Consider the following 254093-nt stretch of genomic DNA (forward strand, 5'->3'; position numbering starts at 1 on the left):
AGGGTTCCTGCTCAAACTGCTCTCTGTTGGCTGCAGGGTCTGTAATGGTAGGAATCCGTATCGGTTACCTTTGTGTGACTATAGGCAAGCTGCTTCACAGAAATAACTTGAGAGAAGCAAGGCTGGTTTTACAGTTTCAGAGGGCTTGGGTTCATCATGGCAGGGCATGCATGGGGGCAGCAACATGTGGTATGTGCTGTTTATCATGGCTGACCATAATGCAGAGGGCAAGGCTGGAACCAAAGACAGATGGTAACCTTCAATGATCCACCCCTAGCGGCAGCCTTCTGCCATGAAGCCTCACCCCTTCATGATTCTACAGCCTTCCAATATGGTGCCACCTCCTTGGGAACAAGTACCTGAGCACATGAACCCATGAAGGATATTTCCCACCCAGACTACAATCGCTAAGCCTGGACCTATAAACTAGGTTTCTGTGAGAGCAGCCCTAACTACAAAATGCTATCTTAGGACCCTTGAACAAAGAAACCCATGTTGTCCAAGTCTGTTGTTGTAGATACCCCAACATTGTCTTTGGGTCGGCCAGCAGTCCATATTTTCATATGTTCCTAAGTATACAGTAAAGTATCGCTCATCTTTACATCACAGCATTGATTGTATAGCACTGTCCCCATATGCGTGATCAGATCAAAGCCCTGGTGTGATGAGATGCTTGGACCGGCTATCCTTTGTCACTGCCGCCCACCTAATCCAGTCAATCAAGCCTAATGCCTTCGATATGCGTGGCCGGTGATGCAGTCCTGTTTAATCTGGACACTTTCCACTGATGCAGTGCTAAAAGTCAGAAACGGATCCAAATGCATCTCAAATGTAATAGAAACCTTTCTTCAACATTTAAGCCTTAAAAACTTCAGGGAAGAAACACAAAGATATCCCATATGGAATTCTGCAGTGTTTTTTTTTATTTCCTCTTGTGCGACACACACACACACACACCAAGAAACTATCATTCTCAGTAGAAATTTTCCAAGTCTGGCCCTAGCTTTAAGTATGATTTACTTTTCAAATGTTGGAACAGAGCCTCTTCTGCCAATTTCAAGTGGAAATATTTTCTCTCTTCACCTTTAAAAGCCCTTAGGGATTGCTATACACGTGTGCATGTGTAATCTAAAATGTAGTCACCTTTAAGTATGTTTTTCAGGGAGTATTATTAATGGCCCATTTTAGCATGAGTCATATTAGTGAGGAGGGAGCAAATATGAGTCATATTAGCCAGGTCAGAGTATCTGAGCTTCGCTCTGCAGCAGCTCTGCCAGCGTGCAAGCTTCCAGCACAGAAACGCTGAAGATGAAAGAGCACAATTCAGTAGAGGGAATGTTTGATGCTGGCCTCGTGATCCCAGAACTCTCTACCTGTCTGGAAGGTGTGGCTCTATGCCAGCCTTTTTAAAGGCAGTCTGTATGTGAGTTCACAACCCTTCTCAAAACATACCACTTTGTGCTAATCCAAGGACATTACAAAAATGTCCAGGATTCCAAGAGCACAAAATAGTGGAAACTTTTAGTTGCATAGAGAGCTAGTCTGGAGGATTTAGATCAGTGGCCTTGCCAGGGTTCCACCTTCACAGTCCTCTGGGTTGGTTTTTTTTTAAGGGAGAGCTGTTCTATAGCATTGCTGTCAACATGGATGGGTAGCAGGCTGGCCAAAAATAAATGTGCTCTTGGCCTCCAAACCACATTCCCACCAATAACTGTAAATCAATCAGTAGTTACCATCAACCATTTTCCCAAATCCGCAATCCTGGAAAACATGGAAATCTTAATTTCCAAGAATAGTTAGTTTTAAAAAGTCCATTCAAACCTTCATTTGGTAAGCATTTCCTACATTCCTGCTTAGCACGGGGAAAAAGGTGAATAGCCCATGGTCATGTGGTAACCTGTAACCTACGAGGGACCAGATGTGCATGCAGCAGGTTATGGTATCTTAAGATCTGTCTCCGGTCCTGTCAGAAAATGAGATTCATGCCTGCTGAAGGACACTGGGAAGACTTTCTACAGATGGTGTGCATAAATGAATCTGTACTTGCTAGAGGATGAGATGTTTGTTCTGTTTATATTATACTAAAATAATGGTCCTTTATCTGTAATTTTTAAAGTTGAGGGGAAATCATTTAAGAAGTTATTAGAAATATTTGTAATTTAGTGATACTGTTTATCACGCATGAGGCCCTGGATTCAGTCAGGAGGGAGACAAGGGGAGGGGAGGAGTGAGAACAACTCTAAGCTTAAGAACACACATAACCCCAGTGCCTACCAGTAGGACTCATATAAGATAACCAGTAATGCACAGATTGGGAATCGCAGAGCATGTGTGTGGGAAACACACAAATACAGGCATCGGGGGAGTGCAAAGATGAGTTTGCATACAAAAATACTATACAAAAGTATTCTTGTAGTCCTCATCTAATTTTTACTATAGTCAAGTAAGGCGAGGACAAGGACAAACAAGGCCAAGATGTTAAGTAAATTCAACAGCGCCATAAAGCTGCTGCAGCCCCCTTTCCATCCTCCCTGTCCCCGACTCTCCCTAAAGTGGGGGTATGCGCACTCAGAGTGAGTTACGGTGGCCTCCCGCTCCTAGACAGAACAGTCCTTTCCAGATCACCACCTCCGGGTATTGCTCTTTACTGAACTTCCCTAACGAGCTACCTCAGCTTTCATGAATTCTGCATCCGAGGCTGGCACCTCGTCGGGAAGAAGCAGACTTGCCCTATCTGCAAAGAGAAGGTAGATCTGAAGAAGATGATCAGTAGCCAGTATCGTTCTAGACGTGCACAAAACAGTAGCTTAAGCATATCCAGGGACGCACGACACAGCCTGAACTGCCATCATCTTCATAAGGCTGTGGCAGAAAACTTTTGTTGCCTAACAGCCTATTTCCACACGGCTTCTCCTTTAGTTTTCTGTGCCTGTGTTCCAATTCTGGCTAGGAGATTAAATACCCAAGATCATTGCGCCCGATATGGCTCAGACTTTCCCTGTTAAGAGATTTAGTGAAAATGTGTTGGGGCAATTTTAAAAAATTGGCACAGTATGAAAAAGAATAGTGGAAATGATGAATAGATTGGTTGGTGGGCAAATAATTAGGTTGAGTGGGTTTGTGGGTAAATCATAGATAAAATTGAAACGTTAAAAGCTAAAACTGGGGGCTGGTGAGATGGCTCAATGGGTAAGAGCACCCGACTGCTCTTCCAAAGGTCTGAAGTTCAAATCCCAGCAACCACATGGTGGCTCACAACCATCCGTAATGAGATCTGATGCCCTCTTCTGGTGTGTCTGAAGACAGCTACAGTGTACTTACATTAAATAAATAAATAAATAAATATTTAAAAAAAAAAAAAAAAAAAAAAAAGCTAAAACTGTGAGTTAGTGTGGGCGCAGAACAAATTTTATCTTTACCCAAAATGACTTCACTTCTTTTCCTACATCTTAGGTTTTTAAATTTCTTCCTATGCTTCCTCACTTTTTAGGCTAAATCCTGGCAATAATAATATTGAAAAGAAACAAAGACCCAGAGACTCAGGAAGCTGATAGCAACAATTAGGACTTTCGAGAAGAAAGAAAAGCTTGTGTTTCAGGGTTTTGCCTGGGTGTGTACCCGGTGCCGTCAAAGGCCAGAAAGGGGGTACTGGGTGTTTTGTAATTGGAGTTACGAGTAGTTGTACTCACCATGTGGATGCTGGAATCCTCGGGGAAGAGCAGCCAGTGCTCTTAACCACAGAGTCATCTCTGCCGTCCCAGAAACTAAGACTTGAGTAGGCACCAGGATGCCTGGGAGAATAAATGCAAGTCCCATTAAGACCACAAGAAGGTAACAGCCCTCAATCAGAATTAACTAGAATTAATTAATTTAATTAATTAAAATGCACAGTCCCCTACATCTCTGCCCCAAGGCTGTAATACATCTGCTCTAAGGATTAAAGGGACTCGAGCGTGTCACCTCTTAAACAGAAGGACCCTGCGAAGGTGGCATCAGCCTTGTCTTCTCATGAAGGCTGTCCTGTCCTTGATCAGTCAGAGACTCCACAGTGCTGAGGAGGCAAGACCCTCACTCTTCCTCACTCTTCCTCCTCAGCAACCCATAGCATAGGCTATATGGTGACTCTCGACAGTGCGCCATCTCTAACTACTACAGACCTGGACTCGTTCAGCTGGGACACAAGAAGAGCCCCATCGGTGTGTCTTTGGGTCTTAGGGCCAGGCTGTGGTTGAGGCCACCTGTGCAACTACCTGCCCCACCCACAGGCTTAGCCCAGCCTGAAGTCACAAGTCCACTGTGTGCAAGGTATCTCCTCTTACTGAGGTTCATGTAAGGCAAGCCTGCGTGAGAAAGCCGGCCTTCATTTGTAATGTTGCTATCAGTGATACTGCAGATCAGTTAAGCTCTCTTGGTACAATTTATTAGTGATTCCAAAGAAAACAAAAGATATGTGAACTAATATATAGAACGAACTAATGCTACTCTTGTACTGTCCCCAATCTTCTCTGCTGTGTCCACTGCTGGGAATGTGGAGTTCAGGTTTTGCGCCTGTGTTGCTTGGTTTTCTACAGGCAGACTTCTCTTTTTCCTTTTTGCAGTATCTCCCGTACCCTTATATCACTGTTTGGCCTTCATCTCAACTTTCTTTCAGAAATTGAATGTAATGTAAATAACAGTAACCAGAATGATGCAGATACTGTGGATGCTTATTTATATATTTGCTTATTTTTGTTTCTTTTTCAAGAAGCAGCCTCTCAAAGCATTACCCAGACTGGCTGCTTTGAGAGCATGCTCACGCATGTCTCCTGCCTCAGTCTCTCTTGCGGCTGGGACCACACACGTCGGGGGGCCTAGCATGCTAAGCTCTTTTAGTAGAGCATATTGAATTTACAGGAGTAGTTGCTCCTTTGAGACACTGTTAATCATATTTATAAGTGATATTAATGGGTGTGTCTTCTGCTTTGCTCTATAGAGAACAACCCCTTAACTAAGCCTCAGCTGGGAGTGCACACACATGCTGTATGCAAAGATCTTGGATTGGCTCCGTTACTTGGTGGCCTGGCAGCCTGTGGCGATTAGACAAGTTCAAGGCATTAACTATTTTCTGAAGCCGGAATAACATCGCAGACTTCCCCACTGCATTGCATGCTGGGGATATTTTCAAATCCTTGCTGCTGCTTTCAATATTGGCATTCTGTTTGGACGGTGGAGATGATCCAAAGAGGTCAGGAAACAAAGTCTGATGTCACACTTAACATGATTTATCTCTGTGGAAAGAACTAAAAGCTGAGCAGTGGAATAAGCACACATGCTTTTTCATCTCTCCTATAACATCCTCTCACCCATGCAGGAAGCACACTTGCTGCATCTCTTCCCTCCATGGGCGTTATGCCCACTGTTTCAGAGACTTGTAGTGTGTGTCACATACACAGTGGTGACTATCAGTTCAACATCATCTGAAAGTCTGTAGCAGGCTGGTGAGATGGCTCAGGGGGTAAGAGCACCCGACTGCTCTTCCAAAGGTCCGAAGTTCAAATCCCAGCAACCACATGGTGACTCACAACCACCTGTAACAGATATCTGATGCCCTCTTCTGGTGTGTCTGAAGACAGCTACAGTGTACTTACATATAATAAATAAATAAATCTTTAAAAAAAAAAAGAAAAAAAGAAAGTCTGTAGTGATGTTAAGTACTCAGCAGCTTAAGGAGTCTGTCTTTTCTATCCTTCATATTTTCTAGCATGCAACAGCGCCGATATTGTGAAGCCTCTCTATACACACATTTCTACCTTCAAAGCTCTACCAGCAGGGCAGTGGCTTTTTTGAGACCCCAAGTACTGCCAAATTCGTGCCACCTGAGGGCCAAACTAAAGGAGAAATAATCACTTCTCGGTTCACACACAGATGGGCAGCAGCACAATTCCATCTTGGTACCTAATGGTGCCTCCTTTGGAGAATGCACCAGTATCTAAAATCAAATGCTTCTGTTTGTCTTCCACTCCACAAAGCCAAGTTTCATCTGTTGCATCTCCTACAGCAGAACTTAAAGCAGTGCCCAGCAAGAGGAACCATTCAGAAATATTTGTTGCAGAAGTAAGTTCATGTGGCAAAAAGAACTTAGCCAACAGAATACATAAGACCAGTTGGAATGAACTGGTCCAAGAATGACATGCTGGACTCTGGTAGTACTTTGAATGAGAATGCTTTCCATAGGCTCAATGTTTAAGTGCTTGGTTCACTATTGATGCCATTGATTGGGAGGCCTAGAAAGTGTGGCAGTGTTAGAGGAAGTCAGTCACTGGAACCAGCTTTAAGAGTTTAAAGACTTGAATTATTCCGAGTTTATTCTCTCTACTTCACGCTTGTAGTTCAAGATATGAGCTCTCAGCTTGTTGCTTTAGTAGCCATTCCTGCCTGCTGCCATTCTGCCCCGTCATAATGGTGATAAACTCTTATTCTTTGGAGCCACAAGTCCAAATAAACCCTTCCTTCTCAAAGATGCCTTGGTCATAGTGTTTTATCCCAGCAATAAAAAAATAACCGATACTACTGTCTGCATTTCTATTGCCATTCTGGTATTTCAAAAGCCTAGTGGAATGGCCAGTAATCTCTGAGTATAGCAAGCAAGGACTTGTTGCACCTATAGTTCCAATTTCTTCCACATTATTCCCACAAACTAGTTTCAAAGGCTTACAAATGGTAAAAATATCATTGCAAAGAACCCACTTCTTGGTACCATTTCCTTTATCAGTTTCAGAGTTTTTTTATACTGAGGTACTTGCTCTATTTAGAGTTGATTTTTGTACAGAATGGAAGATAAAGTGTAGCTATATTCTTCTGTGTATAGACACACAGTTCTCCTAGCATCTTTTGCTGAAGATTCAGCCTTTTGTCCTGTCTGTATTATAACTGGGATCTCTACTTTATCCCACTGGCACACATGTCTATTTTGGTGCTGCCACTATGCTAATTTTGTTATTATGGCTCTCCAGTATAGTTTGAAATCAGCTATGGTGACACTTCTAGCAGCGTTCCTTTCGCTTAGGATGACTTTCATCATCTGGGTTTTTTTTTTTCTTCCAAATGAATTGTGAAGACTTTTTTCCTAATTTTATGAAGAACAATATATGAGCTTTCATTGGTGTCACATTGGCTCTGTGGTCTGCTTTTGATAGAACGGCCACTTTCATAATGAAATGCTTTGCATCTATGAGCAGAGCAGATCTTAGTGTCTTCTTCAGCCAGGCAAACGATGTCACCATTGACAGCCCCCTGGGGGTGGGCGTTAAATTTCACTGACAACTGAAATACCTCTACAATGAAAATGGTTAACACACTGAAGAAAGAAAGTGAGTGTGTCTGCTACTGGTTATAGGGGGTTATTAGGGTGTGTGTGTGTGTGTGTGTGTGTGTGTGTGCGCGCGCGCGCGCGCGCGTGTGTATAATTTTGCATCCGGCCACTTCACTGAAAGTAGTTTTCATTTCTATGAATAATGAAGATTAAAGGTCATTTTTAACTTACCAAACTATGAAGCCATTTCTATTGTGGTTTAAATTATTTAAAATTGATAATGGGTCAAGTCAACACTTCTCTGGCTAAATATATAGTTACATATAGAGAAATGAGTCTTTGTTTGGGCTTTCTGGGTTATTTGGTGGAGATGCCCGTGTGAAGTGGGAAAGTAGGAAGTACATTTATTGCTGTGATGGATTTCTGTGGTTTCTCCTCAAGGGTAACAATAATCTGAATATGTTCACTTATTTCACAGGCTGGCCTATGTTTTCTGCCCAGTACTCTCCTGGGAGCTTATGAAAGAAAGAAACATTGAATAATTTCCCACACTAAAGCTCATTACACACTAATGTAAAACAGTAACATCAGTAGCAACTATCTATAACTATCTAACTCCACAGTACCCCTAGGTCCCATTTGGATAAGTCTGATAGCCTTGCCTCCATAACCCTTCTGGCCACAATGGCAGCCAGGAAGTATGGTTTTCTTCTACCTCAGCTCAAACCCTGTGCATAATCCAGCATGCACAGAGCTTGCTGCCCATTTTAAGGATGGGAAAAAGTTTTGGGTTAGGCCAAGTGACTTGCTCAAAATCACACATCTGTTAAGCTAAGTATCTCTGACGCCAAAACCCAATTAACCACATAAACCCAGCTCTGGCCGAGAATTTGAAAGGGGTCAAAGGAGGTTCATTTCCTTGTACATGTGGTTCCCAGCACCAGAAGAAAGTTGCCGAGAATCAGTGAAGAACCCTTAGTAAATTCCATTAAAATGTGATACATGATCAAATCTTACTTATAAACGTTAAAGGCAGTGGAATCTACCACATATGGAGTTATTTTGAATCATAAGAAACCTCTGGGCATATAATTATTTTAAAAATCTTTTTTTCACATTTTCTTTTTCAGACAGAAAAAGAAAAGCTTCACAGCTGGGCGTGGTGGCGCACGCCTTTAATCCCAGCACTCGGGAGGCAGAGGCAGGTGGATTTCTGAGTTCGAGGCCAGCCTGGTCTACAAAGTGAGTTCCAAGACAGTCAAGGCTACACAGAGAAACCCTGTCTCAAAAAAAAAAACAAAAAAAAAAACAAAAAAAACAAAACAAAAAAAGAAAAGCTTCGTAGAACTAGTTATAAGACTTTGCACAGGAGAAAAAGCAACAGAATGCCTAAGGGGGTCAGAAACCATAGCAACCAGACACTGGAAATTAATAGCTGAAATCCAGTGGAAATCTGCACCAGGACATGGGAGACTTCTTTCAGATCCTTACAAATTAATAGGTAATTTATACTTAGAGAAAACTATCAAGGACTCAGAAAGACAAACCTAGTTCACACAAAAATGCAGCCTGTGTCATTTATATTGGAAGATCTGGTGGGATGGTGGGACACAACCCCCTGTCTAGGAAGAGCAACAGATTTGCCTGGATGCCCCAAATACTGTGACTCCTTGCCCTTGGGATCAGCTACACAGAGGGATGGCAGGTGAGTAGATTAGCAAATGCTTTCTCTAGCCACCCTATGTCGCACTGACTGGATACAGGCACTAAACCGTCAGTCTAAATGTGCTGTCTCCAGATGTTCTAAGTGAACAGGTTATTCAGATATCAATACAGGAGAGAGATAAAGAAAAACAGAGAAACCGGTCTCCTGATGTCACATATTTATATAACAGTATTCAAGACAAAACCCATAGTTAATATCCTCAATAATACAATTCTATGTTACTTATAAACTTTGTTACAGTTTGTGTCACAAAGACCTTAGTTAAGGAAGTCAGGAACTGGGTGGAGAACCTAGGACTTTATTGCAGTTCTCAGATTTACCCAAAACACTTCCTGCTGGCCTTCATCCAAGGGCCACTCCAGGTAGGTCTTGGTGTTCATTATCTTGCGCAGTTTGCAGAAGCGCTGGGGAATGGCTTTCCTCTCAATGGGCTCCAGCAAAACAAGGATGGCCGCGTCGTTGTTCTCGTCAAAGAGCCTGAAGTGGGAGAAGTCCAGTTCGTACTTGCACCACTCGCTCCGTACGAAGTTCTCAGAAAGCACGAACACAGTTTTGTGGCTCTTTTCGATGGAATCGATGATGTTGTCAATGATCCATTTGCCCGGAACGAAGTCCCGCTTGTGGAGACACAGCTTAAAGGGCGGGTCAGAGTTCTCCAGCTGCTGGACCATGAGGTTCTCCACCCAATGGGAATCCTGCTCACTGTAGGAAACAAAGGCATCATAGCAAACGTCCCTGCAGGGAGCTTTCTTGGGCTTCCTCTTGGCCTGGAGCCACGCCCACATCATTCTCAGGTACCACAGTCCGTGGAAATGGTGGCACAGGGCACCTACGAGCAAGATCAACAGGAGAAGGGCACAGCAGACTCCAGACACCAGTGCAGCCTGGTGACATTCCAAGACGGAGGGCCGGGCATCCTGAAGCCTGTGGCCGTGCAGGCGAGGCGGAGAGTCACACAGGTAGCTGTCTGGCCAGTCAACCAGGATTTGAGCCAGAGCTGGCGTCTCCATAGTAAAGGATAGGAGTTCGCAGGAGCAAACAAAGTGGTTGTCGCCTGCTTCCAGAGTCTCCAGTTTGGGAAAAGAACCAAGTTGGTCTTTAGAGAAAGTACTTACTGCATTCTCTCTGATTTTCATGACCAGCAACACAGGGAACAACGAAGCATCTGGGAGTGTTTTCAGCTTATTTCTGGAAATATAGAGCTCTTGCAGCCGAGGCAAGAACAAAGAAAATGAGTCAAGATTGTTGTTACTAACATCCAACACCTCCAGCGTCTGAGGAATGCACGTTTTTACCACCCGGATCCCTGTACTGGACAAATTCAGGAAGCGCATCTTTTCTGGCCACTGACAGCTGTCGGGCATCGGATGAAAAGTGTTCCTGCTGATGTCAAGAGAGGTCAGGTTTTTCAGAGTCAGCAAAATCTCTCCTGTTTTTTGCATTGATCTCAAATGATTCTGGCTCAAAACTAAGGTTTGTAGAGAAGGCCAGGCTCCCTTACAGGCTGAGTTCTTCAAATATTCTTCAACCATCAGATTTTCGCTGAGGTCTAAGAATTCTAATGATTTTAAATGCTGGGAGAACGAGCAGGGAACCAGGAAGACCTTGCTGTTCTCTACTGTGATTCGCTTCACCTTCTCCAGGAGGGAATAGACAGTACTCAGGTCATAAAACAAATAGAACTGGGGGATATGCAACCTCCGGATAGTGACTGTTTCTACTTTACCCAGCTCGCTCACTACGTCTGACTCCGAGGGGTTGAAATCGCCGAGCCCATTGAGGGTACAGTCGTCGAACTCTACCTCCGACAGTTCCAAGATGTAACGCAACAGCTTCAGGAGCTCGTTAAAGCTTTCATCAGTGAGAACCGAGCCTCGGAATGCCAGCTTCTTCATCGGTGAGCTGACTTCATCTACGGGCAGTGGTGAAAACTGGAACCTGGCCAAGTTAGTATCTCTTAGTTCTAAATATCTCACAGAACTCAGAATATCTGCAAAAATCTCCAGCAGGAAAGCAGACTCGCTTAAGTGAAGAGTCAGGTGATGGATGTCGCGGATCGACTTTAGACTTTGGGACTGATAATTCCGGAGACTTAATGCCTTAATTTCAAGTTCATTGAGAGAAGTCAGCCCAGCAAAATCTATTCTCCTTATCTCACTGAAAGTCTCTACATTTCCTATCCTGAGGGTTTGTAAATTTGTGAGATTGGGAAAAAGCGATGTTACCCCCAGTGTCTGGTAAGGATTTCCCATTAAGTTTAAGTATTTCAAAGAGGAAAGGGGCCCGAACCAGGAGGAAGATAAACTAGATAGGTGATTATCAGACAAATCCAAATGTTCAAGACTGCCCAGAGAATAAAAGGCGTCTCCCTCTATTGTATTGATTCTGCTGGACTTCAACATCAGAACCTGGAGGTTCGCACACGCTCGGAGGTCACCATGGCCAATGTAGGTGATCTTGTTGAAAGACAGGTCAAGGCTTTTCATGGCTGCTGTGAGTCCGGAGGGAATAGAGGTGAAAGACCTGGAGCGGCCATCACACACCCCAGAAGCATCACATGACAGAGACTCCTGAGCAGAACAGCGTTTGCTGAAGAGGACTGTTATGGCCACCAAGATCCAGAAGAGCCAAAGAGCTCGTAGCATCCTCTGAGATTTGACCTTAAAACAAATGACGCTCATGTGAGTGAGTGTATCTGAGGACATATCATTATTATCACGCTTATTCACATTCTCTCTGTCTCTCTGTCTTTCTGTCTCTCTCCCTCATGCAAGGAATAAGTTACAGGCAAACACAATACATGAATGAAAATTAAAAATTAATTTTGTTATATACAGTAGCAATAGCAGATGAAGAAACGTAAAAACAATCATCTGAGAGGCAAAAACAACAACAACAACACAGGACTCAATAAATGTGGGTTGAACATAAACAGATGAATGAGAATGAACAAGTCAGTAGTTAAAGAAATGAACTAGATGTGGCCTATGGCTCTCTAGTGGCGGGCTCCTATCTTTAACGCTCACCAAGGATGTCTCTTACTCAACTCATTGCTCCCTTGGTCCGTGATCTCTCACTGGGCACGGAAACAGCCTACTCACTCTGCCTTGCTCCTACTACTACCAGACAAAAGGAATGTCTAGAGCCCTAGGCAGAGAGGCGTCAATAGTCTGCCAAATTGAGGGAGACATTCAGGCCCCCAGAACCTTCTCATTCTGCTGAGTTAAGTTCTCGGAAAGCTGTGTCCAATCCCAGATTGGCTACTTAGATGAATGAAAAGGAAATAAGGTAGTTTGCCTCACTTCCCCAGTATGCTTTCCTGGGAGAATCCAAGGCTCGTCTCCCAGGGCACCTTCTGGGCCCTATACCCTGTAGCTGTTCCATGCAACCACACGTGCTGTGGTCATATTTGCTCAGTGAAATAACGCAACAATTTCCCAAAATATGTTTTATGCTTCTGTAATGGTTGGGGGATGGCATACGTGCGCTACTACCCAAATGTGGAAGTTAGAGGACAATTTGAGGAAGCCAGTTCTCTCTTTCCACCATGTGGTTCTGGGGATTGAGCTCGGGTCATCAGGCCTGGTGGCAAGTGCCACTGTATGGTATAGGTATGAGTGTGTGAGTGTTTTGCCTGAATGTGCACATGTGGACCAAATGAAGACATGAGAGCCCCTATAACCATGTGGGTGTTGGGAACTGAGCCCAGGTCCTCTGAGAGATCAGCAAGTACTCCTTACTGCAGATCCACCTCTCCACCTCCCTCCCACAGCTTCTCTTGATAGCTGGTTGTACATTTTCCCCTTTAGTGCCCCTAAGGAATCTATCTCAGACACAGCAGGCGATGGGCCTGGGATGCAGCTTGTCTGTAGCACTTTGCTAGTATGCCATTGTGTTTGACCCCCAGGACTGAATAAACAGGGCACAGTTGTGGACACCTAGACTCAGGCAGGCGGAGGCAGGAAGTCAGTAGTTCAAAGACATCCACAATCACACGATGAGTTGCGGTCTCAGCATAAGGCCTGAGACCATCTCAAAAAAGCTAAGCCAGCCTATGATTGTAGGTTGTAGATGTTAATTCTTTCCTGACGCTACTAACTTGATCATTTAAGTGAAGTACCTTCTATTCAATATAATTAATATGTGGAGGCTTCCAATCGTTGCATTATGAACGTTCTGAATTGTTTCCCTATGTTAAGTGTTCTCCCTTAAGCTTCACTTCTTTAAATGGGAGGGTGATTTTTCATTGGGCACTTATCCCGTTAAATGTTAACTTATAAATTTAGAACAAACAAACAAACAAAAACTTGGTAGCTTAGAAACTTCCAAAACATACTGTCAATGCCTGGCAGTTTTTGTATTCACTAATTAAAGGTTTAAGGTGCAAGTGTTCTTTGCTTAGAACAGAAAAACAAAACAAAACAAAACAAAAACAAAACAAACAAAAAAACAAAAAAACAACAAAAAACTTCGAGTGTAGTGAAATAAGATATTTTCCAGTACTCATAATATTTCCCTTTTGGGGAGGAAAAGGGTCTCTCCGTCTGAGTCCAGCCACCTTACCTACCATTTGCTCTTTGCTGAAGAACTTTCTGTCAGATCAAAAGCCTCCAGGCAATCTGAGCGTTTTACACCCGAAATAATATTTCTCCTTTTTGAAACTAGAAAAGCCTTTTCCTGACATCTAAGATGTAAACACAAGGTTCTCGTTTATAGGACTGAAGAAGTCATAAGATACTTATTAAAAGACTCCACTCACGCTTTGTCTGAGGTTTCGGTAAGTTGTTTTCTGACCGGTGATGCAATTCGGATGCTCCAGAGATGAACGAAAAGCAGAGAAGTGAAGCCCCTACACTCAGAAACAAGATCCTGGTCAGAAGGAAACAGTCCGCACCTCCTTGAACGACATCTTTTCCACTTCTAGGTCGCAGAGACTGCCGTCCAACCTTCACCATCAGAAACTATGATTGCGGACACATCTCCTGCCAGTGACCGCCTGCCCGGAGCCTGGGGACAAGAGAGGGGTGGACTGGATGTAAGTTGGGACAGCGTCACCGTTCACCCTAGCTTCCCAGGGTTCAGAGACACTACAGACACTCCCTTCTGTGACCCCAGGGCCAGAAAGGCTGTAAAGACGCAGATCACACAGCCGCGGGCTCTGGGACAGTGGCTGCAGCTCTCCGGTGGCCCCCTCTTCCCTGGGTGTCCCTCTTCCTGCAGGGATCACAGCAGGAAACAAACATCTGGCCCCAAAGCTGATCCGCCCGGCTGGGGGCGCAGGTGCTTCACTTTGGAAACCAGGTCCCCGCACAGCACAGCGGCCGCCCCGGTCGATTCGACCCTGTCCGGGGAGGGGTGCAGCAACCCGGCAGCAGGACCGATCCACCTACCTAGGAGTCCTCCAGCCGCCGCTCCCCGTGCCCACTAGCCATCTGGGCACCAGCCTAGGAAGACTGAAGACCTGGAAGTGAGGGAAGGGGATGTCCCCAGGTCAGGGCCCCGAACTTCCCGGTCGCCAGCACCGCCCCCGGTGCGGCAAGCGCCGCCCACAGGGGTCTGCAAGGGGAACGGAGCCTGGCATCAGAGCTGGCAGGAGCCACAGGGCAGGCAAAACAGAACTGAAAGTCCAGAGGCTCCGTGTGGGAATTCCCCAGGTGTCCTAAAGAGAAAGCTGCCTCCCAGCTCGCCTTTTGGCTGAGTTGAGCTGCTGCAAGGATTCTGGAAGGAAGAGGATATTCTGAAGAGACGCACTCTCTTTGGTTATTGGAATGCTCCAGCTAGGAAACGTTAAAAAATTACAGCCCTGTGCCAGTCACAGGGAGTTTTTATCAGTTCACCATGAGGAAAACACTGGAGGCCTGGACAATGATGGCTGAATGACTCGGGGGGATAGCACACCTTGACCAAAACTGCCTACTTATGGATTCTTTCTGTATTATCTAAATCTAAACCTGTGGTGACAGGATGCTGAACTTAGGATGGGGGCGTCGTACACCCTCATTATTTAGTTGTCTTCCTGATGTGGCTACACTGAATAGCTACTTTTCTGCTGTCTACTGATAATCATTTAAATACCCTATCGAGGCCCAAAAGGATAGGCTAGACAGCCAGGGCTGCCAAGACCCAGGTCCTAACTCTAACTACTCTAATCTCAGAATCTCACTTCTCCCTCAAACACATCTTTTGAACTCTTTTGCTATCTCTCCATCCTCAGAGGTTGCAACTTGGGCTCAGGAATATTTTCTCTTTCTCCTCCTTTTCAACACTTTGTCCCCCTGCCCTTATGTCTCTGGGATCCATTTCTGCTCAGCATCTGATAACAGAGTCTACCAGCCTCCATGCAGACCTGAATGGCAGCATTGTGCTTGGGATATGAATGGATAAGGATGGCACAGATATGTTTCTCTTTCCTTGGCCCCCAGAACAGCCCCCCTTCTAAGCATGGGGAAGATTCGGGGCCCCCACTTCTATCTATGGCTTTGAAGCTAAGTACTTCCCTTTCTCTATCCCATAGCTGCATCGCAGAGTGATTCTGAAAACAGCGTAGATTGGTTTGCTTCATGGTGGAGATGTGGCTCCATATTCCAGTTGTAAGGGGAAACCCCCTACTTTAAAACAAGTTAATCACCTGCCTCGGGTGCCTGTGATCCCATTTGACCTCGGCAAGGCGAGATTGGATGCAGAGCAAGCAACCTTACCCCCATTTTCACAAGAAAATGTCCTGTGAATCAGAAATAGCAGCTGAGATTTGAAGTCAGAATTTTTCCCTTAAACCCAGGGGGTCTCTTCCCCTCAGCTCCACATCCCTTGTCCTTATAGGTTGTCAACCTTCCTAACCCTGCAACCCTTCAGTACGGTTCCTCATGTTGTGATGACTCCCAACCATAAAATTATTTTTGTTGGTACTTTATAATTGTAATTTTCCTACTGTTAAGAATAGTAATGAAAATATATATGCAACCACCATGGGGTCTCAACCCACGGGTTGAGAACCACTGCCCTATAGAGAAGTTCTCTCTCTCTCTCTCTCTCTCTCTCTCTCTCTCTCTCTCTCTCTCTCTCTGAAAGCTACATTCCTTAAACCTGCTGAAACCAACCGAAAACAAGAGAGAAGCAAATTTCCTCCCATACACATGTCCCTGGCAGCCATGCAAGGCAAGGAGACTCAAAGAAGGGCCAGTGTGTTGGTGCGTCAAAAACCTCTTCACGAGCAAGAGTTTACAGTTCCAGGAGGTTTGCTTCCAGGGAAGAAAATGCAGCCATAGGCCTCTGAGCTCTAGCATGGGTTGGCATTTCCCTGTGAGCTTCATCTCTGAAAGAGCCAGAGGCAATGCTCTTCCTCTTTGGCTGATCCAGTGTTGTATAGATAAGAAGACTCAGACAAAGCCCCTGCTATCTTTGCTGTCACAAACACTGTGAGTTTGGATTCCAAAGTGACTTCCTGTGGACTATCATTTTCTGACCCCTTAGCCCTTCAAATATCAGTGAAACTAGATCAATAAGCACCAATTCAAGCTTGAGAGTGAACTTCTGTGCTCTGCAAAGTCTGGTTTTACAGGTTCCCATGTGACTGTGCAGCTTCAGCGGCTCGGGCTCTACAGCAGATGCCTGCCTTCCTTCCTCCGGATTTCTCAAACACTGAGCAAAAACTCCTTTGAGCTTCTTTTCCCTAACACTGGAAGCTGCTCTTCTCTACGCTGACTTCTCGAATTGGCCGTCCAGGGTTAACTGAGTTTATTGCTCTGTGATCCTAAAAGCAAAGCTGAGCAAAAGCCGTTGATTTCTGCCTGCTGTGGGGACTCACATGGAATCCCACGATTGGGGAGGCCAAGGAAGAAGGATTTCATGGAGTAATTAGGCCAGCCCGGGCTACATGAGATGCTGTCAAAAAAAAAAAAAATTACGTATCCACAAATTCCTCCGGGCAGCACATCTGTGCAGTGCAGGCAATTCTACAGTGATGCTCAACTTGATTACTAACTGCTCTGATAGGTGTCAGCCACCAACAAAACAGTCCTCAGGTATCTCTCTGGGGCCACCTCCAGAGAGGATTAATGTTTCCTTTCATTTCGTGGTTGGCATGAAAATTTTCACTTTGTAAATTGGGAAGGATTTCAAAACATCGGTGATTAACACTGACTATTTTATATGTTCACCCAAATGACAGTTCTACATGCGCTCCAGGCTTCTGGGCTCCTCTCTGGCATTCAGAAGCGTCTGTCTTTTAACTGAGACACAGATCCCATAGAATCCAGTCGGATCTCAGTTGTTGTTTTGCTTTTGTTCAAGTTCTGGTGTTGGGGACCAAACCAGGACCTCCTGAATGCTAGACACATGCTCTGCTGCAGTTAAGACCCCAACAGTAATATTTTTATTTTCCCCTTTTAGGGAACTTATATTCTGGGAATATAAAGTTTAGGAAAATAGAAAAATAAAGAGAAAGTGGGAAGGAATGAAAGGAGAAAGAGAAGGAGATGTAGAACTGGGGAGAGGGAGGAGAGAGGAGAGAAGGATGGAGGTAGGTAGGAAGGGAGAGGCAGAGGGGGAGAGGAGGGGAAGGAGAGACCTTGATTTTCTTGTACTAGAAGAGCCAATCCATAGATGATGAATGAGGTGGACTTCTTTAAGTTGGAACCAAACACAGAAAACTCCCAAAGACAAGGCAAATAGTTTTCATTCGTTGTATCCTTTTAGGGGGAAAAAAGAGGTGCTTACAGATGCACCCATTTGTGCGTGACTGGATGGAAATGCCCAGGGCATGGTGTTAGCTCTTCTGTGTGAAAATACCTCAGATGCAATGGCATCCACTCAGCACTCCTGAGTCATGCGCTCCCTCCCCCTTTCAGAGCTTAACTGGGCACTGATGAATGAAGTGTAGACACCAGAACCCACTGCTTCCAGACGCAGGAACTGCAAGGAGCGGAGCTGAACAGTGTCTCTTGACGTAACAGACTTAGTGACCCGGCAGCTGGCCCCTTTCAAGAGGACCCAGAAAAAGTGGACCAATTGATATCAGTACCTGTCATAACACCAAGCAGAAAAATATGAAAAGAAGGCAGAGTTTTACCATATTCTAAGTTCCTTGGAGTACCTAAGGATATACTGAAGTATCTCAAGGGTCAATAACTGCTAAGCCCAACCACATGGCACAGTAATACAAGGGTTGCCAACTTCTATGCAGACGGAAAAATGAGTCATTTGGAAACAAGACACATGACCACTGTCTTGCTTAGTTTAGTTCCTAATTATGAAATCTAACCAGAGTCCAGAGTGTGCCAGTCAGGGCCTCAGACAAGATCATCACCAACTTCTTGGCCAGTGTTATTGAGTAACCAAGAAGGAATTCCCCAAGTTATAGAGACACTACATTTGTGTCTCTCAAATCTAAGAAGTTGTATCCTCTGTGCAATTTATAGACAGCTGTATTTGGCCCAAAAATGTTTCTAGAAGATTTATAAGTAGCATTTCCACATTTTATGTCACAGGACCTATGGGCATGGATGGTGCTTGCTATGGGCATGGATGGTGCTTGCTATGGACATGGATGGTACTTGCTATGGGCATGGATGGTGCTTGCTATGGGCATGGATGGTGCTTGCTATGGGCATGGATGGTGCATGCTATGGGCATGGATGGTGCTTGCTATGGGCACGGATGATGCTTGCTATGGACATGGATGATGCTTGCTATGGACATGGATGATGCTTGCTATGGACATGGATGGTGCTTGCTATGGACATGGATGGTGCTTGCTATGGGCACGGATGGTGCTTGCTATGGGCATGGATGGTGCTTGCTATGGGCACGGATGATGCTTGCTATGCGCATGGATGGTGCTTGCTATGGGCACGGATGATGCTTGCTATGGGCATGGATGGTGCTAGGTATGGGCATGGATGGTGCTTGCTATGAACATGGATGGTGCTTGCTATGGACGTGGATGGTGCTTGCTATGGGCATGGATGGTGCTTGCTATGGACCTGGATGGTGCTTGCTATGGGCATGGATGGTGCTTGCTATGGGCATGGATGGTGCTTGCTATGGGCATGGATGGTGCTTGCTATGGGCATGGATGGTGCTTGCTATGGGCATGGATGGTGCTTGCTATGGGCATGGATGATGCTTGCTATGGGCATGGATGGTGCTTGCTATGGGCATGGATGATGCTTGCTATGGACATGGATGGTGCTTACTATGGGCATGGATGGTGCTTGCTATGGGCATAGATGGTGCTTGCTATGGGCATGGATATGCTTGCTATGGACATGGATGGTGCTTGCTATGGCCACGGATGGTGCTTGCTATGGGCATGGATGGTGCTTGCTATGGGCACGGATGATGCTTGCTATGGGCATGGATGGTGCTTGCTATGGGCACGGATGATGCTTGCTATGGGCATGGATGGTGCTAGGTATGGGCATGGATGGTGCTTGCTATGAACATGGATGGTGCTTGCTATGGACGTGGATGGTGCTTGCTATGGGCATGGATGGTGCTTGCTATGGACCTGGATGGTGCTTGCTATGGGCATGGATGGTGCTTGCTATGGGCATGGATGGTGCTTGCTATGGGCATGGATGGTGCTTGCTATGGGCATGGATGGTGCTTGCTATGGGCATGGATGGTGCTTGCTATGGGCATGGATGATGCTTGCTATGGGCATGGATGGTGCTTGCTATGGGCATGGATGATGCTTGCTATGGACATGGATGGTGCTTACTATGGGCATGGATGGTGCTTGCTATGGGCATAGATGGTGCTTGCTATGGGCATGGATATGCTTGCTATGGACATGGATGGTGCTTGCTATGGGCATGGATGGTGCTTGCTATGGACATGGATGGTGCTTGCTATGGGCATGGATGGTGCTTGCTATGGGCATGGATGGTGCTTGCTATGGACATGGATGGTGCTTGCTATGGGCATGGATGTTTGCTATGGGCATGGATGTGCTTGCTATGGGCATGGATGGTGCTTGCTATGGGCATGGATGCTTGCTAGGGCAGGGGTGGTGCTTGCTATGGGCATGGATGGTGCTTGCTATGGGCATGGATGGTGCTTGCTATGGGCATGGATGCTTGCTATGGGCATGGATGGTGCTTGCTATGTGCATGGATGGTGCTTGCTATGGGCATGGATGCTGCTTGCTATGGCATGGGATGGTGCTTGCTATGGGCATGGATGCTTGCTATGGGCGTGGATGGTGCTTGCTATGGGCATGGATGCTTGCTATGGGCATGGATGGTGCTTGCTATGGGCATGGATGGTGCTTGCTATGGGCATGGATGTGGTTGCTATAGGCATGGATGCTTGCTATGGGCACGGATGGTGCTTGCTATGGGCACGGATGATGCTTGCTATGGGCATGGATGCTTGCTATGGGCATGGATGCTTGCTATGGGCATGGATGGTGCTTGCTATGGGCATGGATGGTGCTTGCTATGGGCATGGATATGGTTGCTATGGGCATGGATGCTTGCTATGGGCACGGATGGTGCTTGCTATGGGCACGGATGATGCTTGCTATGGGCATGGATGCTTGCTATGGGCATGGATGCTTGCTATGGGCATGGATGGTGCTTGCTATGGGCATGGATGGTGCTTGCTATGGGCATGGATGCTTGCTATGGGCATGGATGCTTGCTACGGGCATGGATGTGCTTGCTATGGGCATGGATGCTTGCTATGGGCATGGATGGTGCTTGCTATGGGCATGGATGGTGCTTGCTATGGGCATGGATGTGCTTGCTATGGGCATGGATGCTTGCTATGGGCATGGATGGTGCTTGCTATGGGCATGGATGCTTGCTATGGGCATGGATGGTGCTTGCTATGGGCATGGATGTGCTTGCTATGGGCATGGATGTGCTTGCTATGGGCATGGATGGTGCTTGCTATGGGCATGGATGCTTGCTATGGGCATGGATGGTGCTTGCTATGGGCATGGATGATGCCTGCTATGGGCATGGATGGTGCTTGCTATGGGCATGGATGGTGCTTGTTATGGGCATGGATGATTCCTGCTATGGGCATGGATGGTGCTTGCTATGGGCATGGATGCTTGCTATGGGCATGGATGGTGCTTGCTATGGGCATGGATGATGCCTGCTATGGGCATGGATGGTGCTTGCTATGGGCATGGATGGTGCTTGCTATGGACATGGATGGTGCTTGCTATGGGCATGGATGGTGCTTGCTATGGGCACGGATGGTGCTTGCTATGGGCATGGATGGTGCTTGCTATGGGCATGGATGGTGCTTGCTATGGACATGGATGGTGCTTGCTATGGGCATGGATGGTGCTTGCTATGGGCACGGATGATGCTTGCTATGGGCATGGATGCTTGCTATGGGCATGGATGCTTGCTATGGGCATGGATGGTGCTTGCTATGGGCATGGATGGTGCTTGCTATGGGCATGGATGCTTGCTATGGGCATGGATGCTTGCTACGGGCATGGATGTGCTTGCTATGGGCATGGATGCTTGCTATGGGCATGGATGGTGCTTGCTATGGGCATGGATGGTGCTTGCTATGGGCATGGATGTGCTTGCTATGGGCATGGATGCTTGCTATGGGCATGGATGGTGCTTGCTATGGGCATGGATGCTTGCTATGGGCATGGATGGTGCTTGCTATGGGCATGGATGCTTGCTATGGGCATGGATGTGCTTGCTATGGGCATGGATGCTTGCTATGGGCATGGATGCTTGCTATGGGCATGGATGTGCTTGCTATGGGCATGGATGCTTGCTATGGGCATGGATGTGCTTGATATGGGCATGGATGCTTGCTATGGGCATGGATGTGCTTGATATGGGCATGGATGCTTGCTATGGGCATGGATGTGCTTGCTATGGGCATGGATGCTTGCTATGGGCATTGATGGTGCTTGCTATGGGCATGGATGCTTGCTATGGGCATGGATGCTTGCTTGTTTGTTTCTGTTCTGAATCAGAATCTCATGCACAGTAGACAAACACTACCACTGAGCTACATATTTATTCTAGATATTTTATTTTTAATGTATTTACTGTTTTATAATTTCATATACACATATGAAATATTCTTTGGGATTTTTAAAGTATCTGTCATATCTAAGGGAATTTTGACTAATTAGAGTAAAAGTCAGACTTATAACTCTAATTTAAAATGTATGCATATCTGTAGAGTCCACACCTATAGATACAACTAACTGCAAATCAAATATATATATATGTAAATATATATATATATATAATTTTTTTTTCTTACAGAGGATTCCAAAAAACAAAGCTCGAATTGTCATGTGCCAGCCACTGTGCCAAGTGTACATGAATAGACAGTGTGGGGCACACTCTGCAGTAGCCCTTCTGCTGTTTCAGAAATTCTGAGTCTCCTGCAGTGCCTCCTCTCACCCCTGTGGGACCAGAATGGCCCAGGATTAAAGAGGAAGTGTTGAGGAGAGACACAACCTCTGATACCTCACATGAGGTCTGCAGGAGCTGGCTCGCTCCCCTCTCCCAAACTGGTGCTATGAAGGCAGCTGCTCCACCATCAACCCTAGTAAGAATTTATTACCCTGACAGCTATTGGGCCTCACTCCTTGTTTGAGCTCATAAGGTTCCCACATACACCTACAGCCACTGAGTATGCAGAGGAAGTATCTTCCAATAGCCCTGCCCTGGCCAATGGCATAAGGCCACACAAACCATGCCCGGAGACCCTGGCCACCTCCCCAGGGACATAAATACCACTTTCTCCCCCTCACCCCAATAAAAAACAGTTTTCCAAAGCTGCGTCCAGGTGTGCTCTTTTTACACACACACACACACACACACACACACACACACACACACACACACTCAGTGCACACACCCTGCCCAGCTGAGCTTCCCTCCAGTGGACACAGGGCAACATGCCCTCAGCACATTTGTTTTTAGATCTCATACATGTGCAGTCAGACCTCCACATCCTTGGGTTCTATTTCCATTCATTCAACCTACCTTTCATTAAAAAAGAATTTTTAAAAACTGTGCCAACACTGAGCAGGGGGAGCAGACATGTTCCTTGTCTTTATTCCCTAAGGAGTATACACATCTTCACAGCGTGTTTACTTTGCATTCCGTGTTGTGAGTAATCTAGAGGTGATCAGAAGCATTCAGGAGAACACACAGAGTTTACATGTGTGTACCGGGCAGTTGTAGATTAAGAGTCCTGGGATTGGTCGCTTGTGGACTGTGAGAGACAATTACATTTCACTATACTTTGTGATTCCTTTCTGTTTTTAGGAGCATATGCTGAAATACTTATATTCTTTCTTAAAATACTTACAAGAAATTAAAATTCACTATTTATAATTTTATTAATTAAATCTAAGAACTCAGGAAAAAAAGGTTCATTCAAATAACTGAAATACGTTTAAAGAATGTGTCATATAGTACATATATGATTGAAGTTTAAAACGCTTAAAAGTTTAAGGTCTTCATTGTAAGACTAGATGTTTCAAGCACTCAGGAGGCTGAGGCAGGAGGATTTCAAGTTGTAGGTTGCAGAGAACCATAGCATTGGTCTGGCCTAGATACCTTGAGAGAGGCATCATAGGTTTTTCAGATTAGAGTCCATGGATTCTTGGCAAGATGCCTTCCAGTTCCCGAGAGATGGTCGTGCTCCCTCAGGTAGTGAAGCATGCAGACAACATTGTGTTTTTCTGTCTGTGCCCTCAGAAGTCAAGGATGCCTGGATGCTTGACAAGACAACTGGCCTTGTGTGACTGGCAGTTTGCAAACGTCTTTGCATCCTGGCAACTACAACTGTATGGGTCCTAGAAACTGCCATTGTATTCTGTTTCAGATAAAGGTATGAAACATCTGATGGCCTTCAATCAATTGGCACAGTCTCAGTGTTGCTGTGGACCTGCCTGATTTAATCCCAGTGGCCCTATCAGGTGACCTTGACCCAGTAAGTAATTGTGAGTGCTTACAGGAGGTCGACCTAGGCCACACAGAATGATCTGTCTCAAAACAAAACAAAACAGTAAGCAAACAAACAATAGCTCCTTCTGCTAAGTGTATAAGGAGGAATAAATGTCAGCCACCATCTCTTAAAATGTGGCTTTAATTTGGGGTATGCCTACAAAGGGAATTAAAACTGAAAAGCTTAAGGAAAAATGAGTTCCTAACAGTATCACTTTAGAAATTGCAACATTAGTAGGTAAATAAAGTCACAGTAAAGTCCTGAATTCTCTCTTCTGCAGAGAAAAATGTCCAAAGACTTTGGAAAAGTAGCAGAGACAAGCTTAAGTGTGGATCCTTAAACTGTTTCTGCCAAATCTTTCTTTCCTTTCTCATCACACTAATCAACTAACCAATGTTCTTTCTTCTCCCTGGGAGCGCCATACAGACCGGTCTGGACCAGTCAGAGCCAACTCCAATTGTCTAATCTGGTGTGTCCCTTGCTGTCCTGGGCAGCAGCCATGCATATGGTACCTGCCACCCAGCAGTTCCATACCACTTGGGTTACTAAGAGGGACTTTGTATTAAGTCAGCTTATATGGTGAGCTTAACTCTATCTTCTCTGTGGATTTCATGGTATTCTGCACAAAGCACTTCCCTAACCAGAAGTTCCCACTTCAATCAGGTATGAGAAAAAAACAGTTCCTCTGAGGCCTTGCCCCCTGTCACCTGCCCACACTGTCCTGTGTCTTCTGTCCCTCCTAGACTTGAGTACTGTCAGAGGTCCCCTTTTCCTGAGGTCTCCTAAGCCTGGGTAGTTTCTCCGCAGGAGTATTGACTTCTACAACGGTAGCTGGCTTCCTTTCGTGGGGAGGGGCAAGGCAAACAGGAATTCTTCACCCTGCAATACATCAGGAAGAAATTATAAAAAGACTGAATCCCAAGTTGGGTGGATGGTCTGGTTATTTTATAAGTAATAGATATATTGTCATTTTAGGAGATAATTAATAATTATGCTCTTGGACCAAGAGGAAATGAGATAGAAAACCTAGACTCAGGGATTTCTATCTTCTTTCTAAGTTAGCTCCTTTCTTTCTTAGGTAAAGAGAAGGGAGTTGAGAAGGAAAGGGAGATAGAGTAACATCGTAAAGTAGACAAATAGGGATAAGTTATTGAATTGACTCTTAAAAGCATTTTATAACCACAATCCTATATTGATAGAGATCTTTCTATTTTTGAGGCAGAATTGAGGTTATATTTGTTATATTGGTAAATAATTTTGTATATTGATACAGGTTTAAAGTTTTCATTGGTATAAACCATTGTATATTGATACAAAATTTGAGATTAATTCTGTCACAACACTATATATATGTATATATACAGAAATATGTTTCAACTATTAAATAGGTATAGTGCCTATACAAGTCATTTAATAATACAAAGTTTAACTCAGTCCTCTTAATAGCTGCTATTACAAACTGTTTTGGATAATTAAAATATGCCAGTCAATAATCAATCAATCAAACTCATAGTCATGTTAGATATTAGTCTGGATTATCACAAAAGTATATATCCTGGGTTGTACAGATAATAGGTAGCTAGAGACAGGCAATGTTTGCTTGTTCAAATATGCTATAAATAGATAGATGATCTTCAAAAGCCTCAGCGAGCCACAATTAAACTGAAGTTGTTTGGCATTTAAGATGCTCTAGGTTTGAAAAGCATTTTTAGCATGGTAGCACAAATTAAAATAAAACATTATTTAAATACAAAATTCTAAACCCACCAAGATAGGATAGATAGAAAACTTTATCTAAATTGTCAAATATAAATGGACTGGACATTATAAATGTGTATCATACCTTATAGTTTTCACAATTGTTATAATTGTATTCAACTTACCTCTGAGAGAAAAGGAACCTTATTAATTGGACAAATGGGGCAAATGTAGTGGGTTGGTCTGGTGCTGCTTGTATTGTGATGCTAAACACTGGCCCTTAAAACCTGTTTGTCCCCAGAGATGAGAGAATCCACACGTAGACCCAAGTGATGCTATGTGACCTTGCCCTCCAAGTTATTCCTGATTAGTGGATAAAGATGTCTACAGCCTATAACTGGGCAGAATTGAGATAAGCAGGGTTTGGGGGTTCCTGGGCTTCAGGTCTGAGGAGAACCACAAAGGGGAAGGGGAGGAAGATGGAGAGAGAAGGCGCCATGGGGTATGAATCTTAAAATCATCGCCATGAGGGCTGGCCAATTGGAGTTAAGAGCAGATGAAACCAGATGGAAGATTGTAGGTAATAATGCAGTTATCAATAGGAAAGTAGACTTTAATAGCATAGAGGGCAGATATCTGCCCAGCTTTAGTGCTGATAAAGGCTTAATATAAATTAAAGGTCACAGGTCTTTTATCTGGGAACTGAATAATCAAAGGCAGGGTAGAAGATAAAATATATTCCACAACTTGCATCCCTTCTGCTTCACCCTGTCAGCTGCCCTGGACATGATCCATGTTTACAGTGGTCCATCCTTCAAAATGACTCACTCGGCCCGCTTGCTTCTTGGTTAGTGCATAGTAGGACATCCGCTACCTGTCCCTGCAAATGCCAAAGAGCAGAGACAGCAATGGAGTCAGTCAACATTTTATCCAGAAGTCTGGAACTCATGAGGAAAACCTCTCTTCTCTCCAGCCAGCAGGTTAATAAGGAGCAAAGTAAGACAGTCAGTCATTGGAGGCCCAGACTAGGTCCTCTGTCTATGGCCAGACCCGTTCCTAAGACTTGTGATGTCTGTGCCTCTGTCATTATCACTCCTGTCCTCCTCTTTGTCATCTCCATGGGCATCTGGGATCAGGAGACTCTTGAATTTGTAATAGGATTGGTTTCCATGGTATCAGCCCCACATTATCCCAGGAACCTCCTGATCTAGAGAGCTGACTTGGGACAAGCATGCCATTAACAGTGTGTGCACACTAAGCTATTGACAACATACCTTGCAGGTTCTTTTCTACAATGTAGAGTACAAGATGCCCCCTACTGTGTGGAGTTCGATGTGCCCCATTCAGGTCTCCATCCCCTGTCCGTCCCCACTGCTAGGAGTAACTCTCCTGAGATCTATTTCATACAAAGGATGGCTTCCTGCACTGTGCGCCTAGCTGACTACCAGCACAGCCTCTTAGCAGTGTGGCATCCTCAGCACATGCGTGTACACAGTGGGGTATATACCACCTGCAGCAACAATAGTTGTGCAGAAAAGAAGTAAAGAAACATTACATTTATTTACCTTTGTGTGTATGGGGAGGTACATGTGTGCATGTGCATATGTACACATGTGCAAGCCACGACACACCCATGGAGCTCAAAGGACAACTTGTGAGAATCAGCTGCTCTTTCTGCCCTGTGGATCTCAGGGATTGAACTCAAGCCATCAGTCTTGGCGGCAAGCCCCTTTGCTGGTGGAGCCAACTTACCAGACCCAAGTTGAAGCAATTTTTAACACCCGTGAACAACAACACACTCTTTAGCGGGAGAAACACTTGGACACTTGAAGGTTAACATTCTCTTGCTTTTCCAGTCACAGGTATTAGGGGCCATTGGTTTATCAATACTCCCAAATCAAGCACACTTCTACGGGCCCTCAAGGGGCATGGAAACACTTGTGCAATGTGAGTGAAGTGAAGGTGTGCTTAGAATACACCCCGCCCCCACGTGGCAAAAATCAGAGATAGTCAAAAACATTTTTTTCAAGTACACTTGTATATTTTCTTCTCAGCTGAATGAAATAACATCTCCTTGGAGGAGCAGGAAGACACCCCATTAACAGATGCATGAATGTTATCTTAGGTGTAGCTTGCCTGCAAGATGGCTCTTTAAGTTGTAACCACAAAGTGGAATCTCTTCTGAGGCGACAAGTGTCTCCTCCGGCTGGCATCGGGATTTCAGCCTTGCCTTCCCCTACAGCACGTGATTCCTGGGGGTTTTTAATTTTTTGAGGTCTGTTGTTTCTGTCGTCGGGTTGTGGGGAGACTAGGCAGTTTGGTCACTGAAGGTGTGGATGGTCTGACCATTGCAGGAGGAAGGTGGACACAAGTGTACCTCTGTAGAGTTCTCCAACCGCAGCAAGTGTGATCACAGCCCCTGACTTTCAGACTTCACGTGAAGGAAATCTGCTCATGCCCAAAACAAATGCAATAAAGAGTCAGTGTCAGAAAAGAAGCCCTGAACAGACATGAGAAGTGATTCTCTGTACTTGAAGCAAAGCCTCTGTACTTGATCTGGGGTAGTGACTGTCTTTGTTGTTGGCTTAAAGACAGAGCTTCACCTAAAAACCCAGGCTGGCCTCAAGCTTGGTCTTGGCTGTTCCTCATGAAAGGAATGAAATATGTTCCAATTTATCTCATTTACTTCCATGTTGGTGGTCAGTTGACAGATTTAACCCTGGTTTTCCATCAAATTCAAGTATCAAGTGTGGCTCTTGGGCCACAACCAGCTGGTACTCTGTTTAGTTCTGCCTGTCCTGCTGTGGGTGATTTTCAAACATCACAAAAAAGAAAAACTACTGCATAGTTTCTGTAGAGGTGAGTTTAGCTATACCGCTTTGGCTCCAGGTGGGTTGCACTCCCAGCCACCAGCCAGAGCCTTATGGATTTGTGCGCGCACAAAAGGTTGGGCAGTTCTTATTCTACTAGCACACACTCCCCTCCGTTACTTCTGATTTAAAGTCTTTTATATTTCATCTCTACTATTCCACACCCAATTGGGGAAGTGGCCCTTGTAGCCACTTTCCCTGGTTCCCACATGTGTCACAGGTCTGGTCATTCTTCTCTGCCACTGCAATCTCTCTCTTCTACTCTCCCCCAGTTCCGTGTTGGTGCAAATCTCCAGGTCCTGCCTCAGTCTACCTGCCCAGCTATTGGCTGTACAGAAATTCTTTATTGCCAATCAAATCCAGCTGGGGGCAGAGACCCTCAGCATCTGTGAATGTGGCCTTTAGGAGCTGAATAGAACTGACAGCATAAGAGCCAATTGCTAACAAGTTTCTTTAGTTAGATGCCACATTTCTCTAAATGTCAACAAAGAAGAATCACAAAGGTTTCCAAAGAGAAAAAAAAAATCTAGCAATGAAGCACAGCGAGCATTTAAAAGAAGCTAGTTTGTAAAACAGGTACTTGGTTAGAGTGATTTTTTTCCCCAAAAGTTTGATAGTAAACTGTTTAGAAAAGTACCAAAAGTGTGGATGAAAAACGGCTTAGAATAGTCAAGGTTAGGATTTTGCAGAAAGTTTAGCTATCAGCAAAACAGATGGTTACCTTTGCTCAAAAATTATAATTACAGTAGAATTGCAGAAACAGGAACACAGTCTGGAAAAGATTAGCATTGCAAACAGTTCTAGTTTTGGGGGGTAAGCCCAGCTTGGCTAAATGTCCTAAGTTTTATATTCTTAGAGGTTTATATATGTGAGGAACATAAGTATATTAACATACAACAGATCCAGCAGTAAGCAGTTAGCATATACCAATAAGGAGTTAAGATTTAGATATGTATATCTATATCTTATGATTTGTGAGCTGTTAAAGGATGCCAGAATATGTGAGTCTCACTTCTCTGAAGAACCATGGCAGTCAATGCTTTCAGGGACAGGGAACCTTTTCTTCAGTGGTGTAGCTGCTGGAAAGTTTCATGTGCCTGTCAGTACCCTCTGACCTGTGCTATGGTAAGAAAGCCTACCTAAGTTCATTGGGGAACAGCAACGTCAAAGACATCAAAGACATGATACTGAGGGAGCCTAGCTGGGAAGAAGAAATCAGTGAAAGTAGAAAGGACAAGAGAAGGCACTGGAGTGACTATGACCAAAATATATTTCATACATTTTAAATGCCTCAATGAAACCCATTAGTATGTATAATTAATATATGTTCATCTAACATATGTAAAAACTCAGTTCCTTTTCCAAGAACTAGAGGCTAACAACATCAGCAGAAAACAAGCAAATATTTTAATGAAATGCAGAATCATTTAACATTAGACCGTTTTAAATTCTCCGAAAAGTAGATTGATATTTAAGAAAAATCGAATTGCTCTGCAAACAAAGCATAAAACCCTTACCCAGAATATTGTGGCTATTATCAACATAATCATATATGAACCTTATAGGATTTATTTTATAAGCCTCCTATGAATTTGTATTTATTTTTCCAATACATTACAAAAGTTATTTATAGATACCGTGTATCTATATGTGTCACTGAAGCAGTTGCTAGTCTCTTGTCCATGGCAGTCCCAGGGCCAGATTGAATTTTGTTCCAGATTGTTTCAGAGACAACGTGACATATAAAAAAACAAAAAGTAGCATTAATTCAGAGCACACTCTTAGAAGCTATGAGGTAGAAATTTACATCTCAGAGCTTCCTTTGGCGAAATCACGTCAAAAGACAAGGTTGTTGTGTAGACATAAGTTAATATCTTTCCTTATAATTTCCATCCTTGGCAAAACAACAATTTTGAGATCCATTTAATGGCCAGCTCCTTCCAGAAGTCAGTACTGTAGAGTAATCAAGCTGTATTATGATAGCACAACATATTCTTCTCTTTCATGGGGACATAACCAAAGTCAGACCAATTCTCCAGAACGCATTCCAGGAGGCTATCTCCGGGAACGGAAGCCGTGCCTCCCCGGAACGGAAGCCGTACCTCCCCGGGAACGGAAGCCGTGCCTCCCCGAGAACGGAAGCCGTGCCACCCTGAGTCAACCCTCTGAAACAAACCAGACAGAAAGGATCCTAGAGACTAAGCAGGCTTTATCCCAGGGAGGAGGTGGGGGAAGAACTCATGGAAAGCACTTTCAGGCCAGAGGCCAGATGAAGCTAAAGCCCCAAAAGTACACTGGGCTAAGTGAACCCATGAGAGAGTGTAAGACTCTGGGGAGCCTTAGCTTACTGGGGACCCCCTGAGTGAATCTCGTGGAGCCGGGATTGATGCAAAAAGCAAGAGGAATTTATTGTTCCGGTGCACTGGGGTCGTCCCAGACCTGAAGGAGAGGCATCGACCCCTAGCACCTGGTGGGTAAGTTTTTATATGGTTTCCAGGGGCAGAATAGAGCAACAGCAACTAGGCACAATATGACTGGCGGAAAGGTGCACCCTTTAATCTGATCGGTCTTTAGGGAATGAGGTGACAAGGACTTCCCTTGTCTGAAGGTGAGCAACAGTCAGTCCTGTGGAATGTGTCCCCACCCGCAGGTCGGTTCCCACCCTGTGGTCTGAGAATTGTTAATTAGCCTCTTCCTTCCAGAGGGGCTTCTTGGCCTTCTGAAAGTTCCTAAGCTGACCTTTTCAAGAGGGCCTGGAGGTGCAAAGGCGGGGGGGGGGGGTCCTTAGGTAAAATCCTGGGCACCACTGGGATTCCTCACTAACTCCACCACTGACTGGACAGTACCCCAGCCAGTATAGTGGAGTCACCAAATATATGACCCAATGTCGGAGCTCATGCTGCCTGCCTCTGCAAACACCATTGAGCAGAAACAGGAACGTTTGTATCCACTCAGAACTCAGTCTCAACGCTTTACTGGAGTAGTCAGCCATATTCATAAGAGTTGTGATCTCTGTGTCTCTCGTGTTCCTGGCCACCCCATGCACTTACCTATCTCTGGACAATCAGGCTCAGGCATTCCTCTTGAATACTGAGTCTATTTAGCGTCTGTATAGTCCTCCAGTAGGCACTGAGTTAGAACAAGCCAGCCATTTATAGTGTATTCTTGATAAGCTATTAATAATATGAAATGCAGACTTCTTTCTAAAATATGGATACAAGTGTGTTGTATATAATATGGACACAAATGGACACACGAAGGTGTATACTCTGGTATATACCTCCCTAGCCCCTGTCAACCGTTCCTTCTTCCTAGACCCACTTGCTAACTCCTTTCTTCTCCGGCAAGCCCTGTGTGTCAACCGAAGCTCATGAGTGGATGGGTCCATAGATAACTGGGTTTCTGATTCTCTCAGTATTAAGTGGGGAGTCATATCTGCTCCCCAGAACTTCTAATTAAACTATGTGAAGGATTCTGTCCCTCTCTTAAAAGGTGCAGCCATGGGATATTCTGAGCATAACTGCTCAACTGTCCCTGGAGTGCTAGGTAAATTGTCCAGTGAAATTCAGGCACTGCACAGCCCTTCCTATTGCCACATCAGCTTGTCACTTCCACTTCTGAACATTGCAGAGCCCTGGCTTTCTTTCTTATGCCCCTGTTGTTGCTATGTGACAAAATCAAAGAGCTAGACGGCCTCTGCTGCCCGCTCTCTTGGAGCTGCCCAAGCATGAATTATAATGTTAAGTCTTCAGGTAGCCCCAATTCTTCACGGTGGCATCTCATGCTTGCTCTACACCTCTTCAGCCACAGGCATGCTCTGCCTCCTGGTATCCTCTCTGGGAGCTTTTCATTTGCATAGTAGAAAAGTGTGTGTGTGTGTGTGTGTGTGTGTGTTCTGTAACAATTTTATAAGAGGATTATTAACCTCCTTTTAGCTACGGATGCTCAGAGAGTTTCAGAACTTGCCAAGTAACAGCTGGGTTGGTTCTTCCACCTGATTGCGAAGCCCGCACACTGTGCACTTCACTGGCTCTCCTGAGACCAACAGCTTGGTCTTCATCACTTACTCAGCCAGCGTAATGTAGCCACACACTCAGGTAGTACACGAGGCCAGAGTTTTTATAGTGTGTGGATGTCTTCCCATTCTGCCGTGAGTTTGCTTTACAGGAATGTTGCCCAACAGATTTTGCACAATTCATCTGCAATTGCCAAACAAGAATGTTTTAAGCCAAGTGGACCATGCCTGAAACAATATCATTTATTATTTTAGGTTCAAGATGGAAGTCGATGATAATTAAACAATGGCTTAAGTATGAAAGTATGAGATTCCACTCCGATGGGTTTCCTCCCAGCCTGATCGAATAGGAATATACATATATATGTATATATATATATATATATATATATATATATATATATATATATGTATATATACACATACACATATACATATATGTGTGTGTGTGTTCCCAACCAAAAGGCTGAGTATACAGAAGAAGCTCAGTAATGGTAATGGTAAGCTGCTATCATCATCATTCTTAGCCTGCAGGCTGTAACTCTTCACTGCAGATCTAAAACACATACCCTTTACTTTGGCTTTAATGGACTTACAGCTAATCACTGCTCTAAATCTTCTCCTGGACTGACTCTTGGCAGCCTTCAGGAGTGGCCCATGTGCCTCCAATCCAGATCTGTGTCAGCTGACTACTGGGTCCCAGAGCAATGCCTTCACCCCCAATAATCCAGCCTCCACAGCACTGTTGGGGCAATGTTTATGACCCATAGGGGTAAGCACTGTCAGCAGACTTGAGCTTACATCTTGATGGCTGTGTGACTAAATAGATCACAAGACTCAGTTTTCATATCTGGAAAATGGAAATCATTCCTGTCCACAATTCAGGGTCCTGTGAGCCCAGAAAGCCATGCGTCTAGGGAAACCAGTCTGGAGCAAGCGTGAGGTAAAGATGTGTTCAAACTCGGAAAATCTCATTCTGAGAATGGCATGAGCAGATGGCTTCCTCCCTGCTCTGGGCACACGTAGCCTTAAGACCCCCACCTCTGCTACCCTTGAGGCAGTCACATAGCTTGGTGGCCAGACTTCTTCTCTCCTTATAAGGTCATGTCCAGCAAGCACCTGGAATTCTTCTTTATGCAAATAAAGCAAGCCAGCATCTGTGCCCCAGCCAGTGATGTCTGCTCACCCTGAAACACTCCTACCCACTCCCCAAGGTTGGTTTACCCCCGTTCACCCCCAATGAAGAAAGCTATCTCACTGACAACCATCTCCAGAGAAGGCTATTTGGACCAAGGTCCTGTCTAACCAACCCACCCATCCAGCTAAACATCTTTCCTTCTAGTCCACCTAGATATCCTGAGGGAGAAAGCAGATCTGAGCTGGCAGGGCCCAGAACCAAACAAACTCTCAAGGTTAGCCAGTGTTCTCTAGAAAGGCTTTATGATTTAAATTAGTTTCTTCTCTAGTTTGTGGTTCATCTAGTCGGTCTAGTCAGATTGTTGAAAAGTCTGGATAAAAATGATGGGGAGGGGGTACTTGTCCTGGGGAGAAAAGGGAATATTTATCATACAATCCTTTGTTCTGTTCGCCCTTTTCCTTCTATTTCCAGAAGTCAACAGCCTCTTCTTGGAATAGATACTAGAATTTGCTAAGTGTGGCAATTATCAACAATACCACAAACCAACCCTGAGCACTTCCTGGGTACCAAAGGGCTGAAGCCCTGCCTGGGCTTCATTTGGTAAAGTAGCCCCCCAGGACACCATATCTCTGACATAAAAAATAATATTCCAAGCTGAAGGGGTCAGCAACCCTATAGGTGGAACAACAATATGAACTAACCAGTACCCTCAGAGCTCGTGTCTCTAGCTGCATATGTAGCAGAAGATGGCCTAGTCGGCCATCACTGGGAAGAGAGGCCCCTTGGTATTGCAAACTTTATATGCCACAGTACAGGGGAATGCCAGGGCCAAGAAGCGGGAGTGGGTGGGTAGGGGAGCAGGGTAGAAGGAGGGTATAGGAAACTTTCGGGATAGCACTTAAAATGTATATAAAGAAAATATCTAATTAAAAAAAAGAAAAGAAAAAAATAATATTCCAAAGTGATTTGGAGAAGCGTCTGGCTACTTAAAGGGTGCTGAGACATAGTCTCTGAGCTACCTTGCTGGCTGTGAAATCTGAATCAAGTTATCCTGGCTGTAAAATGTTTGTAAATGTTTGTAAGGAAGTGTGTGCACAGGGCACAAATGGTGCCTGGTGTTCATAAGTGCTAGATACAAGTTGGACTGTTAAGAACAGCCAAACAATACATTTATGTTATAGAAAATAAAGTGGAAAAATGAAGCTGCCTGCCCATATGCATGCAGAAACACAAGGCAGGAGAGTAATAATAATAATAAATAATAGGATGGCAGAAATTACACAGTTATGGGTTGAATGAGCTAAGAAATAGAATTGTAGGTCCACTGCAGAGGAATATCTGGACTCACTAAATTACAGTGCTCCAAAGCTATGTTGGCAAAAGATAACAACTACAGGGAAAAAAAACTGTGAATGCATAAAGATAGCTAGATTAACTAACTGTGACTCACCTTTCCTAAAAAGCATTTGTTTCTAAGAAAATAAAGAATACAAACTGATTGCAGGAAAATTATCAGGGAACAATCTCTCTCCCCTCTCCCCTCTCTTTCCTCTCCCCTCTCTCCCCTCTTTTCCCTCTCTTCCCTTTCCCCTTTCCTCTCCCTCCCTTCTTCTCCACCCTCCACAGTTAATTTTCCACTGCTCCTTCGCTGAGGGCATCTATGGTGCAGACCAAACAGTGGGCCAGGATTCTCCCATCATTCAACTCTTGAGAAAACAGACTCCACTAACAGCTATTACTTGAGGGAAGAACTAAGGAGCCTATGGTTGCTCACGGAATTGTATCCTTGAAAGTACTGACTTGGCTGTGTCTGTTAGCTCACACACGGAATCCCAAACTTGGGAGATGACGACAGGGAGATCTGAAGTTTGGAGCCCCCCTAGGCTGCGTGAAACCCTGTCCCAAAACAAAACAAAACAAAACAAACAACAAAAAGGAATGTGATTATAATCAGACTCTCAGTCATTTACATTTTATATGAATCAGTTCAAGCTGTTTTATTCCACCAAGTGCATGGCCAGTTTCTCTGAGGAAAACCCAATGATGTTTCTGTTAAGGGAAGGCTCCAGGCCAGGACTGCCCAGGTCAACAGCAAATGACAACTTTCCTCTCAGATATGAGGAGCCCAGCCCTCGCGTAGGGAGAAGCAGGGGATTTCCACAGTTTTCCAAGGACAAGGACCAACTGGAGTCAGCTGAGAACGAGCTGGCTCTCCCTCAGAAACTTCATAACAAGTCTAGAGGCATCCAGAGTTATTCTAGGACTGGCTCCACCCCAGCCCCTGGGCTCCAGTGAGTGACTGAGCTGAAATTCCACTGTTGCATAAGTCCCTTTAGACAAGTTTCAGTTTTAGGAAATGAAAGTGGCAAGCTGTGACATCTATATTTCCTCTGATTGAGCCCTCCCCATGCCTGGCCTCACACCAGGCCCCTCCCCTCAGGCTGGTTCAGAAAGGTTTTGCTGCAGAGGAGTGCTAGGACAACCACTGGGTACCAGAGAGGTGCTGAGTGAGTGCTTGTCACAAGCAAGAGTTTGTGTACCCTCTTAGGAGCCTGCCTTAGCCAGCCAGTGGGGGTGACCAGAGGGAAGACAGGGTTCTCTCTGCCCTTGAGAAGCTCACAAAATAGAGAGGGAGATGAACTGAGTAATTCATACCGAAGGAACCAGTCCCGTGTGTGTGTGTGTGTGTGTGTGTGTGTGTGTGTGTGTGTGTGTGTGTGTCAGAGAGAGAGACCAGTTCTTTCAGGGCTTCCCTTTAGGCAGTGTCTCTGGACTTTGCTGATTCTGGTAGAAGGCACATAGCTGTGGTTATATTTAAGTGTCTTAGATGTTCTTTGAAGATACACCCTAAACAGTCTCCTGAATGTGTGGGTAAGCAAACACTCTCCACTATATTCTATTATTCCCAATATTGCAGCTGCTGAAACCTAAGTCTTGGACAAGAAGCCCACTTAAAACAAGAACACATCTCAACTCCCCTTGTGGTTAGCTGTTTCCATAGCTGCACAATAATAGGCCTGATTTGTGACAGCTTTAGTGACCATTGTTTGGACTGCCTGCTTAGCAGTGTTCATCTAGCAAGTGGCTTTGGTAGAGACTGTCTCCTACCAGGACAGAAGTAGATCGCATTGAAGTAGAAACTTAAGTGTTTTGTTGGGGCAAACATGTGAACCAGTGTTTTCCTAAAGTGGATACAGGTGAAAGGATGTTTTTGTTAAAGTAGACACCTGAAGGAATGTTTGACTGAAATAGGCAGGGATGAAAGAATAAGGCAGTCTCAGGAACATTTCACTGAAGTAGACACACGTGAAAGGATATTCTGTTAAAGAAAGCACATGAAAGGACACGTAATAAAAGACTCTTTGTGTGTGTGTGTGTGTGTGTGTGTGTGTGTGTGTGTGTGTGTGTGAACAATACAGGTATTGGCTCACCTTACACTATGTAGTTGAGCTCCATTTGGCAGGACTCCATAGAGAGAAGCGAACTGTAGGGCTGTGAAAGGCAGCCTGGTTTCTGGTCGAGCAGAGGCTGGAAACCCTAGTGGTCCTGAAGGACGGCAGGCATTTTGCCACGCTCCCTCCTGACATGAGGCCGCAGCTCTCCATAGATTTGTGGCCATCAGTCACTTATGGGCAACGCCCCAAGCCCCTACACGGGGAGAGGACCTGACCTGTGGTCACATAGCCTCAAGACAGATCTCCATTTTAATGAGGTACCTAAAGGCCTGAAGGGCTTAGCCAATTGAGCTCTCCTTCCCAGACACTCCTCCCTACAAAAGGTATTTAACCTCAGGCCCGCCCTGAGAAGTGGGGTATGGTTTTATTTATCTAATTTCCACCATGACAATAAATGCCTTAAAACTATGAACTGCCTCTTTTCTTCGGGATCCGCTGTAGGGGAGCCATGGCCAAGGCCTTCACCTATAAAGCCATTGTTGTCTATTCTCCCAGAGAAGGCCTCTCAGTGCTCCCAGCCACGGCCACACCAAGCCAAGCCCCACTCCCCCAAACAAGCCAAGGACTCTCTTCCCCAAGAGATCCAGCTAGAGCTTTCCCCACTTTCCCCTTCGACCCCAGGCCCCACTCCCATTTTCAGCTCTTCTGTGGCTCTCAGCAGCGCCTGGGTGCCCAAGAGCCTGAGAATCAGATGGCCCCAACCTCTGTGCAGGCCGGGACCCCGAGCCAGCTCCTGCCGTCCTCGGGACCTCAGAGTGAGCTCCCCCACCTCCGGAGCAGTGTCCCTAGGCTTCCCATAGCCGGACACCCACCCCAGCATGGGGTAACTTCCAACGTCTCGCCTCCCCAAGTGACCGAGCCCTGTGGCAGAGTAGATGCAGGATATTCATAACCCTACAGCATACCAAAAAACTGCTGGTGGTATGTTGTGACTTCTTGTCACTTCCGAGGACTCAGGCTGATTGGCAGAATGATGACAGTTGAGACAAATGTACAGTGTTGAAACAAGACCTGTGGGGACATGTGACATTTGGAGAGAGTTATAAAAGGTCTCAAAGGACAGTGAAGGAGGCTGAGCTTGGCTTGTTTGTATAGCTAAACACACTTGTTAGTCTCATGTCTTTGTTGATCTTTGCTTTGTTGAGAGAGGCACAGTGGAGAACACTTTCTGTCATTCCTGTTGGCCCTGGTCCCTCCTGTTGACTCATACCAAGGCTGAGGCCTGGCTGCCTGTGTTAGGGAGTGCACCGCTGCTGATTCATCTTTGCTATCCCGACTTTACAGAACTGGACTGCTGGTGTGTCCATAAAATATATTTGAGTGGATCAAACTGCTGCTGACCTATGACTTGAACTGCCGATTTCCAGACAACACAGATAGGTGTTGCTCCAAAGAACCATTCTAAACAGGTCCACTTTCCCCCCTATCCTTTCTTCTCCACTATCCCTATTGGGTGGTGGGATAAAAGAGAGGTTAAAAGGTTTTAAAAACATGATTAAAAATAAACCTTAAAAAATATTAAAGTGGTACATGCCATTAATCCCAGCACTTGGGAGGCAGAGGCAGGCGGATTTCTGAGTTCGAGGCCAGCCTGGTCTACAGAGTGAGTTCCAGGACAGCCAGGGCTATACAGAGAAACCCTGTCTCGAAAACCAAAAAAAAAAAAAAAAATTATTTTTTTTCCATTTTTATTAGGTATTTAGCTCATTTACATTTCCAATGCTATACCAAAAGTCCCCCATACCCATCCACCCCCACTCCCCTACCCACCCACTCCCCCTTTTTGGCCCTGGTGTTCCCCTGTACTGGGGCATATATAGTTTGCGTGTCCAATGGGCCTCTCTTTCCAGTGATGGCCGACTAGGCCATCTTTTGATACATATGCAGCTAGAGTCAAAAGCTCCAGGGTACTGGTTAGTTCATAATGTTGATCTACCTATAGGGTTGAAGATCCCTTTAGCTCCTTGGGTACTTTCTGTAGCTCCTCCATTGGGAGCCCTGTGATCCATTCACTAGTTGACTGTGAGCATCCACTTCTGTGTTTGCTAGGCCCCGGCATAGTCTCACAAGAGACAGCTACATCTGGATCCTTTTGATAAAATCTTGCTAGTGTATGCAATGGTGTCAGCGTTTGGATGCTGATTATGGGGTGGATCCCTGGATATGGCAGTCTCTACTGGATATGGTCCATCCTTTCATCTCAGCTCCAAACTTTGTCTCTGTAACTCCTTCCAAGGGTGTTATGTTCCCACTTCTAAGGAGGGGCATAGTGTCCACACTTCAGTCTTCATTTTTCTTGAGTTTCATGTGTTTAGGAAATTGTATCTTATATCTTGGGTATCCTAGGTTTTGGGCTAATATCCACTTATCAGTGAGTACATATTGTGTGAGTTCCTTTGTGAATGTGTTACCTCACTCAGGATGATGCCCTCTAGGTCCATCCATTTGGCTAGGAATTTCATAAATTCATTCTTTTTAATAGCTGAGTAGTACTCCATTGTGTAGATGTACCACATTTTCTGTATCCATTCTTCTGTTGAGGGGCATTTAAAGTTACACTTCATTCTTTGATTGGCAGTGAGGGTGTACCCCTGCCACACCTACTCCAGTAAAGACTACTCGGCAGGCCCAAAAGCTTGGACGCAGTCCCAAGGTGAATATGTTTCATGGAAACTTAGCCGCCTGGAACCTTGGCATTCCCATAGCACAAATGCTCCAAATTTATCCCTGCAATAGTGTGAAGGGTCTTGCATGCTTTCTTGCAGTATTTAACTAGATAGGAGCTAGAAATCTCAGGGCAAGCTTAGCAAAGTATATTTAGAATTCTCATTACAGACATGAATGGCAGCCTACATTACATAATAGTAGAAAGAAGGTGGGTTGTGGTTTAAAGAGGAACTAGAAAGGGTTAGTAGAACAGAACTCCCCTGATGCATGTTTTTCACTAGGCCCTGAGGAATAGCATACTTAGGTATTTACTAAGGGACCCCTGGTGGTGGGTTATACAATAGACTAGCATTGCATCAGACCTTTCACCTGGCTCCTGTGAATAACTGACTTTAGATAGGGCTGGCTGATCTTATCTCAGTTGTAAACTTTGCCTGGTTCCTGCCAGTCTTTTTGTACACATTTCTATGTTTTGTGTCAGATAACTTCATTGTACCTTGGCTGATGTGTCACCTAATTTCTTTGTTTTCTTCTGTAATATATAAGTCTGATGCTCGCTTTGAGAAATTACATTCAGATCAATACTCCCTTGAGTTCGAGTTTGTCATTTTTTTGCCAACTTCCTGCCCACCTGTACCGGGACCCTGATTCTCCCGTGGATTGAGGCCAGTCCGTGGCATACCCCGACATACCTGTCACACAATGAAAATAGCAAGTAAACACTGCATTAATGCCTTAGCCTGCTGAACACCATAGCTCAGCCTGGTTTACCTTAACTATGCTCAGAACCCAACGCCCATGTTAAAGTGTTCCATGTCCCATGTAATCTACAGAAAAAAACTGGAATGTTTATGTGGAGGCATTTCCACACCATCTAAAGCTGAAGGCTCATTAAGTCATTCGACACGTACCAGCTGTAGAAGAGTCCTATGGGCACTGTGACTGCTCACTCTCAAGCCGTGCCTACCTCCTGATTCTTTTCTTCTGACCTAATCCTCTGTGTGTGAAGATGTCACATGGCATTCCCGAATTGCTCTGAGAGAATGAATTCAGTGGACCCATACAAAATGATGATCCCTTGGCTTCTGCTACTGTAGGGGGTGGGATGATACTTGCCCAGGGTCACCTTCCCACAACCTCGACGCTGACACGTGGACTGGCAATGAGTGTGGAAGCTAAGTCTCCAATATGCCACTGGTATAGCTGCTTACCACGATTGCAGTCTCCTAAAAAAGCCCAAGGTCATTATCATACAGTCCTGGAGGTCAGACATCCAGAATCTGCCTCACTGGCTAATTTGAGATACAGCAGGGCCGCCCTGCGGGCTGGATATTGTAGACCTGAACCTGTGTTGCCACCTTCCCGACCATCAGAAGCCACCAGCATTCCTCAGCTCCTGCTTCATCCTCTGTCTTCAAAGCCAGCAGCATAATGCTTTCAACGCTTGCCCTTTGGCCTCCTGCTCCTACCTGGGCCTACTCAGATACACCAGAATAACCCTTGTCTTAATGTCAGCTGACAAACATCCTTAATTTCATCTGTAGCCTTCAACCTCTTTGCCGTGGGCAACTGATTAAATCAATGTTCTTTAAAGGAACATAAGTAATAGGATGAATATATATTAAAAGCAGATTTATTACTGTAGTCTCCCCTCCCCCAGCCTGAAACCTGCTTGCTCAGGGGTGGAGCTTCCTGCTCATTCGTTCTGCCACGCCCACTGCTGGAACCTGCGGAGCCACACACGTGCACCTTTCTACTGGACCAGAGATTATTCAGTGGGAATCGGGTCCCCTTCCCCTTCCTTCATAACTAGTGTCGCAACAATAAAATTTGAGCCTTGATCAGAATAACTGTCTTGGCTACATTTCTTTCTCTCGCCACCTAGCCCCTCTTCTCTTCCAGGTTTCCAAAATGCCTTTCCAGGCTAGAACCCAGGTTGTGGTCTGCTGGCCGGACACAACATATTACATTGGCATATATAATGTGATCTTGTCTGACAATGGCTGTCCCACATTCAAGCATCCAGCCATATAGTACTCACCCAGTCCATCACCCTAGATGTCCCAGCAGTTCCTATCTGGTGCTGAAGGCCTAGAAAATTCCTGGAGCGTCTACACTGGAAGCTGGTTCTCAAATCAGTGAGGGCATGCAGCAACAGAGTAGATGATCTTACCATCAAGAGTGAAGGCAAACAGGCAGGAGCTCCCCCAAATTCATATGCTGAAACTTAATTTCCAAGAGGAGAGTAGTAAGAGAGTGGTCATTAGAGAGTGATTACGTCATGAGGGTGGAGGCCCATGGGGATGGGATCAGAGCCTCACAGGGGCTTGAGGGCATAGGTTCACTCTCTTCTGCTCTTCTGCAGTGTGAGGGTACAGATTTTTCCCTCTAGAGCAGCAGCTCTCAACCTGTGGGTCGTGATTCATTTGGCAAACCTATCTCTAAAAAATATTTACATTATGATTCATAACAGTAGCAGAATTACCATTATGAAGTAGTAACGAAAATAGCTTTATAGTTGGGGGGGGGGTCACTACAACATGAGGAACTGTATTAAAGAGTTGCCATGTTAGGAAGGTTGAGAACAACTTCTCTAGAGAATGAAACAACAGGCACCATGGTAGATGCAGAGAGCAGCCCTCCGGGGCCATCAGCCTGCAGGATCTCTATCCTGCACTTCCCTGCCTCCAGCAAGGTCACATACATTTCTCCTCATAAGTACCCATACTTTGCTGTTTTGTTATGGTGTCACCAAAGAACTAAGACTCTGTGCAACACAACTTGTATAGGTTCCAGGAACAGGGTGAGGATATCTACGGGAGACCACAATTATGCCTACCCCAAGAGTAGTACGAAGGGATCCAGAGTGTGAGAGTTGGCAGGAGGAAGACACACTGAAGTATAGCAGTTGCCATAAGATGGCTCTCATAGGTGCTTCTGTGTTCAGGAGAATCCTAAGCTTAAGATAATGGACATCTCTCTGACACTGCCTGTCTGTGAAATGGCTCTACTGCCAAATCTCCCCGCACCCCCCTGTTGCCATGGTTTCAACCAACACTGTCCTCCATAGCCTCATGAGTCAAAAGCTTAAGCTCAAATTGGAGTTACTGGATGTTGTGGTGGTTTGAATATTCTTGGACCAGGGAATGGCACTATTAGGAGTTGTGGCATTGTTGGATTAGGTGTGGCCTATTGGAGAAAGTATGTGTGTCACTGTGGAGGTGGGCTTAGAGACCCTCCTCCTAGCTGCTGGGAAGCCAGTCTTCTCCTAGCTGCCTTTAGAACAAGAAGTAGAATTCTCAGATCCTTCTGCGTCATGCCTGCCTGGATGCTGCCATGTTCCTGCCTGGATGATAATGGACTGAACCTCTGAACCTGTAAGCCAGTCCCAGCTAAATGTTGTTCTTTATAAAAGTTGCCTTGGTCGTGGTGTCTCTTTACAGCAATGAAATCCTGACTAAGATAGAAGTGGTCTTTACAGCAATGACTAAGATAGAAGTAGAAGAAAGTTTAAGCTGGGGCCTGGTAGGAGGCCTTGGCTCACTGGGGGTATGTATATGAAGAGATGGCAGGATCCCAGCACCCTCCTCTTCATTTTCCTTCGCACTCTGGCTTTTGCTACTGCCCTTCAACCCCAAGTATGGGCTTTCATTCCACTACTAGAGGCTTTAAAGCAACAAATCTATGCAATTATGAACCCAAGCCCCTTAGACCAGGAACCAGAATAAAGATTTTCCTTTTGTAATTTGTCTGCATTGTCTATCACAGTGAAGGAGAACTCACCAACAGTAATACACTAACAACTTTCCATTTGAGCCCATTGTTCCAAATTCCAAACCCTTGGGTGCCACTGACTCTGTATACTTTATATAGAAAAATATAAATGTATATAAAATATATATTCACTTATTGTTGCTGTTTAGTTTTATTTGTTGATTTTTTTTAAGACAAGGTTTCTTGCTCTAGACCTTAAGCTCACATCCTCTTGTCTGAGTCCCCAAGTACTTAGATCATAGGCATGCATCACTGTGTTGAGCTATAGTCTACATTTTAATTAAAAACTTCCAGACGGGGGGCTGGTGAGATGGCTCAGTGGTTAAGAGCACCGACTGCTCTTCCGAAGGTCCCGAGTTCAAATCCCAGCAACCACATGGTGGCTCATAACCATCCGTAACGAAATCTGATGCCCTCTTCTGGAGTGTCTGAAGACAGCTACAGTGAACTTACATATAATAAATAAATAAATAAATAAATCTTAAAAAAAAAAAAGAAAGAAAGAAAGAAAAGAACTTCCCTTTCTGTTTAAAAAAAAAAACAAAAAAAAAAAAAAACAAAAAAAAACTTCCAGACGTACTCTATAAGTTTGGTGAAAATGCTAAACTTGTTTATTTCTCATGATACAATTAAGCTTGAAGGAATTTTTGTTTACTTATTTTATAGATTCAGAAATACTCATTTTATGTTAAAATCTGTTATTTCTTTCTTTAAATTTATTCCATGGATCATATCTTATTTCTTATATGTAATGAAATTGAAGACTTGGCAATAATCATGGTAGATTTTTCCTATGTTTTACTTTTAAAAAATTTATGATTATGTATATGTGTGTGGTTGTTGGGGCCAGCCTGTGGTTCTCATGTCCGGGCTCGAGCCTGGAAGGCATCTTGGAACCTGGAAGAAAAGAGGAGATCTAGGTGGGTTGAGAAATAATGGAACCAAGACAACTAGTCTGCTCAAGGTTCAAATTTTTAATGGCGGACATGCTTTATAAAAGAGAGGGGAAAGCCCATTCCCGCCAAATCATCCTTGGAGCCCAGCTGCAGGTGACCACGTGTAGGCTCCGGAACAGCTAGGCAACAGGTAGCAGCTGCGGCAGTGGCAGAACAATAGAGTGATCCAGGGAGGCAGGCTCCACCCCAGGTGATCTCCTTAGTGGCAACAAAGTCAAGCCTGCCTCAGCCTGCTTCAGTCTTATGGAGGCTACATCTCCTCCCTGTTATTAATATAAAAAAGAAAGGCTGGACTGAGGCATAAATTTTATTTATGCTCTATAGTTCTGCCTGAATTCTTTGGGCCTAGTGAAGAAACCTGTCTCAGTGGGATTCCCTAACTTTTCTCATGGTAAACCCTTATTTGGTTAAGACTGTCCTTACTGTCCTAATAAACAGTCTGCAGACCTGCCCTGAGCTATTGGCTCTATCTTTTGTAATGCTAATTAGTTACTGAATAGGTAACTTCCTTACTGAATTCCTACTGAATTCCAAGTTGTCGGCTTCAAGGTCTTTCTAGGAAGTTGGCGAAGGCTAAACTATATCAGAATTCAATCTTAAAAGGCACTTATAATAAAATAATACTAAAAGAGAGCACATGGATCCATACACTAGACTAACACAGGGATAGGGTAAGAATATACGGGTTATGAGAACGCCAAAGCTCCAGGAGGTGAGTTTTCATGAAACTCTTTGCCTCGTGAGTGCTCTCAGGCCTTTTGGCCTGCCGGGTAAACTTTACTAGAGTGTGCGTGGCATCTCCCCTGTTCTTTTATTTTTCAGCCGAAGTTCCAGGATGTCCCGCCTTGTCATAGCTACAGATCTTAGGAGTGCTCTAAAGATGAGTGGAAACACAACAATTTTCTAATAAAATATGCCAATAATAATAGCAAGTAGGATAATATATTGAACCCAATCCAGGGAATTCAATGCACTTAGGTTATCTTTAAATCCCTAGCCAATTCATCAATGTTCCAAGTGTCCAAGTGACTATTGCTAATATCTGAAATTTCTGCCTTTCTAGCCTTAATATATGCTATGTCCTGCCCTATTGTTAAGATTATTTCTTCTAAGACATTAACCTTTGCCTCCAATTCTTACATGGCTCTATGGTGTATTATTAATAAACCATGGTCTCTTGGCATGTACCTCTGTCTAGATTAATATGATTTTGAGATCTGGGTGTCTTTCTAGACTGCCTGGCCCTCATAGCAAACCTTAATCCCAAATCAGACCAAAAGCCACAATATGTACAAGAATGCTACTTATTTGGAGGCGGGTATGCACGCCTGTTGCAGTCAGGGTGAAGGGCATTGACTGACCTGCTTGAAAAACAAAGTCCAGACAGTGAAAGGCACAGTACAAAAGCTTCCTTTGGGGAAGTCCAGGTACTCCATTCAATTGCAAATTAGCAATGATCAAGCTTAGACTTAGAGCTCCCAGGTGTGGGAGAGGTGACCTTGAGAATCACAGAAAGGCTACAATCTTTCTGGGAGAGGAGGCTGTGTTCTAATTTAACTTTGATAAGTAATTAAGAATATTTTGCTATCTTCCCTGGGATACTCTAATACTGGAATTATTACTAGACCAGTCCAAGATTGAGTTAGAATAACTGGTCACAATGAAAGAAAGAGAAGAATCACCATAACTCTTTTTATATGAGCAATCTTTCTAAGTCAGATTACAGACTCTGATGTTCTTTTTACCCTAAGGCAAAAAGCTTACCTTTTACCTTAAGGTAAAAAAAAAGCAAGGCAGCTTCACTTGTCCAAACTGGAAAAATGGCAAGCAAGGATGGGTTGAAAACATGTACCCAAATTAGCTTTCTTGTCACTAGAGTCAGGGCACTTACCTGTCAGCCTGTCACACAAATTAGCCATCATGCTTCTGCAGCATTCTGTGAAGAAAACCTGTTTTTCCCTTTCCTAATAAAGAAGCTCTTCAGGATCAAGCCATATGCCAATAAGTAGATCCTTTTAAGATACTCTAAGGCATTTATTAAATTCTTTGACATCCAAATTTCAAAATTCTGAAATAAAAGTATGATTTAAATAATGTGCATTCCCATGCACTAAATAATATGCACGGGCATATATTTCCCCCTTCTTTGTCTTTTAAGAATCTAGTTTTAAAGTTTCACAATACCTTGTCCTTAAGAATTAATAATTTGTTGACAAAACATCTCAAATATTTGACTGTTATAGTCAGTATTAATGTAACATGGGCAGTGACTAATTGCACTTTCAATTGTTTCTCTTAAAGAGCGGTTGTAACTAGAAAGCTTGAAAAGTTATTAATAGTCACATGTGCATAATTTATTCAGAAATAAGAGCATTCATTTGCAGCAATTGATTAAGTATAAATCTTCAAGAATTAACACTGTTATGTGGAAACAAGTAGTAACTGAGGACACTAATAGCAAAGAATTTGACATGCACAATTTCCAAGAATACTAAAATATTATCTTAAACCATAACTGTTTTGAATATATAAAGAATGAGATTATATATCTATCCTATATGGAGGACCTATTGACTTCCTGAGATATAAATCCAGCATGGCATTGCTTTAAGATGTCTAGGCAATCTAGAACAATTTATTAAATGTCCAAAAACAGCCTTCTAAAAAGGACAGCATTTTTTCTTATGAGTTGTATATGCATAAGCAATTGCAAATTTGAGAATTAATAGCATCTGAGGGACGAACAATCTTAAGCAATTATGAGCTCTAAGATAGAATATTGACTATTAATATACAAATTAAGGTTTGATTGTTCAGCATTTTAAAACACCATCCACAGCACACAACTTAATTATCTGTGCTGAAACAGGGGGAAGCTCAACAGAATAAGCGTGTGATCCAATTCACATCTACTTATTTCCCATACAGGGGTTGTTTTTAAACACAGAAATTGGGATGCATGGATGCATGCATGAATTTATAGAAGATATAAAAGTGTGCATAAAAACAATTTTTAACTTATCTTTGGGATATTGATTGTCAATTTTATTTAAAATGATGGTATGCAATAGATCAATTATTAATATTCTGTAATAACCAAATTAATTGCTGTTTGGAGCAGGGAACAGACACTTAGGTTTTTAAGACACAACTTTTGTTATAGTTATCCCAAACTATATGAATTTATCCTATAATTCTTTGTTAGCACCACAGTGGCTTAATAGGATGCTGAAACTGCGCTTTGAGGTGAATGCCACCTCGGCCTTGCCCTTGAGAGGCATTAGCTAATAAAATACTTTCCACTTAGGAAAAAATATGCACTGAAAGATTCAAACTCTTAGCTTATTGATTACAGCTCACTAGAAGCAAAACATCTCTATAAATATCAGAATGTAAAGGAAAAAACAAACTTTTAAATCTATAATAACTTTATATAAAGTAGGCAAGCCAGATTGTAATGCCTTTATAATTTCTACAGCCCGATTGACCTTTTATAAATTCTGAATTTAAGCATTATTTCAAACATCTGGATAGATCTGCAACAATGTTCTATTAGTTAAAGGGAATTTACCCTGAAGGCAGGGAGGGGGGAAGTTCTCAGAACTTCCCTAGTCACAGATTGTGAAACAAAGATTTCATGCCAGCTTCCTCGAGGCTGCTCTGAACTTGCATCAACTCTCACATAAGAAAAAATTTTCCAACCCAAGCATTTTGGCCCTCCTGTAATGAGGACAGAATTTTAGAACTACTAAGTTTCTTTGTAATATTAGATTGTAACTACAACCTTGGGAAAGCAAAACCCAATTTCAAAACAATTTATCACCTTAAGAATCAACATTAAAACTTCACTACTACATTGCGAGATTTGGCTGCCAATTTATACCTATGAATGCATGACAATGCAAGCTTTAAGGCTTCATTAAAGAGACATTGCTTTAAATCTTATCTTTAAATTTACTTTCTAGGATAAGAATCACATTAAATATTATCTCAGCTAGAAGTGTCTTAGGAGGCCCAGTTTTTTGGCCTGCTTATGAAAAGACTCCTGAGTTGCTAAAAGGCAGAGGTCCCAGGGAGGACACTGTGGTGGAATGCTGCTTAGGTATGGGGTGGTTTGAATGGCCTTGGCAGGTCCATAAGTTTGAATGCTTGTTCCCTAGTTAATGGAACTATCTGGGAAGGATTGGGAGGTATGGCATTGGTGGAGGAGGAGTGGCCTTGTTGAAGGAGGTGTGCCAGTGGAAGAGGGCTTTGAGATTTCAGAAGCCCACTCCCAGCCCCTGCTTCTCTCCCTCCCTTTCTCTCTTTCTTCTGCCTGCTGTCTCTGGATCAACTTAAGCTCTCAGCTTCTGCTCCAGTGCCATGCCTGTCTGCTACCCAGCTCCCAACCCTCAGAAACAATAAGCAAGGCTCCCAATTAAATGTTTTCTTGTATATGTCTTGGTCATACTGTCTCCTCACAGCAATAGAACAATGACTAAGACAAAGTTGGAGATATATTAGAAGAGTTCTTAACACTGCAGATGACAGAGAGACAGCAGCATGAGGAGATATCAGGCATGTGTAGTGGAGTGAAGGTCTTTGGAATGTTTTCACAGTAATTGGGTGGGAGAGAGAGAGTGAAAGTTTCCTTTTTAGGGCCATAGCTAGACAGTTGCCTGGAGCCATCAGTGAGCACTTAGTTAAAGAATGTTAGGCAAACATCTTTCCTGGTCTTTGTTAGGATCTAAGCAACGGACGCCATAAAGTCATACCATTGTACAGATCTCACATGGGACATTTATGGAGGGAGGTGGTGTTCAGAGGCTTTCTCTGGGTGAGGGTGGAGGGGAGAAGAAAGCAGGGAGAGGAGAGACTGGCCTTTTATAAGGGTTGTAATGCAAGCACAGGGTATGTAACCGTGGCAACAGTGGGAATGAGCTCATCTTAGCAGCTATTGATGATGTCTGCTGTCACTGTATGCCTGGGGGCAGGCAGTGGAGATACCTGATTCCTCCCCTTTGTATATTATAAAAGAGGGGACGTTGAAAGGGATGATTTCGAGGCAGGGATGAGGGTTGTGTGCTCTCTAGACTACTTCTTGCTGTCTAGGTGTGGTCATTTTCTAGAAACTTCAATGTTACCATCAGAGAACAAGAGTTTCAGGCTCTGTGGCTTGTGGTTGGTAGATCTGTAACAATAACTGATTAATTTCTGATTAGAGATTTTCTTTGAACTTGTGGTTGGAGAAATGCAGAGAAAAATTTGCCAAAGCAGGATATGATTAATAAATGAAGGAAAATGACAAAGAGGGGAGTCTGGAAGGGCAATCCCACTTCCACATGGGGTTCCAAATGCCTAGGGGACAGAGGCATTGGGTTGCTCCTAATGATATTTTGGAGGTCTGTTTGAAGTTGTTTGATTTTGTTTTGTACTATTCCCACTTGGTTGACATAGAAGCAGCATTCCTCTTGGAGGAAGGGGCAAAGGTCACCTTTTTAAGCTGTAAGAAAAATTTGGTCTCCATAAATTTTGGAGTACCACTGCAGGCAGGGAGTCAATCTGTCCTTGAAGAGTGAGTGTGGTTTGGGTCTCCTACTGGAGATCCTGGGTGAACCAGGAAGAAAACTAATGATACAAAGTCAAGGAAGTGGCCCTTCCCATTGTTCCAGGGACGACACCTGCAGCTATTCCTGTGACAACCAGGAGGGGCAAGATTTGAACTGCCCTTTTATAATGCCAGGCAGCTATTGCGTCCACAACTGGAATCAGTAGGGATTCTTTCTATGTATCATTCCCAACGTGGGGAAGAGAAATACTAGCATGCAAACTCCTTACCAGCTAGAGGGTAGACAATGGTAGACCTGAGTACCACAAAGAATGGAGGTCTGTGGACTGTAGGGCACTGGGGCTGAGATGAGGTATTAAGGATTATCGCTTTGTTGTTGTCTGGGGGATTTAATGCCCCTACAGAATGAGTCCAAATGCCTTAGAACAGATTGCCAAAGAAGGTAATAAGAAAAAGGGTTGGAGTCATGGCACCACCAGGCTCAGGGAAGCTGGTGAGTGGTGAGGTGGGATTATTTGATAGGGTCATAGGAGAGGCTGTAAGTGGTACATGTGAGCTACTTCTGGGTGGTCTATTCTCTCTGGATATTAATTGTGCTTACTGGGAGCCTGGGGTTGAAGAGACATAGCAGTTGCCAGAAGTGACCATTTCCCTCCTGGAATTTCATGAGTCCTGTATATACAAGTAGAGGGTCTTATCTCAGATAGAAGAGGGAATCAGGAGGAGATTTTAAGTATGGTGAATGGTATTGACAAGACCAGTATGGGAAGCCTCCATATCTGTCTGGCCATTTTTTACAATTACTTTCTGTCTGGTCAAAGAGTAAGCAGACAAAAAGGACAGTTATTCCTAGAAACTATAAAAATTTCCTCTTTAACAGAGGGGACTGTGAAAGGCTGGATAAATGTTTTCTATCCAAAGTAACAGCTTTGTGGATTGGAGTAATTGTTAGTCTCAAGTAGGTGACCTGAGGGATGGAAAATTGGATCTTAGATAGTGAGACTCTGTAGCCACAGCTGGACGAGAGCCTAAGTGTCAGTTTGGCTAATTTGTAGGGATGGACTGCAGATGATAATGCCATCTACATACTGTATGAGCTTGGATTGGGAAGAGATAAAGAAAAATGTATGACAGGGTAGAGGGAGACCACTGTAGAACTGATGAGCTGAAGATCTTGAAATAGGCAGTAGGTTATTGGGCTTCTTAAATGCAAGTGTAGGGGTGTTATAGGGCAAAGATGTGGGGGCAAAGTTGTTTTTCACAGGAAGTCAGACATAATATCCTTAAGTTCCTTGAGACTCTAGAGACAGAGCGTGTGTAGTTGGGGGTGGGGGTGGGGAGGGATGGTACTGAGCTCGGGTGATGTACCGGTAGAGTCTTGTAATCAGATGACAATAAAGGAATGATGTTTAGCAACTGGGGTTTTTGATTTGCCAGATAATGAGGGAGGGATCCATCTGGGATGCTGGAAAAGCTTTATGTGTTGAACCAGTAGGTTGGGTGGTTGGGTAAGAAAAGGAGAAGGGCTGCTGGCAAGCTTGAGCTCGAGAGAATGGTGGGGCGGGCGGGGGGGGGGGGCAAAGGAAATAGAGACTCCCACTTTGGCTAGAGGATCCCTTCCCAATAAGGGAATAGGACAGGTTGTCACCACCAGCTAGATGGTTCCCAGCTAAACAGAGAAAGTACGCACAGAAAGCTCTCAGTTTAGAACACCATCCATCCCCTGAGGCAGTAGGCAAAGGGTTGCTCCTCGATTGAGGTTGCTTTGGCTTTCTGCAGTCTTCTTATCACCTGGATTTCTCCAAAATGGCTGAATTGCTTGAGAGCTATTTCTTCAAAGCCATGAACAAAATCAGAGTCAGTTAATTGCTGCAGACTAACCCCTTCTGGGTCTCCTATCTGCGTGGAACGGGTTCTGATTGTAGGTGGGCAAAGGAGTCAGTGAGATGGAGGGGTAACAAACAGGCTTGACACAAGGGAGTGTGGATCTGAATGTAATTTGTCAAATCGAGCATCAAACTTTTTATACAGAAGAAAATAGGGAAGTTAGGTGACACACTGGCAAGGTACAATGAGGTTACAGGATTCTTACATAAAACAAAGACATGCAAACACGGAAGGACTGACGGGAACCAACTGGGAGAAAATTCAATGTTAACAGCTGGGATCAAAAAACAGCCCCACCTAAGGTCAGCTTAATCTTAGAAGCCAGGGGCAAGGGCTTTGTGCCCTTGCCATAGTTCCTATTCTAGTCTATTGAATAGTCCACCTCCCCCCCTAGGCCATTGTAAATTCTTGTGTATGGGTGTAACTCAGCTATCTATAGTTCTAAGAATCTATTCTGGCTCCTCCTTAGACCACAACCTTCCTTCTTCCTAGGTAATGGTAAATTCATGTGTAGGGCAGTGACTTAGCTATCCATGCCCAGGGTCAGCTCAAGGACTGACTGCCTAGAACTGGTGAAGAATCTAACTTAGCTATATGTCAAAAATTCAATCCTTAGAAGCACTTATAATAAAGCAATATTAAGGGAAAGCACACGGATCATTTACCAACTAAAGCAAGGACATTGGAGCATTCATTATACAGGATGCCACGGTTCTAGGAGACTAAGTTTCCATGAACTTTTCACCTCAGGACAGCGCCCAGGTTTTTTGGGGCCTGTCACTACTGGAGTGGATGTAGCAGCTAATAAGACAGAATCTCACATAGCATAGCCATGGGGTGACAACCTATCACCTTTATGATATTCTGTTGGCTAAAGGCCAATTATAGTCACTGCCACTATCAAGGGGAAGGAACTTTACAGGGATTCAAACCAGGAATCAGGAGTCATGGAGGCCACTGAAGCCACACTCAACACCCCATAATGATTCCAAGGAGCCAGTTGAACTGAGGGGAGATTCTGGGCTATAGTCCCACCTAACCAGAGTCATGTGATATGTCCTTACCACAGTTCTCCTGTATTTCCTGAGAGATGAAATTTCTGGTAAGAAGTATTAATGACTGTGATGATTTGTATATCCTTGGACCAGGGAGTGGCACCATTTGAAGGTGTGGCCTTGTTGGAATAGGTGTGACCTGGTTGGAATGGGTGTGTCACTGTGGGTGTGGGTATAAGATCCTCACCCTAGTTGCCTGGAAGTCAGTCTTCCACTAGCAGCCTTTGGATGACAGCCTGGATACTGCCATGTCCCCACCTTGATGATAATGGACCGAACCTCTGAACCTGTAAGCCAGCCCCAATTAAATGTTGTTTTTTTATAAGACTTGCCTTGGTCATGGTGTCTGTTCACAGCAGTAAAACCCTAACTAAGACAATGACCTCTACAAATAAACAAAAAGTGTGCATATTAGGTGGCAGTGTGAGGAGCGGGTGTGGCAGCAGTCCCAAGATGGCACCCGGGACTGCAGCCAAGTCTTATGACTTGCACCTGACTTCCTCATACACCTGAAAATAAGCCATTGTGAGAACTGCACAGGTGCACCATGATGCAAGATCGGACCATATGACAAGTGATGATTCTGGCCAATGGACTGCTGTTACGTGGACTGGGCTGATGGGGCGTGGTTGAGGGCTTATATAAGGGATTGCGATTGGGGGCAGAGGAAGGACTTTTCCTGGAGAGAGATTCCTAGAGTTTTTTTCCTGGAGAGAGATTCCTGCATGCATGTTGAAAGGTTACTGAATAAACTGCTTTGAGAAGAACGCTGTGTCGTTGCTCTTTTCTGCTGGTCAGAGACAGAAGCGACAAGTAAGTACCACGGAGAAATCAGTGGTGCCGGGGGAAAGGAGGGCCAGCATTTCATGTGTGTATGGGAGGAGTGTAGTCACAGAGCCTATTGGAAACCCATCCACGTTCCCAGTGGAGTTTTCCTCTAGGGTGTTTACTCAGTAATCTCTGCTTATGTCACTATGCCTCCTGCAATCTAGCTATTTGACTCATATGGCCCTCTGGGGTGGATGCAACAGGGCCGTTCTAATTTGCTTTCCATTGCTGCAATAAAATACTAACCAAAAGCAACTTGGGGAGAAAAGAGTTTATTACATCTTTCAATTCAGATCACAGCTCATCACTGAAGGAAGTCACGGCAGAAACAGAGATGATACTTCCTGGTTTGCTTCCCATGGATTGCTCAACTGCTTTTTGTTTGTTTGTTTGTTTGTTTGTTTTATATCATCCAGGACCTTCCCAGGCACCAACCACAGTAGACTGAGCCTTCCCACATCAATCATTAATCAAGAAAATGGCCTGCAGACTCACCTACAGACAATCTGATGGAGGAAGCTCAGTTAAGATTCTCTCCCCCTTCCCAGATGACTTTAGCATGTGTCAAATTAACAACAATAACAACAACAACACCCAACCAATCAACCAACCAAAAAACTAGAAACAAAACTACCAAAACAAACAAACCAAACAAACAAGAAAAACCTAAAACAAAACACCTGACCAGTGAGGGGCAATGATTACTCATATATGTGCTTCAACCTAGAAGTTACAGATGTGACTTCTGCTCAAATTCATTGTCTAAAGCAATAATATGCAAGAAAGTAGCATCTCTATATGGCCACAATCAGGAAAGTCCTCTAATAAAGTCATAGGTAGCAATCAGGATACAGAAAATGTCACACAGAAACCTAGGAAATGAGTGTGTCAGACAAGACAGAACTCACAAAGACTTGTGGGTCACAGCATCCTTAGTGTATAGAAGAGAGGGCAAGGAGGCAGGATGGCCAACAGTGGGAATTAGAGAGGAGGAAGAGAAAAGGGTGATGCCCTTGGGGGCTATGGCACTTCAGTGTGATTGGAAAGATACAACTTGGTATTGAGACAGAAGTGTGAGCTGGTTCCACATTCAGGAAGGGACATTCATTCATAGCTGCTCTTGTGCTCTTCTTCACTTTGGGTTTTTGAGGAATCGTCATGCTCTGCAGGCCAAGCTGTCCTGAAACTCACTGTGTAGACAAGCAATTCTCTGAGCTCTGTCTCTCAACCCTGGATTTCAGGTGTGAAACACTACTGTCTTCATAGATGTTCTCTGGACTATTCCAATAGCCCATCTTTGGCATTAAAGCTTCTTTACTCTGTGGTTGAAACGTTGTTGGGTGTATCAGTTACTATTTTCATTGTCAGGTCAAAAAATATTTGAAAGAAATAACTTAGAGGAGTGAAGTTGATTTTGGTTCATGATCCATCATGATGAAGGAAGCATGGTAGAATGGCTTGGTCCAGAGCTGGGCGTGGTGGCACATGCCTTTAATCCCAGCACTTGGGAAGCAGAGGCAGGCGGATTTCTGAGTTCGAGGCCAGCCTGGTCTACAAAGTGAGTTCCAGGACAGCCAAAGATACACAGAGAAACCCTGTCTTGAACCCCCCCCCCCCCAAAAAAAAAAACCAAAAAAACCCAAAAACAAAACATAATGGCTTGGTCCATGGAGGCAGAAGCTTGCAGTGGGAGAATCTCTCATAACCAACCAGGAAGCAGAGATGTCATGCCAGCAGCAGGGCTGAGCTATAACCCTCAGAGTTCCTTCCCAAGTGCCCTATCTCTTCCAGTAAGGTCCTATGTCTTGAAGGTTTCACAGTCTCCCAGAACAGCACACTAACTAGAGATCAAGGACTCAGATACATACTTCATGCTCAAACCATAACATTCACTTCTGCACCTCATAGGCTCATGAGCATCTCATAATGAAAGGCCCATTCATCCCACCCCTGCCTCATAGGCTCATGAGCATCTCAGGATGCAAAACTCATTCATTCCAACTTTAAAAGTCACCATAGTCTTAATAGTTTCAATGTTTCTAATACCCAAGATACACTGTTAACTATGAACAATATAAAAAATATATACAGTTGCCTCATTCCACTATATGATGGCACAGAGTAATGTGCCAGGAATAGAGAAATGGAAGTATATAGCAAGCAAAGATTGAACCAAAGTAAGACAGACACTCAGCAGGGAAAGCTCCATATTCATTATTCGAGATGACATCATCTGAGTTCTTGTGGAGCCTGTGCCTACGGCCTGCTATCCCCAGGACACATGGGCTTTTTTCTTTGACTAATTTCACTGGCGTCTACAGGTCTCCTAGAAGATGTCCCATGCTCCTGGCCTCTCTAACATCCCAAAGTCACCACAGCAGCATAGGCTTCAACTTTCATCCCTTCACACAGAAGATACTCAGGGTCCTTATCCAAGAAATCTGTACCTGTGGAAACATTGCCTAGCCTCACCAAATGTAACCCCTGTGACTCCATCTTTCTTGCCTTCTAAGTGCCTACAAATTCAGCTCTACGTGGTCAGGGACATTCTTCTGTCAACTTGAGATGTAGCCTGTAGACGTTTAATTGTCTTATTCTTTGTCCTAGGCTCAAAAAGCAGCCTAGATCTGCATGTGCTACTCTGGTATAGAGGGAAAGACTCATAGACTAAAGGTGTTGGTTATCCAGGGCCCACTGAATGGGGTTGGAAGTTGGCAGATTGTCCCTCAGCTCCTCATTTCAGCTAACACAAGAAACTAGGCTAAGGTTGATAGTGGGGTAAGGAACGTATTCTACCCCTAAAGAAGTACAGTTCTTCACAGGAGGGAGAGTGGACATGACTTCCACAGTCAGAGGCTTCTAAGGGAGTCAAGACACAGGGCTGACAGAGCTGAGTCTCCAGAGGAACAGAAATGAAGCCCAGAGCTCAGTCATGGCTTCCAACTAACAGAAGAGATGTCACTATAGTGGCCAACTTCTATTTTCAAGCATCCTAGGATATATAGTCAAAAGGACAAAGGGACAAAAGATAGAAGGACTTGTAGTGATAGAACCTAGTGGGGAAACCCCCACTCAATTCCCGATTCGGCGTGCACCCAAAAAATCACGAAGGACCATCTTGATGTAATTACATGAGGTCATTTAATTATGGAGCTCCGGACCGACATGCATCCCACACAGGAGATAATGGATGTCAGCCACGAGGCTCAAAAGCTAGGGGTTTTTATGGGGTAAGGGGCTTAGGGGTGTGGAATTCAGCCTAGCAACACACTATTGGCTTATTCAAACATCAGCAGAAAAATTACATGTATGTGCAGGGTGTCAGAGTTCTGTGAGTTGTTGACTCAGTTTAGATAGCCCTGCTATGTCTTCACATTCCCCTTTATCTTATGGTCAAGATGTTCCAGGAATGTTTTAACTACAGGGCATACCCAGGTTTTTTGGTTTTTGTTTTTTTTTTCTTTTTTCTCAGCCCCAGGCAGCCTCTAAGCTCACAAACAACCAGCAATTTCTGAGTACTTTATATGACTTACAGGTCTTGAAATTTCATCTTTCTTTCAGTAGCTCAGCTGATACTAGCTGATGTGGCCTTTGAACTCAATTATGTGTCAATACATACTATTCAGCCATGGACTGCTCTAATGTATCATTATCATTATTATTATTATCATTGTATGTGCATTGTGCATGTATGTATGGTATGAAGTATGTATGTGTATGTGAATATGCACACACATAAGTAGAAGTTAGGTAACCATTTTCAGATGTCCTCTCCTTCCATGGGGGGCTCTGGGGATCAAACACAGGCCATCAGATTTATGCTGTAAGCTCTGTCTCTCACTGAGCCATCTTGCCTGCTTTTACCTGCTAAGCCATCTTGCTGGATGGTGGATAACACAAAGCTATAAGTCAGGAAAGAATTCAAGGAGCTTGTGTCAACCCAGCCTGAAGCAGATGACCAAGTGTGTGAGGATGCTGAACCTGCAGCCCCGAGCCTGTGCTGACTGAGGATCCGAAAGACTTTCCCAGACTCTGCATTTCTCACAGGACCGATATGAGGAGAACAACAATTGCAGAAAGAGGAGCATCTGACCAGAAGTGTTTTAACAGGGTAGGGCTGGCCATAGTTTATTCTCCGGGCAACAGAAGACACAGCAAGTCCCTGACAGGCTCATGTAAGGCCACTAGCTAAGCTGGGTTTACATCATAGCAAAGAACTCATGGTCACATTGTCACTGCAGGACTGTCCCCATGTCCTCAGTACTGTCCTGGTATTAGCCTGAGAGTCTGATAGGCTGAGACATGTGTAGCTGGTTACAGGGCAGTGTTGCTTCATCCTTTCTAATAGATTCTACAGTCAGCTTTCCAGACACGGGTGTGGCCTAAATGTGGGTTGAGCATTAGCTAAACTGAGGTTTAAATCCTCATCTGTGGTGTCTCTGACGTGCTGTGTGATTTCAGGGAAGTTGCTCAAGATTTCAAAACCCAGTGTGCAGCACACATGCCTGACAGCACCTACCCCCTCACCAGGCCCCCTCTTCCTCACTCCCCTTTATGCCATCAAGGTCTCCCTATTTTCCTTGCTTTCTCGTTTTGCACTTCTGTTGCTTGCTGTCAAAGAGACTCTCTCAGGTAGGGCCTTCCTCACCGTTCTTCTCTGCTTACCCGTTACACGCCAGAAAAGTCTCCTCTCCATGCTTCCAGATGTTCTTTGTCTATAAATAAATAAATAGACTAGAATTATTATCTTAATTGTACAAACATATGGAGCACAGTACAGCAACTGGATGCATCTATATAGTGCGTAATGATCAAATCAGCGTAGTTTCTGTCTCTTTTAGCATTTTAAAAATCATCTGATTGCTGTTTAATAATTCTATGTTTTTATAGGGCACAGCATGGTGTGTCCATGCATAAATGCTGTGTGTACTGATCCAATCTGTACCATTTCCATCTCATCTCTGTGCTTGGAGTCTTTCAGCTCATCCCTTCCAATTACCGTACAAGAGTTAGTAGGTTATTGTGAAGTGTAGTTCCCCACCCTCACCCTAGTACTGTGCCAGAACACCTAGAGCTTAATACTCCTCTAGTACTATGCAATCCCATCCACATGAAGATGAGCAGCAAAGCAATATCATGTCCCTTCTAAGACTGGGTTGCTTTAAATATATATATTGCCCCAGTACAGGAGAATGCCAGGGTCAAGAAGTGGGAGTGGGTGGGTGGGTAGGGGAGCAGGGCAGGGGGAGGGTATAGAGGACTTTCAGGATAGCATTTGAAATGTAAATGAAGAAAGTATCTAATAAAAAATTGAAAAATATATGTGTGTGTTTATATATTATATATGTCATATATCATATATTATATAATATATATCTTACTTATTCACTTCACATCCTGATTGCAGTCCCCCTCCCACCCTTACAAACCCCTCCCCAACCACACACTCCCTGTCCCCCTTGGGTTATCTAGGAGTACCCTACCCTGGGACATCTAGTCCCAGCAGGACTTAGAACAACCTCTCCCACTGAGGTGACTGGGTCACTTCTAGGAAAGGCCATGTCTTCCCTCCTTTGTTTCTTCTCCTCACTCTCCTCCTCTCTCCCCCTTCCCTCTTCTGTTGCTTGTGCTGACATCAGTCAGCTGCCCCAATAAAGAAATACCTGTTGCATACACTGAAGGCAACCTGCAGCCAGTATCTAGCCAGAAGCCAAATACTGCTAACAGCAGCCATATAATGTAACTTGGAGGCAAATCTATCCCTGCCCCACCCCCCACACCTACTAAGTCTAGATGACCTTAGCCTGGGAGTTACTTTTCCCACTTCCATGATGAAGCCCAAAAGCCATGTGTGGTGGTTTGAATGAAAATGGCTCCCATAGACTCGTGGGGAATAGCATTATTGGAGGTGTGGTCTTCTTGGAGTACATATGTATAGCCCTGTTGGAAGAAGTGTGGTGAAGGGGAGGGGAGGATCATGGTGCCTCTTCACAGCAGTAACACTGAGAATGGAGTCAGGTGAAATGTCACCAGGCACAAACAAAGGTGTGTGTTTGCAGGTCTTTCTTCCTCTTCCTTTCCCTCTTCCCTCCCCCTTCCCTTTCCCCCCTTCTCCTTTCTCCTTCTCCTTTTCCTTCTCCTCTCCTCCTCCTTCTCCTTTTCCTCCTCTTCCTTCTCCTTCTCCTTCTCCTTTTCCTTCTCCTTCTCCTTCTCCTTCTCCTTCTCCTTCTCCTTCTCCTTCTCCTTCTATAAGTGAAAGACTTTCTTTGCCAATAGTTGGTCAGTGGGGCTGGGGAAACAGCTCAGTAGGTAACCTGCTTGCTGTGTAAGTGTGAGGATCTGAGTTCGGATCCAGGCAGGTGTGGCGACCTGCCTGTAATCTCAGTGCTTGGGAGGCTGGGATGAATGATCCCTACAATAAGCTGGCTAGCTAGACTAGCCAGATCAGTGAGCTCTGGGTTCAACTCGGACCATGTCTCAGGAAATAAGCTGGAAAGCAACTGTGACTGACGAAGAGACTTCCACAGACACATGCATGTGCACTTTCACACCTGCAGCCACACTCATGCAAATACATGTACCTTTCTTTATATGCACAAGCACACATTCCATACACAAGTACACATGCAAGTTAAGAAGTTAAAACAAATAATTGGTTGAAATCCAAGTTTCTTTTATTTTGTTAGTGTTTTACTCCAACAGGAGCACTGAATTGTTGAAATGTCCAAGGACTGGGGATATAGCTCAGAGGCAGAGCATTTGCCTAGCATGCACAAGGTCTTGGGTTCAATTTCCAGCACTGGAAAGAAAATGTTCAAATGTCTAGGTCATGAAGAAGTAACGTTGGATGTTGTGTGTGTGCGTGTGGGGGGCGGGGGATTGGTGCTGATGTTAAGGTCCTATTCCCCATTTGGTTCTTGATCTATCAATAAAGATGCCAGGGGCCAAACGCTGCAAGGAAGGAAAGAGGTGGGTGTCCTGGGTTCCCGCAGGAAGCTAAGAGACACAGGAGGAGAAAGGGATATTTCTCTATACTTCAGTGGGAGAAAAGGCCACCAGCCATGTGAGATCTAGGGTGCAGTGGTCATTGGCCACTTCCCTGACTGAGCCTGGGGTAGCAACTAAAGCTGAGGACAGATTTAAGGGTGTTGAATTGGGACTAAATGTAACTGAGCAACTGAAGTTGAGGGCAGATTTAGGGTGCTGAGCTAAGAGTATTGGGAGGAACACACTAGCCATGAGAGATTAGAAGCACTCAGCAATTGAGTCATTAAGGCAGTTTGAAAAATAAGCTAGTGTGTGTGTGTTTGTGTCTTTCATGCACAGATCTGAGGGAACCTGGTTGGCAGCATGATCTGCCCGGAGCTTAAAGCAGTAAGAACTACACACAACAGGATGTAGATTTGGAGTTTGCACAAGAATCATGGGCTGTGCATTTGTCAAAGCCATGTTATTCAGGTAACTTTTAGAATACTTGTCCATCCTTTAGATTAACTGTAATTAGACTGCATGCATTTTGTATGCTGGCAATACCCTGTTTAAAGACCTTGCTGTGTGCCTTTAATCCCAGGCAAGTCATTACTACATACCTAAGTTTATGGGACGTCATTGGGTAACATGTACCGAAGTTGCACTTTCCCTCCGCCTTTAAATCACGTGCTTTACAGCATGACGTAAACTTTATGAGGACTTTAAAATTTGTTTTTAAGATACTTTTCACCATTGTTAAATAAAATTCCCCCAAGATTTAATTAAAAGTTTTAGGGAATGGAGAGGGTAGTGGCTGTAAACATGCCCAGAACAGAGGTGCCTTCCTCATAAAGGAGGAGGGAAAACACAGAAAGACAAGTGCGAATCACTTGGAATCCTGCTCACGATGGCTCTCCGACCCCGTGTGCCGCGAGTAGCCCCTGTGTGCTGTGAGTAGCCCCTGTGTGCTGTGAGTAGCCCCTGTGTGCTGTGAGTATCCCCTGTGTGCTGTGAGTAGCCACTGTGTGCTGTGAGTAGCCCCTGTGTGCTGTGAGTAGCCCCTGTGTGCTGTGAGTAGCCCCCAGTTTACCTCCAGCGTTGCCTATGACCTTCTTCTACATCTACTGTGTTTTTGTTTTCTGAGACACAGCTTCACTACTTAAGACTACCCAGGCTGGTCTTGAATTTTATGCTTCTGTATCACCCTCTTGAGTGCTGGGGTTACAGAGGAAGGCCACCATGCCTGGCTTTCACAGTAAGTTTTACAGACTTCCTAGTATAGCCAGACCTCCTCACTTATCCTCAAGGGATATGTTTGAGGAGAAAACTCTGTGTGTGTAGGGGTGTGGTGTGGTGTGTGTGGGTATGTGTGTACATGTGCCTGTGTATGTGATGTGTGGGTGTGTGTGTGTGTACATGCCATGGCACACACGTGGAGGTAGGAGAATAACTGTAAAGGTTCAGTTTTCTCCTTCGACCTTATTGAGGCACTAGTGTTGCCTTTGATCTCTCTGTTGTTTCCCTGCTAGCTGGCCACAGTGAGCTTCTGCCTCATTCTCCCACATCCACCCCTCCATCTTGCTGTAAGTATCACAGATGGACAACACCAAATCCTACTTAACATTTTATTATGTTTAGTTTGGTGTGTGTGCTCACGTGAGCGCATGGACATGCATGCCACGGCACAGGCATGGAGGAGGTCAGAGGACAACCTGCAGGACTCAGCTCTTTCCTCTACCACCTGAGTCCCAGAAATTAAACTCAAGACATTGACATTGAGGTGGCTCTCTGTGGCTTCTGGTGATCAAACTTGGGCCATCAAGCCTGCCTGGCAAGCTCTTTTACCTACCAAGCCATCTTCCTAGCCTCTCTGAAGGGATGCTTTCTGACATCCCCGTAGATGCCTGAAATGTCAGATACCAAACCACACACACAGATTTTTCTGATATCCTTCCGCACCATGTCAGTGCCACCGGTATTCACTCCTTTCACAATTCAGACCCTGTGATCTCCTTTGCAACGGGTCCTCATGTGCTTTGTGACCACCACTGAACAGAATAAGCGTTATATGGCAGAAGAGATAAGTCCCACATTTGCAATGAGGGAGTAGCATAGCCTGGTCCAGCATGGCCAGAGCTGGGGACTTTCTTGGACATAGATGAATCAATGTTGCTTCTCAATCAGCTAAACTGTTCTGTCATGAGTAGAACAGTTTCCTAAAGGTTCCATCTTATGATTTAAAACAACCAGATTACCTACGGTCTTGTACCGCAGGGTTGCTGACCTTCAACCTCTCTTCTGCCCAGAAGCAAACACCAGCTAACCAGAACTGCCATGCTTCAGGCCTCATTTGCACAGCAAGAACCAAAAGGTGGACAGGCAGACCCCACATATGTCCAGCCACACCGCCACTGCCTGGAGGTAGCCAGTTCTTCCACTACCTTGATCCTGCTCCCTTGCAGAGTAGCTAACAAACTTGGCCTTTTCTATACTGTTCTGGCCTGGATAAATTCATTCACTGTCCACAATATGAACTCACCATCGACTGATGCTGAAGGAGTCAATCTGACAACCAAGATGGTGCTTGTTGATGAATGGTGGAGGTATAGATGACTGGGCAGCAGCATGGTCCATGTTCCCATCAGGATGGGGTGGAAGGTAGGGCCAGGGAAAAGCTCACTAAGCTACTCAGAACAGTGTGGTGCAGTTTTCTGGAATTTTCTACTTAATGTTTCCTGACCATAGTTGGCCATGGTTACAGAAAACACAGAAAGTCAGACTGTGACTAAAGGGAGACCAGTGTCCCCAGTATCTGGATGGCCATCATTTAAAATGTTCTTTGGAATGTTTATTTCTAACTCTTTAAATGTTATATTGACCACACTCTTATAGTATTTGTCATAGGCAGAATGATGACCCAAGGGGTAACATCTTATACCTGGATCCTATGAATAAAGTGGCTTTGTATAGCAAAGACAGGGTTAGACTAAGGACTTTGAGCTATTGATGATCCAGGGGAGACCCACTCCAGTCACAGGGTCCTAAAGCAGGGAGCCTTGCCTGCCTGTGGTCAGAGTAAAAGATGCAGCCACAGAAGCAGAGTTCAATAGATACTGCCCTGAAGCTCTGAAGAAAGGGTCTGAGGCAAGGGGTTATGGTGAGCTGGAAGCTGGAGGAGCTAGGCAAGGCAGCAGAACCCCCTGAGACTCCAGAGAGGGAAACAACCTGTCTGTTAGGTCCAAAGTTGCCCTCCCAAAATGGCAGAGCTGGTGACAATGCCATAGACTGGGTGTTGTAGTCAGTGTTCTGTTGTTGTGAAGAGACCCTGACCAAGGAAACTCTTATAAAAGACAGCATGTAACTGGAGCTTGCTTACAGTTTCAGAGGGTGAGTCCATGATCATCATGGCAGGGAGCATGGTGGCATGTGGACAGATGCTGGAGGAGTAGCTGAGCTCTACATAGTGATCAGTAGGCAGACAAAGAGTATGGTAGGCCTGGCATGGGCTTCTGAAACCTCAAAACCCACCCATAGTGACACACTTCTGCCACCAAGGCCACACCTCCTAGTCCTTCTAATCCTTTCAAATGGTGCCTTTCCCTGATGACTAAGCATTCAAATATATGATTCTATGGGGGCCTTTCTTATTCAAACCACTACATTGGATAAACAAAAGCCTAAATTCAGCATTCTGCAGGAATCTCCTAAGGCCAGTTTCTCTTTAGTAGGACCTCCCTTAATTCAATCCCAAAGACCAACTACTTCAGGCAAGGGCATCTGTTTTCCACAAACCTGAACACCCTTTATCAGCTCAAAGACCCCACCCTGCTGACTATCAAGTAAAATCCACTAGCTTTTCTGCCATTTTGCTTCTCTCTGCTCCCTCACCCTTGGCAATAGCTTTTGCAAAGTGGTCCAGTTTGGTACCCTAGCTTACACAGCTTAATGCTTTTAGGCCTCCGTGATCCAGGTTTGAATTTGGGCCTACAAAACTGCAAAAGAAAGCACCAAGTTTTGTGGGAATGTTTAACTGCATTATAAAACAAAACAAAACAAAACCCCAAAACTAACACATAATCTAAAATGTAATCCTTTTTTGAAATTAAAAAGATTAAAAGAAATGAATGACACGTTGAACTATTATGAACAAATTTCCCATTACATATTGTCCCCCAATACAGGCTTTTTTTTTTTAAGTGAAAATCGGGCTGCGGAGGTGGCTCAGTCAGGGAAGTGCTTACTGTGTAGGCATAAAGTTTCTAAATTAGATGCCCAACCTCAGCACCCACATAAAAATCCAGCTGCACTGGCTCGTGCCTGTGATCCCAGTGTCAAGGAGGAAGAGGCAGAACGGTCCCTGGTACTTGCTAGCCAGCCACCCTAGCCAAATCAGTGAGTTCTGGGTTCACTGAGAGACACTGTCTCAAAAAAAAAAAATAAATAAAAGTAGTTAGTGATTGAAGGCACACAACATTGACTTCCACCTGTGCTTGAATACGTGTGCACATACATCAACACACGCCTGTGCACCAATCCACACAAGTGCATTCCCCTGTTCCCCCCACACACACAAAGTAAAAAGCACACAATGCACTTCACACACAATCTCTCCCAAAGTCATAGAACCAATGAACATCAATACCCAACAATCAAATACTTGGAAGTATTTAAAGTGGGATTTACAAATTTACAAGTTCTTTCCCATGAAATAAACTGAAACACCAAAGGGGTATGAAAAACCTTTATATTCCTTAGTATTATGCAAAGGAACAGAGTTCACAGGATGGACAATCAAGCCAGTGTGTTGGCTGGTTTGTATGATACTGGCTGAGCAAGCCTACCATGGCTGCTTCTCTCTGGAGAGCCTAAGAGTCCGTAGTTGTGCAGTCCACAGGGCTGGACATCTCAATGTCTCAACCTAGAGCTGAAGGCCTAGAGGATGTCGGGAGAGCTGCTTGTCTTCAGTCAGTGTTGGAAGCCCAAAGAACATAGGTTCTGATACCAGCCAAGGAAAGCAGTTAGACCTGAGGCAAACAGGAAAAAAGCAAAGCTTGTCCCTGATTCCACCTTTCACCTGGCTGGCACCAGAAATTATCGCCTACATTGTGGGTAGTTCCTTCTAGTTCAAATAACATCATTAAGAAAAACCACTTACAGGTGTGTCTACCAGTTTATCTCTTAGTAGATTCTGGAGTCTGCCAAGTTGATAACCAAGATAACCCCTCACAACTTCCCTGAAGTCCTGCCAACACTTAGACACCATTGGGATACACTACTTAGTATTTTCTCCATCACATATTGGTTATGTTGTCTTATATTTAGGAAATCTAAAGAAAGAAAGGTAACTACATTTTAACAGGCCATATTTCCATGGTTTTACACACACACACACACACACACACACACACACACACACACACACTATAAGCTAGAAATAGCTAAAAAGATTAGTTCTTTTTCTTGTTTAAGAATATTTTTATATATGATTTCCTTGATTGGTTTTTGCTCAATTGCTTTTCATTTTTTTGAACAAAGAGTACCAAATGATTTCATTTGACAATATTGACAAAGCAAAAGGACAATGGAAAGGTTGGAGATGCTGTGTGGACTCTGTAGGACACAGGAAGTCTTCATAATGACATTATGAGAAGCTGTGGGTCTACTGGCTTTCTCTTGTGCTCCTAGGAATCCTCAGAGGACAGCATGCCCTTGACAGTCACACAGCACAGGTTCACACAATGAAAATGGGCCAAGATGATTGATGTCAGAAAGATAAGTGCAGACCTGGAATTTCTGCCCAAGCTCACCAGCAATTCATCCCACTTGAGGGAACCAAGGCTAAGTCGTCATTTTAATAGAAAAATCTAAGTGAAGCCTTGGCGTTTTTTTCTCCTAAGTTTTTGAGAAACATCAAGCAAATCCAATCCTTGTCTGAGAGTCTCTGCACATCGTTGTGAAGGACATTTGAGAACTCTGACGTCTGAGGAGTGGTGTACTTCTGTGTCTCTTGGCACAAACAGCTTACAGAAGGCAGTACCTTCATGGCTTTCCCTATCAAGAGTCCATGCACCAAGTCTCAGGTTCATTCTTTATGTTACAGAGACCCATTTTGTTATTGGTTGGATCTAAATAACAAGACTGCAGCTTCCAAACGAGCAAGGGGTTAGGTTGGTTGTCTCTTCAGCCAGAATCAAGGAGGCAAGTGCCTTAGCAGCGGTGTGCTTGCTTGGCAGCAAATGAAAATGAACACCTTTAGCTGGCTGTGCTCACACAGGTCTCTTGATTTCAGCTACTCGAGTGAACAGGCAGGAGGTTTGCAAATTCAAGGCCAGCCAGGGTAATTTAGTGAGACCCTATCTCAAAGTGAAAAATATGAAAGGACTCAGGGCAGGTGTGACTGAGTTCAGTTCCCACTGCCATAAACCCAAAACAAGTACCTAATGTGTGCGTGTGTGAAATAAATTACTGCTGTGTTTGTGTTTTAATTATAAAATGCTGCAAGTCTTTTTGAAAATTAGCTGTAGTTAAGAATGAGTAAATGCAAACGTTTTTGTGCACAAATCAATATTTTCCTGGAAGCTAGAAGTTAAGACATCCAATGTACAAGATGGACAGATCTGAAAGCCTACTGGGACCATGAAACCCCAACACAACGTAGGTTATTGCCATTGTCATTAGTTGCCTCGCAGAATTTGAAAGTAAGTCCTTGTTGCTGCAGACATGACACTCTGGGGATGTAGGACTTGGAGTCCCCACTCTAGAGCTGGTCTGGAAGCTCATTATTGAGGAATGGCTCTGGCAGGGACACAAGGTGCGTGCAGGCTGCTGAGGAGACGCTGGTAGCCCTATCCAGCTGTAGCCTGTGGATCACAACAATGACCGGATTGGCAACATAGTGCAACAGTGTGGCTTTATTTGTGGAGTTACCAACAGCTGTCTAATTGGACTTGAGGCTTAGTGAGCCGACAGAAAATGAAGCCTGATACTGTAGGGCTAGCCAGTTATGAGTGGCTGAAGTGACCCCAGAGGAGAATCTACTACAACCACTTGCCTAATGCTGGCTGATTCCTAACTGGATTCTAAATACTTATCTGTATAGTCTCAGATACAGGTGGCTTTCATGACTTACCAAAGCCGCTTCCCTTTGTAGCAGGGAATCCTTAGAGAAAAACCACTAGTCAAAATGCAGAGAACAGCTGATCACAGGGTATCTGACTCTGATACATCTTCAACGCAACCACCACACCTAAGGTTCAGGGAGCCTTGCAGAAGCAGCTGACTAACTGGAAGAGTCAGGAACACCAAGTGTACACTGAGGTTTGCTCTAGCTTTGACAAGGAAGCCTCAGCCATGACACCTTGGCAGTGTGGCTGCCTAGAGAGGACATGGACAACGCCAACACCTGTTGACATCCCAACAGATGGGAGAAATCTCACGGGGCACCACCAGTAGATGAAGGGCTAAAAGCAATTGACAACTCTTGAGGGAGGGAGAATGAGCCTTCCCCAGGGACGGGCATCCTGACGGATATTATCCAATACCAAGTGGTCAGCCCTAGAAACATATACCTGTGGGCAATACCGAACAGTCTGACCAGGTTGTATTCATGTTTGTTATATGCATACTTAACAACCATAGCTAAAGGAGACTCCATGAGTTGGGAAGGGTACACAGGAGGGACAAAATGGAGGAAGGGGAGGAAGAAAACGATGTGATTTAATTTATTTAATTAAAATAACTCACTAGAGAAGTTGGCCTCAGCCAAAGCTGGGATCTGGTATTTAACCTGCCCTGGTTCCCTTAAAGGATGACTGACTGCATCAAGTACGAGCAGCAGCTGAGGGTCTCGGGACATCTCAATAAATTCTGTTAAGGCTTATAGCTCTCTGTAGCACACCACACCATATCCCCATCTTACAGAGGAAGATGTGGGTACAGAGGTCACAGGTGAGCTGCAGTTAGGGCAGGTAGGAGGGCTGGAGACAGGCCAGGCCTCTTCCTCCCCCCCACCCCCCACCGGTGACCCTCGAGCTCCCCCTGCTGTTGCTGGGTCTACACCCACAGACCCTTCAAAGTGCACTGCGACTGCAGTCTGCAGTAACTAACTGTTCCATGCCTCTGTCCCTGTGGCTGTGGGGATTCCCTTCTCCTCAGTGGTCCCCCCACATGGACCCAGACTTCAGCACTATGCTACATTATCCCCTAGTTCCCATACACCACCCTCACTCAGGCCACAGCAGCCAACTTCTGTTGTTCAAACTTGGATGAACATTACCACTGCACTCGAGGGGAAAACCCACCCTTCTTTTGGCCCCTAAGGCATTCATGAAGGTGGCCTTCCATGTCCTTCTATTGTGACCCCCCAGACCAATAAGCCCAGCTACACCAGCGGCCTGCCTCAGGCTCTTGGTCTCTATTGTGTCCCTCCCATTGCGAACCTTTGCCCACAGACACTAGCTTTCTTGTACCGGTCAAAGTTTCTACCTCAAATGTATCTGAGATGCCCTGGTCACTTCTGAGGGCCTGCTGCGTGTTCCCTCACCCCAGCCCTCCTCACCAATCCCTAGAGACTGAGCATCTCAAGTAACCCCTTAATTTTTGGCCTGTCCTGCTTCAGGAGGCCACAGGACATCCAGATGGCATCTTACTCTTTGCCAGAATTGTCTGTCCTGTCCACAGTCTGAGACAGCTCCCAGCCCCGAGAAACTGCTTAGCAAATATTAAACAAATGATAACTAACTTCATGTTTCTTTAGTATTAAGGTTAAAGATGACATTTCAGTAAAGGTGAAAATTTTTATTTTGCGTGCATAATAGCAAAAAATAAAAAAATAAGTGTCTTCTCAATTTCCCAGGGGAAACGGAGATAATGCTGCCCACGCTGCAGCGTTGAACGAAGCAGTTCTGAAACGGCACTAGCATCTCATGTCTCATACTCTAGAAGCCAAGTCTGAACTTGATGCCGCAAAGGCTTTGGGGCTCTTCCTCTACCCCATGATGCTTTTACTGTAGTGGACAAAGCACAAAGGTCACCATGTAACTGTTTTAGTTCATGGGCACTGTTGGTTCACGGTGCTAAGGAACTGTTCCCCACCTGCAGAATTTGTCATCCCAAACAAGAGCTCTATGCCACTCAAGGCTAACTCCCTACTCTCCCTGTGCTCGTCCTAGGAAGCGACTGTTCTGCTGTCAATCACCCGTCTGTCCGCAGGACGTCACAGGCAGAGCCAGCCAGCATTTACCTGGCTATTCCTTTTAGCATACTGTTTTCAAAGCTTATCCTTCCGGCATGGATCAATTCCACGCCTCTTTAAGACAGGGTGGAATTCCATCTCTTGGATGTACCACTGTTTATAATCTGTCAATAAACGTGTGCTGTTTCTACTCTCTGGTTTTTAATGAATAGCAACAGGAACATGGCTGTTAAGGTATCTAAGACCTTGCCTTTTGTTCTATAGAAACAAAAATAAAAATGAATTAATATTATTCAATCCTGGAGGGTCTGTTTCACCCACACCAGGATTCTAACTTGATGTCTAGTGGGCTCCCCAGAACTATATGCCCAGAAGGCTCTGCCTTACCAAAGGGAGCCTGAGCTTATAGGACATCTGTCTCCCTTCAGGGCTCCCACAGTGAAAGGAAACCAAACAACTTCAGTGCCCCACTCAAAATCACCCCAACCTCAACCTCCAATGAAGACAAAGTGGGGATAAAAATAAACTTTTATTCAAAGTTGAAACTGTTCTCCAACTTTATTCTTAGCAACAGACATTGCCTTTTCAGAGCAGGCTTCTAACGCCAGTGACAAGCCGAGGGCCCTGTCACCAGCACCTGACTCCCTAAGTATTAGTGCTGAGGAAGGAAGTGCCCCCCTTCCCAGATGTCCAACCCTGACTGCCTAGCAGAGCGGCAAGGACCAACTGCTACCACAGGATAACAGTAAGCAGCCCCAGGACCAGAGAGCAAGCCCCTTTTCCTGGACAGCCCCCATCAGGAAGGGACTTCCTGCTAGGTGGACTTTTCTGGCTAGTCTTCACCAGACCATAAGGTCCTCTTCTAAAGCACTCACTGCCAGAGGCAGTGATGGACTAAGCCACACTCTGCAGCATCCCCACGGGTACTTGGGATGCGTGGACAGAAGTCACAGCCTCCCCTTCCTGTGGTGGAAGTTATGACCTGGGATGCCAAGTCTGTAAAACTCATTTGCAAAGGGATTAAAAAAACAAACACCCAGATTTTAAAAAGCAAAAATAAACAAACAAACAAACAAACAAAACATTTATTTTTATATAAAAGTGCCAAAATATCCACCAATGTTGTACTCTATCGCGACAACCAGTTTACGCTAGGAATCAAAACACAAGGCCCTTTATTCACATTGCTCAAAGCTCAGTCCCTCACATGTTCCCACAGTAGCTGGAGTCTCTGGACAGGGGGAAGTTTGCATTGCGATTTGCTGTGCTAGTCCATATGTCCAGGTTCATGTAGGCACGGAACGGGTTAAAGCCCAGGTAGTACTCCTTGCACATGACCTGGTTTTCCATGTGGGTTGCATGCTCTGTGGCAGGGCTGATGGGGCAGCAGGTTTCATACACTTCACTTTGTGGGGCCCAGATGGAACCAAAGAGTCCAGACATGGGAGACAAGCTTCGGGTGCTCGTGAGGTAGGACTGAAGCGGAAACAAAGGTGGACAAGAGAACCAAAGGTTAGAAACCAAGAAGGGGCTTTCCAGACAAAACACTGAGACTGAAGAGATAGCCTAGGGGACACAGCCATGATGTCATGTCTACCTGCCTACCTGAGAGCTGTTAAACCATCCCAAACATTGCTATGACATTTTCATCTGATCTGTTAAGTCTATTTGCAATCTAAAGGGTTCAGTCAAATGTCTCCCGTGAAGAAATGTGTGGTGTGGGCACAAGGGGAGACAGTGTTGTGTGGTGTGGGTCTGAGGAGAGACAATGTTGTGTAGTGTGGGTGTGAGGAGAGACAGTGTGGGCACTACAGACAGCTGCAGAGCCCCTCTTTCACCTCTAACCCCACTGAAGGCCGCGGAGGCCACTGAAGGCCGTGACACAGACTTCCTGCCTGTCTCCACATTACAGCCTTCAGAAGGCGGCCACTACTCTTGTATATGAATCCCATCAGTCTGCCTGACCTGCACTCTGTGCTGAAGCGAGCAGAGCACAGGAAGAGAGAGCAGTGCAGGGGAACAGGAAGGGCGACACTCACTGGAGAGTTGACGAGACTGGCATGGCCCCAGGCAGCGGGCATGCTGGCCGGAGTGTTCCAGGTAGAGGGGGTGCTGTGGCCAATGAAGTCCGTCTGAACTTTCGAGGAGCAGGGGAAGCCATTGGTATAATTCATGTTTTCTGTGAGGGATGGGAGAAAAACTGTTGGTGAGGTGCTGAATTCTCAGTGGAGGATAAAGGCGGCCCTAACCCTGAGTGCAATCTGCATGCTAAGACAGAGCGCCCGGCAGGGCTGCATGTCTGTGCTCACTCATTACATGGGGATACTTCTAACACAGAGGTTAGAGTATTTCTAAAGAAGTGGACAGTGCCAAACTTCTTCCCTCCCCTCAAACCCAACAACATTCAGGGCCAGGTGCGGATGGAACCCTCGGGGCTCAGGCATTCTTGGATACACCTCCCAGCTACGTGCTCTCGATTTTGTTAATTACCAGCCCTCCTCACCCTCATCAACCTGCATATAGATCACATGGCCCCATAAAGCACTTACAAGTACTAAAGCTTTAATCCTAGGGGGACAGCTGCTGTAGCTCCCTCTTGTGGTTAGCTGGCTATAACGCAGTGTCAGAATCAACACCGGACACGTGGCTGGGAAGGGCAGTGCCAGCCAAGAGAAATGCTGGCCCAGCTGTATCCTGCAGTTTCCAGATACTCGGGGAATTCCCCAGCTCTTAATACTTATTGTAACACACGTGTTTTGATGGAGCACCTGTATGTGCCCACTATTCCTGCCCCAAGCTTGGTTCCCTCCTTCAGGGTTCCCCAGACCCAGGGGTAAAGTCGGGACGCGCTGAAGAATGAGTCTATCCCATAGGAGAGTCTCCTGCTGAGAAGTTGTGGCCCTGTTCTCCAATAAAACAGCTGCCCTGTTCAGGCTATAGAGCCATAAGTGACTCAGTTCAACCTAATTTACAGGACGCAGTGGGATGAGGTTACACACAGAAGACCCCAGACACCAGAGCAAGGGCTGCCGGGAGGGTCCATTTGAAATTGCCTCTTCCCATGTGCACAAGTGGATCCAAGTAGCAGCCCCCTCAAGGATCATCCAGGCTGCACACTGTTAGGTGCACAGGCACCTTGCTTGACTTCTGAGAATGCAAGAGTGCATTGGCAATGACCGAGTGCCTTACCTTCTGGGAAGGCATTGTAATCGTTCAGTTCCAGAGGGCAGTACACACTGGGAAATTGGCCTTCGCAGGATGCACTCCAATCAATGAAACTGCTACAAAAAAACAAACAAAAATCAAGGACTAGCTTCAAGTACAGCACGCCAAGAAAGGAGTAAAGACAGAGGAATGGCTCTACTGCCCTGCATCCTCATCTGCAAGTCTCCAGGATAGGGACATAAGCAGTGTGTTCTGTCAAGTCAGAGCCAGAGGCTTAGCTTCTTGCCAAGGACATTGTACCTGCAGGACAGTTGGCTGGGTCAAGGGCACGCTGCCTTCCAAACCGCATCTGTTAGCTAGACACGGAATCTGGCGCAGCTGTATTAGCACCATGGGAAGACAAGGGGACCCTCAGTGCCCCAGTATACACCTGAAGAGCTCTGTCATGCTGCTCCTGCTAATCAAATGTCCAGCTGTCCCCAGATTACAAGCAGCATCCAGCTTGGAAAGGTCAGCACTGTAACCTGTCTGGTACTGCGGTCACTGCAGGCTGCGGTGCATTACAGGAATAAATAAGGTGGGGATACTGTTACAATGAGCCGTCAAGTGGGTCCTGTGACATCAGACACTGACATTTGCCAGGTCCCCTCACTGAGTAACAATAGTATGGCAGACTGAAGCAACCGCTATTGTGTAACAATTTGCTGATATCAGATTTCTGATCCGTTTCAGTTTGTAAGTGTGTTCAAGAATAAGCCACAGGAAAATAAAGATCTGCCCGGGAGAAGGTAATAGGAGCACTTCAGATTTGTTCCACGTATGAAATCATGCTTTCAACCTATAGGGGAACGCCAGGTGGGGCTACCAGCTGTACTGCTCTGACTTCATGTTCCTCACAGCGGCTGCTGTTGGACAGCACAGTGTAACTCCAGAAGGCAGAAAACACAAAGCTCCCAGGCATAGTCCGAGTATCTGGGATTGCCCTGAGCTCCAGCTCCGGCTCTAGTTGCCAAGCGGAGCTGTATAAGAGCAGTGGGGCCTACCTGTCAGGGATGGAGGTGGGCTCCTGAGACACCCCTGGGGCACCGTTCTCCACTGGGCAGTTGAAGCTGCTGGTCAGACACACTGGCTGGGAAGGCCACAGGCCTCCGGGTGGATACAGACCTGAGGGTTCAAGGAGGAAGGTTTAAGAGCAGAACACAGCATGGCAGAGTCCACACGGCAATTCTTTTTTTGTTTGTTTGGTTTTTTTTGTTTGTTTTTTCGAGACAGGGTTTCTCTGTATAGCCCTGGCTGGCCTTGAACTCAGAAATCTGCCTGTCTCTGCCTTCCAAGTGCTGGCATTAAAGGCGTGGCAATTCTAAGTCTGGTGGTTCAAGGCTCTCTGAGGGCCTTTCTGCTGAAGATGTGACTGCAGACAGGGAGTGAGTCAGATGCGTCTGGAAGCTCCAGCTAGGTGGGGAGCAGTCTGAGAAGGTCCAAAGTGGGTGGTACTGGGTCTCCACAGAGAAAAACCATGATTAAAGAGTGAGGGAGGGAGGGACTAGGGGCTGACTGGACTGGCACTGTGCTTGGGTGGGAAAACCCTGGCTGCTGAGCAGTGGGAGTGCTGGGCAGAAGTTCCTATGGCTACACCCATTTTACACATTCAGCCAGCAGACATACTGGGGCCTGCAGCAGGACAGCAGGCAGACACGCCGGCTGCTGGACAGAGACATGGGTTCCTCTCCTGCAACATCTACATCCATCTTGTTCAGGTGTCTTTCTGAGGCTGCTCAGGACACTCGACATTGGTGTAGCTGACAAAATGGCAACTATCCCTCTCAGGAAACCTATGTCTCATTCTGTCACACAGCTGCCAGTCTAGGAGGGCTGCACCTTCCCTGCCAGGCCGCCTTAGCACTGCATGTAACATGCCTAGCTTTCACAAGAGCCAAAGGAAGCACTACACTTCTGGTATGGGACCACCACTGCCTGCCATACCACACAGGGCGGAACCAATGTCTGCCTGTGGCTCCACCAGGAACACGCAGCAAGCTCAGGAGAACAATGCTTCCCACCCATCAAGTCTTGGGTTCCCTAAAACCAGGAGTCCATCCCGGTCTGTGTTATCCCTGCAGCAATGGAGGAAGAACTGACAGACGAAGCTCACGTCTCTTGATGTCCTGTGAGACTTGTCTAAGCCAGAGTCTCTTGTTTCCAGACAAGACATTAACTTCTGAGTAGGAAGAAAAATCTCAGGGGCTTCCCAGCCCTGACAGTCATGTCATCCCACTTATGTGTAACACATAATGGCATGCAGTAAAAAGGAGGAAGGCAGAAGGAGGTCACCTGTCAGGCCGTCAGAAAGGACTTCTGGGAGCAGGTAGTCAGGGAGGAGACGGGGAGCAAGCTGCCAGGCTCTACAGACTGAGACGGGGAGGGTGACCCGGGAAAGAAGGCCCCAGGATGACTGAGATCGGGGCCTAGGCCGTTAGAAAGAGGGACTGGAGGTGCGAGCACTGTGTACAGTAGCTGTTAGACTCCGAACAAAGGTGTTCAACCACAAGTTGGCTGTAAGATAGTTTACATTTCAGGAGAGAGGCCCAAGCTATAGACACAAATCTGAGAGATGTGGGAATTCAAGATGAGACTTGAAGTTTTAAATGTGGAGAAGACTGGCAGAGGGGCCAACCACAGAAAAGAGGGACGAGCAGGAATCAAGGCTCAGGCTCTGGAGAACCAGGGTTCCTCTGGGGTGATGAGGAAATGAATGCGCAACCACGACAGAAACTGGTCTATGGGGACCAAGGATGGGGTAACACTGCCATGTCAGGGGCTTGACTTCTGCTTCAGGGGAGCAGTGGTGAGAAGGTGGGGACACAGGCATTGAGGGCGAGGACAGAGGGAGCTGTCATCACCAACACAGACTCCCTAAGGAGGCCTCTGGGCCAGGAGCCATGGAACCCAAGAGCAGGCAGAGATGGACATCCTGAGGCAGGGTATGGCTACTGCTGGGGTCTGACAGATGAGGGGTCACCGAACACTCATGTCCTGACAGGAAGGACTTATTAGAGGACTTATTAGCAACTGACAGTGGAGAAGGGGCAGGAATGGGCGAGACTCCCAGGACAGGAGGAGGCAACAGGAGAGAAGCAGACGGCCTTCCATGGTAGGCCAGTGTGGGTGAGGAGAACTTCTGAAGGTCTGGAGTAAAAAGCAAGAGCAACTAGATTGAGGCAGAAGGCAAGTAGACCAGGACAGCGGATGCCGCTGTGGGTAGTTGAGAATAGCAGACCTGCTGGGGCTGGGCAGGACTAGCAACACCACCATGAGCTTTGCAAAGGCAGTTACCTATGGAGGTCAAGGAATTCACTCCCCAGGGGCCAGGCATTTTTGCAGGGCAGGGGCAAAAGTAGCAAGGTGAGGGAGAGCACAATGGGCAGGACAGTGTCCATGCACAGCAGACCAGGGGACAACTGACCTCATCAGGACTTGGCTAAGCAGTGCAAGAGGTGATTTAAAAAAAAAAAAAGTAGTTCTTAATGGGTAGCAGGTAACGACATCTGAAACACACATGTAAACCCAGCCTGGGACACCAGGTTTCACAGAAACTCTAGCAGACAGAAGAAAAGCAGAGTAGCCGCCACTGAGGTAAAGCCAGTTTTTGGTGTGGGGATGGAACCCAGAGCCTGGTGCTTACCAGGCAGGGGCTCCTCTGCTGAGCTCTGCTAGCCCTGGGTATCTGGAGTTTGTTGCTTCTTAATAGAGGAGAGGATTAACTAAATCTTATCCTCTAGTAACTCACAGAAATGAGTGAGCCAGCCAAACCTTCATCCAAACCTTGGCTTGGCAAAGTAGAAATGACTGAAATTTGCATTTTCTTTCATTGGAAACATTTGTGTTGTATGGATTAATGACTGGGTCCAGTTCACCAACAATTTATTTCCACTAATGATCTGACAAGTCCAGAACATTTGCAAGATGGCAACGAGGCAGCTTAATCTTTCCTCTTACTCTCCAGTGGTTGCAAGCTTTTGCCTTGCCGTGTGGCTCAAGCCGGCCTGGAGCCCTCCCCCCTCCGGGCAGCACTGTGTGTCAGAAGCTTCTGTGCACAGAAACAAGTGCGTGTGTCAAGCCTAAAGCTGCCACAAGGGAAAAACTCGGGCACGTCCTGCCACAACTCCTGACCCTGATTTGGAAGAACCCCAGAATAAGACAGGATGCCAGAAAAAAGACAGACGGAAAACGAAGAGAAAGAGTGTTAGGGTTGGGAATGGATGGTGGGAGGCAGGGCTCCTCACTGGAGGCCCCAGTGGGAGGCAGGGTTTCCTCTGGCTGTCTTTCCCACCTGCAGGAAGTGTAGGCAGCTAGCGCTCAGCTCTGCCACATCCTGGTGCAGGAGCCTGCCTGTCCAGCCAGGCTGCTGACGCCCAGTTAGTGGGTCCCACACGGAGGGGCAGGCGAGCAGAGCAAGCCCACTGTGCTGGCTTGCTCACACCTCAGCTCTGCTCTCTTGTTTCTGTTATCTCTGACTGGGTCAGTGAGCTCGGTGCAGAGGAGGCTCTGCTGAGAGCTCTGGAACATTTCTGGCTGGCTGTGTCATGGCTGCTGAGGGTGTTCACACTGATGCAGAATGCTTGGCTGTGGATGTCTATCCACAGAGCAGGAGGTTGGGAGGCGCCCCCGGCCTGAGGTGCCTTCTCCAGTGCCCAGCACAGAGCCTGGCTGATGCCTGCCATGAGCCTTACCTTTCTCTTCTCCAGCACCTGCAGGTGTGGCAGGAAGACCAGGACAGGGGGACTCTGTGAACTCAGGCAGGACACTCACATCTCTGCGGGCAAAGGGAAGACAGGAAACCATGACTTCCATGCAGGAAAATTGAAAACCGCATTGCCAAATCTCCTTTGAGTCTGACCATAATCCCTTCAGAAACACAGATATGAAAGATGCACAGAGCCAGGCAAGAGCTGAGGGATACTATGACGTCTTGCCTGAAACAACCAACTGGACTACCGTGGCGTCAGCTGCAGCTTCCAATATAGACAGCAGCAGTCTTCACAGCCCAGTGGCTTTCTACCTCTGACAGGTCACAGGGAGCTTTCATGTGTGTGAGCCAAGTCTTCCTCACACGGCATCCAGGGGCCCTGGTGTCACGCCAAAGTGCTGTCCTGCATGCTGATGCCACATTCCTCTCATTATGAAAGACACTGCTGACCCTCAGTCATCACTGGTTCCACATGGGTGGTCTGAGAACTTCTGGAGGGAGTCCTGCACAGCAGCTGCCGTGTACTGTGGGATGGGACCTACAAAGGCTGAGTGGGCACTGAAAACCCACTCGTCTTTCTCTTGTAAGGATGCCCTAAAAGGCTGCCTGACACTGCCATCACCATTTGTACCAAGTTAGCACTCTCAGTATATGGACATGACTTGATGTATATGGGAAGACTGGCAAAAATAGTCCTGTGAAAATAGTCTCATTTTGTCCCTATTTTGAGACAGGGTTTTGCCACATAATACTGGATAATCAGTCTAGTCCTTAGTAGTGCAAAGCACAGGCTACTCAAATTCATGACAATCCTCCTGCCTCAGTCTTCTGAGTGCCAGAATGACAGGCACATGTCACCATCCATGTTATATGAGGGATCTGTAGAGTTGGCCATGTGTGTAGGTCCTAGAATCTACTACGAATAGAAGCTGGGGGGCAACTGTATCTCTGCTCCCCACCCCCATCCAATGCTGAAGAAAGCATTGTACAAAGAGACTGTGACTATGTCTACCAGGCCCTTGGAGGCACTGAACTATTGGTGCACAGACTGAATTCAAGTCCTACTCAGGGGAGATGGTTCCTAGTGTGGCCACATCGTTGAGAAGACAACAAAACCAGAGAGTCTCCACATGAGCCATGATGATGGTCACTAATATAATCAGATCTGGCTTCTCTGTCTGTAAAAGGCTTTTCGACTTCAGCCTACATAGCAAAGCACCAAGAAGCACCTCACTGACAGAAAAGCAGAACGTGGCCCTGAGGCAGCGAGGAGCGAGGGAGGACCTCCAATACTCACGTAGAGCTGCAGACGTGCTGTGGGAGGCTCAAGGGGACCGAAGCTTCTGAAGGGAAATTCTGTGGGGAAACACCATCTCCTGCATTGAAAGCAAGGTGTTATCAGAGCATGTTGACATGATATAGCTGTTTCACTTTAAACCAGCATACATTCTCGTTCTTTGAATTATGGATGGTTTGCCTGTGTGGGCACAGGTGTGTGTCCCCATGCACGGGGATGGCAGAGGTCAGTGCTGGAGGTCTTCTTCTGTTATTTTCTTGGATGTTGTGACAAGGCCTGCCCCTAAACACAGAGCTAAACCCATGAGCTCCAAGGATCTGCCCTTGCCCCGCCCTCCAGAGCATCACCACACCAGCATCCATGTGGGTGGTGCTAGGTATCCAAGTTCAGGATGCTTTTCCTGTCATGCTCTAACCTTCTGGCACAACGTGAAGACTGTACTACCATCCTTCAAGTACCATCCTTTCTTCCTCCACAAATCTGCCCTTCTATGTTTCCTAGAAGTTAGTTTTCAATTCAAGCCCCGTGTGTGTACTGCTTGGAAAACTCTCGATCCTTTGGTAAACAGAGTACAAAAATAGTGTGTGAAAAACAGGCTGACTCTAGCTATGAAAATCCTCCTCACCCACCAAAATGCCAAAAGCCTGTCCCTCATCTACTCTGTGTTTCCACAAGACAGAGACTTTCTCCAAGGAGGGGGCCTATCTGTTCACAGAGGCTGAGAAAATTGTAACCTTTTTACACATGAAGCACATTACCAACTAGACACGCAACATGTACCTGTGACACTGCAACCTCGGGAGCATCAGGGAAACCCTGAGGGGGTGAGTGGAGAACAGGGAGGGAAACAGAAGGATGCTGAGGACCTGGGCTGCAGTTTCTCGTCTACCTTTTCCCTCTTGGCATTTGAATTTGGATTTGAAGCCCGAATTCTGCACATGCTAAGCCACTGAACTATTCCACATCCCTGTTTTTTGTTACAGGTTTTGAGTCAGGGTCTTACATTATGATCTACAAGTTGTGATCCCTGCTACCAGCCCCCCTGAGTGCCAGTGCTGGGCTCCTGTCCAGGGCTGGGGCACCACACCTGTCTACCAGCTTCCGTGAGAGGCATCCATAATGGGGAGGGCAGGGGATGGGAGGCAAGTGCCCTGGGCTTCTGGGAAATACTGAGCCAAGCATGAATGGCCACCCGGGATCCTGCACAGTATTGCCTTGAGCCCTCGTGCAGATCCAGACTGGGAGCAGAGACATGCCTGCAGTTTTCTCAGGACCCAAGGTGAACACGTCTACATACACGGGGAATCATGGAATGAGCGTTACTGAGTCTCTGCATGTCCCTTCACTGTGCTGAAAACAACGTCACAAAACGGGCTACTCACCCAGGACTATTAAAAAATTAAAAAAGCAAAAAGCAGAATGCTATTTTGAGTTACTATTTCATTTATACAACCTAAGAACAAACAATTACCCATGTTTCTGATGGAATTATAAGCACAAAAAAATTATACTAAAAGTACACACAAAAACAATCATGATAGTGATTCTGTTGGGAAAAGTGGGTAGATGATCAAGGGCTTTCTTCCCTTTAAAAAATCAATCAATCTCAATCTCTCTCTCTCTCTCTTTCTCCCCCCCCCTCTCTCTCTCTGTGTGTGTGTGTGTGTGTGTGTGTGTGTGTGTGTATGTGTGTGTGTAAGCACTTGCTATCATACTTGATGGCCTCAGTCTAATCCTTGGGGCCCACAGGATGTAAGGAGAGAGCCAACTTTCACAAGTTGTCCTCTGACATCCACATATGCAACATGGGTGTGTATGTGTGGGATGTATGCATATAAACACTTAAAATATACACACACATACACATGCACACGCCCAATAACAAATAAATGTAATACCACTATAACAACAAAAACTGTAAAACAGCAATTGTGGGGAAAAAAGATATTAATTCTAGGAGACAGGAATACAATCATAACTGATCTCTTATCACTAAAATCTCAAAAATACGGGAGGATACGTGCCAATAATAGCATTATTCTTATTCATAATAGCCAAAAAGAAGCAACCAACTGCCCACTGAGGGGCTGCAATAAGCAAACATATTATACATGCATAATGGAATGTCTTCAATCCTCGACAAGGAAGGGAGCTGACATGTTCTGTAATGAGTCCTCGGGATATCACTGAGTGAAATCAATCTTTCAGTGAAAAATAATCATATCCGATTCATATACATGGCCAACAGCATAATCCAAAATCATGTCTGCTCCACACAAAAACAGTCATACATGGGTCATAACCAGTCACGATCTCCATACAGGACAACCATACACTCCACATCTGACAACCATGCATGTCTACAATCGTTCATGGCTTAGTTACTTGAGATATCCAAGCAGTGACGTTAGGGGCAGAGAGCAGGAGCAGGTAAGCAGGGGCTTGGAGAGGAACAGCAGTGACTACTAATGGACACAGAGTCTCAGTTTGCAAGGATGGGAAGTTCTGGTGGCGATGGCTCTACAGTCTGAATGAACGTGATTTAGGCCACCACACTGTACATTTAAAATGGTCAAAAAACAAAACAAAACAGTCAGCCCCGTGAAATACTTTAGTACAATAAAAAAGATATACAATTGTTCAGGTCTTCGAAGTGTTTCAAAGACAGAAATAGTACCAGTAACAATGGAGATCAGGAGGAGAAAGGAGGAGAGCTAAGCAGACAGCCCGAGGCAAGGCAAGCGCTCTGTCCCCTGCACGGTAGCCCTGCACTGGCTGCAGGCAGACAGGGGGCCTCTGACTCACCAGGTGGCAGGAAGTGCTGTATGTCCACCACTGGCCTCCTGTCACAATCAGAGCTGCTACTGCTCCAGCTGCCCCAGCTGCCCCGGCTGGCCCGCACACTGCCGGAGGAGCTGCCACAGTCGGAGCTAGAGTCCGAGCAAAACTTGTCTGCACACTTCTTCTCAGACTTCTGGTAGTAACTGTCTGGAGAGGCAGAAGAGGGGCTGTGCTGCACCAAGGCAGTTCCCACTAGTGCCGTGGGAGCAAGTGGACAAGGGGGTAAGAAGGGCAGGGTACACTCAGACGCCACCTCTGCTCAGCTAGTGAAAAATGACCACAGACTTGAAAGAACAGCAGGGCACAAGCTAAGTCTGGTTTGCCTGGGATAGACAGCAGGACCGGGTAGAACCTTCATCTAAGACTGGCTCCAGGGCTCTGTGGAGCTCAGAAGAGGAGCACTTGCCCAGCATGGGATCTGAGCCTCAAACTGCAAAACAGACTGAATTATACTCAAATGGCTCTAGAAATAACAAACAAAAATTTCTATCAAGAAAATTGAGTCTATTCTACTGAATAGATGAGAGACTTATAATGCCCCCTTTATTATTAAAATGTTTATTTCAGGCTTCAAAATATTGCTGATTACTGATGCCCAATTGATACTTGAGAGCAACACCCCTCTTTCAAGGGGATCACCAAGGAAGAGGGATAAAGGCTGTTGCCTTAGTGTCCAGTGTGCAAAGTGGAGCTCATATGTGGGTATGTCGGTGTAGACTGGATCACAGATTATATTCCAACTGCCACCCTTAGTGGCTTCCTGCCCCCTGTCCTCCCTCCTACACCGGCTCTGGCATTGGTGTCCGCACAGCTTCCACTCCCAGGGCACTGCCCACCTTGTGTACCAGCAGTCTGATCCAGAAACTACAGAGCCATGCAGAAATCACCAGTTCAAAAGTGGGACATCCTGCCTTACCTGGCTCTGCCCTTTCCCCAAGGGGCCCAGCCTAAGGTCTGTGCACACTGGTCCTGTACCTTCAACAGTATACACAAGACAATTGAGAATAGACAGACTTGAGGGACAGCAGCCATGTTCAGGCTCAAAAGGGCATGTGCTTTCTGATCTAACCCTGACAACTTTCTGTTGGAGTTGCCAACAGCTACGAGGCCTGTAAATGACATTTCTCAAAAGCTCAAAGAACAGATCCCAAGGACACCACTAGAAGCCCAGTGCTACATACCCTCCTCTCTCCGTTCAGGGGAGCTGCCCGAAACTTCCGTGCCAGCCTTACATTTCTCCCCAGCGCCGTCCTGTGCACACCAGCTTCTGACGTCACTGCAGACAAGCCTCTGTTCGCTCTGCTCAGAAGGCCTGGGAGAACTGCGAGAAAGACCACATCTCTATCTCATTACACAGGCACACTTTCTGTGTGTCAGGTAAAAATCACAACCTGAGGCCACCTCTCTCAGTCCTGTGGGAGGAGGATGAGCAAGAAAGGCCCCAAGTCCCTAAAAGATGTGGAGACGGAAATGTGGCTCAGTGGTAGAACTGTTTAGCACGCACAAGTCATAGGTTCCATTTTTTTTTCACTCCTGCATCCCCAAAGAGGTTAGCATTTTGAATCAGAATGAATTTAAGGAAACTTCGTCTATTTCCACATTGTACAGTGAGAAGAACAGTGTTGCGCAGTCGCTTGGCAGTTCAGGAGAGAGCCAGGGCTCCTGGCCTGATTTATCTGTATTTTCAGTGTGTGAACCTGCTGCTTTGTGTCTCCTGAAGGTCTGAGTGTTTATTTAAATATATCCCTCCTCATTTGCAAACATTTGCTTAGCAATTACTGATCTAACCCTACTTGGCGCACAGTTGTGAAAGTGCAGTCAGTATAAAGAATAAGGCTCTTTCCCCAAAAGCTCTTAAGTTAAACCACACTTCCTCACGGAAGTAATTACAATACTATTTTCTAAGAAATGCACAAATGCACGGGCTGGGAAGACTTGCTCACTTGATCAAGTGCTCAGTATGTACGCATGGAAAACAGAATTCCATCCCTAACACACGTAGAAAACTAGACACAGCGACCTTTACACCCAGATTTGAAGCAGCAGAGACAGAAGGATTCCTAGAGCTCACTGGCCAGGCAGATGAGCTGTCTAGGCTCAGTGAGAAACTGTCTCAAAATGTAAGAAGTGATTGCGGAAGATACCCAACATCAGCCTCTGAACTCACATGTGTGCACACATACATTAACATGTATTCCTACCACATACCCACAAGTGTGCACACACACCCACGTTAACATATACTTCTACCACATACATACATGTGTGCACACACCCACACTAACTTAACATGTACTCCCACCACTTACCCACATGTGTGCACACACTGATACATTTTTTTTTTAATTAAAGAAAACATATAGAAGCACCCTGTGAGTTCTCTGCACAGGTCATGGCAGTGACTGTGTGATGTGTGTGGGATGACGAGAATGCGGCCCAGACATGGGAGATGCAGAGCAGGATGTCACTGGCTTCTGCACAAGGCAGAAAGATGTGGACGGAACGGGTATCCAGCAGCACCTGACTAGGTCTCCCATGTTCTCATGAGCAGACACAGACTACTCCCTAGTTACTTTTAAACAATTTGATTATTTGCTTGGATCTCAGAAATATGCTGTAAGAAGTTTTCTAAGACTACTTGGTGAAGTTGTACTCTTATGTTTCTATATGTTCCTATTAAGGAAAATACAGTATGTTAAAGTGACCAGTAAAATTTATGAAAATACATATAGGAAAATACAAAAGGCCTAATGTTTCCTTTATACAGAATACTGTACTCCAATTCTCAAATAAATAACCATATATGCTGGGGTATGTAACATGATAATTTCCACTGTCCTGACTGCCTTGTGTGAATTATGTATAGAGCAAAGCCCGAAAGCTGCCCTGCCTGGAACTGGCACCTGACTGTCTTCCTGGAATACAGACGAGGACCTGGGAGGAGCTATGACAACGCTGAACCATGGGCTCTGAGCTTGGTGACAGCCTTCCTGGGTGCTCTGACCCCTCAGAATGCTCAATTATAACACAGTGGAACCTCACACCTACTCAAATGTGCAAGGGCTAGAGGACCTTATAAACAGCATGCTGGAGCACCTAACCAAGCTCACAGGGTAGTGATGCCTCTGGATACCAGGATTCAAAGGCAAAGCCTGCATGAGGGAGAGAGCTCCTGCCTTGGCTATTTAGAGACTGATAAGGACAGGGGTCAGGACCTTGGAATGGAGTTTTGTATAGAAAACTGGGCACTGCAGGGGGGCATCCTGCAGAGGGAGAACTGCGGAACCGGGAAAGCCTAACTGTAGGTACATACAGGGTGGAGAACATGTCTGTTAGAGGCTCCAACACACATGTGCTGTGCTGGGAATCAAAGATGAAAAACTAGAACTCAAAGGCCACTTCGCTGGATGTGCTCATCTGGTTAAAAAACCCTTCAAGCTGGGAAACTTACAGTACGATAGATTTAGGGTTTACCCCTGCCTGGAATCCCAGCAACACAGAGCTTCCACAGACAGTGTTTAGTCCCCTACTCTTCCAGATAAAGAAATGCAAGGCTGAGAAGACAGTGTCTCCAAACAGCAGGGTTTCTAAGGCACAGAACCTAACTTCATAGGTAGCACGTTATAAGGGACAGCTTAGGTCTTTTCTCTAAAATTTCCCACAGCTTTTAGCATTTTATAAGGAGCAGGTAAAAATATAAGTCTTAAAAGGTTATGTTACAGTATTTATTTTTTAAGATTTATTTTATGTATCTGAGTACACTGTCTCTGTCTATCAGAGGAGGGCATCGGATCCCATTACAGATGGTTGTGAGCCACCATGTGGTTGCTGGGAATTGAATCCAGGACCTCTGGAAGAGCAGTCAGTGCTCTTAACCGCTGAGCCATCTCTCCAGCCCATGTTACAGTATTTTTAAGGAGTAAAATTACAATGAGAAACTCTACTGAGTCAGCAAATTCCTCTGAGTGTGAATACAACACTGTCCTATGCTGTGGTGCCCACCTAAGCCTACAGAGGAGGCACTGCTGTCAGTGGAGATCTGCCCTGAACTGGGAAGGGGCTGCAGGAACACGTACCTGGAGGCCTGGGCAGAGGCCCTTTTCTTGTTTCTCCTACAAGGTCGGGTTTTATTCCAGTTGAGGGCTTGTGTGCTTCCTTCTCTCCTCTCCTGAAGCTTCCTCTTCCTGGAAGGATCTTCCTGCTGAAGAGGAGGAAGGAAACATTTGTGCTTTCAAGACACTATCTGAAGAGAAACTCATGACTGCCTTTAACTCTGGAGGACCAACTGTCTGCATCCAGAACGCCTCGGCTCTGCACACTCGAGACCGGCCTTTCTCTGTCTCTGCTTTGTTCTTTCTCATTCTTGTGTCTCTGCTTTCTCTGTCTGCCAAAGACAGAGAAGAAAAAGTAATTGTTGCTTATAAAACCTCCAAGGGGCTGAGAGGGAGAGATCTGCCAGTGCTATCCAGGTGGCTGCGCTAAACCTTCTGCCTCCACTTGGTCATTTGGTGTCTGACTGAATCAACTGCCCGAGCAGAATCCAAATGACCCGGGAAGGTAGGAGCTGCATCTCTACTCTAACTCGCCTGAAATGAACTTTTCACGAACAGCCAGACCACCAGAGAATGTTCTAAACTAGGTACAGCTTCTTGGGTAAATGAAGTCAGAACATGTTTCATGTGCAAATGTGGTTATGAAGAACTTAATCCAGTGTACTGACAGTTACAGGTACATGCGCTACATAGACACACATTTAAAACTTTGTCAGGTGTGGTCTATACATAGGCTCAGTTGGTGGCCATGGGATGGTCCCTTAAGTTAAGGTCCTTTAACGCATCTTCCCCATCCTCTAGGGTGTGCGCCAACCCCTCCCCCACTCCTTCCCTACTCCCCTCTTCAGCAGAGCACAGGCAAAGAGAGTCAGGCTTAACAACACTCCTGCAGCTCGGAAGGACTTGCCTCCTCCATGGTCTTCACAAATACAAAGATGTACCCCACACCAGAGACCCTGGACCCCTGGACCAGAGCTTCTCTATTGCTTTAGACTTCTTTTGTGAACAAAGCAAAGGTTAGTTCATTTCCTTTGTGGTGGCCCAGAAATCAGAGGAGGAACCCTTGGCAAGCTAACAGACATCTGGCTAACGGGCCTTGGAAGGAGAAAGAGGGAAGCTTGTGTTCAATTCCCTACTTGTCCTCAGTCCAGGCTATCAGAGCCTCCTGCATGTGTAACAGGAAAAGGCAGAGAATTTAGGTCACACAGGCAGGGGGGGCCATGGAGTTTTGCTTTCTTTTTATATTCTTTTAATCCTCCCAATATTAAATACATGATTTTTTTTTTTTACTCTAAATGTGTTTAAAAATATTGTAAGTCCCACACAGAAAGACCCGTTCTCCAGGCTTCTGTCTGATGGTCCACAGACAGGCACAGAAGAGACTACTCGGGCAGAACCACGGCTGCCAGCAATCACCGTTGTTTGTCACTAATTGCTGCTGGGGGAACTTTGTCTGTGTCCACCTTGACTGTAAGAGCCAACAAAGGCTTGTCAACTCATGCACTAAAGCCTTGCTGTCCAAGAACAAACACAGGTCAAGTGTTGGTCTTTAAATGGGGTCAGAGAGTGGGGGCTGGTCAGTGGTCACTAACATTTGTCTGCCTTTCAGAAATCAGCATGGTTGGAACAAACTGTCAGCCTGCACAACTGAGAGGTTTGTTCCAACCATGCTGATTTTGGATGGGTGTTTAAAAAAAACTTCCCTCTACCACTTAACTTTACACACGTACAAAGTGGAGGAAAATCATCTTTCCCTAGATAAAATAAAAAGATAACACAACTGTTTCCACCCAGAAGTAGTCCTGGATCCAAGTCCCATCACCCAAATCAACAACAACACCCCCAAACCAAACACCCTTGCTCATCTATCACATGTCCAATATTTTGCTAACTGGCCTAGGGGTATAGCTCAGAGGTAGGGCATGAGCTTATTAGCATGTGGGGGCCTTGAACCCAACAACAGAAGATTGTTGACACAAATGATGCTTCAGGGAGAATGAGGCCAGCTCATTCAACTGCCACCCAGGAGAAAGTCACCTGGAGTCACCCTCCTGGAAGGCAGCCTGACAATGAGGAAGCTGAACCAGTCAGTCCTGCCTGCAGCCATCACGGTGAGTCAGAACGAATCATTCATCACAGAGTTATTTATGAAGTGAAGAGGAGAGGCAGCCTGCAGAAGGAGGATGGAGTAGCATCTTCCCACTCAATACTCAACCACATGAGAAAATCAGGATTACAACTTCCATATACACGCAGTAATAGTTACTCTTAACTATCTTACACTAAAAAAAAGCTAAAGATCTCATTCAAAAAACATTACATTTTAGATACATAATACATCTCTCCCCCCTTTCCTTTTAATGTTTCTGTGATCAAAATTGCTTTTCTAAAACAAACAAACAAACAAAGCATTTAAGAGAAAATAAAAACCCAGAGCTAAGGCTTAGTCTATGGCTTCCAAGCCAGGTCTTCACCCTCCTTGTCAACAGAGAGAGCTAGTTGTCTGTGCACAACAGATTTATAGAAGCTATGAAGTCAGGCACTAAGAATGAGCAAGAAAAAAACCCTGCAAACTGCATGCACACAGTGCTCACCGAGGGCTGCTCCCTGAGTGACTCTCTCTAATGGACAGTGTGGTGCAGAAAGCTTCCACTGACCTGAAGGAACAAACCCACGGAATCAGGACACAAACACCGAGGCAATGACCAAGGTCAGCCACATGATGGCACCAGAATATCTACCTTGCAACCAAGGGCACATCCTTGGGTCCCAAAGTCCATTCTGAATTCCCCAAATCTTTGGTCCTGCAGTCTGCTAAGCAAGCTGCCAACACTGCGTGCAGATGGCTGAAAGCTGCACAGACCCAGAGTGTATGCAGGCACAGGACTGATCAGGGGCCAGTGAAGTCCTCAAATGATTTGATGGTTGAGATGAATGGGAGAAAATATCAAACCAAAACAAAAAACAAAAAAACCTCATAATGAAGGGGCAGCATACACAAGGCTCATCTGGCCCAAGGCTCATCTGGCACGGTGTAGGGTTCTGGTACATGTGTGTGGCAGAGGGAGCCAGCAGCATCACCTCTGCCTCTCAGGGCGACATGAGACCACAGGAACCTTGGCGTCATTGGCTCCATACTCAACTCCAAAACGTGGTTTCTGCGTCCCTTCCTGCATCTGTTCCTCTGCCTCGCATGCACCCCTACATCACCCAGTACTTAGATTCAGGCCACACCTTTGCTCATGCCGTAGAGAAAGTGTGACTGCAGACCTTGATTGTCACTCTGACCTACGTCTGGGATCAACTGAAGCCACAGAAGTTGGGCACACCTGTGAGGGATTTTCTTGATTGGATCACGTTAGGTAGCATCCCCTAAATCTGGGCCCTGCGATGACAGCCCACATAAAAGGACACGGGGAGAGGAAGCTCTTGCTCTCAATCTTGCTGCTGAATTCGTCTATTCAGACGCTATGCCCGGTATTAAATTCAACTCCTTCAGGATTCCAACACAGACTGAAAACCAGCAGCTGTCAAGGAGTCCTCTGGGACCCCAGCACTAGATTGGGACAGCAGGGATATTCACTCTCATGGACTAAACAACTCCAGGATTCTCAGACTGCACTGTGACACAGCCCTTGTTGGACTATATAGACCACATCTGGTAAGTCAGTCTAAATATAAACATATACTATATATGTGTATACATATGCATGCATGTGTATATATTCATATCCTCATTTTATCAGTTCATATATATTCATAATACATATATGTATACATACATAATGCATATGTGCATATGTATATAGAGAACTCTGAGTAATAAAGTCAGGCTACTACAGGTCCAGCTCCATAGAGGTAACCCCTATTCCTAACTCCTGCCTGGCAGTCCCAATATGGAGAGCTCAAGAGCCTTCCTGCCCATGTTTCCCTGTGGGTGCCTGCCTTTCAACCAGATGGGCTCCCTAGACACTCCCAGCTGTCGGCCCTGTTGGGTCCTTTTGGAGATTCTGCAGTGCTTGCTGCCTGCCTTCTTTGACCTTTCTGTGTGCTATGCTTGTACAAGATGCTACTCCCTCCAGGGCTTTCCAGAACCCTGTAGGCCAGCCTTAGTCTTGCTGCTTGATTACATCCACGTTCCTGTGCCTTTATAAATCCACTGTGAAATGTCTATGGTTTACATATTTACAGTACTTCCATTTAATTTAAGCAAGAGTCATGCTTCTTATGTAAGGTTGAACAGCCTGGAATATAGAAATAACCAGGCTCACTGACTATCTCATAAACCTTCCTTCTGAATATTTCTCCATGAGGTAGATGTGTAGGCTTACACATACATAAGGTGACAGGACAGGAAATGGATAAGGTGACATTAAGACAATTAGTTCCTTTTAGATCAAACATTATGGTCCAATTTTATAAGAATCTAATTTTTTTTAAGTAACCAAAGTAGAACCAAAGGAATTATCAACTTTCTAACATTTTTTCTGCATTATATATTAGTCATTAAAGATCTCTTTAAGGGCCAGACACTGTGGCATACGCCTTTAATCCCAGCACTCAAGAGGCAGAGGAAAGATTTTGAGGCCAACCTGGTCTACATAGTGAGTTTCAGGATAGCCAAAGCTATGAAGAGAGACCCTGTCTCCAAAACAAGACAGCTAAGAAACAGATTGCTGGGGTGTATCCTAGTGGTTCTTATCATCCGTAGGCTCTGGGTTTGATCTTCAGTGCCACAGGGACAGACAAACAGACTCACACACAAGACTGCCCTCTACCTGGAATGATCACAGTAAAAATTTCCTCCCACCTGCCTTTGACTATCCCCACTTTCCAAGTGTTTTAGATATTACTCTATCTTCAGTAATACCTCTTAGATATTACTATATCTACTAGGGTTTTTAGTATTTGCAATCTGGTTTTATTGTTTTAGTTTTAGTTCTGGATATAAAATAAGCCGATGTCAATAACAGACCTTTAATGCAACTTCTGCAACCCTAAACCTTCACGTCTACTTGGTGGGTTGTCATTCACCTGGTTTCCTCAGGACAAGTTTACAGGCTCATTTTCATTTAAAAATGTCTGCTGTAATTGCATCTCAACTTGACAGGACAAATAGTCTTTGCCCACATTTTCCTTCTCTCAATGACACCTCAATGTTGTGGGCGGTCCTGATGCTGCTTGAATTCTGATGTGGCCTTCGGACAAGCAGTCTATCACATACTCTGGATCTCATGTGAACCTTCTCCCATTTATTGGTCAATAAAAGCTAGAACCTGTGACTGGGCAGTGGAGGGGAAAGGTGGGATGGGAGGCCTTGGAGAGTGGGGGCAGGCAGGTAGGGAGAGAAGTGAGAGAAGGAAGGAGAAGGGAGGGAGGAGGAGGAGGAAGGGAAGGTGGAGCAGAACCACACAGCTAAGAGAAACTGCAGGTAGCAAAGGGTCTCATAGCTGGGGAATACATTAGCATCGAGCTAGAGCTGCCCAATCTAGGCGGACCACTGAGAATAATTGGATTATGTAGGTTTTCCGTATGGGATTATTGGGGTGGGGAATTACTGCACCCATTTGCTGACATTATTTGATCCCACAGAGATGTCTGAAGCAGGCTGAAGTTTGTGTTTCTGGTTTTCCTTGCGCTGGGCCAGCTTTATGCCTCAAGTTTCATGAATCATGTAGAATGCGCCTTTGCCTGTCATGCATCGGTGTGCTCACACCTACAGAGCCGGGCCGCTGTACTCTACCAAATGAACTCTTCCCTCACTGCAGGAGGATTTCTTCCTATTACATTAATAATAACTTTTCTGATATCTTAGAGAAAAGAAAGATGATAATAGCTTTAGAACAAGAATAGATAAGCAACTCCTCCAGACCACTGTGAGGAAGAGATGTCAGTACTAACTAGATGGAACAGGTTCTGGGCCAGTTTGTTCTACTACTCTCTCTATGAGTTAACTAACACAAGGCTTATGATTAGTTCTCCCAGAAAATAAAAGCAGCCTGGGGTCACTACAAACCACTGTACTCTCACCCATACAATCAGAAGGTAAAGCTTGCTGAGCAATCATATCACACCTTTGCTATCATCTACAGAGAAAAACCATACTCATCAGAGATCTCTTTCCTGTCTGCTTGCGGTGTGTCTGTCTGTCTGTCTGCCTGCGGTGTGTGCTATGCTCTTTTTACTAGGACGGAGAACGAGGACTGCAGACCTCTGCTGAAGGTGTGTCCTGCTTCTCGGAGCACGTGTCTTCTGGAGATGCCCCCTGCGTCTTCCTCACTGAGGACGGCTCTGCGTCAGCGGCTCTCACAGGCTCAAAGCTGTCCACTTCACTCCTGACAGGCGCTTGCTGCTTATTTCCTTCAAGAAATAAAAACAATTCAGTTTCTAGTACTCTTCCATTCGTATTCTCCATAGTTAAATGTTCTTTCATTTAATTTAATGAGACTTAGGCACAATTATTTTATAACCACGATTCTCCAGAAACTGACTTTGTTTACAAGTGCAAATATACTTACATAAAAGTTCTCCAATCTTTAAAAGATGTCAAAGCGGGGGTGGGTCACTAACATTATTGTAATTATTGTAATTACTCACAGTATTCCAAGGGAGGAAGCCTGCTGTCCATCAATGGATGACTGCAATACTGTAGGATGGGGCTACATTTAACACTACCAAACCCAACACTTACATTAGTTAACAAGGTTTTTAAAGTGGGATTAAATTCCTGCTTAAAAGACACAGCCTGAGGAACCTTTATACTAAATGAAGTAAACTAGGCAGGAAGGGAAACTTAATGTAGTCACAATCGGACAGACAAAGGGGAGAGTGAGAGGGAGCGATTGGTGTTTAATTTACTACTTAATAGACACAGAGCCATTGTTTGGGATGATAGGACATCCTCATGGTAGACTGAGGGGATGGTTGCCCAACAACTTGATTATAGTGCTCGTTTCTTTCAGAGAACCTCAACTATTTTTTACATCAGCATAGCCTTTATGGAATAGTCAAAATTCCACTTAAGGATTGTGCCAAATGCATAAAGCTCTCTAGAATTAGCTTAGAGCTTTTCCAGACCTTCGCTTCAGGATCAACAGTGACAGTAATGAGATTTGCATGGTTTGAACGTGGATCTTGGCCCCCAGGCTGGCTATTGGGAAGGGCAGTGGATATTTAGGGGGCAGGCCTCGTGGGAGGTGTTGAGATCACTGGAGTGGGTCCTGAGACTTGATCTCTTCCCCCTGCACAAGTTTTTCAGTTTTCTGGCTCATGATGTGGGTGTATTCTTCTGAGGCATGCTTTCTACCTTGCTGGCTGAACACCAATCAGATGTTAAGACAACAGGCCAGTTGACTTGGGACTAGAAAATCCACAACTCTGCCCTGAATAAATTATTCTCTGCAAGTTCACACTGTTTAAGAGATACTTCACTGCAGTAACATGAAGCTGGCCAACAAGTACTAGTAGCTAACTGCTAACATCAAAGCCTGACTGGTATTGTAGCATATGCCTTTAATTCCAGTACTCAGGAGGCTGAGCCAGGTGGATCTCTGTGAGTCTGTGTCAGCCTGATCTACAGAGTGAGTTCCAGTCCAGTCAGGGCTACCTAATGAGATCCTGTCTAAATGAAGAAACAAACAGAGTTTCCCCAACAGACACAGGAATGTGCTAATATACTGATTAGAGAGAAAAGGGAGGAGGGCAGAGACGAGGTAGTGCAGGCCCTTCTGTCAGAGGCTGAGGCATCAACTAGGGTATACTGATGATTTCCTCTATGCTATATGTCAATAGCATCTGTGTTTCTTCCCATAAGAGATGCTATTAAAGAAGCAAGGCCAGGGAATAGGAGATGCTGCAGCTATTAGAAAAGTGGAACTGGGTGGTGGTGGTATACACCTTTAACCCCAGCACCAGAAGGCAGAGACAGGCAGATCTCTAAGTTCAAGACCAGGTCTACAGAGTGAGTTCCAGGACAGCCAGGGCTACACAAAGAAACCCTGTCTCAAAAGAACAAACAAACAAACAAAAAAAGAAAACCAAGAATTAAAAAAAAAAAAAAGAAAGAAAGAAAAGTTGGTATAGATCTATGTATAGGGTGACTACTTTTTTTTTTTTTTTTTTTTTTACAAAAAGCCTGAAGCTGAGAACTATTTAGCTGCAGCATTTTACAAAACAGGTGCCTCCTGTTAGAACTCGAGTTTGAATTTCAATATTTGTGCCTTTGCTAAAATTGTGCACAAATGCACTCAGCTCACACAAATCAGAGGTCCCAGCTGGGCACAGTAGCTTTCCCCTGTGACTCTATGACTCAGGAGGATGACTGAACAGTCCTGTGGTAAGTCAGACAAGAATCTGAGGGCTGGAGAGATGGCTCAGTGGTCAAGAGCACTCCCTGCTCTTTTGGAGATCCTGAGTTCAATTCCCAGCAAACACATGGTGGCTCACAACCATCTGTAACAATATCCGATACCCTGTTCTGGTGTGTCTGAAGACAGCTATAGTGTACTCATATAAATAAAAATAACTAAATCTTTCAGAAAAAAAAAAGAATCTGAAGAGAGAGAGAGAAAGAGATGGGGAGAGGGACAAGATGGGGAGGGGATAGCACCACACTGCTCTAAGGTTACAGGGAGACCAGATCTCACTGGGAATAGACAAGACACCAAAGGAGAACCACCATCACCGAGTGACCAAGATTACCATGTTTCCTGGAAACTTCTGGCAAGTCTGACTGAAGGTACTGAGGTGGGGTTTTGGGCAAAGTACTTTCAGGTGGCTTCTTAGAAGTCTTCTGTGGACAGGGCTCTTGTTCCTTGAGCTCAGCCACATTCTCTGAAATTTTGCTGTCAGTTTCCTTAGGAAACATATATGTGTGTACTCCCTCCTTCATACTACATTCTGAAGGAGTGTTAGTGACAACTGTGTTTTTCAGTGAGCTTTCCTCTTTGTGCAGTACATTTTTGGGAAGGGTTAGATTCTTCTGCAAGCTGCCATTGATGCCACTGGCATATCTGAGGCTGACCCAGTTCTCACTGAGGACATTAGTGCAAATGTCTTCCTTGGCCACAGACAGGGAGCTTGCCAGGGTCACAGTCTGCTTCTCCTCAGTGGTAACGTTGGCACTGCTGGCCGCAGATGCACTGGGCTTCTGTTTGCTGTAGTAGAAGGAGCATTTATGCTTCTTCTGAGAATGACCATAGGTGGCCGGGCTCCTCTTGGCGGCATTCTGCAGCCTGCTCAGGGATGGGCCCACTGGAAGGCAGCTCTTCCCTCTACCTTTGTCAGATGGGCTGTATGTGTCCAGGAAGTTCTTGCAAGTGCTTCTGAATACAAGAAGAAATACATTTAGTATGGATGCAAAGTAAACAATACACAAGGAGCCATTGGTGGCACCACTGAGTGGTTCCAGCTCCCCCCACCTTTCAAAGCCCCATGAGTTCTCTGCTGACAGCCACCCACGAGCCACGCCCTCACACAAAGTCTAAGAAAATGCAGCTGTTCACACAAGCTACCAAAGTGTGGTTAAAACCTCTATTACCTGGAGAGGAATCAGAAATGAGCAGTAGGAGCCCACCCTCAGCACACAGGGGAGGGGCCCACCCTCAGCACACAGGGGAGGGGCCCACCCTCAGCACACAGGGGAGGGGCCCACCCTCAGCACACAGGGGAGGGGCCCACCCTCAGCACACAGGGGAGGGGGCTGCTTACTTGTGAGGATGGGAACTGATCATAGCCACTGGATCACCGTTCTGCTGGGAAGAGGAGCTGCCGTTTTGCCTCTGTCTTGTTTTCATGAATTCCATCAAAATGTACTGTGCTTGCTGGAAGGCTATTAGAATCACACCCAGCAGGGACAAACTGGGGAGAAGAGAATGCCATTCTTTACTGTATGGCTCTGAATAAGACCCACTATAAGCCAGGCATAGTAGAACACAGCTACAGTTCTAGCTACTCAGAAGCTGAGGCAGGAGGATTGCTTGAGACCAGTTTGGGCAACATAATGAGACTACTTCAAAAAGAAAAACAAAACAACAAACAGAAAATACCCCTAAAACAACGCTAAAAGACTTTTTTTTTCATTACAGAACAGTGGTGGATGAATCTCAGAAAACAGCTACAGATACGGTAATACATTTCATTAGATGTATGATGTAAGTTCTGATAGTTCTTAAAGATTAAAAAATAAAAAGCACTCGCTTTTTGTTTGGTTTTTTGTTTTTTCCAGACAGGGTTTCTCTGTCCTGGAACTCACTCTGTAGACCAGGCTGGCCTCGAACTCAGAAATCTACCTGCCTCTGCCTCTCAAGTGCTGGGATTAAAGGTGTGCGCCACCACTGTCTGGCTCAGTTTTTTTAAAAGTGTGCAAATTCATAAGGTTGACATGATAATTCAATGTTTAAAAGCATTTTCCAAATAAAGTTACTGTTAAGGGATCATTGTGGTCTTGTAATGTCAAATAGTCACTGGGCTGAGCTAGTGAGACTATCAGCTCTCGGCTCTGCCTCTGTGGCTGCAAGAACGCATGTGGAACACAGCATGAACTACACATCAGTCCTACAGTCCTCCCAGGCAGCTCCTAAACTCTTCCTACTGTTCCCATTACTGTCTGACTCTCACATGCCAGAGGACTCAAAGCAATAAAGCTGCCTGCCCATTCTTACACTCGGGCACTTGGTATCTCCAAGTGAGTCTGCAACGTGACTTTACTACTGTGCCTGAGAAGAAGGATGGCAAAGGGAGGCGTTTACCTGACAAAGAAGACAGTGAGCCTCCAAAAGGACTCCTCCCAGCTGGGACCTGGAACCACCTCCGCACACAAGGGCAGCATGTGGTGAGGGAGGGTCACATTGAGTGTGAAGTGGAATTCTAGGTCTGCTGCAGTGACCAGCGTCAGCTCACGGATGACCCAGGAAGAGGTAAAGTCTGGAGTAAACCTAGAGAAAGTGGTTCCATTATTTACTGACTTCAGGGGTGACTGGCCCATTGTTAGGGATATTTATTGGTTTTAACTCTCACTTCAAAGCAGAATATGTATCAAAAGATGGTCTAGTCAGCCATCACTGGAAAGAGAGGCCCATTGGACACACAAACTTTATATGCCCCAGTACAGGGGAATGCCAGGGCCAAAAAGTGGGAGTGGGTGGGTAGGGGATTGGGGGGGGGGGAGGGTATGGGGGTCTTTTGGGATAGCATTGGAAATGTAAATGAGGAAAATACCTAATAAAAATATTTTTTAAAATGAGATACAGAGCTAAACAAAAATTCTCAACTGAGGAATACCAAATGTCTAGAAGCACCTGAAAAAATGTTCAACATCCTTAATTATCAGGGAAATGCAAATCAAAACAACCCTGAGATTCCACCTCACACCAGTCAGAATGGCTAAGATAAAAAATTCAGGTGACAGCAGATGCTGGTGAGGATGTGGAGAAAGAGGAACACTCCTCCATTGCTGGTGGGATTGCAAGCTTGTACAACCACTCTGGAAATCAGTCTGGCGGTTCCTCAGAAAATTGGACATAGTACTACCGGAGGATCCAGCAATACCTCTCCTGGGCATATACCCAGAAGCTGGTCCAACTGGTAATAAGGACTCATGTATTCATAGCAGCCTTATATAATAGCCAGAAGCTGGAAAGAACCCAGATGTCTCTAAACAGAGGAATGGATACAGAAAATGTGGTACATTTACACAATGGAGTATTACTCAGCTATTAAAAACAATGAATTTATGAAATTCTTAGGCAAATGGATGGATCTGGAAGATATTATCCTGAGTGAGGTAACCCAATCACAAAAGAACTCACTTGATATGCACTCACTGATAAGTGGATATTAGCTCAGAAACTTAGAATACCCAAGATATAATTTGCAAAACACAAGAAAATCAAGAAAAAGGAAGACCAACACGTGGATACTTCGTTCCTCCTTAGAATAGGGAACAAAATACCCATGGAAGGAGTTAGAGACAAAGTCTGGAGCTGAGACGAAAGGATGGACCATTCAGAGACTGCCCCACCCGGGAATCCATCCCATAATCAGCTACCAAATGCAGACACTATTGCATATGCCAGCAAGATTTTACTGACAGGACCCTGTCTCTTGTGAGGCTGTCTCTTGTGAGGCTTAGCCAGTGCCTGGCAAATACAGAGTAGATGCTCACAGTCAGCTATTGGATGGAACACAGGGCCCCCAAAAGAGGAGCTAGAGAAAGTACCCAAGTAATTGAAGGGGTCTGCAACCCTATAGGAGGAACAACAATATGAACTAATCAGTACCCCCAGAGCTCGTGTCTCTAGCTGCATATGTTGCAGAGGATGGCCTAGTTGGCTATCATTGGGAAGAGAGGCTCCTTGGTCTTGCAAAATTTATATGCCCCAGTACAGGGGAATGCCAGGCCAAGAAGCAGGAGTGGGTGGGTAGGGGAGCAGGGTGGAGGAAGGGTATAGGAGACTTTCAGGATAGCATTTGAAATGTAAATGAAGAAAATATCTAATAAAAATTGGAAAAAAAAAGAATAAAAGCCAATGGAGGCTGAGGAGACAATACTCAGGACTGGGAAGGTGGCTCAGTGGTTAACAGCACTGGCTGCTCTTCCAGACCTGGGCTGCATCCCCAGCACTCGCGTGGCAGCTCACTACTGTCCAACTCTTAGTTCCGGTGAATCAGATACCTTCTTCTAGCCTCCGTGGGTACCAAGCACTCACTCAGGGGCACAGACACACACACACAGACAAAACGCCCACACAAAAATTATTTTTTTTAAATTAAAAAACCCAAATATTCATACAGCAGCCTAAGAAGTCTTACTAGCGGGCTGGGTATCTCCCCAGTGGAGCACTGTGAACTGAAGCCCAGCACTTACACGATGCTGATGTCTCGGGATGTGTTTGGGCTCAGTGAAAACGGATGGCAATCTAGCACTTCAAATCCATAACCCTGGCAGTTATACCCATTGATTTTCAAGGATGTCACAGTTATGGGAAGAGGTCCGATATTCTCAACTTTGAAGTTCTTTGTAATAGATAAAATCTGCTTGCTATCTTTCAGTTCTAGTGAGGAAGAAGGTATTTTAGTTAGTAGACATAAACTTCAAAACTAACTTTAATAATTTACTGAATCAAAACATTACAAAAGTGTGAAAAGCTGAACACAGCTAAAAGGCTGATTTCTACCTTGTTTGTAGAATCATTTCTTATTCTATCATCTCTAGATTTTGCTATACAAGGAAGAAACAATAAAGATACAGAAGTCTAGATTCTTCTCACATGACACTTGAATGCTTTATTCTCCCAAGAGTCTAAGAGTTTGGATACTACAATGTACCTATCATGTACCCTGAGACCCTGGAACTTTCACTTACACTGGACCAGGGATGAGGTAAGAGGGTCTCATGTATCCCAGGCTGGCTTCACACTTGCTATGTAGTAGCCAGAGATGGCTTTAAACTGAACTTCCTGCCTGTACTGCCCAGGTCCTGGGATTACAGCTATGTCCCACCATCCCAGGGTTTACATACACTTTTGCTTTAACATCACAGTTACTAGACACAGTTCAGATATGATATCAAACCTCTGGAAATAAATGAAAGCATATTTTATATTGGGAGTTTTGGGAAAGAGTCAAACAACTTCAAAGGTAACTGTAAAGTTAACACAATCTAACTCGATCTATGGTTTCTATATCAATCCTTAATTCAATCACTCCAGAGAACTCTAAGTTATCCAATGAATGTAGAAGCCCATGCTGCAGTGCCAAGCCTGTGAACTCACGTCGATGACAATCCATCAGGGTGGACTCAGGCACCTTAAATCGGAGAGAGCCTCCTGCACCAGGAAGTCTTCCTCCCACTTTCAAGAGCTCTTGTGCTCCAAATCCTTCCACACCAACCATGTCAACGACAGTCAAGTTATTCCTACAGGGAAGGGAAACACAGCAGCATCACTCCAGGCCTACGTCAACAGAGAGAAACTCAACTTACCTGGCACTACTCCTAGCCAGCAACAACCTCTTCCAAGTGTGGCATCTCCTGCCTCTCACAGACTAAAATGCCACCTGGCAGCAGAAGGGGTGAGTGACATCACTCTCCAACCACCCATCACCAAAGCCAGTTCAGCTTTCTAACAAACTGGCATTGGGGTGATGGCCATTCACCAAGACATGAAATGGAGTGGTCAACCCAGATGCTAACAAACTTGACAAAATAATAAAACTAAGTGAATTAAGACGTTTTCATAGTGATTGTATTTCAGAAGAAATACTGCCTTATGGGATGACCCCAGAAATAGAAACTCCAAAAATCACACCCCAACTTACATCTAACTAGTCAGATTCTTATTGATGCAGTGGTACAGAGTAGTTCTTATCATTTTGTTAATGGACACCATGCTGGCTAAAGATGGACTGTTATGTGGACAGCTAAAGGACACACACACACGACTGAATTCCAGCACCACGATGGCAATGCCACAGAAGCAGAGGGAAGTTACTAATACATCGAATTATGCAAAATGCTCTGAAATATGTTTATATCTCTGAAGTTTGGTTAGCAACATAAAAGCCTTTATAAGTGGCTGATTTATAGGAAATACTCTATCAATAAAGAAACCATCAAAAGTAAATGAAGCACTATAAAAACCTTAACATTAAAGTCTAGGTACATAAAGTTTACTCATATGCTGACTGAACCCATTTTTCAGAAATAGGTTTTAAATGAAGCATGCGACTCCACAGGAAGTTGGGGAGTCTCTTGGGTCAGAGCTTATGAGCAAAATGCTCTGGTCTTTACTTTAGCATACTTTCTTTTTAACCTCATTCAGCTGCAGAATTTTCACTGGTATATTAAAGGAAGCCTCCAGTAAACTTTGGGCAATTGGTGTGATCCTAGAAAAGTCATTGAAAAGTAACTAGAGTGTTACTTATCCAAAGTTACATTTGGGTTAAGCTCACCACTACAGAGACCTTCAATTCAGGTCTACACTGTAACCTTTGCAAGACTCTCATAAAGACCACCTAGGATGGAAAAGTAAGAATGAATGCAGTTGTCCTGCTTAAGGCAGCAGGTAGTAACTGTCATCCAAGAAAGAACCGAGCCAGTACGCCCGCCCAGTGAGGCACTTTTTCCACTGTGCTTGGGGCTACAGAGCCTAGAGGCAGGTGGTCCAAATCTACTCATGGGAGAGTCTACAGCAGTGTTGCAATTATCTTTATTGCTAAAGACAAATAAGTAAATGTGTGTGTGCCTGTGGGTGGGACTCTTCTGGGAATATATCAGACTAGGGGCTGAGTGAAATATGCTCCCTTTTGGAGACACTAGCTTACTAGGGGAGGGATTAAATGAGGGTCCCTCTCTCCAGCCCCCACCTCTTCCTAACCTACCACACAGTCCCATCACTACACTCAGAGAAGTATCAATGCTCAGTGAGAAAGAGACACACCTACCTGATCAGGATGAGGGAGGTGACTTTGCCATAGTCTGCTGGTGTGAACACAACACCAACCCTTCTCGTTTCCAAAGCCTGCAAGTGCACATGAAGAGCTCCCAAACTGGACTCCTCAGAAGGTTCGCCCTGCAAGTCACAGAGGACGCCATTAAGCATCTCAAACCTGCAGAGTGGGTTTCACTCCATCCTCACCAATGGAGGGTAGAGTCAGATTTTCTTCCCACTGCTTATAATGTGCTAGACAAGGACTATGCTGTTGAGCTCCACCCGCTCTGTCAACCTAGCTGAACTTGTGGGATCTGAAGTGTTCAAGCTGACACATGCTTCCTACACCTTATCTGAGAAACTTGGGCAACTGCAGAACAATCTAGCAGGACACTGCAAAGTGGATTTGCCTCTTGGCTTAGATGGAAGTTGGAGTTAGAAGCCTTCTATACCAAATGCCTTGACTATGTAACAGTAATCAGAAAACAGACTTTCTCTGCTTAATTCTATAGCAATTGAACAAGACCCCCCTCCTATGTCAGACAAGCATAGATTGTCTTTAATAGTGAATTTATGTTTTTATAGAAACCATCTGCAGGAACTAGATTCTCTAGTTAGGAGAAAGACCGTTTTTTATTCACATTTGCCTTTATCCTCTAGTGTTCCTCTGAATCAATAGTGTCGACTGTTTTATGAAATTTTTCTGCTGTTTTGTCCAGCTCATGAACAGTGACTGGGTCAACAGGTCTAATACATAGTCTGCATGGAAACTTAGTTCTCTGCGGCTGGCTCTACCCTTCAAGCCTGCTGCCATTCCCTGTGCTACCTTGGGGAACAAATGGTGAGGGACCTGGGTCCGTCCAGTGGAATTATAAACCCTGCTATATAAATGTAAACAGTGAACAAAACCCTGCCAATCTTCAGCATTAAATCTGTAACAGCAGCAGCAGCAGCAGCCTACTAAGTGTTCTTCTATGCCAGGCACTGGATTATTTAGTCCACATAAACACCAGGCAATCTATTTTATAAACCTTAGTGAATATTTAAACTTTGTTATGAAGGTCAAAGATGGGATGAAAGAGCTGCTCCAAATCGCAAAGGCAGACGGAGTCCAGCCCGCACTAGCCAGCTCCACGCATCTTAACAAAAGACAATACGCTTCCACAGCAAGTCAGCTAAATTACAATGTCAAACTCCCCCTTTTTACATAAAAATAGCTTTAAGCTTTTTAAAATATTACTTTTATTCATGTGCATCTATGTTTGTCCTCTTGTATGTCCATGCACCACGTATGTGCGAGTGCCTACGAAGATGAGCTGAAGCCATTGAAGCCCCTTGGACTGCAGTTACAGGCAATGCGAGCCATCCGAGCATCACAGGAATCTGGTGATTATTCCAATCAAGACATGTGAAAACTTTTTGTTTGTTTGCTTGCTTTTTTTCAGACAAGATCTCTCTCCACAGAGCCTTGGTTGTCCTAGAACTCACTATGTATATATAGACCAGGCTGGCCTTGAACTTGCAGAGATCTGCCTTCCAAGTGCTGGGATTAAAGGTGTGTACTACCAAACTGAGTGCACATTAAGAACATTTTTAAAATGTACCTTTTTCCTTATAAAGCACTAAAAAGGAATGCTAAGGGATTCTAAGAGATTTAGAAATTAATTCTTAGATTATTAGTTGTATTTTGTTTTGTTTTCATAGTTGTGATTCAGTTGGTCTTTCTTCTTGTGTATGAATCTAATCCATCACATTAAAATGATGCACAGGCTAAACTAATCCGATAGCACCATGTAATTAAAAACAAACAAACAAACAAACAAACAAGCCCTGTTGCATATGCTTCATGCCCAGAGAAGGAAAATAAGAGCCAACCTAGAACACACAGACACCAGAAAACAGTGCTAAGGCCAAGTGTTTCTGCAGCTAGCAAGTCAGTGTATTCAATGTCTGAAAATGTCCTCCTACCTGGTAAGGGCAAGCTTGCGTGAGCTGGAATTCACCAGTTGAGAGATTAACCATCTGCATATCTGTGCCAAACCTACAAACAAAACCAAAAACTCCAGCGTTCAAACCAGCATTGAGATCAGCAACAGAGTAACACATATGAGCTCACCACACACTTACTCCCAACTCTTGACCTCATCCTACAGCCGATCCACCTCAGCCCTCTCCACGCCTACTTGCAGCTGTCAGGGCCAGGTAAGTACTGCTCAATGCATGACGTAGGCGGCCCAGAATACAAAAACCCCACAGAGATCTACATAGAAAACAGTGCTGTTGCATCCCCTTGGCTTTACTAGGAGAGTGAGCGACTCTCAACCAATGGCAGCTTCATGCCTGTGAGAACTGGCAGGATCTGGACACACTGGTTAACACGGCTGGGGAAGCCTTGCTGGCCCCAAGTGAGCAGAAACCAGCGGTTTGGTCCCTGCTTCCTCTAAAAGGCAGCATCTGTGATGAAGTGTCAACAGGGCAACAGCTGAGAAATCCCAAGACCGAGTTTGCCACCCAGTTTCCTAGCCAAGAGGAGAACATCCCAAATACACCTACAGCTCTGCTCTAGCGGTGTTGCAGGCAGAGGTCATGTTTCACCCTCTCATCCTGTTAGCGCGGAACTCAACGCACTTCTTGTTCTGGAGACAGGTGCACCACTCTGTTGTCCAAGCTAGTCTCAAACTCATGGCCCTCCCGTCTCAGCCTCTTAAAGTAGTAGATTATAGGCAGGTTTCCCTGTGCCTGTCTTTAAACCCACTTCCTGTGCTTCCAAAGATCATCTGAATTTAAGATTCTCAACTTACAAGTATATATGAAAAATTGTGATAGTTTCTTTAGTTCAAGAAGAGAATGTTCCATTGAATGATAGACCAGGCACAGTGACAAAGAAGGTGCCACACAAAACAATACCAAGATTTCCCTCAAGCCACATGCCTCAAGGGACTAGGCTCCCAGGTACTTAGGCCGATGGGTTCCACTGTGCCACCACACAAAGCATGGGAGAAACTGAGTCTTAGCAGTGATTCCCAAAGGCCTGTGCAGGGCGGGAGCTTCCTACCATTTGTGGAGCAGGCGCACTGCGGCTTCAGGCCTCGGGTATAGGGAGAGAGGCAGCAACTGCAGGGAGACAGGCTGGGGAGTCGGGTTCCTCACCACAAAGTACTTCACCTAGATGTGAGGAGAGGAGGGTTAACATAGCAACCTCTTAAATATTCCTGCCAAAAGAGCATACAGTCAGTCAGAGGAGGAACAGCCCAATGTCTAACAGCCAGTGAGTGCTTCACCAAGCCACACATTTGTCAGAGGAGAGGAGGAATGGCCAGAAATGTGTGGCACATTAAACACTGAGGACTCTTGGGGCGAAGATGCTTGTCATCAAGCCTCATAGAGTCAGTTTAATATCACATGGTGAAAAGACAGAATTCACTCCCGAGAGTAGCCCTCTGATGGCCACTGGACACTCATGCGTGCACAGTTAAATAAATAAACATAAACATGTAATGAATCCTGTAAGGGGCAGTTGGGCATTCCTTCTTGAACTTAAAAGTTAAGCCAAATAGCAGCAAGGGAGCCTCAGTGAGCACAGGGCAGTGTGAACTCTGACTTGGTATGCACTGTCCTCAGCGTGTTCTCCTTTGCCTTGTCCTGTCACCCAGACTAGGAGACACAAGCCCATGAGGGGGAAAGCCAACACACTAAAGATGACTCAACAGCCCAGGTGGCATCACAGAGCAACCTGGCTCCCTCTAGATTTCCTTCGGCTCAGCATCTCTCAACGACACAGAAACCTATTTCAGCTGGTGTCTTCCAAATGTTGAATGCTCGCTCCTCTCAGACACTGTCTTACAAAGCTCACATCCAATCAACATTTCTCTGTTCGAGGGATGTGAACTTAGTTCCTCCTCTTGTCCCTGTGAGATCCCTATTCAGTGTCATGATCATTGGTGATCATGTGTGAATTTCAATTAATTTCTTCTAAAACAAACTTCCAGGTATAAGGACCTGAAAGCCACAGGCTTGGCGTCACTGACAAAGGCACCCAGCTGCACTATCCTTACCGCACTGTTCCTGAGGGCGGTGGCACTGAAGTTCAACACAAGGTTGGGTTCCGGGACCACACGAGGCAAAAAGGAGACAAACGGCTCTGTCTCCTTGGATTTCTTTGTAAATGCAAACTGAGACATTCCCAAAACATTTCTTCTGTGTAATTGACAAAGAAAAAAGAATAGTCATAATAAGTGCTTATGAAAAACCACCTCAACATTCAGGGGGAAGAGGAAGAAGGAGATTCTAAATACCCCCTATAAGGAACAGAACTCTTGGAAAACGGTAGAATTTGGAAAGACAGAGTATTCAACTGATCCTAGAGGCCTGGTGATGTCATCCGGAGCTGAGCACATGTTCTACATGCCCCAGGTTCAATGTCTGACATTAAACACATACACAAGCACACATAAGCACACACACTCAAACAGAAAAACCTGTTTTACTAGAAAGCAAGCAAGTGTTCAGAGAATGGCTGCTATTTTGGCACCACATCAGAGACACACAACTGCCCTGAAGGACAGCTACAGTGAACTTGGAATTCACCATCAAAACTAATAATGATGGGGTAGGGGAGGAGGTTCGGCAGAGTGCATGCTGAGTGTGAGGGACTAAGTTTGGATTCTTGGCAGCCGCAGAAGCCGCTGGGCATTGCAAAAGCACACCTGGGGCTCTGAGTACCAAAACATGATGACCTCTAAGTTCAGTGAGAGACTGTCTCAAGGGGAAAGGTGGAGAGACAGAAGACACTACCCTACCGCATCTTCCTCAGGCTTCTGCATATGTGAACAGGTGTGTACACATATACTCTCACATGTTCTGCATATGTGAACAGGTGTGTACACATATACTCTCACACATGTTTTGCATATGTGAACAGGTGTGTACACATATACTCTCACACATGTTCTGCATATGTGAACAGGTGTGTACACATATACTCTCACACATGTTTTGCATATGTGAACAGGTGTGTACACATATACTCTCACACATGTTCTGCATATGTGAACAGGTGTGTACACATATACTCTCACACATGTTTTGCATATGTGAACAGGTGTGTACACATACACTCTCACACACGTATCCCACTCGCAAACTGACAAATGATGACAGAAATAAAGTACACACATAAATTGGAAACTATGGTGATGCTCAAAGGTGGCTTTAAAAGCACAGTATGTGGTAACAAAGGGGGCCCACATGAACTAATCCTCAGCCTTCCCACTTCAGTCACTATCCACTGACACACAGCTTGTCCATGAACACTACAGCCATGATGCGGTCTTAGGGACCAGCACGTTTATATATCAGACTACTGAATTGCCAAGTGCATTGCCTAAAGCAAATGCTGTAAATTAACGATGCCACTGGACAGAAAGACATCTGTGTAGCTTCCTGATGTGGCATAGCCATAACAACACAACACCAGCAGGGACTCAGTAGTCTCCGTAAAATAGATGTAAACTTGAGGAACCCCACAGTGTGGGATTTTTCTATAAGACAACCAGCCTAGACTCAAAAGTTCGTCAACATGATAAAAACTGAAGACAGATGTGGCTCTATTCTGTAAGGTACAGAAATAAAACAAGAAGGTATAGCCCTGAATGATCCTGAATTAAAACAAAGGAAAACAGGGTGGGGGTGGGGGTGAGGGTCCTGCAACAGGTATTATAAGGGACTTTTAGTATGAACTGCATATGATAGATTATTGTCCAACTGCTGGCTGAAGTGCTAACGTTACACAAAAGAGTACTCTCCGGTCCTTTCCTAATGGAGTCCTGAGAGCCTCAGTGCGGTGGCTGGAAAGACTTCCCCAATACGGAACTGAGGGCTCCGGGAGGACATTCACTGCTTATTTTCAAACAGCTCAGGAAAAAAAAAAATAATAAGGTCAGTGACCATGCACACATGCATAAACCCAGAAATAATACAGAAAACTGAAAAGTCTTAACAGCTGATGAGCAACTGGCCGAGGAACAGCTGAGGAAGACCCACTGTGACGCGCTGCCAGAGCGTCAGAGGCTTGCCAGCTTGGCCAGTCCCTAACAGTCTGGAGCATACTGGGCTGTGGAGCGGTGACTGCTCCCTGCTGAGCAGGAACGTACCTGCAAGCATCGCCACTTTTATATTTCTTCCATCTTTCATACAGCTTATTTGCAAGTTCAGAATCCATGTCCCAGGTGGACCGATCCAGAGAAAGGCTTCTTTCCCAATTAGGATTTTCTAAAAGTTAGATCAAATTCAAAACTTAGATTTACAACGTACAATTAAGTTAGTAAGTAATGCCAAGGGCTGGCCAAACTTCACAAACTATGAGGACAGTGGAGAGGGTAACATCTGTAGCTCCCCCCCAAGGCCCTGCTAACTCATGACACATGAGAACATCAAATTAAACAAACATGTAAAAAAACAAAACTAAACTAAAGCAAATCATGTGAAGGCAATAACGTAAAAGACACATGGCTCATGATGCAGCCTGAGACAAATCAAAAATATGTGAGCAGCATTTTCAAAATCATGGATCTAAAGTGCACAGCTGCATCCATGGAAACACCGGTGGCCCGCTGCATCTCTCAGGGTACTATGTGGGCCTGAGATGTGGAGGGACAAACAGTGGTTCTCAAAAGCGGGCCCAGGCCAGGGGCTTGGTCCTCTACAACACATCTTCACCAACTGGGCTATGATTACGTCACCTCCATACATCTGCCCTAGCCTGTCTAACTGGGATGCTGGGGAGAAAAAGGGGGTTTTCCCAAAGGCTAAGTTTATGCTATAACTCTCCTTACATCAGAAATCTCAGTAAGTCAAAATACAAAAATAAAAATAAACCAAAACCCAGGAACATCTTCCAACTCAAGTATCCAGGCCTCCGTTCTCATGCCACACCAGGCCCCTGCTGATGCATAGAGACTGCAGATGCAGTTCCCAATGTCTGACTTCTATCAGCTTTCAGAGAAGAATCCCCGATGCCCAGTTTTTCCTGGTGATAAGGCCGTTACGACCAAACAGTATTACTTTGTAATCTCTCACAAAAGCACAAGCTACATAAGAAAAAGAGGACATGCTTGCTTCTCCAAGGACCCCTCCTGAGTCTGGAGGGTGACCAACAATTTCAGGTCATTCTGACTGTCAATGATCACGTTCTCTCAGCATCCAGTATGACGCAATCACTTTAACAGGATTAATTATTAATTCATTCCATCTCCAAACGCTAACTTCTTTGAGTGCTTTCCAGTCCCCCCGAACTGCAGTGCTACAGAGACCCTAAAGCAAACCACTTACCTGTTTTTGACTTTCCCATGAAATAATGCATGCCACAATGTGCTAGCACTTCAAAACCCAGACTCCCTTCCTAGATTGAAAAGTAACATATGAATAACTTACAACACAACACTCAGCATACAAATCCTAAACACTAAGATACAAAGCGGACATTGGCCTCTACCTCAAAGGACTCCCCTTTAACCAGAAGCCAAACAACTAAGAAGCAATTTCTTTATCCCTTTGTCAGCTCTGAGGTGTCTGGGCTGAGCCGCCCAGAGTCACTACCATGCCCTCTGGACAATCATCAGTGTCTACAATAACAACTTACAGTGGCTTCTGTACAACCGTCAGTGACTAGACTACAACCGGTGGACCCACAAGACATCAAGCTACCATGGGAATCAGACGCAGACCATTGCTGGTGGGTCTGGATTCTGCTTGTCTGTAACTCTCCTCTCCTCTTCTAGACAGGCTATGCCAGACTTGCTAACTTGCAGCGGCCTCCTCCAGGTCTGGAGAGTGCTTATGTCCTACTTCCATCTGCTCCTGCCCCACCTCTTTAGTCACTGTTCTTATACGCATCTCTTGATTGGAAATTGGAAATAGATATTTTTTAGGAAATCCCTTCTGCTCAAAATATGACTAAATGAATGACCCTCATACTCTTACTGAATAGGTGTGTCAAGTCCTACCTTAACACCCTCAGCTAAGGGTGAGGCATTTCTAACTGTAAAACATCAACACTAATAAGTGAGGAAAAAAAACCATAAAGATGATTGCATGAATGTCTCATTGTGAAAAATCAGAACTCAGTGTTATACAGAATAGCTTGGCTCAAAGGAAGCAGTAACTAAATGAAAATAAACATTAAGAAAAAATGAGACATGCTTAAAATAATCTAAATAGAACACAATTTGCCCAGATAATTAGGAAGAATTCCCTCATAACCTTTTAGGCTTCAGACTGAACAACTAAGAACCACTTAAATCAATTTAAAACACCTAATAAACTGATTTAAACTGAAGTCCCAATAAACATGTACTACAAGTTCACCTGTACTTTCTATGGTAAGCAAATGCTATTTTCCAGCTTTGGGGACAGGAGACAGGAGCCTCTGCCTGGAGACAGACAGGAGCCTCTGCCTGGAGACAGACAGGAGCCTCTGCCTGGCAACGCAGGCCCCTGGGCTTGCTCCTCAGCAGCACAGAGGAAGGAAACTGATCAATCTTCTGATGATGACGTATTTTATTAAATAATCACTACTTCCTGAGAAAAATAACCTCTCTAAATCAAGATTTCACATCTAAGCAAGTCTACCACGTAAGACTGGCTTGGTAGTATCTTACATTTCTTAGATAGTCTTAAAGAAGAACTTAGCACAGGGGACACAAGGCAACTCTGACTGCTAAATGGCACTACAGTACATGGCATTGGGCACAATACCTTGGTTGGGGCCGAGAAAATCTGCAGAGGTATTGCAAAAATGGCACCTGTGTTTGTAGTCAGAAATACATTGGTGAACAGGTTTAAGACAATGCCTTTAACAGCAAGCTTCAGAGAAAATATATTCCAACAGCCTGGGGGTAGAAATAAAGGGCCTCGGAAACTCAGAACCTGCAAAGAAAAGAAGCAGGAGAAGTTGCTTCCTCGCACTCGCTATGACTAAACTCATGATAGTAGAATGGTAAATTTGCTCTATGGTTTAGAAATTAGAAGTTCCATTTGTTACAGATCAAATATTTATGATTTTAAACAAAGTTTACTTTTCAATAGATAGTATTTTAAATCTCACAGCAGAAATCTTAAAGTACTTTTGTCAAGCCACATATCTTAATCATAAACACTGCTTATTCTGAGAGAAGAAAGTACAGATAGCCACAACTGAACTAAAAGCAACTATAAAATGTTAAAAACAAACTATATTTGCTTTAAAATTTTAAAACCAGAATTAGGTGTTATAGATACTGGTTTCATAGCATGATATTAAACAAAGCTTAAACTAGGCTAAAGGTTGAAGAAAAGGCACTGTGCATACCTTTAAAATGTGCTTGGTCTCCTTGGAAACAAACACATCTTTTAATACAATGCTCTGGTCAAAATGGCTGCGGTACCATATTGACCAGACTCCTGTTGCAGTCTCGTGACTCTCTATGTGAAACTGGGCTGTAGAGGCATCCGTTCTGAAATACCTGTGAAGAAAAGGCATGCATGTGACCAGCCCTGCACGAAGCACAGCTCTCTGTCCTCTGTAGAGCCTCTAACTGAGGACATGAGCGCAGAAAACATCCCTGTTGATAGTCATTACTATCAACAGCATCTCCCTCAGCCTCCTGGCTTGCCCACAGAGCAATGTAGGCAAGGCTGCGGTGACCATGACCAGGGCAAAACTAGGATCCCAATACAACTCAGGAAATACCACAGGAGCAATTTCTTCTGATTACCTGGTTCAAACCTAGCCCCCTCCCCCAGTGAATCATTTAACCTCTCTTCTCCATTTTGATAACTCGAGGAGATGCCAGTCCAGGAAGTCATGCAGTAACAACAGTCACACTTTTAAAGCATTGCTACATAACAATAAAACAGCAACAAAAACAAACAAGTAAACAAACAAAAAAAAAACCCTGTAATAGCAAACTGAAAACTGGGGTTCAGGAGAAGGCAGGTCCCACCTACCCCTGCACCACAGGAGAGGACAGGCAGGCTTGCATTGCTGGGCTAGCTTTTTTTTTCCTCAGGCCCATGATTCCACTGTCACACGAGGTACCTGCTATGGGTACGGAGAAATAAATGTGAAATTAGTATCTTTCTTTTCATTAAACCTGAATAGAAATGAGACAGTTTGTATATTTTAGTTGCCTTTGCTGTGTCCATTAAGCTAGCTTAAGCTAAGCACAGAGACAAACAGCTTCCTTTTTGTTCCCAGTTTTCTTCCTGGCCAGTTGTTAACGGTCATCTGGAATTACAGCAGCTACACCCTTCCCTCCCTTCTTCCTAACCAGCCTCTCAGTTCCTTCAGGGAGTCCTGACTTTGAAGCTTCTCCTTTGAGGCTGTCTTCCATACAGATGCGAGGGAGGGCCTTAGCTCAGTAGGGAGGAGAGAGCAGCCCACTGGGCGGAGTAAAGAAGAGTTTGGGGAGGACTGAGAGAGACTGAGATCCAAACAGCCCAGAGGAACACAAGTGTGCTTACACAAACGCCATTTCCAGGCTGCGTCTGATCCACATCTTGGTATCAAATCACTGCTGCTGATTTCTTAACTCACACTATTCTAACTGCTTCTACTTAAAGTACACGTGGTTCCAAACAAAATTCAAACATTAACAAAAACCCACCGAAGTAGAGTCAGCCTTCAGCCCACTTCTCAGTTACTTCACACAGCAAACCCCAGTGCTGTCTTGAACACTCTTGCAGGCATGCTATGTGTGCTCAGGGACATTCAGAGCCCATTAAACACCTAATGTCTGCATTCTGACTGCAGTGTGTGTATGGACGTCTCCTAGAGGCTGCACAGTGCATCCATATAGGGACTCAAGAGGGCGATTAGGCTGCTCTGCTGTCAACCCGTTTCTGCTTATAGGCTTTGACTTTTTTGAGAAGGAGGTGCCATAGCTGGCCTCCAATTCCTTGGGCTTAATCGATCTTCCTGTCTCCGCTACCACAGTAACTAACTACAGGCACATGCCACCATGCCTGGCATAGGGACAGATGTGAAAACACAAATGTCTGTAGGGTACACTGCTAAAACAGAGGTAAGGACTAAAGCATTTACAATTTTCATCAAGATTAATCAATTTCCTTCTCAACAGCCTGCATCAGTTCTCAGCTAAAACATACACACATTTTTTTCCTTCCTCATTATTAAAAACAGAATACTAACGAATTTTTAATTCTTATCTTTTTTTTTGGGGGGGGGGGGTTCGAGACAGGGTTTCTCTGTGTAGCCCTAGCTGTCCTGGAACTCACTTTGTAGACCAGGCTGGCCTTGAACTCAGAAATCCGCCTGCCTCTGCCTCCCGAGTGCTGGGATTAAAGGCGTGCGCCACCACGATCTCTACAATAAGTTACATCTCTCTTGTTGCTTTAAATTGAAGTTCTTTAAATATGAATGAGTTTGGGTATGTTTCCCTGCAATTAGATCCAGGGGAATTCTTTTTAAAGAACACTGCATGAATTAGGACTGGATATAAACTCACTATGAACATTCACCATCACATTCTAGCAAGTAAACTGAACAGAACAGCGGCCCTGCGACTCTGCTCCCTAGGAAAGCAACAGAATACACATACCGAACTGCAGACAGTCACTACCAAGTAAAGCTTGAAACTTAAAATCCTATAGACATGACAAAATACAGGAGGCATCCACAGCCACTTTAGATTACACCAATGGCTTTGGTTTACAGGAACAAAACCTACTCATCTTCTTGAAACTGTGCCTCGCCTGCAGCCGGAACTACCCTGAGTGAAACTGCCAACTCCAGCTGCGGAGCTCAGGAGCATCCCGCTCTTAACTGAGTACCTTTGCAAGTAAACGAGGCGATTTTTGTGAAGTTTGTCGTGGAAGTAGAGAGCAGTACTGGTTCAAACTGCAGAGACAGGACATTTTTCTGTGAGAAATGATGTATATCCTGCAACAACAAGCAATAAGTCTGAGTTATTCCTCTCAACTGGGAGAACATCAGAAAACAACACTTAGTAAAATTCCCAGCAACTGCTCAGCAGCCGTGTCGCAACAGCAGAAAGGGGCGCTGACAGTCTTCACACAAACAGGGTGCTCAATCAAGGGACAGTGGGTTTAAATGACAGCAAAAGAAAATAAACACAAAGGCCTCTGCTCCTCAGAATCCCTAAGGACCTGCAGCAAAATGCACATTTGTAATTTCAAATTACTTTAGGCGCAACTCAGCAATTACCTGTATCCAAATAAGGCTGTTTCCTGAATGCAGTACATACATATTTACTGCAGATTCATCTGTCCAAAAGAATCAGAGCAATGAGGTTTACAAAAAGCCATAGACTCTCCACAATTAAACACAGTATACATTTCTAAAAAGAGGAAAACATCTTTACAACACTGAACTTGAATGGAAAATACGTTCTCTTTGGTATCTTCTGGGACGCATGCAGGGATGAGTTCAATGCTGGGGATCAAAGACAGAGTTTTATGTACCTGGGATGGGTCTTTGAGTCTTAGGAAGGTGTGTGTGTGTGTGTGTGTGTGTGTATATATATATATATATATATATATATAAAATTTCCTGAACAAGGTTTTCACTGCTGACAGAAACATACTATGCTCTCTTTGAATGACAGTAACCAACTAGATAGTTTTAAGCAACGCTATGCTCTACAGTCATCTGGATAGCCTTGTGTTTCCTTACTTAAAGCAACACACTCTAGATGAATGTGTTGCTAGGAATGAAACTCTAGCATCTTGGAGCAAGGCAGGCTCTGCTTTATCCATCATCTAAATGTGTTTCCCAGGGACGGGGGTCTTTCTCAGTCTGGGTACCCACCTGGACATTAAAAAAACCGAACAAACTGTAAACCAAAGGGCAGGGGAGTTCTGGCCACTGATACTACATCCAATTCTACATGCTGGAGGTAAATGATGTTTGCTCAACAATTAAAACTGTAGAGTGCAATGATGCACATGGGAAGTCATAGGTTCAGTCCCGAGCAGGAGACTGGTAGCAGGGGAGGAAGGAGAGGGCCCTGCACGCATGACCCTGCTGACTGTTGATGAGTAACTATGCTTTCCTGTATCACTGTGTTCATCTTTTTTGGAATGAGTAATAAATACACATGTGAACACAGCTGTTATAACAGCAAATGGCATAGTCTGCATCTCATACATCAGACAGCATGTATCTCCTGCAAGTGTTCTTCAAAAGCTAGACTGCCAAAATAGGCTATTTCTAGTAAGTAGGATACACATTTCCAAAGAATTCTCCTCCAAGTTGTCAAACATCCAGAAACAACCAGCTATTGGCTACTAAGAATACGAAAGAAACAGCATGATCTGGTCAACTGAGCTTCTGCAACTCAGTAACTCTGGAGCAAGACTCGGACTTCAAACCCTTCGTGAACATTTATTTTAGGCAGTCAAGTCCATTCCATCTGTGCAAAATGCCAAGAAAAATGATTCCCAAGGAGACTCAGAGAGCTGTGGTTACTTAGCCTCCCTGAAGTGGTGCAGGCAGGGCAGCTGCAGACTGAGAAGCAGTGCCTGCTGCAATCGACCCCAAGCAGAGGCTGCCTTGAGTCTCTGAAAGAACCAAATAATGACTCAGGGAAACCTGGCCATGCTGCAAGAAAGTTTGTAGCTTCAGTTTTATGGATGAGGCAGGACCCAGTGCACACTCGACTGAGCTAGTCCCACAACAGAAACTGTAAAGCCCCACCTCACCTGAGGTGTCAGACTCATCAGTAGCTACATAGACAATAGAGAGGTGATCTAGCAGGGCTTGAGTGTTCTCTTCAGGTTGCTTGGAGGAGTTTTCCACTGCTACAATGATGTTCATCTCCAAGTGTAGCGCATCATCAGATCCCAGAGAGCAACTCTGAAATGGGAGGCGTGGGGAAAGGAGAAAAACTCAAAAACAAAACAAAACAGAACAAAACAAAAATCATCTGAGCTCTAAGACTGCATATTGCTGGAGAAAAGAAAACAGTCGAGGCAAGAGCCTATTGAGGATGAGAATACACTGCAGTTTTCATTTTGATTTTTAAGAGGCAGGAAAGAAAACTGAGATCTGCTAAATATTGTTATACCTTCAATTGCTGACACACTTTATTATGTAAACTGCATTCCAGTTGCACCCGCAGCAGGCTGGTATTAGTGGTCTCTGCCTAAAAGATAGAAGGAAGGAAACTTAGGTGGAGGCCCCAAGCATCATCCAGTCCTAAGAGCGAGTCATTCATACAGTGAGTTCCAAACAGCTACTGACTGCTGCATGCTATGCTGTACTGGAAATATATTCTGTTGTCAGTAGGCGTACACTCTCAAGGAAGGAATGAAAGTTCCTAGTAAGGCAGGAAGCAAGAGTATGTATATCCCATGTATACTGTCTTGGGTGTGTTTAGTATTTGGTTAAAAACAAAGAACTACACTTTTATTTTAAAGTGGGGTTACCCATTAATAACCTATTGACTATTTTTTGCTTTTTTTAAAGGTGTGTGTGTGTGTGTGTGTGTACTAGTGTCTGAGAAGGTCAGAAGAGGGCAATAGATTCTTTGAAACTGGAGTTACAGGCCATTGTGGGCCTCCGTGCAAGAGTGCTGGAAACCAAAATGAGGTACTCTGCAAGAGCAACAAGTATTCTTAGCCATCAAGCCATCTCTCCAGTGTTGCAAGAAATATTAAAAGGAACAGCAAGTTCCTATGCTACACCCTGCTACTCTTAGCCCCAGCAGTCACGCTCTGACTCAGAGCTCCAAAATCTCTCCACCCTGCTTGCTAGGTTCTCACTGGCCAGTCACTAACATGCCAGCCCCATGCTTCAAATCCCCCACGGCCTTTGTGTTGCACATCAGGCAAACCCACACTTTGCCAGCCATACCTTTCTCTCTTGAACCAAGAAAAACTGCTGTGTGAAGCAAAACACCATACAAACTTAATTCAGGAACAATCGTAACTTAATAGCTGGGTGCAACAATGAAATCCTAATCTCATAAGCCTTGTTTTAAATCCAAATCCAGGTGTCAAATCCTGACTGATCTGCCATTGAAACCAGGAGACACTTGTAGCTACATTTTGTTCAAGCTATCCCCATCCAAAAAGAACTAACTCTCTCCTGTTTCTCTCTTCCTCTGTCCAACCCAGAAGTCCCTCCTACTCGCTCAGTGATTGGCTCCTTTATTCAGTAGGGGGTTGGTTCACAAGAAGTCACCTGAGTATATGACTCACTCCTTGTCTGCAACCCCTCCTAGGAGAACAGAATTAGCATCAAAATACAAACAGCACCAGGCCCATTCACAACACTCCAGCCCCAGCCTGGTTTGATTTTTGAAACCAGGTCTCACAGTACAGCCGAGTGTCCATAAGATCATCCTGCCTCATAGGCCTAAATGCTAAGATTACAAGTATGCACTATTATACCCAATCAACTTCCTGGATTGTTTGCTTGCTTGTTTTGCTTTTCAATGTATACCTTCTTTCAATTCAATGACCACTAGAAGCCATGACGTGGACTCTGACAGAAACTTCAAAAACAGATGTCCAAATGTCAACTGCCTGCCATTTTTAACACATGAAAGGGCTATGGATGGAAGACAGAAGTATAAGGAAAGAATGCAGGACTCTGTCAAGTTCAAAGATCTCAGCCATCTTTCATAGAACTTCAAGGAGAAGACGAGAACAACCCAATCAAGGAGGGATACCATCGTCCAGGTTGGGGTGGGGCTGCATACATAAGAGGAGACAGTGAAGTTAGCACAGCACACAAATCTCAGAAACATGGCCTTTGGCAGATTCTCCTGCACAAGGTCTCTGTCACAGTCATTACAAAAGAAACATATTCAGCCCAGGAGCCAGAGTCTGAGCACTGGGAAAGCTTGCTTAACTATGTATGAGTACCTGATGCCAGGCGAGCCACGGCTAAGCAGAATCACTTCCCTAAACCTAAGGATGCATTTTAGGGATCAGGCTATGACTCAAAGGGAAAGCAGAGGATTTTTGATATTTAGGGACCTGGACCCACTGATTCATCCCTCAGTACTAAAATGAATTACTTTGGTTCTCATTCATACCAACTGAAGTGCAGAAAAAAATAATAAAGTATATTACATGTTTAAGTATAGTACAAAGTATTCAAGATGCCTTGAGCATATACGTGAAATCCAACAAAGACTTACAAAATTACTGCTAGTAAATAATATTCTACTCTGTCTAAAGCAGAGCAGTGCTATGAGGTTGCCAGGGCAGCCTGCTGGCTACATCTGCCCCACTGATCTTCAAGGGCCATTGTGATCTGGCTGGTGAATGGTTAAGGAGTCTGTTCTCCCTCCGTGCGCCCTCCTGAAGCTGCGCATGCGATACACAGTAGCACTGTATAGACAGAGACCATTTCTCATTCAAGATATGGACCAGAGAGAGAAGAATCACTCTTCAGCCAAGAGTACATGGGTATCCATACTCCCAATACAAACTCCAAACAACCTCTCAAAGTAAAACTATGAACAAATCCCTGCACCAAAGACATGAAACAGCCTGCTTCTCTCTATTTCCCTGCTTCTGTCTCCCGACCATCAGTCATGGTTGATCTGGGTGCTGCGTTTCTTACACTTTCGTCCTCCACCCAAGGGAGCTCTGCAACAAGCTGGGCACCTTGCTGCACATGGAGGTCCTAAACCACTCATCATCTTAGCACCACCAGCAGCCCTGGCATTATTCACACCTGAGAAGTCCACTTCACTTCACCGTCTGAGCCTCCATTATAGCCAGTTACACTGGCCTCCTCCATCCCCCCAAACCATGCAGCTCTAGGATGGTGAACCGTGTCCCCAGCCTAACTCCAGTCTTCTGCCTGTTTCTGCGAATGAGGCTTTCCTGGAACACAGCTGGGCACTTTACTTTCTGCACTTTGTCAGCTCTGCACCATATTGATGCTGAGTGCCAGCCTCGCTGAGTACAGAGCCTAAATAAATAACTACACTAGCCACAGTAATTGAGAGAGAAACTTGCGGTGTGCTAACTTCCTCCCTGTACCCTTTCCACTCCACTCTCCCTCCACAAAGGGTGAGTTCACAAGCCAGACACGATGGCCGGCACCTACCATGTGGAGGTGGAGGCAAGAGAACTGCAAGATCAAGGCCCCCATGTCCACACTGGCTACACTGCTCTAGTTGGTATCTTTGAAACTGCTGTTCCTGTAGAGTGAACCCACTTGCTAGCCTGCCTACCACCATCCCCTACTTGCTATCTAATTTGCCTCAGCGTAAATACCCTCAGAAGCCATACCTGAGCAGCCACCCATCACTACACAGGGACACCTGCTACCTAACTCTTTCTAACGTTCCTCACTTGCACGGTAACAATTTGGTCAGGTCTACCTTCTTCAGTAGATCATAAGCACTCAACTCCATGTTCTGCCTAAGGAGGGAGTTGATATATGGCTGGCGAACTGACAGAGGGTGTGCAGTCCACAGACACCACACAACTGGGAAAACATGTGCACAGATGAAGAGCTGCTTGGAACTAGGTTTTTGGTTAAAATAGTTTCCTTCCCTCTAACTTTTCTCTGAATGGATAAATAATGTTGAGCGTTCAGAATGACAATTTAAACATAATTAAGAACACAGTGACCTCATATGATTTACAAGCTGATGTTGTTATTCTTGGTAAGTTTTCACATAGATGATTTTTATAATCTGCCAAATTAAGCAAGATTTGTGTGCTCAGTAAAAGCATAACATAAAGAAACCACTCAAGATTCTGTGCTTCTCTATTCTAGGGGCTTAAAAAAGGAAATGTTTAACTCTGGAATATTCTCTCTCACATACCATTAGCTCTTTTAAGGGTGGGACTTGTGTCTAAATACAAAATTCACTTATGTCTTAAATGCTTTATACATATAGCCTGGACATAATTTCACAAATTATTTTTGTATTAGATATTTTCTTTATTTACATTTCAAATGTTATCCCCTTTCCTGGTTTCCCCTCTGAAAACCCCCTATCCCATCCCCCCTCCTCCTGCTCACCAACCCACCCACTCCTGCTTCCTAGCCCTGGCATTTGCCTATGCTGGGGCACAGAGCCTTCACAGGACCAAGGGCCTCTCCTCCCATTGATGACCGACTAGGCCATCCTCTGCTACATATGCAGCTAGAGCCATGAGTCCCACCATTTGTTTTCTTTGGTTGGTCATACATTTTTAAAGTAATTCTGCCAATGAAAAACATTTGTGTATATTGAACTATCACGTTTGTGGTGTCCTGTTGGGGCTCAAGATTTTTCAATCTTTAGAGTACTATTAATTTTATAAGTTATGATTTAGGGAGACTCAAACTGTAATTTCCTTCTGATAGATTATATTTCAGAACCCCACAAGGGGGAGCTGGAGTATGTCTACACTGCCTGTGAACTGTGTGGATTTGTCAAAAGAAAATTGAAAAGTTGACAGCTCTTTCTCACAATCTTAACTTTAACAGAGAAACTTTTACCAAAATACAAACTATCTGGAACAACAATGAAAATACTGCAAATTCCACTGAAAGAACCCAAAAGAGCAAGCAAAACAGGAAGACTGTCCCCTCCTACCCCAGAGTGCCTGAGCAATTGAGAAAACCAACCAACCAACTAACCAACCAATTCTATATGTTTGAAACGTGCCATTTTACTTTAATAACCTAGAGTATAACATATATTAAGTCTTTACTTAAAGAATGGTAATATTATCGCTTTTAGACATGGAGGAAATGTAGCGTGGAGGGCCAGTGACTTATCAAAGGTCCTAGGGCCAGCCAGCTAGTGGGAGAAGTTATTTTTGTAAACCAGAATTAGCAGAGCTTATTCTTCCTAGGTACATAGAACTTTGGCAGCACAGACGTAAGATTTTAAAAGCCATTTCAAGATACAGCACTCAAGAAAGCAGAAATGCTTTAAGCTACTTTTGTATAGAGCCTGGTGGTTTGTGGTAAAAGGAGAATACGGAACTGGGAGCTGGGATCTGAGAAGTCATCTCCTTCCACTGGCTAAGACATTTAAGAACAACGTGTGAAGTTCTGAGACTGTGTGATGAAATAGGAAATAAAGTGGTGAAGCCCTAAGTCATTTTGATGACTTGTATCAACAACAGCCAGGCACCAGATGAGAGTCAGTCCACAGAATCCCCAGGAGAGTCCGCAGAATCACCCAGACCACATGAACAAAGTACTTGAAACTAGGTTTCCAATGAAAAGCCCCAACTTTACAACCTATTCTTCTTAGCTGCTTTTCACAGCCTCAGATGCTAAATCTTTTATGTCAGCATGCCCTATCAGTAGGAACACAAGCTCTGGACAGGCCATGGGATAGTCCAGCTGGCAGCCCAAACACATGAGGCTGTAACAACTAAGTCTGCACAGCCATGGCCTTGGACAACATGAGAGCTAACCTGGGCCCTGACCTTTGCGCACTCTCAGATGCTACAGCCGTCGTTCAATGTTTGATGACAGCTCAGCTCAGTTATCAGGAAGGGCAGCATGGCTGCGTCTCCCTGGTATTAAACAGTAATTCTGTTTCAATCCTCATCACTACCTTCTGCCCTCCCATGGAGGAAGAGGAAAAAAACAAAAACAAACAAACAAAAAACTTACTTATATTTCCAGATACACTCACAAAACATATGAACAAATGAAGAGCTGCTTGGACTTAGTTTTTTGTTTTGTTCTCAAGAAAGAGGGTTAATCCTTATCATTTCAAAACCAAACCCCAGCCATCCCCTCGTTACTGTTAAGACCCTACCTCCATCCTTAGGAGAGAGTTACTGAATTCACTCTGGCTAGAGTGAGACACATGTGCAAACTACTGGGCACAGAGGAGGGGAGAGGGGCAGTTTACTTCTATGTATTCACTCACAATTAACACACTTCCTTAGTTTAGTTCCACAATAATTTGGATGTTTGTGGAAAGTGGCTCTCCCACACTGCAGCTGTGAGGAGGGACTCCTCTTCCTCACTCCTTCAGTTTCTAAGGGAAATATGTTGTTCCTAAAATACTTTAAATTCTTTTCATCTAATGTAACAATCAGTTCAAAGCCCAAAGGTGGGGGGATGATAACCACATGCCCCCCCCCCTCACCCAGCATACTTGCCAGAAACCTTGAAGGACAAATGCAAGCAATCTAGAGTGAGGTAACCTCTAGGTAATGAGGTGGATCTACCCAAATGCAAGTGGCCCCATTATGCAAACAATTTGGCCTTCCCACTTGAAGGGGTTTCTGGCTCCGCTAGCTGTTTCTCCAGTCTTTGCTCCCTGGCCAACACAAGGTTAACAACTCTGTTTTGTCCTTCCACGCTGGCTCACCAGAATACACTGCTTTTGCCTTGACAGGGCTCAGCATGCTGGGAACCAAGTGTTCACAGGCTGGAAACACCACTCGAAGTCATTCTCTCCTCTTCCTTTCAGTTTGTTTAAAAGTTGGGGGTGGGCATGCGTGTGTGCTGGCCTGGGGCACATGTGTGAGAACCAGAGGTAGACAGCAGGTGCCTGTCCTGTCACCCCACCTTATTCCTCTGAGACAGTCACACACTGTATCTAGAGCTATGCCGGCTGTCAGCAAGCCATCTGCCTGTCTCCATCTTGGTACAGCAGAGGGTTACAACCATTTGTGATGCTGGGGATTTGACCTCAGTTCCTCCAGCTTATGCAGCAAACATACTTACTGGCTATTTTAAGTGAAAAAGAGCTGAGAGCCTAGCTCATAGTGGGAGTGGTCAAAGCCAAAAACACTGGAAGCAAAGCACTTCCCCTGCAATGTAAAGAGTTTGCTCCAAGAAGAAACAGAGCACAAGGCTGATGGCTCCCTAATCTGGGCTCTTGCACCCCTCAGGAATCTGCTGAGGGTAGCTCTTCTGCTGCAAGCAGGCAGCACAGAAGGGAAACCTCAAGAAATAGGTCTGAAGCCTCCAGGGTCAACAGTGAGAAGTGACGGAAGGCTAGCGCACCCCACATCTCAGCCTAGGGACTCTGCAGAGTCTGGACATAATTCAGTTGAGCATCATGAACAAGACACAAGAAATAAACAGACCCACAAAGTGGTAGAGCACGAAAGCAATCCTGCTATGCCCACGGATGCCTGTTCCTTGATAGGCGGCTACTCTCAACTCCGCAGCACCCTATGAGCCTCACGACCAACAGGCATACCTGCCCAGCAAGCAGTATGCGCAAAGGTCTTGGGCTTGAAACAACCCAAGAACCCAATGTGCTGTGTCCATCCTCCTACTGTCGTAGACAATGCAGGACACTGGGAACAATTATGCTTAGAATGGGTGTCTAGAGAGCAGGGGGAACATGTCTTCCAGTTTCAGTGCATGTAAGGTTGATGCTCTGATATTCCTGAGGAATCTTGTAATAACAAGAGAACCTTAGGATGGAAACATTTGTCAGCACAGAGACCCTGGGAAAGCCACACACAATACAGTGAGAGGGAGCCCTGGACGTAAACGCCAAAGGTTCCCCAGCTGCACACAGGCCTGGAGAAGCTCTCTGGCCAAGACAAAATAAGGAAGGACTTCAAATTCTTTGTCTATGAACTCATGGGCAACTGATATGGGTCTATAGCCTTCAACTTCCATGCCTTGCCAGAAGACTGAATCTGATTTTAAAGTTTTCCTTCAGTTTCTTAATAGAAGGTTTATCTTAAAAGCCTGTTCTTAAAGTCGTGAGGAATGGATTTTAGCAGTGTATTAGGAACTGGTTCTAAGTTCTTTACACCGCTTGAGCTTTTCCTATTCCACCAGGAAGGGCTATTACCACTTCACAGAATGAGGCACAGGCAGGTTAGTTGAGTGTCAAGGCCACCGGAACCATGATCACCGTGCAGTCGATCAGGTTTGGGGGGTTCTTCTCTTTACCCACTAGCACCACACATCACGGGGTAAGCCAAGCCACCCTAGAGAGCAGTGTCTTAATGCTGCAGTGTGACGCCATTACAGGGGAACCATAGCTGAGGACTTGGGATGAGAACAGAGAAGGAAACAAGTGTTTAAGTTTGGCAGCATCAACTTCAGCACACCTAGTGCAGTTTTTAAATACAAAAGACATGGGGAGGGGCTGCTTGGGGGCAGGCCCAGGAAGGTAGAAGCACAGGGCTGCTCTCTCCCTCCAGCTCCAGGTTTGACAACTGGCCCAGGACTATGAATCCAGGAGTGTTCCAAGAATCCCTTCCCAGCTCGCCTGTCTTCTCAGCCCAGCTGCCTTCCTATGAGGCACAGGGGCTCCTAGTTGCGAGTGCAGATTAGGATCCAGTCCTGAAAGGGAGACCCTGTAGCTTCCCCCTTCTCTGTGCCTGGGTGAGGGAGTCTCCTTCAGCTATAAATGTCCTCCACTCCCCCGGGTGTCCTAACCTAACAGAGAGATAGTAACTAATCCGAGATAAAGGAGAACATGCCTCCGTCATACAAATAGTCTAAGATGTCCTTTTATTTCTCTAATTTTTAATTCTTTGTTCAACTTTCTTCTTTTGTTTTTGTTTGATTGTTTGAGACAAGAGGTTCACTGTGCAGCACAGGTTGGCCTCAAACTCTTAACCTTGGGCTCTGTAGAGCTGAAATGCTGTCCACCCTCCCACCCCCACCATTTCTGAGGTAGGGTCTGGCCAGAACTCAGAGTTCTGCTTTCTGGGTGCTGGGATAAAGGCATCCTCCAACATGCCTGGCCCAAATATGCTTAGCTTTCTAAGGCCTGATTCTCCACATACAGCAGGGTTCAGAACTGGTCAGAAAACAGTGTCAACAAGGCAGCTTTAAGACTTCTAACAGAAGACCTTCTACAGTATTCTAACACAATAACTATTTGAAAGAAGTTTTAAAAAACTGAGGGCCATAATTTCATAAACAGCTTATAATTCCTTAAGATTATTTCTCTATTAATGAATTCAATTATTACTTCATATAATACTGCCAGACCACATCGTTTCTCAGCTAGGACATAAAGCTTGATTCAGGTTACAATCTAGTAGGGGGAAACATCCCTTATCTAAACTGCTCATCCACCCACCTAATCATGCAGGACAATCCGTAGAACACAGCCACTATGGGGACCCCTGACCCTCCCCTACTGTGTGCAACAGTCAGAAGATCAGGGCTACTATGGAGCCCTTAAACTTTTCTATGTTCCCTTCCATATCCTAGATAAGTTTTTGCAGTACCTTTTTTTATTAAGTAAAATGTGCCCTCTCCCTTTCTCCATTGTCTAACTGTGAGGGAAAGTCTCTCTCAAGTCTCCTCCCCGCACTGATTTTACCTCTCCCCCATGTCACTGTCATACTGAACTGGCAGGATCAGCACCCAGGAAGTTAACCATACAACAGCAACTACTTGTACACCCTCCCGCCGGGCTCCAGCCCCTGTTCCTGGCAGGTGTGAGGCTTGACATCGTGCACCTACAGCAAAGGCTGTGCCAGTTCTCAAAGGCTGACTCCTGGTCAGGGCTGTCTTATGACATCACACACCCGAGAACTCTCTCACCACACAGGACAGCAACACGGTCACTGTCAGAGAGTCATCCCTCATCCACATGCAAGTTAGAAAACTACAGAAGACAACAAGTACCAATCATGGTGACCTCTACCAAGGATGGCTTTGCTTTGTAATACTTTTTTTTTTCTTTTGGTTTTTCAAGACAGTGTTTCTCTGTATAGACCCTGGCTGTCCTGGAACTCACTCTGTAGACCAGGCTGGCCTCGAACTCAGAAATCTTCCTGCCTATGCCTCCCAAGGGCTGGGATTAAAGGCATGTGCCACCACTGCCAGGCTGTAATACTTTTTTTTTTACTATGATGTATTAATTGCATTTGTCAGTGGCGTTCAGTATGATGCTTTTACACACTCACACACATACTCACATACACACTCACGCACACACGCATGCACACACATGCGCGCATGCACGCGCACACACACACACAAGCACACACGCATGCACACACGCACACACATATGATCAAAGCCACCCTCCCTCAGCCCCACCCTTTACTTTTCACTCCTCTGGTTTGTTTCTCTTGTTTTGTTACAAATCATAATTTTTGCAATCACAGAATATCTTGAAAACATACTTTTTAGAAATTAGTGTGTCATCGTGTGCAAGTGTGTACACACAGTACAACTGTGTGCCACAGATTCCCTTTAATTGTAATTTCTCTAGCTTTCCCATAATTTTATTCGTAACAATTTATATTTTACAGAGGCTCAAAAACTTCAAGTTCCTTTAGCCTTTCACACAACTGATGGATAATGAGACAACACATGTTTCGAACATTGCCTCAACCAAACAAATCAATAAAACATTCTCTATGTGTGAGAGAATCTACAAAGTCTAGATCTACGAAGGTGTTGAAGAAAATGTTTTTGAAAAACATGTTTCATGGGGTGCAACCCTTAGACAAAAAGCCATGGGCAGTTAGTACCACTGAAGAAGGGAGAGCTGGTCTTCCCCAGGGATGAGGCACTAACTGGTTACCCAATAGCAGGAGGTCAGCTCTGAAAACATATACACACGAGCAACAGTAAAGAGACTCAGCAGGTTGTATGTATACAGTTATGTGTATATTTATATGTATATAACCATAGTAAGACAAAGGCAGTCATAAATTTGGAAAAGAGATCATGAAAGGGTTAGAAGAAAGGGGGTGATAATGTAACCATATTTTAATTTGTTGACTTGACACAAGCTGGCAGGGGTCATCTGGGAAAGGGAAACTTCAAAGGAGGAAATGCCTCATATCAGACGGGCCTCTAGGCAAGTCTGCTAGGCATGTGCCTGGTTAATAACTGATATAGGAGGGCTCAGCTCACTGGGGGCAGTGGCACCTCTGGGTGGGTGGTCCTGGAGGAAGTAAGCCAGTAAGTGACACCTCTCCATGGCCTTTGCATCAATCAGTCCCTGCTTTCTTGCAAGCTAACATAGTATTTACATGCTCTGCCACCAGAGCTACACCATAAGAGCACACTGTCAACCTTGGGCTTACGTGCTTGTCAAACATTTCCACGTGGGCCTCCAAATCTTAGTCTGGAAGGAGCGCTAATATGCGGCTAAGCTGACAGTTCAATTGGTCAAGTCCTTTTTCCACTGTGGAGCTTTAAACTGTCTATTTTTGTTGCCATAATAAAAATGTTGCCAAAAAAACTTATTGGCATTTTCTTTCCTGCATCATGAATATTACAGAGGAAACTCATTATGACATTTACTACATTTGGGGGAAAAAAACTAAAGCAACTCAGGTGTCATTTGCAGTCCTAGCTCTAATCTTGACCTCCAACCTAGTCATTTGAACTCTGAGTCCGTTCCACAATTTCTAAACTAAGAACAATGGCACCTGCTTCGGGTCAGTCTGCTGGAAGGTCGGCCAGCCAGGCGGCGCTGAAAGGTGGAGCTCCTCACTCGGAGGGAGTGACTGCTTAGGTGCTATTTGTAGATCAGCTCAAATTCCCATTGGCTCACCTAGCTATTTAAAACTCCAGGGCCTTCAGTGTACTACACAGAGAGTTGGCATGGACATTCTAGAAGTGGTGGCAACTGGGCCCTGAAGAGCAGGGGGGAACATTACACAATAGGGACCCGATGCCATCGATCTAGGTGAGTCCCTGGAAGAGCAGGGGGACATATCACAACAGGGTATGGACCTGATGGCATCGATCTAGGTGAGTCCCCGGAAGAGCAGGGGGGCATATCACAACAGGGTGTGGGCCTGGTGCCATGCCACAGAGAGCAGCACAGGGCTAACGAGGATCAGGGGAATGCTGAGAAGAGCTTGTGTTTGAACTGGGCCTGGAATATGGAACTAGCGCACTTAGACTAGGATAGACCTCATGAGGAGTAGTGGGTAGAGAGGGATGGTGTGGTGTGTTCTGGGAAGGATGGTTAGCTCGGAAGAGAGACTCAGGAGCTCCAAGGAAGGAGAGACCACTGGACCCTAGCTAGGGATGGCCTTGCATTATAATAAAGCTAAGGAGCTTGCACTTCCCTGTACACAAGATCACGTTAACATAGAAACACACTCCCCAAGATGCATGGGTGCGCATGCACTCGCAGCGTGTGCGCACACACACATTCTATGAATCTCGTTTCACTGAAAACATTTTTAAATCACTCTTATCATCTTAGTCTAATTTACACGTAAAATAATTTTATTTCTTTTCTTAACTCCACCTTTCTCCTTAAACAAAATGAAGCTCCCTCCCTTACAGTGGAAACAGACATCATTTTAAAGCTGATGATACGCTTGTCTCTGTCTAGACATCTTACTCCTAGCTATGCATGGAGCACACTTTCTAGCAAGATCCCACAAAAAATGCACAACTCTGCCTTGAGCACCGGAGAGCTAGAACCCTTTGGAGGAATTATGATATCCTGCACACGACCCTCCACCCCAAGTGAGCACTGTCAGCAGAAGTAAAGCTCCCAGGACAGAACTGAGAAGAAAGACTTTCCCTCTGATAGGAGAGCTGGCAACAAGAGGGCTACAAACACAAGGAGCACAGGGACGCACAAGAAAACAGCCTGAGTGTAGAAATATTACACTAGGGATATGCTCTTAGGAATTCCATAATTACTTCTTTGGCTTAAATTTTGTAGGATTTTACTTCTAAAATTATATACTTCTAGCATATAATAAGCCCTTGTAAACATTTTGAGATTTTTTTTTCCTAGCCATGACAAAGATAAGAGACCGTGAAATACGTGACTTCTGAAAAACGCCTTCAGATGTCTGAACTTAACATCAGTGCTGCTTTCTGACAAGGACCAGTTCTGTCAACAAACTTCAAATCCTACTCAGCAAAAGAGTCGGGGTACTGCAGAGTGTATTCACAGCCCACGTACTAACTGGACCACTCAAGAACTATCTACTGACTGATGGACAGACTGACTGACTTTGGAGAGAGCTACATCCAAGAGGGTCTGACTTGAATGAAGCCACAAATCCCTGTACAGAGAAAAGCAAAGGAGAAACCTACAGCCCAGAGAGGAGAAATGACGACAAAGGGCATGAGGACCACTCGGTGTGGGAGCACTGCCTTTAAGGAGGATCACATGGTGTGGGAGCACTGCCTTTAAGGAGGATCACATGGTGTGGGAGCACTGCCTTTAAGGAGGATCACATGGTGTGGGAGCACTGCCTTTAAGGAGGATCACATGGTGTGGGAGCACTGCCTTTAAGGAGGATCACATGGTGTGGGAGCACTGCCTTTAAGGAGGATCACATGGTGTGGGAGCACTGCCTTTAAGGAGGATCACATGGTGTGGGAGCACTGCCTTTAAGGAGGATCACATAGTGTGGGAGCACTGCCTTTCAGCAGATGGAATGGGCACCTGAGCACATCATACAAAAGAATGAGCACGAAGTCTTCCTCACACCACTCACAAGACTGAAGTCAAACTGGGCAGGAACAAAGATAAACTGCAAAACCCTAAAACATAAAAGTGTCATCATCTTCAAGAATCTTTAAATGAGATACTAAAACTAACTAACCAAAGGTGAAAAGGGGATAAATGGGATTTTTATCAAAATCTGTATCTTTTGTACTTCAAAGGATACTATCTAAAGAAGACAGTCTACAGAGTGGGAGAAACTATGTAAAAATCATGACCTTGGATAAAAGTCCTGCTCTCTAGGACAGAGAGCTTCTATGGCTTACAACTAAAAAGCCAACACATTTTCCAATGAGCAAAAGGCGGAGGGATGTAGGGCAGCTGGCCAAGCCAGGCCCAACATGCCTTAGGCTTGCTCCTAGCACCATATACATGTGCACATGTGTGATTCCAGTGTTCAGGAGGTAGTGGTAGGATGAGAGGGTCTAGGTCATCTTTGGCTACATAGGGCATTTCAAAGCCAACCTGGTCTATATGCATACAGTCCCATCCTACCTCACACCACATAAAACAACTCATTCTTTAAAGCTTATTTTTTTATTATTTATTCATTTTATGAGTGTGAGTATACTGTAGCTGTCTTTAGACATACCAACAGAGAGCATCAGATCCCATTACAGATGACTGTTAGCCATCATGTGGTTGCTGGGAATTGAACTCAAGGACCTCTGGAAGAGCAGTCAGTGCTCTTAACCACTAAGTCATCTCTCCAGCTATATAAATAGACACTACTTCAGAAATGATACCCAAGTTCCAATGATCACACCAAAGGATGCTCTTTGATTTAACCTTTATGGAGATGCAAATCAAATGACTTCATGCCCATTAGGATGTTTGTTTTTAAAAGAAACCAGATGCAGATAAGAAGTGCTGGCAAAGCTGATGACCACTGCTGGTGGCACTATAAAACGATGTAAGCACTTTTTAAAAGTTTTGACAGCTCCTAAAATATATTACTTAGCAAAATTGTACTCCTAGGTGTGCATCTATGCTGGTTATGTTTTTTGTCAATTTGATGTACCTAGGTTTACATGGGAAGAGGGACCCTCATTGAGAAGGTGCCCTAATCAGAACTGCATATGGGCAAGTCTATGGGGAAATTTGCTTGATTAAGGACTGATGCGGGAAGGCTCAGGCCACTATCACTTGATGTTGCCCTTTGGCTGGTCCTGGGTTGTATAAGAAGGCAAGCTGTACAAGCCATGAAGAGCAAGCCAGTAAGCAGTAGGCATTCCTCCATGATCTCTACTTCAGTTCCTGTCTCTAGTTTCCTGCCTTGTGTTCCTGCCCTGACTTCCCTTCATGATGTAAGCAAACAAATGCCTACAGCAACAATATTCAAAACAGTCAGAACCAAACAACTCAAATGAACTGATGGAGTTACACATAGTGTGATGTTGCCCATACACAGATACTATTCAGCAATTTAAAGAAAGGAAAGATGTCGCTGAAACTTGGAAAGTTTTAAGAGGCAGATGACAATCACAAAAGACATTTTCTTTATGTCAAGTGTGCAGACACAAGACAAGGGCAGTGGCTACTGTCAGGTCTCAGGCAGTCCATGACATCCATAAATGAGCTTAAACTGGACTGTAGGAGGATTTCTGGCAGACAAAAAGCCAGTATTCTTCAGGAATTTGTGAACTGGGTTGGGTTCCGGTCCCCCAAAGGAGCCATTTCTCTTGACTCTGAAAGAACAGGCATTTAGCTGTCCTTTAACATATACCTATGATGGCTATCAGAACATCTAAGACCACACTGGCTTCCAGGCTTTCTTATAAGTACCTGTCATACTTTTCAGAGTCTCTGCATCAGCCTTTCTGGCCCTTCAAACCTCAGATCCTGGATCTCTTTATATCCCTCCCAACTACCATGTCTCTCTCTGGCTCACTCTTGAGTCTCTCACTGGCTCACCCTCCCATCTCTCTCTGGCTCACTCTTCTCTGCCTCTCTGTCACCTCTACCATCTTCATTGTTCTAGCCTGGAACATGTCCAATCTGTTTTCTCTCTGCTCTGGAATTTTCCAGAGATCCCAAGATGTTCTCTTTCTCTCTTATTCACAAAACAAAACAAAAACCTCCTCCTTTATAACGAACGGAGCAGCAGTTTCTGCACCCCTCACAAACAGCTACCGGTGCCTGAAGCACACGAAATTGTTGTCTTTCAATGGGTAGATTTTAACAGTGTCTCTTAGACATCAGTAATATGTATCAGAATAAGCTAAAATGCAAAGAGAAAAAATGGTAGAAAGGGAAGCACAGGTCAAACTCTCCTTTTGCGAATGTACAAGACCAGGAAGATTTTAGGTGTGGGCTCTTTCTGAGTTCTGGGACATTTGCTTATACGTAATGAGATATATCAGGGAAGGAATCCAGGTCTAAACATAAAATTTATTTATGTTTCACGTACACATTATATAATACAGCTTATATACAGAATATTTTTGGTGTGTCTGTGTTCTAGTTGTAAGTAAGTATATGAGATTGTGTGTGAAATTTCCCACTGGGGATATCATGTCCACACTCAAACAGTGTGGAGTTTTTTTAATGTTCTGTATTTCATATTAGAGATGTTCAACCTGTATCTGCTAGAGCAGGATCAAGAAAAGCCAAGTCACTATCAGCAAGGCCATCCCAGGGCAGGGAGCAGAAACCAGCCCATCGAGGACAGCCACAGAGCCTACTGACAACTCAGAGATCTCAGCTACACCCACCTGCTCAGGGGAAGGGAGCCTCTTGAAAATCTGAATTAGAACTCACCGCTTTCACGGAGCATGGGGCAAAGCTCAGACAGTGATTACATTATGTGGTTTTGTGTGTGTGTGTGCGCATGTTCTATAGGAGAACGTGTCTAGGTATGGACGTACACACCCATGTACACAGCCTGGTTGCCAGAGGATGATGCCAGAAGTCCTGCATCACCTTGTCTTTCAATTGAGACTGGGATCTCTCACAGAACCTGGAAGCTAGGTGGTGGCCAGCAACTCCAAGTGACACTCCTGTCCCTATTCCCAGGACAACATGGTTAGAAGCACCCAGACAACAGCCTGGCTCTCATGTGGGTTTGGAGGTTTTGAAATCAGGTCCTCATGCTTGCATAGCAAGCCCTCTTACTTACCCACTTGTGACGTGAGTGCTCTAAAGGGAAGAAAAATTGTTCCACTACATTCCAACAGAGACCATGAGCTACGCTGGGAGGGACAGACATCCTTCCACCAGTCTTAGAAAATCTCTGAACGGAAAGAGGTAAAAATAAGGCCAGACTAGAGAAGAGAGGAGGAGAGGCTGGGGAAACTCGCAGATGCAAAGGACGGTGGTGGAAGGTAAATGGCATCCAGGAGCAATCAGAGGAGGAGAGGAATGTGGTGTGCAATGTGACTGAAGCCTGGGGCTGCACCTCAGGAGCACCGCACCTGCCTTTCATACACAAGGGCCTGGGCTCACCCTCCCCCCAACCCCCAATGCAAGGCCACACAGAGTAAGGACTGTACCAAGGACTACGTATATGTTAACATCTGAGAGAATGCCCTAGGGCTGGAGAGATGGCTCAGTGCTTAAAAGCACTGACTGCTCTTCCAAAGGTCCTGAGTTTAATTCCCAGCAGCCACATGGTAGCTCAATGTGATCTGATACCCTCTTCTGGTGTGTCTAAAGACAGCTACAATGTATTCATATAAATAAAATAAACAAATCTCAAAAAAAAAGAAAGAAATGCACTAAGAGGTTTTAAGCAGATGACCATGGCTCAATTGGGAAAAGAGAGGTAAATACCAAAGTAGCGACCAGTCCTATAAGCTGCTAATGAAATGTGCCTGAAAATAATTTCTAATTGTATGAAATTACTGAAACAGAAAAAGAGTGTTCCTCCTGCAAGGTGTGGTGGTACATGCCTTTAATCTCAGAACTCAGGAGGCAGAGGCAGGCACATCTCTGAGTTTGAAGCCAGGTTGGTCTACATAACAAGTTCTAGGCCTGTGAGGGATACATGGTAAGCTCACCTCACAATACCAAAACAAAAGCAAGTCATAACCAGGCAGGACAAGAAGGAGGGAGAGGAAGGGGATGGTAACACCTTTGGAAGCTTGTCCTGCTGGTGGCTCTAGTAGTTCTGTCTGTCTTCCTGAGCAGTCAGTCAAACTTAACAAGCCTATGAAACAGCTCAGGGTCTATCTTAGCCTCATCATCACGTTACACGCAAGGAAATGGATGCACAAAAAGGAAAACAGAATCATGAGCCCATAGCCCAATAGCTAAAATAAAGAAACAAATCCATTTCCTAGGACAGCAGTGGAGTCGGGGCACTGTGGAATAAGCAGCACTGGGCTGTTAGGAAGTATGGAGGGCTGGCTACCACTCAGCGGAAGAGCACTTGCCTAGCATGAAAGAAGTCCTGGAATCAGGTATATACACACATATGCACACCCACACCAACACCCACGCACGTGCACACAAACATACACACACACACACACACACAGGAAAGGGAAAGAAGAATGCATAGCTTTCACTGACACTTTAAATACATCTATTTCCATATCTCAAGACTTTTCAAAATAGAGTAAAACCCTAATAAAACCATGCAGATCAGGTTGTGCATATTCTACCAGTTAGTTCAAAGTAGCTCTGTTACAATGACCTGTGTCTGTGAAAGCTGAATACTTTGGACCTGTGGAAGCAGAAAGTATGCGTTCGGCAGCTGCTCCGCAGACCCTTCTGTAGAGACTCTGCGAGTGCCCACTCCAGATACCTGTGGAAAGCAAGAGAAGCACACATCTGTCAGTGTCAGCATGCCTTATCCACACACACCTGCTGACCAACACATCTGTCTCCATCTACAAAAGTCCCTAACTGGTCCTCATAATGCAAAACTCTTCTCTTCTGATGTGGGACCAATGTGTTTAATGGAATCTAATGAGAACTAAGCACAAACAAGTGATCCTGATGCTTAAATTACCTGGGACCACACATCTTTAGGATGTCCGGGCACCACAGGTTAAGATCCCTGTTCTGGGAACACCAGCAAAACGGTATTCCCTGTGCCCTTCCCAGTATCTTGATTTCAGTAGCCATGTGAACGGGGAGCTTTCCCAGAATAGACAGCCACACACTCAGCAATGTCTCCTGACCATAAACACGTCTGCAAGAGGAGGCAGGCAAAAATCTTGGGGCAGCCCATGGAGTACCCCTCTCACCTGTCTGAGAGGGAGGAGCCTGCTAGGTTCTAAAAAACTGTATGAAACAGTGTTTTGGCTTCATTCTAACACACTTCAAAGACCCAGGGCTTATCAGGCTGCAGGGAAGGTCTTCTGTGGCCCACTAAGCAGAAGCCCGGAAGTTGATAGACTTAGCATGGCTATAGGCTGTAGGTTAAGGATATGAAAGGGCAGGAAATCTCTCCAAGAGTCCTTTAAAAACAGTCATACTCTAAATCAATAGGCAAGCTCTATGGCAAAATGAAGGTACTCACATGATAGGAGAAGACTCCGTGTGAGGAGGTATTAATAAATAAAGAGCTTTCGATGCTCCCTTCTTCGGTAGGTAAGAAAATAACTCTGAAGGATGCTTTTCCCATTGCTGGAATCACCTGAGAGGAGAGCACCTCGTTAGCCACCTGGAAAGTAGCCACAGCCTTTCTTCCCTCCTGACTACTGCAAACAGCTCCTCGCTCACATCCTGCATCCTTTATCAGCATCACGAAGCCCCGAGCCTCTCCAAACTGACATCTGTCACTCCAACAGCAGCTGCCAATCACGGCAAATAACTGCCCAGTTCCCTCACTGCAGATTGGAGCCGTGTGCCTTACTTTCTACACTCCGCTTCACCCACGTGTCCACCTGTCTGTACCTAACAGTCTGTTTCTATTTAAGTACAGAGGATGATGTACAGATGGGCAGATTTTTTTTTTATTAAATATATTGACATGGTACTAAAAACCAGGGACAGTGTTTATCTGCATAAACCAAACCAATCATAGACCAAACTTAGGGCTTCTCTGTTAACATTTCCTTGCTCTCGTTAGTTTGTGAACGTTTTAACATGGAGCAACATGGCAATCAAAATCATTAAAAGCTTAAGGAAGTTCAAGGTGACTGAAAAACTTGCCATTTTTCCCCATCAAGTATCCAGCACTACCAAAACCATGAAAAAAATGGATGGGAAAGTACACACAAAGCAACCAACAAGCAACCAAATGGAAACACGGCCAGAAAGGGGCTCTGAGCAGAAAGTCAGACTCATCAGCACTCACCCTGCAATGGACAGGCGGCACATGGAAATGTCTAGCAGCTGTAAACACTGAGTTCACCACAACCTCGCTCTCCCTGCTGGGGTTGTAGGCATAGAGAAGCTTCGCCGCAGGATGTCCCAGGAACCTGGTTGGGGAAGAGGAAAGACAAGGTACTTGTGACTATCAGTATCCCTCACGAATGTACGTAATTACACTCCATTATTTATGCTATGGACTGAACTCAGGTTGCCATGCACACCACTGAGCTGCATCTCTAGCCTATACATGTTTTAACCCCAGAGAGCTATCAGTGTTCATTATAAAGTTAAAAGAAGAACAGGGTGGACGGTACCATCCTCAGGGCCAAAGTCTCCATCATCAATAGTTCAGCTGTGTCTGGTTGCAAGCGATCACAGCTGGGTGTGTTGACAGCTGGCATTCCCTTCCAGAGGAGGGGCTGGAGTATATAGGCTGTGGAGACCTGAGAGGAGGAAGTCTGCAGAGCCAGGGAGAGCTCGTGCTGGCTAAAGACTTCTCAGTGCAGCTGTCATGTCTTTCCAGTAACCTGTCATCCACAGTAAGTAACCCAATAAACTCAAAGCCCCACTGGGTGAAACCACACTCTGGCTGGTCACTAGGACTGGGTGAAAGCACACTCTGGCTGGTCACTAGGACTGGGTGAAAGCACACTCTGGCTGGTCACTAGGGCCTTAGTGGGATGGGGAGATAGTGGAGATAGTGGGATAGCTGCTGCTTAGCTCCCCTCTGAAGAGAGACAGTTCTCAGAACAGAACTGGCAGATCTTGTTGGAAATAAAACATAACAGGTTTAAAAGCAAACAAAAGAAGTTTTATTTTTCTAAGAATAATGACAACCTATACTAGCGCCCCATTTGTTTCTGTGTTGTAAGAATTCAGCGTATCTACATTATTAAGTGCTTTCACATATTTTTGTTTATAAAGCCAAATATACTCTGCATGTACTAACGTATCTAGGGTTTCTCTTTCAAATCAAGAGACATTTAGTTAAGAAACTCTATTCACCACTCAAAGCTTCTCAGAGCCCACCAAGGAAACACACAAGCAAGGCCCGCCTTCTAAGCTCAAGAAATACATGCATGAAAGATGATCAGTGAAATTAAACGGGGCTGACGCATCCAAGGAGTACTAGGAGGAATCTTTCCCTTTGTCACATGACCGATCAATGTATGGAGATGGCAACTACAGGCAAAGAAACAATATGAAGAAACCATACCCTGGAGTTGCGAGCCTTGGAACAAGCTGGCCATTGGTCAGCAAGGAAATCCACATCCCTGCCTATTTTAATTTACTCTCAAAGCTGGGCAAGCACACTTTCATACTGCACTTTTTGGTAAATACATTGTAATAGTTCAAGAGAGAGAAAGAGGGAAGGACAGGGAATTCTCATGGCGCTCAGTACAGTGGGAGAGCATTCAGGAGGCTGCTGCTGCAGAACCACAGGCTCTCTCGGCCTGAGGTACAGAGGGAAATCCTGTCTCAAAAGCAAAACAAAAACCTGCAGAGGCAAAAGGCTTTACACAGCATTTGAAACCCTCTCACCAATCTCCCACTAATGATCTAACGGAGAGGCTGTCACATCGAAGCTTTGGCTGGCAGCCTAGCAAGAGGGCTGTGGAGAGCAAGAGAGGCCTCCAGCCTAGCCGGTCTGCAGTGGTCATTTCCTTCCAGCACCTATGTATGTCTCTCACTGACCTCACCTGCTCCACCAGGCTGCAGTAGAGCCTGCAACTCATTCACTGCACTCATTCTTCTAGATCCCCAAATCTACAGTTCTGGTTAGTGTGGCCCCAAATAAACCTACATTCCAATTTAAGCAAAATCCTCATGTGTTATGTTTGTATTTCTTTTGTCTGTTCCAATTTTTCTAATAATAAAGATGTGCCATTTATTCTAGTAGAACCGTGAGACTGGGGACAGGACTCCCTATACAGTGGCGAGTCTAGGGCCAGCCTGGGCTACTCTGCCTCACACAGGGAAAAGCTCACTTGTCTAAGAACAATATGCATGTTGTTTATCTCATATGGAGCACTGTGAACCTGCTACTCAATGTGTGACATGCTGTCCCAGCTCTCACAGGGACTTTTCTAAGCACTTATCTTAATGAAAGATTTTAATATATCTGGTGAGTATTTTAAATTATAAATATTTTAGAACCTCCACTTATAACTAAAACACATTTGTGTGATTAAAACCTTGATCCTTTTGATGTCTAAACTGTACTTTTCTCATGTATGGATATGGGTATGCACTGAGTGTAGGCCACACATGTATGTACTGGGGGAGGACACACACAGAGTTCAGATGAGGGGATCAGATCTCTTGGAGCTGAAATTAGGTGGTTGTGAGATGGCCCAGTGTGTGCTAGAACTGAACTCAGGCCCCCAGAATAGCAGCAAACCCTCTTAAATCCTGAATTACCACTCTAGCCCCCAAATTTAATTAAATAATTAACTTAAAATTAATTAAATAATTCAATTAAAATGAAATCATTTCCTGCCAGGCATGGTAGAGCACGCCTTTGATCCCAGCACTTGAGAAGCAGCGGTCAGGTGGATCCCTGAGTTCGAGGCCAGCCTGGTCTACAGAGGGAGTTTCAGGACAGCCAGGGCTACACAGAGAAACCAAAACCAAACCAAACCAAAACCAACCAACCACCACCACCACCAACAACAACAAATTCTACTATAAACATAAGGGTTACCTAATAAACCCAGCCAGAGAACTGGGCTCATGTCCTCCTTTCTTGTTATCAATGAATACAGATTTCATAGCCTTAACTAAAAGGTGCCAACAAATCAACTGAGCTACTTAAACTTGCCCCCTAAGACTTTACATACTAGTCACACGTGTTCTGGTTTCCAAGACCTTGGAGAAATGCTCTAAGGAGAGATGATAGCACCCTCCCTCCTCAGCAGGGCGTCTGCCTACAGCCACCGGAATCCCAGCAGACACAGAAGCCTCCTTGCCACTGGCTATTTTTATTCTACTTTTCAATATTCTATTTTTACATGTGTTAAAAGGGTATGAATTTCCTTCAGTAGTGACAACTGGAAGATAATCTATGAATTTAATATGACAAGAGAATGATGAAAATGTATGAATGATTAGCACTTCCAGCCTTGGAGCTGGCCCTTTGGAGAAGCTCTCAGGGAACAGAAGAAAGAGACAAGGTGGAGAGTCAGCCATCTGCCTGCAGTCTGCCTGAGGCTGATCCCAGAAGGAGGGCGAAAGCTGAACCAGCAGGGAGGGAACTGGGAGCTTGGTGGCTGCTGTGCTGTCCTAGTAACCATACAGGAGCCAGTGGGTGGGAAGAAGGGAAGCACTGGTCACTTCTTAAAGGTGCTATCAATGAAACTAAATGACAGACTGTCTTACCATGGTGAGTGACTGAGTGAGACGTGACCCTGGCCAAACTGCACTGCTTCTCAGCGACCAGTGTGTAAACCTCTGTGCCCTATAGTCAAGCACTAGCATGTAAAGATGGCTACACATGCTCAGATAATGGCTAAGTTACCCTTGGGAACTCATCAGACACACAGATGAAGAAGGCTCTTGCTACTGCACTGTGTAACCCAGCATTACAGAGGCAGAGCCAAGAGGTTTGCCACAGCCTGAGGCCAGCCTGCTCTGAGGTTCAGGCCAGCTAGGGCTACTCAGTGAGATCCTGTCTCAAAGAAAACAAAATGACAAAGTAACACAGCTCAAATGACATAAAACACCTTAACATACTAAAAAACTACAAAGTATTACATAACATAGCTGAACCTTCTGAAGGTATTTCAAGTCTAAAAATCAGTAACCCTTTCAAACCAAGGCCACTTACATAACCATTCAATGTTTTTTTAGATAACAGAACCAGTAATTAATGCATATGGACAATTAAGACAAGTGTAGCACTTATACATATACACACTCACTGATCACAGTTTTAAATTTTTCTTGAATTTTCTGTATACGAGTGTTTGCCTGTATGTATGTGTATATGGGTTGCAGGCCTGGCTGGTGCCTGGCCGGCAGAGACTGTCTGACTCCCTGGAGCTAGCATTACAGACAGTCATGAGTTGTCATCTGAGTGCTGGGAACTGCTTATCCTCTCAATAAGTAGCAAGTACTCTTGACCCCTAAGCCCTCTTTCCAGCTCCTATATTATGGGATTTTCTGGAAGAGTAAATGACAGCCAGGATCCTATATACCTGAACTTTTTTCCTATTCTGGCTATATTCACCATGATCCATTTCATTATACCTACCAATCTAAAATAGTCTCTAAAATAGTCCTGCGTGCATGCATATACACACAAACACACACACACACACACAATTTCCTCAAGAAAAACAAAACAAAAAAAAACTTTGTGTAAACTATTCTCTCAGATTTGAAGTCAGTGAGATTATAAATCATTTAACTTATCTGATAAATGATTATAAATTCAACTTTTAACAAATTTCTTAATCTATTTTTTGTAAGTAATTCAATACAAAATATTCTGAGCATGGTAGTGCAAGCCTTTAGTGCCAGCACTGAGGAGATAGAGAGCTCTGTGACTTCCAAGCCTGCTAGGACTACAGTGCAGGACCTTGTTAATAATTAGATAGTTTAGTAATTAGTTCAGACACCTAGAATCTTGTAAAGTTAGCAAACTACTTTAACAATTTGATCTCCTCCTCCCTTTAGAAAAAACTCCTTTGAAAAGCTCAGCAAGATAGCTCATTCCTTCCCTGTGGCTCCAAACTTCAGAAATGCAGACAATGACAATGTCAGAACGTGACAAGAATGGCAGGTGAAAGCTCAAAGCACGGGTTGCAGACCCCACTGGCCCTAGGGTCATTCATCACCAGGTAACTTCACTCAGCAGCTCTTGAACACATTGTGAACCTAAGCAGAGCTTTGAGGGGACAAATCGAAGATGTACCTTTTCAATGCCTACTACCAGGCTTTAAGTTTTAACTGCATCCCAGACATGCCCCTCCTCTCCTGTGTGATCCCAAAGCCTGCATTTCCTCTTTCATGTTTCTTAGCACTGTGACTCTCCTTACAGCGTATCTCATCTTCTCTGCCTAAACGTCCACAACTACCCAGGAACGATCAATAGAGTACAACTTCCAGCCTGAAAGTACAGCAGGGAAGGCAAACAATTGCATCTGGCCTAAAAGGATTCAGAGATCATCAGTATTCCATTTTTCCATTATAAAATAATCAAACTTGTTCCAAAAAACACCCAAAGACTTACCACTGAATTCTTACTGAAGTCTAGCTATTATCAAGTAGTATAAGGCATATCATGACGCAACTGGATGGGGGCTGACTGTATACCACAGTAGGAAAGCATACACCTGGAATGGACAAGGGCCTAACTGCAAAACATACATCAAAAAACTCAAAGGGTTTAAAATAGCTTTTGTACTCTCTCTTTCATGAACTATTCCTTTAACAAGTCTCAGGATTGAGACCCTTTCACATTATTATATGCTTAACATATAACACTGTGTGTGTGTATGTATGTGTATATATATATATATATATATATATATATATCATCATGTAAGATCCACTGAGGCCAGAGGCTGGAGAGGGCTCCATGGTTATTAGTTTATGTTGCTCTTGCAGGGATGGGAGCTTAGTTCTCAGCACTCATATTGAACAGTTCACAACTGCCAGTAACCCCAGCCCCAGGGGAGCCAGTGTCCTCTTCCGGTTTCTGTCAGCATCAGCAGTCATGTGGACATAACTACAACTCAACACATACGCATATAATTAAAAATAAATATGTTAAAAAGATATGCTGAAGATAAATACAAATAAGATGAATTTAGTTATAAATTTAAAAAAAAAATACTTACTGTATTCCAAAATCTAGAACTGACGGCTGAAAATGTAAGCCTTTTCCAATGAACAGTTTATCTGAGAAGCTAAAAGACAAAAGGAAAAAAAAGAGAGAGAGACATTAATTGCTTAGGTTTAAATTTGAATTTTGCAATCATATGCTCAGTACAATGACTCTAAATTCATGCTATCTAATTTTACTCACTTATAGATAAATTTGAACTAGAGTTCTAGAAATTTACAACCGTCTAGCTTACAGTTAATATAACATTTATCAAATGGACAGATCTTGCCAACAGATGACGACACAAACGAAGCCCTACTTAATGACTAGTAGGCTTCTTTCTGCATGAAGTCAGGTAACAGGCCTATCTTCACATACCCAAAACAAAGAAAAACACATCTGTAAAGCAGGTTTGAGGAAACTCTGGCCCCTGAATTCTTTAGGCCAATGGTTAATATGTGTACTGGCTGGTTTTGTGTGTCAACTTGACAAAGGCTGGAGTTATCACAAAGAAAGGAGTTTCAAGTGAGGAAATGCCTCCATGAGATCCATCTGTAAGGCATTTTCTCAATTAGTGATCAAGGGGGGGAGCGCCTCTTGTGGGTGGTGCCATCCCTGGGTTGATAGACTTGGGTTCTATAAAAAAGCAGGCTGAGCAAGCCAGGTGAGGCAAGCCAGTTAAGTAACATCCCTCCATGGCTTCTGCATCAGCTCCTGCTTCCTGACCTGCTTGAGTTCCAATCCTGACCTCCTTTGGTGATGAACATCAATGTGGAAGTGTAAGCTAATTAACTCTTTCATCCCCAACTTGCTTCTTGGTCATGTTTGTGCAGGAATTGAACCCCTGACTAAGACACCAGGGAAAGGCCTGTGTGTCACAGGCTGCTGGAGGTAGGCATAATTTTCAACCAGGTCTGGATTCATTTAGTTCATTTAGTTTTGTTTGTTTCTGAGATAAAGGCTCACTCTGTAGGCCAGGCTAGGCACTATGTACCTTAGGCTGGTCTCAAACTCATAGGCCTCTCTTGTCTCAGCTCCTGAGTGCTGGGTTTGCAGACAGGAACCATCATCATTCGTGGTATAAGAACCACATAAACTCTCACATGGCAAGTCACATTCTCAGCACCTGAGTGCTCGCTGTGATCTCACTTCCCTTACAAGTCACAGGGCTGGAGAGACAGCTCAGAAGACAGTGGTGTTTGCTGTCCCCGCAGAAGACCCAGGCAGGTTCAGTTCCCAGCACCTACACAGGACTCACGACCATCTGTAGCTCCAGTGCCAGGGAAATGTGACTGCTCTTCTGACTTCTTAGGGAACCAGGTATGCACATGCTACACATAAATGCATACAACCATAAAACACTAATACACATAAAACCAAATAAACATTTTTAAAAAGTCAAGAGTCATAGATCAATTCAGTAGAAAAACAAATCAAGCACATGTAAGTGAAAAATATAATAAAGCTATAACAAGAGATATAAACATTTAGATGGATTAATTAGATAGACAGACAGACAGACAGACAGACAGAGGTATGACTATTTGAAAGTTTACATAGCACAGAGATGTTTACTGGAAGAAACTCCCTAAGTGAGCATACTTTATTTAGAGACTCAGAATAGTTCTCCATAACAAAAGCTTACCATTTTCCCTCCCCTCAAAGCTCTCAGGAAGCTGGTCCCACTTTTGTCACCTGGACTTTAAGTCTGCCAGCTAGAAAGTAAGGTGACCTTTAGAAGATCTTTCTCAGAGGTTTGCTGTTTCCTGAAAGCACAGTCTATGGAGGGGTGGGAGAACCACCCCATTCCTTACAACTCCAGCTACAATCTTTTCAAACTCCCTTCCTCCAAAAAGCATCTGCTCAGAGCTACCTGAGTCTCTGTCCTATCTCCAATACCAGCTGGGTTAAAAATCAAAGTGGCACTTTGGTCTCTTGTCAACTTTTCCACCCAATAGAGACTAGATCCCTTCAGACTCTAGAGCCCAGCACTACAGCTCGCTTGTAAATAAGACCACTAGCTGCCTCAGAACAGAAGTGACAACCTCAGAGGTGCACCATGGGCACACACACTACAGAAACTGGTCAGGGCTTAGCATTCCAGGAGAACCCCAAGCAACCTTAGAGAGGCCACAGAAATGTGCTGTATTAATAACACGCAACAGAAGCTAAGAGCAGCTCCTTCCCGTCCAGTGCCAGAGCCAGAAGTTGAACATTGGGTTTTGCACATGGTTTCCAAGTGGGCAGACAAAGCCTGGAGGATTTCCTCAACTTACAAGGTCACAAAGCACAAAGAGGCAAATCTCTAACTCAGACCTGGGGCCGCTGGAAGGGAGAACACTATCTGGGAACCAACTAGGCCTAGCCTGTTGTGTGACAGCCTGAGCTGCAGGTCTCACAAGCCTGGTTCCACACCCACGGCCATTGCTTTCCTGGTCTGAGCCGGTCAGTAGCTTCATTTGTTAGTGTCTGCCTTATCGTCTAAAAAAGAAAATGCAGGGACAGCAGTATGTAGCTTACAGTTGTTGTGGAGCTAAAGTGAGAGGACATGGCCTTTGCTTCATGCCTGCCCATGATTTATATAATAACCATAGGATCATGTTACAAAGAGGATGGCATTCATCTAATAAAAAAGGAAGGAGACAAATGCAGAGGCCACTGGGGCTCAGTGCCCATGCTGGCCTCTGGACTGAGAGATCCCAATGCAGTCATAGTGACAGTCTATGAATAGAACAAATGAAACACAGACTGGACTATCTCCCACGTAACAGATTTTCAAATTCCACAGTCACAAACCTCATGTGCTCAACAAAAATCAGGCACCTGGGGGTCAATTTAAAGTAATATAGCAGAAACACCCCAAATTTCTCTAACTTTAAAAAGAAAAACAAAATCCCATCAGTGATTTCCACCCCCCTGAAATCACAGATGATTCTTTTTCCTTGTTAACAGATTTTATGTCACCTGCCTAAAAACTTTGGACAGCAGCATATCAAGGCATGTGGAAGCTTAACGTTAAGTAAGTTAAAGTAACAGGCCTGAGAGGTCGAAGCCGAGGGAGCCCATGGAGCTGGAGAGTCTTCCCACGCATGCGCTCAGAAAGGGGGCTGAGGATTAGCAGCACGGCTCCCTCCCCAAGACAAGCCCTCCAAACCACAACTTAACTTCTCACTTCTCGGAAACCAATCCTTCCCAATCTTTCTGTTTTAAGACATCCTCTGGCCTGCCCTTATTTAGGGTCCTGCAGGCAGCATGGAGAAAGCTGTGCTGCACTTAGGCTCCGGGAGAGTTAAACAAGCAGGCCTTGCTGGGTTCCTAACCAGCCTCTCAGCCTATGCCTATGCACGCAAGTCTCCATAGAGACCCCACAGCTGAAAACATCCAAGGCCCACGGTGGTGGGGAGTAGCCTCCATATAGACCCCTTCTTGCTTGCCTCCCCTATTGCCTCTGTCACACCCTTTACAGTAAAACTGAGCGAATGTTTCCCTGGCTTCTGTGAGCTGTTCTATCCAATCTATCAAAAACCTCGAGGGTTGTGGGAACCCTGCCTGCAGCCTGTGCGTCAGAAGTGTGGGTGAAACAATCAGACTTGTGGCAGGGCACCTCAAGTAGGAAGGAGGCTTGGGACTGTGGTCTTAGTCTGAAGGATGTGACCAGACACAGTGTCAGAACTGAACTAGACCAGAGGACTCGGGCTGGTGTCTATTGCAGAACTCATTACTGATGGATGAAGACAGTCTCACACTTCTCAGAGTCACAGGGACTTCGTGTTCATTACTGAGGTGCAAATGTTAAGGGGACAAGGTGGCTGGCTTTCCAGCAGTGGGTAAGTAGCAAGCGGCCATAATTTAGTTACATGTGGACATCACAATTATCCTCAGATGCTCAGTGCTTGTGGTTCAAACACTAAAGACTTTTCCAAACCAACACCTTTAAAGAACTAACCCTGAGAGGCTGTGGTAAAGAAACAATATGCCACCTTCTCGCCCCCACAGTTTCACAGGCCAGCCTTACCTTTGCAACTTTCACCCTTAATAACCCATTATCAGGGAATGCCAACCCTCAGCTGGTGTCTTTTACTCCAGGAGAGTCCCAAATGACACAAAGTAAACAAAAGCAGCTCAGAAAAGTTAATTATGGCTAGGCGTTGGTGGCGCACGCCTTTGATCCCAGCACTTGGGAGGCAGAGGCAGCCGGATTTCTGAGTTCCCGGCCAGGCCAGCCTGGTCTACAGAGTGAGTTCCAGGACAGCCAGGGCTACACAGAGAAACCCTGTCTTGAAAAAAATAAAATAAAATAAAACAAAAAGTTAATTATGTATTTATGCTATGTGTTTTAAATTCTTACTCTGTATCTGTAAGATACAGTTTTTACTACAAGGGAACAACACAGTAGCTGTTCTGCGCTTCTGTGACAGGGAGAGTGATGGAAAACACAGGTGGTGATGCCTGAGAGGACATGAGCTCTTATCTATGTACCCCTATCTCTCGCACTCTTAGTTCTCACTGGATGACGAGGGCTGAGAATGAACCCAGAACTACGTGTAAGCTAACGGCATGCTTTCTTTCTGCTCTACAGCCTCCTGCTTCCTCTAAGTCCTATTTTAAAGATGCCCACCTTCTGCAGGAAACAGAACCTTTTTTCAGCAGTCGGACACAGCTGCAAAGCATCCCACAGTATTTTAAGGTCTAGCTAAATGACCCAAATCCAGCCACTGCACACTTTTTAAAGGTCTATCTCTGTTTAAATGACACAAATCAAGGCATCCCACAGTACTTAAAGACCCACCTATGTTTCAATAACTGAAATGAAGTCATCCCACTTTCTAAGGTCTATCTCAGTCTTAATGACCCAAAACAAGCCACCTCATACTTTTTAAAGGCCCATCTCTGACTAAATGACCCAAATCAAGACATCCCACACTTTTTAAAAGGTCTATTGCTGTCTAAATGTCCCAAAATCAAGGCACCCTATACTTTTTTTAAAGTCCTATATGTCTACAATGATCCAAATTCGTGTCTTTCTCTTTTTCCTAAACAGTCATATTTTTCTCTATACATATAAAATAAAGCCAAATAAAACAAAATTAAATTTAAAAAAAAGTTTGGAAAGGTGGCTAGTCCAAAAGAAAAGACCTTTGATTAGAAATGAGCCAGCCTGAGTCAGATACAGCTGTAGCAGGAGCTCAGGGAGCAGGGCTCAGTCCCCTATTCTGTAGAATGTGCTGGATGCAGCTGATATTCTCAGAACTGTGTGGATACCTGGATTCCTTACTCCTAGAAAAAGTCAGCCCAGGTGCAGACGTCACACACACCCTTCAAAAACAACAGCCTGGAAACTCTGACATGGAAATGAGTTAGCTATAACCAGCTGTCTGGCTGTTTATGTGGCTTGTCAGCTGAGCAAGGCAGGATGGCACCTGACTGTCCTCCATATTCCTCAATAGTCTGTTTCCATCAAAGCTCTACCAAGCTGCTGCTTTTTAGTAAACTTTGCCAACACCTAGATAGCACAAATTAAAAAAAAAAAGTCAAGACAATGACTTCGGCCAATGAAGTGGGGGATGGGCAAGAGAAATGCTCCATCCTCATTTCACAAAGGCTCCGCACCCAGGGGGAGCACACCATCCCACGAGGAAATAATGCTCATAATGCTCACGGCTAGATCCTGCTATCCAGAAACGACACAGCACTGACTACAGGGCTTGAAATAACAGTAAAAGCTCACAGTGGAGATAAAGGTCTCTTGGCAGAACATGGTTTCTTAGTTTCTTTTACTGTAGAACGCTCCAGGTTTTATGGTCAAAGCATAAATACACTGAGACAGAACGTCTAAGAATAAAGGGCTCTGAGAATGAAAATTGGGTCTGTGGATACACACTCAGTGATTTTAAAAAAGGAAAATAAAAAAGCTTGGGTTTGGAGGCTGCTCCAATGTATTGATGGCCAGGCCTTCCTAAGGCCATGACAAGTGTCCTTCCCTAAAGTGTCTCCAAACTTGCTAATGAATATGCTCACACCTGTAACTCCCAAAGAGAATTCCTCTTTCAGTGTCTAACCAACTACTCTTTCTGGATTGGATGGATCCTGGAATTTTCAACATCGCCCCCTCTCTCTCTTTTCTCCTACACGTACACATGAAGAGACCTATGCCCTGGTCCCTTAAGCCCTCTGACCTTCCCTGTTTCTCCAAACCCTCTTCCCTCTCATAGTCTACATGTTAATGAACAATGACAGCTACTATGAGCTCGGTCCTTCTGAGGTGAGATGCTAGCCCAGAACTTTATCCTATGTAACTGTAAGAAAGCTGTGTGGAAACTTGTTATCTGCTACAGTTAGTCACCAAGCTTGCAAATGCCCATCTGTTGAAGTCTTCATCCACAGAGTGATGCTTCTGAGAGGTGGTGAAATCTTTAAGCAAAGCTTAGTAGGAAGGTTTTAGTCACTGAGGCCATGTCCTTGAAGGCAGTCATGTGTGGGTCAAAACGGCGAAGAGCACAGTTCGCTCTATGTATGTTCCCCACACCCAACATCCAGCACCCCCACCAGAGACACACAAGTAATTATCCCACCTGGACACTGGCAGGACACACTACAATCACTAGCCAACAGAAATTTAAAGTGTTCGTTACCTCAGGTATTCTACAGTAACCAGAAGTTGACTAGCACACATTCCAACTTCACACATGAGGAAATGACTGGAGGGCTTCAAACACTTGCCAAAGCCCTCCTCCTCCAGGTAGAGAATGGGATGTGAATTCACACAGGGAACCCCTGGCTCCACGGCCTGCCCCCTCCTTGTGATCACTTAGCCCTCCCACTCTTCTGCTAAGGGCATCAACGATCCACAAGCTGTGGAGTCGAGGGCTGAGCTACCTTAATCTCTCTGCTGGCTGCCATCTCTGGAGCAGCCCTTCCTGGGTTTCTAGGAAACTGGTGCTGTATGCTCTCCTTCCGCAACAGCTGCACAGTCCATATCCCCTCAAGCTCCCCTCTCGGTGCCTCTGTACAAGACTGAAGGAGGCTCTTCCTTGTGGAAGCCGTGTCTTTCACTGTGTACTGTAATGCTAAGTGTGGGGAAGACAGGGGGTCTGCACTGTGCCTGTAGCCCCTAGGCCCCAGGGGTGGGGGTAATTGTGATTAAAGATGCCAATAGCTGGGCAGAAGAGACATAGGTTTATGTCTATGTCTATATGGGGTTGAGGTTCTGCAGGCTTAGAGAGAAAGAACTACAAGGAGGGAGGAGAGGAGCTGCCTTGGAAGAAGAACATGCAGGAGGGAGGAGAACCACCATGGGCTAAGAGTGAAGTGAACATGGCCCAGAGAGCCCAACTGGGCTAAATGCAGCTCAGACAGGACATACTAAATAGTGGAGTTAGTGAAAGTAGATTCTAACAGCCTGGAGGGTAGGCAGCTGCTCAGCTACTATGCTAAGGCTATTTAAAAGTATGAAGGCTGTGTGTGTGTGTTCATTTGGGGACATAAATGGTCTATGGAGGGGAAGAGGTCCTGGGATGGGATTTTTAATATTTTTTACTACACTTCCTCCTCTCAGTTCTCTTACTCTGGAAAAGGATTCCTGTCCACCCAGTAGCTCTACCTACCATCTCTTAAGATTTTGTTGATTCGCGGCAAAAACAGTTGTTATTTGGTGGCTATTCAGTACCTTCCTGACAACATTTGTAGATTTTTCACTCTCCAGCTTCTGAACTCTGAACTGGCCTTGTACCAGTTTTACTAGCTCCCCTTGCAGCTAGAATACTGTCAACATGACCAAGATATGACCAGACCGACTCACCTGAGGCAGGGCATCAGGCACTGAAGCAACAAGAAAGGAGGGAGGGAGGGAGGGAGGGAGGGAAGGAGGGAGGGAGGAAGGGAGGGAGAGAGGGAGGGCAACCACAGCAGAAGTAGTGCAGCTGTGTCAATGGCCAAGACAGCAATGTCCCTAGCAAGTTCTTCAGGCAGTCATTCTAGCTGCCAAATCCCCTTCAGCTTGTGCTCCCAGGCCTATTCTTAATTCTTCCTAGAGATTCTGTCAGTTCCCAACTCTTTTCAATACATTCCCTTTTGCTTAGATGCGCCAGAACTATTTTTGTTGTTGTTATTTAGCTGATTCACTTCCCAAGCCTGTGTGTATCTGTGGCCTAGACTCTTCTGTGAAGCTCCTGGCTGGACATTCCGTCTGTACTCTTGGAGGCACAGCTGCCAGAACCTCCAGGTGGAATCCAAGATGGCAGTGGACATGGTGTGTGTGATTCTCACCCTGCTGAGTGACTAGCCTATGTGTCCTCGGGGAAGCCATCTGGGAACTCTACTCCTGTTGCCTTCCTTAATTCCACAAGCAAGTGGTTCTGAGAGGTCTCTAGGGATTTCATGCTTTCACACCAAATAAGTCTCTTGTGCTCCATTCCCACCATCAGGACTGCATTTTCAAAAAGCACTGTATTTCCAATTCAACAAACTTCAAAATACGCCACCATATTCACACTTCGTCACAGCACATTCTGCATGCTGTACAGAACTCCAGCAGCCACGTGGATTGTATGCCTGTCAAATGACAGGGCAGCAATTAAGGGCATGTTTTCCTGGGTCCTGCTCCAACTCTCTCCTCTCTTTAATTCAGGTACAACTCCTTTGTGGTTTAAAGACTGACATCTTCCCTAGACTCTAGAGGTAAATCATACTACTGTGTTAAAATATTTTGAATATGATTTCCTAATGTGCAGAATACAAAATCCATGTTGTCTTTTCTTCCAGTTCTGGGACAGGAAGGTAGCACAAAACATAATTTAGTACTACAGCAAAGGAGACAATGCAGAAATGCACACAGCAAACAAAACTGGGGAGACAAAGAACAGGGTTTTTCTTCCATGAGTAGAGACAAGCAATGCATCCATAGAATGAGAGTGCCCATACCCAGCTCCCAAAGTGTCCTTAGATATTCAAGTATTTACAGTTTCTTGAAGGGAAGTGCTATGGTTTGGCTAAATCCTTGTACTGGCTGGTTTTTGTGTCAACTTGACACTGGCTGGAGTTATCACAGAGAAAGGAGTTTCAGTTGGGAAAGTGCCTCCATGAGATCCAGCTGTGGGGCATTTTCTCAGCTGGTGATCAAGCAGGGAGAGCCTATTGTGGGTGGGACCATCTCTGGGCTGGTAGTCTTGGGTTCTATAAGAAAGCAAGCTGAGCAAGCAAGCCAGTAGCAAACATCCCTCCATGGCCTCTGCATTAGCTTATGTAACCTGACCTGCTTGAGTTCCAGTCCTGACCTTTGGTGATGAACATCAATTTGGAAGTGCAAGCTGAATAAACTCTTCCCTCCCCAACTTGCTTCTTGGTCATAATGTTTGTGCAGGAATAGAAACTCTTAGTCAGAGAGTCCTCCAAAGACCCCCCAAACTTTCCACAGGCCCCAAACTAGGAGGGCCAGCCCACCATGGAATGAAGCCTTTCAAAACAGTAAGTTTAAAATTGCACAAATTTAAGTAATAAACCTTCTCTCCTATAGGCTAATTATTGTGGGTATTTGTCACAGTGATCAAAGGCCAACTGTGAGCCTGCCTCTTTAAAAGGTTATCTTGAAGCTCTTGTATCAATCTGATAGTTGGACTCATTTTTATAATAATTCAGGAATAGCAAGCTCTTGGCATTCACTTCTACCTACCAGCATTAGACTCTTACCCAACATGAGTAAATTATCAAAATAATGTTTAGACAAATATACACAATGTAAGTAACATTGCCAGAGGAACCAGTGGATTTTAACTGCTTTTTGAAGGTTGGACCTCATGGTCTGTCTGGCCACAGTGAATGGAGCAGCCTCCCGGCTTTCCAGCAATTATGAGAACCTCACACAATCCAAACCCGTGGCTCAATGTCCAACTCTGCTTGGGCCTATTCTTATTCTATAAATATTTGCACAATATGGTGCCATTCAAAAAGTGCAACTCCTTCCTGTGGAAGAAAACAGATATGCACTACCTTCTGAAAGTAATGTTTTAAAAAGTAATGAAGGAATATAGCTTTGCATGTGGCTCGAGTACATAAGCCCTGTGATTGAACCTCAGAACCAACAAATAAATAAATTATAAACAAATAGGAACGTAGCAGAAGTCTCTGAAGAGCTCTTTGGAGCTGCCCTCTGAATACCTATCACACACTTGGCTACAAAACGTGAGTTACCACCAAGGTCACTTCTATGCAATAATCCTACTGCCAGAATGGTTTAAAGGCAATTTTCTCTCATATAAAGCTCAAAAGAAAACAGACTAGAGTCTGGAATATGCCCAGAAGAGACGTATTCCTTAATACAAGACAGAGGGGACAGGAGGTTAATTCAGAAATGCATTTTGTCAAAGCAATGTTCCTGTGACCGTTTATATTTCTAAGCCAGGATTTGTGATAGATTGTTCTCTGGGCCCCTACCACCACCCAGGCCCTTCTGCCTCATAATGGGGTCTTAGCTGGGCACATATCCAAGGCTCCTCTGAATGTGGGTGTAGCCAGTGATCTTAATTCTAGTAAACAGGCTGGAACCCTAGAAGCTCCAAGGAATGCTGTGACCTCTTCCAACTGTGGCAATGACATAGCAGCCAGTTGTCTGTGTGCAGTGGGGACCCTGGAGACCTGGAGCAGTAGCTGCATAGCTCTGCATCTCTCAAGGGAGATGTGACTAAAACATTTAGTTGCAATTGAGGCCACTTCTGGCCCTTGTCTAGTGACAGAAACTGCCAGCAGCTACTACTCAGAGGCACTAGTCCTATGCAAATGCCACAGCAACTGCCTGCCACCAGAGAGATGTAGCCAGTCCAGATTTTCATGGGGTCTAGCCTCTGAGTTTTCCGGTAACAGTCGCACAAACATTACCCAAACCTGTCGATAAACCAAATGTCTAAAAAGAAAAAGATGGTGTATACTGCCTTTCACTAGGAAAAGCCCACTGACTATAACTGTGGTCCTCAAGAGCTGTAGCCAAGTGCTGATGTCAATGACAAATGCTGCATATGGCTGGTTGAGAATCAGTGTTCTGCCTCATTACCATCTGCACAGAAGCTGAAGAACCTCTGAGACACTTTAGGGAGTCAAAGATAGAGTGCTACTCCTGATTGACATGTTATACCAGAGACAGAAGAGGTGGCAAAAAGAACACTTGAGTGATGTCACCATCTGGCATTCCAGAAACAAAATCCTAAAAGGAAGCCTGTGGTGGTTTGAATGTGACTGGCCCCACAGACTCATCTATTTGAAGGTTTGGTTATCTGAGCTGTTTGAGACCGATTAGGAAGTGTGGCCTTGTTGAGGGTTTGAGGTGGGCCCAGTTAGTGTATCCCGCCAACCCACCCCCCCCAAGCCCCCCCCCCAACCACATGTAAGCAGGCCCTGCTTCTCGCCATGCCTGTCTGCCTCCCGTCAGACTCCTTGGTGTGACGGCCATGGGCTCATCCTCTAAAACTGGAACTGACCCCCCAATAAAGTCTATCTTCTGTAAGTTTCCTTGGTCATGGTTTTCTTCTCAATCATAGAAAAATACTAAGACAGCCTCATCAGTAAGAGCCCAAATGAATCTACTTCTCAAAGACTGGCATAACCTGTGCTTACCAGCACACAGTACCTCCTTCACCTGAGGCAGCAACGGGAAGCAGTTGCTCGTCTGTTCTACTTGAGCTAATCCACACAGGGACCCTACAAAGTTTTAAAACCAGGAGGAACAACCTAGAAACTGTCTTGCTTCCTTGGCAATACTGGGAGGAAGGTGACCATGGGACACAGCAGAGTGAGAAGAGAAAGCACTAAAGTCCCAGGGCCATCAATATCAGTGGGTTCCAGGCAGGGAACACGGAGCTAATTAGAAATGTGCCCAGAGACTGACTATGGGTCTTGTGACAAGACCTTCAGTATCCTCTATTGGTAAAGTAAGACCCATCAACTCAAAGAAGAATTGAATAAGATGCCTGTAAAGAGCTCTGCCAGTGGTCAGGTGGAGTGTATGCCCCTCCCTGGAGGAAGGGAAGACAGAATGGAGAGTAAGAGATGACAAATCAGGGAGAGCTACAAAGAGTCTGTTCCAGAATTCCATTTATTACAAGCAGAGTCAGGGAAGATGGCAATATTCTGCCAAATGAATTCCAGGGAACTGACAGCCACAGGCTGCACTCCACAGGGACCCAGTAAAAGAAGCTGGGGCCTCCCTTTCAATTCAGCCAGGGAATTTAATTGTCCTTAATTATACAGATGCCACTCATATGCAAATCACGCACCCAGTCTTCCTTTTAAATTGTAATTTTTCTTTCAAACCCCCTTGAGGGCTGAAGTGTAATTGCTGAAGAGGTTGTAAAAGAAAGAATGGCCCTCCAGGCCCCGGGGCCTAGGAGCCAAGGCCTATTTGCTCAGGCCCCTTCTAGAGCTGCTTCCAGCTCATCACAGGTCAGCCCCCAGCCTTCTCCAGGGGCTCCTTTTCAGCCCACCCCATCCTCTAACCACTTCCCCTCTCCCCGCAGCACTCCCCATCCCTAGACAAAGGGCAGCAAGCATTCTGTGCAGATTCACAAAGGCGAGCAGGCAGCTGGAGGATTCCGAAGCCAGCAGGATGTGATTCGATCCCCCCACCCCCCAAATGCTCAGTCAACAGCCATCAGTTCCCAAGCAGAGCACTCCATCAAGGTAGATTACAATAGCAACCAACAGTGGGGAGGGGGAGGAGCTATTATAAAGAAGCCAAAAAAATTTTTTTTCCATTGTGTACAACCTGATTACAAAAAAAAAAAAAAAAAAAAGATGGAGGGAAACTGAGAAGGCACCTGCCAGAGCCAGATACTCTCCGCAATGCTGGAAGGAGCAGGGCATTAAGAATATTCCCTCTCCTCAGATTCCCTAAACCGTAAAGTGCTTCCTGTGAAGAGCTGCTGTATCCAGAACTTTAAAAATATTCAGAATGGCAGGTTTTTGAAAATTGAGGGCAACCGAAGAGTATTAACTTCCTAAACACAGCCTATACTATTCCTTTGTATGGATTCAAGTAGCAATTCCCACCTTTCAGATCCTCTCCATCTAACACTACAGCTCTTTCAAAGCATGCAGTTCTGTTATTTTATTACACAGGACCTACCTCTTGCCCTCACCCCAGTACACTCTACTCTGGCTCTTGTATCCCAGGCCCAGTCCTCTCCACCTTCTCACCTCAGAGCTCCCTCAGACTAATCAGTCTTCGGACTTTCGACATCACTCCCAACACCCAGGCTCTCTCCCCAGGTTAGCATTCCAGCGTACTCATCCCATAGATGGACAACTAAGACCATGCTACTTCAAGCACCAAACCAGATGGTCCTACACAGCAGTCACCCTGACCCTTTCTCTGTCTCAAACTCCACATCCAATCCACTAGAACCTATATCTGCTCTCAAACTCACCAGGCCCGTTCCACCATTCAGTGCAGACCCCATCAGCAAGCTTGGGCCCTTGTACTTCCTGGCTGCTGCTTTCCCTATGGAACGTGGTCGACTCTGAAGATACAGTCCTTTAAAACCCACTTCAGAGATAGTCAGTGCTCTACCCTGCATCTTCACTCCGGCTTTCAGAGGCCTTACATAAAAAAGTCCATGCCACAGTCCCCCAGGGTCCATCCATACCCAACTCAACCTCCTCATCTTCTGGTCCACAGTCTGCTCCAAGCTCTAAGGTCCAGCCCCATGGCTTTTGCTGCAGCTGTCCCTCTCCCAAGCATCTTTCTCTCAGGTAATCTCCTGGCAAATTTCTTCCTTCCTTTAAATCTTTGAAAAGATTCCCTGCTTATACCCACTTATCCCCTCTGGTGTGGTTCACAATCCACACTCCTGTCTCTCTGTCTTTGTCATCCGTGAGGTTCAGTAAGTCTGCACGTGGCCACTGCCGCGAAGATGCACCCACGTAGGGTGTGGGTCTATTTTGCTGAACCTTAGCATTCAGAGCAGTCTCTCAGTAAGCAATGTTAGCTAAATAAAAGAAAACTGTCCCAACTGGTGCCACAGGCTCATGAAATCACAGTTCAAGCCTCAAAATATTTTTTTTTCATTATCCAGTATGAAATGGTCTCATCCTAACATGTCAAAAACAAAACATCATGAATACTATTTCCTAATTTCACCCTTAACCTTACCTTTAGTAAATCTAACTTACAAAAATGTGCACAGATTAGGGCTCCCAATGGAGGAGCTAGAGAAAGTAGCCAAGGAGCTAAAGGGATCTGCAACCCTATAGGTGGAACAACATTATGAACTAACCAGTACCCCGGAGCTCTTGACTCTAGCTGCATATATATCAAAAGATGGCCTAGTCGGCCATCACTGGAAAGAGAGGCCCATTGGACTTGCAAACTTTATATGCCCCAGTACAGGGGAACACCAGGGCCAAAAAGGGGGTGGGGGTGGGTGGATATGGGGGACTTTTGGTATAGCATTGGAAATGTAAATGAGCTAAATACCTAATAAAAAATGGAAAAAAAATGTGCACAGATGTTTTAAAAAAAACAATGCGGGTAACTGATATTTCTTATTCAGCTTTTTCAAAATATCAAGGTTGAGATTAAAATGTAGCTTAGTGGAAAAGTACTTGCCTAGTGGGTGCATGGCCAAGGTTTCACACTCAACACACACATGTGCTCTCTCTTGCTCTCTCTCTCTCTCATCATGACAAGGACAGACAAAATTGTGATGCATTAGATGGTTACAAATGCTGCAACTCTGAGATATACTGAGCCAGACATCTGAAATTTGAGTGACAGATAAATCAGGACTGGAGGAAGGCAGTGGGGCTAATCCTTGTTTTAGAAAAGCTTTCAGAAAGTAGCACCCAAGTATGGGCCCGGCTCAAATCCAAATGATTTGGCTCATTAACATGAGGAGCTACTGATCCCCAAAGCCGCCCTGAGCCAGGCAGGCCATTCCAGGTTCCTTTGTCTCATGTCCAAGGCAAGTAAGAAAAGCAGACAAGGAACACGCACAGCAAGTGTAGATTATGTAGATTAAAGTAAGCTGATTGAGAAGGACGGTCCCCCACAGGGCACTCCAGTGGCCTCTTATGAGACTAATGTATACTTCTTGTTGGGGTGGGTCATTCATTGAACACCCTGTAGGCTGTGCAGTGAGCGGCTTGCACATTCTCCTGTAAGCATCCCTGGACCAAATGGAGAGGTGACCATGCATCTCACCCAACTAGGGAATGGTCGGTCACACACTGTGCACCACTGTTAACTCTCTCCCTCAACTCTCTCTGTGGTCTACTGAATTTTGTAGAGTAAAAGTCACTCTTTCATTCATGGGGTACATGAATATGACTTTTCATAATCAAAAGATCCTTTGGGGAGCAAACCACCCACCCACCAGGACAGCAGCACATGTTACTGCACAATGCCTAAAAGTTCTTCTGGTTTCATTGTGCGAATTCTTCATTCATAACTTACAATTCCAGAATGATGAAGAGCCGAAAGCATTTATAAGCTGGATACATAAACTCCTGGAGAGCTGAGTGGAGGCCCAGCACACAGCTCACAGGCTCATTTTGCTGATGTGTTCCCACACCAAGCTCCCTCAGAAGTAACGAACTGGCCAACGTGGTGGCAAAGGATCTGAGCAACAGAGTCCTCAAGCTTCAAGCCCCTACTGCAAGGCACCAGCACAACAGAACTCTAATGCCAAAGGCACGTGAGTGAACTCATGTGAACCTGAGAGGATCCCTCCTTAGCCCAGTAGCTATGTTGTAGGTCATAAGGCTAAGTCCATGTCGGTAAAGTTAAACCATCATTGACTTCAAAAAACAATTGCTTCCTGAGAAACGCATCTTTCCAAAAGCCCCCAAGAGATCTGTGTTTCCATTAAAAAGAAGAGAGAAAGGGTACTTAAAACTATAAACAAGGGCAAGATGGGTCAGTGGTTAAGGATGCTTATGGCTCTTCCAGGGGACCAGAGCCTACCTGATTCCCAGCACCCACACAGGGCAGTTCATAACAGTCTAAAACTCCAGCTCCAGGAGCTCTGATACCCTCTTCTGGCCTCCCTGGGACCCCATCATACACAGGCATGCATGCACGGATGTACACACTCTACCACTTCTTTTAGGAAGGGTGAAAATCTAAATAGACTATAATAGTCCCTACACAACCCTAAAATATGCTTTAAAATGAAATTCAAACCACCAGATTGTACTGTACATGGCACGTGAATTATCTCAATAAAGTATTAAGATAAAAGAAGAAAAGAGAGCTAAAAGTATGTATACCTGCCCCCAGCCCACTCATTCTCTCTGGTGTGGGAAAGAACAGCCCTTCTGGCAGATGCAGCTTCTCACATGTGCACCCAGCCCAGCCCTACAGACCTTGTATGTGTGTGCATAAGCACACTCAGCTCTTCTTGTACATAATGAAAATGTCATATGCAGATGCGTTTGATTAACACCCTTCACGTCTCTCATGATTATGCAGAACTCTATGAGCTGCAGTTATTTCCTGCCTATTATCCCAGAGCAAAACCACCCTGCTTAATCTCAAGCGCCTGGCAGCTGCAGAGAACAGCCCTGCCCTTCAGTAGAGACCCACTTGCCATCCAACCCCTGCTGCTACAAGGTACTCCATCAGGAAGGGCTTGTCTGTTTCAATCACGAGGAACAACTAAAACACAACACAGGTGAAGTCCCTTATAACCTGTGAGCATGGACCTTTACAAGGCCAGCAGAGAACATGAAGACAGAGGCAGAAAGGACAAGTGAGGACAGCAAAGGACCGACCCAGAACTCGCTTGCACCAGGGCCTGGGACCTGCAGCTATCCAGCCTCCAGAGTTCAGTCAACCCACACAGCTCGGTGACTCTGGCTTCACTGGCTTCCAAATCGTCCCTAATTCTCCCACAAAGCAGTTCCTGTCCTACAGAACTTCCACCGTACTTCTCCTTTGTCTAAACAGACAAGAAAACGCACTGACATTAACGCATTACACAATAAAACACTACAATTGTACAATAGATAAAATATGCAACAAACATCAGATTTTTTAAATTCAAGAAATATTTACTTATTTATTACTGTACGTTACAGGGGTGGCACACACATATGGCACAAAGTATGTGTGGCGCTCAAAGGTGGCTTTGTGGAGTTGCTTCTCTCCTTCCAATCTACATGGGCTCCAGGGACTAAACTCGGGTCACCAGGCTTGCAGGACAAGTGCCCTTACCCAGACTCATCTCCCTAGCCTTCAGTCAGATTTTTAAACTTTCACTACAAACAATTCCATTTTCATTCCGCATTCAGCAACATATGTTCTTCCTCTGGGAATAACAAAATACAAATCCTGTGCACTCTAGACTGGAAATATGGAAACCTGCTTTCAGCGGCGACAGAATGAACTACTTAACCCAAGGAGCGTAAATTGTCTACAGTGGAGTCTCTAAAAACATGCAGCTTCTAAACACTCCCTCCCTCCTAAGAAAAGAATCCCCATAAGGCCCAGCTTAATTAGTCCACTGCATCCCATCTGGCCATCCCTAAGAACAGCCAGGGAAGCCTGTTTGGGGTATGAAGTCTACCCTGATAAAGGCTCGTGTGTTAAAAGCTTGATACTGGCTAATGGGCTTTGGGAGGTAGGTGACTGGATCATGGTAAGAGATTGGTGCTAGCTCACGGGCTTTGAGGACGCCAATGTTTGCTGAAGGCACTACATCCTTCCAGAATTAATCCCTTGGTGAGTTTAAAGCTGGTGACTGTTAGGAAGTGGTCACTGGGAGGTAACTGTTCAAGGGAGCAGCTATGTCTACACCCTTCAAACTCTCTGCTTCCCAGCCGCCCGTGAATGAGATTATTAAAGCCATGAGCCCAAACTAATCTTTCCACCCTTAGCCAACATGTTCAGGAATTCTGTCACCCAGAAAGGTAACTAACGCCGGTCCCCCCAGATCAGAACCTCCGGGGATAAGGTCTAGAATTCCCAGGAACAGTTTCTCACTAAGCAATTCCACTAAGCCCATCAGGAAAGCTGGCGTGGGAGCTATCATGGATCTACTCGTCAAAGCATCCGGCTTCTCCAGTCCACTGACCATCCATCCACTCGCTGCTCCTGTACGATGCTTCCTTCCAGTGAAGCTCATTCTCACCTTAATATTTTTCAGTCTCAGGTTGCATGAAACAAGCTAGCTATTTGGAACATAAGGGATTTAATCCAGAGAATTCAGTATGTACAAGGTCACTCAAGTGTTCACAAAAACAGATTCTATGCTGAGCTTCCAAGATAGTGTCAGAGTCACAAGGAACTGGCTCAGGAGAGGGGCTGGTGTCTCTGAAATTTTGGGAAGGTTAGGGGAACTCCAGTACTAAGGGGGCTGTCATCCCAACACTGTTAGGCCCCAAAGAACCTCTGGACAGATGGCTGTGGTGTGCAGTTAACACATCAAAGCGGAGGCTGTTGCCAGGCTCCGCCAGCATCACAAGTACCTGAGGCAGACAGAGTGCTGGCTCCTTTCAGCACTTCTCACCCCTGCCCCTACCCTAACCTTCTCCACCCACCCTTTGCTTCCCTTCCCCCAGCTTCTGATTCCAACGTGGCCACACACTATCTTGGTCCTCCTTTTCTTGGTTCTTCTCCCTCTCCCAGGCCCCTCCTGTCCCTCTGTCTTCTTCCTCTCTCCCCTCCCCCCCAGGCCTGGTCTGTTCTGCTGGCCACATTCAGTCTGGACACTTCTGTATGCCTCTGGCTGCTCTATCCTTCTACAGTAAAAATCTTCTCTTCAACCATGCCTAGGAGTAGTCACGTCCTCACTTTCATTCAAAGACATGCTACTTCCACTGCTGGTCCTGGGTCAGCCGCCCAAAGTCGACTGGAGCTCATTCTGCACTAGGCTCAGAGGTTGACCTTGAATCCTGTATAAATCAGAACCTACTCTAATAAATTTCTTTTAAAGTGCTCACAAGGACCCAGCCTGCCAGTAAGCCTCAACTATAATGCAGATCCCTTATGTATGTGCTTTTAAAGCACTCTCTCACTTCCGTTACTTCCTCTGGGTTGTCTTCTATTTCTCTTTGCTATGGAGAGACTACTCAGATTCAAGCTCTGTACCTGGCATCTCCTCGGTCTCTGATTTAGCTCAGAATGCAGAGTGTCTGGCTCTTTAGAAACTTTTCCAGTAAGCTGTCTCCTTCCAATTCCTGTCATTCCCCTATCAAAAACAGCTAAACAGATAGAACCAACATTCTCCTACATGGGAAATAGGTAAAAATTCCTATTATTAGAATGTATCAACATTCAACCAACATTTTTTGGCAGTAAATGGATACAAGACTAAAACAGAGTTCCTAAGCCTCACAGAGTTAGCAAAGATCTAAGGAAAATGAGTGAGACAGCAAGACTTCTAAATTTTGACACAAATATTAACTGGGAACTAGTTAGATTTGAAATACAAATGCAATCAGGTATTACTTAAGACAAGAGCGAGTGCAAAGTGTGGGCACAGGTTATATGGAAGAGGCATGGCGGGATGGGAGGTGTTAGGAGCTAATGACGAAATTCAGGCTAGAGACACAAGTGCAGACATGCATGTAGCTGCCCTTAAGCTCCTTAGCTTATTTTCCCTGGAAGGAACTACCTAGGGCTCAGATCTGGTTTTATTTGTGTTTGACTTAGGAATTCGCACTGCGGATTCAGTTCTCTCCTCTTCGGCTTTTCAGGTCTTTCAACCCACTCCCTTCCACAACCACAGGCTGTGTTTCTAAACCAGCGGTGCACACAGGTTTCCTCACTGTGCACATTCACTCTCAGTAAGTGGAAACACTCACAGTGCGTTACATTTCTCTTCAAGTTACTGAAAGTGAAAGGGGTACACCCACAGAATCTACTGGTTTACATGGAAAGTTTACTTTCATTTCTTTTGTACAAGAATCCCATCCCACCTACCACATTTCAAAATTTCCTTAAACAGAAAATTCTACATAACCAGTCATCTCTTTTACTACTGCAAAGACAGGTGGCTCTATTTGGAAAAGAAAATTTCCATTTTCTAAATTAAAGTCCAAGTTCACACACTCTGAGTTAAGTGTCATTTCTCCCAAGAACCAAGACAAAATTAAACATAAAAATGATTCCAGAGAAACAACTGGTGAGTGTTTTCTGGACCTTCTGACAGCTGACTGGATGTCTGTCCTTCCTAGCCAGACTCTACAGGACAGCTGGCTCCCAGAACAGTGCAAAACTCTGAAGCCCGCTGTGACCCACCACATATACAGCTGGATGGACACCACTGCCAGTGGCCCTCTCCTGGCCTGAGTCTAAGCAGCCAGCCCACACTGGAGGGCTGTGTCCATTTGTCTTGGGGGCTCTGAAAGTGAGCCACATATGGAGCTTTTCAGAGGAACACACGGTGAGGGGATCAGCAAGGAAGCTGCCTGGCAAGACCACACAAGAAGGAGAGCAGCTAAGGAGTCGAGGCGGCTAGCTCCTCTGTCAGAGGTAAACACCTTCCTCCTTTACCGCCTCTCCAACTTAACAGCTCTTCTCACCCCTCGCTAACTGTTCCTCAGTGTTGACTGCCCTACGCTTCCACCGTGAAATGGCTTATGGGCATTCCGGACTGCTCATTCTACTTTAAAACATGTCACACAGTTTTTCTAGTAACTGAAAAATGACGCATCAAACATCAAGCTTATGTTTGCAACCCACAGAGTCCATCAGTGCCAACTGCTGGAAGCTCACACGCACCCCTGCTCTGATCCCATCCGATCCGGCTTCCACCTCAGCACGTTCCCATCTTACTACTAAGTCTCCAGCCTGCAGAGGCAAGCTGCAACCTAGACGGTCTGATGCCAAGCCGCTCTGCACTGTGGATGTCGGTCAAGCACTCGATGCACTGTGTCTTTCATCACAGCAAAAATCTTAGGTTGAGAGTGTTAGAGAAACAGCCACTCTCAAACTAACAAGACCAAAACCAAAGAAGCCCCTCAAGGCTAAGAAAACACGGCTTCAAAAGGAGGAAGCTGAAGAGAAGCAGAGGCAAGGTGGTCTTCGAAGGCCTGTAAGATCAGCTTGTGAGCAGAGGTCACAACCCAATATTGCAGAGTACACCTCCACCTTGGAGCCAAGAGCCTGAGATTACAGGCGGATCAGACACTGCTTAGGTCCATGTGTCCAGTACTTTCCCTGAGGTACTCAGCTTAGTTTCCAGAAACACAGAAAGAGGCTCCCAGACTCTGATGCGCTGGACAGAAGCCATGAAACTATTCAGAAAAGCCATGACGAGAGGTAGGCACTAAAGGGAGGAGGCTTGTAAGGGTGGGCCACATCACTCATCTAGCTGGTCCAGCCCGGTTTTAAAGGATGAGAAGAAACAACTAGCAGTGAGTCCTCAGTTCTTCATGTCAGAGGTGTAACTTGGAAGAGTTTGGCCTGACATTACAAAAGGGACCTTTGACCTTTCCATAAGAGGCAGATAACCTCACTCATCCAACTCTAACTGAGCACTACAGTGTGCTGAGTGCGCCGATGTCTAGGGCCCTGTCCTCACAAAGAGGACACAAAGATAAAAACGCACAATGCAATAAACAGTGGCTTTCTCTTAAGAGCCTAGAGCCTGATGATAAACTGTAATTACCATAACTTCTGCCACCAAATCCATGGCCCACTCACTCCATGTTTTCTTAGCCTCTAATATCAACTATCAACTTTAAAATCAGTGCCTGTCACAGCATGCTAGCTCCCTACAAGCCTAGCAGTCTCAGCAGGAGTAGTGAGCTTTAGCTGGTACAAGATTCCTCACCGTGTAACCTCAGTCCAACTCAGTGGCTGTAGGAAGGAGTTCTCAGAATCAGGCTGAGCGCCCACCTGAAGCTAGGGCAAAGACTCTGGGTGAAGATGCCAGACAGTGAGGCACAGAGAGCACCTTATCCAGAGAGCAGTGGAACCAGGGTTGGTCCACATGCCCTCTGTGCCCTCCCTCAGAATGCAGTTCCCACCACCTGGGAGCAAGGTCAGACATGCAATTAGGCAACCTCAGAGGACTTCATTCCTATCTCAGAAGCCACAGGCCTGAGCTCATCTGTATGAACTTCAGTGTTTGAGAACTACTGCCTCTGAGAAGAGCTGAGTGGGAAGCCAATCACCAAGTGAGAGCTGGTGAGACTTGGGCAGCAGCTGTGTAAGAAAGCATTGAAAACTGAATGAAAAGGGGTTTGTTTATAGAGATGTTGGATTGATGGAAGAACAAGTGCTGGCTTAATAACGCAATGGGAAAAACTGTTTCAAATTTAAGAAACAATGGAGAAGCCCTTCCTCCTCTTCCTCGTCGTCGTCGTCATCATCACCATCACCATCACTGTATCAGTGTGTCTCTGCATGTGTGCATATGTACCATGGTGTGCAGTGGTCACAGGACGTCTTCATGGAGTCAGCCTTTACCTGCTTATGGAGCCTGAACTCAGATCATCAGACTTGCACAACAAACACCTTCACCTGCTGGTTTTCTGTCAACTTGGCACACACTAAGGTGGTTTGGGAGAGGGACTCTCAAGTGAGAAAATGTGGGCATTTTCTTGACTAATGACCCCTGTGGGAAGGCCCAGCCCACTGGGAGTGTAGCCACCCCTGGCAGGTGGTCCTGAGCTGAATAAGAATTCAGGCTAAGCAAGTCACAAAGAGCAAGCCAGTAAGCAGCAGCCCTCTGTGGCCTCTGCTTCAGGTCCTGCCCTGACTTCCTCTGAGAAGGGCTGTGATGTGAAAGGATAAGCTTAACCTTTCCTCCCATGCTGCTTTTGGCCTTGGTGCTGCATCACAGCAACTAGGACACAGCTGCCAGGGAGACACAGGGAAAGCATATCTCAAAACAAAGCATAACAAAACCAAATAAAAATTTATTAACTAAAATTTTAAAAACTTAATGACCTTCAAACTTTTGAAATCATATCTACAGAACCTGCTTGTAAGACTCTCACATTTAAGAGAACAGTCATTTTGTCAAGTCCCCACCTACAAAGCAGGGGATGTCTGTCAAACACTCGCACAGTGCAGCATTAGCAAATTTAGCATCATTAAGTTTGCTATGGCAATGTGGACCTTAGGACATGAGCCATCTGTCTTAGTTAAAAGTCTATCCCTGTGATGAAACGCCACGACCAGAAGCAACCTGGGGAGGAAAGACTTTATCTGGCTTACATTTCCACATCACTGTTCACTGATGAAAGTCTGGACAGGAACTCAAATAGGACAGGGACCTGCAGACTAGAGCTGATGCAAAGGCCACGCAGAGGTGCTGCTTACTGGCTTGTTCTTTATGGCTTGCTCAGCCTGATTTCTTATAGAACTCAGGTCCACCAGCCCTGGGGTATTCCCACCCACAATGGGCTGGGGCCTCCCCCACTGATCACTAGTTTAAAAAATGCTCTACAGATATCTCTGATTACAGCCTAATCTTCTTGATGTCTTTTTTTAATTGAGGTCCCTCTCAGATAACTATAGCTTGTGTCAAGTTGACATAGAACTAGCCAGCGCACCATCCAGTCCTTACTCACATAGGCAACCCTCACTTTTCTTCCGCAGTACATCCCTAGGACCATAGCATAGCATCTCTTCTCACCGCAGCCATGTTATAGTGGGAGAGGCATGCTAGCCAACAGCAACCAAAAAATAACAGCGATGACTATGTTGCACAAAGGCTATGACATAACTGAAAATCCTCCCAATAGCACAGCGATAAGAATCAGTCTCAACTCATAACCCTGGGGGTTTATGGCAAAAGCAACCTTAAGAGATCATGGAACTAAATCTCTTCTTCACCGGGTCAGAAGATGCAAACCCAGAGAAACTCTGGCCCAAAGTCAGGAATTCAGGTTTTCAGCAGAGTGGAAAAGCAAGCCCCAGCCTTCCACCCAGCAATCCAATCCAAGGCACCAGCGAAAAGCTGAACTTCTTCACAAGATCACCTCAGACAAGGAAGGGTTTGCTAGGTCATTGCCACTGGGCTACATGCCCAAGTCCTTTACTTTCCTCTCATACCTGCCCACAGATTTCCTCTATAAACCTATCACCATAAATTAGCAATCTTATGAGAAGTCAGTTCTAACACTGGAAGCTGGTCAGAGGCAAACAGCCTCCTTTCTGGGTGTTTCTCAGGAGTACACCCTTTTAAAATAGCAGCCAACGACCTCCAGCTGGCAGTGTGCGCATGCGCTAATGCTGCAGTTCTTCCTGACACTTCCCCAATTCTTACCTCAGGTCTGACCTTCAGACCTACATCATAGAGGTGGTTTCCTCTACCAGCCATGTCCAGCCTCTGAAACAGGACCTTCCAAAATCCAGAGCCCATGCTCAAAAGCCACACAATCAAGTTACAAAAATATAATAAAATTACAAGCTAGAATCTTATCCTTCTTTAAGTAAGTTTGCAGTTTTGTGGCTGGGCGGGTCATATGAAGCCTGTAAGGCTCAGGACAGACATATACCTGGAGGAAGGACTGTCTTTCAATATGTAAAGTTTGGTATACTTGTCCCCCATCCCACATCATCCCTAAGACAACTGCTCCCCGTTTCTGGCTTTCAGTACCTGAGAATAGGTCCTACAGGTTACAGGAAATAGAGACTGCACGCTGCAAGGAGCCCGGCGCTAAGAAGCTCCTCAATCGGACCAGTACTTGCAGCACACACAAAGCATAAGCCAGGCGACCGACCAGCAGCCGCAGGGCTGGGTGAGGGCTGACAGAGCATGTGATAATCATACTCACAGACACACTTCAATATAACATTCAATATAACATATAAGGTCGCATTTTCAATATAACATGTTAAAGGCACAAAGTTAAAACTGTAGGCAGTCCTACAATCTAAAGGCGTCTAGTATTGAAAAGCCGTACACCAAGGAAGTGCCACAAAGGAATAGAGCCCCCAAACCGATTTTTCCCTTCATGCCCAGCTACATGACAGAACAGAGCTGGCTGGAGGGACCCACATGCCGGTGGGAAGCAGCAGCACTTTTTCCCTACTGCCACTAGAAGGCTGGCGACAGGCCCTGTGCACACCCAGTGTTCCGAGGCCGTGAAGAAGCGATACAGAATGAGCAATGGAAACAGTCACCTCCTGGGCAGATTGCCACTCAGTCACTCAACCTTAGGAACATTTGTGAACGATGCAGCTGCCAGGACACCAGGATACAAAAGAATAGATGCCAGAGGCCCTAGCTCTTGCAGAGCTCCCTCTGACCAGAGGCAAACAAGAAGAGTGAGCAAGCACTGGGCAGAGCATGTCTAGGTAGAAGCAGCAGGAAGCGCCATACCTCACCCTCACCCCCACCTCAGCAGGCTGTGAGAGGCACAGAGGGCTGGCCTTGGCCTCCTGGTGGCGCATTTACTCCACTTTCACCAGGGGTGGTTCCTGGGCATTGAACCCCCAACTCTCCCAATGGGCCCCCCTTGGAAGAAATGCATACATAAAAAGAAATACTTACATATAATGAAAGGTAGCTGGCTCATCAATTTACCCCACTCACGAACTTAGAAAGTTGGAATTAAAAGAGTATTAAACAGGAACTCAAAACCCGAAAGGCAGGCTTCAAAGATAGGAAGGCCCCACTTCCTGCAGGGCAGCTGAGGACTCCCACTTCACTTCACAGCGCTCCTGGGCTCTTCCACCTCTGCCCCACACTCACCAGTCACCTCTGCTCCTGAAAAGCTTTTGTTCAATGGCCTTCCTTGTGCCTGAAGAAACCAGACCTCTCGCTGCAAGTGGGACTTTACTTTCAATTAACTATTCGAAAGTGAAATCCTGAAGGAGCAGATTCCAAATAACAAGAGGTGCAGCGGGCAAGTGTTTTGAGATAGTCTCCTTAAGTAGCTCAGGCTGGCCCAGAACAGGTCTTAGGCTCTGAGGTGCCAGGATTAGAGACGTATGTCACACACTCTGCAGTCATCATTACTTAATGGGCACCGATTTTTAGTTTTGCAAAATAAAAACAGTTCTAGAGATGAATGGTAATGATGGTCTCCTGGTTAAGGTGATGTCTAAGAAATGGTCAAGTCATGTAGACTGAACTGTATACTTAAAGTGGTCTAAATGGTGAACTTGATACTCTATGCATTTTACCACTACTCGGAAAATAAACAACAGTCTTAAAGGAAGTATTTTATCTAAACTAGAAGGTAAGTGTACTCAACAGTCTGTCTCCAGCACTGCACAATGGCTCTGGTAATTACACAGCAGACTCGCTAGGGGCTTGGAGTGGGGCTTGGGGGAGGGGGGAAACGCTTGCACGCCTAGCATGCCTGAGGCATGAGTACAACAAAGCGAGGAGCTTGTAGAGGCAATGGGCCAAGCCTGATGTCAAGCCTGACCCCTGGACCCCACGTGGTGGAAGGAGACAAGTGACTCCTCAAAGTTGTCCTCTGACCTCCACACCATGCTGTGACACATACACATAGACAAAGTAAACGAAAACAAAAGAACTGCTTTTTAAAGACACAGAGAAAGGAACTGATTTCCATATATAAAATAAGCATTACCTGGAAGTGCCCTGCCTGTTAATCCAACACCTAGAATGTTCAGTGAGTCCTTAGCACACTTTAACCTGAGGGGTGGAGTTATCCCACTCCTCCATCTTCATCATGGAAGCCCAACATCACAGACCCAGAAAGTGGCTGGAATCGATGCACTGCCAGCCTGTGGGAGGTGCTGCTCTTCTTCCCTCAGTTTCAGACACAGAGACCAGGGTCCCAGGGTGGGCTGCAAGCCTCCTGTTCATTCCCCTGAAACAGACATGCTCAACACCTGCTTTGTGAACTTGAAGAACTGTTTTAACAGCTGGATCCAGAAGCTACAAGGACCTATGACAGGGTCCCCAGTTCTTTTTAATGAACTCACTCAAGGCAAAAGTACTCCTCAGATTTCATTGTTAATCCACTTCAGGCAAGAGTCCCGGACACACCTAAAAGCCTGTCCCTTAATAGAACTGCTCCTAGATGAACCCCTGTCAGGATGGAAAGAGGGACCTAAAGAGCTCACAGCGGACTAGTCTCCCATGAGGGTGCTATTCAAACTTCCCCGTAAGTCCCCCGGGGGCCTTCCCAATTTGCTGCTTACTTATTTTTAAGATGCATAATAACTGAACACTCAACTTGAGTTTATTTTAATGCAAATTTAAGTCAATCTTAAAGCAAACTTCAGATAGTAAAATTGGCTTGAAAGAGGTAGGATTTACTCAAAGGCTGCAAAGACACCTGTCTCCAAAAGCCAGGCCAACTGAGGAAGCCGAGTTGCTCTCTGAGCTCACACCAGGTCCTGGCTGCAGGCTCTCACGAACATTTCTGCCAAGTGCTTCCCCTGACCTGACTGCAGCCAGTAGCATCCGCCCAGCATGAAGGTCAGGGCTTCTCTCTGGTAGTTCTGTTTTCAAGTGTAGAAATGTGTAAATTCCCTGAGGTCAGAGACCAGCAAACTTCCTTATTCCTCTAAAGCATCCACCAAGTTTCTGGCCTGTCCACAGCACACACTTAGTGTGTGTAGGGACCTGCAAGAGTCCCCAGGGCTTGAAAGGACACCGAGCCTTTGTCATCAGAACTCACCGGCTGCCTTTCTCCCAGCCTGACCTGCAGCTCAGTGTGGATGTGGATGCAGTATTTACCCTCCTGCCTACAGGGCCCGGTGGTCGCTCATCCCTGTCTCTGAAATTACGGGATCAAATCCACAGGCACCAAACGCCTGGCCCTGCTTTCAGATTCTATTTGCTGGCTACCTCACACGCTAATGTGTAAAGCTGTGCAGCTAGCTGCTCTCCATTCTGACTGTGTAGGCTAACTAGGCAAGGACATACAAAGTCCTCCAAGGGGATTTATAGCACTTACCTAGTGCCTGTCTTCTATTAACATTACTCAAAGCCTAAGGAAACCTTATGGTAGGTATCTGCACAAGGATAATATGGGGAGAGCTAACCATTTTCACATCCTTAACATCAAAAATAAGTGTGCTAAGCCACTAAGTAATCTTTGGCAGCTTCTATTGAAGGCTGACCTCCAGCAAGCAGCCCAGGGAACAGTTTGCACATGACATCAGGACAATTGCTATCCAGTTGTCAGGAGCTTAGAGAATCAGTTGCCTTTAAACCTCTACCATTACTTTCTCATTCACCGTGACCTTCCATTCTCACAAGGCAGGCAGTACTTGTCACCCACCAACTGGACAAGTAATGCGCATGTACACTCGGCCCTCACAGAAGGACAGGGAGGAGGATAATGCAGGCAAAGGCTACAGGCTATTTGTGGGCAAGAGAACTGGCTGTGCATCGTGTGCGTGCCTGTAACCTCAGTACTCCAGAGGCGGAAGCAGAAAGATCACTCCAAGTTTGAGACCAGCATAGGCTTCATTATAATTTCGGGCCAATCTGAGCTACAGAGTAAAACTTGAATCAAAATAATCAAAACCAAAGAAAAAGGGGCATTTTTAAATGTAGAAATAGTGCTCATTTTTCATGATCTAAACAAGCATGACAGAGAGTAAGGTCCCTCACTGTCCTCACGGTTCCTCAGACTCTGAGAGAAGGCTGACCTCTGGTCATGATACACCCCATTGATCCTGCGAAGGGGTCCCGGAAAGGATCCATGGGCTTCTTAAAGGAAACACAAGCCAAAAAGTACAAGAGCCTATCCTGGTCCTTTTGAAACTGTCCTACACCTTCTAATCCTCACTACTGTAGCCACTGTTTCCCAGTCCACATGCCAGAGTCCGTATCCAGCAGTATCACAAAGCTCTCCACCCCATATACATTTGCTCTCCAGGATGGCACAGAACAGAAGCAAAACAGCAGTCAGAAAGATTCTTGGCTAATAGTGTCTGCTTATTTTCAGAGCCAACACTAGGTTCAGCCCTCTTCTGGTTGTATTTTCTTTGTATCTACCCTTCATGCTCCCTATTGCCTATGGGTCCCACAGAACTCTATTATACCCACACACTGTCCTACCAGCCTCCCACAGTGCCATTCAAAGGTGCTCAGAAAAGGAGACCTTTTAAAAACATGCACAGTGCCACAGTCACAGGGCTGGCATCTGTGGTACTGGGGAAGGCGTGAACGCCAGCACCTGCTAACCTTGACCTCAATCTGCCTGCAGAATAGATGAAAGCCCTGCATGTTCACACCTCCCTTCTCCAGGTCTCCACTCTCACAAAAACCAAGTGAGAATGTGTCTTGCTCAACAAAAGTTCACTGGATTTGTGCCCACTGGGTTATAAAATGTGTTCCCATAATAAACTCAGAAAACTAGTAAACAAATCACATGGAGGGCACACCACTCAAGACGGACCAATCTTCAAGCCACAGAAAACACAATACCTAAGACTTACCAATGTAAAGATTTTAAAAGCAGCTAATCACAGGCTACTTAAGAAAGACACTTTAGGAAATTCAGTAACTCTGCTAGGTCATCCCAGGAACTAACCAAAATAGGCGTTTCTACTTCTGGTCAATAGTTTGAGAACAGGGGAGGACTGTACCAACACACACTGTACACACAGCTGCTCATAACTTTAAAATCATCAGAATATTTCTTCTAGTGCTACTGTACTTTTCATGAGTCTTAGAGGAACCAAGCCACAGATGGAACCAAACAGATGGAACAAGGGGCCCCAGCCTAAATGCTAAAACTGCAACGACGCCAAGCACAGAGGAGGCGTCCATCCAAATCAATATTGTATTCAGCACTGTGCCACAGGCAGGGGCAGACACAGGCTGGGTAAACGTATACAAGTGGGGGAGGGGAATAGAGCATTTAATGGGAAAAAAGTAAATTACATATAGGTTACATGGATATATACATTGTATATGCTGACTTCTGAAAAGGTAATAAAAAGTATAACCATGTAAAAATGTTCCTAGGAACTCTCTCAAGGCCTAGAAGGAACCTATGTAAAGAGAAGGCAAAAGAAGGTGGTATGTCCGAGTGTGGGAGGAGGTAAAAATGCCCCTGCCAAGCACAAGCACAGGGGATGAACAATCTCTCAGCACAGGAAACACGCTCTTGGCATCAGAAGTAATCCCCCAACACAGGAACAACAAGGTCAACAGAGGAAATAAACACAACTTCAACCAGCTTTATTTTAATACACAAATGCAAATTAAGAGGCATATAATGCCTACTGGGACCTCTTGGGCTTAATTTTTAGAAATAAGCAAAAGTACTCCTATCCAATGCTGGGACCACCAGTGGGGAAACTGACAACCAAGGCATGGGAAGATGCGTGTACATGGAAACAGCTTTGTAGGGGCATTTTGTCCTCATGCTACATGGTGCTCTAGTGACTGCAACAGCAGTACAGCATCCTAGAGAAAGGAATCAGCCATTCCAAGTAACGGATGCTGTGTGGTGAGCTTCTCTTTCCCTTTCAAATCAAACTCTAAACAGTCAGAAGTGTTTCAGGGATATAGCACCTATGGGGCATGAATAAAGCTCTCACATCAACACAGAAAATTTAAGGAAAAAACCAATAACTGTCACATATAAAGAATTAGATCTTTTTTTAAAAAACACTATATTCTTTTTTTTTTTAAGATTTATTTACTTATTATATGTAAGTACATTGTAGCTGTCTTCAGACACTCCAGAAGAGGGAGTCAGATCTCGTTACGGATGGTTGTGAGCCACCATGTGGTTGCTGGGATTTGAACTCTGGACCTTCGGAAGAGCAGTCGGGTGCTCTAACCCACTGAGCCATCTCACCAGCCCAAGAATTAGATCTTAAATTATACTGTATTCATATAAAGAACTACAAAGTAGTTGTAAAAGGTGATTTAATTATAGACATGAGAAGATGGCAACAGCATATTACTTTAAAAAGTAGCTTACAAAATTCTATGTGTCTATTACATAATCCAATAGTGGCATGGGAGCATGGCTCTATAGTAGATCATATATTTAACATGTCTTAATTCCTGGGTTTAATCCCTAACACTGAAAAACAACACAGAGAGAAAGAAAATATATTACATTAATACAAAGCAATTCTTACAGGAAACATTAAAACTTTATGATATACACGTCAACAACAACAACTTAACCCAATTAAAATGTTGTCCAAGGATGTGACCACAGATGTCTCCAAATAACATGAACATATGGCCAAGAAACAAACGAAAAGAAACTCAAAATGATTAGTCAGCACAGAAATGTGACTCAAAGCTGGGCATGGTGGCACTAGCCTGTGAGCCCCAACACTTGGGAATCTGAAACTCATGGCCAGGCACAGCTTCATGTAAAGTCTAAAGCCAGCCTGGGCCACACAGAGTCCTTCAAAAAAAAGAGTCTAAGGTCAGCCTGGGTCACAGGAGAGTCCTTCAAAAATGAAAGGGAGAGGCAAGCATAGGAGGGGTAAAAGAAAAAAAAAGCCAAACCCACAGTAGGACATGATTTTATACCCATCAGTAATGACTACAACCCGAAGTCAGAACCAGGCAGTAGAGAACACCTTGGGAGGCAGAGCTGAGAGGAGTCCAAAGTTGGTTTGGCCCTGCATACCTGAGACCCTGCCTCCAGAAAGGCTGATCATACTGAAGAGGCTGAAAAACAAGTGCATTTGCTAGTGGAGAAGTAAAATGGTACCACGTCTCTGAAAAACAGTTTGGTGGTTACTCAGAATGTCACACACAGTTACCACAGAGACTAGGCATTCCACTCTTGTCTATATCCTGGATAGAAGGAAAAACATACCTCCACATAAAAATGCACACCAATGTTCATAGCAACACTATTTACAATAGCCCCAAATGGGAGGTAAGTGATACATGTATCAACCAACAATGAACAAAATATGGTGTGGTGACAATTTTGGAGTTCTGGCTTCTTTGAACAACACAGAACGATTATAAGAATAGGGTTTCGATTTAATCCCAGGTGTGGGGTACACAGCTGCTCTGGACCATCTGCAGCAGCTGACTGTGCTTTGCCCTGTGCTCTAACAGAGGTGTGATTGTGCCAGCTACAGATAGTTTCTGTGATTGTGTGACATTTGGAATTTTGGGGTCTTTTCAGAGGGTATATAAATGCCAGGGCCCTGAAAAGTGGGGTATAGACCGGTTGCTGTTGGCCGGTTGTGGGTCATGGTTTGTTGAGTAGTCTTGCTCAAAGAAGAAACAAGAAGGAAAAGAAATTAGATATTCTGACACAAAGATCAAACATTGCAGGAAGTAGTCTCAAGAGGACATAAATTCCATGAACCCACTTATATGAAATATTAAAGTAGGTAAATCCTGTGTGTTTCTATCAGTTACCCATCACAAGAACATCCCAGTAAGCATTGCTTCAGTTGCTAAACCTCAATTGGACCGAATAAAATTATTAGAATAACCAGAGCTTTTTTTATCCTATATTTATGTCTTTCATTTAATTTGTGAATCAATTGGAATGACGCTATCTAACATATAGAATGCTATGGATACTCTCGATGCCTCCTGCATTTCTGGTTAAAAAATAAATTTTATTCCGGTTAAAAAGTAAATAAATGAGGTAATTTTGTTTTTCTCAACAAAGTCTCTTGCCCAGGCTAGTCTTGAACTCCTAATATAGTCAATGACAAAATTCTAATTCTCCTGCTTTGATCTGGGATTATGGGCATATACCCCGGCCAGGCTTAAGGCCTCATCATACATGGGAAACACTGTTCCCATCCCAATGATGAAATGTTTCTAAAATTATATCATTGTGATGACTGTGCAACTGTGAATATTTTTAAAAATTATTAGGGATGGAGGGATGGCTCAGAGATTAAGAGCACCTGGTGCTCATAGAAAGAACTTGGGTTTGGTTCTGAGCACCCATGTCAGATGGGTCAAAACTGCCTGTAACTCCAGTTCCAGGGATGTAATACCTTCTTCTGGTCTCTGAGGATACTTGCACATGGAGCATAAACGTGTACTCAGGCCCACATGCATGCACATCAAATAATAAATATTTAAATGACAAAAGAAAACCCCAAGGCTGTGGATGCAGCTCAAACTTAAACACATAAATAAAGCGGGTATTTGTAAGGAATTCAGTCATGAGATAGCAAGGTGGCTCAGTGGGAAAAGGTTCCTGCCGCCAAGTCGACAACCTGAATTTAGCCCTCAGACCCGACAAGGTGAATGGAGAAAACTGAGTCCTGCAAGTTGTCCTCTGACCTCCACACGGGTGCTATGCCCCTAAACACACCCAGACACACCAGACAGACAGACAGACAGACAGACAGACAGACACACACACACACACACAAGTCAGCAAACATTTTTTAAAACTTCAGTGGTTATCTGTGTACGTTATGATAGCTTTATTTTATTTACATTTTACAGTGTTTTCTAAAACAGCTAAACATGCTTGGGTAAACACTAGGTTCAGTACGTCATTATAAAACAAGGACAAGCCTGCAGATCCTGGCTTTAGTAGAATGGTAAAGAGAAAATTTGTCAAGTTTTAAAGAGTAGGAAAAACCGAGGATTCAATAATTACCTATTAAAACTATGGAGCCAGACAAGGTGGCACATGTCTACAATCCCAGCAACTTGGGAGTCAGAGGCAAAAGAATAGCCTAAGAATTTGGGGTCATCCAAATAATAAGAGAGACATAATAAGGTCAGACCAAACCAACCAACCAAACAAACAACAAAAGTCATGATTGTAATCTTTATAATAAAAGAAAAAAAGACTCCCTGTGGAAATCCAAACAGGCCCTCCTGCTCATTCCACCACACTCTCTTATTGGTTTCTCATCACTGGAAAAGCAATCCCTTCAGCAAAGACCCATGCCAAAGGAAAGGCGACTGAGGTCCCAGAGGAGCAAGCAGGTAATTCACAGAAGCCTCACAAGTGTCAGGGAGCACTGGGCTCCTGTGAGAAGAGACTGGAAATCTCAATATGCAGGAGATCAAAGCTTGCAGACACTCAGCCAAGGGCATCTAGGCCAAGAGGCTAAGCAAGAATTCAACCGAAAGTTAAATGAAGTCAAAGGCCACATCCTGCAGTGCCCAGGGAAAATGGTAGATCCAAAACAGCTGCTAAAGACATCGACTTAAAGTCCATAACAGCCAGGTGAAAGAAAAACAGGGTGGCATGTGGCTCGGTGATGAGGAGTAGGCTGCAGCTCAGTGTACAGTGCTTGCTTAGCATGTGCAAGGACCTGAGTTCAAGCCCTACAATGCAGCTAGGACAAAACCTAGCTATAGAGAGACAGACTAATCCGAGCACTTACCTTAAAAACAAGTTATGAGTTAAATAGTCATTTCAAATCTAGTAAACTGTTTCAGATCCCATGTACTGCCAGCCTTCACGGGTACAAAGAATGCATGGAGACTGAGAGTTTCCTTTGAACTCTTGCCCAAGCTGTTAGCTAGGAAAAGTCCTAAGGCCACACAGAATTCTGTGATGTCTGGACCATCTTCTCTTGAAGCATCACATCACCACTGTCAGTTTTTTCTTCTGCAGTCTGGCCATAGTCCAGATGGGGGCAGAGGAACTGAAGCACGGAGACCAATACTGTCAAGAGTTAGACTTATCGTAAATATCTTCAGGTTATGTTCAAAGTGTGCAACACTACACATCCCTGAAACAGAAACCAGTGGACTCGGGAGGGAATGAGAAAACTACGCCTGCTTCCTGAATGAGAATGCCTAGCCCGCCTCCGGACTGGAACAGTCAACTAACCCCTATACCCTATATATACCCTAGTTCAACTTGAGCCTACTCATTTGATAAAACTTGTTTTTTTCAAAACCACCAAAATGGAAGCTACAACCCTACTCAGTAGAGGTCCTGGGCCAACACAAACAACCTTATCAAAGGTCAGGTCTCACAGCTTTCTCTAGGCAGTATGCAAAGCTGCCCTGAAAATGCAAACAGCAGTTCTCTCCCTTAGGCTAACATTAAAACTAGACTTGCAAAACACCCAGCCTGCTAGCAATCAATCCAGCCAGAGTAGACCACAGGACTGTTACTAACCCTGCCCCAGAATCTAGAGATTTCCTTTTTCCACCAATCTTCCTAGCCTCTGTGATCCTCGCTCCAAACCAGTAAATAAAAAAGAAAATCAGCAAAGGGCGAAGAATGGCCAGGTGAGTTAAGACAAATCAACGCGTCTGATAAAGCCTGCACACCCTAAAGGAACTCTGTAGACCAGACTGTCCCTGAACTCAGAGATCCTCCTGCCTTCGCCTTCCCAGCACTGGGACTAAAGGTGTGCACCACCACACCTGGCCTAAAAGAATGCCTTTTTTAAAAGATAAGGGCCAAAGACAGAAATTTTCCAAATTTCAAGAATGGCCTGGCCCAAAGAGGAATGGGTCAGTAGAAATGATCTTAGAAAGAGCACACATTTCAGATCCATTCAAAGTTAGGCAAGGATCCCTTTTTTGTTTAGAAAAACAAAACAGAACTGTTAGAGCTTTAAAATGTCAGTCTGATCACCTTTTAACTAAGGAAAACACACAAGCACAGGCTCACCATCTTCTTCCTCTCCTGCCCTCAAGACAGCCTTTACCAAGGTTCCTCACAATCTTGTCTATGTAACACCAAAAACAATGGGGAAGAGGGACCCACACGCTCCTTCATATATTCCTAAGTTATCATTCTAAACCTCGCCTGTCCTTTTCTTTATTGTTGCAAAGCATATACTTCCTGCTGTACTGTAAGTTCTGAATTTTAAGTCAAACTGTTGGCCCACTCTGGTGGGACTGCCACATCCATTTTCCACACAGCATCTATTCAGAGAAATAAAGATCTCAGTTGGAGTTGGGAACGGGACCTTGCCCTCCTTCACTTCATCTTCCCAACTACTTTCCTCACGGTCCTCCTTGACGTCTATGCTAAAAGTCTACCCTACCTATCTTCTCTGCAATAAAGATCTGCAAATGTATGAAATTTTAACACATTACCATCAAAATCGGTCGAGATGTTGCTGGGAATGCGCACTGTGGTAAACAGATGGGGCTTTCTAGTCTGGTCCTCCTCGGTGGAACCCGAGGAATGGCTGGCGGGATGCTGGAATCAGACCTCTACTGTGCTGCTTAGCTCTTACAGATGTGAGTCTCGGCAGATGAAAAGGGGAGTGGATATTTTCCTCAAGTGAAATGCTTCCATCCACTGGTGTTTAAAAATCAGATGGTCATTCAACTAAGTCATTTTCAGTGTTTTTGAAAACAAATAAACAAAAAACCCAAAAAACATATTTGCAAAAGTTCCCCTTTCTCCAGACACTAAGAGCCACTCAGTTTCTTGGCAGCTACAGACTATTGCAAAGATCCCTCTGCTTGTGCCCTGGCCATCAGTAGCAAGCTAGAGGCACACTCCCTTTAAAGAAGGTCATCTTGAGGAGGAGATGGGGAGCAATCAGCTGTCCTCTAGGCCATACACATAAATCTCAGCAAGGTCAAGTGTGAGCTAAGAATCCACAAGGTCTAGGTGTCTGCCATGGCTTCCCTTAAATGATGGATGCCTGGGTGCCCATGAAGAGACCTCAAAGATCATCCTCTAGCTTGAAGGCCACAGCTCTAAGTCACCAGAATGGGTGACAAACCTTGAGTTCAAAGGCAAGTAGAAATGACAGAGAAGAAAAAAGCCCCTTTTAAATAATCCAACTCTGACATACAGTAGGTTGTCTCACATGTGTCTTGTACAGCAGCAGCTCGAGTGCTTAGCATGGAAGCCCTGGGCTCCATTACCAGCACCACATGAATGAATGAGTAAGCAACTGAAAATGTTTTCATGCCAGCTCATTTTGTAAGATGAGCTTTAAAATGAAAACTGAGCCTTCTACAAAATCCACACTGCATTCCCCTTCCTAACAGATCATATTACAGTTAGCAAGATCAAAATAAGGGCACAGAAAGCAGCTGGCTTTCTACTACAAAAGTTACTGCAAAACAGTGTGTTTCCAACTGCGACAGCCCATATATTAAATTACTACAGGGTGGGGCTGGCTCCATCTGGAATTCTTCAAAAGCTTCCTAGGAAATTCTGAGGAGTGGGCCAGGTTTGGAACCACTAACTGATTAATACCCAAGCATAAAAATTACTTTCTATTGTGAAAGGGTGATATTTATAAGTTTACCTAAGGTAACTGTTTTGTTTTTTCCCCCTTTTCTTTTTTGTTTTTTCAAGACAAGGTTTCTCTGTATAGTGCCGGCTGTCCTGGAACTCACTCTGTAGACCAGGCTGGCCTCGAACTCAGAAATCCACCTGCCTCTGCCTCCCAAGTGCTGGGATTAAAGGCGTGCGCCACTACTGTCCGGCTAAATTAACTGTTTTTACTTCTCTTTTTCTCCCTCTCCTCCTCTCCTCTCCTCTCCCTCTTCCCCTCCCCTCCCTACTCTCCTCTTCTTCTTCCTCTTCTCCTCTCTTTCTCTCTTCTCTCCTTTCTCTTCTCTCCTCTACCTCTGAACTGGGGGTTAAAGCCACAAGGAAGTACTCTACCATTAAACTAAACCCAAGCCCAGGATATTTTAACAAAAAGCATCAGAGATTGCATCGTATGTTACAGATAAAAACACACCACCTTTTAAAAACCACTTTAAAAAAGAGCAGCAAAACATACTCACATCACAATCCAAGCAAACCTTGAGGAAACAGCATTAATAATGTGTTCTGGGAATCTTAGCAGTGGGTGATGTGGTGTATCATTACAAAGCATTGAATGGGGATGCATACACAGGGCTTCTCACTACACGCCAGCATCCCAGAATAACCGGCAGGACAGAAGTCAGAGCCTGCATCTTCTCACCAAGAGTCTCGGTGTCCTGGCTTGACTGCCCTATGCTTTTATCACTTATCCTTGTTTTGTATTTTCTTTCAGAAAGTCAAGATTTGTGATGCAGAAAACATCCCAGGTACAGCAAGCACACTCAAGCGGAGGCTCTGAGAAGCACCAAGTAACGGATGAGTTAAAACCTGTCGTCAATGAGTTAAATCAGTTTATCCATTCCCTTCTAGTAAAGCGCACACTATGCTACCCTGTCACCCTAACTCCTCCAGGACTACAAGCTCTTGTCAGAGCTCTCGGATGTGCTCTAGCGATGGAAGGCACCACACCCACCCTCTCACACACTTCTCCACGAGGCCTCAAAGACACTGAATATCTACATTTGCACAGACTGTTTCTTGGTCCTGATAACAGAAAGACACTGGCTGAACAGAAATCCTTGGTGCACCAATTCGCTGTTCTGTATGGCATTTTGAGAAAAGTGATGATCCAATTCTCCTGCCCTTAAAAAGAACTCAATTATTTTACAGGAGTCTTTGAGAAGGAATTTTTTTTCATCTAGGAAATGTTATATTTTATAGAACTGTATCTTAGAGGTGATAATCTTCCCAAGATGCTGGTGGGTTCTTCCAAAACTCTCAGGACATTTGCTTGGCATTATGGCCACACCACTCTTCCCTTTCTCTCCTTCAGGTGGGCCAAGATGCAAACTGTTCTTCTCTGTCTTCTACTTAAAGCACACTTTCTGAACTTTTTTTGACTACATGGAAAGGTTTTAATTTCACAGGAAAGAAGTCAAGCTATGAAACTGTAGGCCAGCCTAGCCATGCTTGGCCCTCTGCTCTGCCTCAGCAGTCTTTGCCCAATAAGCCCGGGTGCTTTCCATTTTTCCAACAGGTCCCCAGCTCTGTTCAAGGCCTGCTCTGCAGTAAATGAGTACTACTTTCCATGCAGACATCATGATACCTCCTGTTTACTGAATTCTGCTAATTTTTCTTCACAAGACAGTTTAGACGGAGAATAAAATTTTAGTCTGTCTTACACAATTAATGTCCCAATGATCCAGAATGTACCTATACAGAAAATAAGAATGCAAACAGAACCACAATTTTCTTTCCCCTTCAGTCTGTGTAAAAGGCATATCTAAGTCCTAAGGCCCACTATCTCAGAATAGGACTCTACATAGAGATAGGCTCTTGAAGGCTGCTTACTCTGGAAAAGCGAGTTGGATTTCATGTGCAGGCACCCACCCTTGACAACAGCATGTTGTTGTCTACTGCAAATGAGCTTCTGTAAAAAAGGCCAGGATTCTGCCCCTCGTGTAGTCTACACTTCATGAGAGGTGAAAAAGGCTCTTGGTGAAACAAGTCTCAAAGCCTACTTAAGGTAAGTACAATAATTTGCTGGCTCTAAAGATAAATGGAGGGAAAATCATTTATTAGAAAAATTTAAATTAAACTCTGCCTAACCAAAGAGCAAAATAACTACCATTCAAATAGGCTGATATTTCTTTTGCTGAGAAAAAAGTCATTTAGTGTCTTATTATGATTAAAAGCAAAGGTTTCACTCTATGCTGGAGAAATCAAAATAGTGAGTTTTAAATTGTCTCAGCTATGATTTTGATGAAACAGAATCCTATCTTCCCTGATCTTTAGTAATTTTCAAAGCAAACTCACAACCAGAGTGGTAGTATGTTCTTGCAATAAGGCTACCAAGAAAGACATTGGCCTGTTCTGCTTGAAGTGAAGCAGGCGAGGAGGGAAACCACGTGCCCTGAATCAGTCTCTAGTAGGTTGCAGGGCTCATCCTGCGTCTTCTTAACTAGGTCCAGGCACAAAACAGAATGAAAGCATTAATTTACCCTATATCTCCTGCTTCTTCCCAACCGCTGACACTTCCCTCCAACTGTATTTCCATTCAATGGTTTTCCAAAGCTATGGTGCTGTAATACTAGTCACTGCAACTACTAGTAACTTATAGACAACCTATTCATTTTGATTATTTTCATTTTATGTGTGTGATAAGCTCCGTGTGAGTATGTATACTCATGTGTGTGGGCACATGTGTGTGGACGATGCGCAGGCCCCAAGGTGTCCTCCGGTGTCTTTCTCTGTCACTAAGCACGTTAATTCCTAAGGCACAGTCTTAACTCACACTCACTAAGACCAGCTAGTCTAGCTGGCTCCTTGCAAAGGTATTCCCTGTCTGCTGGGACCCTGGGCAGCCGCCACACCCCACCCACGCAGCTTTCGGGTGGGGCTCTGGAGATCTGAACTCATCCTCTGACTTCCCTGGCAAGGGCTTAATGTACTGAGCCATCTCCCCTTGTTTACTAGATGCAGCTTACCTTCAGCCTGCTTCACACAAACACTGCTGATCTTGTCCTGGTCTGTAGGCAGTTTTAAAGTGGTTGTGACCCAGAGAGAGGAAAGAAAAACCAAATCTCTGACATGAGAAACTTTCCTTCCATTCTGAAGACGAGTAAATGTGAATTGAGCAAGCCGTTCCAGCAATGAGGGGCTGTCAGGTGTGCGTCTGCTCAGTGCTAGGTTCTTACAGAATTTCCTAAAAGAGCAAAGGCTCTGCCAGCTACGTGTGAGAAGCCGAAATGCTGTTTGTCCGTTTTCCTGCATACTATATATTAAGATTAGCCTCCATGTCTCCAGTTTGCATCTAACAATAGATCTCAAGTATTTGGGTCAACAAAAATAAATATGATCAAGAAAAACAGGAATCAAGGGGGGAAAAATAACCACCCAGCAAAATGAAGCATTGCTTCCTAGGAAGCCCACGTCTAGGAATGGAGTCCGGGATCCTCTGTTATCCCCTTAAACAAAGGGAATGGTATAAAAACCAAAGATGTGGGCTTTCCAGAGGTGACAGTCAGATTCTCAGGACTCTGAGGTAGATAGGCTTCAAACAACAAAGCCAGAAGTTGGTGGACCTGCCAGAGCCATCCAATTACCCCCATAGCAGATGCTGTGACTAACACCAACCTTCCAAGGCACACTTAGTCACTTCTAGTTTTTCCCTTTTCTACAAGTCTCTTTGAAAGTAATACTAAGCTCAATTTTTTTCAACAAAACCCTTTTAAATGTACATTAAGCTGCATTAAAAACTTTGGTGATTTAATGCTAAATTTAACACATAAAAATTCCTTTGTCAACGAAAATATAAGTACTAAGTCAGTGGTCCTTGGTGTTAGACCTAATGAGTTAGCATTCTGGAAGTGTAGCTCAGGCGTGTGTGTGAGAAAAGGCTCCCTATGACAAAGAGAACGCCAGTAGATAAACAGGCTCACTACAGTAAAGGGGTGCCTGCCCACCCTGTTGCTTTTCCTTTCACATCACAAAGAGATGCCTGCTTGCTTTTGTTTTTTGAGACAGAGAGGGGGTCACTCCTCAGTAGTCCAGGCTATCCTGGAACTTACTATGTACCCAGGCTGACCTTCAAACTCAAGGTTTGCCTGCCTCAGCCTTCTGAGTGCTGCCCAGGCTGGCCTCAAACTTGCAGCAATCCTCCTGCCACAGCCTCTTGAGCACTAGGATTACAGGTATGAGCCACTATGCCCAGTGTTAGGAAGAGACTTGTAACTAGACAGATAGCAAACAGGAAGCCCCTCTTCTAGCCTGCAGTGGAGGTGAGACACAACCTGTTGACTGTTAGGGAAAGCACGCATGTGTGCACACATTCATATGGATACCCCCTGCCTCTGACTCTCTCTCCCTACCCATACTCATTGGGGCTACTCTCTGGAGAAAGGTATGGGGTAAATCCTACTCCAGCCCTTTTCCTCTCACCGACACATGAGCATAAGTCGTGGGCTAAATTCTAGTTCAGACTGCAAGACAGAATCAGCTGCAGACTTGCTAAGCACAGGAGTGCTGCCTGTCTGCTGCTGTCAGAGTAAGCAGTCCACTGGTAAACGTCTCCAGTGTGTGTGCCACTGTGCTTTCTGTCTCATGAAGCTGACCCTAAACCTCAGTGACACACTTCCTCAACACCATAGCAGCAACAGTGACAGCAAAGGCAGCACTTGTAATACCAGTAGCAAATACACAGGCACATACACACATGCATGCACACACACATATGTGCGTGCACACACTCACATACATACACATGCATGCACATATAGGCGCACACACATGTATGCAAACACACATATGAGCATGTACACACTCACATACATACACATGCATGCACATATAGGCACACATACATGCTTACACATGCATGTACATACACACACACACACTGCTAGCCCTTGCTGTGGGTCAGAAGATACAATGTGGGATTTATGTACAGTTTTCACTTTAAAAGTAGCAAACCCCCGTGAGGTGGACACTGTGAGTCTCTCAGCTCTGAAGATAGTCAATCCTATCTTTGATGTCCTGGGATGCATCTTTATTGGTAACAAACAAAGACCCACTTTGAGAACTCCTCTTCATCCTTGCCTGGTCACCATATGATGGCAGATATCCAGAGTACCCTGAGCTGACTGACACGCAAGTGCTGCAGCCTTCTCTCTGCTTCCTTCATCTGCATCTGGATCCACCCAGATATTTTGGGGGGCTTAGGGTGGGGCACAACAGGAGAAAGCCTGGTCCTTATGAATGACAGGAAGCTGCTCTCCCCCACGGCTGGGCCTCTAACCCTCTGCGTCCATTTCTATTGCCCAGAGTTATCTGAGAAGTCTCCATCAGCAGTTCTTTCCCATGTGTTTCCTCACTGAGGGTGTCCTCTCTTTCAGTGTCCATCCTGTCATTAACTGGGATTTGGGGAAAGGAAACTAAGTCGCTGGTCATTCTATAGCAATTTTTCCCTGAGAGAAAACAAACAAAAACTGGGTGGATTGTGTGTGTGTGTGTGTGTGTGTGTGTGTGTGTGTGTGTGTGTGCACGCGCACGCGTGCATGCGTGCACAGTGTATTTCCCTTTGGTCTCAACAAGCTAAGATAATTCTAAGCTAAGAACATAAAACTTGAAAAAGACCAAAACACAATTTTTTTTTTTGAGACAGGGTCTCCTCTGTAGCTTTGACTGTCTTGGAACTCACTATGTAAACCAGGCTAGCCTAGATCTCACAGAGATTTGCCTGTCTCTGTCTCTGCTGTAAAGTTCTGGGATTAACTTGTACGCCACCATACTTGGTGCAAATACTTATTTTTTTTAATGCAGTCAATCACCTAATAATATATTATGAAAGAGAACTTACTCTGTTAAAAGGGGGGAAAATGGAAAGAAAAATAAAAGAAAGCCTATGGTTAGTATATCCGCTTGGTATTTTTACTTTGGCCATAAAACCCAACATGAAGCAGGGAAGATGGCCCATCTGATAAAGGTGCTTGGCGCCAGGCCTGAGGGACTGACCCAAGTCTAGTCCTAGTAACCCACATGGTGAAGAAGAGACTTGACCCCTGCAAGCTGTCCTCTGACCTCCACAGAGGCTCCCAGGCATAGTTACACACACATCCTTACACATTCGAGCAAAATATATAAATAAATGTAATTTAAATTTTAATTTAAAGAAATACAAGGAAAAGGCAGCTGGAGGAACCAATGAAGTCTCAGGTTTCATTGTAATAAACAACACCCAGCCAAAAAACTGAAGAAAAAAAAGAAAATGCTTTCTCTACACGTGGCACCATTTAGACCACAGTTCTGCCGCTCTAACACTTCTGGCAAAATTTCAACTGAAATAAAACAAAACAAAACTATTTTTACTAAACAAACATTAGGGGAAAAGAAGAAAAAGGGAGGAAAGTTTCTCTGTGGAAAAGTTAAAAATACAATAAAACTAACCAATACAAGAGCTTGGGTCACTGTTAGTACCGTTAAATCAGCACAGCATGGCAGCCCTCTGGCAGAGCACAAGCTGCCCTTTGTGGGAGACTGCAGCAAGGGGACAAAGCCCAAAACAAGTGTGAGGCCTGACTCAGGGCATCCTTGACATGACAGGCTCAATCAGGGAAGGCCAGTAAGGTTTCACTACAACACCATGGCCAAGGCACGTCGATCTGGGCTTAAGGCTGCTCAGGGTCAGAACCCAAGAGGCCGGAGCCAAGGCAAGGAGGTAGAAGCTGAGGGCTTAGATCTGGAACTGCAAGCATGAAGAACACAGCAAACTGGAAACGGTTGAGTCTCAAAGCCTGCCTCCAGGGTCAGACATATTTCCTCCAGCAAGGCCACACCTCTTCAGCCTCCCCAAACAGTGCCACCAACTGGAGAGTAGTATTTAAGTCCCAGAGACTATGGGGGACATTTCTCATTCAAACCAGCATAGTGGCGCTGACTTTCCCATCATAGAAAGCGGTCCTGCTGAGGCTGACTTATGTCTTCACTGGCAGAGTACGGACAAGATCAACGCATTGCAGAGGATGTGCCAAAGCCTTGCTATAGCCGCATATGGTGCTTCTGCAGGTCAGTAGCTACAAGCACAGATGCTGGGGAGTATCAAAATCCCCCAGGCTGTGAGTTTCAGATGCCAACAGCAGTGTAAGCAACACTGCGTGCAAGGAGCTCACTGCCTGCAACAGTGCTCACAAGACACTCGGACGGCACAGATTTTAAGTCCTAGAACAGTGGGTTCGGAGCTAGCCCACCACAGAATTCTAGTATAAGAAGAGAGAAAAGCGAGTGGTGGGTCAGGATCAGCCAGACCAAGGTTTTGGAAAATGAGAGGCTGTCCAGTTTCTGCACGTCAGACTCCACTCAGGAGAAACCCAACAGAACCAGATTTAACACTAGCTCTCTGCTGTGGAGCACCTGCTGCCTCTGCTGGGGCCCAGGCTCACAGACTGCAAATGCGCACCTCTTCCACTGTGCAGGATCGTGAGTGAGGCTTGTCTCCATTTGAGGTCCTTTAAGTTGATATGCTCCCGAAAAGTCTGGATGAGGTAGACCTTCTTTTACGAAGGATGCATGAGCTTCTGGTTTCTGTCCCTAAGGCCTGGTTTCCAAGCCTACGAAGGTGGAAAAGACTGAAGACAGAGGGAAAGTCAATCCAGCTTCGCTCAGCCTGAGAACACCCCGGCCCCGAGGAACACCGGAGCTCACCATCACTGTGCACACTAGAGAATACAAGCCGGGGGCACGTGTGCTCAGCACTTCCTTCCCTGCATCCTCTGTGTACAGGACGGGGTATCCTGTGTTCTAGAACCTTGGAAACCCAGACTGCCCAAGAGCAGCAGTTCATTCCACTCTGTCTCTGCCCACACACCTCCACAGACAGACAGCGGACAGGCACAGGAAGGGCGCTGTGCTGAGAACCTCACCGATCCAGAAGGTCAAACTGCTCATACAATAGCTCTGCTTTAATGGTTTAAGGACACCCAGAAGAGCTGAACCTAGGGACATAAACTTATTTGGAAGTTCAATGTACAAGCCTCTCTGCCTTATTATTTAAATGTTCATTGATTTTAAAAGTGAATAACATTTACTCTTTCTCCATCCTGAACTACGGTTACAGAAGCGGACAAAATAATGTCGAGCAGGGAAGAGCACAGACACAGGGAGCAGGGGCTGAAGCATCCACCCTGCTCTAACCTGGCTGTGGGTTCCGGACAGCTTCTCCTCCCAGAACACGATAAAGCCACACCAACACACACAATCTACCAGATTCAAACTCCAGTGAGGAAAATGCCTTGCCTAAAATGTCGACTGCAAAAGTACCTTTGTAAAGATGAACAGCAAGCATACAGCCTAACTTGATCAGTTACCCTCTCTCCACAAATGGTTCTATGGACAAAGCATTTCAAACTGGTCTAGAGTCACAGGTTTCTGAGAGATTTCTCTCAGGTTAGGAGAGGTGCCTCAAACACAGATGGTATTGCTGTTTGTGACCTGAGGCCATAGGAGGCCTAACCTAGAACACAGCAGAAAGAGGATCTCCATGGTAGACAGACAGTTTCAAGAGCAGACTCACATCCACACACCCTGCCTACCCAATGCGGCTCTCACTGCTCTGTCATAGGCAAGCGAAGCCTCCCCAGAGCCCTACTCCAAGGTAATCCTTTCAAAGAGTTCTTTTGTTGTTGTTGTTTTGTTTTGTTTTTCGAGACAGGGTTTCTCTGTATAGCCCTGGTTGTCCTGGAACTTACCAGGTTGGCCTTGAACTGGGAAGTCCGCCTGCCCCTGAGTGCTGGGGTGAGTGCTGGGATTAAAGGTGTGCGCCACCACTACTGACTAACAAACCACAGGGACCAGGTTCAACAGGATTTCTTGGTGACCTGTACAGAGGAGGCTCACGTACAGGCTCCATCTGTGTGGCTGAGGAGGGGTGATGCGCTAACCAATCACTGAGCAATACAGACAGAAGGTAATTACTCAAGACAAGTATCCTGCCTCAGTAACAGAGCAGCCCTCATTTACCTGTTACATGCTTAGCTTCTAGATACAATTTAGCTTAAATAAAGTACTCAACGGTTAAAAATGTTTGGACTTGTTTTTCCATGCTAGTTTAGGACAAGTTTCTCAGGTAACACTTGTGAGCAAGTATAATATGAGCCCTTTCTAAAGAATTCTTACCCACTAAATCTACCCTAATCTAGTTAATAAACCTTCTGATTCCGTTGCACTCTGAAGTGGGGCTAGCTTGGCACGCTGCAGTTTTGCTGGCACTCTAAGAATTATCTTCCAATTTCTTTGCTGTCTAGGGCTGATATGCACTCCCAGAGTGGGGACACAGCCACATCTTTGTTAAACCCCCGCCCCCAAATAGCTCCATGCTTCTGCTGTCAGTCACTGTTCCTCCCAGACCCCTCAGACCTCTTCAGACTGAAGAAGAGACACCTGACAAAACAGTCTGGTGGTGGTTCACTGCATCCTGGACTTCAAGCATATGTCCCCAGCCATGCTAGCCACTGTCAGCTGCTGGACTCCTCCTGGATAGTCTCAAATGCCCAGCACTAAGTAACTTTCTGGCATTTCTCTTCCCCAAAGCCCCACAATCACTCTTTTACTAGAAGAAAACTTCCCATTCTTGAGGCAAGGTAGCCTTCACCAAGACCACAGCTGGGAAAGGACAGCCCAGCACAGGGACTTTCACTGGGTCACAGATCAGGACAAAGGGGACTTTACAGAGGTTAAAGCCAGTTCCTGTCATCATGCATTTCCCTAAGTCAAGGCATCTTGGGGGGCAGAGGATTGCAACTGCTCAGTGGGTACAGGCTCTTCCCACCGAGCCTGCTGATGCACATGGTGGGAAGAGGGACAAACACCTATAAGTTGTCCTCAGACCTTCACAAGCATGCCATAGCATGTATGTATCTACAAACATGTAGAAACACAAGAAGAAATTTAAATATATATCACTGTAGAGCACAGTGAACAAAAATAAAAAGTGGAATAATGAAAATAACTCATTACTAAAGGCGAATACTGAACATTTCAGAATGAAGTCATCCTGCCTAACTGCATAGATATTTTTTTCCTGAACGGAATTCAATATAATGAGCATGCTTACTGTTTGAGTATGTGAGTATGCTACTGTCCATACAGGTGCACTATTGGACACTTGCTAATCTTTGGCTGTATATTAAGGAGATGGCGGATAAGCTTACTCTACTTCAGGAAGTTCTCACAAGTGGGCTCTCTCTAGAGTACACACATTGATATTTACTGCCAATCACAACTCCTACAGGAACAGTTTTATAGACTCCACAGAAACAGTATAGTACTCTTGTTTTAGAGAAAGGGAAACAAAGGCACAGAAAGCCTTAGCAGATTGTCACCAGCTGATAAGCCGATGTCAGAGTCAAGGCCGGGTAGCCTAGAGTACATGTAAACCTTAGTCACTGCACTGCAACCCTGCCTCAGGTAGGAAAACAATGTCCTGCCCCAGTTAGTCACTGTATACCCACCTGCACACAGGCCAGCCCACAGCCACAGAGCTCCTGGGAAAGGAACCCTGGCCCTGGCTCAGTTCTCATTTCTGCTCCCTATTTCTCCTTGCCTGTCAGCTGTCACTTTAGCCCAGCCAGTGATTTGCTACTTCCCAACTCACCAGCCACTTCCCACTTCCACCTCATCACCAGAGCCAAAGACGACAAAGCCAGAAACGGTGTAGGTCAAAAGAACTAGACAGAAACTCCACTCACAGCTGCACCTTACTTTATAGTAGCCAAAGTCCTGGGTTCTCTCAAAACCATATTCCCTCTTTGAGTGCAGAGAAGGTTTATAACTTACTGATTTGAGCAATATGTTCAGGGCCTTTCTAGCAACTGTGAAACTAGTGTATCATTTCCACTGTATCCTTTCCATTGGACTTGCTTTTTGTTGTTTTCTTTCTGCAGTGTGGGAGACCAAAGCCAGGGGTTCAGAGATGCTAGCCAACACCCTTCTACTGAGAGACTCCCTTCCCCATGCTGCCTTCTAATGGCTGTTTTCTTGAAGCCTTGTTTGACAGATTTGAGGTATTTAAAGCACCACCTGGAGATATCTTTAACCTGAGGATTCAAAGTACTCTCTGCACGTCTAATTACAAATAACAGCAGTCAAAAACAGAAAGTATATTCATTATTTGAAATTCAATATTTTGGGGAGGGCGGGTTCAAGACAGGTTTCTCTGTGTAGCCCTGGCTGTCCTGGAACTCACTTTGTAGACCAGGCTGGCCTCGAACTCAGAGATCCGCCTGCCTCTGCCTCCCAAGTGCTGGGATTAAAGGCATGCACCACCACTGTCCGGCTGAAATTCAAATTTTTAATAAACTACTTTTAAACTGTTACATTTACTGCCTCTGTGTGTGTGCGTGTGTGTGTGTGTGTGTGTGTGAGAGAGAGAGAGAGAGAGACATGCACGCATGAGAGAGAGAGAGAGAGAGAGAGAGAGAGAGAGAGAGAGAGAGAGAGATACACGCACGCATGCACAGGGGCTGGGGTGGCAGACAAGACAGAAGGCAGTGTGCATGAAAGCCAGAGGACAACTGGCAGGGGTTGGTTCTCTCCTTTTACCCTGTGGGACCTGGGAAGCAATTCAGCTGGTGAGGCTTGAGAGCAAACGCCTTTACCTACGGAATCATCTCAAGACCCAAATTTCTATGTTTAAATTGAAGATGAACAGGGGGGGAGGGGCATTTTAATGCATTTAATCATAGTGCAGCACCTCCAAACTAAATATAAGCCACCAGCATCATCACAGACATTTTAATTTGCTTCCTAGAGCTAAGTTGTACTTTAAATAAAAAACAAAAACACAACAAAAAAAAACCCTCCCCCTGTTCTTTTATAATAGTGTCTGCACCTTAACACTGCATTTTCCCAGTTTATGTTATTAGCAATGCTGTGATACATGCAAATCTATGACAGTGCCTAGACCTCTATTCCCTCGTCTTAGGTGACAGTACTTAGACCTCTGTCCCTCATCTTAGGTGACAGTACCTAGACCTCAGCTCTCTCATCTTAGGTGACAGCACCTAGACCTCAGCTCTCTCATCTTAGGTGACAGTACCTAGACCTCTGTCCCTCATCTTAGGTGACAGCGCCTAGACCTCTGCTCTCTCATCTTAGGTGACAGTGCCTAGACCTCTGTCCCTCATCTTAGGTGACAGCACCTAGACCTCAGCTCTCTCATCTTAGGTGACAGCACCTAGACCTCAGCTCTCTCATCTTAGGTGACAGTACCTAGACCTCTGTCCCTCATCTTAGGTGACAGCACCTAGACCTCTGTCCCTCATCTTAGGTGACAGTGCCTAGACCTCTGTCCCTCATCTTAGGTGACAGCACCTAGACCTCAGCTCTCTCATCTTAGGTGACAGCACCTAGACCTCAGCTCTCTCATCTTAGGTGACAGTACCTAGACCTCTGTCCCTCATCTTAGGTGACAGCACCTAGACCTCTGCTCTCTCATCTTAGGTGACAGTGCCTAGACATCTGTCCCTCATCTTAGGTGACAGCACCTAGACCTCTGCTCTCTCATCTTAGGTGACAGTGCCTAAACCTCTGTCCCTCATCTTAGGTGACAGCACCTAGACCTCTGCTCTCTCATCTTAGGTGACAGAACCCAGACCTCTGTTCCCTCATCTTAGGCTGGAGGAGGAGGCAGGAAGAGGAAGAAGCAATGTTCACACCATTGCTCTGACACTCATGACTGCACATGTGAAAGACAGTTTGATGGCTTCCTTACTGTCCTTGAGTCCTCAGCCCTAAGCCTTTTGCATCTGTGAGAAGAATTCTCAGAGGAGAACGATTATTTCATATCTGAGGCTCTCAGCAAGCAGCACGAAATGGGGCTCAGGCAGTCTCATCTCCTGGAAGGTTGAACAAATGAAGTAAGGTAATATTTAGACAAACAACCAGAAACGGGGTCTGATGTTAGTCTTCTAGCCAGAATCTTCACCTCATTATCCGCATTTTCCAGCTGAGCATTTTCTTATGTCATTTCATCTATCATCATTAGCACGCTGGTCAGGGTGGCATGGCACAGTGTACATGCAGAGGTCAGGACAACTTTCTGCAGCAGTTTCAGGGGTCATGTGGTCAGACCTGAAGAGCCTGCATGTGGAACATTCCCCACAGGCTCACGTATCGGAACCTTCCATCTCCAGCGGGTGGTGGTGCTGTCTAGAGAGGCACAGTGCTGCTGGACAGGGAAGTCACTGGGGGTGGGCTTGATGGTTTATAGCACCACCCCACTTCCTGTCCCAGGCACCTGCGGACACTAACGACGCCTTGGTGAGCGACAGTCTGATGGTCTCCTCTCTGCACGGTAGTCTCCGCCCTAAGCCTCTGCCTCCGAGGGAAGCACTGAAGTTCCTACCATTAGGGACGCTCCCTCTGGAAGCCTAAGGCAAAACAAACTCCTTTCTGTGAGTGGCTGTTGTTCATAGATTTCATTACAGCAACAAAAATAATATTCATGGCAAGCATTTATTTCTACCCACTGAGCTATCTGCTTCCTGAGACTATGAGCATCAAGTGAGGAGAAACACAAGACCCGAGATGCAGGGGCAATTTTTTTAATACATTAATTTAAGAATGTTTGGTGAGTTACAAAAGGAATATGTGCTTCTTGTTATGGTAAAAATTGCACACATACTGGGCATGGTTAGTCCATGCCTATAACCCCAGCACCTCAGAGAGATACAGGAAGATCAAAAGTTCTCTATCACCCTTAATTACACAGTGAGTTCAATACCAGTCTGAGCGCTGTTTTTTTCTTTTTCTCAAAAAATACAAAATAAAAAATAAATAGCATTTCAAATTATGGGGAAAGAGCAGAGTCAGCCCAGTTTGGCCCAGGAGGCCTTTGCTTAAGTATGGATTAGAAGCTAGTGACTCTAGGAGGACACTTGACCAGAAACCCCCCACAAAGGGGACGGATGTCTGAGCTGGGACCCTCTCCTCCCAGTAGGAAGTATGCTAACGTTTCCTAATCCAGCAGATGAGCTCCTGTTTTCAAAGGACGGCATATCTGCTCATGTGCTGCAACAGCTATCCCATGGTAACCGGCGCCAAAAGAACTACAAGAAAAAGGCCTGCCAGTACTTATGTGCTGTTCTGCACAGCGCCTAAGATGCAATGCTCAGTGCTTATATTACTATTATTATTATTATTATTTTATCTCTTTATAAAAATCACCAAAGCAGGCTAGAAAAGTAACAAAGCCTAAGCAACTTTCTTGTTCTAAAAGTCTATCTACTACAACTCAAAGAAAAGTTACGAAAAGCGTAGTAACAGCCAGGGCTGGAGCTGTGGCTCTGTAGCACACCAGTGCATTAGTACACACAAAGTCCAATCCTCGGCACCAAAACAATGATATTTCAAGTAAAACCACACTCTACAAGGGTAGCTCTGGAAATCACTGGAGAGACTATGTCAAGTGTGCAGAGGGCTTTCATGACACAACGGTGATAAAAATAAATGCACAATCTACACAAACCAGAATCAAATGGCTAAGATGACAGCACGCTCCAAGCTGCCCATGAGCATGCTTACATGAATACAAGTTATTCTTACTGACCACATGAATAATTAGAAGGCCCACAGAGAGACAAATCACCAAGAAAACAACATCATGAGAGAGTGGGAATTTCACTGGACTAACATGGGGATCCCCACCTACGTGGTCAGCATCCCTAAAGGGCGTGTGTGTGTGTGTGTGTGTGTGTGTGTGTGTGTGAGAGAGAGAGTGAGCGAGTGCGCCAGGGGGTGGGGGGTGGGGGTGGGGGGTGGGGGGGAGGGGGGGGAGGGGTGGGAGGGGAAGAACCCTGCAACCCAAGTCCCAACCTCCTGTTCTCCTCTCTACCAGTGAGTTCCCTAGCCTGCCTCCCACACTTTTCCCCTTCGCTTCTATTGGCAGTCCTGGATGCTGAGTCTTTTCCAGAGGAAATAAAAAGGAAATGTAAATAGTATTTAAGTGAGGCAGGCCTTAAACTCTGGAGTCCAATCTACTGACACCCAACCCATCCGCCAGGAGCCCTAATCCACAAGCTGGCATCATAGCTCTTAAATCTGCAAAGGCAAGACCCAGGTCACATCCCCGAACTAAATACAACTCACTTTGCCATGCTTCTGCCTGGGCTTTAGGCTCATTTCTTAACCTAGAATTTTGGTTTGCAATGAGACTCTAAGAACTTGGTTAACCTGGTAAGAACTTGGGCCCTAAGCCTCAATACCTAGGATGCCTTCAACTGTGCAAAGTAAGCAATTAGGGCTAGGCTCCCCACCAACTAGAACCCAAATGTGGTGAATTAATGAAACCTCTTCCAAGCCCCTAAATATACTTTCTAATTAAAATAAGCCTTGTTTTACAACCCAGGTTAAATGGATTAAAAGATTAAGGACAAGAGAAAAAGCACTTTCTCCATCTCTCACAGTTCTGCCTCCAATCTTGCAGACCTCTAATGACTAGAGTAGGTGCTGTGAAGGCACTTAATTACCCAGGAATTATGCTACCCCACCCGGAACCAATTTCAGGATCAGAGATCAGCTTCTCCCCAAACACAAAGCTGCTAATTAAGTTACATGAAAGTCCAACTAACAGGCAATTTGGATGTGGCATTTGTCCACCTGAAAACAGACTTCCATACGAAGAACTTAAAACTCTCAATAGCAGCTATTCCTCCCGGAGACAGCACAGTAACACCCTTGGTAATTGTCATTAAAATTCATGAAAGTGGAGACTCACCTCTAGGATTCAACCTTTTCCAGGAAACAACAAAAGGACCCTCTGCCAAACAAGCAAAGGCCCACAGGATCTACCTGGCCTCTAGGTAGGTAAAGAGCAAGTCAGCTAACCCCTGAACTCAAACCATGCTTCTTTAATTAGAATTCTGAAAGATGAGACCACAGAAAAGGCTGTGGGTTGTGTATGCCGAGGTGTGGGCTGATAATGCCCTCTTAATTTCTCACAGTTAACACCACACACACACACACACACACACACACACACACACACACACACACAGAGTTGTTCAGCGCTCACAATCTGTTGTCATTTTCTTTGCATAAGCTTCAACAGATACCCAAAGGAAGAATTCAGAAAGAATTCACTTTTTGCCTAGAAAATGCTCAGGAGTGCCTGCCCAGCTTAAGTGGAACTGTACAACCTGCCTGTGACTGAGCACAAGCCAGGACCAAACAATTATTTCCTGTGAGCTCCGGAGTATGGGAGGGCTTGGGGTGAGGGAGAGAGGGAGGGGAACAGAAGGCAAGGCAAGCAGATACTCACAAAGTCTTATAAGTTATCCCTGGCTACGAGTTAAACTGTGTGGTCATCCTGCCAAAACAACAGACATGAAGGGATACAGGCAGAGAGCATAGCAATGTAGCTGCAAGCCAGAGAACACCAACAGCTGCCAGCCAGCTGATGCCAAGAAGGACCCCTGCATGTCTCAGAAGGAGCAGCAGCACCCTGTCAGCACCCGCACCAAGCCTCTGATCGCCAGACCTGGACAGCATACATTTCTACTGTTCTAAGCACCAGTTTGTGGTACTTCCTGACATCAGTCCTAGAAAATTAACACGGCACACTTGAACTCAGTTCCCTTTCTTCCTACCCTACTCTATTCGGCCCCCTCATCTGGCAAATATCCCTGCAGTAGCACAGAGGAACCTCAGGGAATTCCCAGTCTATATGGCTTAGTTGGGGAGTCCCCTCTCCCATATAACTACACATGATAAGCCTTTGTCTAAATGTTATTGCTTCTCTATGGCTCCCAGCTGCCTCCTCTGGGCCCCAGCCTGCCCCAGTACCATCCAAGTTCCTGACACTCTGAGTCACTGGGTGGGGCTGGGGGAGGCGGGAGACACAGATGGGGGAATACAGAAGTCCTCTTTAGTGTGAATGGTTCCTGTATTGATTTGACCCACCCCAGTTTCTTAGAGTTCTTAGAACACCTCCAACATTTACCTAATACACCCCAACATTCTCCCTACCGCATTGCTTCTTTCGTACACGCAGCCCGAACTATGCCACATGTCATAGCAGACAGCCTGGGCATACACATTGCCCTCGATTTTGAGGAGCCACCCCCACTCAATAACTGAGCCTTTTTCTGTTATCAGGCCAATGTTTTCTGCCAGATAGCCTTCCTTTATAACAAACAGACTGCTTGAGAAAGGTTCTCAGTTCTCAGCTGGAAGCTAGCATGCCAGAGCCTAACCCACTTGTTCACCAGTATGCCAAGGCATGCTGAACACCAGGCTCACACTGGCACAACTGGATGCCATATGAAGAGAATATGAAGGCATGCTTGGTCTGCTAAACCCTGAGCCAGTGATGACAGGCAAGCCCGAGTAACAACCTCTATCTCCCAATTTCTACCTACTGTTTGACCCTACGAGATCACCTCTGCTTCTCATTATTTAATCATCAACAAAAGTAATTTTGAAATGCGATCTCTTAGATGTCTCACCCTGGACCAACACTCTTCAAGCTGGAGCCTGCATCAGACTCACCCAGAGGGCTCCTCAGCACAGACAGCTGGGCCTCTCCCCTGGAGCTTCTGACTCAGTAGAGCTGGGTGGGGTCTGAGAACTCAGCTGGCTGACAAGTTCCCAGGTAAAGCTGAGTCTGCAGGAAGGTCTACCCTCAAGAAGCACTGCCTTGGGTGGTTCGCTCCACACTTGGCCCCGGTCCCTCCCTTGTAAGGCTGTGATGCTACTGGCTTCTCACTGTCCAGCCCCTGCTCTCACTTGGGCAGAGCCCAGATTGTGGTAGTGACCACAACCCCCTTGTGACTAAACCCTGCTTTGAGGTTAATCATTCCGCTTCCCCACTCTCTAGGCCAGTAAGCGTGACCTGGCGATGCAAGGGCTGCCTGGGGATGCTACTGAGAAAGAGGCACCAGACAGGGGCTGTTTTAACCCGCCCTTCTGTACGAGGCCTGCAGATGGGAGCCCACTGAGCACAGCAAAACAAGCAGGTAGAAAGAAACCCGCTGAGTGAACATCACCGGAGCCACCCTGCCCCTGGCTGCTGGTTAGGTGACAAAATGCTTTCTTCATTGTTAGAGCTGGCTGAGTCAGGGTTTTCTGTTCCTTACTGTCGAAAATAATCACAAGGCTAAAAAGCAAGCCAACAGACAACTCATCTTCTCTCTCACACCACGGCGGTTTGCAAAGTCCTCGTGTACTACTAAGCCATGTTTAAATTTTCCAGATTATTTCAAGGACACAGCAGAACATTCATGGAGGATTAAAATTGAGCAAAAGTATAAAATTAAAGTTCAGAACCAACCGAATATTAAAAGATCCAACTCTGAGATAATCTGAAGAGCCAGGCTCGTATTTTCCAGGGGTTTTTCTAAGAACTATCTAAAGAATTGAAGTGTACACAGAGAGGACTCTTGTGTGACATTTGTGCATCGTGTCTGCTCTCTGCTCCCACAGACACCACACTTACCTTATTTTAGGATTAGGAACAACTTTTCTCATCTACAAAATTAGAAGAATATTACCACATATTCACCTGCCTATCTACGGATAATCCATTTGAGAATAATCTGTAAACCACACAGTACAGTACCACGGCAATTACTTAAATCCGATTTTAATGGATTAACTGGACTTAGTTTTAGTTTTTAGCCTTTTGTTTTGTTTTCTTTCTTGAAGATTAATCATCAGCCCAGAAGACTTCATCAACATTCCTACTGCACACATCTGTCTTAGCTATCCCTGGACAGCTGCTTAGATGGCAATGCAGGTAGCATTCACAACTGAGTAGATAGTGTGGGAGGAATGACATGAGTTATCTTCTATGCATACTGCATGTGGTCGGCCTAGAACCACACATGATGGACACACTTCACGAACACCCTGCAAATGCAGTGCTGGGTATCTCAGAGCATCTCACAGGGCAGACCTGCTGCCTGTAGGAGAATGGTCTGGCAGAGGCACGTCACTCAAAGTCACTCTCTCTGAACAAAACAGAGTTGAGAGAGGTGAAAAGTAGGAAAGCTCTCTGGACCTGTTTCTCTATCTGAAGAAGGTTTACCTTAGACAAGAGAACACCAAAGCACGTAAGGCTGCCTTCTGGAGAACAGGAATAATCTTTAAATAGCTGGTAATTCCCAACAATTTCTTCTTAGTCCTATGAGTACGGGTGTTTTGTTTGCATGTCTGTACACGAGTGTGTGCCTGGTACCCCGGCCTGGGGTCCACTGGAACTGGACTTGAAGATGCTCATAAGCCACCATATGGGGGCTGGGAATCAAACCCAGGTCCTCTGGAGGAACAGTCAGAGTTCTTAACTCCAGCATCTGTGAAATACCGTCTAGACCAAAGCAATTATTTGTGACATTTTTTTTCCTATGGCGTGTGTTGGGGGTGGAGTGGCCAGACACTATTGCTCTCAGATTTCGCATGTGCAAAACCCTTAACAGCAAACTAATAATTTGATATCAACTCATTTAAAAGAGTAACGAGCTCCCAGGAGACCCCATTATCTTAATGTTGGTGTTCCCAGACAGAGAATACTGCCTTGGGAAATCATTTTAAGTATGAAAATCCCAGGCTGTGCTACTATCTTAAGCAACAAGAAGCATCGAACACCTTTGCAGAATTAATCAGTGCTGCGGCTGTGATGTCAGTGGGGCCCGCTGGTACACCATGTGGAGCAGTTCAAATCACAGTACCCACCGCCTAACAGCGACCTCCCACCTCCAAAGCGTCCATCAGTTCAGCCCTCTGTAGAGCTGTGGTGTTTCCAGAGACATTGAGATCTGGGTTTCCACGGCTTACCCATAACCCTTGTCTGCCTCCCTCACGGCTGCCCCTTAGCTCTTGCCTCAGTTCTCTTCTCAGAGCTTTCCTATGTAGGCTTCCGTCCCAAGGGTTTGTCTGCCTGGGCTGCGCCTCTGCCTGGCTCTCGTTGCAGAAGACTCTTCTACTAACTGGGCCCCATGAAGAGATTCTGCAACTGAACGCTAGCTACATCCTGTAGCAATAAATAACCAGCCAGCCTCAGAGGCGCAAGCGGAGCCTTTTAGTTCTGAGCTAAATCACTGCTTTAAAGGTAGCCCACCTGGAGGCAGGGCAGCATGGCTCCCACGGGACCCGACTGACCACTCACCACCTTCATACAATGCCAAACTCTTCTGCTGCTCCTTCAGGGGCCACTGACACTAATGAAGGGGCTTGTCTATTTTTATTACAGAATAACACTTGACAATTCTTGAAGGATTAAAAAATTATGAGATATGGCACTACTGAAGGTTCAACTACTCAGTATAAACTCACAAATAAACACAGAACTAGCCACTGCAACAGTCTGTAGAAAGATGTATTTAAATAGCTAGAAACAGCAAGTGAAAGGTTAATTCCAGTTGATATGATTTTTAATTTCAATTAAAGATAATAACTATATAAATGAGTAAAACTTCGCTAAAAATTTCACAACATGAATTTTAAAAATATTTTTAAAGGTTTTGTGGTTAGAGAACAGTTCTAATATATACCACGAAGCGTGTTAAGCCTATATTGTATATTAAGAAAACATGAACTATAAGACTGATTACAAAGAAAACCCTCATGTTAAAGCCATGAAGACCATGTCAGAATTCACTTTGCAGCATTCTCTGTGCCCCAGCCTCGTGTAAGGCACCGAGGACCTTTACACTGACAGAGACCTGATGGACAGCTCCCTGAACCATTGACAACTGCAGTAGCTCACTGTGAAGCCACAACCACTAACACGGGTACTAAAGCTGTAGCTTTGCCAGCAATGACTGACTTAGTCTTGGATATGGAGAACACGTTAAACACAGTACTTGAGTTAAAAGACTGATGTTCAAAAGCATGCTCTTGTAGTATAGAATCTAGCAGCTTTTCAAGTTACTGAGTCTGGAACTGAGCAATCAACAGAAGGAGTATTAGGTTGGCCCTTGGGTACCACAAAAGGCAGTTTCCACAAGGAGCCAGCACCCTGTGTTAACACTAATGTCAGAGTGCTATACGCAGCACCGTTCAGGCACGTAGCCAGAGTAAAGGGAGGATGGGAGGACGAGACAGAGAGGACACACCGCCATGTGGCTGGAGAGAATGAGAATGTGGGGAAAGACCCTGAACCACAAGTGACCTTCTGTGCCTGTGCCATGCTTGAGAGTCAGTAATGTGGCCCCAAAACAGGCTGATCTCAAGAGGAAGGACTCGACACATCACTGGGATGCGAACATGAAGACCTGGCTGAAGAGGGGCAGAAGGCTCTGAAGCTGCGCCCCACATCCAAGGCTGCTGATCCTGAGAGGGTATGAAAGGGCAAAGGGACCCGCCCGTCCCCCCTCTCTCCCTCCCCCTGTACCTTGCTGTATAGAGCATGCTAACAATAGTATTAGACCAGTGTGCATGCTCTTTTCACCCAGAGCTTGAAGCTGAAGGAAGAGCCCAAAAAAGGGCCCAGGAGCTCAGTTCAGGGCATCTTAGCTTTAAAGCAGCTAAGATAACAGAAAGGTATCGGTGCACACTGAGACCTCTAAGCAGAAGGTGCAATCTGTTTTCCATATATACATATACATGCACACACACACGTATATATACGTATATATCACAGCAAAATAAAGGTTAAGTGGCTGGGGTGCACCTTAGTGACAAGGTGCAGGGAGCAAGAGAGAAGAACTGCAAAAGGACAGGAAAGGTCACTTAAGCTGTCAAAGCAGGATGACAGGAATGCCCTCAATGGGCCCCAGGCGCCAAGTAAGACCCTATCAAAAGATGAACTTTGTTTTCCGCTTTCTGAAGGCAAGCAGAGAGTAGTGAAAAGCAGCTCCCTTCCCAGCAGGCCTGGAGCCGAGGGATCCCCTGTAGACTCAATGGAAACTTCCCTCAAGATCCAGTGGCTTCTGCCAACAACTGGACCCTCAGCTGCTGAAAGGTCACCAGTGTCTTGTGGTTTTCCAGCTCCCAGGAGCTGCCGTTAACTGACTGGCTTTAAGATGCTTCAGCAACATGTTCGCTGCTGTTCCTAGGCCGATAAAAATACATCCTAAAAATCAAAAGGGACTCGGTCTAGAACTCAGTAGTAGAGCCCAGGCTGGGGTTCTATGCTCAGCATGGTACAAATTATCACCAACAAAGACCCTTCCACATACACTGTCCCTAGCCAGGCAGTGTTTGTGATTTCTATAATTCTTTTCTTTAATATTTATTTATTTATTTATTTATTTATTTATTTATTTATGTGTATGAGTACGCTGTAGCTGTTTTCAGACACACCAGAAGAGGGTGTCAGATCTCATTACGGATGGTTGTAAGCCACCATGTGGTTGCTGGGATTTGAACTCCAGACCTTCGAAAGAGCAGTCGGCGCTCTTAACCACTGAGCCATCTTGCCAACCCTCTATAATTCTTTTTAAAGGTAAAATAACAACTTTATTCATTCTTCAGCAATTCTTAAAACTTTTCAGATCCTATCAAATACTACTGTGCTCCAAAAAAGCTCATCAAAGAGATGTGTACCAGGGAGCCAGGCCAGCTTCCCAGCGCGCCTTCACTCAAGCAAGGGCTAGACCCGCTCTGGTTCACTCGCTCTCATCACGAATCTCCCAAAGCAATCTTTCTTTCTTGGCAAAGTAGATTGCTGCTGCTATCTGAGAACACCCAGGGGAGGAGGAGGGCTGGGGAGGAGAGAAGGTAGAGAGTTTTCAAATAGTGCATTCCTGGCTCCCAACCAAATACAATTACAGAGCTTCCACAGAAGATGAAGTCAAGATAACACAAACAAAATTGTCACCAAGGCCAATTACACTGACAGCTTCCTCGACTGGAGAGTGAGGTAAGAGGCAAGCTGCTCTGGAGGCCTCACGACCCTGAACAGCCATGTCCTGGTCAGGCCTCACCTCAAGCAGCCTTGGCGGTGCATCTCTAGTGCTCCAGGGCAGTACCAACCATGCTTTCCCATAAAGCAGACTGTTTCACAGTCAAGATTATTTCTCTAGTCTCAAGTTGTTATAGTAGTAGCTGCTCTAGAACATCAAGGCAGAAACACATGCTTTTGTTGAACTGATAAAGACAGCTTAATTGGCTTCAAGTCCATCTATCATTAAAAGTTGGTATTGTGGTGCAGCTCATTAAATTATTTTTTTAAAAGGCTATTGAAAGGCATAAAGAGATTCTAATGACTTCATAATAAGATTAACAATAATGGCATGAAAGCAGAAGGGAACCCTAGTGCTGGGCTGTACCCCAGAGCATGAATACTCACATGAAGTACAAGATACATAAACAAGAAGAGGCAAATCTACACAGAAAGAATTCCAAATGACTTACAATGGTGTACCAGAATTCTATGCAGTAAATTTGCCTCATGGAATGTGGAATGAGAAGAGGTGGTGAGGAGAACTCACAGCAGGGAACCCTGACAGACAGCAAGACCAACCCGGAATCAAAGCAGAAAGTGGCACTGCCACATCCCCTCCCAAGTTGTGACAGGGTGGCAAGACATCTTGTCTTCGTGGCCTTCCTCCTGACATCCTAGGGAACTCAGCCATGAGAAAAATCAGCAGACAAACTGAAATTCAAGGACATTATACAAACTACCTAACCCCCTCAAAAGGTCATCAGAACTGAAGCGGCAGCTCTGACAAACTGAGAACCAACTATGCCCAAGAAGGCATGGCAACTAAAACTTCACGAGGGATCCCGGAACCCAAAGCCCATGAGCCCAAGGTCAGACTCAAAAGCAGGGGGCCCTTAGCAGGTGAGGAACCTTGGAGTGTGCTGATTAGCACACAGCATAAACATCCATACACTGATGTAAGTGGTAAGCAGCACACTCGCTGAATTCCCACTGAGAACTCAGGCAGGCTGCAGATGCCTCAGCCCTGCAAAGGAAACACTAACGACATCCAAACAAAGTTCAGAGTAAGAGACCAGTGTTGGCTTCAAGGCGATAAATGTACCAGAGTACTAGAAAACCTTAGCAGTGCCAACAGGGCATCCTGCGTGACAATTATGCAAGTCCTCTCTCTGTATCTCTGTGCCTTTTGTATAAATCTTCATCTATTCTAAAGCAAGTCTTGGTGCATTTGGGGTTTGACTTTGGTTTTATAAGATGTGGTCCTATGTAGTTCTGGAGGGCCTCACACTGAGAATATAGCCAAGGATGCCCTTGAACTCCTGGTCCTCCTGTTTCTATCTTCCAAGTGCTCAGGTTATAGGCAAATGCTACCAGGTCCAATTCAAACATTTATTTTTAGAGTCACAACATATGAAACTGGAGTGAAGAAGTTTTAAAACACAACTGAACAATAACAACTTTGCAGTAGCTCATCAATGAGCGAGCGGTTCATACATGAGTCGGTGACTAATTTACCCATCACATAGCACTGCACTGAGGTCATTCTTACAACTCCAGAATCTGCAGTTCTAGAAATGGACACAAAGAAGGCCCTCTACGAGGAGCATTCCCCCCTATGTCGTATTATAATCTTCACACACCAGGAACAATTCCTTAAAGAAGGAAGGAAGGAGGGAGGGAGGGAGGGAGGGAGGGAGGGAGGGAGGGAGGGAGGGAGGGAGGGAGGGAAGGAAGGAAGGAAGGAAGGAAGGAAGGAAGGAAGGAAGGAAGGAAGGAAAAAGGAAGGAAAAAAGGAAGGAAGGAAGGAAGGAAGGAAGGAAGGAAGGAAGGAAATCAGAAAGTATGCTAAAAGCAAAGCAGAGACAAAATAACAGCAAAATCCTAGACTGACGGCCACCAGCAGCACGAGGTACAGTCAGGCGGATGCAACAGCAAACCTTGGCTACGGAGGCGCAAGGCAGACACTGAAGGGGAAGGTGTTTTGAGGGGACAGAGAAGTTCTAAATCTCTGATGCTTGTACAACTGGGAACAGGCTAAAACATGAGTAAACAGGATGGTACGTGAATTATAGCTCGAAAAAGTCACCACCAGGCAAGGTGTGTAGCAACCATTCTTTCTGGTTTGTTTTTGCTTTGTTTTAAGACAGAGTCCTCTTTCTAGGTAGCCCTGGCTGGCCTTGAACTCACAGAGACTGGCTTGCCTCTGGCTCCCAAGTGCTAGGAGGCAGCAAACATAATTTTTTTTTTAATGAAATAAATGACACAGAAAACGGATTTGACCTCTCTGTAATCTAGAATAGGTCAATGCGAATAAATTACGCCATTCATGGAAAGAGGAGAAAAAGAAACAACAAAAGCTGGAGTAAAATATAAGCACTCAAGGTGGAACTGGTTTACTAACACTCTGCTTTACTCTTTATAAGCAAATCTACAGCCTACACACACCGTATGCATGCACATACTGACATAGCCACACCTGTGTCATCTAATACCTTTAAGTTGATAGAAAGCTGACAAAGGGGCTTGTGAAATGGCTCAGCAGGTAAAACCATCACTTTTATTCACGACAACCAGAGTTCAGTCCCCAGGCCCCTCACGTTGGTGGGAGAGAGCCCACCCTCTCAAGCTGACCTCTAATCTCTCCGTACACACCATGGTGATGGGCACATGCTGTCTCTCTCATGCACCAGTAAGAGAATAAATGTGACCTGAAAAAAGAAAACTGACAGAAAGAGACTGCCCTGAACTGTGTGTGATGGTGTGCATGTCTGACCCCAGCACCTCAGCACCTCAGCACCAAGAGTGCAGAGACTTCTGAAGTTCAAGGCCAGCTACAGAGCAAGTTCTAAACTGCCCAGGCTACAGAAGATCCTGTTTCCAAATGTAGGAAAAAGAAAAATACTATTTCTCATTAAGAAGAAAAAGGTAGTGTGTAACATGCACAAGGCCCATGGTTTGATCTCCAGCAATACACCAAACTAAATAAATAAATAAAAATTAAAAACAAAATAAACTGACAGGGAAAAGAACTTAATTCAGCTTTCTTTTTTTAGACATTGAGACAGGGTTTCTCTGTGTAGCCCTGGCAGTCCTGGAACTAGCTCCAAGGACCAGACTGACCTCAAACTCAAGAGATCCTCCTGCCTCTGTCTCTCTAGTGCTGGGATTAAAGGTATGCACCACCACCACCAGGCTAGTAATTCAGCATACTTATTACAGACTGCCACCCTCCTCACAAGGCAATACAGGCCAAGCTTGGTGTGTTATGTTCAGCACCGTGCACAGAGTGTGACCTCAACAGATGTTTCTGAACAAGAGGGAAGGCCTAAGTCCACCATGGGAAAAGCAAGGCTGTGCAGTAAACCAGAGAGTACTGCCAACAGCTTTCTGCATCATTTTAAAGCCAAATCAGATTAACAATTAAAGAGTGTAGACTACACAGCGGTCAAAGAGAAAGGAACATTAGAGATGGTATTAAGCACACACAGAGACACACATGTAGACTTCAGATGTCCGGCCCCCAATGCCCTGCTTTCCTTACCTCTGTTCTTGAGAAGGCTCCTCCATATCCTCTTCAGAATCACCCTGTAGTAAGAGAACATCCATTAGTAGCCGTTTCAAAGAAACACAGTCACCAAAAGTGGCGAGATGAGCTACAGCGAATGCCTACAAGTGACTGGCACAACAGGCACCAGAGCTTCACGATGCTGCTGTACCAGGGGCTGCCTAGATGAGCCAGTGCTTAAAAATGCTTACTGTTCTTCCAGAGGGCCCAGGTTTACTTCCCAGTACCCACACCAGGCAACTCACAAGCACCTGTAACTCTACCCTCTGGGGATTAAATGCCCACTCCTGGCCTCTGTGGGCACCACACATACATCTACATACTCATACTCACATATAAACACACAGACACAAATAAAAATAAAATCCTTTGCTTGAAAAGGATGGTATAATGGCAATCTAAAGCCATAAACTGAGAAGTGGTCTCTCAGACAGTCATGTTAAGTAAATAAGCTTCCGCTTTAAACACACCACCCAAGCATGATTTCAAAACAACCTCGATATCATAGCAAGAGCCTCGTTTAACATTTTTAATGGAATCATATAAGATATAGTTGGACGCTATTGCCCCCAAGTGCAGAAAATATATTGTTTAGCTGGACATAGTGGTGTACCCCCCCCCTTTAGTCATAGTACGAGGGGCTTAAGCTCGTACAGAATGGTACACATGGTGAATTTGAGGTCAGCAAGACTGCATAGTGAGACCCTGTCTCCAAAAATAAATAAATAAATAAATAAATAAATAAATAAATAGCAATTAATTTTTAAAAAGACATTGTTTAGCTCAGAATTCTATTAATGAATATATTATACTTGACAGCAATAAAAAGGCTGCTAATTTTGTAAATTAAGTAACCACCACCTTAAAAGCTCTTCCACGTATGTCAGGAGGAAAGGCAACTGAAACAGCAGCAGGGTAGAGATGTAACAAAGCCAAGTCCAGCTAGGCACCCACGGTGCCCAAACCAGGTACGGCCCAAGTGGCGTGGCCCTTCCTCAAAGTTTCCAGGTTCCTGACTCACCAGCCGGTCATTTCTGGCCCCTCTACTCCAGGGACAGCTGACCCTCTGGCCTCTCCTCCTGTCTCTTCCCAGGGTCCTCTGCACTATAACTTCAGCATGTTAGAGTCTAGAGGGATGGCTCAGTAATTAAGAGCCACAACTGCTCTTCCAGAGGAACTGGGGTTTAGTTCCCAGCACCTACATCAGGCAGCTCATAACCACCTATAACACCTGGCTTCTCTGTGCATCAGGCAACCTCACACACAAATACATAAAAGCAACTAAACCTTTTAAAACAAGCACTTCAGCACGTTAATCCACACTGAACCTGCAAGGCTAAGACTGCTTCTTCCGCCCCATCTCTCAAGCACACTGCAGACATTCCACCAATGCCCACCTTTCACCAAGGCAAACCTCAAGCCTCAAAGGCAAGCTCTGCTCTACACTACACCAAGCCTGGCAACCAGTCACAGCAGCGACTCTGCAGGCATGGCACATTGCTTACAACTGGTCTCACTTCCAAATGCCAGGACCTCCACTGTGTCAAGCTCCACTCCCCAGTGAACTCAGTGTCAGGAGTGCCTGCAGAGATGCTTCTGATCTCTTTTGAGCCAGCCCCACTTTTGCTGAGGGCACCATCACAATGCTTGACCCCTAGGTAAGCCCTCCAACAGGAAATCCAGCTCTGTCCACTCTCCTCCACTCTGCCCACTGGCCCCCCAGCAATACCCTGGGCCTGCACTGCCACAACGTACAGGGCTCTCTGCTGTGCTATGCTACTCCACTCTGCAAGCATCAATACAACACCAATCTTCCTGCACGGCACTCCTTACCCCCCAGTGCATGCCCCTTTTCAGTGTCCCTCCCTGCTCAGTACTTGAGGGTGACCCAAAGGCTGAGGCAAAAGGGTGGAAGGTTTCCAGACCAGACTGGGCTAACAGTGAGACCCTGTCTCACAAAACAGAACCCGCTCCAAGAGCTCCGCAGTGTTCAGGAGCTATACTCCAAACCCTTTCAGGAAGGGTCCGCCCAGAACGGCACTGGCCCTGACACACCCGTACCCTCCCTTCAGACCAGCAGGCTCTGGTTGCCATTTAAAATGTCACAGTAGAAACTGAACTACATTGTCTACCAAGTAATGCTCAGGGTAGGGCCCCTTCTGGCCTTAGGCTGTAAGTGACCCTCTGGGAGACACTGGCCTCTCTTCTCCAGTCTTAGTTTAAGCACTTGAAGGCTGCCCCAGGCATCACCAGCTTCATCTGCTCAAAGAACAAGACCAAATCTTCTCTATTCCTCCTACCCGTCCCATGCCCCAGGGCCCTTGTACTGGCTATTGCAATCCCATGCTGCTTTTAAGGGCAGGCTCACTCACGGATCTTTTCAAAGCAGCAGACAGGGACCTTTTCACTCAAACTGCAGGGTCCACTCAGGCAGGTGTTTAGATTTACTGTAACACCATCTGCACCTGAAACAGAGCCTGGCCAGCAGGCTTAGTGCAACCCAGCTGTCTCTGAGATGCTAATAGCTCTCAGGCTTTCTGAAAACTTCTAAGCAACTTTCTCTGGATCAAAATAGAACATGAAGTTACTTCCCTCTAACATAGACTCTTATCACCACCAAAGTACTTGTCAGAGGATACTGAAACATAATATCTCGGCCAAAAGTGCGGGCCCTGGAGCTAAACACATCCCAGGTTCAAATCCAGCACAGCTACTTTCTTATTGCAGCAGGTGACTTATTTACTTGCAGCAGACCTCGCTGTCTTTCAGGTATAAAGCCAGGCAAAACACTTCACACTCTATAGGATATAGATATGAGTGAAGACCACATGGCACTTAAACGATGTGGACAGTTCTCAACCCAAGTTAGTCATTATTTTTCAATATTGACAAAAAGAGATTAAGCCAAAAATAAACCTCTATGACAGAAAGCTTTCCAAATACTAGTTAATGATTCACTGACCAGAGTTGCAGGTATTACATAATGCTGCACCTGGGATTAAAAAACAAATAAACAAATAAGCATGTTCACTGTACCGTTCTGGTTAACTTTCTGTCAATTTCTATTATCCATACTCTCAGACTTAAGAGTAGAGGAAATCAACAAGGCATGGTATTTTTAAAGACAAAGTTTTCTTCTTCATCCCTAAATCAGGGACGTTCCACTGTGCTATCCCAATGTTTGGTGTTTGCTCAATGACTTTTACAGGCGGCAGAGCCCCAAGCCGGGATGGCCCACCCATCCCACCAAGGCCCCATGCTGGGCCCAGCACCTTCATCTCCACTCTTGGGCAGTCATGAGTGAGTCCAAGCAGACTGGGACTGCCCCAAATGTGGTTCTCACAATAACAGGACAGTGAACGCTTAGGCATTCCATCTGCCATCTTTAGGACTTGAGTAACTTCATGGATAAAAAAGTGGGGCCAGATATGACAACCTCCTCTCCTCCAAAGGCATCATGGGTGACTGTTGAATGCCAACTACATATTGTGGCCACAGCAGAGCCCTCAAACCTCAGTAGGGACAACAAGGCACACATGGTTATCAAAACGCTACAGGAAATTCAGAAAGGAGATGACAGCCACAGCATGGCAATCTAAGACTCAGCAGGGACCCAGCCACGAAGTGCCTGCATGCCAGAGTTGGCATCCATGGTTCACACCACAAACAACACACCGGGCTCGCAGACCCAGCACCAGCCTAGAAGGAGAGTCCCAACGGAGTGACAAGAGAAAGAGACAAGGTCAGACTGCCGGAGACCCCAAAGGCCAGAGCAGGTCAAGGGAATATCACCCTATATATGTGAATCAGTAAGGCGCACAAAGCATGTTATCTTATACAAACGCAGCTACCACTGGACAGCTAAAGAAAAAGTCTGTGTGGTTTCCGCACCACCACCACTTTGGATTCAGGGTCCTGAATAATGGTGGGCGTGTGTGTGTGTGTGTGTGTGTGTGTGTGTGTGTGTGTAACTCTAACAATAAAGTCAAATGGGTTTTTCTTTCCTCTCATTCTGGCAGATAAATAATTTTTTGTGTTACTATACCAAATAATTTCCTAACAGGTGACTACATAACAAAAATACATAAACTGGGCTGGGGGACATAATTCATTGCTATCAGTTGCCTAGCTTGCACAAGGCTGAGGCCCATCCTTTGGACACTAACACACACACACACACACACACACACACACACACGAATAACATCAATATCAGCTTAACCACAGAGCCCATCATACTGAGTTATCTGCCCTGGTGCAGCCCCTTCAGCAAGGGAAAGTGTTTATGTTTTCCATGACCAAGCTTATGAGTTGGCAAAGAAACCACCAAGATGACAAGCACCCTGGAGCTCCTCTGAAGTTAAGTTTAATAAATACCCTACTCTGCCAGTGAGAAAACTGGTAACAAAAAAGAGGTACGCTGGGCCCAGATACAGCCCAGTGACTAGAGCATGTGCTTAGCACATGCAAGGTCCTGGGTTCAACCTCTAACAACAAAAAAAGGGTGACTGAACAGGCTAAGTGGGACTCATCAGGACACAAACCTAGACACTTAGAGACAAGATGGTCCGGCAGCTCGTAACAAGTCAGTTCCGGTTTTTTTGGTTTTTTGGTTTTTGTTTTTTTTCTTTCTTCCTTTTTGGTTTTTCAAGACAGGGTTTCTTTGCATAGCCCCAGCTGTCTTGGAACTCGCTCTGTAGACCAGGCTGGCCTCCAACTCACAGCAATCTACCTGGCTCTGCCTCCCAAATACTAGGATTAAAGGCATGCACCACCACTGAACAACTTCATGGTTTTTGGTTTTTGGGGTTGTTTTTTTGTTTTGTTTTTTGTTTTTGTTTTGTTTTTCGAGACAGGGTTTCTCTCTATAGCCCTGGCTGTCCTGGAACTCACTTTGTAGATCAGGCTGGCCTTGAACTCTGAAATCCGCCTGCCTCTGCCTCCCGAGTGCAGGGATTAAAGGCGTGCACCACCACGACTGGCCATGGTTTGGTTTTGTTTTGTTTTGTTTTGTTTTATGAATGATGAATAACAAGTTGTTAATCACTTACAGTTCCATTAAAAAAAAGTTTTTTAAAAAAAGAACACTTCCAAATAAGTAACTATAAGTAATCAATTTGGGCAAATCTATTGTGCATTGAACACTACACCTTGACATTCCAACTGCACCTCACACTGACAACTTTTAGGCTCCAAAGCCCTTTTCTGGTCTTCCTGAATGGAAGGTATAAGATTTACATGACACCTATAAATATTCTCCAGACTCTTATGACATACACAAGAAAACTTTTGAAAATAATTCTAAGTTCTTGGAAGAGAACTCCTTCCAAATGACCTTCTTTAGAACACTCTGTATCTAAGAGACACACCCCCCTCCTCCCTGCCCATGCAGTGTACCACAGTGGCACAGTATCTAAAGGGCACACATATAGAGATGATAGACGCAGACCGGCACCACTTCCACTTTCACTCCATGTTGATTAAAACACCCTAGCTCTCAGCGTCACCGTGGGAAGTATTCTGGAGTGACACAGTCTCAATCCTAACCAGTTTTGGTTTTGGTTTTTTGGGTTTTGTTGTTGTTGTTGTTGTTGTTTTTGAGACAGGGTTTCTCTGTGTAGCCCTGGCTGTCCTGGAACTCACTCTGTAGACCAGGCTGGCCTCGAACTCAGAAATCCGCCTGCCTCTGCCTCCCAAGTGCTGGGATTAAAGGCATGAATCTTAACCATTTTTATGATTTTTGCACGTAAGTAAAATCCAGCCAGAAACTGGACATTTTATAAGATAACTTTTAAGCCTATAAATGATGTAATTAATGTTACCACAGGCCTTGTCATTTCCCTTCCTGAGCACAATCTATCTTCCACACAAGCAGAAACAAAGACTGCCCATCATTTATTTTCCTGCCTCCATCGCTGCCCTGTTAAGACATAGAGGCTTCAGTTGAGCCCCAAAGCAAAGGTACCTCAGTAAATCTTGCCCCCAGGAATTCTGCTTCCTGGGACACTTGGGAGACGCTCTCACTTGGTAAAAACTGGTGGTTGGAGCCAGGTCCAAGGGAAGACATGTAGCTCTAGCTAACTCAAGGATGAGACAGGAGGATGGCTTGAGTGGAGGACTCTGAGTCAGCACTGCAAGACCTTATTTTAAAACAATAGCAAACACCCAGAATGGAGAGAGAGAGTATATCATGACTATAGTCAAAGCGTCACAGTATCCAAGGTGCCAAGACCAGGAATGATACTCAGCATACTACAGTGCACAGGGAAGCCCCCACAATGAAGAGTTCTCTGGGTCAAAGGTTGCTCGTGCTACTGTTAAGCAACTGATATTCACAAATAGGACTATTTAAAGTAAACACACCAAGTGCTAAGTGTAGGGTCTCAGTTAAAGTTACAACTGATTTTGGCTTTGAGACTTTTGTTGTTTTTTGTGGGTTTTTTTTTCCCCCGGTTTTGGTTTTTATTTCCTCTCTTTTCAAAACAGATGTATTATTTAGAATCAAGGGTTAAAAATTCATTTGGGAATATACATTTAGGAGAAAGGACTACTTGCTAGCAGGGCTTATTCTCAAAGGGTGGGTCTCCTGGAGCCTGCTGGCCTTCCTGAAAGATCTGGGGAAGTGTCTCTGAAAAATCACCTCTGCCTGTAAGCTGTTATTCATTGGCCCTGGTCAAAATGAATATTCCAAATATCTCAAAGCCAGCACTGTTGCCGCTTCAGTGAGAGGGAGAACAGTAAACCTTGAGACTGCAGAGAAGTTAGAATTCAACATCCTGATTTTAATGCTGCTACCAGCATGGGAAGCAATAAACAATTTAAACAGGCAAGCCTAATGTTCTCTTATCACTGCAAACACACACCCCCCAAATGCATTTGGGGTCTCTACTACACTGCTGGTGAAAACAGTCATCAAGATTATGTTTTCAAAATTATGTGTAAGTGGGTACCTTTTGCAAGTCAGTGAGAATTTCTTGCATAACTGAAACATGCAATTCAAGACAAAAGCTTTGCAGTACCACATCCGTTGCAGCCTGAAGCCCTCTATGCTACAGATTCCCAATAAAACGTTAGCAATTATTTTTCCACATGTAATCATTATATCATCGTAGGGGGGTGAAAAAACCTGAAATTCAGGTTCTTAAGTGGGTGTGTTCTAACAGGAATTAAAGACATTTGGAGAAATTCCAAGATTATACTCCTTTAAAGTCACTTCTTCATCCCAAAGCTACTTAGGCTAATGGCAAAGTACCACTCACTAACATTTATGAAATCAATATTCCCATTGTGTTCAACCCTCCAGCCACTTGCCATCCACACCACACCCGCCTGCTTAGAGACAGCCGTGGAGACCCAGAAGCGAGTCCTCCGCCCACCCTGGCCCACTAACGAGCCAAGGAAGTCGCCACTAGCCAGGCGCAAGGCTGTGAGACACACAACCCTGCTGAGGTGGCCTGGACACCCACCTTCTGAACTTGGGGCGGCCCTGACTCACACCCTGTCACATGGCGCGGGAGCCAGGCTGAAGAGCCACCGTTGCCAGGTGTTCAGGCTCGGCACGACCGTTTATTTGCCTTGCAAAGTGACCCGAGCGCTCCTGTGCCATTGGGGGGAAGGCCGGCAACCTCCAGGCCTCTCCTCCCTCACACGCCCACACCCGCCCTGTCACCGGTCCTCCTCACCTGAGTGGGCAGCAGGAGTTCCCCTTCTTCTGCCTGCCACAGCTCCACCACGTTCGGCAAGGGCTCAAACGCTGCACGGACACCAAAAAAACACACCGCGTTTGTAATGCACGGCAAAGAAACGCTTCCTGTTTCCTCGCCCGTCCCCTCGTGCCAACCGCCTGCCCCCAAACAAGTCTCCTTCTCCCCTCGCAGGGCAGGCCACCCGAGGGGTGAGCCGAGGATGCAAATACAATGCCCAGCCGGACCCCGGGGTCCAGAAGATGAGGGCGTGCGGGCTTGGTCAAGACCAGGGCATGAGGCCGCCGCACCAAGCACGGCGCGACCCCCAAGCCACCGGGCTGGGGGAAACAAAGCTGCAGGAAGCCGGGCGCGGCGAGGCACCCGCGCGCCACACAAAGCGGGGGATGCGCCCGGGGCGCAGGGGCCCGCGCACAAAGGCTCCGGGGCGTGCGCGGCTAGCGGTCCCTGAGCCCCACGCTGCCCGCTCCTGGCCCGGCCTAGAGTCGCCGAGGGGACGCTGCGGTCGCAGGGCTGCAGCAGCCCGTCTTCCCCAGCCGCCCGAGTCCCCTTCCTCCGCGAACCCTCACAGATTTCAACAGTTCCCTAAAAGAAAGGGGGGGCGGGGCGGCGGGGACAGCCAGCCCCGACGACGGGCTGACCTTGTCCCTGAGCCCCTCCCGGACGGCAGCAGGACAGCAGGACCTGGAAGACGCCCAGCAGAAGGTTCACGGCAGCGGCCGTGCGGCGGTAGGCGCCGGACTGCGGGCGCCGGAGCCCCGCCATGCTGGTGCTCGCCGCGCTCGCTCGCAGCGATCTTGTTCTCTTGTTTGGTGGCGCCGCGGCCGCCAGGCCGCGCCCCGGGCCCGCCCCCGCGCCCTGGCCCCGCCCCGCCTCCGGGCCCGCCCCCCGCTGTTGGGCCCGCCCCCGCAGCTGTTGGACTGCTGCTCAGCGCCGGCGCGCCGCTTGCTCCCGAGCGCGTGTGCTCCGCAGATAGAAGGGGATGGAACGCGGCGGGGAGCGGAGGGACGAAGACAATGCGAACGCTCACAGCGCGCAGCACGTGCCCGAGGGCCCCCAGAAGCTTGACTCTGGGGGCTGGGGCTCGCGGCCCACGGGGAGAGGGTGTTGTCGTGAACTTTCATGAGGTTCTCTTTGTCGATGACACCCGGGCCACGGTGGGGGCACTAACCCCCCGGGGGGAGGGGTCCTGGGAATGAATCGTAGCCCAGCGCTTGGCCTTGAACAGGATATTAGTGGAAATATTGCTGTGGTTGTCAGGAAACGCGAGTGCAGCCGCACAGCTACTGCCTGTTATGCAGCGAGGATATCCGGTGGCTGCGAGGTCTGTAATTTAGAATAAAAAGCTCTCCCAACACCCGAGAGGCTGACCTCAGCGCCGCGTGGCGGTAATGCGCTCAGCGCCCTCTGTGGAGACGGTCCAAATCCTGACAGGTGGGAGAGCTTAGGTTAGACCTTCAAGAGCCCTGCAGATGGACCTGCAGAATCAGACTGCAAAAGTGAGCCAGCCACTTGCTAAACGTAGTTGAAGTGGAGGGCACAGATCGCCTGCCAGTTAACAATATTAATAAGTAGTGTAAGTCATACTTGGAAATTTATTTTCTGCCTCTGTTTTTTTTTTTTTTAAGTTGATTTGCTGTGTGCAGCAAACGTAGCTCGTATGAAACTCAGAGACTGTGAGCTTCAGGAAGTGATGGTGTACACCTGTCTGCTTACATTGATCTTCTGTTTAATTGCTTCTGGAGCCTTCCAGTCTAGACTATGGGAAAAAATGTAGTCTCATAGCAGGTCAGATGTTGGTCAAGGACAATATGAATGATGGATGCTCTCTTCATAATACCATACTGTGAACCTAATCTCTTTGTCTGGATGTAACTCTAAATGAGGTTAAACCACCTGATTTCTTTGCCATACTTAACACTTGATAAAAGCAAATGTCCACATGGAAATGTCATTTTGCTTTGTCCAACTTGAGCAGCTCCAATTATTTCTTACTCCCCCCCCCCCCAGATTGCTTGGGTGCATCCCTGGCAAGGATGTCCTGTCCTATCCCATTGGACCCTTTTTTTCCTCTTCATTTCACTTCTCTGGGTTTCTATTTGCCCCTCGGATACTGAAATTCCCTCACTGCATTCAAGGGTCTCAGAAAATCGATGGTATGTCCCGGCTATCGCATGCAAAGCTCTTGGTTCAGGTCACAGTACCACAAAACCAACACATGTTTCAGCCCACACTAGGTGTTTCAGTTTTTACTATTTATTATGTAAATATTAAATGTTAATTTTAATGTTAATTAATTTTAAACCCATACTAAGAAAACAAGCAAATATTGACAGGTATAATTTAAAAGTCATGATGCAAAACTCCACCGATTTTTAAATTATTTTACCTTTTTACTAATAAAATCTCACATTAAAAAAGTATCACACTCTCAAAGAGAACTACTTAAAAGACTGAGGAATATTACCGTAGGCCATATTTGAGTCTGCTCTCATTTATTCTCCTACCAAAGGTTTTCCAGGGCAGACTGCTACTTCCGTGTTGGGTTCTTTACAAAGTGGGTAACTGACCGTTATTCACGAAGCCAGAAGCGTGTATCTGCAGTGCCACGAGACTGGAGAAGGATCCAGGACCACACAGCTGTCTTCTTAGATAAATCTGACCCACTTGGCCTTCTCTGGAGGGATGTTTCGTGCTGACTCACGAGCAACAGGAAGGTATGGTCCAATAAGCAGCTCCCATGTTTCAAGGTAAAATTGTTTTCCAAAGACAGCACCTATGTATTTGTGCTGTGTTCCTGCTATCCCTGTTAATGACAGAGCCACAGACTGTTAGAGCTGAGAAATTGAGGAAAATCTTTATTCTTTTTATTTAGCTTCTGTTGTTGTTGTTAAATCTATGTCATAAACTAAAAACAAAAAGCAAAACACAGTAACAAAAAGCTCACCCTCAACTCTGTCTAGTGGCCCAGGCCTATGAACTCTGGTTAACAGTGCTGAGGCAGGAGAATAGAGAACTCTCCAGGCCATCCTAGGGGCAGCAGAGGACATGTAAAGACCACCTAGGCAACTTTATGAGACTCTACCTCAACATTGAAAAGGAAAAGAAGGCTGGGGATGTAGCTCAGTAGCGCCACCCTTGCCCCATTCACAAGACCCTGGCTTTGATCCTCAGCACCACAAAACCACAATGACAATATCAGTTCTTATTTTAAAACATCCATGATGTTAACAATGTTTTTTAACTTTTTTTTTTTAGAGTACAGATGAAAAGCGAGTCTATACACAAATTGTATCTTGACACATCCTATATAAATTTGACTCAAATGGTAAACCCAACAACCCTAATCTAGAGAAGACTAGCCATGCTAAGTCCCAGGAAGTACTGTGGAGATGAGGTGAGATAAGGCATGCTAAACATCTGCCATTAGGTACTCAAGAAATGCTAGAAATTGTACTACAATTTATTCCCATTGTGGAGGTGTGGCATACCTATAAAGTGTTAAATTTGATACTAATAGGCAAATGTGTGAATTAGCTGTTGATTAACATTTCATTTATCATTCCAACCTTGGAATAATTCCTATACATGGAGCAACCTTCTGCTGGCCCATCAATCAGTCTTAGGCCTCACCCCAATGAAATAAGACCAAGAGTTTCACTAAGCCACTGGTATCTAAGCTTCAGCTCTGACTAGAAGGAAATTCCCACAAATAGGGTCGAAACCTACATTCCTGGTATGCAAACTGATTCCTTGATTCAAAGGCACTTTTTTTTTTTTTGCTACACCATTTTTTTAGAATTATTTTTACATTTATTTATTGAGTATGTCGGTGCGATTGTATGTGTGGAAGTTAAAGGATAGCCCATAAAATCATTCTTTCTTTCTACCATGTGGGTCCCAGGACCCGAACTGTGGGTCATGGTTAGAGGTAATAGCCCTTACCTGATGAGCTACTTCATTAGCCACTTGCTATAACTTCACCCCATCTTACCTCCTGAAGCCTCCAGTGTGTACAATTATTAAGAATTCTCTGCCCTGAAAGAAGGCCCTCCCTGCAGGCACAAACTAGGTATGTTAGATTTCCCAGGTTGTGAATTGTTAGGAATACATTTCTTTCTTTATAAATTATCCACTCCGTAGTATTCTTTGATAGCAGTGTAGAAGAAGCTAAGACATTAGGCATTCTCTTGGCAACTCTTCCTCCCATGCCCAGCCTTTACAGCAAGAGTCTTGGGATGTGGTCCTCCATACCCTTCATACCCTCTCTGAATGGGCTCGTAGCCCCGTGTTACTATCTTTAAGAATGTGAGTCTCAAATTTTTAGCACATCTGGAAGCTCCACTCTTAATGTAACTGCCTACTTGTCATTAATAGCTCACTGTATTATAAGCATCTCAAACATGACATGTCTCAAATTCTTAATTTCATCTATCCAGACATAATACTTCCGAGTCTTAAAAGTCAAGTTGTGGTACCACCATCTACCTAGTTCCTCAAGCCAAAGCCCAGGAGTCATATTTAATTCTTCTTTCCTTTATACCCTTTAAATTTATCAAAAAAAATCATAATGTGTCCACTTCCAGACTATTTCCCATGGCTTACCTTTCCACCATCCCTGTTATTGCCGTGCCTGCTCCCAGCCTCTCGCGCAGGTGCCTGTGCGTCCTTGTACTGGCCTCTCTGCTCCCATGATCCTTACATCACAACTGATCCAGAATGGCCACTTAAAAATAGAGCCCCAGTTGTGCATGAAGCTCTCCAGTAGTTTTCTGTAGCAGAAACAGAACTTATATTAGAGTAAAACTTTTATTAGAGTAATCCCATAAGAACTATAAGAGAACTATCAGTGCCCACCTTCTGCCTACTTAACTTGGCCTTTCCAATAGCCAGTGCCCTTCAGCTCAATGGTCTTCATGTTCTTCAAGCCCACCAGTACTAAAAGCATCTTTGAGCCTTTGCATTTTCTTCTTTTAAATCTCTTTTATTATATTTTTTTAATCTTATTTTATGCCTAACTGTCCTGGACTTGGCTCTTTGGGCAAGCCTGGCCTCAAACTCGCAGAGACCCAGAAGCCAGTTCTTGTCACATCACCCAGAAGCCAGTTCTTGTTGCATCACATGGAAGGCTGGAGAACAATACAGGCTATTGGCCTTGGAAGCAAGTGCCTTTACCTGAGGAGCCATCTCAACAGCCCTCACTCTCTGTTTTCTCTGCTGAAATCCCCGTGTTCTCATCGTCACACTGGACTCTCGCAATCCATCACTTACGTAGTGCTGTTATGTTTGCTGTACATGGAGTGTCCAAGGCAGAGGGGCTGGAGTTAACCATAAGCCTTAGTTCAAGGATGCCTGAAGCAAAGAGAACATCTCATTCTACAGACTCACTGACTAAAGGCCAAACCACATGGCCAGGAACTATGTCCTGAAAGAGAACTCATGATACCTACATGACTATATATACTTCATAAGAACCTGATGGAACTAGTGCAATCCTTATTTAGAAACTAAGGCTAGGAGGTGAAACAATTAGCACTTGTTGAAACACTACCTCATCTCACCATCCTGTCTCTTGACAAGAATTTAAATCAGAAACCTTTTTTAAGCCAGGCATTGGTGGTACACGCCTTTAATCCCAGCACTTGGGAGGCAGAGGCAGGCAGATTTCTGAGTTCAAGGTCAACCTGGTCTACAGAGTGATTTCCAGGACAGCCGGGACTTACAGAGAAACCCTGTCTTGAAAAACAAAAAGGAGGAGGAAGAGGAGGAGGAGGAAGAGGAGGAGGAGGAAGAGGAGGAGGAGGAGGAGGAAAAAGAAACCTTTCTTTATATCAGGTTTTAATTCCACTTGATATAGGATATTTGTAGTAAATTTTTAAAAACCCTACGAAGACCCAGCTATAGTTGTAAAGCTTATGGAATGAGCTACAACTAACTATAAAAATGGCCTATCCACATGCCATTACAGTGATAATCTGTCATGTATTTCTTTCAGTCTCCATGCATCTAAGCATACAGACCTTGTCCTTCTATGGACCTTTGTGCGTGCTGGCGTATGGCCTACCAAGACAGTTATCTGTATAAACCTCTAAGGTAGAAAATACATTGATGTAATGAGTTTCACTTTGTGGTTGAAATTGTCTGCTTGGGGAATCAAAATGTATAAATCCCCATACTGCATCCTTTCTTATTTTTCTCCCTCATTGTTGGAAGATAAACTGTCCAAGAGCAGCAAGAAAATCGAGGCAATGTCTTGGTGAGATGGTCTTTGGGGAAACCATTACTCAAGATCCTACATAAACAACAATGTAATACCTAGCCCTACCCTGGGAAGCAGAAATGCTACCTACTGTTCCAACTCTGGCACCATTTACATCTTAAAGCAATTGTTCTCAACCTTCCTAATGCTGCAGCCCTTTAATACAGTTCCTCATGCTGGTGACCCCCCCACAACCCATAAAGTTATTTCATTGCTACTTCATAACTGTAATTTCTGCTGCTGTTATAAGTTGTAATGTAAATACCCGATATGCAGGATATCTGATATGTGACCCCCCAAAGGAGTCATAACCCGCAGGTTGAGAACCACTGTCTTAAACTACGGCAACTCAGCTGCTGCTGTGAGAACTGATGTTAGAAATGCTCATGTAGCATTCATGATGTGCAAAGCCCTGCCCTAAATACTTTGCATGTAAGTCAGCCCATCCCTCCAATATCATCAGAGGATAGAGGTGCTGCTGCCCCTACTGTTTCACACGTGGCGAAATAGAGACATAGTGTCTCAGTCCATTAAGGCTTTTCTATCAAAATACTCTAGACTGGGTGGCTTGAAAATGACACAGACTGGTTCCCCACTATTTTAGAAGGAGGAGTCTGAGGTTAACATAGATCCAGTGTCTGGTGAAGGCCCAACTCCTAACTCTTATCTATTCGATAAGTCTTCTCATCACGAGTGGCAAGAAGTTCTCTGAGGTCTTTTGACAAGGCACCAATCCCATTCGGGAGGGTTCCACTTTATGCTAGTGACTTTTCTCACCTCTGTGACAGGATGTCTGACAGGAAACACCTGAGGCTAGGCTCCACCTCCTAAAAGTTCTGTCACCTTCCAAAACCGCAGCACCATCGAGGACCAACTCAGGAGCCCGTAGGGACATTTCATCTTCATATCATAACAACCCTCATGACCTGACCACTTGTCAAAGGTGCCACCTCCTAATACTACCACGAGTGAACTGGAGGGGACGGTAACATATTTGGCTCATAGCACACAGAGAAACAAGGTGTAATTGCTCAGTCATTAGACAGTGAGAGCAAAACTAGAATTCAAAACAAGTCTTAAGCTATACTTTAGGGCATTGGGACAGTACTTAACATCCTCAAGAGAACAGGTATTGAATGCATGCTGACCACTGCTCTAACAGTGATCATTTGAATATATGTAACCAGATGGGGCTGAGTGTAGAACTTAGTGGTTGAGCATTCTCACCTTGACATTTCCCCGCCCCCGCCCCCGCCCCCGCCCCCGCCCCCCCACCTCTGGGTTCACACCTAAGAACAACAACAAGGACAACAAAAAGCATGTAATTGGAAATGCTAAGCAACACAATGGGACCAGAAATGTGGAACACTTTTAACAAAATGTCAAAACCACAGAGACCCTTTCTGGCTATTGAACGTCCCATGACTCCAGAAGTGGCATTATACTGAGCAACAGAGATGGGGTACGGTGGGGGCTGGTCTTTGCATTTAACTGAGGTCCGTGTTGCACTGTATGAGTGAGGTCCTATAACTCGGCTGATGAAGGAGCTCCCAGGCTCACTCTATGCCAGCCTCCAGAGCTAAGTGACCATCTACTTGACTTACCCATCTGAATAACCTCTCTGCAATACGCTCTACAGCCTATAAGACACTTCACCCCCATGGCCTTTTTAAACAGTCATAAGATGATACATCCTCTCAGTCCTTTCCACTTCTAGCTTTGAGTGGGTTTTCTGCCCTAACCTGAGAGCTTGCAAAGCAGAAACCCGAGCTTTTAAAATTCATCAATTTTTACCGCTTCAGAATTTACCATGTAGAGCAACTTCACAGCTTCCTGGATTGGCGTGCCTTCAAATTACAGTCATGTTAGGCTTGGCACATAAAGTTCAAATAACAACCTGCTGCTTCAGCACTCCGTAAGCCACATATTTTGAAGGAGGAGTGATAAAGGGGGTCTGTTTTCCCCACATATACCTGGCTAGCCCATCTAGCATCACTTGGCAAAGTTTACACACACACACACACACACACACACACACACACACACACACATACACATACAAACCAGGAGGAGGGGTAGGAGACCCTGAATAAGACGAAGCCTGAGCATCTGGATGGACACTGCAGGAGAGGAGAGGTGGCTCATAAACTGGTGTCACCACGTCAACTTCAATGCCAGGCCAGCAGAAACTATGGCCTTCACAGACACCCTGCCTCAGTTCTTCCATCTGACATAGGTTTAAGTCAGAGTCACCACCAGGATAAAGCTCTCTTACTCTGCCTCCAAAGGCCATACAGAACTGCCCACTGACTGAGAAAGAAGCCCCTTAGGTAAGGTTTTATCTGCCCATCTTCCTATGATCAGTGTCTCTTTCCAGAGCTAACAAGAATAAGAAGAGCCAGGCACAGTGGCACATGCCTGTAGTTCCAGCTACAAAAGGCTATGGGAAGAGCATTTGAGCCCAATCTAGGCATCAGGGCAGCTCCCCATCTCTATATAAACAAACAAACAAATGTAAAAAACAGGTTGGGCATGTAGGATATACCTATATAGAACAATATAACAACAAAAGGCCCTGCCAAAGAAAGGACCGAATGCTCACCTGAGCAGATCTCGGGAACCTCCTTCTGAGCCAGGACTCAAACCCAGGCAACCTAGCCCCTGACTCTATTAATATGCCAGAGCATTTTGCTAAAACTGGCTACATTCAGTGCATGTGTTCTTTCTCTTTCTCTTTCTCTCTCTCTCTCTCTCTCTCTCTCTCTCTCTCTCTCTCTCTCCCTCTCCCTCTCTTTCTCTCCCTCCCTCCCTTTCCCTCTCCTCCCATTCTCTTTCATCACCTGCATTACTGGCCTACTGTCTTTGTCTCTCTCTATCTCTGTCTATGTCTGTCTCTGTCCCTCTCTTTCTCTGTGCAAGTGCACCTGTGTGTGTGTGTGTGTGTGTGTGTGTGTATAGGAAATAAAGGTACACCCTTATGGATGTGATAGAATTGTCCATTCAGTTACTGAGGGCAGAATATGACATCTGGCTCCACACCCTTTGAGACACAACCCTCCATGCTTCCGTCAGAATAGAAGCTGCTGATCATGATTAGTGAGGCCCTTCACCTGCACAGAAAGCTAATCCTCACAGCGTGGCTGGCCACTGCCGATGTGGGGGAGAAGCAGCCTTTCAGCCTGGGAAGAACACTGTAGCCAAACAAGACAGGCAGAGACCTGACCTGAGGCAACTCCACCGCCAACAGTAGCGTGGAGGGAACAGTAGGAAGCGCCACAGACTGGAGCCCAGCTCTTAAGAGAGTCCTTGAGACCATGGGTCGGAGCCAAGGAGCAGAATCACAAACAGCTGGAGTGGGAACCTCAGCCCATGGCTGCTGGGCTGCTGAGGGAGGGCTGGGAGGGAAGGCATCACACAGCTGCATTCCTGAGACATTTGCATTTCCAGAAAGCAGTGGGAAATGCAGGACGTGAGAAAGAGCACTGTCTAGGGCTCAGGGAACTTTGGTTTCCATTCTCGCTGGCCGCATGCCCCCTGCTCCTCCCTAGGGCCCTCATTCTGGGTAAGCACTCTAAGCTGGTGTGCTGGGGTTGAAACCTGAGGGCTGGATAAACAGCCAAGAAACTTTGGCAATTATCAGTAGATGAGGAAATATGTAAGCAGATTATAGCAGTAACAATATTACCAAACAGCAATTAAAGGACCACCAAGTTCACAATAAATATGATGGGATGACTTACCCCACCTATCCTGAACTTTTTACTATATATTAAAGATTATCTGAGTCCTGAATTCTGAATTCTTTTTAAAGATTTATGCGTGTGTGTGTGTGTGTGTGTGTGTGTGAGACAGAGAGAGAGAGAGAGAGAGCGACAGAGAGAGAGAGACAGAGACAGAGAGAAGCACACACTGAGACACAGAAAGAGAGAGAGAGACTGTCTGTGTTGGCAGGTGCACATGTGGAGACACAGGACAGGTTTTGGGGAGTCAGTTTTCCCTATTATTATTGTTAATTCATTATTATTATTAATTACTATTATTATTATTCTGAGGCAAAGCCTCTTGTGAGGTCTCTGTCTCTGTGCTGCATTGGCCAGGTGAATCTCCTGTCTCCATCACAGAGTGCTGGGTTCACAGATGTGCATCACCCGAGTCCAGCTTCTTCTGTGGATTCTAGACCTGAAACTCAAGTCATCAGGGTGGCATGGTAAGCACTCTGACCCACTGACCCATCTTCCCTACCCCTAGTGCCTGACTTAGAAGGGCACATCAGGACAGCTGTGGTAGCACTTTACTGTCTTGTATTGTATGGAGTTTTGATGCTGGGGATTGGACCCCAAGGCCTAATTCATGCCAACTGTCTATAGCTCCAGCCCTGCAGTGTCGCTTTATATAGTTCATAGCACCAGAAAAATATATGAATTATTGTAAAATTTAGTATTTGGAAGGATTTGAAGAACTCCACTCCTACAGTACCAAAGACATTTTGGAACAGTCCCCTTCCTCGAAGAAAACTGGAATAAGGGATAAGAGTCCTAAAAATGGCCATGCTCTTGACAAAGTGGTAGTTATAAAAGTTTAGAGTAAACAATTTAAATATATTTTGTGAGATATTTATGCCAATGTTATTTATAAGAGCTTTACCTGGAAAAATGCCACGTAAAGCCCCTAAGCAGAAAAAACAAAGAACGCTTGACAGCCTTGGGGAGAAAGTATTCAATGGCAAATATATATTGCACATGAGTATACATTTTAATCCTGTAAACAGGAAGAGGTGGGAGGAAGTGCTAATGAAAGGAACTTCCGACTGGAAAAATGTGAAGGAGGAAGAGGTCTGACTGTGGGCAGAAAGTGGGGTTTGTGAAGGGAGAAAGGAGCTGGGGCTCCATCTGGGAGGGTGGCTGACAGGATGGATCGTCGTGGGTGAGGGTGTTTGTGTAAACACAAACTACTACTCAAAACCTTGCAGAAGCCGAAGCGGCTCTGCGCTCCTCTCCCTGTCAGGTGGTCTAAGGATTCTCCTTTGCAGGAGGCACAGTGAGATAACCTCAAGGTAAAGGCACTCACTGCCAAGCATGAGGGTGGAGTTCAAATCCCAGGACTCAACATAGTGCAAGATCTGATCTCAGCCAATTGTCCTCTGACTTCCACAGGTGTGCATGCAGGTGTGTGTATATGCGCGTGTACACACAGGTGCACATGCACTCACACACACACACACTCATACCACATCTTTTTTTTTTCTCTTTTGCAAAGGGATAAATCTTGCACGTTTGAGGGAAATAAACTGGAAGGCTGGGGAGTGGGGTCATCAGGAAGAGAGTGAGCAAGGTGAGGGAGACTTAGATAAAGGAGGAGAGTGATTGGCTTTCTCTGCTCTTCTAAAGAGTTGGCAGCTCACAAGGGGCAGGTTCTGGATGGGGAATGGCTAGAATGGTCCTAGTTATCCAGGGGAATTGATGTAATAGAGTCAGGTCTCTGGAACCATGATGCTCATATGTTAAAACTGTATTTTTCTGGCCACCCCTCAAAAAAATGCCCATGTGTTATCTTCAAGTAAGAGGAATAGATAGGTAGGGTTAGATAGAGTAAGATATGTAGAAGCACTTTGCTGAAAAAAAATTCTTTATAATGCTGACTCTTAAAGAAGGTGTTATGGTATAATCATACCATACCATACCATACAAATACACACACACACACACACACACACACACACACACACACACACACACACAGAGGCGCATATGTTCAAGGCTTGGTCCCCAGTGAACCACTGTCTAGGGACTCTGGGGAAATAATTGGATCATGATGGCTCTGACCTCGTGTACAGATTAGTTCATTGATGGGTTCATAATTTGATAGACTGTGGTGGAAACTTGGGAGATGGACCTAGTTGAAAGGACTAGGCCCTTGGGGACAATAGCTGTCCTCTGTCCCTCATTCTGTTTTTCTGCTTTCCAGGATGCCATGCGACCATCAGCTCTGCTCTTTGACGCATGCAATCTCTTCATCACACTCTGCCTCATGACAAACAAGAGCTCAGGGCCAATGGGTCTAAACCTCCAAAATCCTCCACCAAAATAACTATGTCTTCCTTTAAGTCATTTTCTCAGGCACTTTGTCACAGCATGAAAAGGTGACTAACACTAGAGTGTCACTCTACCCGAGACTGCAAAGCTAGCCATGGTGTTCTTTGACAATATACTCAAACTGAGAGGCCAGATATTTTGGTTTCCGACTCCATCTTAGAGAACCTGACCTAAGGTTGAACTCAAGTTAACTAAGAGCCTGGTACCTAGCTCCAGTTTCCAGGTTACCGCCTGTCTTAGTTAAGGTTTCTATTCTAACCAACATTCTGTACCAACATCATTTCCACATTGCTGTTGATCACTAAAGAAGTCAGGACTGAAACTCAAGCAGGTCAGGGAGCAGGAGCTGATGCAGAGGTCATGGAGGGATGTTCCTTACTGGCTTGCTTCCCCTGGCTTGATCAGTTTGCTTTCTTATAGAACCCAAGACTACCAGCCCAGGGATGGCACCACCTACAACGGGTCTTTCCCCCTTGATCATTAATTGAGAAAATGCCTTACAGCTGGATCTCATGGAGGCATTTCCCCAGCTGAAGCTCCTTTCTCTGTGATAACTCCAGCTTGTGTCAAGTTGACACAGAAAACCAGCCAGTACAATTGACCCCTTATCAACTTGACACACAAACACATCACTATTAAGCTGCAACCCTTACTTTCTTATTCATCCACAAGATCTAAATAACTTTACAAGTCTCAAGTCTTTACATATTAAAAGTTCAATCTCTTTAAAATATCCAATATCTTTTAAAATCTAAAGTCTTTTTATAATTAAAAGTCTCTTAACTGTGGGCTCCACTAAAATACTTCCTTCCTTCAAGAAAGAAAAATATCAGGGCACAGTCACAATCAAAAGCAAAGTCAAACTCCAACTGTCCAATGTCTGGGATCCACTTATAATCTTCTAGGCTCCTCCAAGGGCTTGGGTCACTTCTCCAGCCCTGCCCTTTGTAGCACACAGCTTGTCTTCTAGGCTCCAGCTACCTATACTCCACTACTGCTGCTGTTCTTGGTGGTCATCTCATGGTACTGGCATCTCTAAAACACTGCTGTCTTCCACTGTAACTAGGATTCACCAACAGCCTCTCATAGGCTCTCTTCATGGTGCCAAGCCTCAACTCCTTCGAATGAGCCCTTCAGTCCTGGGCCATCAATTACAACTGAGCCTGCACCTTCACCAATAGCTTTCTATGGCCTCTCACAGAGTGCCAGCTGCTCTTTGTGACCCCTTCATGCCTTCAAAACCAGTACCATGTGGGTGAGTCTTATACATTACCAAGTCCTGCTGCAGCACAAGGTACAACCTTGGCTAGCTCTGGAATGTAGCCTCTGTGTTCTCAGAAAATACTTCCCAGAAGATTTCACCTCAATGATGTTGGTCTCTTCTTAATCACCACTAATTTCTTAGCTCCAGCTAACCAGCATCAATAGTCCCAGTAATGCAAAGGTTTTGCTTTAGTAGTTCTGGTATATTGTTAATCACAGCTGATTCTTCAGCCCCAACTAACCAGAACTACAGAATCTTTACAATCAAAATTACAACAGCCCTGAAAAGGGTCTTTAATCTTTCCTCTGAAATTTCACAAGCCAGGCCTCCATCTTCTGCATTGTTCTCAACATTATCTTCCAAAACTCCTACACAATATCCCAGAGAGCTGTTAACACCAAATGGATCTTTTAGCCCAAAGTTTCAAAGTCCTTCCACAGTCCTCCCCAAAACATGGTCAGGTTGTCACAGGAATACCCCACTCCTGGTATCAATTTGTCTTAGTCAGGGTTTCTATTCCTGCACAAACATCATGACCAAGAAGCAAGTTGGAAAGGAAAGGCTTTATTTGTGGAGAGTTGGGCCATGAGCAATCGCCATTATAAGATGGTGCTGGCTTCCACTGCGCCTAACTAGTAAACAAGCCTTATGCGCAAGTGCAAGAGTGAATTCACGCCTAGTCACTGCCCATCTCGGGGCATAGTAATGGGGTGATGAGCAAGCAACTAATCAGGTGCTGTCATGCCACATCAGGTGCTGAAACGTCATGCTGCAGGCTATATAAGCAGCGCCATTTTCTGGGTTCGGGGTTTTCCTCCTGAGTAGTAAGCAATAAAGCTTTTGCCGCAGAAGATTCCAGTTGTCCCGAGTGTGTTCTTGCCTGGGGGGACAAAAGCTCAGGATAAGTGGCGCCGAAGACCCAGGAACTACCATCACACCGGCGCAAGGGAGATCCCTCGTTCGCGGGGCGGAACCAGAACTGCAGGACACGTTACAGCTTTACGAGGTATGTCTGGCCTTGAACTTTCTCCAGCGTTAGAAGCCTTTCTGTTCCTTTTCACATGTCAACAAGTGGTTAAGGCAGGGCAGAGAATTCTGGACGAAATTCAAAACAGTTTATCAGAGGTAAAGTGGGGAGAGAGAGCAGGAGCAAAGAGGAAACATGGTGCACCAATTAAGCATACAGGCCTTTCCATGGGTCTCAAACCCGAGGAAAAGATCATGTCAGGGAAGAATACCTGGGGAGAGTTTGGAAGGAAGGAGAAGGAAAAAGAGAAGAAAAAAGATCAATCAGCGGAGGTTTCTAGGAGAAGGAGCCTATACCCACCACTAGATGAGTTTAAGCAGCTAGCTTTTAGTAGCTCAGAATCAGATGAAGGACTGAGATCCTCTGAAGAAACGGACTTGGAGGAGGAAGCAGTTCGTTATAAGGGAGAAAGGTACCAGCAAGATAAAATGCAAGCTACTCAGTCCAGAAAAAGGCAAAAAGCGGCTGGCGAAAGCCAGCTTGCTGCTTGGCTTCCGGACTGTCGGCTTCAGGGTCCTAGTGCACCTCCGCCTTATGTGCAGAGGTTCTATTCAGAATCTTATGTGCAGAGGTACCATTCAGAACCTTATGTGCAGAGATACCATTCAGACTCGTTCATTCCAAAAGAGGAACAGAGGAAAATGCAACAGGCATTTCCAGTTTTTGAGGGAGCTGAGGGTGGGCATGTTCACGCTCCGGTAGAGTATATACAGATTAAGGAGCTTGTAGAAGCAGTCCGCAATTATGGAGTCAGCGCTAATTTCACTATAGCACAAGTCAAAAGGCTTGCGAATCACGCTATGACTCCTGGTGATTGGCAGACTGTAGTAAAAGCTGCAGCCTCCAGTATGGGAATGTATCTTGAATGGAAAGCCTTGTGGCAGGACTCCTGCCAGATGCAGGCAAGGGCCAATGCCACCATGGAAGGGGACCAAAGAACATGGACGTTTGGATTGCTTACAGGTCAGGGACAGCATGCGCTAACCAAACAAATTATCATTGGGGAGCATACGCTCAGATCTCAGCTGCCGCTGTTAAGGCATGGAAGGCACTCTCTAGGAAGGAGGAGGCAAGTGGACATGTGACAAAAATCACCCAGGGTGCACAGGAGTCATTCTCAGATTTTGTGGCCAGAATGATGGAGGCAGCAGGGAGGATATTTGGTGATCCAGAGGCAGCTATGCCTTTAATTGAACAGCTGGTTTATGAACAAGCTATGCAGGAATGCAGATCAGCAATCACACCTAGAAAGAGTAAGGGGTTACAGGACTGGTTAAAGGTTTGCCGTGAGCTTGGAGGGCCGCTTACTAATGCTGGATTGGCAGCCGCCATTCTGCAGGGGCGGAGACGCTTGGACTCAGCGGAGCTCAAACTTTGCTTTAATTGTGGCAAACCAGGGCATTTAAAAAATGACTGCAGAGCCCCCATAAAAAGGACAGCACCAGGATTGTGTACTAAATGTAGGAAAGGATATCATTGGGCTAAGGACTGTCGTTCAATTAGAGATGTACGAGGCAGGCTCTTGCACCCAGGGCCCCCTCAAATGGTAGAAAATGAGACTGAAAGCATTTCAAAAAACGAGTTTCGGGCCCCCAAGTCCCAGGGCCCCAAAACATATGGGACTCCGATGGGCAACAAGTGGACACAACGGTCCACAGGGCAACAGAAGGCTCGGCTGGATTGAACCTCCGTGCCTCCACCCGATTCATGCTGATGCCTCAGCTGGGAGTGCAGCCAATTCCTACTGATTATAAGGGGCCTTTGCCATCTGACCGTGTCGGCCTAATTTTAGGCCGTGCTTCCCTCACCTTACAAGGCCTTATTGTCCACCCTGGAGTTGTAGATCAAGATTATGAAGGGGAACTTCAAGTTCTCTGTTCTTGTCCTCAAGGTGTCTTTTCTATATCACAAGGGGACAGAATAGCTCAACTAATAATTTTGCCAAGCCTACATGGCTGTTTTCCCTCCTCTGGTATTCCTTGAGTTCCCAGAGGGATTGGTTCTACTGGAAATGATTCTGCTTACTTAATAATGCCTTTAGATTCCAGGCCATCCTTGGAGTTAGTTATAGAAGGGAAACAATTTAAGGGAATTTTAGATACAGGAGCAGACAAAAGTATTATTTCTTCTCACTGGTGGCCAAAAACCTGGCCAGTAACTCAGTCATCACACTCTTTACAAGGGCTAGGCTATCAGTCCTGCTCCACTATTAGCTCCCGTTCTTTGAGCTGGAAAATGGATGTCACACATATTTCCTCCTTTGGGAGAAATCAATATTTACATGTTTCTATTGACACCTGCTCTGGTGTAATGTTTGCCACTCCTTTAACGGGTGAAAAGGCCTCTCATGTTATACAGCACTGCCTAGAAGCCTGGAGTGCTTGGGGCAAGCCCACAATCCTAAAAATGGATAATGGGCCAGCATATACTTCTGCAAAATTTCAACAATTTTGTCATCAAATGGATGTCACTCACCTGACTGGCCTTCCTTATAATCCTCAAGGACAAGGCATTGTGGAGTGTGCCCACCGCACACTCAAGTCTTATTTTATAAAACAAAAGGGGGGAGTTGATGAGACTCTGCCCTCAGTGCCAAGGGTAGTTGTCTCCATGACACGCCATAGCATAGACCCTGATAGACCAAAAGAAATGGTCAAATGGAAGGATGTTTTAACTGGTCTGTGGAAAGGCCCGGATCCTATATTAATAGGATCCACGGGAGCTGTTTGTGTTTTTCCACAGAATGAAGACAACCCATTTTGGCTGCCGGAATGACTCACCCGCAAGATATTCATCGAGGATGGTGTGAAAGATGCTGACCTCCTCCTGGATTTCATCTGCATTTTCTTATTTTAAGGAATGGGTGGGGGTAGTTTTATTTGCTGCTGCCATCTGCTGTGGACTTGTGTTTATGCTCTGGTTAGTTTGTAAGCTCAGAACCCAACAAAACCGTGACAAGGTCGTTATTGCTCAAGCACTTGCAGCCATTGAACAAGGGGCCTCCCCTGAAATTTGGCTGTCCATGCTTAAGACCTAAATGGCATCTGAGTTCTCTGCTATTGCGTCCCACAGATTTGTGGATCCATTGCACTGGGATGTAAGAGACTCAACGTTCATTGCTCAGCACTTGCACTTCGCTGAGTTTTACTAATTTGTTTTTTGGCTGGCCTCTTTTATAGAGTTCGCCCTAGGTCATTTAGCAGTTACTGTCACACAGTACTGCGGTATCCAGAGACGAGCAACTTTCCTCATATACAGACCAACCTAAGACACAGGACCCGGTGGCGATAGGGTTACCCTATGACAGGAAAGGCTGTGACATTGGAGGAATGACCTAAGACAGGAGCCACAGCAGATGGACATGACTGCAGAGGCCTAGACCAACCTCAAATTTTAATAAAATAAAAAGGGGGAGATGTGGAGAGCCATGCCATGAGCAATCGCCATTATAAGATGGCACTGGCTTCCACTGCACCTAACTAGTAAACAAGCCTTATGCGCAAGTGCAAGAGTGAATTCACGCCTAGTCACTGCCCATCTTGGGGCGTAGTAATGGGGTGATGAGCAAGCAACTAATCAGGTGCTGTCACACCACATCAGGTGCTGAAACATCACACTGCAGGCTATATAAGCAGCGCCATTTTCCGGGTTTGGGGTCTTCCTCCTGAGTAGTAAGCAATAAAGCTTTTGCTGCAGAAGATTCCGGTTGTCCCGAGTGTGTTCTTGCCAGCAGGGACAAAAGCTCGGGATAAAGAAAGGGTTTATTCAGCGTACACTTTCCACATTGCTGTTGATCACCAAAATAAGTCAGGACTGGAACTCAAGCAAGCCAGTAAGCAGCTCCCCTCTATGGCCTCTGCATCAGCTCCTGCCTCCAAGTTCCTGCCCTGTGTGAGTTCCTGCCCTGTGTGAGTTCCTGACTTTCTTTGGTGATCAACAGCAATGTGGAAGTGTAAGCTGAATAAACCCTTTCCTCTCCAATTTGCTTCTTGATCATGATGTTTTGTACAGGAATACAAGCCCTGACTAAGACAGCCCCTAACAAGACCTGTGTCTAGCATCTGTTTCCAGATTATTCCCCAACAAATCTGCACCTCCAGGTTACAAGCCTGCCCTTGACACTTCACTTCCTAACAACCACCATTCAGAAGGAAAGCAGAAGTTAGCTTTATGGTTTGGCTCCCGGCACCAGCCAATTATGTTAAAGGCTGTAATGGCCTCCCAATCACATATGTACCAGGCTAGATACCCCCTTCTTGCCTCTCTAAATGCTTGCCTGAAGCTGGGCTTGCCCCCATCCCCCTGCCCCCTGCCTTCCCATTCTCCTGTGTCAGAGACAGTGGTGTGGTCCAAGCTCCAGCTTGAATAAAGACACCAATGTGATTGCATCGGAATCAGCTCCTTGGTGGTCTTTTGGGCATTCACAAATGTTTCCTGGCAGAACAAAATCAAGAGGTGGTTTTAAAGTTTTTTTTTCTTTGAGACAAGTTCTTATGTACCCCAGGTTTTCTCCAAACTCATACGTAGCCATGGATAGCCTTAAATTCCTGATTTTCTGTCTCCATCTTCTAAGTTACACCTGGTTCATGTGGTGCTGGAAATCAAACCCAGGGCCTTGAACATATTAGGGAAGTCTTCTTTCTTCTCAGGACCATGGGTCAAGCCCTTCACCCCTGTGCTACAGCCCTGTCCCTTCTTCATTTTTTCAGACTGAGTTTGCAATATTGCCCATACTGACCTTAGATTCCTAGGCTCGAGGAATATTCTTGCCTCAGCCCAAGCCTGGCTCATTTCACAAATTCTTATACTTCTAAACTCAAATAAGCAATGATAAAATAATCTTTCCTCTAACTGAAGATGTGCCCTTTTTCTTGACCATTTATTTAATCAGAGTCTTTTTGACAAAATTTTGGTAATAAATAATTCAGACATACTTAAGTTGGTTATGTTGTCAATCAGTAAAATGTTCTAAAAACACAAAGTCAATTATGATTTGTGCAATGATTTTATAGTCTGAATATTTAAAATCACATAGCCACTGACATTTACTCAAGACCATCATCAGAGAATGTGTGTGCGTATGTATGTATATGTATATATATATATATATATATATATATATATATACACACACACACACACACACACACACACATACATATACATATATGTGTACAGGTAAAGTAAAAGCAATAAGGCATTCATTTAAAAGTCCAGAACACAATAGGTTTTAGGATTTAAATAAAAAAGAAATCTAACTTTTAATTTTCTGATCATTTCAATGTGTAAATCTCATCTTTCGAAGAACAGCGTTTCATCGTTTGGCTGAGCCTTGCCATTTGGTTTCACAAAGGCTTCTGAATGGCGCCTGTCCCAAGCCTGCCCTTACACGCACATACACGTTACTTGATTGTTTAGCTTCTAGAGCCAAGAGTCAGCTTCTACCTCGTGCCTCGGGGGTATCAGGTTTCAACTTACACTGTCTGAATTTTGTACACATACTGCTGTGCCTTATTAGCACAGACGCTTTCCACCGAGTTTTTTCTCCCCACGAGTGAGTCTCAGATGCAGTCTCCAGCTGTTGTTGAACGTTATCGAAACACTAGGCACAGATGTCAATGTGCATACAGCTGTATTTCTGGTTCACAAAAGTAGCATCTCTACCCAATACCAGGAAATCAGTTAAATGGAGGTGGGTTTTTTTGTCTTCATCTTTTTTGATGACTTCAATTTATGGCATTTATCCTGGGCCTATGTTTTGTGTTGCATTTGTAAAGGCACACATACATTCTGAGCCTAGCATTTTTAGGCACTTCTCCAGCTTCGAGTTTGCAAGACTTTGTGCTAATGGGGAGACAGACAGAGTTACAGCTCCGAGCATTCCCTGCCCCTGATCCAGAACATGTGTTATCATCTCACACACTGTAAATTGATTCCAAATCCCTGCCAACAGGGCATAGGCTGCATTCCAAACAGCCAACACTCTGGGACAGTGAATTGTAAAATAGAAATAGAACGTGCCTTCCCTTTAATCTTGGGTAAACCTGAGTATGTTCATCCTACATTCCCATTTCTTACGGTTTTTCCCCCAGCAAATACAAAACAGCTCCTAAAATCTGCGTACCATAAACCATAAAGGACTAGCTTAAAAACCCGTCCTTTGTTAATGTCTAATTATTACTGCCTGTTCCGAGCTCTTGGTGAAGGTTGGTTATCAGGAAACAGGGCAGGATGGAGGGACCATTTAAAATAGTAAAGAGACTCTCACTCAACTGATGAGAGACATAAACAGTCTGACCCTGATCTCCTGGGAGTAGAAGTCTAGAATTTCAAATGCTGTATAAACAGTTGCAAAATCTCTGTAATTACCCCGTCCTAGCACAGATGGCAGATTAGAAAAGTCATGAGTTCTCAGTTCTGTGCTGGTCCAGGTTTTCAACCTGAGTTTACTGTTAATTTATCCCTGGCCTAAAGCAAGTCTGCACTTCAACAAACATGGGAAAACTTGACTTCCGTTTTGCAACCACTGAGAACTGTAAGTGGAAAAAGAAAAAGGGTCATTAGTCCTGGAGATAAAAGGGATGGTGACCAAGTCTCTCCTGAAGTCCCCAGCCTCACAAGTGTCTGAGCAACCTGACCTGGCTACTATGGTTACCATTCTGCATCCCAACAAAACAGTTTTACCTGACAAGGTCTACACTGTTTGTTTGTTAAAAATTAATTAACATTTTAAATATTAAAAAAGAATACATATTTATGGTCTACAACATGTTGCAGACATTATGGAATGGCTACATTGATCTAATTAACATCGTCCCACTCGTGTTTCTTTTGGTTAGTAGATTTTAAAACCTACCATTGGCCTTTCTTAAGAATATATTTGATGTACTTGATCCAACACTTCCTCATTAGATCTTACAAAACAGACACATATGCACACGTGGAACCAGGGTGGTAATTAATAATTCTCAATGCTAATGCCAGAGGGTGAACTGCCAAAGCTTTATAGAAATGGGTTCTATATATTTTCAAATTAAATCTCATTCCATCTGTGAGCCAGCCAGAGAGATGGTGGCTTGGTCTTGTTTGCCCCAACTTTATTAGCTAGTGCCAGCTAATAAGTAAATATAACCTGGCTAGCTGCACATTCGCCCCACACGCATTTTGAAGGTGATCTTGGGTAAGAGATCATTGATCTTCAGGAGGTGTGACGACCAGGACTAACTCACAGTCCACCAAAAGAGTGACTTCAGACAGATCCCAAGCCTCGAGGCACTTAGCCACAAAATGGGAAAGTTACGATTTTAATGTACATTTCTAGGCAGATTGCTTTGACTTTGCTAATTTCAATCCTTTAGAGAATAAAAAAAATGTTTAGCAGAAAATGAAAAAATATGCATATTATATATATATGGTCATAAACATACAGTTTTCAAAATGTATCATGTCAAAGTCAGGGTGGCAATACATAAGGTTATAAAATAGAACAAACAATAAATTCTGTTTAATAGATGTTTTCATATCCTAAAGAGTCAAATTTGTATAAGCCTTAAGTGACAAAACATGAGTTTATCTAATGAAAATCCCACTAGAGAAATGTCCTCTTCCATTCAGACCACAGCAGACACTGTGTTCAACATTTGCCATGAAAGTCACTGACAAGAAGCAGGTCTATTTCTGGACCTGTGTGAGTCCCAAGCCAGGATGTTGAATTCTCTGTAAGGCAGGAAGGAAGTCTGATGTAGCAGTGAGGAGCATTGACCAGCCTTCCATGGGAAGTAGAGGTTATCGTCCCAGTAGGAGAAGGTGGCTGAGGCAGTAGAAGTGGTAAGTAGGAACAGGCACAATTTTCAGCGTCAAGACAAAGGCAGGCTTCAATAAAAAGACGGCATGTGAGCAAATATTACCCCACAGCTCTCTGGGACAAGAACAGTCTTGGCAGAGCACAGCTGAGACCTTGAAACAGGAGGGTGCTGCGTGAGGCCAGTGTGGCTGGAGCTGTGTAAGGGAGAGTACTGGAGATGAGGTCAGAGAGGAACAGGTGCAGGGGTGTCCGCACCCCGAGGCCACAGCAGATGCGCTGACCTTTACTCTGCAATCATTTAAGCAGTCACAACAGGGTTTTAACAGGGTGACATGATCTGCTGTACACTCGATGAGGCTCCATCTGGCTGGTGTGCTGCTGTTGAAGGCAGAGAGGCCATTAGCAGTCCAGTGAGGATGACTGTGCAGCAACTCAGACCAGAAGTTGTGGTGGCTTGTGCCAGCCATTAGCAGTGGAGGGGCTGAGAGGCAGTCAGGCTCCAGATATGGTCTAAAAGGAGATACAAGATTTTCCAACGGTCTAGGTGGCAGCGGGATGACTCAGAGGGCAAAAGAGCTTACCACGAACAAAAAGACCTGGCAGATGAAAGGTGGGGAAGCCAAGACTGACTAAGGTTCACAGCCTGAGCAACAAAAAGGACGGAGTCACCGTCAACTGAGATAAAATTAATTGTGCAACTATGGTTTGAGAAAATGGTTAATTTGGCCAAATGCTCACTCTGTCATCCCAATGCTCTCTCTGCTTTACAGACAAGCTTGCTGTTTTGTGGGTCCCCTGTTCTCCTGACTTCAATCACCCCTCTCCCCTCCTTCCTCAACCCATCTGAAGTTTGCCCATCACTTCTGGTCCACCTGCTCCAGAAAGCCCATCCTGAACATAGCCACAGGAAAATAACTGTGATCTTATCTTTAAAGATTTGTCTTTAATGGCTTCTGATTTGTTTATTTTAATAAAATGATATTCAATGTTGATTTTATTTTCTCAATCATTCTATTTATTATGGTTTTATATTCTTCAACTTTTGCTAAGCATGGTGGCACATGCCTTTAATCCCAGCACTTGGGAGGCAGAGGCAGGTGGATTTCTGAGTTTGAGGAGTTCTTGTGTGTGTGTGTGTGTGTGTGTGTGTGTTTGTACACGTGGATGTACCTGCAGGTAGGGGTGTTGTGTGCATGTGTGTGTCTGTTTGTGTGTATGTACTTGTGATCCTGGGTGTCCTTGCAGGTGTGTGCATATGTGTGTGTACTTGTGCATGCTGGTGTGTATGTGTGCTACGTGTTCACATGTGCATGAACTTGTGCATGAGGAGTGTGAGTGTGCACTCCTGTCAAAGCCAGAGGTTGACATCGGATGTCTTCCTCTATCACTCACACCTTTACTTTATTCTGAGACAGGGTCTCTCAGTGAACCTAGAACTCATTGATTCAGCCAGGCTGACTGGCCAGCGAACTCAGGCATCTGCCTGTCTCTGCCTCCCAGGTCTGAGGTTACAGATGCACACAGACATTCTCGGCTTTCCCATGGGCTTTAGGGATCCGAGCTCAGATCCTTATTTTGCATAGCAAGTGCTCTACTGACTACAGCAACTCCCCAGTGCCCAACTCCTAACTCTTCACCTCTTCCTCTCCTCCAGGAACTTCGCAGATGGCTACCCCTGCCTGAATTAACAGACTTTCCCAGGGTCACACACCAGGCTGCACTGTGTTCAAGCCTTGCTTCACTCACCCTGCCAGTACTTCCCTTCCTCTGTCACCACTGGAAACTACCTAGATCATTAGCATCCCAGCATCCTCTTGAACAATGATAGCATTTCACAACTGCCATGGCTGGCTGCTTAGGCAAGCCTTTCCTTTGCTCTGTGTTGTGCTGTCCTCTGTGCCTAAGGACTTGTACAGACATTTCAAGGCCTGCTGATGAACACCCAGGTGAGCTGATTCTACAAAAGCATTCATATTGCTTACAGCTACAAATTTCTCAACTCCCAGAGAAACACTCCTGAATTCAAGAATGCCAGCTTACCTCTTACAGTGCCAGAAACACAAAGGACTTCTGAAATCGTGTCATCTCCACTTGCAAGGGCCTGCTGGGTTTAGATAATTTTTCTAAGAGAGAAAAAGGCATTGAAAGGGCAACTTATAAAGGAAGCCTTTAAACTGGGATGTGCTTTCAGCTCAGAGGGTGAGTTCATGACCGTCACAGCAGGAGCCCAGCAGCAAGCAAGCCAGCATGGTGATGGAGCAGTAGCTGAGAGCTTACATCTGATACACACTTTGTAGGTAGAGAGAGACAGAGTCAGAGACTGGGCCTGGCATGGACTTCAGAAACCTCAACAACACCCATCCTCAGTGACACACCTCCTCCAACAAGGCCACGCCTCCAAAGCCTTCCCAAATAGTTTCACAAGCTGGGGACCAAGCATTCAAACATCCAAGCCTGAGGGAACAATTCTCATCCAAACCACTACAGAACCTCAATTTCCATCCTTGTTTCTCTTCTCTGATATATCATCATCTCTCTGTCTCTTAGCTGATCAAATGAGGATCTCACCTCAAACTCTTTTTCTGACCCCAGATTCTTTCCTGGGCTTGATTTTACAGCTAACACAATGGCTCTCCCTGGGAAAGACAGGCTCCTCAAACTCAGAATACTCGGAATTGTTTCAATAACCCCTCCTTCCCACAACCTGATTCCCTTCTTATTTCTCCTATTTTGGCTTCTTGTACAATGTTCAAGCCCACAGTAGAAACCTAGTGACTTTAAACTCTTTCCATTCTCTTAATCTTAATAACAAGACTGAGTTTTCTCTTTAGTAACTGGCCTTCCTCTTTCCACTCACAGAATAGCTAATGGGAACCTCCAAATTCCCTTTTTGCAGTCTGCTGACGCTGGTACCATACATCCCTCTAAAATACAGATTGATCTTCGCTGTTTTAAGTTGCAGCAGAGCCTCTAAGGCTTTCTACACCAACTCTAGACCACAATTCTAGAGCACTGTGCTATTCCTAGCACTCTCTGCAGTGACCTCAAACACCAGGAATGAACTGTCTTCCCTGAAAATCCACTAAACCTTCCAATTCCATGTTCTTGCTGTGCTGATCTGTCTACATGCAGTAACTTGCCCATTTCTTTCTGATATTCACAATACAAAACAGTCACGATTAATATAAACATAGTTATGTGCTTCATTAAGCTTCCCTAAACTATATCTTTATCTATCTATCTATCTATCTATCTATCTATCTATCTATCTATCTATCTATCTATCTATCTATCTCACCAAGAACAGCACAGTGGTGAAGCTAGATAAGCATAGACTTCAATAATTGCACAAGTGGTGAGTGCCAGAGGCCTGATACCTTACCTGGTAAAGTCTTCTGCAGCTCTCAGAAGAAGTCAATATTCTTCTAAGGCAGATTTGCCTGTTCACTCGTCTGTATTGACCTAGGCAGAGTTCACTACTCTCTCTTCTATGTGTCCTTCAAATAGAATTCATTGCTCTTTTGCTTCCTTCCCTTCCTCTTGCCTTTTTGTAAATTATTTTTCTGGTGCTGGGGATGGAAACTAGGGCTGGCTTTGCTTATGTCGGGAAATGCCCTACCAGTGAGCTGTAAGGACCCCTCTGTACAGGGGTCATGTAGGGAGAGCGCATGAGCATCAGTAACCTGTAAGATGGTCCTGATGTTGGCCTTACTCCTGAGAGAGGGCCTGAGCATCAGTAAGTAGTAAGGTGGTCCTGATGGTGGCCTTGATACTTGAATGGTACTCTTGAGATGCTTGAATGACCTTGTTTCCGTTTAGTTTTCATGCATATTTTGGACATTTCTGAACAAACAGGCAAACCAGCAACAATCACTCAGGAATGTAAAATTGAATTTGCTCTGATAAATGTAGCTTAACAGAACCGCCCTCCCTCCCTTAACCATTGGGACATACTGTCTGAACCATGAAGAACCAGTTTGACTTCATCTGGACTGATTTTTAAGATGAGACCAGATAAAGCTAAGGTGGCAGAGAGATAGATGATAAAACTCAGAGGGTAGAAGTGAAGCCAGGGGCCACACCAGAACCTATGTTCTTCTCACACTGGTGTCTCTAATCCAGAGCCTCTTCTGGGAAACCCTGGGTGAGTTTTGTTTTAAGTAGTTTACAGACGCAACTACCAGATTTCAAAGCTCAAGTGATATAAATAACTTGGGGTGGGTTGACAGAAAACCCGTGAGAACCCCCACAGCAACTGTGTGGGCAAAGGCATCTCTTCACAGCAGAACGGAAATCACTTAGCAGAACAAAGTGCAGGATCAACCTAACCACGGTCCCAAGATGGTAAGAGACCAGAGAGGAGCAGAGAACTGGTAACACAAACACACACACACACACACACACACACACACACAGGTCTGGATTGCTCACTGTCAATATCAAAGTGAGGTTGTTGACTAAAGGGCTCCTAAGCATCATCCTTTGAATAAGACATATAAAAAGTAGAAAATAGAAAGTAATCTCAATGAACATTAAGATATTTTGAAATAACAGCAACAAAAAATGTCCTTTAACCACCAACAGTCTACCTGCAAATGGTAAATATTTTTATATTGTCTCTATACTGAAGCCCTAAGATCGAACCTATCCTATGTTAAGTATATGTTCTACTATACTTTCAGATACATATTTGTACATATTATGTATACATACCTTATATATACACTAAACGTGTACATGCATGTGTGTGTGTGTATGAATGCATTTGCCCACAGAAGAGGGTGCTGGAGCTGGAGTCACAGCTGATTGTGAGACACTCTATGTGGGCGCTGTGAACCCAACTCAAGTCCTCTTACGAGAACAGTACTCAATCTTACCTGAGCCATGTCTGACATCCCATAGTATTTTTTTTTTTTTGAGGCACGGTGTTATGTAACCCAGACTGACCTTAAACTCACAAGCCACAGGCCTCAGCCTTCAAAGTTGCTAGGATTACAAAAAGTTGCACACACAGGCACACACAAGAGAGACAGACAGACAGACACAGATACATATATACATCATGAAAGACAAGCAACAGCTAGCCCATTACCAAATGTTAAGTAATGACATTTGTAGAAAACGTATTTCAAAGCACCTAAAATATAAAATCCCCCTACTTTTGTAAATCTCTGGTACTATTCTTGGTTTCCCTAAAAAGCAAAGGTCTACTAAGAGGAGAAAAGGAGACTGTAGGACTTGGGTTTCCTCCCTCAGGACAGAGTGTTGGGGATAGAGCCCAAGCCCTTGTGTGTGCTAAGCAGCCATTCCACAACCCAGTGGCACTCTGAGCCCTAGACAGGTTTCAGACTGAAAGTGAGGGGCAGAGCCACAGACACAAACTGGTAATCAGTGACTATCTCTTGGCGACCTCCACACAGAATTTCATTCAAGGCTGGGGGAAAACAACCATATTGTTGGGCAGGTAAAACAAAGGTATCCCTCCTCACTTACCAGCCAAAGCATCTGGACTTAGCGTCTTGTCACTGAGATTAAAGAACTCCTCCCTAGCCGGGACAGTCCCAGGCACTCAGGAGACTGACCCAGGCAGAGAGATGGCTGAGCTCAGGGAGCCCAGAACTAGCTTGGGCAATACCTTGAAGTTTCATCTCAAACAACAATAAAACAAAAATGAAAACCAGGAAAACGGCCCAAGGGAGAGCGTAAAGAGGGCCCGGTGTGACCATAACCTGGAGGCTGCCTCCAACCTCCTCTGCAAGTTCATGAATTCAAATATACCTGTTCACTGATCCAACAACTTAAAACACAACACAAATACATAGGTTTTGAGTTTTAAAAATACTTTTTTTTTTTAAGATAGAGTCTCACACTATTGATCGGGTTGACCTTGAACTCACAGAAATCACCTGAGAGCTTTGATAAGGTACGAACCAGCACACAGAGACATAAACTTTTAATTAATTCTTTGACAATTTCATACAATATATTTGAATCCTATTCATTCTTCCAACTCCTCTCAGATTCTCCCCCACCCAGCCCTACCTACCCAACCTCCTTGTATCCTCCTTTAAAAACAAAAAACAAAAAAAACCTCATCAACTCCAATGTATGCAACCCACATACTCCAGGGGTGCACTCATCCACTGGAGCATAACCTACCAAGGCCTTCACCCTTCCCTCCCTCCCTACCCCCTCCCTCCCTTCCAGCAGCCTCCAATTGCCAATAGCTCCTCAAGTGGGAATGGGACCTGTGCCCACCTCACCTCTCTGTATTGGAATCTTGTCTGGCTTGAGTTTGGGCAGTCTGGTGCATGCTGCCACAACACTGTGAGAAGGTACGTGCACTGCCCTGTTGTGTCTGCAAAACACCGCCTCAGCTTCTTCAGTCTCTCCACCCGCCATGCCACAAAGTCTAGGGAGGGGCAAGTGTGAGATGGATAATTTTCAAAAGAGAGATTTGTATACCCCACATTTCCCTCAAAAAGTACAGTCTTGTTCTGCCTTAAAATGGAAACGTTGACATGTTCTTACAGCATAGATGATCTGTATGCTAAATTAACCAGTTCCAAAGAACAAACATTGCATGACGCCATTTAATATGGAAGGAACTTAGTTAATTCAAAAATAAAGTAGAAAGGTCATTGCCAGCAGCTGCAGAAAGCTAAGGACTAGCTTTTCTTAATTGAATGTTTATATTTTGTTTTATTATTTTATGTGCGTGAGGGTTTTGCTTACTGTATGTATTAGTACTACATGTGTGTCTGGTGCCCAGAGATGTCAGAAGAGGGCACTGGAGCTAATGGAACTGGAGTTAAGAATGTTAAGGTAGTGGTGAACTACCATATGGGTGGCAGGAACTTGAATCACTGTCCTCTGGAAGAGCAGCAAGTGCTATTAACTGCTAAGCCGCCATGCCAGGCCCTGCGAGCTATTTTTAATGAGCACCCGAGTTTCATCTGGAGAAGATGAGAATGTTCCTGAAGATTGGATGGTGCCAGTGAATATACCTGATGCCACTGAGCTGTACCCTATAGGAGAGTCAAGGTGACACATTTTACATTATGCATGTATCACCATAATTTAAGACATTTAAAAAAGCATCAAGTCTTGGCTGATGACAGTTCTCAAGCTGGTTCAATGTACCTATTTTAACATGGTGGTGATCTATGCCTGGTTTTGCAAACGGGGCACAGCTCACAACATTACGTTAGCTCTTAGTAACTATCTTTTAAATAGCAGCTGGCAACTTGACAGTGACTTTCTCATGTTCTGCCATCAGTCTGCAAGCTGCCAGTGGCAGGTAGAGATGTGCCCTTTATTTTTATGACTCACCTTGAACATGAATTAAGTTCTTGATAAACTAACTTCTTAGAAGACTCAGTTCTAATATTGCTTTGCTCCCTTTCCCCATGAACATGACACAAAAGGTTTTTAACCCCGCCCACTCTGTTTCAAGTATGAGCTCAAGTTGAGTGGAAGGCTCAGGCCCCCTGTGAACGCCAAAGCACCGCACTCCTGACTAGAACATTTCTCTTCCCAATCCAACCTAGACAATGTTCTATTAAGCAGAGCATTGCATCTTGCCTCAAAAACAGAGTGACTGTTCAAACTGGACGTTTCCTTTTACCCTTTCCCTGAGTATGGCTGCTTCTCGGGGCAGGGGCAGGGGCAGGGGCAGGGCGATTGAAGAGGACACTTCTGAAGCCCGAGTTCCTCATTCTGCTTCTGTGGGTTTTACTTCCGCTGGCACCAGAAATCCCCAAGTGCTGCTAATGCTTTCTCCTCTTCCTCTCCTTCACCTGCTTGTGTTTTCCCCCAACACGTCTGGGTTCTTCCCCATCTCCTTCTCATGCTGGTCTCTCTGTGAATCTCGTCTCCCACAGGCTGTCTCTGTACCCTACGACTCTCCTCTCTCCTCCCAGTATGGAGTTTTGCCCTCTTGGCCCTGGGTGACTAGATCTGGGACAGGTGCACGATGCAGACCTTGAAGGACCGAGGGGGACAGGTTCACCCTCTGGCTGGTGACACTTGCTCACTTGCCACCTGTGGCTTCCCAAGGAAAAGTCCATGGGGACAACTTTTGCTGCCACCGAAGCTCCGAGCCACAGCCCATGCATTGGGTGAGCTGCCTTTGTGGATCCCACTTTCAGCAGGGTCTTTACAACTGCAACCATATAGGTGACTCATAATCTCATGGCGGTGCAGACTTGTAATCTCTGTACCCCAGAGCTGGAAGGAGGCAGGATTGCTGTAGGTACCAGGCCAGCCTGGGCTACAGAGCAAGTATCCAGCTGGGAATACATAACAAGAGCCCATCTCCAAAGACCAAAGCAGCAAACACACTAGGGAAGTGGTTCCTCCTTTCAGAGGGCCTCTGCTCTTACAAGAAGATCAGAGTTCGGTTCCCAGCACCTATGCTGGGTGGCTCACAACCAGCTTTAACTTCAGCCCCAGGACATCATCTCGGGGCTCCTGTGTTCATGTACCTCCTACCCATGTACACATAATAAAAAAGAAATAAAATAGTGTTAAAAATGAGCCCACCATCATCAACAAACCGGGTCAGTGGGCTACCAGTGGGGGTCTTCCCTACCACGAACCAGGCCCTGGCTGCCATGTTTTGCACCAGAAACAAAGCAATCTTTAAAAAACAAAAACAAAATAAAAATAAAAAGCAAATCCTATCTTCTACCAGCTTCAGCTGCCACCTCGGGAGATTGTTCAGGTGACTCTGCCCTTTGCACTTAGAATCATTTCTTCAGCTTTTCATTCCGGAGCTCTGGTATGGCAAAACCTCACCACACCATCTGCATCCCACAGTGTGCACAGTGGCCTGGTCATGGAGATTGGAACTTTATTTCTATATTTCACACAAAACAGTCCCCTTATCATCAGTCTACAAAGTCACTTCTGTCAAAGAACATAAGCTAATTTTCTACGTCAACTTATTTTCCATTTTAAGTCCCAGATCGGGAGACTTAAGCACAGCTTTTTTTATTTTTGAATTTCAGAGATTTTTGAGGGTCTCCCCTTTGTTTTTCCCATGGTATGGTACAGCTCTGGGGACTCACACGATGATATCAAGGAACGTGGTGGTGTATGATCCTCTGTCTGCTCACAGAGTCACCTGCTACAGAGATGTCCCCTGGGGTCTAGCAGCTCTTAGATGCTTTGGGACCAATTCTGTGTCATTCGAATCCTTGCCATCAACACACTCTGCAGTTCCCAGCCCCGGCGCCAATGCCTTGTAGCGTTTGTCTGGGGCGTGGGGAAGTACCTTGCCTTCTGACCAGCAGTGCACAGCAGCTCACCTTCAGCTCTTAGCATCCCCACTTTCCCTCTTTCCTCATCTAGCCTCGGGTTTCAAACAGCAAGGGGCTCATCCCTTCTGGTCAGGGACCAGTGTTTTGATGAGAATGATCTTGTCAACCTGGCCCACCTGGGTAGGTGTCTGGAAGCACTGCCTCCATCAGACTGGCCTGTGGCATGTCGATGGGGCACTGTCTTGATTTATGATTGATGTGGGAGGGTCCAAGCCACTATGGGCGATACCATCCCTAGGTAGGTGTTGATGGGTTATATAAGAAAGCTGGCTGAGCACGAGCAAGAGCCTCCCTTTTTCTCTGGGTTCTGCCTCAGTTCCTGCTTTGACTTCCCTTGAGAGACTTTACATTTTCTTTTTCAGTCATGGCATTTGTCGCAATGAAGAAGACTATGTGGACTGAGGCCTCTCCCTGTCTTTGTTTCTAAGATACATTTTTAAAAACTTTATGTGTATAGGTGATGTCCTGCATACCCACATGTGTGCCACATGCATGCAGTGCCCAGAAAGGTCAAGAGAGCACTGGGTCCTCAGGAGTTTCAGATGGTTTCAGGTGCCATTCAGGAGCTGGGAACCACACATGGGGCCTCAACAAGAGCACAGAGTGCTCAGGCCAATGGAGTCCTTTCTTCAGCCCCTCCCCATTGTCCTTAAATAAGCCCTTTAGCTGCCTCTGATGAGCATCAAGTGCCCTCTTGAGAGCTGACTTGAGAACAAGTCCAGGCATCTCTGCTTTCCTCCAGCAGTGAGCAGGGCCACACCTGAACAGTGAGAAAGGGGATCCAACCACAGGCCATGCAGTCAGGGCGAGTTTCTGAACACAAGGGGCACTGTGACATCACAAACGACCTTGAGGCATCTGACTAAGGAAAATCCCCCTCCTGAGCAACATAACTGACAATTCTTTATAGAAGTCTGTACATGTAAGCTGCTGTATTTCTCTAGGACCAGGTCAAGAGTTACAAAGACTGTTTTCTAGAAAAAAAATTAGCATTTAACTTTACAGATTATAATCCTCCAACTGAAAGTAAGCAAACAAGGAAGGAAGGAGGGAGAGAGGGAGCGGGAGGGGGGAAGGGGAGAGGGGGGAGAGGGAGGGGAAGAGGGAGAGAGGGAGGGAGAGGGGGAGGGGGAGGGAGGGAGAGAGGAAGAGAGAGAGGGAGTGAGAGGGAGAGGGAGAGGGAGAGGGAGGAGAGGGAGAGGAAGGAAGGAAGGAAGGAAGGAAGGAAGGAAGGAAGGAAGGAAAAAAAAAAGAAAAAGACTCCTCATATGGCATTGAATCCCCAGCCAGGCTCGAGTCTGGGGCTTGCTTTCCAATTTTTATGACCAAGAAGGTGAAGCAAAAGTTAATTACGAGCATCGACAGGAAACATAACTGTTTTAGCTGGGCTTTGGCTTGGTCTGGATTTTGCTGAGTGGGTCTACAATCACCTGTCTCCATTCTGATTATTACTGTCAACTCTGTCTTTCTAAGCAACATTTATCTATCTATCTATCTATCTATCTATCTATCTATCTATCTATCTATCTATCTATTTATCTATTTATTAAATATTTGTTTTATTTATATGAGTACATTGTAGCTCTCTTCAGACATACTAGAAGAAGGCATCAGATCTCATTACAGATGGTTGTGAGCCACCACATGGTTGCTGGGAATTGAACTCAGGACCTCTGGAAGAGCAGTCAGTGCTCCTAACCACTGAGCCATCATCCCTCCAGCCCTCTAGTCAACTTTTAATGATGCCCTGGGCATCTCATTCACCGGCTGATTCTTAGCTCTCTGAAAAGAACTTTGTTTTGGAGATAGGAATGTAGATTCCTATGTGAACTTAGTTCACAGAAGCTTGGCATGCACTATCTGTTTGGACTCATCACAGAACCAAAAGAGGGAGTTTGTTTGTTTGTTTTTAATAAAAAGAATTTAAAAATAACAGCAATAGCTGACATCTACCGAGTGATGAGTACTGTGCCAAGGACTTACTTCATGAGGAACTCCCTGGTAGTTCTTTGGAAATGTCAAGCATACCTGTGACAGGCAGGTTGGGGGAACACCCCTCATTCTGAAAATGTACATGTGCGTACATCAGTTTCTAACATTTAACAGTTCCTAACAGTGCTGCCTGCTGAGAAACATAGTCAAATACTTGCACAGACCAACCAAAGAAAGGACCACCAAATGGACCAGTGGGAAAGGGAACAGTTGTGAGGTGTGTGTGTGTGTGTGTGTGTGTGTGTGTGTGTGTATCACAATCAAATGCTGCAGATGATGAAAATTGTCCTGTAACCTTTACAGCCCAGAGGCTGCTCTTCTGGGGAGAGAGAGAGTGGGACCATGGAAATGTTGGCTTTCAGCAGAAATTCTCAGGGAACAGAGAAAAGATAAAAATCAGTAGTGAAACACATTTCTAGTGGGCATCAGGCTCTGCACTTAACCTCCAGCATCACCAAGGACAGACAGACAGACAAATACAAAGCAAAAGCCTTGAGCACTAAAGAAAAATGCCCTCACAAAGCCATTGTGAAACACTGATACAAACGTCTTTTAGAATTTTTCTTATTGTTCCTTCCAAAATTTAAATGACACTTTTATCCAACTGTACTAAAAGTTAACACCATCATCAAAATTAAGAAGTGCATGGCCTGCAGCTGCCGCCAGCTCATCACCTACCTGACTCCCACCCCACAGTAAGTCTTCGCTGTTGTGTGAGGAAATGTTTAGTCTTTCTGCATCTCCTCCCCGGCCTGCTCGAGGCTCTCACCACTTCTTACCCAGATTATTACAATAAATGTAACTACTGTCCTCTCCCAACCTTGTCTCCACCAGCTCCATACCAGAAACTTCCTATGACTTTTAAGTGTCCCTCAAAGGTCAATATGTTAAACGGCTGGTACCAAAGCAGACATTATTGGTAAGTGGAGCAACAATGAAGGGGTGGGACCTAGTAGAAGCCTCTGCTGGTCATCCAAAGTGTAATCTAAAAGGGGATTGGGGGAGTCCAGGCTCATGCCTGTCCTCTCACTCAGTCCTGGCAATGGGGTAAGTGACGTTGCTCTGTCATGTACTCCTACCATGATGCACTGCCCCACCCACCCCACCCCCCATCCCACAGGAACAAAGCTAACAGTGTTAATCATTCACAGACTTAAACGTCTAACACTGTGAGCTGGCTTTGAACTCACAACGCAGCTGAGGATGACCCTGAACTTCTGGTCCTCCTGTCTCACCCTCCCAAGTCCTGGGCTTACAGGCACATGGTTCCACACCCAGAGCATCATGAATGGTCGGTAGGCACTGAGCTGCATTCCTATCAACATAAAATATTTGTTAATAAAGTCAGATGGCTTACAAAGTTTAGTGACAAGATATAGATATAGATATCACAGAGTGATTTTTAAAACTACAAATTTTAAAATGTTAATTTCGTTACTTACATAAACCCTCTGTGTATGTACGGCTCTGTGCTCCTCTACCACCCCAATCCTCCATCCTCTCTCCCCATGTCCCCCCAAGACAAGTTTCATATAGCACAGGCTGATCTCCCCAAAGTGGCTATGTAGCTGAAGGTGACCTTGGCCTTTTGGTCTTCCTGTGTGCATGTCCCTGGTGCTGATACTTCAGGCATGTACCATCATGCCCAGCTTTGGTTTGTTTGTTTGTAATAGGAACTGAACCTAGGTCTTCACATATACAAAGAAGTCAAGCACTCTACCAATCAAATCCCCAGGCCCAGATCATGGACTTTGTCTTATTTCCAATGATGAAAACCCATTAAAGTTCCCATGTTTTGAGAGATGTATCGCTCTACACTCTAGCTGTCCCTTGGGCATGGGGCTCTGACTTTCTTATTCTGTCACAGCCACTTCTGTTTTTTCCCCATGAGAGTCTTCACACGTGCTCATCCCATGTCTGTATTAGGTTTCAAGTTAAATGCCCCAACTGCCACTCCAACTCACAGTCCTCAGTTAAACCTTTCTAGTATCCTGAGTTTGGTGTCATGGCACCTATTACTTAGGGTATTTGTCCAGTGTCTTCCAAAGTAAACCATACTCTTTATGAGAACTTGACTGCCAGCACACGCCCACTGAATGAAAGAATGAATGGGAGGACCAGCTTTCTCCCCACACTCACATCTTAAGTCAGGAAATCAAGAGGTCCTCACACTGTCTCCTCATGGGCTCTTGATGTACAGTCTTTCCAGCACTGTCAGCCCTGTTCCAGAGAACCACCTTGCCTTTACTCTCAACTTTATTTGAAGCTAATGAATAATAATTTATAATTACAAAGAATAATGTGATATTTTGTGAGTACCTTGCCTTTAAAAATCAACCCTGATCCACAGATTCACTGCACAGGAGACATTTTTTTTTTTTTTCCTCTTCTTCCAGGGCTAGGGATGGAGCCCAGCATCTCACATGCTGGCTAAGCATCCCACTGCTGAGCCACAGCCCCTGACTACACACAGGGGATTCTTAAATCTTAGATCTTGAGCTGTTCAGCTTTCAACCCGTCCAAATAAGAGTTCTGCTGGCTTGATTCAGTTTCAGAATCTGCTGTGGAACAGTTACCAAACATGGGCAGAGAAGCCTCCGAGCAGGGGAAGGGGAGGGAGGACAGGGTTTCAGCTCGCAGTTATATAACCACCGAGGAACATGCAAAAGCATAAAGCCCTGCCCCCCTTAAAAATAGTAAATTCTGAAGCTGTCTAAAGAGCACATAGTAAGTGCATCTCAGTTGCTGGGTTAATAGCTGGGATATAAGATTCCAGATATCAACATGATGTGATAGGTTTACATGGTTGCTACTTTAAATAACTTTAGACCCTTGATGACCTCATTAAGAAATGTATGTGTTGTAGTTTTCAGAATCAGTGTAATAAGTACCATTTCTCTTTCACTGACAATGAGTCACAAATGCTGACCTACAGACTGTCCCCAAACAAGACACATTCCATTAGTTCATTTCTAAGTCTGTTGTTAGGAGCTGGGAACATAGTTTCCCATAGAAACAATTTTAGACATGGTGGCTTTGATTGCCAGATATGGCCAAAGGAGCCTGTAAGTCATTTTATGAAGGTAACACAATGCACTTTATGAATTTTATGAAGGTAGAACAATGCTTCTCTGTAAGAAAATTGTTTTCTATTTCCAAGTTACAATTTCTGAAACCCTCCTCCACTGGCCTGAATTCCAAGTGAAGGAGTGAAGAGGTTGGCAGGAGTGTAGGCAGAACTGGTGGAGTTTGGCCCTAAGAGCCACATACCCATGATAGGGCCAGCAGAGCCGTGACAGGGGCAGGGCAGCCATGACAGGGCCAGCATAGCCTTGATGGGGTCAGCACATCTATCATGGACAGGGGCAAGGCAGCCATGATGGACAGGGTGGGGGTGGGGGTGGTGCAGCACAGTCATGACAGTCACTCTGCCCATGGTTTGTTTGATTGTTTGTTTGTTTGTTTGTTTTTACTTGCGGGGATTTCTTTTTCTCTGGCAAGAATCTGCTGTATTTAGAACATGTCTACTCTCTGCTGAGCGCATTCTCTGTGCTAGAGAAGAGTGTCCACATTATTCTGTCTAACTCTCCAAACACTCTCAACATCTGAAACCATTTCCACATGCCTTTAAAAGGGGAACACGAAGGCTTGGGGGGTGTTGAGTAACTTACCTAAACTCACACTTGGAGCAAGGACTGAGCTCAAGCCTACTTCTATTCCAGCTCCACTTGTTTCTGGCTTGAGGACCATGCCCCAGGAGTAGGGGAGCATTTCCAGTCGCTCACTGTGTAATTTTCTATTCAATAGCTTTAACCGTATCAGCGATTACCCTCCCAGGCAACTGAGCACGGAGGCCTTCTATGCAGACAATGCAAGGATGAGGCTCTAGAAATCTAATGGCTACAAGACATTCCAACAGCAACAGGCAAAGCCAGTTTAAGGATGACCACGCCAGGTGACAGCTTCACGTGAGCACGCACTACTGCAGAGGGCTCCTTGGAGGGAAGTGGACTGGAGTAAACCTTAAACGGGTGACCTTCAGAAGGTCTGCCTGCAGAGGGCTCAAGAAGCAACACTGGCATACTTTAGGGAGAGACAGACCGAACTTAACTGCTCAGCACTGCAGAGAATGGGGACACGGGAAGGCTGGGATCAGGGGTAAGCACCTTTAGAATCTCTGCATTAGAGTTCTGTTTTTAAATAATTAGTGTCTATGGGTGGGGGTGGGGGAATCTCTCCCCATTGTGTAACCCTATCAGTAATTTTCAGCAACATTATAGCTTTTCCTGCCCATAGACTAGTAGCTATAACCATGCATATATTTGTTTTCCCTATATTAAAATACAGTATATGGCCTGAAGACATTTTGAGCAATAACAACTTACTTTATGTGTATCTATTTTGTTATTTAAGATTATTACACTCCTGGCTTCTAAAATAAGTTCTGGTAAGGATGTGGGGAAAGGGGAACTCTTATTTACTTTGGTGAAATTGCAAACTGTGGAGACACTCTGAAAGTCAGTGTGGAGAATTCTTAAAACTGTAGGTTAAGTCTACCACATGACCCAGCTCTACCACTCCTTGGCACATGCCCAGAGGACTCCATATCCGCCCGCATGCATTCCTGCTCAGCTGGGTCACTGCTGATCTGTTCACAGGAGCTAGGAAACAGAAATAGACTAAATGTTCTTCAGTTGGTAATGAAAACATGGCACATATACACTACAAAATACTATTCGGCTAAAAGAAAACTGAAATCACGAAAGCTTCAGGTAAATGGATGGATCCAGTAACTGTCACATACATTGGATGAGGAAATCTAGATCCAGAAAGACAAACATCACAGGCTTTCTCTTCTGGGGCTCACAGCTCCGAATCCTCAGATGTGAGTGTACAACATAAGGGTCACTACAGAAACCAGGGAAGACTGAAGGGACTGTTGGGATGGTGGCCTTGGGAGATAAAAAGCAGGTTATATAAAGGGAAAATGGGGAACTGGGGGCGGGGGAGGATTTAAATGGAGTGGGATTCAGACAATACAGAGCAAAAAGAGGATGAGGGGTAAATAACACTGAGGGTGTTTGCAAAACCCACAGGGAACTGTACCATTTTATATTTGCCTAAAGTTACTAAATTTATATTTATATGGAGAGGGGTGCGTGTTTGTGTATGTATGTATGTGTGTGTATATATATATATATATATGTGTATATATATATATACATATATATATGTATGAACACACAATAATAATTTTAAAAAACAAAGCAAAAATTTAAAGGAGAGATGAGACACAGGAAGGGGTGAATGGGGGGAAATGAGATACAGTAAACATATAAAATTTATAAATAAATGCAATAAAAATAAATTTTATAGCTTTTCTAAATAAGTATCAAGCCCTGGGGTCCAGAACAGGGAGTAACTTCCAGGATACACTTACTCAGAGCTGGTGCTGTGGCTATAGGTCCAGACCCTTAAAAATGACTCTAGCTTTGTGAGGTTTGCTCCCATTCGACAATGCTGTAACAAGCTCTCCGTGGCTTCCTTCATACTTTAACCTTTAGAAGACATTTGTGTATATACATGTGTGGGCACATACATGCCAGAGTGTACATATGGAGGTCAGGACAAGTCTCCTTCCACCCTGGGGTCCTAGGGATCACATTCAGGTCAGCAGGTTTGGTAAGAGGTGACAGAGCCATCTCCAAGGCCTTTATCCTTTGTAACAGTAACTATTATCCACCTGATGTAATTGTCCTCTCTGAGGCTTACTGTCTCCTTCTGCTAATCTAGGCCTAGTCCTGGAAGCTTCTAGAGTCTTGCTAGGCCTAGAATGCTTTCAGCCTTTGAGACTTACTGCTGAATAAGCTCACGCTTTCTAGTTCTTTCTGAACTGTGGCTGGCTGGTTCGGCTCGGCTGTTCTGGCTCAAGCTTCTCTCTGAGCTGACTGATTCAAATGGGTTTCTTTCTCAGCTTCTGACTGAACTGCTCTGCTTGGCCTCGCACTAACTCTGGCAATCTGTTCTACTCTTCTGAGTCTTTCTCATTCTTTGGCTCCTTTGTCTTTACAACGTCTAGCTTGTTCTCTCCTCAACCTGTCTCTATAAAACTCTCCCAGTAAAACTGCCTCCCCCCTCTCTCTGCACTGCTTCCTCTGATGTTAACTCTATCCTCTCTTCTCCTGAGAGTCGGGCGTATCCTGTTCTGTCAAATCTTTTTCTGGTTCATCACTTTGTCAGCCACTCAATGAGACATCACTTTCACACATGGGTGCTTCCTTCTACAAACTAACTTTACCTTCATTGTTTGCGATTAAAGGTCTGTACTAAGGGCATGTCTGTATTTCAGCCAGTAAAGGTATGTGCTAAGGGCTGATCCAGACCACAACCAGAAGCAGGTTTGTTTTTTCAGTAAATAACACAATCTCAGGGTTCACAGTGTGACCTAATATCCTGCCACAATACTTCATACTACCTTGGAACCTGCTCATTCACGCTTGTGTCACCAGGACCTACACCAATGTTTTGCAGAGACAAACCAGTAAATGTCAAACATTCTGAATAGCGGAGACAAGCACCAAACACACGTGGGTAGCATATACGAGCAATGCTCTGAACAACTTCTCTGATCCTTAAAGTAGCAGGACATGAGGGAAGGGATGGCATCTGGAAAATTTAGTTTAATGAAACACTGTGGAGATGTGTTAAGGAAAAAAATGAGGCAACCCAGGAGTCGGACACTGGGCAGAGACAGTGAAACACCCTGGCAGCACCCAGCAGGTCTGTCATCAGCAACAATGGAGTCCAGTCAAAAATGGAAAGTGGGGCGAAAATGATGGTGGTGAGGCTGGGAAGTCCAACTATGCAGGAAGGGCTCAAATTAAAGCAAAACACAAAATACTAATAGGGTAAATCAAGGAAAGTGTCTTTGAGTGAGGAGGAAGCCTGAGTGGCAACCATTTGACAGCTGAAAGGAATGAGGGGGGAAACAGCCTCAACAATAACAGCTGCCTGATTGTCCACCAGAATCAGGCCAGTTATAACTTACAGCACAATTACTGATAAGCAGCAGTGAGAGGCCATTTGAGGCTGGAGATTAGCATGTAACGCTTTTATATCAAATACTGGGGGAGGTGCTCTGGGCCTACAGGGATGAAAGGGATGAAAATCAACATGGCCTCGGGGGACTTCTGTCAAATAGTGGGGAAAGCCGTCTGTCTCTTCAGATTATATTTGTTCTAACATTCTAGTCTTATTCCTAAGATGATCGTATAATACCCTTAACACTGCGGCTTACTCTCGCTGTCACTGCTGATGTCCGTCTGATGGAAAAGCTGAAGCACCTCCTTGGACACTTGATCATGGTTAAGCAAAGGAACTGTGATAGCTAGACACTGTATTCCCTGAAGTCATACTGCATGAAATATTGACGCAGTTCCAAAAAGGAGGCTTCCTCTTCTGGATCCATTAAGGAAAACACTGCTATTATTTTATATGCCATTCTTTGTCTGTTAAAAAAATAATGGACATGGGCCATTTCAATCGCTTAAGATACAAATTGACTTTACTGAAGTATTTGCAAAGGGAGATTATTTTGTTCCAGTCAACCTAAGAATTAAACCAAATAGCTGTAATGGAAACTCACTGAGCAAGGTCAAACCAGTCAGATGTGGGTCTCCAGAGCTTACCCAGCACCCAGCACTAGAATCAGAGGCGGGCAAAAGGCAGGTACTTTAACATGCTAACAACCACAACTGAACCGAAAAACATACATCTGTTCGATTTAAATGACTTAAAAGTTCCCATAGTTACTTTTCAAAATGTTATGAGAAACATGATGCCTTCCAAGTCCGGGCTTACGAAGGAACTCAGGCTTTCTGCATCAAATGCAGGCTCCGTGGTGGGAAGAGGCGGCTTGAGAGTATTTTCAGAAAGTACTGGGGCTTTGACTTTTGAGCGCCAATCTTCAACTTAGTGACCATGGAAAACTGTATGTTTACTTTTCCACTAATGAAACCTAACTAAATGCAAAATTGTCCACCATTCTGTTTTGATAAAAGAGTCCCAGCTGACTTTAAACAAATCTTTTAAACAAACAAAACAATTTCT

The 254093-nt window shown here is 45.1% G+C and overlaps 2 protein-coding genes and 2 long non-coding RNA genes across 16 annotated transcripts; 2 read left to right on the forward strand and 2 right to left on the reverse strand.

Annotated features, from left to right (window-relative positions):
- Positions 1 to 9159: 9159 nt before the first annotated feature.
- Tlr2 (toll-like receptor 2) lies at positions 9160 to 14712 on the reverse strand. Of its 3 annotated transcripts, none has more exons than XM_006501460.3 (3): positions 14408 to 14712; positions 13912 to 14024; positions 9160 to 11677 (listed from the first exon to the last, which is right to left on the reverse strand). In XM_006501460.3, exons 2-3 carry the CDS (start codon positions 13924 to 13926, stop codon positions 9308 to 9310), a joined length of 2385 nt encoding a protein of 794 aa, XP_006501523.1. In that variant the 5' UTR covers positions 13927 to 14024; positions 14408 to 14712; the 3' UTR covers positions 9160 to 9307. The 3 variants fall into 3 exon arrangements, with proteins under 3 accessions (XP_006501523.1, NP_036035.3, XP_030108471.1); NM_011905.3 differs by having other exon boundaries at positions 13777 to 14024; positions 14408 to 14496; XM_030252611.1 differs by lacking the exon at positions 14408 to 14712 and having other exon boundaries at positions 13912 to 14311.
- A 56380-nt stretch (positions 14713 to 71092) lies between these two features.
- On the reverse strand, positions 71093 to 213078 carry Tmem131l (transmembrane 131 like). Of its 6 annotated transcripts, none has more exons than XM_006501323.3 (35): positions 212865 to 213078; positions 212203 to 212273; positions 204497 to 204540; positions 141046 to 141114; positions 135186 to 135309; positions 134406 to 134522; positions 133575 to 133685; positions 115640 to 115717; positions 115275 to 115428; positions 113779 to 113837; positions 113385 to 113493; positions 111540 to 111633; positions 110902 to 111055; positions 110310 to 110480; positions 108885 to 108954; positions 107708 to 107825; positions 105611 to 105752; positions 104611 to 104720; positions 103524 to 103596; positions 101569 to 101696; positions 99900 to 100042; positions 98993 to 99179; positions 96876 to 97061; positions 95836 to 95985; positions 94828 to 95450; positions 92339 to 92487; positions 86152 to 86273; positions 83257 to 83396; positions 82040 to 82222; positions 79235 to 79313; positions 77921 to 78003; positions 74234 to 74354; positions 73215 to 73306; positions 72065 to 72204; positions 71093 to 71501 (listed from the first exon to the last, which is right to left on the reverse strand). In XM_006501323.3, the coding sequence occupies exons 1-35, from the start codon at positions 212986 to 212988 to the stop codon at positions 71229 to 71231; spliced, it is 4791 nt and encodes a 1596-aa protein (XP_006501386.1). In that variant the 5' UTR covers positions 212989 to 213078; the 3' UTR covers positions 71093 to 71228. The 6 variants fall into 6 exon arrangements, with proteins under 6 accessions (XP_006501386.1, XP_006501387.1, XP_006501389.1 ...); XM_006501324.3 differs by having other exon boundaries at positions 73215 to 73303; positions 86152 to 86276; NM_172681.4 differs by having other exon boundaries at positions 71175 to 71501; positions 86152 to 86276; positions 212865 to 213049.
- Positions 213079 to 213108: 30 nt separating this feature from the next.
- On the forward strand, positions 213109 to 224925 carry Gm30352. Of its 6 annotated transcripts, XR_001783862.2 has the most exons (5): positions 213109 to 213799; positions 214736 to 214940; positions 215482 to 215620; positions 222604 to 222689; positions 224447 to 224925. It is a non-coding gene; the product is annotated as a predicted gene, 30352 (long non-coding RNA). The 6 variants fall into 6 exon arrangements; XR_867386.3 differs by having other exon boundaries at positions 214736 to 215620; XR_867387.3 differs by lacking the exon at positions 215482 to 215620 and having other exon boundaries at positions 222580 to 222689.
- A 9626-nt stretch (positions 224926 to 234551) lies between these two features.
- Gm30458 lies at positions 234552 to 235661 on the forward strand. Its single transcript, XR_375756.3, has 2 exons — positions 234552 to 234692; positions 235440 to 235661. It is a non-coding gene; the product is annotated as a predicted gene, 30458 (long non-coding RNA).
- The last annotated feature ends 18432 nt before the right edge of the window (positions 235662 to 254093 follow it).

This window comes from Mus musculus, chromosome 3 (assembly GCF_000001635.26).
Source record: "Mus musculus strain C57BL/6J chromosome 3, GRCm38.p6 C57BL/6J".
Taxonomy (NCBI): domain Eukaryota; kingdom Metazoa; phylum Chordata; class Mammalia; order Rodentia; family Muridae; genus Mus; species Mus musculus.

Excerpts from the sequence above, each read along its gene's own strand:
- Tmem131l (NM_172681.4), bottom strand. The coding sequence starts at position 212,988 with ATGGCGGGGCTCCGGCGCCCGCAGTCCGGCGCCTACCGCCGCACGGCC. Across the intron at positions 204,541-212,202 it reads AACTCCTGCTGCCCACTCAG|GGTGATTCTGAAGAGGATAT; the intron begins GTGAGGAGGACC and ends CTCTTACTACAG. Across the intron at positions 95,986-96,875 it reads CTCACTGTCTTCTTTGTCAG|TTTGTCCCTGCTGGGTGTGA; the intron begins GTAAACGCCTCC and ends TCTTCTCCCCAG.